The following is a 230,033-nucleotide window of genomic DNA, read 5'->3' as shown; positions in this document are numbered from 1 at the left end:
AGCGTGGTACCTCCAGTGCGCGTGCCTTTCGCAGAGCAGGGTTTCACCGAGGTTTTTGGGTTTACAGTGAGTTTTTCTCTCTGTTTATCTGGGTTTTACAAAGAGTTTTGCTCTGTTTATCCACGTGCCCCTGGAAGGTGGTGCTCACTGCAGGTTAGCCTGCAAGGGGAAGTTAGGCACGATGGCATGATGACCAGCATGGGGATGGAGCCTTGCTCAGCCTAGGGGAACGGGGGACAGGAGCAGGGGGATGCTGCTGCAGAGCCGCTACTGCCTGTCCCTCTTCGGCGCTGGTCCCAGCCGGCAGCACGCTGGGTTGGGGAGCAGGGGGCTGTCCCCTGTCCTCAGCTGCAGGGCTTTGGGGGTGCACGGGCACGGAGGGGAGGACATCCCCAAAACCTCGTGGCTGAGGTTTTGCGCCCGCCATGCATGCACTGTCGGGGGACAAGCGTGCTTGGCGGGACCCGACTGGTTGTGCCTGTGTTACCCCACAGCTGCTGTTTTGGGGAGGGGACGAGGTGCGCGCCTGGCCGTGGGAGCGTGGGAAGGTGTGCGTGCCCCGGGCGTGGGTGCACACCCGGCCGGGGGTGTGCCGGGAGGCGTTTGGGGAGACGTGCAAGTGCATGCCGGCCCGTCAGCGTGCACGCCAGCCCGCGTGTGCAGGGTGAGATGCACCAACGTGTGCGTGCCTGCGACAGCCCCGCGTGCCGAGCCCGGCTCTCCCACCTGGAGCCGAGGGCTGTTGGGGCTCGGGGGGGGACACACACGACACGACAACCCAGGCTGGGCTCTGGGGTTCCGGCTCATGTCCCTGCTGCCCACGGGCTCTCCAGCTGGGTTGGGAGCATAGGTCTGTGCCAGTCTGATTTGCCAGGGCAGGGAGCAGGAGCTCGCAAGGGGCAGGTGTGCAGCAAGGGAGGAATGGAAAAAATGGGATCTTTTTGTAATGGAAATTTTCATAATGGAAATTTTTTTACAAAAATGGAAATTTTTGTAAAAACTCCTAATTGGAAGAGGTTGGAGTTTTGTCAAGGAAAGGAGACCTTTTGGGTCTGCTGGCAATTGCAAGCCAGTGCATTTTGGTTTTAATACCCCCTCCCAAACGACGGTTGTATTTTTTTTCCTCGCCAGAAACTGGGGGAAAGGGAAACAAGTTTCAGAAAGAAAAATTCTGAAAAACTTCCAAGAAAACCCCAAACCAAACTAGGGAAAAGGTCTATTTTTATTGAAACTTTCGCAGGGGGAGGAAACCCTTCCCCGGCTGGTGCCGAGTTCCTCAGCGGGACCCGGCTCCTGCATCCCGCATCCCGGGGAGCGCTGGTACGGGGGGTGGGTGGGGGGCAGCTCTCCGGGGACCCCCTTTTATTGGCCGTCACCCCCGGTCCGTGGGCACCCACTTCCCCACCCCCAGGCAGCGAGGGGCCGGGGCGGTGTTGGGGGGGGCGGGGGGGGGGAAATCGGTGCGGGGGGAGCGGTCGCCGCCGCCGCCGCAGCCATTGTGGTCCCGGCCGCGGCGCAGACAAAGGAAGCGCCCCCGCCCCGCCCCGCGCCCCGCCCGCCCCGCCCCCGCGGCGGCCCAGCGCCCGCCCGCCGCCCGCCCGCCGCCCGCGCCGCCGCCGGACCCCCGCCCGCCGCCAGCGCCGTGAGTCACCCCGCCCCCCCCCTCCCACCCCCCCTCGGAAGTTTCCCGGTCCCGGCCTGGCCTGCCCCCCCCACCCCCGGTGGCGGCCCCGCTCTGGGCGGCGGAGGGAGGGCTGGGTCCCGCCCGCGCCGCCCCCGCGCCTGCGAAGTTGTGCGCGGCCGCACCGCGCCGCCGCTCCCCGCCCGGCCCCCCATACAGCCCGGGATCCCCGCTGCAGCCCCTGCCTGCCTGCCCCCTCTGCTTCCCCTGCCCGCCTGCCCGCCCGCCCCTTCTCCCCCCGCTCCAGCTCCATCCCTGTCCCCAGCTCCCCTCTCCCTCCCTAGCTCCTCTCTCCATCCCTACCCAGCTCCCCGTCCCTCTCCTCTCCCCCAGCTCCCCTGTGCATCCCTGGCCCCCCAGCTTGTTCCCTCCCACCAGCTCCCCTGCCTGTTCCCCGCCTCCCTGCCTGTGCCCCTGGCTCCCCTCTCCATCCCCCAGGTCTTGGCTTTTGGAGAGGCACCTCCAGCCCCGCGGGGTGCTGCCGGCAGCCCCCATGCCCCTCCGTGCCCTGCTCCATCCCAGCCCGCAGCTCCCTTTGTTCTTCCCCCGGCTCCTTCCCCTGCCCGAGCCCCCTGACAGCTGCCCTGCGCCCTCCCGATCCCCCCTGCGTGTGCTGTCACAGGGGCTGTGGGGCCAGTGCCCGGCTCTGGGGGCTGCACGCTCGCCTCCCCTCACTGCCTGCTGCAACTTCGTCCTTGCCCGTGGCTCGGAGGGTCCCGCCAGCCTCCCACGGGTGCCTCGGAGGGAATAAAAGGTCCAAGGGGTGCAAATGCAGGGGGGCCCACGCATCTTCTTGCAGGAGCTGCCCTGCTGGGGGGTCCGGGCTCAGGAGGCCATGGGCTCAGGGGGCTCATCCTCCCTGGCAGACAAAGCACCGGCTCGGCCCGGGGCAGCTGGAGTGGGGGGCCAGGCTGGGGGTGTGTGCAGCATCCTCGGGGCCGGGGGAAACTCAGTGCTGCAGCTCCAGCTTGGGAATTGGCATGCATGCCGGGGCTGCGGAGGGGTGTCTTATCGGGGGGGGGGGGGGTGTTCCCCTGAAGCGCTCCCGGGAGAGCGTGCTGTGGCAGGCTGCCCTGATCTCGGGCAGCTGGCCGGGCTCTGACCTCCAGTGGTCCCTGCCAGCCCACCCGCCCAGGATGGGCAATAAGATAAGCACCCCAGGGCAGCGCTGCCAGGGCTGCCTCAGCTCAGGCAGCTCCCGATCCCCTCACTGGAGCACCGGCTGGCAGGGGCCAGGCGCCGCAGCAGGAGCCCGTGGAGCAGCCACCGGCTTCTGCCAAGGCTGGTGCCGCAGCAGGAGCCCGAATGAGAGGTGGCGGCCGATCCCTGAGTGAGGTGCGAGCAAAGGGCTTGGAGGCTGAACGGAATCGCCTTCTGGGGCACGGAGCGATGCACCCTCCCCGCATTGCAAACCCCTGGCTGCTTCTTTCTCACCAGGAGGGTCTGAGCTGCCTCGTGGGTGCCCGGCGGGTCAGGCAGGCATGGGAGCAAACACCCCTTCCCAGGGTCTCCCCAGTTTGTTCTCCCCGTGCTTTCGGTAGCACCTTGGCTTGGCAGTTTTGCAGCGACTTCTCCAGCACTGGTCAGGTATCAGCTCTTACCGCTTCTGTTGTAAGTACGGATAAATTTGGATGTCCTTATTCCTTCTTTAAAGCCTCAGGTTTTGGAGCATTCCTGTTGTGGGAAAATTGTGGTTTTCACTGAGGGAGAACCGAACGTGGTCTCTGCCCTCCTGATTTTGTAGAAATCCCAGGTCTGTGATCTGAGCACACCTTAAAGACTGGGGAGAGAAGTGCTAAGCAGAACAACACGCAAGCTGTGTTGCTTCAAAAAGGGAAAGAAAAGTTGTGATCCGAGGGGGGACGGGCTGGCGTTGGAGGGTTTGGTGATACAGGGTTTTTGCTGTCGTTTGGTGGAGACTTTTCCCCTCACCCGCAGCAGGTCACAGTCCATGTAAAGTAGGAAGAGGCTTGTGAAAAGCCGCAGAAGTTCATTTGCAAGTAAAGGTGCCCTGGGCTGGGGACCTGGAGCCCCTTTCAGCTTCTTTTGGGAGAGTAGTGAGAGCTGGTAGCCCCGAGCCTCCCCAGCCCCTCGAGATGCAGGAGCCGGGGGGTGAGGTGGACCAGCCCAGCCCCAGGGTCCCTTCCCTGTCCCGTGGCTGGCAGGGTGGCAGCAGCGCTTGTCCCTAAGTGGTCTCTCCCAGCTTCTGCATGCTTGCAGCTCTGCACCGGCATGAGCTTGAGGTCTGCGTAAAAAATAGGAACCCCAGGTTCTGCGTGGTGGCAGAGCAGCCGCAGCGCTTCTCCTGGCCCTCTGCCTTGGAAACCTCCCGTCCTCCGAGCGACCCAGGGACGGGGTGCTCCCACTGTTGTTTGCACCGCGTGCGTGTGTTCGTGGGTTGCAATGCTTGCCGCGATGAGGTTTGCTGCCCCACTGGTTGCTGTTGTTTTGGGCGGACTGCTGTTGCGACCAGGGATGCCCGGCCAAGAGGATTTCCCCGCGGCTGTGCTGCAATGGTGGAGATGGTTTCTACAGCGCTGCGCTGCTGGGGCTGGGAGCTCGGGCTGGGTTGCTCGTGCCTCTGGAGCACCAGGCAGGTGTGCTCAGCTGGACCCTGTCCCTTTGCTCCCGGGGTTTTGGCCCCATCCTGCGCTGGTTGTCCAAAGCCCTGACGCCAGCGAGAGCACATGCTGCCAGTGCAGTGGTGCCGTGTGAGTCCGGCAACCACAAGCATTTGCTCTGTCCCCAGTGCTGCCAGCGGCCCGCCCCGTCCTTCGCTCAGCCGCTCCCGTGTCACCTCTTAAACCAAGTCCTAAAGAGAGAGAAGTTCAGCCTGAGCAGGGGAGGCAGAGGCTTGCCCTGACAGCTCGAAGAAGCGACGGAGGTACTTTGCAAGCTGCAGCGAGCAGGTTCCCACCATGTTCGCACTGTCCCTCCCCTCTGTGGGCATCTGTGAGTGGTCCGGACCTTGGGGCGAGCGCTGCACCCCAGCGTCGAGGTTTGCCCCCGGGCATGTGCCGCCCCAGCACAGCCAGCTGGAAGGCGCCAGCTCCCACCGCATCCTAGCAGCGGGAATTATCCAGCTTTCCCCCCCCCGCCCCGGAGCGGGTGGCTGGCCGGCTGCCAGGGCTGCGGGGCTCCACCTAGGACGCAACATGGAGCGAGGCGGCTGTCGGCGGTGGGGCCGCCGTCTCCAGAGACTACGCGTCCCAGCGTGCAGCACTCGGCGCCGTTGGCAGCGGCGGGGAGCGAGGTGGAGCGTTGCATTCCGGGATCGCGAATCTCCATGCGCCACGTGGGGGCTGACAGCCTCCCGCTCTCCGAGGCGGCAGTGCTTGGGGGTCCTGCGGGTCCGGGGGATCAGCCCGGGGATCCCCCTTTGCGGACGGAGGGGCAGACCTCAGCCTCTCGCCTGCCGCTTCCCTGCCCTGCAGCTCTCGGCTCCAGCCCTCCCGGGCAGATCCTGTCCCTGCGGAGGGCTGCCCCGAGCAGCAGCCCCACAACGCCGTGCGGAGCCGTGTGGTTTTGCTCCACCACGTGCATGGCAGGCAAGGAGCCGGGAGCAGGAGCAGAGGTGCTGGCTGCATGCTCTGCAGGGCCATCGCTGTGGCTGGCTATGGCTGTGAATTTTTTCTTGCTGCTGCAGAGCCTAAAAAACCTTTGAAGATGAAAATCCTAGTTTGTCGGCAGGCTGTTTTTTCACGGGATGCTGACAAGGGTTTATTTTCCAGCCCCGTGGTTCCCACACCGTGTCATTTGTTTGTTTGCCAATGCTGCCCTGCTGTGTGCTACGGGAGGGACGGGAGCCCGGTTGCCGCAGGAGCCCCTCAGGGTGGCAGGGCCCCAGGGTGCAGGGGTCTGGGTGAGAGGGAAAGCGGCCGAAAATGTGAAAGGTGCATTCCTGAGGCTGAAACCGGCAGTGTTTGATTATGAATCGTCTTTGAGACGGCGAGCCGAAAGGAGTAATTAGGGACAGTGGGATATTTCCCCAAGAGTCGCAGGAAATGACTGCCTCGTGGTAAGTTGATAGTAGTGGAGCTGAAACTGGGTTATCTGTGGGATTGCATCTGGGTCTTGCAGCCTTGGATGTGATTCAATTTTCAGGCTGTTTTGCAATTGGCAGGGCGTGCTCTTCTCCTGGTTTCCCGCCCGGAGAAATCTCCGTCCGTGTGTCTGAATCATCTGAAGGCCTGAACGGGAAAGGGAGACTTCTGCTGCCCCTAGGGTCACCGCAGAGCAGCGAGGTCCTCCCAGATCCCCGCTGAGTACCCGGCTCCACAGCATGTCTTCTCGGGAGACCCAGGGCTCCAGCAGAGCTGAAGCTACGGGACCGCTCTGAGCCTCGACCCCCAAATCCACGTCCCGGCCTGGGCTCTCCTCACCCAGTGCTTTGCGGATAGCGCCGCCTTGCAGCTTGCATCAAGTTTGTCATTTTGTAATAATTAACTGCAGCTAATTATTACTTCTCTGGCTGTCCCCCTGAGTCTGCAAGCCAGTCAATAGAGAGGAGCACCCTCTGGTCCAGGGTGCTTTGTGTGCTGCGGTGGGGGCCTTTTGCACTAATGTTGCAGAATGCGACCTGGAACTGGGACACGCGTCCCTCCCCGCTGCCTTGCATGCAGGGGACACCGTGCATGGCCACGTGGTGCGGGCAGGGAGGCAGCTCGTGGTCAAGATAAGCTCCGTGGCCAGCTCGGATGTGGGGCTTGAGAAAAGCGAGAGGTAATCCCTGCACGCAGCAGGGCAGGCAGTGCTGTGGGTTTTGCCTCCATGCAGGTCAGGGCCAGGCGGCGTGCTGGCTGGGTTCAGTCTCTGGATGCCGCTGTGTCGGTGGCATCATCCCGTGGTCTCCTCCAGGAGCGGCGTCTCCTCTTCTCTGGACAGCCCAGCCTCCTGGGAGCTTCAGCTGGGACAGTTCTGCATTTTCAAAGCAAATGGGGTTGCTGCAATTTGAGATTGTCACCGAGTATGTCTCGGGCCATGCCTCGGTGTGTGCTGCCTGGGTACCTATCAGTTTAATAACAACATTGGGGTTTGCAACTGGCCTCGCTCCATCCCCTCCACTCTGAAGAAGAGGAGAAAGAAGAGGTGAAGGCAGGTTTGTAGGGCAGACCACGGACTGCTCCGTGTGCTTCTGCCTGTCCCAGTCGCTCTGGATCCTTCTCTGTGTTTGCCCCCCAGCCCTGCCAGCTTCCCCGACACCAGGCACTGTCACCGGGCAAAGCCACGTGAATTATTTGAGATGCTGCCCTGCACCCAGCTCCGGATAGCACCCTCCTGGATAGCACCCTCCCAACAGCCCTGCCAGCCAGCGAGGCTGGGCTGGGAAGATGGATTTCCTGCCGCTATCACGGCTCCCACACCCCGGCAAGGCAGCCCTGCGAAACAATGCCGCTATTTACACTTTAAAGCCTCGTTAGGCAGCCAGGAAGCAGCAGGCACAGTGCATGCTGGGAAGCAGCGACAGCCTTTAGCGAAGGCTAGCCCCTCTTCTTCGCCGCCGGGCTGCTGGGAGGAGCAGGATGCTCCCTGGCTGAGCTGTAACCCTGCGGCCTCTTTCAGGCCCTGTTTCTTCATTTATTTTTATCTTTTTTTTTTTTTTAGCCTCTGGAGTCCCTGCCTCGTTGCTGAGCTTTGCTGCTTGCACAGAAAGCACGCTGGCTGCCCGGCCGGGGACGGCTCCTCTCTGGGACGGGAAGCACCGACTCCTGCCGGTGGCCGCAGGTGTAGGAGTGAGATGCCGGTGCTGCTTCGCCTTTGTCCTTGGCAGCTCCTTGCTCTCTGCTGGCAGGGCAGAGGGAGGGGAGTGCAGGCAGGAGCTTTTCTCCCTGCCAGACACCAAGGAAGGCTCTGCGTGTCCCCTGCCCGGGCAGGCAGCTCCCCCACTGGCGCTGGTCTCAGCTCACGGTGGCCTGCTGTCTCCTGGCTGTGGTGGTTCTGCGAGGTGCCCGCTGTGCTCTTGGCTGCTTGGGAAACCTGACATTCCGCAGCTCTGGGGGCTTGGTTAGGGTTTTAACCATTCCTGCTCCAGCAAACCCGCCAGACAGTGCACCAGAAGAGCTTTCCCCACGGGGCTGGCAGCTCACAGGCAGGGAAAGAGGAGGAGAAGGCAGGCGGAGGGTTGGGCAGCGCCAGGCTGTACGGGGTCACCAGCAAAGCATCCACCTTCCCTTCCCTGGGTGCCCTCCTGCCTGGAGCTGCTTCCTTGCCTGAGCTCTCATTGCAGCTCCATGCAGTGCCAGCCAGCTCCGTCCTGCCCCTGGCCGGGGACCTGGCCTCAGCAGAGGATGCTGAGCCGGGGCATCCCTCCACGGGGTTCCTTTCTCCTGCGCCTCCCTGCCACGGAGGAGCTGTGGGGCCGCCCACCTGGCCGTGGGCACTGCACCGTTTGCCCAGACCTGCCCGGGCCGATAGCTCGCCAGCTGCAGCGTCAGCCTGATTTTTTCCCTTGCCGACCATGCACGTGTTTTTCCGGCGCTGGGTGAGCGCCTGGGGACGGCCGTGGGAAGCCTCTGCTGTTGGCTTGGGCTCTGCAGGGGTATCGCATGCTCAGCCGTCAAGCGGCATCACTGCTTGCACCAAGCCTGTCCCGATCCTGCCTGGATACTCTGTGCTTAAAGCAGGAGGCAGAGCAGGGGCATGGGGAGACACTGGCTGGGGCCAAGCGCTGGGCTTGGCTCGGGAAGGGCCGCATCTTGCGTGTCTGGGTCTCTGCGCCCAGTGGGACGGGGCTTGCAGGGAGCTGGGGCAGTGTGAAGGGGAGCGGTGGTGATGGAGGGATCTCCAGGACTGGGCAGCATGACCCTTGTGTGCGTAAAAGTTGGTGTTGATGCTGCTGCTGCTGTAAAGTAATTGCGTTATTTCATGTAATGCGTGTAGCGTGTCTGCTGTGAATGTAGAGTTCGGACAGCCTATATCAAATCCTAAGGCTACTGTTAGCGTTATTTAAAACCACTGAATCCAGTAACATATTTTACACTGCATTAAAAATAATGCTTGGTCAGGATGCTGGTGTTGCTGAGGTCGCATAACAGGCTCCTCTCCACTCCTCTAGATCCTGAGATAGGTCACTCAGTGAAGCCCCAAAAGCAGGTTGTGTCCGTATTAACCTGCTTGGGAAGGCCCAGGATGGAAATGGATGCTTCGGTTGGAGCAGCAGGCCGGCTTGTCTGCTGTTCCACCTCCAGGAGCAGGGGGCTAGGGAAGGGCACGAGAAGCAGAATGGATGAAGAGTGATGTGTCCCCCTGGTCTCACCACCCCAGGAGACCTTCCTGCACCTGGAGAAGCAAGATGGGGACCGAGGACAGCGAGAAACCTTGGAGACTTTTTCCTCCCATCTCTCATCGGCAAATAAAAACAAAGCGTCGGAGGACGAGACCTGCTGGATCTGATTTTTTTTCTACCCCCCCGAGGACATGGTGACCAGAAACAAGCAGTTCAGCTCCCTGTCTCCAGCCACTGCTGTCTCTGACTAATGAATCGGTTTGTTTTCAACAGAAGACACGCACTTTTGGGAAGTTTCCTATGCATCAAGCACACTTTGACGTCATGTCATTTAACAGCAGCGTGGAGGAAATGGAAATGCTGTGTTTCTAGTGCAATTCCGGTTGAATTATAATTTCCATTACGCACAAGTTGACAAGGATTAAAGCAGAAAGCAAAAATTCCCTCGCACCAGCACTGACCTCCCTATTAAAAAAATTTTTATCTATGAAAACGTTAGGTAAGAGCAAGGGGCCGACGTTGTTAGCAGCCATATGAGAAATTGTGCCGTGCCCCACTTATCCTCGCTGCAGGCGGGCAGGAGCAAGGAGCAGGAGCAGCGGGCCCCCGGCGGAGCGGCTGGGCTGGCTCCAGCCCTGCGGGACCGGTGCGTCCTGGTGGGTACTGGGGAGAGGCTGCTGGGTGTGGCTGCCATGGGGAAATGCGGTGAAAAGGCACCGGGGCCCCAGGAAGACAAGAATCAAGGGGTGAAACACAGATTTCCCCTGTTGCAAACTGGATTTAACGCTGGGGAGGTGACTCCCTCTATTTTTGACCAACCCTTGCTTGCTCAGCTGCGTGTGGATCCCTGTGACTGCGGGCTCTGCGTCCCAGGCAGCTTGGCAGGGGTGATGGTGATGCCCTGGTCATTCGGGCTCCTGTGTTGGCTAACAGGTCGCAACGAGCTGGACATTGTGGGTCCCAGTGCTGGTGGCACCGCATTCCTTAACCCTGATGCTTTTTGCTCCCCCCCCCCCCGCATCCGTCGCAGGCGAGTGGCTGCTCCGATCCTGTCCCTGTGCCCTTTCCTGCAGCCTGGCCCTGTGATGGTGCCCGGCACCTCCCGGACGCTTCCCTCCACTGCTGCTCTCGCTTTCTGCAGCAGCGGGCAGCAATCCTGGCAGCTCGTGGGCGTCGGGAAGCGCCCGGCCCGGGGCTGCGTGCAGGCGGGCGGCCGACGGGGATCCCGCCTCGGCTCTGGCTGTGGCCGGCAGCCCGGCGCGACCGGCTTCGGGGCCCCCGCCTGCGGCGCGGCGTGGGGGAGACGTGCCCGTGCGTGGCAGGGCCGGCTAAGCCGGTGGAGCCGGAGCTGCCTGGCAGCCGGCCTGCCGCTGCGCCCCATCCAGGTCAGCCCGGCTGCCCGCCGGGGAGGAGCCGCGTGCCTCAGCAGCGCCCGGGCGCAGCGTGCCGGGTCCTGCCGGCGGCGGGGCGTGCCGGGGCTCCCGTGGGGCTCAGGGAGGGGCGCTGGCAGCCGCCACTCCCGGGAACCTGCCCCGGCGGTGGAAGGGGGCCGGTGAGCGTGGGAGCCCCCGGCTGCCCCTTGGGAGCCCGGGTGGGGCTGGCCATGCCGGCGTGGCTGGATCTGGCGGGCATCTCTGTCTCTCATTGGCGGGCCTGGGGGGGTCCCCAGGTTGCTTTCGGGGATGGGTGCTGGCTCGCACACGTTGCATGCCCCGTTGCACACCCCATCGCACCCCGTGGCCCTCTGTGGGCTCCTCGTCCTTTGCCCCGGTGCTGCGGGGGGCAGCAAGGCGTTGGGGTGGTTTGATCAGGGCTGCGGGCTGGTGTGTGGGATCTCTCCGTCCACCTGGAGCCGGGTGGCCGCTGGCCTGCCCGAGCGGCAGATGGTGGCTGCCTGGGGACCTGCCATCCGTCCCTCCGGGTGATTATTCACCCGTCGCCATGACGATAGAAAGGTCAGCGAAAAGATCCCGTGTGATTCCCGGGTCAGGTCGGTGGGATTAGGAACGGCGCGGGAGGGAGGGCTAGGGGGAGGATAGGGCCCAGCCAGCCCGCCCCCCACAGCTCACCAGCTGGACTGTCCCCCTCAGGCACCATCCCCAGAGCTTGGCCAGCTGAGAACTGACAAACTCTGGGCACCAGTGGGAAATCCCTGGGATGGGGCCGGGCCCCTCCGGCTGTCGATCCTGAAAGCTCAGCCCTGACCCTGTGGGTCCCATCCTGCATGGGGGAGGCCTGGAGCTGTGTGTGGGGTGAAGGGGCTGGGCTGGCATTGGGGGGAGCAGAGGAGAGATGAGGCTGTGCTGATGGGGGCTGGGCTGGTCCTGCATCCTTCCTCCTCCTCCTCCTCCTCCTCCTCCTCCTTGCAGCAGGGCGTCTCTCCTTGTGGGGTGCTCCTGGCTGACCCATGTCCCCTCTCTCTCTCCAGGCTGTTCCTCTAAGTCATTCAAGCTGTACTCGCCAAAGGAGCCCCCGAACGGCAACGCCTTCCCCCCCTTCCACCCGGGCACCATGCTGGATCGAGATGTGGGGTGAGCTGGGGCCCAAGGAGGGGTCTGCAAGGTTGGGGGTGCTCTGCAGTCTGCACCCCAGGGTCTCTGTCTTGTCTCCCAGCAGCGTACGGAGACTGCAGCGCATGGAGTTCAGTTAGCGCAAGGGGAGGGAGGGGATCGGAGCAGGCACGGGTGGGACTAGGTGGAGAAGGGGTGATATTTGGGATGAAGGGAGCCCCCAGGTCCCCGAGCTCTGCAGGGCGAAGCCCCTTGCCAGGCCAAGCCCCTGGGATGACCCAGGACAGGGAGCACTCGCAGCTCCTGCCAAAACAGCCCCTTCTCCAACCTCCGTCCTGCCTGGCACCAGACCCAGCTGCAGAGGAGCCAGGCACATCCCTGGAGCGCCGTGGGCCAGGTCCCAGGGGCAGTGGAGCAGCCACCAATGCAGGAGCAGAGCCCAATTTCAGGGGTGCGGGTCGCCCCATGGGGCTGTCAGATGTCGGCAGCCAGGGTACAGCCCACACCATGCGTGGGGGTCTCGCCTCCAGCGAGCCCGACCGCCTGCTGCTGTAGGCAGGGAAGGGGGAGCTGTGGCAGGCAGGGAGGGAGATCCCCACCAGCACTGACCTGCCTGCATCTCTTTCCCCCCACCAGACCTACTCCCATGTACCCACCGACGTACCTGGAGCCTGGAATCGGGTAAGCACGGGGGGCTGGCGGGGACCCCGCTGAGAGGGGAGCTCATGCCCGCGGTGGGGATGCCTCGGCAGGGCTGGCATGCTGCTGGCCACAGGGGTTTGCGGGGGGAAGTTGCTTGGACTCTGCCCAGCCCTGGAGGGGCTGTGCATCCCCCCACTGCGGGCTCGGGACCCCTCCCCACCCTGCGGCTGCCTCCCCCTCTGACTGCTTGCTCTGCTCCCTGGGCAGGAGGCACACGCCGTACGGGAACCAGACCGACTACAGGATATTTGAGCTCAACAAGCGGCTGCAGAACTGGACAGAGGTGGGGAGCTGGGGGAGAGGGGGGCGGCCAGGGGTGGGAGGATGCTTCCAGGTGTGTGTTTTGGGGATGGGGTCCTCTGCGCTGCCTGCCCTCACGAGCTGCCTTGGCTCTAGGAGGAGTCCCCTTGGCAGCGGGGTCCTGCCCCGCTGTGCAGGTCCCCGAGCACCTTGTCCCTCGCTTGGCCGTGGGACAGGGCTCATCATCGCTGTCTCTGAGCACTCAGCTGGGAGCACAGCCCTCCGCGGGCTGAGCATGTGGCTGCTGTGCCTGGCAGCCAGCGGCTGGCGGGCTGGCTGGCTCCCCTCCCCATAACCTGGCATCTCTCTGCTGTCCCCAGGAATGTGACAATCTGTGGTGGGATGCCTTCACCACGGAGTTCTTTGAGGATGACGCCATGTTAACAATCACTTTCTGCTTGGAGGATGGACCAAAGAGATACAGTGAGTAGCAGCTTGAGCCCTCTTTCCCTAGGGCATTGCCCCTCCGGCAGGAGATGCGGTGGTTGTGCTGTGGGGGGGATGCAGGCAGTGTGTCAGAGCTCAGCTGCCTCCAGCTGGCAGGGACTGGGGGGCCCCCTCCCCGTGCAGCCCCGAGGCTCGCCTGGGTGAACCAGGTTTACTGACATTATCTTCCTCCTTCTCCCACTCCAGCGATCGGCCGGACTCTGATTCCCCGTTACTTCCGCAGCATCTTTGAAGGGGGGGCCACGGAGCTCTACTACGTGCTCAAGCACCCCAAGGAGTCCTTCCACAACAACTTCGTCTCACTGGACTGCGACCAGTGCACCATGGTCACCCAGCACGGCAAGCCCATGTTCACCCAGGTACCAGCGGCACCCGCGGCTTCTCCTGCCCCTCATGCCTTGGTCCGACATGCCCTCATGGCAGCTGCAGTCCCACGGGTCAAGGGACGCTGATTTCCATGGCTTGTTGTGTGCCACACTGTAATTCCACATGCCTCAGCCAGCCCTGCAGCATCCCCTTTTTGCAGAGATCCCCGGCGTTGTGGGTTTGGCTTGTGCAGAGTCTCATGGCAGGCAGGGGCAAGCCACCGGGAGGGTGTCCCAGTGTGCAGCAGTGGGTTCCCAGGGGATCTGGGCTGGGGGAAGGGGGCGGCAGGCTGTGCCTGACCCTGCGCCCTGCCCAGGTGTGTGTGGAGGGGCGGCTCTACCTGGAGTTCATGTTCGACGACATGATGAGGATAAAGACGTGGCATTTCAGCATCCGCCAGCATCGAGAGCTCATCCCCCGCAGCATCCTTGCCATGCATGTGAGTACCACTCCGGGAGCTCCCCTGGGGCATGAGTGACACAGGGCTGCTGAGCTCCTTTCCCTGCTGTGCAGGTTGGGGGGACCTCAACCCTGTCCCCCCATTGCAGGCCGGGGCACGGGAGGGCCGTCCCCAGCCCGGATGCAGCTGAGCCATCTGTCCCTCTCGCTCCTAGGCACAGGACCCCCAGATGCTGGACCAGTTATCCAAGAACATCACCCGCTGTGGGCTCTCAAACTCCACACTCAACTACCTCCGAGTAAGCGTACGGGAAGAGGGGGGGGGATACAGCTCTGCCTCTGCAGGGGCGCCTAGGGTGGCCACATCTTCTGCTCTCAGCTGCCCGACGCCTGGCTGCCCTGGGGTGCGGGGAGGCAGTGGGGCAGGCTCTGCAAGAGGGATCTTGCAAATGGGCTGCAGAGAGTCGTGGGGCAGTGGATCTGCCAGAGCCCACAGGCTCACAGCACGGTTTGGGTCGGTGCAGCACAGACAGCTGCCCAACAGAGGGGCTTTTGCTGGGGCCTGGAGCATCGCCATCTAACCCCGTGTCCATCTGCTCCCTGCAGCTCTGTGTAATCCTAGAACCAATGCAGGAGCTCATGTCACGGCACAAGACCTACAGCCTCAGTCCCCGGGACTGCCTCAAGACTTGCCTCTTCCAGAAGTGGCAGCGGATGGTCGCTCCGCCTGGTGAGTCTCACGCTGCCTGCTGTGCTGCCTGCGGGTCGCCAGGGCTGCCCGCTCAGGCCCTGCCCTCGGTGCAGGCTTCTCCCAACCCCGGAGCCTTGTCTTGTGAGGCTGGGGGCAGTGGGTCAGGCAGCCGGCTTCCTTCTCTGCTGGCCTCCCTTCCCGCTGGGGCAGAGCGGGGCTGCAGGCAGCCAGCGCTCCCTGCCCGGGGGCTGCCAGCTGCTTGTGGAAAGCAAAGCAGGGACAGAAATCTTCCCTGCACCCTCTTCTGTCCCCTGTGCTGGGGGGACAGTGAAGCTGCGGAGGGGAGGAGGGTGGCGATGCTGCCCCAGGGGGGGATGTGGTCCTTGCAGAGAAGGGGGGTTTGCAGAGAAGAGGCTGGGAGGCACCAGCTCCTTCTTGTCGGGACTGACCATGTCTCCCTCCTCCGCCAGCGGAGCCAGCGCGGCAGCAGCCCAGCAAGCGCCGGAAAAGGAAGATGTCGGGGGGCAGCACCATGAGCTCCGGCGGGGGAAACACCAACAACAGCAACAGCAAGAAGAAGAGCCCAGCCAGCACCTTTGCCCTGTCCAGTCAGGTACCTGTAAGCATCCCGTTTCCATTCTCTCTTCCTCCCCCGGGGTGGAGGGGAGGGCTCCCTGCCCCGGCCCCCGGGAGTGGCTAGGGGGAGACCCCCGGGGACTGCCTGTTCCAGCTGCCTTCCCTGAGCTGCTTTCCTCCCCTGCGAGGGGGTGAGGATGTGCTGCCCCACGCGGAGCCTCGGGTCCTGCGATGGAGATGAGGAGGTGGCCCTGCGGCTGGGAAAAGGGGCTGCGGTGTTGGGGGGGGTCTGGCGGCCCGGGCTCCCCCCACCTCGATTATGTTTCGGGACCGTCTCCCCTTTCAGGATGTGATGGTGGTAGGCGAGCCCACGCTGATGGGGGGGGAGTTTGGGGACGAGGACGAGCGGCTCATCACCCGGCTGGAGAACACGCAGTTTGACGCCGCCAACGGCATCGACGACGAGGACAGCTTCAACAACTCGCCGGCGCTGGGGGCCAACAGCCCCTGGAACAGCAAACCGCCCTCCAGCCAGGAGAGCAAGTCAGAGAACCCCACGTCGCAGGCGTCGCAGTAACGGCCCCCCCGCCGCCCCGTGGACTCAGTCCCAACCGATCTACCTGTACATTTGCAACGGAGAGTGACTGGGAAGCGGCGAGGTACCGGGGGAGGTACCGGGGGCGGATCGGCGCCGCGCAGCCGATGGGGTGCACGGCCCGGGGCACGCGCCAGGCGGGCAGCCCCCAGCCCTCTCCCCCCGCCGCCTCCCTGCTCCCCCCACACCTGCCTCCCCGCCGGACCCCAGGGCAGGGGTGGGTTTCCGGGGGCTGTAGCTTCGTTATTCCCCCTTCTCCCTCTTCCTCCCTGCTTGTTCCCCGGAGAGCTTCTCATCCCCGCCCTGATGTGCCCAGCCCCTGCCTGCTGAGCGGGGGGAATTAGGAGGGAGGTGTCAGCAGCGGCTGGCATGACCGGGAAGCCAGCGGCATACAGATGCCATGTGTTGGGGTCTGGCACAGCCCGGAGACCCTTCTCCTCCTCCTCCTCCCCGGGTCCTATGGCTGGGGTTTGCTGGGCAGCCACCTGCAGCGGGGTTGCACATCCCCAGCCCAACCTGGGGCTGGGTGGGGGGGCCGGTGATGGAAAGCCCTCCCTGCGCCACCGGCTCTGCCACGGAGCCTCCTCTAGCCGGGGTCAGATCCTGCTGCGCTGGGGTGGTGTCGAGGATAGGGCCCCGTCGCATTTCCCCGCTCTCCTGCGCCCTCCCCTTCCCCTCGCTCCCCGGGGCGAGAGCGCAGCAGGGCCGTGGGGGGACTCTGTATATAGGAAGTGCGTGGTGGGAGGGCTGGGGGGGGCACGGAGGACCCACGGCTCTGCCAGAGCAGCCGGTGCCCTGGCTCCCTGCCTGCAGCCCCTGCGCTTTCCCCCGCCCCACGTGAGTCCGCCTGGGGCCCCTTTGCAACCCCTGGCTCCCGGTACCTCCTACTTTTGTCTTTTTTTAAGAAAAAAAAATAATATTATTAAAATTGTAAGTTTAAAAAAAAGAAAGAAAAAAAAAATGGGACAAGCCCCCCCCAGCCCCCTCGCCGGTTCCCCCCTCCCCACCCTGAGCCCTCTCACCCTGTCCTGACTTTTGTACAGGCTTCTTCTCTTGGGAGTCTCGTTTTATATCCAGTTCGGAGAGCTTCAAACCAAGGAGAGACTTTGCAGACTTCCTTTCTAATCCCTCCAGGGGCCGGGGGGGCAGCCCCCCGCCTCCCTCCTCAATGTAAATCTTGTGTGCTGTTGTCCCCGCTCCCCCCCGCCTTGGGTTCGTGTACCTCGTGCTTGTACATTTCCGCGCTGTAGGCAGTGTGTACGATACTGTTCTTTCAATGTGTTATCACTAGAGCAGGTGCCTCCATTGATGTTAGGGGAAACGATGAGAAGAATAATAATTTTTGGGGTTTTTTTTGGTTTAAAAAAAAAAAAAAAAGAAAAAAAAAATCCCTTCCAAGGCTTCTTCCAAGGAGAAGATGGGAGGTGCCGGGGGAGGGCAGCTCACCCCAGCAGCCTCGGAGGGGGGTTTTGGGGGGAGCCGGGGGTCAGGGCTGCCCGTGAGCACCCCCTGGCATGGCCCCAAGGTGGGGTTGCAGTGAGTGCTGCCACAGGGGTGGCCGGGGTGGGGGGGACTGCCCTGGTGGGGGGGGGCGTGTGTGTGCAAGAGTGCATGTGCGAGAGGTTTGCGTGTCTGTGCGTGTGTAAGGGAGCCTGGGGCAGGCGGAGCAGCCCTGTGGTTTGGGGGAGCGGGGGGGTGCCCCCCACTCTCTCCGCCAGACTCTCCCCCCCCCCCCAGCTCCCCGCTGGGGATCCCGCAGCACGTGTCCCACTGCCCCATGGGGCTGGGGGCTGGCAGGTGTTGCTGAGGGGCTGCCCCCTGCGTGGGGGTCTCTGGCCTGGAGCAGGGGTGTTGCCTGCACCCTGTGTCTCGCCCACTTGTGGCTGAGACTGCAGGGGGTGGCTGAGCCGGGGGCGGGGGACACCCTGTGTCCCCCCCTCCTTCTACTGTCCCTGGGGTTGGGCAGGGAAACGGGAGCCCCTTAGCTCAGGCCTGGCCTGATCTCAAGCCCAAAATGCCCGGAGAGATGCCTGCGTCTGCTCCTGGGCCCCTCCACGGGCAGCCTGGAGGCGGAGGGCTCAGCCCCACGGAGCCCCAGCCACAGGCATGGGGGGTCCCCACGGCCCCTTTGCAAGTGGGGGGTAGGCTCCGAGGGTGGGAGCCCAGCGTGGTGGGGAGGGGGGCTCTGCTTTGCAATTAAGGTACGATTCTTGCTGCCGCGCTGCTGGGCTCCCATGGAGGGTGCGGAGCCCCTCGCTGCCCCCCCCGGGCACACTGTAATGCCTTTTTGTTTGGTTTTTTTTTTTGGTTTTTTTTTTTTTTCTTCCTCCCCTCCATAGTTTGTGCCATTTATGAGTCATGTATGGTACCAATAAAATGACTTTTCAGTTTGAGGCTGTCCCGAGCGCTTATTTCTGAGCATGGGACCCAGCCGATGCAGGCAAGGCAGAGGGGGGTCCCCTTGTGCCCCCGGTGCCCTGGCAGGGGGTGTGGGCACAGGGCTCGCTGTGCTCCCAGGACGATGCTGGCTCGCCTCGGGCTGCTGGTTCCCAGCCAGGCCCCAGCCGGCTCCCTGCCATGCCTTTGAAAGCAGAAATCCTAGCAAGAACAGGGCACAGGGCTGCTGGGAAACGGCCCTGTCCCTGAGCCAGAGCAAACAAGCGGCTCGGGGCCTGCCTGGACACCAAGGTGATGGGCACGTCCCCTGGGGAGCAGTGGGGGCGGCGTGGTCCTGCTGTGGGAACAGGGCGGCAGCAGCTAAGTGGCATGGAGGTGTCCTGGGGGGCAAAGGAGGGACAGGTGACCCCCCTGGAGGGGGAAGCACAGCACCAGCCTCCATGGGGGCTACCCCGATCTCCTTCCAGAAGCTTCTGTGCCAGCACTGGGAGGAAGATGCTGGTCCCCTGTTCCCCCAGACCGGGGCAGATCGCTGACCCCAGAGATGGCATGTTGCTGTCCCCACTGGGTAGGGGGTCTGGGGGCAGCTGGGTCCAGCCCCCAGCCATGGGGGCACAGTGGGCTTAAACCGTGGGTGCCTCATGCCATGCGACCCCCCCGGCCAAACGTGCAGGGCAAGGAGCCTGCAGCTGCGGGTAATGCTGGGGCGAGGGCAGATCTGGCAGTAATAGGGGAGGAAAAAGGGATGTGGGGGAAACCAGGCTCTTAAAATAGGGCTGATGCAGCGGAGGGTGGGGACAGGATGGGCCCCTGTCGTTGGGGCAGGGGCAGGGCTTGGGCTGACATCTGCACCAAGGGATGTCACCTTGCCATCCTTCCCCCTGATGGGGCTGGGGTCGGCGGGGCTGCAGGATACCTGTGCCATGGTGGGAGCTCGTGGCTGGGCAGGTGGGAGCAGGGCGGCCCCGGTGAGCCCATGGCCTGGTGGCACCCCGGGCTGAGGCATCAACACCCTCACTCCTGATGTGCACCGAGCTCTAGCAGCCTCAGCGGGATGCCCTGGGCTGAAGGGGAGCAGTGCCCTGCAGAAGCAGATCCTTCCATCTGTGGAAGGATCCTGTGAAGGATCCCACAGATGCCTGGCCGGACCCTGCCCACACACGGCCGTGGGAGCTGGGCACACACCGATTTGGGGGAGCGCAGCACTGGGGCAGCCAGCCCCGTCCCATGCAGGGTCCCTGGTGCCTGGTTTCCGCATGTGCCCCTTGCCCCCCGGAGCTGGCGGAGAGCCCCGAGGCAACACTTTGGGATTGAAGTCTGAGCTGGAAAGCCCAAGGATGCCCGTGAAACCCCCAAACCTCCCTCCTCACATCAGCCCCAGCGCTGTAAGAAACTTGCTAGTTCCTGCTTTTTATTTTTTTTTCCTTTTTTAGGGGGGTGCATCTGTGTCCTCCGCTGCCCTGCCCTGGTGCCAGTGCTGAGCCACAGGGTCCCACACGGCGCCCCGGCACCCGGCATGGGCCAGGCCAGAAGGAAACCCCAAGGCAGGGCTGCCTTCCTCCCTGTGCCACCCTTGCCCAAGGTCACGGAGAGCAGTGATGCCTGCTCGTGCCAGGGAACGTTAAGCAGTAACCCGGGAGGTGGCGGCCACCAAGCCATCGGTGCTGGGGGGGCCGGGCAGCCCGGCCATGCAAAGGATGTACGGGTACGGCTCACCCAGCCTCCCCGCTGGAGCCCGTCTGAAAGCACATGGTGCCCCATGCAGGGACACGGGGCTGGGGCAGGGGCCAAGGACCATGCCAGGGGCACCGGCTGCCCCGGGAAGGGAGGCAGGGAGGTGCGGGGCACGGCTAAGGGCTGGCATGGGAGCAAGGTGGGCAGCGTGGGGGGCTCTGGGCAGGGGGGCTGCGGCAGGGTGGGCTGCTGGAGGGGTCAGCATTGGGTCTAGCAGTGTGGGGACAGAGCTGGGTCTCTGTGGGGCAGAGAGGGAGCATCACCTGGGCATGGGGCAGAGGGGCTGGGCACTGGGGGCAGTGGGCTCTCCCAGGTGGGACAGGGCAGGAGCTGGGGTCTCTGGGGGCAGATGCAGGATGTTCAGGGTGGGATGGGTCAGGAGCAGGGGGTCCCCCCGGGGCGGAGGCGAGGTGCCAAGGCGCAGTGGGGTGGGTGCAAGGGGCTCCCTCCCGGCAGAGGCAGGGGCCGGGGCGGCCGCACGCCCCGGGCAGACCCCGGGGGGCCGGGGCGGAAGGGGCGGCCCCGTCCGGCCCTGCCCACCCCTCCCGTGGCCGCCCGGGCCGCGGCCTCGGTGCAGAGCGGTGCCGTGCCGTGCCGTGCCGTGCCGTGCCGTGCCGGGGAGCTCCCGCTGCCGCCGCCCGCCTGGACGCGACCCCCGGGGCACATGCCCCGCGCCCACCGGGTGCGTCCGTGGCACAACCAGGAGCGACCCCCGGCCCTCTCCCCCGACTGTGGCTCCCGGAGCCCCGGCGGGACCCCGGCGGTGGGGCGGGCGTTAAGGACCACGGGGCGGTGGCAGGGGTAGAGCCACGCATGGCTCCCGCGGCGTGGGAGACCTCCTCGGCGGGCGGGCGGGTGGGCGGGGGGGGGGGAATGGAGCCGGGCAGGCGCTGGCAGACCTCCAGCCTTGGAGGAAGAATCCCATCGGGGGACTCCTGAGGCTCTCCCCCGCTTGGGGGGATCGGGGTGCATGTGGAAAATGCCGGGTTTGCTGCAGTGCCCCATTTGGGAAGGTTTTTTAAATGCAAAACCTGGTTCTGTGGCCAGAGCTAGTTTGTGCCAACACGGTGGCCAGCCCAGTGCACCCCATCCTGAAGGGATGCAGCTGGTGCTGGGGTGGAGCAGGTGGGATGGCTGCCCTCAGGATCACCACGCGTCACCCAGCTCCTGGGTCGGGACAGGACGAAACCAGAAAGGGCACATGAGCTCTGCAGATGGCAAGGAGAGGGGGTTCTTCCTGGTGCCTGGGTTGGGACAGGTTGGTGGTGACTCTGACCCGGGTATGGAGAGGTGGCCTGGGGTGGCTGGGTGCCAGGCGATGGCAGGGGCAGGGTGGGGCGATGCTGGTATTAACGCCTTCCCTGGCAAGCAGCTTTTCAGCAGTCATCACAGTTGAAACTCAAACAAACCATAAAGTCCGGGCGCTGGCCCTGTGTGGCTGGGCCCTGCGGCAGACGTGGGCGCCCAGAGGTGCCAGAGGACAGGGTAAGTGCTTCATCTCTGCTTCATCCCCCACAGCCCCTCTGGTCCCTCATGGGCAGCTCCTGCCTGGCCCCTCACCCTGCTGCTCCCGGGACTCCCCATCCCTCCTCGGTGCTCTCCTGCAGCTCTTTCCTTCCGGGCAGGAGCTGGCAGGTGCCTGATTTTTTCTCCCCACATTTCCTGCTTGGAGGCAGGAGGCAGGGCAGGCCGGGTGGCCCTGCGCCCCAACGACACTGACAGCCTCTCTCTGTGCCCAGGTGCCCGCCGGAGCTGCCGCGATGGAGCTGGGGAACATCTCGCAGCCCATGTACAGCCCCGGCCCCGAGGCGCCGGGGAGCAGCACGCCGGGCCTGGTGGGGATGGTGCACGGCTTCCTGCGGCTGGTGCAGCCCAACGCCCTGCCCATAGGTGGGTGCATGATGGCAGGGGGCTGGTGATGGAGTGGGGGGGCTGCTCGGAGCTGCAGGGTCCTGGTTGAGCCTGAGCTCTCCTGCACTGGTGACTATCCATCCAGCATTTAAATGCCGGGGTACTGGGTTAGGAGGGGTATGGGGGGGGAATGGAGTGGGGTCCCTGAGGACTGCCAGCTGTGTCCTGACCGTGTCCCATCACAACTGTGGGGCAGTCTCAGGTGGGCCTCAGGCCAGGCGTTGGTGGCAGTGCCACCTTGCAGAGTCCTGCCCCATCCTCCCTCCGGGTATCTTCATCCCAGGCCCCAACAAAAGGTACAGAGCAAACCCTGCACTGCCTGCGAGTTTGCAGGGTCCTTGCCTGGCTTGCAGCCCTCTCTGCTTGCAGGTGACAAGGTGTGCTTAGGCAGGACCCAGCTTGGGGACACCAAGAGCAGCGTGTCCCAGTGCCAGCGCCCACATGGCAGCGCTGCAGGCACCCCCGGCGCACTGCCCTGCTTGCCAGCGCTCGCCCTCCCTCCTTCACCTCCGAGGGGATGTGTCGCTGGCACAGCTCTGCCCCAAGTGGGCATGGGGGATGCCAGGACCCTGTGGCTGCTCGGTGCCCCCAGGGTGAGTGCTGCCCACCTAGGGGTGGGGTTTGCCGCTCCAGCTGCTGGCACTTGTGCTTCCTCCTTCGCTGGGCTCAGCCCCTGCTCCGCCAGCAACTCGCAGGCGAACGCGTGGCTGGCAAACGATGCAATGGCTTTGTGGCCTTGTTCGTGTCGCATGGATACCAGGGTACAACCACAGGGCACTGTGTGCCAGCATGGCTTGTAATGAGGCTGTGGGGCATGGGCAGGGTGAGCCCTGGGGATGAAAGAGGCAGCGCGGCGGGAGTACTTTGTCACAGTGCCCATCCCACGCTGGCAGTGCTGGCCGGGTGTCTGCCTGGGGCTGGGCTGCAGGAGGGCAGCCCAAGGGCAGCTGAGATGGTTGTTGGAGCATCCTACCCTGAGCCTGCCCCTGGTGCCCGCTGGGGTGAGGACCCCCTTGCTCCGTGGACCCCTGAGAGCCTGGGGGCTGGCGGCGCTTTTCCCGGGTGCAAAAGGGCTGTGCGACGCGATGGCCGGGGAGGGACAGCTGGAAGGGAGAAACATGCCATGTACTCACAGCTACCCTGAGCCACCGTGCTGGAGGTGATGCCCGATGCTGGGAGCCCCTCTCTGGGGTGAGCAGGGTGTGCGGCCCTCCTGCAGAGCCCCCCAGGGCCCAGCACCTGCTCACAGCCCTCTCCACTCCTTGTCCCCCAGAACTGATCGCAGATTTTGGGCAGCCCCAGAGCGAGGAGGCCATCGGAGAGCAAGTCCAGGAGGTGAGTATGCAGCTAGGGCAGGGAGCCGGCAGCCCCAGACTACCACAGGCTGGGGTATACTGGTGGGTGCTGCTCCAAGGCTGAGCCCTGGGTGCTGGGCAGCAGCAAGGGGAGATGTGCAGCCCCCTGGGGGGCAACTGCCCGTGGGGGTCTGGACAGGACCCTCAGAGCTGGGGAGCCTTCAGGGGCACCAGTGTTATGCTGCCTCTCATTCTTCCTCTGGCAGCTGCTGCTCTATGAACTGGGTTTCCTGGTCTGCATGGCCATCGGGCTCCTCTTCATCATCCTCGTGCCCCTGGTGGGATGCTGCTTCTGCTGCTGCCGCTGCTGCGGGAACTGCGGGGGCCGCATGTACCAGAAGCAGGGCCGGCGGATGGGCTGCCGGCGCCGGGTGCTCTGGGCCTCCGTCCTGCTGGTCTCTGCTGTCCTCCTGTGAGTATGCTGGCCGGGAGGCTCCGGATGGGACCCGAGGGCGGGTGGAAACGCTGACGCTTGGCAGCCATACCAGGAAGCTGCCATTGTTCACAGGAGCAGATCCTGGCATGGCGGGACAAAGGAGAGGAAGCGGCAGCGGTGGGGAGCTGGCCCCAGGGGGCTGCGGGTTGGCACAGCGCAGACCCTTCCTGACAGCTTCGCTGCGGGGAAATGCGGGTGCGCCAGGCACCGGGCTCCCCCGTGCCTCAGTTTCCTGTATCCCTCCTCTCCGGTGCCTTGGCTGTCTGCAGGGCACTCGCTGGGATGCTCTGGAAGCAGGGCTCAGCGGCGTGCTCCGGACCCTGTAGCCTGGGGTTGGTGCAGGTGGATTTGGAGGGTCCTGGAGGGGAGCATTGGGACCGAGCTCCCCGCGTGCTGACCCTGCCACCCTTCCTTTGCAGGGCCGGTGACGTCTGCGCCTTTATCAGCAACACCCGGTTCTCCCAGGCTGTGTATGGCACCTTCCCCAATGTCAACAACACCCTGGACAACGTCCGCACCTATGTGGCCTCCATCCCCCAGGCATGCCTGGTCCCCCTGCCCTGGCTGGGGTGCCTGATGGGGGGCAAAGGGCCCCCCTAGGGAAGGGTGACAGTGGGGCTGGAGGCAGGGAAGGGTCCCCACCTGCACTGACACCCCATCTCTGTCCCTGCAGCAAATCAATTTTATCATCGACAGCAGTGACGTCCCGCTGGGCCATGCCAACCGCAGCCTCCAGGGTGAGGGTGTGCAGCAGAGGGGGGCTGGAGCATCCCCATGCGCCCGCAGCGAGCTGCTCCGGCAGGGCTGGGGGCGCTTGGGGAGTGGGGGCAGCTGGGGGTGCTGCGTGGGTGTGCCTCGCTGCCCTGCAGATGGTTGCTGACCCTGGGGGCCACTGGGCTGGTTCTTATGGGGATGTCTAAAGGGAGTGGGTTTAGGGGCTCCTCCAGGCTCCCGCTCTGCTCCAGCTGCTGCTTTTCCCCATTCAGGCTCCTCTCTGGGGAGGGTGATGGAGGTGGTGGCAGGGTGGGGGTGTCCCCTCTGCCTCCCACCTGGGGAGTGGGTGTGAGATGGGGTCCTGAGGGGGGGTCAGTGTTTTTGGCAGCTCCCCTGCAAGCCCCAGGACCCCAGGAGTCCTGTCATTGACACCGTCTCTCCCATCTCTGCAGACATTGGGCCCAACCTGGGTGGCATGATCATCTTGGGCATCAGGAGCAGCACAGATGGGGCTCTGGCATCCCTCCAGAGCCTTTTGCAAGGTAGTGGCCCCATCTCTGGGGGCCTGGCAGGGCCTCAGAGGGGACTCAAGGGATCACCGGGGCTGAGAGCTGGGGTAGGTGCATGTTTGGCTAAGGCACCCAGGGAGGGAGGGTCCATCTGGCCTCCCAGCCGCAGCCTGGGGCAAATGCCAGCACTTTGGGGGATGCCCCTATGTTGCATTTTTTGATGGGTCCCCAAGGTTCAGCTGGGTGAGGACAAGCCCCCGCCACACTGGCAGGATGAGGCCCCGAGCCCCCCGCTGTCTCCCCAGGGATGGAGACGCTGGCGGCCGCCTTTGGCAGCATCGCCAGCACTCGCTCACACCTCGAGGAGCTGCAGAGCAACTACAGCCGGCGGCTGGCCAGCCTGCGGGACGGGCTCAACCAGACCCTGCAGCACTGTGACCATCCCTGCGGCAGCGTGTCCCTGGACGGCCTCGCCTTCAGTGCCAACTTCAGCACGGTGAGGAGGGGCAGGGTGCGGGGCGAGGGGCCCCCTGCAGCCCCTTCCCCAGCCCCCTGCAGCCCCCTCACCCCAGGCTCTTCCCTGCAGATCCCCGGTGTGGAGCGGCAGCTGGAGGCACTGGGTGATGTGTCTGGCTCCAACATAACGGCTGATTTAGAGAAGGTAAGGGGTCCCCTCCCCGCGCTGCTGGGACTGTGCTGCGAGGGGGTGGCTTGGAAGAGCCCCGCCAGGAGTTAATTGCTGTTGCGTGAAGGGATGTGCTGGTTGGAGCTCTGCCTCGGCCGGAGCCTGCCCGCTGTCCCAGACACCCCTGGGCACTGGCATGGTCAGGGCTGGGTGCTGGGGGGAGCCTGGCTGTCCTGTGCCACCGGGATCTGGGGACAGAAGGAATGTGCTGCTCAGCCCTGGGCTGTGGGCAGGGACATAAGCTGCACGCTGTGCCCCCCTGGATGCAGGTTAACAGCACGCTGGACACGACCCCTGCCAAGGTGCAAGAGCAGTCCCAGGACGCGGTGACAAGTAAGCAGGGCTTTGTGCCCCATGTGCCGCATTCCCACTCTCCCAGGGCTCTGTACTCCCTTCTCATCCGATCCCTGCCTGGAGACCTCCCCTGCTGCCACCCCACTGCCTGCAGCCCTGGCTGTCCCCAAGTCCTCATGTGCTATCATGCTGATACCATCCTTGACCAAAGCCACCCCCTTCCCATCCTCTCCCAGTCCCCGCTGTCCCAGGCTCGCCTGCCTGAGACGAGCAGGACCTGGGCAGCAGTTCACAGCACCAACCTGTCCCCATCCTCTGCAGAGACCCAGGACCAGCTAGGCCTCATCAGGCAAGAGATCAGGAGCTTGCAGGAGCAGTTGCCGCTCCTGGATGTGGAGGAGAATGTCGGGGCCTTTGTGAGCAATGCCACATCGGTGCTGGAGGAGTACAGGGAGCCGATCATCACCTGGGATGGGCTCAGGTAGGCGAGGGGCTGCTGCATCCCCTGGCTCCCTTATCCGGAGAGGCTCAGGCTCTCAATCCTCCAGTTGCTGGAGCTCAGGGATTGCTCAGTGGTGGGGCTATGGGTGCAGGGTAGCCAGAGCTGTGCCTTGCAGCCACCCGTGCCCCTTCTCTGCCAGGGTGCCTGGGGGCTTTTTCCTCCCCGAGAAGGCAGCTGATGGGATGCTGGGTGCTGCTCGGGGTGCCAGGACCTGCTGTCTGACTCCTGTCCCTCCTCTTGCCCCAGGTGGAGCGTGTGTGTCCTCCTGTGCTGCACGGTGCTGCTGGTGGTCCTCTGCAACGTCGCCGGGCTGCTGCTGGGGCCCCTGGGGCTGAAGGAAAGCGTGCTGCCCACGCAGCGCAGCAGCCTCTCCAATGCCGGCGGGAACTTCTTCATGGCGTGAGGCTCCCTTGGCTGCTGAGGATGCGTGTGGGAGCAGTGGGACGGGTGGGCAGGGCTGGCCTGGGGATGCTCAAGCTCCTAAATCATCAGATTACTGTGGCTTAATGGCCTGCCCCACAGCAACTCACCGTGCAGGTGGTAAATGCGACGGTAAAACATGGTGCTGGTGAAAGGCATTCCAGCGAAGCCCGTTAACCCCTTGCTGGCGGGGGGGCCTGGCAGTGTGTGCATGGTCACGTGGCTCTGTGGGTGGGTGGTGGCTTGCAAAGCTGGGGGAAGCTGTGCCGGGGTCCAAGCCCCAGGGTGTAGCCCGGCCGTCCTCCAGGGGCCAAAGGCAGAGCGGAGACGTGCCTGTGGAAATGGTGGTGCTTCCCAGCATTGCTGGGGTGCAAGGGGTGTACAGGCTCCAGGCTCTGCAAGCTGGAGGCAATGCTAGCATCAGCGCTGGGGCATGGAGCCTTGGGTGCTGACGGTGTCTCTGTCCCGGCAGAGGGGTGGGCTTCAGCTTCATCTTCTCCTGGCTGCTGATGCTGCTGGTGCTGATCACCTTCGTGCTGGGGGGGAACATCTACATGCTTGTGTGCGAGTCCTGGCGCAGCCAGCAGCTCTTCCAGGTGAGCTCCCTGTGGGGAAAAACCCCTGCCTGGAGCCACTGCCACCTTTCCAAGGGCTGCTGGTGGAGTGGAGGCAGTGCTGGCCAGTTTGGGATGCTCTTTCCAGGTGTCCTGCCCTGCACTGTGTCTAGTTTCTCCATCTCTTCCCTTGCTCTCAGCTCCTGGACACCCCTGGCCTGATCCCTGGCTTCAACTTCTCGGAGCTGCTGGGCCAGGAGGGTGGCACAGCAAACTTCTCAGAGATGTACAGGTGGGTCCCAGCCCTGGCACCGCGTCTTTGGGGAGGGGTACAGCTGCTTGGCGCTCTCAGATGCTCCCTGGGATGGGGCCAGCTTGCCCTACCTGCCCTGGCTGCGGGCAGGCACTGATGCCAGGGAAGGAGCGAGGTGCGACTTGCCTGCATGGCTGAGGATGTGCTCCTGGGGGGGGCTGGCCCTCGACTGCCCCATGTTCAGCCCCGTGCCCCCCTCCTGCAGGCAGTGCCAGCGAGACACTGCCCTGTGGCAAGTGCTGCACCTGGACCAGAGCGTGTCCCTGGACGAGCTCTTGAACATCAGCCAGGTGAGCGTGGGGGTGCCAGGGTCTGGGGGGCAGAGCTGGGTGTGCAGGGCTGGCGCTGGGGGGACAGTGAGGGGCCAGCACCATGCCCAATCATGGCTCCCCTTGCTCCGGCAGTACACAGGAGAGATCTCCACAGCCTTCGAGAAGATGAACATCACCCTGAGCCCCATCTCCCTGCTCAGCCAGAGCCAGAGAGACTTGCTGCTGAACGCCAGCCGGGCTGGGCAGCCCCCCGACTTCACCCCCACCCTGGAGCAGGTGGGCTGGGGGCAGCCTGGTGTTGGGATGGGGGGGGGGTCCAGTTGTGTGTTGAGGGGGTCCACTGCCCCCTCCCCTTTGCTGCTGTGGGAGTCCCACTGCAGGCTCCCAGGGTGTCCCCTGCCATCCGTGTCACCCCTTGGGGCAACTGGGCACCTCCTCCACCCGGGAGGCCCTGGCTCCACTCTGCCCCACAGGGATGGGGTATGGCCCCCCGTGAGCCCCATTCCCCATTCTCACAGCTCTGTCTCTGCTTTTCCAGCTGGATCAGAACATGACCCAGAGAAGTCTCCTGGATCTGGCTGCAGAGCTGGAGCAGCTGGCAGACAAAGTGGTGAGAGACCATGGCACCCCAGGGCCATGGCCACCCTGTCCCCAAAGCCACTGCCTGGAGGGGCTCCTTTGCAGACCTGTCTGGGTGCCGAGGGGAGGCAAGGCCCTTCACGCTCGCCCAGCTCTTTTCTCCAGCCCAGACCCCCATTAGATGGCTGTGGTGGGGCAGGGACCCCGTGTTGGGGGGCACTGCTGACTGCAGCTCCTCCAGGGCACGGACGTGCAAAGGGACCTGAAGGCTGATGCTCACAGGCTGAGGGAGCTGGACAAGGAGATGCAGATGAGCTTCTCTGGGCCACTGGTGAGCGATGCTGGGGTGGGGAATGTCCTGGGGGTGCTGGCTTGGGCTCCCCAGAGCTCGGAGCCCGCTGGTGGAGCCTTGGCTGAGCTGTGGGGACTGCGCCTCTGACCATCCTCTCTCCATCCCCAGCAAAGCCTGAAGGAGAACATCCATTTGGTGCAGAGCAGGGCTGCCCAGCTCGAGGTAAGCGGCACAAGGGGGCCTCCTGAGCACACCCCAGTCCGGGGCACCCTGCAAAATGCCCTTGAGGTCCTGCAGTGGAGATGGTGGGGGCTAACCTGCAGTCTGGGGGGGGCTGGTGGCTGCTGTGGGACTCCCCAAGCATGCACTGTACAAGCAGAGGGATGGGGGCCCACACCACGGACCCTGCCAGGCACAAGCTCCCTCCACTCGAGGTGCTACCAGTATGTGTCTGCTGGGGACACCACAGCTCAGAGACGCTGCACCCCAGAGATTGCTGCCAGGCAGGGTGGGGGGAGATGCGGGGACCCCACTTCCCCCATCACACTGCTGAGAGCTTCTTTCATCCCAGGCACAGACAAAAAGTGCGCTGGACAAGGCCAGCGAAACCCAGGAGTTCCTGGAGAGGGAGATGGCAAACATCATCAAGAACGTGAGCTCACCTTGCCCTGCTCCTGGGCCACCCGGTGGGGATGTGACTGGACACCCACATGAAGACCTCCCCCTGCGCAGGGATGCCAAGCAATGTCTGGCTGCTCTTCCTGCCCTGTTGTCTTCTCCGAGGGTCCCCTGCACCCCTGGGTGCCCCCTCCCCTTATGGCACCCCAGGCAAGGGGCTGGGGTGGGGCGGGACCTGCAGCCCCATTGCTGCTGGGTTGAGGTGGTCTGACAGCCCTGATCCTGACGCGGAGGGGACATGGGGCATGGAGTGGGCTGGGGGTGCAGCATCTCTACTCTCTGCTTGCTCCCCCCAGGAGACGTGGGCCTTGCTGGAGGAGCTGTTGGACTTCTTTGAGACCTACATCTCCTGGGCCAAGAGCAGGGTGAGTTGAGCCTTCCTTGGTGGGGCGGAGGGAAGGGGAGTATGGGCTGCAGGGTTCTGGGGACACCGACATGTCCTGTCCCCACCGTGTCCCCAGCTGACGGGAGACGTGGCACGTTGCAAGCCCATAGCTGAGACCCTGGATAACATGGAGACCATCACCTGCGACTACATCCTGGACTCTCTGGTGAGTGGGGCAGTGGTGTGTGGGGTGACACATGTGTGTGGGGTGGCAATGAGGTCCCCTTGTCCCCCTGTCCCCCTCATGCACAGGATGAGGGGTAGCCATCTCTGTCCCGAGCATGCAGGGCTCAGCATCTCCCTGGCAGATTGCTGTAGCTAAGAGCAAAGGCCAGGCTGCAAGAAGGGGTGGGTGGGTGGGGGGTGGGTGCTCTTTGGGGGGGCCTGGGAGCAGAAGAGGCTCTCCCAGTTGCTGTCTGGGCCCTGATGGCTCTCCCCCTGGCACCCAGAACGCCTTCTGGTTCAGCCTGGGCTGGTGCACCTTCTTCCTGCTGCCCAGCATTATCCTGGCCGTCAGACTTGCCAAGTTTTACCGCCGCATGGACATCGCCGATGTCTACAGGTGAGGAGCCACCCGCACCCTGCGACCACGCTGGGTCTGGGGTCCCCGCAGTGCACTGCAAACCGCCCCTTCATGTGTCCCATGGCAGCCCGTGGGGCTGATCCTAAAGTAACACGGGATGGGAGGGGGACCAGGAAGGTGGCTTGGGACCTTCAGCCTCTGAGGATGGAGATGTTTTGGAGAAGAGCCTGGCTCTGCCTGCTCCGTAACTCCTCTTTGGGCAGCCGAAAGTGCATGCGACCCCACCTTGGAGGAAGGAGCCCGGCTTGCATGGCAGGGCTGCAGCCCCCAGCCTGGCTCGGGGGTCTGCCACCTGACTTGCCCTGCTTTGCACCATTTTTTGTGCTGGAGCCCCCAAATGGGAGCACAGCTGGATGCCGCGCAGAATGCAGTGTGCTGTGCGGTTGGCGTCGTTGCCACGAGGGTGCAGTGCTTGCTCGTGTGCCCGTGGCCGCCGGCACCCTGGGGCTGCCCCCCAGCCCTCTGGGGCCCTTTCCCCATCCCTCCGGGGCCCTCTGACTGGCAGCCCCACTGCCAGCACAGCCGCTGACCCCTGAGGGTAGTAAGCCGTGTCCAGCTGGATTTCCAGCTGCTGAGGGCTATGTCTTGGCCCTGCGGTGCAGCTGGTTTGCTGGGGGTTCCCCAGCCCCGGCCCCATGCCTGCCACCCCTCTGCTCCAGGGTTGCAGCCACCTGGGGAGCCAGGGTTTGCAGCACCCCCATGCCCAGTGTGGCCCCAGCCAGCCTTCCTCCCTGCCTGCCCCACTCCTCCTTGCTCCATGCCCTGGCTCTCCCAGGACCCATGCTGGGGTTGTACATGGTGTGTGCGGGACGTGGTGCTGAGCCGGGCTGTGCCCTGCCCGCAGTATGCCCAGGGTCCCCACCGGTGGCCCTGGCGCCTTTCACTTCCCCCTGCAGCTGGCGGCTGAGCTGGCTGGAGACATGGGCTCAGCTCCCAGGGGAACTTGGGGGAACTGAAATCGTGGCACGGGGAACTGCGTGCCACTGAGCCGGCGAGCGTGGGGCCCCGCTCTGCCTGCGGCCCTGCTCTGCCTGCCTGGGGAAGGAGTAGGGATGCTCTGGGGGCAGCAACGTTCAGGGGGGCTGTAGGAGCCCATGCTCTGTGTCCAGATGGGGCAGCTGGGATTGAGGGGACCATTGCACTCTGCAGCCCCCCGCATCCTCCTTGTGTGCCCCGGGTGAGACCTTGTCCCACCGGGAGATGTGGGGCTGTCCCAGGAGGCATATTCTTGCCCCACTGACACTGTCCCCTTTTTTTTTCTCCCCTCCAGGAAGGAAGACTTGGAGATGTAAGTAGCAGTGCCAGGTCCCTGCGTGGGGTGGGGGGCAGCTTCTGTGGCGTGAGGGGGGACAGGGGACAGAGGGAGGGTGGTGAGGAGCGGAACAGGGTGAGCGCAGGCCAAGGAGGGTGCTGGTACCAGGGGAGGACTGGGAAGGTAGGACCTGTGCAGTGTAGACTGTTCTGGGGTCCCCCCATCATCTTCCCACACTCACAAGTTTCGGGGTGCTGCTGCTCCCAGCCTCCCCCAAGCTGGTGGGGTGGGGGGGGGTTCTCCGTACCCCCTTTCCTGTGGGGCTGGGTGACAGGGGTGGGATGATGTTTGGCCATCCCAGTGCATCCTGGGCTGTCCCTTGCTCCCCTCTGTGGCTGGGGGTGACATAGGTGACCTTGGTTTTGCAGGCCACCCATGGTCAACTTCTACAAAATCCCCCGGCCGTCCTCAAGGCATTAGCCCCTGTTGCCCACAGCACAGGCACGGAGGAGATGGGCACGGAGGAGATCGACACGGCTGCTCTGTCTGCTGCGCCTTCTCCCTGGGCACTGGGGAGCAGGGTGGGACCTCCCAGCTGAAACCCCCTCCCCAATTCCCATTATGTGACGATGCCCCGGTATGTGTGGGAGGGGTGCCGCCCCTTGCACTGCCCCAGGTGGGACTTCACCCCCCCCCCACCAGACCCTGTGGGCTCAGGGCAGCTTGTACCATCCATGCCACTGCAGCCTGTGCTGCCGGCCAGCAGGAACCTGCTCATCCAGGCCCCTCGCTTGAAAGATGGGACTATTTATTTTTGCAGGGAGGCTGACTCTTTCCAAGACTGTGATTTTTGGTGTCAAACAATAAATGGGGTATTTGTGTGCACTGCAGGCATGTGGCTGCGCTCTTCATGTCTGGCTGTGATGGAAGGACGCATGGGTAGGGGCAGGGAGGATTCCCCACTGCTGGCACACGCTGGGGCTGTGTCTGGGACAGTCCCAAGCTGCTTGCTGCAGTCCCCAAGCGTGCTCTGCCCACAGCCAACTCTTGGAGTCCTGACCCAGCCCATGGGTTGATGCAGGACCACTGCTTAGCATCACTGGGACTGGGTGATGTTCCCCTCGCCGGGCAGCCCTTTGCACCTGTGGCTGAGTGGGTGCCAGGTCTTTCACTGGGAAAAGCCGCACCAAGAGCGTCCTGTCCATGAGGTGCCGCGCCATGCTGTCCCCACTGCATGGGCACCTCCCTGTGCCCTCCGGCGACCCTGCTATGTGTCATCTGTGGGTTTCCAGTTAGTTTATGGGTGCCCGCAGCCTGCACCTCCCTCCCTCTACTGAGTATGGTGGCATGGGGACTTGCAGTGTCCACCCCTGCATGTCCCACACTGCTGCATGGCACAGATGGGCATGGCGAGAGCTGCATGCACAGATAAGCCAAGGGCGACTTCGTCTGCACTTGTGGTGGGGCAAGCGCAGGTGTTGCGTTGTGTTGCTCCTCAGTGCAAGCACAGGAACCATCCCGAAAGCCGGGTCAGGCACGGGGGATGTATGTGAGCAGCTTGACTCGTTTCCTTCGTTGCAAAGTCCAAGTCTCTCTGGAGCGAGCGATGGGGCCAAGCTGGCCAGCTCACCCTCCGCTACGTGTATCTGCTTTATCACTTTCCATTTGCCTTCAGATCTTCTGATCACTATTTTTTCCTTCAGGCGTTATCTGAAGCTGCACTGGCCTTACCTCCTGCTGTCTTCCCGCAGCACCCGTCCTGACCACAAAGAGAGCCCCGTGCTTGCCTATCACCCAGCCGAATCTGTCCTGTGTGGTGGCTCAGCCCCTGCTCCCCCCAGGGATGCCCACCCTTTCTGGTCCTCGGGGCGGGACTTCCCAGCACCCCTCTGGAGAGCATTTAGCTCAGTTTTGTCTCCACTTGCTCTGCCTTTGCTCTCCCCCACCCTAAATCCTCAACCTCCCGAGTTGTGACTGTTTTGTGCTTGTCTAGGGGCCGCGTGTGGAGGTTTCCATCCCCGAGCCCCAGGCTATCCCCACCACACAGTGTTCCCCACTTCCTCTTCCCTTGCTGTGCCTCAGGGACACCAGCCCGCGCAGGACTGCTGCTGGCTTCAGTTTCCGCTCGCTGGCTTTGCGGGCACTGCTCCCTCCCTGCTCCCCTCTCTGCTCAGCCTCCAGCCACGGCCTTTTCTGGTCTGCAGAGCTAGCGCTGGAAGGCAGGGAGCTTGACCCTCCTTGTTCGCTGCGTCACCGTGGCCACCTGCATCCAAACCCAGCCCTGGCAATGAAAATCTCCCCCCAAATTACTGCACAGCCTTTGCCAAGGTGTGGGGCTTGCTCTCCACAGCTCCCCATTCAGTGCTGCTCCAGGGCAGCATCTCAGTCCCTGAAGCTGTGGCTCTGAGAGGGGCCTGGGTCCATCCTCCTCCTCGTGAGCAGCCTTGGCAGGCAGGCGAGAGCAGCGTCAGGCAGGGCCAGCAGCTGCTCGGGGAAGAGCCGAGGACGGCTCATTGCAAAATGCCCACAGTGGCTGCCGCTGGCTCTCCTTTCAGGGCAGGCTCCCTCCGCTCATGTCAGCGGCAGCTGCCAGAATCCACTTCCCTTGCGTGGGAGGGAAACTCGCAGCGCCCCACGGCCACAGCACAAGGCCCGCCATAAGGAAGGTCTCATCAATAGCCAGCCAGCCTCTAGAGAACCGTTGCAGCAGTTCCTCTTCCCCTTTGCCAGACTTTTTTCCACCACAGGGACTTTCTGCAGCCGAGCCCTTGTCTGGGGGCCCTGCCACATCCTTACAGCGGTCTGACAAACCAGGATCCCTCCAACGGCAGCTCTGCCACTGCGTGCCCGCAGCTGCAGGCTCCGGCTGGGGCCAGCCTGGTGCTCCCTGTTGCTGGTTTTCCAGCCAGAAACAAAGGGACAAGTGGCAGCTCTTGAGAAAAACTTCTCCCTTCCCCAACTCTATCTTGGGCCCAGCCACAACCGTGCACCGCCTGCATGGCCCTTCTCTGCAGCACACACACTCCTGCCCTCCCGTGCAGACTCCTGCCTCCACGGCTTCATAGTGGTAAGGAGCTGAGTACCACAGAGGGAATGGGCTGTCCGGGCACAGCTCGATCTCTGAGCCCAGCATGTACCAGCGGTGAGCCACGCTGGGCAGTACCACAGTGAGTTGAGCTTGGCCACTTTTTACCAGAAGCAAAATGAAACTGCCCTCCTCCGGAGGGTGTACATCCTCACAACATCCACCACTTCCCCAGCACTGCTTTAGGAACCTTTATTTTTAAAAGGAGTCTGTCTTCCTCACATAACCCCACTCTCAAGAGGACTAATGCAGGTGAATCTCCCCCATCCCATCCCAGCCAGGCTCTGCCAGCCTGGCAAGGCAAGAGACAGCTCCTTCACACCACAGCCTGGAATGCAGGGGCAAAGCCACAGCCAGGGTCTCTCTCCTGGAGGAGGGGGCCAGGCAGTGAGCACCGGAGAGAGGCTGGAACCTGGATCTTCCTGCATGACTGCTCTCAAGTTACACTGACTTTGCAAACAGAGGCACAATATGAGCCAGACAACCCTGACAAAGCCCCTTTGTGTGCAAAGGGCAAAGGTAGAGAGATGGGAACAGAGGGTCTGGGTGTCCTGCAGCATAATCTAAGCTTCCACAAAGGAAAGGGAGAGGCAGGGCCAGCCCCAAGCTCACACAGGCTGCTGCCAGCTTCTCAGCTCAGAAGAGTTCAGGTACCGTCTGGGATAGAGAGATAAGGGAATTAGGCTGCTCTGTTCGGCTAAGTAGCTGCAATCAGTCACAGCTACAGGATTGATCCCAGAGGAGTTGCAGCAAGACATCGCACAGAGTGCTGCAGCTGCCAGCGCATGTGCTGGGACCCCCAGTACCCCGAAGCTGCGCCACACTGGCATTTAGCATCTGACTGAGCCCAAAGCAGCAGGACTCGGTGACCCCACTGCAAGAAACATGCCCAGTTTCTCACAGGCAGAGCTTGGAGGCACCACCCAACCCACTGAGCAGGGAATTGGGGCGGGGGGGGGGGGGGGAGACTGTGTGTGTCCCTGACCACCACTCCACCACCACTCCTAGAGGATCAGGGAAGTAGAAGTGAAGTTATAAAGGAGCCAAGCAAATGAAAAACAAAGTGCTTTGGGCAGGGAGCAGTTCTGTAGTCCTGTAGTGCAGCCAGCGCTTTCATCTGCAAATGCACCCAGCATTTGCTCCTCCACTGGGGCACACACAATTGCACTTGCTAGAAATAGTCAGAAAGCCTGCCCTGGCTTCAGATGAGATCTCCCAACCCCAGCCACCCAACTGACTCTTCGAGCTGCTGCCGCAGGGAGGCTTCAGAAAGGAGCAGGCTTCTGTACTGCCAGGCAGGGCAGGATTTCCTGGGGTGGATGCGGCTTTCCCCTCCTCATGCACCCAAGGCTTGGGATCCCGTTGTGCTTCCCCCCCTCATGCAGTGTCACCCTGTACCAGTGCCGAGGGGGAGGAAGTCCTTGCCACGGGTGGCTGAGGGGCATCATCGGCTGCTGCTTTTGACGGGATCTTGTGCTCTCGGGGTGGGGTAGGAGGGGGAAAGGTGAGGCTCTGCAAGGCATCCGAGTACATCTCGTCCTGGACACAGGGACGCTGCACAACCCTTTGCAGCAATGGCTTGAGCAAGCCTACAGTCAGCTGGTTCCCCTCACTGGAGAAGGGCACTGGGTCCTCCTGGGAGCGAGGGATGTGCTGCAGGACTACGGTGAGGATGTCCGAGGCTGTGAGCTCAGCAGGGCACAGTGGCCACAGTGTGTCCAGATAAGGGTCCAGCTCCCGGTGCTGGGCAAACTCTGCCAGCAGCGTGGTGAATATCTCCTTGTTAAGCAAGGGGCTGAGCTTGGAGAACTTCTCTGCTACCTCCACCACCCGCTGCCACCGCTTCAGGCAGATAAGAAGGTGCAGAGCTTGCAGCACAGCCTTAGGCCTCTTGCTGCAGAGCAACAGTTCGAGCTCCATCTCATCATCTGCCTCACTGCGCTTGTTCTTCCTGGCCAGTACTCCCAGCGCTCTCTTGTACAGTGGCACCCGGCCCTCTGGGCCCTCCTTGCTGCTGTATGGCCAAGAGATGCTAACGTACTGCTGGGTCAGCTCCACAAAACTGGGCAGCCACTTGGGTTTGAACCTCAGGAAGGAGGTGCAGATGAGCTCAAAGAGCGGGACCACCCCATTCTGACCCACCTCCTCCTGCTGCGGCCCTCCCAGGACCTTCTTCCACACCTCCGGGGTGGCCCTCGCTACCAAGAGGCCATCCCCGTTCTGCTGCAGCTGCAGGCAGCTCCTCGTGGCCTTCCAGGCAGCCTTGGGGAAGGAGGCAAAGATGGAGTTCAGGTAGGCCAAGTTGTCCTTGTCCACATCAGAGCGCAGAACACGGCTGACCTCCTGCTCCACCAGTTCCTCGCAGTAGCTTTCCACCTCACTCTCTGGGGCACACACCACGCAGGTCTTGAGGAGCTCCAGGCTCATGTAGCTCTGCAGTTCCAGGTTCATTGTGCTCAACAGCTTGGCATAAGTGTCTTGGAGGCCTCGGGCTGGCTTCTGCTTCTGGCAGAGACTGTGCTGCAGGATGGCAGCGAGGGCCACGGGAGCCTGGAACACACCACCTTTCTTCAGCTTCTCCACCGTCAGCTTGGAGCTGCTCAGGCTCCTCCTCTGGTAGTATCTGCAGGCCTCCTCGAACACCATCTCCACCAGGCATGGCTCAGGTCTGCTGCTGTCCTCAGGTTTGGAGAAGCTAAAGCTGTAGATACCAGTTTGAGTGAGGAGCTGGATGCTGTCCTCCTCTCCCGGGGACTCCAGGAAATGCACCCCTTTCATGCTCAGGATTTTCTTTTCTATGAGCCTTCCACTGTTCTGGTCAACGAGGTACAGGACCCCAGCCAGCACGCAGGCCAGGATGCTGCCAAAGGTCTTCAGCTGGACAGGACTTCCTTGGGCCAGGGGGCCCCCCTCCAGGTCAAAGATATGTCTCTGTGTCCCATCTGGCTCCACCATGTTCACAGCACCCTTCGTGCTCACCAGCAGCAGACCCCCACTGTTGGACACAGCGGAGGTATGAATATCCAGAGGTGCCAAACCTGAGAGAAGACCCACAGAACCGAGCAGGAGCTTCCTGAAGTCTGACTCGCTGCTGGAGCGCAGCACCTTGCTGTGGACAAAGCCTGCAGAAGGGGCTGTGATGGTGAGCTTTGCCTTCTCAGGATGCCAGATGAGGAGGAATTTGGAAGTGGTGGCAAAGCTGGCAGTGGCAGGCACCAGGAAGACGTGCTGGGGGGAGGCCAGGACCTGGTACTCAGGGCTGTTGTGCAGGACTATCCTTACGGTGCCCAGCCGCACGTCTTGCTCCCCCACCTCCAGAGCACGGGTGCAGACACAGAACCTGAAGGCACACTTGCTCATGTCTGAGTGGGCATCCAGGGGAGGTCTCTCCTCACACCACACCAGGCTGGCTCCCTGGCTGCACATGGAGACGATTCGTGCCCGGGCACCCTGGCAGAGCTCCAGTGTCTGCAGCAGCTGCCAGCCCACGGCCACCACAAAGTGCCAGACCTCAGTCCGGCCGTGTTCCCACACAATGGCCAGTACCCAGGAGCCCAGTGTCACAGGGCTCTGCAGGAAGAGCAGTCCCACAAGGGCCGGCTGGGGCGGCTGCCAGTTCCTCTCCAGGTCGGCTCCACTGATGCCGTGGTGCTGGAAGGCCATCACCCGGGGCAGGGGGGGTGGCCGGCTCTTCTGCAGGACCAGAATGTGCTGCCCATCGGGGCTGGACTGGACACGGCTGGGCTCTTCTCCCTGGCTCAGCAGCTCCTGCAGCCAGTGGCCTCGGCTGAAGTCACTGAAGTCGGAGACCTGCCGCAGCATCCCGGCTCGCTTCATCTTGGGGCGCCCGCCCTGGTCACCGAGAGCATGCACCAGGGGGAGCAGGGGCACGGAGCTCCTGCTGCCACAGAGTCCCCTCCCAGGACCCCCCCCCCACTGCACCCTGTTCCCCGGGGTCTCTGAAGACCCTCCGACCCCCAGGGACCCCCCGGGCACCCTCCTCCCCCGGCGAGCCGGTTCCGCGGGCACCAGCCCCGCGAGGTACCTGCCGCCCCCCAGCTCCCCGGACACCCATCTCCGCCCGAGGGGATTCCCCGCTGCTGCGCCTCCCCAGGCACCCGCGGGACCCCCCCCGCCTCCCGCCGGGACCCCGCGGGGCCTACCTGCCGCGGCGGCTGCCTGCCGGGGACGGGGCGCCCCTCCGCCGGGGCCGGGCCGGTGGCGGCTCGCCTGGGCTCAACACGACGCGGCGCTGCGCAATCACGAGGCCGCGGGCTTCCGGGCGGAGCCGCGCCGCGCCGGCCCGGGCCGCCCCTCTCCTACTTCCGTCGCCGGTGCGGGGAGGGCGGCGGGGCCGCGGCCCAGGGGCGGCCTGCGAGACCTCGCAGGCGGAGGGGCCATTTTTTACCGAGGGGTGGGTGTGTCAGTCTCCTCAGCGAGAGGCGAGCTCCGTCCGGCCCGGGGAGGAGTCTCCCCGCCGCTGCCCTTGCCCGCCCCGCCGGCCGTCGGGAACCGGGGCCGCCCGGGGAACCGGCGGGCGGCGCGGCCCGGCGTTGACAGCGCCCCCCGCCCACCCCGCGTGCCGGCGGCGCTAGGGCCGCGCGGCCCGGCCCCCTCGAAGCGCATGCGCAGCGCTGCCGGCGGCGCCTGCGCATTGGGAAGGGGAACGGCTCGCCCGCAGGTAAGTGCTGGGGATGGCGGGGGGGGGGAGGGGGGGCGGACGTGGCCCCCCCACCCTCGCGGGGCCAGGCCACGCCCCCCGCCGCCCTCCTGAGCGGTCGCCCCGACCCGGGCCCGGGGCGGGGAGGCGGCGGCACCGGCACCGGCACCGGCACCGGCACCGGCGCCGGCGCCTGGGGCTCTGCTGCCCCGGGGGGGGGGGGTTCTCCCCGGGTCGGGGACGGTGTCCGCCCTGAGGGGCCTCGCCGGGCACCGTCTCCCGGCGGCAGCGGGGCCCGCCGACCCGCTGGCCGCGCCGGGGGTTCCACGCAGGCCCGGCTCTCGGGGGCGCTGGGGAGTCTCCCCCCGGCCTTTGGGCAGCCGGTGCTGGCGGCACCTTGCCGGGGGGGGCTCAGTGGGGGGGCGTGGGGGGGGCGAAGCCTGCTTTGCCACAGCCCCTTCCGCGGGCCGGTGACCCCGGGCGGTGTCCGGGCCCCTCGCGGCTCACCCTGCCCTGCGTGAGGCCTGGCCGCCTCCTGGAGACTTTGGGCGTGCGGGAGTAGTTTTACACAAGTCTGTTGCTTAAGAAGTTGTCGCTCTTTTCCCCGCCTGCCTGCAGCGCTGCCGTTACCGGTAATAACGCCTTACCGCAGTAAGTGCCTTTGGGTGCCCTGCAGTGAGGGCTGCCTTGCCTGAGGAGGCCTCGCAGCAGGCTGGAGTTGCCCAACCCTTTGGCTGTGCTGGTGCAGCTGCTCATGGGCCACGGTGTCAGCTGGCTGCTGCCATGACTTGGGTTCAAGATAACTCTTTCTAGAAAAAGAGTGAGCAGGGCATATTCTTTGGTCATTGATCATTCTAATTATCCGTTTTACCTCACGGTCCTACAAGCACTTGTATTGGCAAAGCAAAGGGGAGCAGTAAACAATGGTAAAGGAGTGGGAACTTGTTACGTTTATTATGCTGAAGGCAGAGGCAGCTTGCTGCATAAGCAAGCTTGTAGCCTCAGTCAAAACGCTGTTGCGTATGTCACTGTAAGAAAGTTTGCTCTTAAGCAGAGACTGTAATCTGAATATATAATGAGAGCCAATTCGGGCTGAGCAGGTGGGTGGAATATGCAAAGCAATAAGATAATTTGGATCGTTGCGATATGTGGTGATTGCAGTTCACCAGCTGTCTGAGCTCTAGTAGGAAGTGTGACAAAAATTTTTAAGAGGAATTTCAGGGAGGGGAAAAAAGGACATCGGTTTGGTTTTCCAATAATAATAGCGTAATCCTCTGTCTGTGTCACTTAGGGCACTTTCTGCTGTGTGCAAAGAGACTTTGCAAGCAGGGTACATACATACAACGTAAAAATGTTAAACAGTTATTGGCTAGCATGCACAAAAGAAACAGTGGGGCTTTAATGAGCTGCTAGGCTAAGCATTCATCTGCTCACCACCCCTGCTAACACACCAGGCAGCCATGCAGACATCGCTCAGGAGGGGAAGGGTCAGCCTCTGCTGCTCAAAGTTGCTGAGTTGCTATATTCTGGCTTCCTGGTGGTTTTGTTTGTTTGTTTGTTTTAGGACTTAAACCTTTTTATGTTTGTGTTTTTCCTCCTGAGTGCTTGTGCTACTAATGGTCCATATCTCAAAAATGTTCCCTCTCTGCAGCTCTACTTTTCTTATCTTGGTGTGGCTCTACTGTGCAGCTTCTTAGAACGTAGCAGCTTCCTCAAAAGTCGGAGCCAAGGTCATGCAGCTGCACTGTATTCAGCATGGGCCTTGGATCCACACCGACAGCTGAAGCCATAGGAAAAGGGTAGGGGAAGGTTACAGGGAGAGTGTTTTTCTTCAAAAGGAAGACATCTGAAAAGGTCTTCAAGTGGCATGAGCTTTTAGGTGGGAGTGTAGAGGCAGTGCGGAATATTTCATGGTAAACTAGGTGGGATGGATTCTGAAGGGCTTGAAAAGTGAAAACCCAAAGAGACTTTCTGACATGAGAGAGCTGGGCATTGTAGCCAGGAATATGGAAAGGAAGCGTGATGAAATGAAAAAACTAATTTGGAAAAATGGTGTGAACAGATGGAGGTGGAAGCATGTGACACTTTTCTAGATGGACTTGACAGGAAGAAGCTTAACTAGTTGATGGTGTGAAGTTGATGGATTGGGTGTTATTTTAACTGGACAGAGAAATGAAAGGCAATTATGGATGAAGTGTTAAAAATGTAGCTTGGATGTTATTCTTTTATATCATTGCTAAAGCAGGTGTAGTGGGAGGTAGTCTGTGGCTATATCTGCATTAGGAAGCTGCTTTTCCTGTTTTTCAGGGGGGAAAAATAGGTCAGCAGTGGGGTAACTTTAGATTGTACTATGTAGAAGCACATACACTGCTACCGCTCTGAGCGGGATGGAAGGACTTGCTAGTAAAAATGCATACTGGGACTGTACTGGAGATTATGTTGCTTGGTACTGCAGAAAAAGAAGTGGGATCTATGTGGGTTTTTGTCATCAGCACAGCCTCGGAATGTATTTCTCGTTATGTACTTCATGAAGGCACCTTGAAATTCTGCTAGATAGATCCAAGGCTTGTGTACTGTCAGTGTTACTGTTTCCCTTGGTGGTGCATTGGGCACCTTACAGTTGTAAAGAAAGGTACAGTCTGACCAGTTTTCGTTCCAATGGACAATATACAAATAAGGTTGTAAAGAAAGGATGAAATATAAAAGCAGCGTGAATGTACTAGCACAAACCGTAACCGCCAATGCAAGAGTTGGTGGAGAATAAGCTTCAGAAGGGCTTGTAGCAGGAATTTGGTCATGATGGTTGCTAAAGCCTTGACAAAATCTCGCCCAAGGTGTTCCTCCTCTCTCTGTTTTCACTGGTGGTCTGCCAGGCTGCTGCTGGGTTGTCCTGGGGGTTTTAATATTGGAGCTTGAACTGGGTCAAGCACTGTCTATGCATTGGGATTCATAAACTCTTGCGCTGGGTGCAGATTGTCTTTTGCTTCCAGTGATGGACGAGTGCTGGAACCTGTGTTTTAACTGCCTGTCGCTCAGGTCCAATATTGACTCTGCAGATTCATCACGTGGATTTAGTGCAAGCTTTTCCTGGAACTTCGCTGAAGAGTTGAATGAGTACTTGGCTTATAACGTGTTGCTTTAGAAGCTATAGGTTAACTTTTAGACAGAGGTTTATCCCCCTCTCTTGCATGATTGAGATAATTTTTGAACAACTTTCCTTTAGACTTGAGTGATATACCTGCAGAATAACTTGAAAGGCAAAGCGTGATCACACTGGGTCCCAAGTGCATGCAATTGGTGGTGGAGGCAATTAGTAGCCTTGAAATATTTAAACAAGTGAGTCCAATCTTAGTAGCAGTGGCAAGTCAAGGGATATTGGATTCTAAAAGCAAAAGTATCTCAGTTCTTTTTCAGAGTCTTTATAAATATTGATTGAGGACCAGGGCTTTGGCATTAACAAACTAATATAGATCACATCATTTGCACTACCTTTTTCAGATAAGGAATAAATGGTTTGCCAAGTAAATCGATATGTGAAAATACCATTTTATGTCATCTGTTTGTTTTCTTTTTATTTAGCCAAGAAGTGTTACAGTATTTTTTTTTTTTGAGGGGTCCACACTGAAAAAAATACACTTATTCATGTTTGGTTGTATGTGGGGGTTGTGTATATGCATCTGTAATCTTGAAAACTTTCAGGTTTGTTAGCTGAGGCAATTAAATGCAAAATACAGTGCTTGATGGGCTGCATGCAAGATTACAGAAGTTACAAGTTTTGGATCCTGATGTCATTATAGTGTAGATGTGCATTAGTGTTATGTTCTCTAGAGTAGTATTTTTGCTATTATGAGATGATCTGTGGAATAATAATAAGTCTGTACAGGAGCTGAGTGACAATGTGGAGCAGCCACAGTTTTCAGTGTGCACAAGTCTGAGTAAACCTCAGACTCAAAATGTCAGGTTCATTTTTCCTGTGGATATTCTAATGAAAAGCTAACAGATGTGTTCATCAGAATGTCACATGTTTGGTTGGAATCTCTGCTATTAGTTCTGGAATGAAATGGAAAGGAGGTGGATGGTTGGATGTGCTCATCCCTTTCTTCCTGACTGGATCAGCTGATTCTGGGGTTGATGATAGATAAAGCAAGAGTCTGCCTGAACTTCTGTCTGCCGTAGCTTTTATCTTCCTGCCTTTGAGCTGCCAAGACTCGTGCTCTGTTGAGGTTTCTTTTAGTTCCAGATGAAGCATCTTGGATCTTCTGCTGCACAGCAAAGTACTTGCTGTTCTAAAAATCCACAGGCGTGTGCTTCTCTTGGCCCTGAGGGGTAGTCCTCCTGTGCAGTCAGTGACTACAGCAGGAGTCACTTAGCAGCATGTGTTAATGGGACTGACCTATTGACAGAATAAATTATCCATTTAAACCTAAAATGTGGAAAATGCACTGATGCTTTTTAAATGTGATGCGTTTAAAGGATAATTGTTAACTATATTCAGTGTCATTGTTTTCATAAGCTGTCATGGCGTCCTGATAATTTGACGCCTCTACAACTTATTTATAAATGTTTTGTGCATTTAACTGTTGTTTTCTGCGGCTGCCTAGAAGGTCCCCATTAGCAAAATGCAGTTTCCTGTTTCTGTCTTTATGACATCTAGAAAATGTAATTGCATAAAGTGAAAAGAAAAAGCCATTTGTACAGCCTGATCATCATAGGTCATGAAACAAGCACAGCCTAATAAAGCGTTGGCATGAAAGGCGACTTTTACTTTTCTCCCCTTGCTCCTCCATATGCTCATTTGTAGAATAGCAAATTATAAACAAGAACATTATTTAATCCTTGCCTCTAGCAGTCTTCTTTGTATGTGCTCTGTGCAGCTTTAGTTGAGAGAATATGAATCCTAAGTCCCATTTTGACAGAGACTAGAATTTTCACATGATCATGCGATCCCTCTGATGCTTACCCAGCATCAAGCCTTTGTGTCTTTTGGGATTTAGATTTTTCTGTCTTTCTGGAAATGTAGGAAGAGTGTTAAAATGCAGCTCTCAAAGTCCAGGGACTAAGCAGAGCGTATTGATCCCCTCCCATTCACGTACACATTTGATGTGAGAACGCTGACCTAGAAGCACTGAGTTAGTTTATTAGTTTTGACATTGGGATTCGTTAGTTGTAATTCAATTAGAAGCACGCTGATGGATGTGTTTGTATGCTGGGGCTGGCAGCTACTTCAGGTTCAGAAACTTACAATTCTAGTTGGGAAATTGTTTTGTGCGATCTTGGGTAAGATTTGTATTGCTAGGCTAAAAGTGACATCGTTCTTGATTTGGTTTTTAATAGATTTCTCTCTGTTTCCAATTATGTTTCTAATTAGAATAATGTCTTATTTCCCATGACAGTTTAAAAATAATGCAAAGTCTGTAAAAGAGAAGCTATCAAGATGATTGAATAATGTTTTCTTTTTCATTTGTTAGACTGAAACCTTTTTCCATCTTAATTGGATATATAGACCTACTAGGCTACAGGAGTAATTTTGGTATTTACAGAAGGTTATGGTGTAGTAGTTATGCTTTCATCTGTCAATGTGTCTTGGGGCTGTTTCCATTCTCACCCCAGCACACACACCAGCCCTTAACCAGCCAGCTGTGCATATTCCCTTTCTAGCGGGAAGACAGAATACCTCTCTGCCTTTCTATATAAATCTCAGCTTTTCAGATGTGAGATCTGCTCTCTGTCCTACTCTCTGCTTTCCCACCCAGGCAGAGCTCTTTCACTTCACACCTGGGGTAGGGTCTTTTGCAGCAGCATTGTTTCTCTAGGCCCAAAGATGTTCTCCTGCCACTGAGAACTGAGATTTACAGCTCAAGGGATGGATGTCTGAATAACCGACTCTGAGAGCCTGAGTCCTAGTTGAGAACCTAGTTGTAGTTTAAGACAATCAAAAGTGTCTGCAGTGGAAAGAATGTAGAAGAGATCTGGAGCCGGCATTCAGTAGTTGCTGGAACTCGCTCTTTGAGGGAAAGACAGATCTAAACATGCTGTGGTTGTGGAAGGGGTTTAGGCAGTCTGGGATGGAGGCTAAATCCAAAGCTGTCTCCATGGCTGCCAGCTCAGAAAGCTCTGGGGTCTTAGAGGCTGACTGCAGTGAACTTACCTCTCTATGCATAATTTAGCATGGCTGAGTGCAGCTACCACAAGAGCCTGCCCATGTTTTTCTGGAGCATGACTTAAGTCAAGCCTCTGCCTGAGGTATGCTGCTGCCGTGTGTGTAATTACCTTTGGAGGTATGGGAGAAAGGTTGGGAGCTCAGGGATATGAGAAGGGATGGCATTCCCTTTCTGCTAAGTACCTCTGACAGTGCTGCGGTGATAGACGAGGTTAGAACAGTGCTAAAGCTGTGATGCTTGCCAGAAAAATCTGCGATTGCAGATAAATACATATTTGCAAGGTCATAGTGGTGATGTGCTTTGTAGCATCAGACATGAGGTTGAGAGTACATGGCAAGTCATGCGTTCTGACTCTCAGCCCCTGGAATGGGTTGACTGTCACAGAAGGTTCAGGACTACAGCTATGGCTGTTACTTTTTGTAACAGCTCATTTTGTAATAATGATACTTCCTTAAGTTAACCAGTAAGCATGAGACACCAATTAATTACAGTAAAACCTGTTTGTGTTTCTAGAAAACCCTTTACTGCCACATGGATCAGGAAATTCATCTGGTTTAAAAAAGAATCCCTGCAAGGCTTCTCCCCTGTGTTCCTCCATCCTCCTCCGAAAACTGAACCACATGTGATGCTTTTGAGGCTGGCGTTCTGCTCTGGCTTGATTTGCAGAGCAGCTGGCACAGCTGAGGGATGCCAAGGTGCAGAGGTAGGGATGAGCAAGGGTAGCAGAAGTGCTTTAGGGAGGCTTTGCAGCCAAATGTTTCCTAGTGTTGGACGCCACCTCAGAGTGCAAAAGCAGAATCTGAAGTGCTTTGGTACGCAGCAAATTAAACAGATGACAGAAGACTTCTTCAAACAGTTTCAGGAGCTTTTTGTCACAAGATGTCCTTGAGGCTTGACCAGTGTCAAAAAGGCCTGGGTATCCGTTTGATAACAAGTATCACAGTTCATGCAATGAGATTAAAAAATACATACTTTTCTAGATGTAAACTGCATTGGTCTGGATCATGAATCAGTTTCTAGCAGAGAAGAATTAAGAAAATTTATCCATAAGGGGCTTTTTCTGTATCTGCCTGTGTCTGGACTTTTGCATCTTTTTTTGATATGGGATATGGGACTAGATGGGACCTTTGGTCTGATTTCTTATCTGGTATAGTTATTAAAGCCCCTACTTTCAGCTTGTGAGAGACTTAGTATTTCAGTGCAGTGAAACAGTCTTTCATGGTTAAGGCGGGCCAGATATGCCTTGAAGAAAAGTTCAAGTTTCCTTAGCCTTTTTTGTCTGTTCTTACCTTCAGGGTATACAGCATGGCACAAACAGAGAAGAAAGGTGGGCTGCTCCGGAAATCTTCAGCCTCCAAGAAGCCATTGAAAGAGAAAGTTGTGTTGATGTATGATGAGATTTTCACGGTAAGGACTTGAGCATCTCTTCTTTCTAAAGTGTTGTGTTAAATTTTCTTGGTTTAGTTTGTGCTGAGGGCTCTGCATGGTGGATTCTTTTCCCAAGGTAAGGACTGCACAATGTAGGCACACGCTTTAGGCTCTCCTACTGTCATGCAGAGCTCTGTATTCTGCTCTTTTCCTTAATGTCACTTTGTCCTGTTGTCTACCAGGATCATTTGTGATATATGGGAAGTCACGGCTTTTCAAGTATTTCTCAAAAAATAATCCAGAAAATAAACAGAGGCATGCCAATTGTGAGAGCTGCTTCTGTTTGTCCTGTTTCTGGGAATCTGTGTAGATAGAATTCTATATTGTGAGACCACTTGGTCATCCAGTGGGATGATGCTGACTCTGAGCTGCTCATGATAATGATTTTCTTTAAATTCTGCCTGAATGATTTCTTCTTGTTTGCTCTCGTGGCTGTTCCTTTTCCTTTCAGACAGAGGACCCCAGTAAATGCAACCCTAGGTTTTGGGAGGAGCTGTTTCTCATGAAGGTAATAGGAATTGAACATCCTCTGATTTGCTGCTGCTGTTCTGCCTACAAAGTGGCAGACTGTCAGTGCAAGGACTTGCGTTTCTAAGGTGTCAGTGGTTGTGTAACATGCATGAACTGCTTCTTAACCTGACAGGTCAACTTGGAATATCTGGAAGGCAAGCTGGAGGCTCTGGATGGGGAACAGTTAATGAAGATAAAAGATAACATCAACTGCTTGTTTCAGCACTGCATCCAGGCACTGGGTGAGGAGCACCCAATCAGAGTGGTCAATGCATTACAGGTACCATGCTGAGAGATAGGGAATGCCCTCTTTTGCTTCTGATGAGGCAGTGTATTTGCTGCTGGTGTCAAACATCTCGTGCTCATTTCTTTGCTTCTGAGGAGAAGTGATGTCTACAGAGCAGTTGCTACTTATTGTCTGTGGAGGTTACAAACATTCCTAGTCTCTTTAGTCTTTGAAGAACAATGGCTTGTTTCAGAATTAAAGAGGATCTCGTGGTGCAGGATGAAGCGGATGGCAGTGAGGGGACAAGAGGGGCTTGTTGACACTGCAGGCTGTCAGTTTGGGGGCTCAAGAGTAATCTGTGTAGCTTTGTCTGTATTCTACTTTCGCCTGTTCTTCCTCATTTCAGCCTCCTTTTTGAATTTCCATATGGGTTGAAAATTAAATAGAGCTCTGGAGAAGTTAGTGTGAAATTTATACAGGGGACTGTCCCTGCTGGACACTTCCTAATTGGCAGCTGTGAAGAATTGTCACCCAGAATTAATAGCCGTTTTCCTGTACGTTGCTCCTTACCAAAGCTGTGCTGTCCCATGTCTTGTGTGGGAGACTCCCCTCCTCAGTCTTGATGTTTGATGTTACTAGTTCACAGGCTGATTATTACAGTTTGGTGAATGCATTTGTCTCAGCTTCTCTCAGCTGTAGGAATATGGGATATGAATTTCAGGTTTGGAGAAGTCACCTGTACGAGACATTGGATTTTTTTTTTTGACAAAGAGACAGTGTGTTGGTCAGACTTAGTATAGCAGTGTGGTAACCAAACAGAAGTTTGTGCTCTCTATCACATTATGTCTGTCCGTACAGCAGATACTTTTGCTATAAACTATGTTGTATGGATGTTGTATGTTTTGGCATGCTTGAAATAAGAAATTAATCTGGAAAGCTCTAAGGTATGTCTATCCATATATTGGACACTGCTTCTGCCTTGCAGTTTCCTGATCAATATTTTTGGCCTTAAAGCCACATTTAGCTATTTTCCAGCTATAGATCGTGGTCCTGTCTGGTACAAACTGGGTCTGGACATAAGAAGCAGTAAGATTACCTTTCCTCAGAGTGCTGTGAAGTGAAGGGGTGAACAAACAGGAAGAATATGGACAAATATATTCTTCTCTAATTTTTTTGAGTTTTCAGCATCCAAGATCCTCCTTAGAAACAACAGAGGTGGAGGAGAGGTCAGACAAAATGTATGGCTTCCAGGCTGATGGTATTCATTTAAATATCTGTGCTTTGCCAGTGCTAGGAGAGGGTCTAAGGGTGGGTTTTGCTGTTGAGTTGTGGGTGTTGCCTTGCCTCTTACCCTCTCATTTTTCCCTTTGCAGACTTTATGTGCATTGATTCGGGGTGTCCATCAGAAGAATAAATCCACTTCTGGATTTGACATCATCAACATGCTTGTGGGTTTTGATAAGGCAGAGCTATGTATGAAGGTGAGGCCCTGGCAATGTAGAGAAACAGTTTGCACAGCAGCCACGTTGCAGGGGCAGTGATTTGTAGACAGGTCTGTCTACCAAGGTGCAGCTTTTGGGGGAAATATTCCAGCCACTTATTGAAAACAGCTGTCCTGAAGTTCTTTACTTGCTAGTGGCACAAAGACACTTGGGGTCCCCATGTTTGTTAGTAATATAACAGAACACTTTTCTTTCTTTTCCTTTAGTTCTATGCTGTGCAGTCACTATGGTTAAGAAATCATAAGGCCAGAAAAGGCTGTCATAAGCCATTAGCACCTAGTATTGAACCTCATACCTTTTGCTTAATTTTTAGCTGATAGTCATATCCTGTGTTCTCACATTTCCATCAGCACATGTACCATTTTAAACTTATTTGATGCTCTTCGCTGTAAAGATGTTGAGTTTTGGGAAATGACAAAGTAATCAGTGATAAAGCTGAATTCCTGTTGTATCTTTCATCTCTCTGCAAAAAGTAGTAATTTTTCATCTCTCTACAAATAGTAGTACATTTGGGGAAAATATTAAGTAGTAACTTACCTATCAGAACTACATTTTGCCTTTAAGAATAACTGTATTACCTGTACCTTAGTATTTGGAAAACAATTATTTATGAATATCTGTCAAACAGCTATATAGTATCTATTTTTAATCATAGCTAATATATGTACTATTAAATTGGAGGTGTGCTGCTTACAAAAAATCTCATGGTGCCTATAAGTAAAATGGAATATTGAAAAATGAAAGCACTCATATTACTGTCTTGCAAACAAAAAGGAAGATCATATTCATAGAGCTCAGAATTACTTTGTGAATAAAATCTATTGTTATATGTATACAAAAATCTCTCATGCATCTAGAGAAAACTCTTGGAAAATGATCATGATGTTATGTCTGTAGTCATTAAAATGTAGTTAACACAAAACAATGTTGAGAAACAGTAGTGTGAATGTGGCCTATGTAACAGTAGGAATGGCTCAATTATTGATTCTGGAATAACATGCATTTATTTGGTGCTCTTCTATTTGAATCTCCCAAAAAGCTTTTTATAACAAACATTTCAAATGATTTTAAATATTACTTTTAAATAACGTGATTGTTCTTCTTTAGAATCTCATGGAGAGCTTGGACTCGCTCCTCTGTGCAGAAGGTTCTGAAAGCCTCAAAAGCTTGTGTCTGAAGCTACTTCTCTGCTTGGTGACGGTAAATAAATACCAGCTGTATAATAACTTAAAGGCTTATATGAGCCACATCTTGAGGGATGGAACTGTCTCAAAACTTGAGCAGAATGCTGCAGTGTGAAGCTTAAGAAGGGGAAAGAAATTGTGAATGAGAACAAGGGTCAGCCCAGAATATGCATCATTGCTCTAACCACGATGCCAATACAGACTAGCAGACTGTTTTCACCTTGTAAGATAGGTGCCAACTGGGGCAAAAGGGGAGAGACACAGGAGGAAGTGTCAGTTGGATCCACACTTCTTTTTTAGGGAAAAAGATATTTAAGAAGTCTCAGATAAATGGAAAGGGAGCAGAGGAGAGGAGTTGAGGAAAGACAGGAAGTGTGGAGTAGACAAGAGTGGTGAGGATGCGAAGAATGAGGAAGTTGGAACAAATGACCACTCGTCATCTCTTGGAGAAGGTCAACTGTGAACTATTTTGGCTGCGATAAGAGAAAATTGAGCGCGGGGGAGGTCTTCGCTGCCATGTTCATGATGGGAAAGTGCTCAGTGGAGCATATGCGCCCTGTTTTTTCATCCTCTGCCTCCTGTGTAGCAGCCTACTTCAGCTGCTGATGGCTGTTGTCATGCAGCTGTGTAAAATACCAATCTGTAGAGGAAAGGGGGAGCTCTTAGTACGTGGGTCATGCTTCTTGCCAGAGAGGGGTGGGAGGCAGGACAGATTTCTTTTACTTCATGTCTAGCTCTACTGCTAGTCACACCTTGACTTGCTGACTAAGTGTGAGATTCTGGATAAATGTGTCTGTCTGGTAGTAGAACTCCTCTGTTCCCAGTGTGTGCCAGAGGCAGCTACAACATCATGGGAGGCTTCGGGTGAGATTTTAAAACTTGTGTTTGTACTCAGGTGACAGATAACATTAGCCAGAACACCATCCTGGAGTACGTGATGATTAACAGCATATTTGAAGCTATTTTACAGGTAAGGGTTCTTCTACTGCAGGGGCTCTTCTTCCATAGTGAGAGCTTTCAGTGATATATTTGCTTTTCAGCTTTTTCAGTGCAGCATAGCTGACTGGCACTGTGTGTTGCTTCCATTCATAGCTCAGTCATAGATTTTTTTTTTTTTTTTTTTTTTAAATGCTGTCTCCTCCTTGCTCTAGTCTGCTGGTTTTAGTCACTACTGAGTATTTAAAGTATTTTCACTTGAGACATTTGTGCATAGATAGAAGCTGAACAGATTTCTGGGCTAATTTCACAGAGAATTCCTGTATCGGAGGAACTTTTTTCAAAAGGCATTCTGGATATATTGAGTTTTTTCTGCCCTTTGATAAATTATAGTTTTTAGAAGGGAACTGGGCTTGGGGAAACCCAGAAAACATGCACAGATAATGTTGGTGATGCACTGAGATACTCTCCAGTGCTGTTGAGAAATATATTTGCCCTTTATGCCCAGAAAGCCTATGTGCATTGTCTCTGTGATAAATAAGCTTCTCTGTGTGCAGAACTTCTTAGAAGCACGGACACTCCCTCAACCTTAAATATCCTCTTTCAGTTAGGACATGATTTGCTCTTACGCATAGGTTTCACGACCACGCACTGTCTGAGAGTCACTGCAAGCTTCCTGAAGCAGGCCTGAACAGAACAGTGTGATTATTTATTCCAGATCCTGTCCAGCCCACTTAGTCGCAGGGAGCACGGCTATGATGCTGTTGTCCTTCTTGCCTTGCTGGTCAACTACAGAAAGTATGAGGTAGGTATTCTTCTGGATAACAGAAACATCACTTCTCTCTATTTCATTAATTTACACTGGCCTCTGAATTATTAAGGCGGCCTACAGTACAGTTTTTAGCAGTACACGCTATAACATTTGTCAGGGTACCAGCACAGAGCTACAGAAATTTTGCAAGGCAGTCATATTATGCTAACTGTATCTGTCTCTGACGTATGTGTATAATCAAATGTGTATGATATTCATACAGCTCGTTTTGAGCAAGTGTGAAAGAAACTACCTAGGGGATTTCATTTCCTTCATGAAAGTATTCTGAGGAACGTCCTTTTGGAAGAGTTACTGTTGTGCCGAACTTGCATGTTTGCCTCTGTGTGTGTGACTGTGGTTATACATAATCTCCAAATTAAAATGAGCTGTCAGTCATCTTGGGCTTCAGACCGAATTTGTGATGCGGAACCTGACTAGCAGACTGAAAGAGCACAGATCCCCAGAAGAGATGGTGAAGCTGTGACCAAAGAATGAACTGAAACATCACAGCTAGTATTTCCAAGACCAGTCTGTCTCTGTCTCTTTGACTGATTCCTCTCTGAGAAACTTCATTCATCTTCCTTTTTCTAAACTGATTGTGCTACTTTGTGGTGTATTCCCATTTTTTTCTGTTACTCATCACCTTGAAAAAGAAACATTTCAAATGTCAAAAAAACCACCTAATGTTGGCTTTTCTTTGCATGAGGCATGATGCTTTAATGATCAATCTTATTTTTTTCCATCATTAGGAATATCTTAATATACTTAGATTGGCAGAAAATGAAAGTGCTGGAATACCCCCTCCTCAACAGAATTACTGGGAGGAGGCAGGCTCCAAAGCCTACCTGGTTTTATAATAGATCTTGTTTTGAATTATGAATAGACCTAGAGAATAGGCAAAGACAGGAGCTACGCTTAGTGTCAAAGTAATCTATGCTAATTTCTCATTCCTGTGAATGTTGTCAGAATCATGAATTACAGATTCTGTTCAGCAGTCTGTGCCATGGTAGCATGGAACAGGAGCATGGAGATTGGTTTCGGTATATGGCCATGAGGGAAACTGTTGGGACTGATATGGGTAGGGTTACTGATGAGGGCAGACTGGAAAGACCAGAGGTCTCATTGCAACATTCAGGTCAAAAGGTGGAGAGCTGTGTAGTCCCATCCCTGAGCTATGGACCCCTGTATAGTATAGTTTATGTCCTTAGTAAGGTAGAGTGCCGTGAGTACATAAGACTTGTCCTCTGCTCTTTGCAGTAGCTTTCTGTAGAGTATTGAGTTGGGGTCGAGTGCTTTGGAAAACGTTGTCCTGGATGTCTTCAAACTGGGCACCCAAAAGAAATTGTGCTGATGTTTAAAAAGTACAATCCAACCTGTGGCAGACGTGGAGCAAGGGGAATTTCAGCTTGAGTAGTTCATCTGGCAATGTTGAAAGCAACTTGAAGAAAGGCTTTATATGATGGCTGCCTGACACTGCCCTTTGTAAGCAGCGCTACAAGCAAAGCCTGTAGTAATGCAGTCATAATCTTTGTCCTTAGGTAGAGTAGCTGCTTTCATTTGCTGTTCTTTGGCCCTTAGACTCAGTTTGATGGTTGCCTGGTTGTCAGTGTATTGCAGCATACTTTCATGCCTCAAATCCTTTGGAGTTCTCTTTTTAGTTAACTGTGCTGGAGTTGATAGGTTCTCTTTTGTTCTGAACTTCATTGGTTGCTAAATTATGTTTCCAGCTGCTTAAGAAAATCTAATTAGGCTGAAAATTAATTAGTTGACTATGATTTTGTGTCTGTCTTTAATGTGAATACCAGTGTGTTTTGCATCAGGATGTTCTTTCATATTTTTGGGATGTGAATTTTGTAGTCTCCTCTCAAATTCCCTGGGGAATATCTGTCCGTGTTTTCATTACCATCTTGGCTTGCTCATTAACTTCTGTTCTAGTAGTAAAAATGATTTACATGTCTTTACATGGAACCTTTAAAGGGATAGCCCTGATCTGAAACCTAATAATTTTCAAAAGTTGTTCCAAGTATACACTTATTCAAGTCTTCAGCTATATATATTTTTTTAATACTAGTCCTGATTTCAGAGAAAATATTTTTACCTTGATACTATGTGAGAGAAACATAAAAGACTAACTAAATAATTGACTATATCAGGAAAATGGTATTCAGTGTACACAAAAGGCTGCCAAGCAGAGAAAATGCTGTGAGGAAGAGTATTTATTTGATCACTTTCTCAGTGTTTTAAGGCATGGGCTGCTAGAATAGCAAGTTAAAACATAAAATCAGGTAATGACTTTTAAATAGTTAGATTCATTGATAACATCTAAGTGGAAATTTCTTTGCCTCATGTTCAACCTGCTAGAATTGCATATTGTGTCTTTTACTAGGCAGAGCTGAAAGAAATTAGTCAAAACGTGGGCTTTTCCCTTTGTGTGCTTGTCTGGCAACATATAGTGTATCTGACAGCCCTTCATGTCCGGTTACATGCACTTGCCTCTCCTTGATATAGTCAACTACAGGTGCTGAAGAGACACTTACCAACATTGAAGAGTCAGAAAATGAATCTTTTTTTTTTTTTTTTTAAAGGAAAAAAAAAAGGTCTCACACAACTCAAATTATTTTAAATGAATCTCTTCAACAAAAAGAGTAATTATCCAAGCTCCAATTCCCTGCAAGATGGCCTGCCTGCAGAGGAGATGGCCTCATCAGGGCTGGCAGCAAAGCTGCTGAATCATCCCTAATGAGTGTTCAGGGAAAAGTCTTGCAAGGGATAATCGAGTGGACTCTGGCCTTCGTTTGTGTTACAGATGTGAAGATAAGTTAAGCACCTAACTAAGGATTATACATGATTAACTTGTTTTTTTCCTACTTTCTTTTCCTACCAAAAAAATTCTTTGCCATAGGTTTGTGTTGGAGGCAGAGGTACATTTGGGGGTATGGAGGAGATCTCACTCCCTCTGCCAGACCTGTGTGCTTCTTCATATAATACTCGCTTTGTATGGCATGTCTTACCTGGGGATTGCTTTAAAAATTACCTGGTAATTATCTCCCCACAGCTTCCACCTTCATTTCTATGAGATTGTTGGCATCTAATGGTGGGTAGTTTGTGGAGGACATCTTGAGTATTCCCAGGTTCCAGGAGTTTGTGTCTGTACCTCATCACTGACAAGAAGACCTTAAAGCTATAGTGTTTGTTATCTGACGGCAGCAATATGAAAAGACCTATGTTCTCTGAAGAGCTGAGAATCATATTTTTGAGTTCTTTCTGGAGGCAGAAGCTATTTCTAAGTTTGTGTAACCGCTTCATTGACACTCTTTGAAGTTTTCAAAATGCTTATCAACCACTTTTCAAGGCTGTTGCATGTTTCTGCATGTTGTGAAGTGGCAGGCGTAATTTAGACTTTTAAAACTTCTGCTGTTATTCCCAGGGAACTGAACTCTGAAACAGCAGGATTAGAACAGGGAAGCAGGCAGGGAGTGTGGGGTGGGCTTAGGAGTGCTTGTACAACTTGCAGGTTGCTGACGTTCATCGTAGATGTGCAGACTAATGCTCATAGACAGTAACGGGAACTGTTGGCCCTCAAGGAGGGGCAGGAGCAAACTGCATGCCCTGTGGGCAGCACAGGAAATATTCTCATCACACTGGTACAGACTTGCACACTGAAAGGCACTAGAAACTGCCTTGTCCTATATAGAGTAATACAGTGTGTGGATTGCACTGGTTAGTCGTCTGCTCGCTGCTTAAGGAGTTAGGGAAATCTAGAGGAGGCATGGAATGTGTCAGGGGAGTGGAATACTTCAGACAGGAATTATTAAACAGACTTCTGCAGATATGGAAATGACAATTGAAAAGATAGAGGGCAGAGATCTGTAGCAAGCTAGGCCAGCTTCATGACCCGATCAGCCATGTGCCGATGACATGTTGCTGCCAAGAGGCAGGAGACATGGAGCATGCATCCTGGAAAGTCATGGGCAACAGGAGCATGAAGAGTTGTTCGTTCATAGGCTGGAGATGACAACGAACCCACTCCCCCCGCCTTTCTGTGATGGGACGGAGTGTATGACTAGGTCTCAGGGCAGCCTGGTGGCACTGGTCAGTGCAGTATCTCCCAGGATAACCCTGCAGCCTCTAGTCCAGCATAGCCCTGCTGCCCGTTGCCTGGAAAAGCCCCATCACTTTTATTGGTCATGAGTCACAGGCTGGCCTCTCTTCTGTGCGTGAGCTGTGGTGTGGAGACTTTATCCTTGTTGTATAAGGAGAGCAAGAGAATGACTGAAATTAGCAAAACTAAGATATATTTACATGGATGGATTTTCATCTATATTTAATTATGGATTTGTGAAGCTTGCTTCTGCTTTACTGACACTAACTAAATTTAATTTCTGAAGGGGAGCATGGTTGTACAGAGAGGACCATATATTGTTACTCAATAGGAGCCTCTACTCCAGCCTCAAGGAAATGGCTTTGCATGCTTCATGCACAGATGGGTTCTGCATGAGTTTTCTGTCTTTTTCTGAGACAGCAGACAGGGCTGCGTGCTGCTGGAGGCAGGCTGACAGACTGGCTGAGCTTTGGTCTGTTCTGATCAGTTTCTTTTCTGAACCAAAAAGAAAGCCTGATCCTCCCAAAGCACCAAATAATTGTGAGTGGTGTTTTCTGATCAGCCTTATTTTTAACTCGCTGTCAAGCTGTGGGCAAATCAGTCAGATAACTGTGTAACTTGTAGGGCTGCATCTGATGCATGCTTTGTGTTTTATTCTTCCCATCCACTTTGGACTTAATACATATATAGAGCCTTTTCTTCTCTGTCCTGATTCCAAATCAACTTTGTTAGTTTTGCACTGACACATATAAACCAGGAAAAACAAATGTACATTGCTAATCTAAAATACTTCCTAAATTATTAGGACTTATCTTTATAGATGGAGCCTGTGTGCTTTTTTCAGCTAAGTTCAAGGAATTTATATTCTCCAGGGACTTCCAGCTCTCAGTGTTGTAAACTGTTAAAGTGTTGAGCTCTAACCCAGCATCAGATGAGTCTGTAACATTGTCACGCCTTCCTGGGTCCTCCTTCCTTTAAGCAATCTTTGCAAGGTGTTGCAAAAGGGAGATATCAGAACAGTAATGTTCAGTCCCAGCTTCACTGCTTGTTCCTGCTGCATAACAGTGTGTGTGTCACAGATAACAGGCTTGCAGGACAGCTGCTCCACTTTCAAGACTGACAGATGAGCTAGCAGAGGAGCAGAAATTCCCTCTCTTCTCAATAAAATCAGGAGACTGCCTGGCTGAGCCAGTAAAGAGGTGTCCCAGGCATAGCAGCCTTAGCGTGTGCTTGACTCCTGTTTCTTTATGTGTATTCTGCTTTGTGGGACAGGAGAGAGATTCTTCCCAGGTGGCTGGGTAAACTTGGAAAGATAATAGTGTTGTTTTCCTGAAGGCTGAACTTAAAACCAATTTTCTTTCTTCCTTCTCCCCCCACCCTGAGCAGTCAGTGAATCCCTACATTGTGAAGCTCTCCATCGTAGATGATGAGGCCACACTCAATGTGAGTATTTGACTTGATTCCTCTGCGCTGCTGGGCATGCTTTCACGTGTGGTGTTAGTGTAATAAATGTAGTCATGGTGTCTGGTAGAAAGAAGGTCTAGGAACAGTGCTACTGTAAAGAACACCAGTATGGTGGGTTTCTGCCCTAACTGCACTCTTGTAATAGGTTAGGCAGCTCATGATTTGGACAGTTTGATCACCAGTTAAATGGTGGGGGTGATTAAAAAGCTATGTAGCAAGGAACATGCTAAAGTTGATCTATTATACATTTATGAACTATCTATATGCTATTTGCTGTCACGTGCCAAAGAGGCACAAGATGGCTTATGCCAGAGAAGATCTCATTTCCAGTGCTGTGTCATCCGATTTTACCCGTCCACAGGTCAATTCTTGTAGCTCAGTGGAAGCTTGTACCCGAGTCAAGAGTCCTGCAGCATGTTTTGGGTTGTAGCCACTGCCTAAGTTTTGTATCCAGGCCTGGATAGAAAGTGGCAGCACACTGTGAGCTATGTGAGGTCTGGACTTTGAAGCTGTTCTTTAGGCATGGAGTAAAAAGCAAGCTCCATGCTAACTAAAGGGCGAGAACTATTATTCTGAGTTAATTAAATTAGCTGACAGAAAGGATGATCAGTAGCTGTGGAATGGTGGAGGCTGCTTGCAAGTAGTGAACAGGTTACTAGTGTTTATGGCCTTTGTTTTGAACTTCTGGATGTCTTTCCTCAGACACCAGCTTCCTTCTGAAGTTCTTGCTGCTTTATTGAGGCTTCTTGAGTGAGTAAGCTCTGTCTGGAGGTCCCAGGAGAGTAAATGTTCTCTGTTGAGCTTAATAATTAGATATTCAACTTTAAATTTTGGTGTCTTGATTTTTGGATGATATTTTTATTGTATTGTAGCATGTCTTAATAGTGTAAACAGTGTCAGGGGAAATTCTTCATAGCATGCTAGGTTATCTTGGCAGGGGCAGCACTGCTATGTGTATTCAGCGTGTGATTTCCCGCATTGAGATTTGTAACATAAAGATTTTTTTTTTAACGCTTTTTTTCAGGGAATGGGACTTGTAATTGCCCAGGCTTTATCGGAATATAACAGGTAAAACCTAATTGTCTCTTGTTTTCCAATGCACGATAGTTGCTATACGTTTCCACAAACTTTTTTTATGTTAAAGCACTTATTTATCACCTAACAGCCCTGATGCACGTGGAGAGGCAGGGAATAGTCTTATGCTTTGAGGTACTTCGGCTCAGTTGTTGCTGTCATTGCAAGTGTAAATGCATCTGTACCAGCTGTGCTGATGTGTTTCAGGAGAGATCGTGCTGTAGGGGAAGATATCTATTGTATGTTTTTACTATCATGGATTTTACCTTTGTATGAACCTTGTAAAATCTTAGTCCCAAGTGAAAAGATAAATGATTTGCTGAGTACTTCTCTGTTAGAAAATTGATTTAACTGAAACACGATCTAAACCAAACAAATGTATCCAGGACTATCCACACGCCAGATCAGAGATGATTAGGTGATGTATGCTCTTGCAAATGGTGGAAAGCATTAACTGCTTCTGAAGAAAGAGCCAGAAAGCCAGCAGTAGGGGTAGCATGTTCCCAGCCTCTGCTTCATAAGCAACAGCACAAAATGTGTAAGTTTTCCTAAGAAGAAAGTGCTTCAGAAAAATTTGGAAACTTACAGCAATTTCACCTGAGCAACCCAAGACTTTTTTTTGTGCAGTAGGATTCTCAAAGTATCCAGAAAAATGTTTTAATTCCTTTGAAGGTCTGCTATTATAGATATGCAGATGACTGGCAAGATCAGCAAATCATGTAAATGTGTTTAACAGAGTAAATTATTAGAGTAAAGCAGAAAAAACCTCACTCACCCAACTTCCTTCATTCGGACAAAAGCTGTGTCAGACTGCGGCCTGTTTTGCTTAGCTCTTTCTTTTCCCCTTCCCAAAAAATTTAAATTGTTTTGTTGCATGTTGTATTGTGTGTGATCAGATTCCTGTATGAAAGACACAATATATGGCCATGTAAGCTTTGCTAGTCCATTTGAATGCCAAATGAAGCAACTTAGCTTAAATCTGAGGTACCCGACCTATTTGTTGACTTCACTTACTCCAGTTCCAGTCCCTTCACTTACCCCAGGAACGTGGGATCAGGCCATTAACTATAGTGGTCATCATGGTTTCTGCTGGCCATACAGTGATCGACTCTGGTTTAGTCTGTAGCGGTTGATGATTGAAATGAAACTGTTCTGTGTTTACTGACTGTGTGTGTTCATGTGGTTCATTACTGTTTTGCTGGTGCAGGACGAAATTTCCTAAGTCACTTTGTCCCTTTCCTTCGGCGTTAGCCCAGACTGGAGGTATCCTCTGTAACAGCACAAGCGTTGTTCAGTCTGACATCTTTCAGCAACCCCACTTCACCTCTACACGATTTACAAATAGTTTAATACCTTTTGCATCTCTTTTTGAGAGTTCTTGAAGAGGGCTTGTGAATGTTGAAGCTTTCTCCATCCTGTATCCTTATCAGATAAGACTGTCTCATAGGAATTTAGATAAAATAACCCTAGTTCCATTTCTAACCCTGAAGCTTCATCCTTAGCCCTTTTTGTTTAGGCAATACAAAGATAAGGAAGAGGAGCACCAGAGTGGTTTCTTCTCAGCCCTAACTAATATGGTAAGCAAGCAAGCAGTGTTTTTCTATTCTTAAAATAGGTGCCTTCATGGATGTTCAGCAGGAGGGTGTTTCCAAAAACTGAGTTTGGGATGTGGGTTCTGGAGGAGGAGATGCATTGATCCAATCCAAACCAAATACAACTGAAATGGCTGTATTCTGAGGAGCGTGGTGTTGTCTGACTGCGAAAGCTCTTTCAAAGGATGAGATCTCTGTTCTGGTGTTGATAATTGAAATTGTTTTCCTTCATCTTCTTTATTCTAGTTGACTTTATTTTAAAAATCACAATTGCTTGTTGGACAGTTTTAAACAGCTACTTATTTTTAAAAACAAGTTGCTGCTCTGCTGATGTAGCCTAAAACAGAGAAGCTGAATATTTTTGTGGCAAAGTCTAGTCTGTCACTAGCTTTAGAGATCTGTTCCTTTACTGTCTGGTTTTTCAAGCCTGGGTGCACTGTAGCTATGAAGTAAGCTTGGATTCTGCAATGGGCAGTGTCTGCATTTTCGGAGGAGTACCCTCCAAAGGCAATTGTGAATTTCTTCCTTGTAAAGAGTATGCACTGTTCCCCTTGTTCAGCTTGGCTTTGCTTTAGTCTGAGATTTAATTGTAGTCTGAGATCTAACTGACAGGAAAATTTCCTGTAAGGATAGTTCAGTGTTGACAGCTCTCTGTCAGGAGTGACATGGGTAAAACTGCTACCACTTTGGGGCAAGCAGATAGGAAATGATCTCTGTTGTCCTCTTACAGAATTGCAGACTAATCCAGCTTGGGATTCAAGATACAGTCCTTTTTTTCCTCTTTTGTGATCTGACAGGGGAAGCATTGGTCAGTGACAGCAGTGCAAAATAAAATGCGTTTGTAGATGGTCATGCTGTTTCCCATTTGTATTTTACTAGTATTAGAAAGAAAGTTGCATGTGTGCCTTGGATGGGAGAGGTGTTCTCAGGGCACTTCTGATTTAGTTAAATCCATGTCTTCTCTCTTGTTGTCTATTAGCTTTCACAAATTCCTCCTATGCAATACTCTTTCTTTCCATAGGTGGGCAGCATGTTCATAGCAGATGCTGATGAGAAGATCTCAGTCCAGTAAGTGCACAGATGTTAGTTACACAATGAATGGCAACTCACCACACTGGTCAACGTGATCTGCTCCATCCTGGAGCTGTTCTAATGTAGCAAAGGAAACTAGAGAGACAAGTTCTCTTGTAACTAAAACGGTACCACACCCCTGCAATCCAAGGATTCTCACTTAAGTGAGAAGGGTGCAGCAGGAGGAGCCACAGCTGAATTGCTTGTAATGAAGTGTATAAAACCCCCCCTGTGGTTTTTGTGAGGCATTTTTAACATGTAATAGGCATGTTGGAGGTGGCAGATGGGAAGTGATGGTTCGTGCACTCTTGTCCCCAACAAAATGTTTTCTAAATCAAGGGGGCATGTGATTAATATGAGGGTTTGTGGTGTCTGTAGGAACCTCTGCCCTTAAAAGAAAAGACTTTAAAGAGAAAACACTGTTTGAGCAACGAGGGAGACCTTCAGCAGGAAGGGAACAAAGCAGAGGCAGAGTTTTATATAGTTGAAGAAAAAATTTCTTCTTTCAGATGGGCCATGCTTCTGAAAAACTTTGCTCTTGGGATTCTCATCTGATGTTAGCCCTTAACTAACTGTGCTTTTGTCTGTATCCTTTCCACAGAACGAATGAAGCAATCCTTCTGGCCCTCTATGAAGCTGTTCACTTAAATCGGAATTTCATCACAGTTCTGGCACAAGTGAGTTTCAGTGCGATGTTTGCCCATTTCTTTGTAGTGGATGTCTTTGAAATTAGAAAGTCAAAAATGGAATTGGTGAAAAAATAAGTTTTCTTTTTTTTCCCTGCTTACTTGTCATAGGTGTAGATGAGCATGAAAGATCAGAAGCAGACCAGGGCCTGGGTTTATTATACTTTTAGGAAATGCTTCCTGCCTTGCCAGAAAATGAGTAAAGTTTTGAGGGCACAGCTCATGTTGGAATGAGCCATTTTTCCCACTGAATGGGAAAGGCTGTGTGGAGTGCCTTCTGTGCCCTATTGATACTGCCTTTAGGGGGAGGATGAAGTGAGTGGACTGGTAGGGATAAGGTTGCTGCAGCTATCGGAGCAATTCATGCTCCTCTTAGTTTAGGGTTGAGGAAAGAGGCTGACCCTGCTCCAAAGTTGGATGAATTGTCCTGTGTGAGTGTGCACAGATGGCGTGTTGTTGTCTGTTTGGGTATCCTTCATTTAGGGACTAATTGACATGTGATGACTGTTGTTTCAAATACTGTTTTGTGTTCAAACTTCCTTGGAGAGCCCAACCCCTTTTGCTTGGGAGACTGTTGCTGGAGCATAGCACTCATCCTTGTGCTGTTTATGGTGAAGAAACAGCTATGGCAGCCTTCTGAGAAGCAGTGGGCTGCTCCATACCTCTGATCACAACCTCTGGATGCTTTTCTAAACACTGTGTGAGTTTGCAAAGGTGGTTATTGCTGGGAGACAGATAACAAGTCTGTCTGATCCAGTGATCGTGCTGTGGCTGGCTGGAAGGATAGCCTGATGTGTTTAGGAAAACCTTCAGGTTTAGGCTTTTAATTTTGGTTTGTAAGTACTGCTGGTAATCTGTGAGAAAAATGACATCAACAAAACATTTAACACCTTTCCCCAGTTATTTCAGGTCCTCCGAGTACAGCCATGCATCACAGGCTAGACACTTGGTATGACGGAGGAGACCTTTGGGGACTCCTGACAGTAGTGGTGATGGAAGAGGTCTGATAGGCAGATCTGCTGCCTCTGAAGAAAGCTTCTGTTCCATGGGTGGTTAATTTGCTGAGGTTCCCTGCCTCTCTTTTCCCAGGTTATTCATTCCTACCACTTGTGAGAGATTTCTGCTTTTTCACTTCTGTGTAATACCAACTTAGGCCTTTCTGTGGTCAAGATATCCCTGAGGGAAGAGAGACCTTTGGCAGGGAAAAGAGTAGGGCAGGAAAAGAGCAGCTAGAGTAAAAGCCCTTAAACTCACAAATAACTAGTTTATCCTTTTATTTTTAAAGTGATAGCTGAAGTGGCCACTGATCAGTGGGTTTAATTGAAGTGGAGGCCTGATGTTCTTGGGTGGATTGTCTGTAATCCTTCATTTAAGAGAGGGCAAGGTAGGTCGTGCTGTCCTTGGAAAAAACCTCATGAAAGCTGATGAACGGTCTCGTCTAAGTTGGTGTCCATTGCTAGGGACTGCATGACTGACTACCTGCTGCTGTGTGGGCACATAGGAAGAGCAGGGATACAGTTGTGTTAATGCCTGAAGTGTTAAGGTTTTGGTATACTTACCAGCTTGTTGGTCCTCGGTTTTTGCTGCTAGGTGGCACTATTATCTCTCAACTGATGGTTAGTGTTTGGGGAAAAGAAAGGTAAACACCATAGCAAAAATCTATGGAAGGAAATCTGTTTTATGTAAGATTTTCAATGGAAAATTGTATTTTAAAGTTTAAATCAGTACCTGTAATGATTTAAAATTGTCTTTGAATTGTAGTATGTGTGTCTGTGCTTCCCATAAAGTACCTGCATTTATAGTTGCTCATAAAATGAGATATTCAAAGACAATGTGGAGGATATCCACTTGTGAAAAATCCTGTGGAAATAACATCAAATCAGCAGTTCTGTATCCCTTTCTTTTATTTTGAGATTATGATGATACATTCAGGCAGATGATACATTTATGTAAAACTTGCCCTATGAAATGGACACTTTGCTTGGCAGCCAGACTTAAAATAGCGTGGCAGATTGCCTACAGTCTCACCAGTGTGGATAGATCCGGAAGGTTTCGGAGAGTAAAGTCAAAGCAGTAATTAGGCAGGCAACTATTAGCAAAGATGAAATGGGGAGAGTAACCGACTGATGGAAGCTAAGAGGATCGATAATGATAGTGTTATTTATGTTATGCACTCTTTTCCTGCAGTGCCTGGGCTTTATAGTGAGACAGGGAAGTAATAAATTGCCATCATCTTTGAATATGAACAGGTGGAGGGCAGGAGCAAGGAGAATTTGCTTTTGGAAAGAGAAATAAAAGGATCTTGGAGGAAGACTTCAAATGCACGCCCTTGGGTTGTTTTGGGGGGAATTGGAAGCTATAAACAGTGTAGGCTTTTGCATACGTTTTCCCATTCTACGCTGGGGAAGGGCATGTTATCTGTCTGCTGGGGACAGCCACCACTTTCTGACGTATTTTTATGTTTTGTGGAGTAAAAAAATTGATGTGCAGTTTCATTGTTAGATGTCCAAAGTCAGGAAGCATAGCCTTGCTTTTTGGAGGAGAGGCTGAAGTTTCCTGAGACTTCATTAGTCATGTCTATTGTGCGAGAGCGTGGAACAGTACAAGTAGCCATCTGTGTAACTAGTGCATAGGGAAGCTATTGACCTGGGCATTCATGTTTTCTGTTAGAGCCATCCTGAAATGGGGCTGATGACAACACCAACAAGCCCAATTCCAGCGACACCTGTCACTCCACTTGGAACCACTCCGCCTTCTTCAGATGGTAAGAAATGTAATGATCTCCTAGGGAAAAACAATTAAAAACTGTAAAATAACTAGCAAAGCATTTTCTCAAGATGGCAACTAATGAGGTCTGTCTGGAGCAGATGTAACCTGGTGGTCTCTTCCTGGAGCAACTTGCTTTACTAAACAAGGCAGTAAGCAAGATTCTTTGACTCAAATTTATTTCTGTTTTGCCTTGTATATTGCTCAATGAAATTATACTGATATTCCTTCTGAAAACAGTACTGTCCCGGTATCCGCATGAAGATATACCCAGCCCATTAGTTATTCTATGTAGGCTTTTACTTATGGATATTTCTAGCGTCAGGTTTTTCGCCTGGGATTATTTGTCATTGGAGCAGATTTACGGAGAATTGCAGTGGATTCCTGCTTGTCATTAATGCACTTGTCCCCAGCTTTGAATTAATTGGGATTTGAATCCAGCCTGGGTGTGGAGGTATTTCTCCCTCTTGTCTTTTCTCTGATAGGCTTTGTAAATGACTGCTTGCCCTGAGATCTTTCTTCTAAATGAAATGTTACATGTCCACGTAAATACGCTTTGAAATAATCTAAAATAAAATCCTTTTTGTTTAAGGTATGGATAGATGTAGCCTAGTTTAAGAGAAGAAATCAAATGGCTGTTGTCACGTACTTTAATGGCATCATCTAGATGTGAAGAAAGTGTTTAATGAAGGAACAGAGTCAGTTTGAATGGAGCACAGTTTGGAAATATTTCTGAGGAAAAGCAGCCTGGGTTACTCAGTTATATCAGCTATTCAGGTCATTTGATATCCTAGTTAAGGATGATCCTCCTTGTGGATGAATTCTGTCTGGTTACCATGGATATCAAAAGCTTCAGTTAAAAAGCCCCCTATGTCTCAAGTCTCCCTGTGCATATAACATAAAATGTAGAGGGACGGGCATTTTGTGGGCTTCTGTTCAATGTGTTTGTTGCAAATGTATCCGCCCACACACCATATTATACAACTGACAGAATTTATGCTTACCTACATCTACAGCTTGCTTGCACTCTCTTTTTTTAATTTACCAAAAAACAAAAGCAAAACAAAAACTCCATCCTGCTTTCAGCAGAGACAGTGATCTTGTGAAGCTTGAGGCTTCTTGCTGCTTGTAAGGTTACTAAGTTTAAGGAGAGGAGCTGATCTTAATGTGCAGCAATTACATCGGGAAGCATTCTTTATTTCTATTTGCTGTCACCTTGCTGATCCCTACTGTCACTGATAATTTTTTTTTTGAGGACCTTGGCTTGGTTTAGTTTGGTGGTGCTTTAGTACTGCTGTTATTTTAAAAGTATGTCAGAATTTTCCTCATTTTCTAAGGTCTTGCAACTCGGCTGTAAAATTTGACTATGGCTGAAAGTTAGCAAGAGGATTTTTGGCTTTGGAATGAAAAGATTGCTTTCTTTTTCCTGCATTTAAAAAAAAAAAAAGTGTAGTTGAGCTATTTCCAAGCTACAGCAACATGTAGAAATCCGTCTATGGGTTTCAGGTGCTTTTTTTTTGTACTGACTGGGATTAAAAATGGGTTCATATTCTGGTTTGAAATTTCTCTGGCTATTAGCCTATAATGTGAATTAAGACCTTTTAAAGTTTCAAAATGTGTGTTAAAAAAATCAAGGTCTGTAGCATGAACCAGGATAAGCAGTGATGTGTTCTTCAGAGTGATTTCTTCTTTTTTTTAAACATGAGACTTTTGCTAGAAACTGTTGATCCATAATATGTAAATCAAGTGTGCCTGTCACCATAGTTATCTAAATGTCAGTTTGCTTACTGTTGTTAAATATTCATTCACTGCGTTCATTGTAACAGCTCCGGAAGGACCCACTGGGGATATAAATACATTTTTCAGACTTTTAGCTAAATCTTTGAGCTACTCATAATATTGGGGGTGAAAAAGCTTCCAGTCTCATTGCATAGACTTTGCCAACAGACTGGGCACGTTAGCAATGTGTCAGGAGCCCCAGAGCTTCAAGGCTGAATGGACTAAAACAGCTCACACGTGGGGATGTGCAGCCTTTAGAAGCTAAAAGCTCCATTATCTTTTCTTTGATCTGATTCGAACAGCGAGGTTACATTGATGTATTTGGCCTGTTGTTTCCAAGGGCTACAATTTTGTATTCAAGGTGATTGTATAATCCTGAGCTCCATGAGAACTTCTGCTGTGCTCTGGGCCTCTCAGTGCTTGGTTTAAAGAATCCTGTATTTTACTGTTGTTTCGTCTCCTTCATCCTTCTGTGCTTGTGCTTGCCCCAGTTCCAGGGGTAAATAAGCCTTGCTTGCCTCATTACAGGGTTATGAGATATAAGGCTTGAATGATGAAAGGCGTTGTTTGTTAAAGCAGACTTTTCTCTGAACCAAAACACAGTTGCGTACAGGATCAAATCACTTCCCCTCAGAGCCCCAAACCTAGCCATCCAAAAATCCGATGTAATTCCTCAGTTTTTACAAGGTCCAATCTCATCATAAATACCTTTTTCTTTCCTCAAGAGTGAGAAAAGCCGTGAGCATTTCTGAGGACAGATGGAAGAGAGATAATATGGTTCTTAAGATGTGTGTCCTAGTGGTCTGCAGATCTGTTTCCAGTGCAAAGGGAGCCCTATCTTTTAGGCTGTTTTTATAGCTTGAGAAAAGAGAGAGCCTTCTGGCAATCGTAATTCAAGCCACCTATGACCCCCTGCATGTGAAAACCTGCGAGTTTGAGCTCCTAGGCAGCCAGAACAGTAATGTTATTGTCATGTCAGGACAGGCACGTAGAGCTGGAAAAGATCCCTCTGACTCCTTGAATCTAGTGCCTTGTGCTTGCAGGCACATCATCATAGAATCCCTTAAATTTATTAAACTCTGTCTTAATTTGTTAAATTTGTTTCTCAATAATTCCTATTGGGAGGCAGTTTCAGCATCTTGTTCCTTGGTTAGAAATCTTCGACTTTCCAACCTTCATTTCTTGTCAGTTTATACCCATTTATCATGATGTTAGCCTTACTTTGGAACACAGATAGCTCTTTTTCATACATTGGGTTACTCACCTATGTATTTTGCTGTCTCATAAGAAGGGCACTGTTCCTCTGATCAACCTACTATCCTTTCTCTAAACTTGTTCAAGTATGAGTTCATCCTCTTTGAACATGGGATCAGCATAATTATGCACAGTGTTCGAGACAAAGTCTCACCAGCACCTTGTGCAGGGCATTACTATGTTCCTATCTCTGCTGGAAATGCATTTCTGGATATGTTGTAGGACCACACTCTTCAGTGCTTTGTGTTGGTAGCTCGTCATCTTCTGATCTGATAGTGTACCATGGTATCACAGTGTTTTGTTTGCAGCTGATGAGCTCTCAGCTTGCCATGGAAATAAATCCCTGAATTCCTGACCTTATGGCTTGTATTGTTGAATTTCATCTTGTATTTATTATCTGGTCCTTGTTTTTATCCCATTCTGTGCGCGTAGTCTGATATTCCTCTGTTTACATATCCCAGCTTTCTGCCATTAGCAGATTCATGAGTAAGCAACTGTTTCTTGTGCCCGGGTCACTCACAAAAAAGAAAACTATTCCCTAAACTGACACCTAAGGAATTCAAGTAGTAACTTCTTCCCAGGCTAATAATTTCTCCAATTGTTTCTCCTTTGCAGATCTTTGATGTACTGTAAATTTCTGTATTGGTTCCCACCTATCTGCTTCACTCTTAATTTTTCATACAGAACTGTATTAAATGCTTTACTGAAGTCCTCCTAGACTAGCTCCATCAGTTTTGGTTTGGTTTGGTTTTTTTGTCTGAGCTAATTTGTCTTAAACAATATCAGCCTTATCTGGCCGGATCTGCAGGTAAATGCATGCTGCATTCTTCCCACTTATCTTCCCCCCCCCCCTTCAATATTTCTCATAAAGCCTTTCAGAATGGGAAGGCTGAGAATGGCCCTTGCGGACAGCTCAGGCTCAGTCATCAGTAAAAATGTGGCTTAGTCACATGATAGAGGTTGGACAGCCCGTAAACTCAGTGCTTCAGATGGTACATGGAGAGCGAGCAGGAGGCACATCATGCAATTAGCTGAGTAATTGAGATAGCTTCTTGTAAAGTCTAAGGCAGATGATGTCCAGTGTTAAGGTGTCAAAAGTACAGCTGGGGGTAACAAGGAGTGTATCCTAGAGAAATGCCAATGAACTGCTGTTCTGCTGCAGGTATGGAAAGTACATTTCTGCTCCCTGCTGTGTTGTGATTTCTCTAGCACAAGCTATGATTGCTTCTGCTTCTTGATTTTTTTTATAAAGCTGCTCTTTCTACCTCTCTTTTCTACCATTTTAGTCATGCCATAATTGTTACATTACTGTCTTGTGTTGCTTCTGCAAGAGAGGCTGTTGTTGGGAGGGAAGAATGGAATTGATGTGGACCTTTTGGAACTGAAATTCCAAAACTGCTGAAACTGAGAAGGGTCTTTGCTGGGCATGTTTCTTTCCAAACTGAGAATGATGTGAATGTTAGCTGTGTTGGTTGTAAGAATTATTTGGCTATCGGTGAGAATATCTTGAGCTTCCTAGGTTGGGAATGTTGATGAGTGCTAAAACAGCAGGCTGATCTCCCGCGGGGCAGGACAGAGAAGGGTATCACTTTGCTGGGTACCACAACCTATACTTAGAGCAGGAGAAATGGTCTCTGAGAGAGTGGTACCAGTCATCAAAACAAAATCTTTGCTGGGTGGTCGTGAAGGAGGAGGAGGTCAGGTGACCCTGCAAATAAGCTGATCCTATCCCAGATCTGTGAGTCTGTGACTTGGTTGTCTGTATAGTTCTCTTGTATGTGTGGAGGGTAAATGTGTCTTATCTTTGTTCCAGTTATAAGCTCTGCAGAGCTGCCTTTGGATGCTGATGTGCAAACTAGCAACCTGCTGATAACCTTCTTGAAGTACAGCTCGATTGTGATGCAGGACACAAAAGGTAAATAAATTCTATTGATGCAGCTGTGGATGCAGCAAGCAGTGCTTCCTGAAGTCAGGAGGGCATAAGAACATGTCTAGTGACTCCAGAAATAAAAGTTAACTGGAGTCCCTTTAGAGGACTGAAGATTCCACCTTTTGAGAAAATGAAACTATTTCTTATTGCGAGATAAGATTTGTGAGACTAGGAGGGACCTAATGCTGGCAGGAGAGAAGTCAAATATGGAAAGAATGTAATAATAATAATAATAGTACCTAATAACCAAGCCTGTCCCTATGCAGGAGATGTGAGCATATCTGATTCCCAACTGTCTGTCAGAGGCAAAGTCAAGTACCAGAGAACTGTATTTTTAAGAACATTTAGAAGCTGACACAGGAGGCGAAGCTCAGCATTAGGAAGAAATATTTCCTTTGTCCTTTGGTACTTGCTGGTTAAACAGGCAGCTCTTTAATTATAAAGAGAACAGCAGTAACTTACACTGTACTGGCAGTAATTTGCTTGAGAAGATATATTTCCATATTGTGCTTTTTGTTTCTCCTGATAGTTTTGTGGGGGTTAATTTCAGCTTGCTGGAGTTGAAGTATTGCTTCATCTCCTGCTCAAGGTACCCAAGGGTGCTGTTTTGCCCAGCGGTTGTATGGGCCGGACCACAGTGTGAACATAACAAGTGGTCTTTGTACCGTATGTCAGCCTATTACCGACTTTTGCTGTTAAGTTAGATGTAACAACTGAACAAAAATAGGAAGATAGCTGCAGAGCTATGATATGTCGATTACTGAACTTCATGAATGCTTGGCACTGAATAAGAGAGCAGGCAGGAGAGTTTCCTTGTACCTACTAGCTTGGAGTTAAATTGTACCTGGCCGTCTTGTTCTTGTTCAGTATGCAAGCTAGTTGAGGAAGAAGTGAATAATTGAAATTAGGACCGAAATGGACTTCATGAAAATATGTAGCGTACCCCTCAAAACCAAGGCAGAATCAGGTTTACCTGTATCTTTTCTCAGAGATGTTGCTAACAGGTTGGATGAAGACACTCTGATAGAGGAGCATCATTTTTAGACTATCCATTCCAGTGTTTAACTACCCATATTGTGAGAAAGCTTCATGTGCTTCCTAAACTCTTTGCTGTGATTTAAATTAATTACTAGTTATCTTCTCCAAGATAGATATTGAGAATGGATTATTTCTTTCTTCTTTGTGTCAGCCCTTATGTATTTGAAGTCTGCTTTCATGTTTCCTCTTGCTTTTGTCTTTAAGCTAAACCACGTCAATCTTTGCTCAGTCATTTCTTACAGATTGCACACATGAGGAGGGCTTACCAGCTCTCTAATCATTCTGATTTGCTTTTCTCAGGGTCTCTTGCTGATCCAAGTCTCTGATGGAACAATTTTATGTTTTTCAATTTAACTTCTGCGCTTATTAGTCACTGTAATATGGAAAGTCTACATAGGGCCTCAGGAACTGCCAAACTGGATTAGTTTGATAGGGAGTGAAATCTGATAGAGGGGATTCCTTACTAAACAAGCCAGTGAGACATGGTTTTATTCTGGAATGAGACAGGAGTTGATGTTTCTTTCTTTACTTTGGTTCTAGCTTCTATAACATTTGAAATTTGTGTGGCTGATAGACTTAATCTCCTTGCTGCTGTGGTAGTATGTGGCAACGAGCTCCACTGACTGATCATTTAAAAAAAAGTGTGCCTTCCAAACGAGTGTTTATTAATTCTAGTGGCTATATTCCTGTCCTTATATTTTGATGATAGGTGGGGCCCTGCCTAACTTTTTCTCTTCTTGTCTAAGACCAAGCATGTGGCACCAATATAGCAAGAAGAGAAGAAGAATGAATAACTCTAATTTACTCCATGTGTCTTGAGACAGGTGGGAACACTTAAGAGGGGAGACTGGTTTGTTCCACATCCAGGACTAGACAGTTGTTTTGGTCCTGACCCAGAGAGCATAATTTAATAGACTGCATTTGCTAGATCCTCCTCTTGTTTTCTCTCTTGTGTCAGTCAGAGGCAGCTGCCTTGGGAGAAACAAAAACTCTGCATCATTTTTTCCCACCTGTAAAATAGAGTTCATACTGATAGACCTCCCCATAGGTAGTGGTCTGCTTTGTTCCTTTAATGAAGGATGCTGTGAAAGTACGAAGCGTCTGTGCGAGTAACTGCCTGCATAGCTGCCCCATAACTGCTGAAAATGGCATGATGTTCACAGCACATTGGCTGAAGGCAGAGTGTGGTGTGAAACTTGAGCCTTTACAGCACGATCCCCAGAGAGAGAAGTGGTAGCAGCACCTACAAAAATATACAGGGAAGCCTTACAATAGGAAAATAACAAGGCTTCAGTGTATCAGAGTTCTTTGAGGCCATTTCTCCTGCTTTGCTGGAGTAGAAAACTTTTCACTTAAACATTTTAGCTGAGGTAAGGAGACATAGGAGAGACTTTTAACTCTCCCATTCCAAAATTCCTCTTCATCTTACTTAGTGCAGCAAGATGAAATCAGCACACTTCAGGGCACATCTTGTTAGTAAATATCTGTCCCTCAGCAGCATAGAAAAGAAAACAAAAGAGGCATCAAACTAGACAGAACGGCTAGCTATGCCCATTCTATGTATTTTTATAGATTACCATATACACACTAACTAGCAAAGCGTTTGTAAAAGTGACCTGCAAAGATGCAAGGAGTTTGGCTGATGCTGTCTTCTGATTTATATGAAAGTGGTCTGACTGTTTCAGATTTCCATCTCCTCCAAGTTTGACTCTAAGGTGGATGTCTGAGATGGCATGTTTAGTAGTCTTATGCTTTAGAGAAGCTGTTGGAGGTCTCAGGAATGTGCAGTTTTAAGCTTCCTCAGAATTTAGTTATAAGTATGTTGTTGTGGTTGTTTTTTGTTTGTTTGTTTTTTGTGGTTTTGGGGGTGTGTGGTGTGAGTGGTTTGTTTTTTAGAACAAAGATTTTTAAATGAGCTCGATTGGACAGTGCCTTGAACAACCTGATCTTAGCTGGCCCTGCTTTGAGCAAGGATTGGACCAGAGGTTTCTTCCATCTGAAGTTACTCTATGACCGTATGTGTCTTGGCTTTTTGGTATTTCAAGGTTAAAATTGAGAGAGAAGAGTTTTAAATAATCCAAATAAAAATTGCATTCTTCTGCCTTAGTCCCTCTCTATTTGTGAGCCCTCCAATTGTCATTCAGGGCAAAAGCTGCTTGAAGTTGTAAGATGAATAACAAGTTGCGGAACATGATCAGGGTGGAACTCCTTTGGTTTAAAATGCTAAGTCTTTGCAGACTTCCTTCTTTCATGGTCTTGCACAAAGCAAAGTAGGTCATGTCTCTCAGTATTGGGGTTAAAACTCAGGATTTGGAGCATAATGTGAGGAGTCATTCTGCTACACCATTCTATGCCTCTAGCAAAGCTTTGCTGCTTGTTTCATAACCTACAGTAAAGCTGATCTTTTTCTTTCCATCTTCTCTAAGAGAGGGACAAGCGCGTCTCTGCTGTGACAGAAAGACGAGGACTAACCCCAGTATTTAGAATATCTGTGGAAGTAAAACTGAATGAGATAGAAGCCCCACTGATAGTTACAGTGGTGTTGGAAGTTCAAATCAGAAGCTTTGCTGTTGGCGCAGACTGGTGATACATTGGTGGGATTTAGTGGTTAGACTGGAGGGTGAACGCTTGATGAGAGTAGTTAGACTATTAGCTATCACGGAGGAAGTAGGAGTATGAAGAATCTCCAAGGCTGGGCTTTTCTCTTGCTGCAACAGCTATCTCGCTCTTCAGCATTGCTAGGCTTGTGTGGCTCATGGAGGACTTGTTTTTTCTTCTTTGCAGATGAGCACCGGCTACACAGTGGCAAGCTGTGTCTGATTATCCTGACATGCATAGCAGAGGTAGGTTTCTTGTGTGAAACTGTTCAGCAGATGGTGTGTTACAGGGCTCTGTCTACATGCACGTCCCCTCCCTCCTGTTGAGCAGGGGAGCTGAAGATCCGCAGTGGTACCGAGTAGTGAGGACCTCAGGCACTTAACATTTTGCTAATAAACCTGATGCAGTACTGTTAAAATTGACTTGAAACTTGAAAATTGGATCATCTTATTTCAGTTAGCCAACTCCCAGGGATGAAGAGAGAAAAGAGTGAACCTAAGCCTTTTCTCTCTTAGCTGTTGAGTGACCTTGTGCTGTGGCTTTTAGATGAGTAATGTGCTAATGGCTTTCAGCTCTGTGCTGTTCATGGTAAACATGGGCAATGCCATACCCCTTCTGCCTAAGAAGGATACGAGTCTGAAAGAAAGCCGCATGGTTGTAGGTCCCTACAAGCAAGACAAGTAGCAAATCTGGTGGCAGGGTGAGAAAGCGGTATCACAGAGCTATGTCAGCAGTCCTGGCTGAATATGGTCCTGTCTCATGGGAAGTATATACTAATGGCTTGACTGATGTCCTGAATGGTGATTGAGTTTGCACGGCATTTGCATTTTGCTTGCTTGCAAGTAAAGACCTTTCATTGTTAACAAAGAATAAAAAGCAGCAATTTTGATAGCCAGTGTAAGGATTCTGAAGTAATGTTTCTTCAGGGTGCAGCCTGAAAGCTAATCGTCTGCATTTCAAATATTTATAATTAAATGTTTTTGGCACTTGAGTTCTTCAGGTAGATGCATAGATAATACAAGATAAGAAATTCTGTTTCTACATAGCAAGGGCATGTGTTGGTTCTGGTATTAAAGGGAGGGTATATTTATTACCCAACCTGGCTGTGCATTATCTGGAGGCATTGCTTTGATTTAGAGCTGGTCTTGGAATGAGCTTTGCCTGAGGGGTGGGACAGCTGATAAACCTACCTGCTAGTACTGCAGTAACTTCTGGCATGATGGGTCCATCAAAACGCCAATATAAACCTTTGTCCACGCAATCACAGGAACTTGCTTGCTGGAGAACCACCTCATGCGTTATATAGCACTTGTTAAACTCTTGACACCGTGGTGTGTGCAGTCCAGAGTTTGGATGAGCAAAGGAGGAGAATGGAAAATAAATTGCTAACAAAACAAGCAGTAGTGCAGACTTTAACTAAAGTGGAATTGGGATCAGGAGGGGTTTACTTTTGTGTGACTGGAGACATGGGTGGGACAAGAGGAGGTGACAAGTGGCTTTCTAACCTTATAGCTATATGTTGGGAGTTTTACACTGAAACACATGTGATTTGAGAGGCAAGTGGAAGGTGTTGGGCCTTTGGTTGGCTATTAATATCTCCTTCCTTTTCTTGCTCTTTTCAATAGGATCAGTATGCTAATGCTTTTCTCCATGATGACAACATGAATTTTCGAGTAAACCTACACAGGATGGTGAGTGTTTTCCTCCAGATGGTCTGTTTTCTTTTTGGGATGAGAACACAGAGGATTTGAGTCCCTGTATGTTGAAAACTGTGTCACAGACATCTAACCTAGATTGCTAAGGCATGTGGAAATACTGTGAGAAATGCAGTAGTTGGGGAATGATTTTGAAATAGCTCTCAGAATGTCTTACTCCTTCAAAGAACAAAGAGCTGGTTGCCCTGTCGGTGAATTCAGAGGCCTGTGTAGCTGGGGAGGAGCTGTGTATTATAAAGTCTCTGAGGAAATCAGTGGCAGAGAGAATGTTCTGCCTTAATCTTCAGCAAGTGTTAGCCCTCATGTGATATATTAATAGCCAGCCGGAGTTACACAGAGTGCTCTAATTTGGCTTATGCTTCGTCCTAGGTGGGGTGACTTACCTTCAAGGAGGAAAGTATTTTTTCCAGAGCTTTTTCCTATAGGTATCTGTGGAGGAAGTGTCTTTACCTGGCTCATGAAGCTCTGTAGTTACAAGTAACTTGAATGGTTATCCTAACTTGATGCATTCTGTCTTTGTGGTACTGGCAAGTTCCACCTCATCTGACAGTGAAGTAGCACTTGAAAGTGTCACTAGTCTAGGACAGAAAAAAAACGTCTTTATAGTGAGCATACTGCAAGGATGCTAGTCATTCCCACTTAGCAACAAACTTGCCATTCAATTAGCCTTTCTGGTCTGTTACAATAAAGACCAAAGCCATTTAATACTGCACACGCTGTTAAGAATACACATCAGACTTTTGGGTCAGGAGCAAATCAGTATGTTAACCAAGGGGGAGGAATTACTGTGTGATTCACAGCTAGAAAAACAAAAACCCAGTGGTCAGCAGGCTGAAAAGCAGGCGCAATTTTGCTCCAGCCATGGCCTTTAGGATTAATATAGTTAAGATAGCAGTTGGAGAAAAAGACAAAGGGAAGCCTGTGCTGATGGTACTGTTTGCATGAAAAATACATTAATACACAGAATGTCACTTCAGGCTTCTGCTGACTTCTTTTCATCTTTGTGTGTTTGAAGCCAATGAGACATAGGAAGAAAGCAGCAGACAAGAACCTGCCCTGTCGCCCACTGGTGTGTGCGGTGCTTGGTGAGTATTGCTAGAGTACGTGTGTGCTTGTGGTTCCTGAAGCATCTTTTGTTCTGCAATAGAAATATGAGATTTGTGGATTAAGGGGAGGGATAGATGGACTTAAAAGGAGGGCAGTTACATGCTAAAGATATTTCTAGCAATGGACTGTCCATCTCTATACCTGGCTGCCTCACAGAGAAATTAAATCCAAGATTGCTGCTCTGTAGCAAGAAATCCTATATACATTTACAGTAAGTTTTGCAGAAGCCTGTTGGCCCCCTTTGCCTGAATAAGTAGCAATGGGGAGGGCAGCTGATAAATAAATTCAGAGTTTTAGGTGAGTGTAGTAACAGTTGGTCACAAGTACTTTCTAGATGATATAATGAGGGCAAACCTACAGAAAGGACAGATGTTTGTTGGGGGAAGGTGTTTTCTGGGCATTTAGCCTTTTCTGAGCAAAAAAACAATAGGAGTGTCAGTAGCTAGGGTTGGTTTTGCAGGTGGATATGGAGGCTCAGTTGAAAGCTTTTCACTCAGCATGTGATTAGATTCTGACACTCATTGCTGTGGAGGCCAAAAGCATAAATAGGTGCAGAAATGGACGGAGCCTGGATCCCTGAATGACTCTTAAGCCTGATGATGTGGAAACGGTCTCAGGCTCCAGCATTTTCAAACAGGTGATTGTTGAAGCTAAGACACAACAACTGTGTGAAGAATCTTTCCAGACTTACCAGTTTTCATGCACTCTTTCCCTAGACTGTTTTTAGTTACTATTGAGTCATATTGCTGGGCTATTAGTACCCTAGGAGGTTACATCTCACAATTGTTACCACTGGCATGGGTTAAGCATTTTATGCTGAAGTTGTGTTGGGCAGAGAACACACAGTTCAGTTAGTGTTTATTAGCTGAACCATAGTAACTTATCTCTTTCAATTGTATTTCTGTACTCTTTGCTTCTTATCCTCACACTGGGAGCCCTTAAAGGTTAAAAAGACAGTCTCCTTTTTCCCCTGCGCCCCCCCACCCCCCGAATGAGCCTTAAGCAGAAGCTTAGTCTGTGTTGAGATCAGACTAGGTTTACTTGCTCCAGAATTTATTTTAGGGAAAAAAAGGGGTTCTCTACAATATCTTCTCTCTAAACATGGAGGTTGTGCGTTGTTTCTAGTAAGAATGATTTTCTAAAATGTGCTTCTCGGTGGAATTTTCCATTAGTGACAAGGCTTGAAATATGAGAGCAATTCTGAGCATCAGAATTTGTGGTGTATTCTTTATTTGACTAATAGTGGGGGAAAGCGTATGGGGAAGCAGTGCCTCAAAGCAAATTACATTATGTGCCCTCAGTTTCCAGTAGGTGTTTTTTTGTTTGGTTTTTTTGGTTGTTTTTTTTTTTTTAATTCCAGAGGATGTCTAATTCTCTTTAAAACAAACAAACAAAAAAAGGGAAGGTTCTCTCATCTAAGCAGGGCTGTCATCTGGTAGAGTGGGGTAGTTTGACCTACCATAGGTAGGTGGGGTAGTTTGACTTCCTCATTGTTGTCCACTAGAAGTTAACCATAGCTAGCTCAATACTTACTCTATCATTTTCTTTTCTGTCAGATTTGATGGTGGAGTTCATTGTAACACACATGATGAAAGAATTTCCTATGGATCTCTATGTGTAAGTGTCTGTGGGGTGACTCGTCGTGATTTCGTTTGAAGTTTGAATTTGGGTGGAATTCTAGTCATAGAGCAATCTTCTGGCTGAAATAACGCTTTGTGGCTGGTGGGGAGCAGGATGGCTTTTCATGAACTCTTCCAGCAACTTTTTCTACTTCTAAAATGCTCTGTGTGCCAGGAAATTGAAAGTGAAATGAATTTCCACCTTTCAGACCGATTTCCTAATCTACTTGATCAAACACAAAGAGCTTTTCAATCTGAAAGAAGTTTCATAATACAGAGTCGTTGCAAGAATCCCCACTTCCCAGAAGATGAATCTTGGTCTAGAAACTGAAAAGACAGTTTTGAAAAACCAAGGATGACTGACGTGAGGCCTGGAAGGCAATGTGGAGAGTGGGAGAGAGGTTTAAGCCTGAAATAGCCTGTTAGGCAGTAAGGGGTAAAACTTTGCAATGGGGAAAAGGAGCGAAGAGGACAGGGCTACACATGAGCACTCTGTGTGTCCCAGGAGGCCCCTAGAATGCTTTGTTCTGCTTTAGCCTGGAGGGCAGAAATAGGATTTAGGCAGATCATTGGCTTTGCTCTGACTCTTTCTACAGTACTGAATTTCCCCAAGGCTTGAACAGCACTATATTCTGTAGAAGAGATAAAGATAACATAGGCTATTTTCCCTTAAGGTAACTTTTCAGCATGTTCTGATTTTGCCCAAATAACCCTGCAACTACAGTGCGTTTGCAAGGGTTGTACAGTTCAATTGTGAGTTTGTGAGAAATGTTTTTTTAATGACAATAAGAGATTTAGTTGTAGATGGGTGTAGTGCATTGGAATTTCACAAGAAAGGTGTGAAATACTTGGGCTCAAAAGTAAGGTCACGTCTAGAAACCCCTTGACAGTAAAAATAATGAGCAGTAGCAACCATCAGTGGACATCTGTATCCATTCATTTTGGCATGTTTGTGCAGCCCTTTCACTACACTCCTGTCTGAAACCATCCCATAGCAGACGCAGTTATTGCAGACAAAGTGGGTGTTCTGAATGCACAAATAGTGTCATAGTTCTCTGCAATACATTTAAAAGGTGACAATATGAAGCTGCTCAAGGGAGGGCCCATTAATATTTAAAAGAGAAATCCAGGTTGCTTTGACCAAGGGTGTTTTTTGTCCATTATGTGTATTATGAATCCTCAGCACAAAGCTAAAAAACAGACACCCCACCAGGATGGATAACTTCATTACTAAAGCAGTTTCATAACTAAAGCAGTGTGGTTTGGGAGTCTATAGGCTGGTAGCTGGTGCTCTGGCTCCTTAGGCAGGGGTACTAGGACTGTATGCTCCTCCTCATCCCTTTTCTCCATGCCTTGATTTCACCCAGAAAGCTGTATGCTACTATATACGACCACAAGGTTTCAATGCTGAGATATGTCTGCAGAGTATTTTGCATTAACAGCTATTGTAATTATAAAGAAATGTTTTAGCCATTGCCAGATTCTCTCTGGTCAGTGCCTTAAATAGTTTTTTTTTTTTGTAGAGGCCAATTGTAGTCTTACAGCCAAGCAAATACGTAGGTGGAAAGGTACTGGGCATTGTCTGGTACCAGTAACATCAGAAATAGCAGGTCTCTCCCCAGAGCGATTGTTGTTCCTGATCTGAAGACAGCTGTCTGTATCCTAGCTGGTTTGCTTCCTTTTCTTGGCTGAATTTATGAGAATTCACTTTGAAATACAGCACTTAATGTGATGCTCAGCTATTATAAATGGTTTTACCTTTATTCATCTAAAGTTCGTGTCAGTCCTTACCATACCATTGTGGTATTTTTGGGATCATCTAAGGGTCTGAAAAGAATAATGTATACTTTGTGCATATTATTTCTTAAGCCTTTTTAAAGCCTTATTTTGAACTCTTCACCCCATTTTGAATAACTTCCATGCAAATTTTCTAAATTTGATTTCTCTGTGTTTGTCTGATGTGTAGTGTCTTTTCAGAGAGATGTTGATATTAATGAGATAATGTGTTTTTGAGAAATAAGGATTTGGGGAAAAAGGAATTTTTCCTTTTTGAAGTCTTCCTTCTGTTTTTTCTGAATGTCAATAACTAAAAATAGCTTGGTCTAACAAATTCAAATTTGTATGTATTTTCTGTCTTGTCCTTAATGATAGCTAGTGCTAGAGAATTTACTCATTATATTGTATATTTAGTTCTTATGTTATTTGTGAAGAATGTTTGTGCACCTAAGAGTTTTATAAACACTAAATGCTATGGAGACCTACAGGATTTGGAGACTTCACAAGTATACTAGCTGGATGTTGGGGGATTTCAGAGCTTGTAGGTGTATTTCTTGATTATTCCAAAGCTCATACTTAATAAATTATTTGTTTAAGGAGACTGGAAAATTTGACAGAAATCTTTCTTTTTTTATATAATTAAACTGCATGCCTCAGTCAAACTAAAAATCCTGTAGTTTGTTTGACTCTGTCATTTCCTTTAACCTCATCATTTGGGCCAAAGAAACTGAAAAGCTCCATTGTGTCCAGATTCTATAAAATCTGAGCGCAGTATCTCATACCTATGGAGCCTGCAAGTTAAGTAACTCCTTTTGTGGAGCTTATGAGGCCCTCAGGTAAGGGTAGCAAAGAGTGGAAAGTATTATTTAAATAGAAACAACAAACTTGCATTTTTAGTCGGTCCAATCATGTTGAGCTTAAACTGGCATACAGGCCCCTTTCTCTCATCTCATCTGGTTCTTTCTTGCGGGTGTTGCTTCCCTTCAGGAGCCCGAAACCATGAGTCCCGTCCTCCTCTGATAGGCTTTGAGTTTGTCTATTTCCCTGCTGCTGATTTCAGAGACATTTCCAGGTTCGATGTAGAATTGCTAGGAAATGCAATGTAATTAATCCTTTGCCCTCTCTTTTCCAGACGGTGCATTCAGATTGTGCACAAGCTGCTGTGCTACCAGAAGAAATGCAGAGTGAGGCTTCATTACACCTGGAGGGAGCTCTGGTCAGGTACTTTGCATCTGCAGAGGCAGTCAAATATGAAAAGCCCAGAGTGGGTGGCTGTTTGGTGGCCGTGACTGCTTGTTGCATTGCTACAGGGTTAAACAGCAAGCATCAATTCTGTTAAAGCATCTTTATTTTGCTTCTTAGTTGCTACATGCAAATTACCTCTTTTGGAAAGCCAGGTCATTATCATAATGGTAGCTAATTTACTTTCTTGTCTGGCCATGATCACCATGGTATCCAAATGTCTTTGTTTTTCTGTTTTATTACTTGAGTCCCTTTTCACCTGATTGGAGGAATGGAGTAATGTTTTATGCAGTAGTGTTTCTCTCGCAGATATTTGTGAGTAGAAAGGAGGTAGGCTCTTGGGTAAAGGGAGGTGGACCTTACTTTTCCTTTTTACTGTAAGAGATGGATACTCATAGAATAGTGTATGCAGCTCCTTCTGAAGAGAGCAACCTAGAAATGTCAGTGGGAGGGAAGAGGGGCTTTTTAACTTGGACCTTTGCATTGATGGTAGATAGTCTGGTTCATGCCACTGGTATCCCGAGATAGATAAATCTGTGGGGTTTGACTCATAATCTAGTGGACGTAGCTTTGTAGGACTGTTTTATGATGCAATCATTGTGTGGGAGGTCTGAGGAAGGGGGTAGCAGAATGGATGATGAGACCTAACAGGCTTCTTTCATGGATACGGTGTGTGCTTCTGTTCTTGTCTTGCAAGCAGTGAAGTAACTCAGCTAGGAAAGTACAGTTAATCCCCTAGCTGTTGTGGCTTAAACAAGAAGCTTATGAAAATTCAAGGGAATGTGGCCCTAATTGCGTATTCCTGGAGCTGTGCTTGAGACCTAGGATCAGTGACTTGGCTGGTGTAATGCAACTCCCATCAGAAATTTGAGAGACGATGACTTTTGAAAAAGGCAGTGATGAGTGGTTTGTGAAGCTGTTCTCAATTAACACTGAGTACTTCCCTTCAGTAGCTTTGCACAGCTGAGTGTAGGTACAGAGAAATGAACCAGCAATCTGAGTCACTTTCAGTTATTAAATTTTCGCCTTGTGTGACATGTGGCCCATTCAGACCTTCTAAATTATTCCTGTAGAAGGTGAAGTGGGTGCCCCTAATTAAGGGATTAGTGATTTCTTTTTGGTTGTTTTCTTCAGAACAGTTCCCCTAGAGGCATGGCTGCAGTGTAGTGCCGGTTCAGGAGAAGAGCGTGTACAATGTGGATGTCTATTGTGAATAGAAATTGCGTCTGACAGCATGTGTGATACTCAGCAGTTACCAGTGAACCAGATCCATTCCTATTTGGCCAGGCTGAGCTCGGTGTTTCCTACACACTGGCAGTATGGAAGTCTCAAATATAATATCTTTTGCTTGAAGGTACTGTTCCACAGTTCAGAGATCACACTCTTAGGCATCTTTCAATCCTTAACTTTCCCTATTTTAGGGGGGAAAAAATAAAAATCCTTGCTACCCACTGAGATTCAGTATCTTGGGATATTCTTTTTAGCTGTCTCCAATTAGCTGGTGTTTGTATAGTGCTTCGGAAATGTAAAGTGCCTCAGAAGTATTAAGTACTGCACATGCTTCGAAAGCAAAGCAGTAAAGTAAAAAGCACTCAGATTGGTCAGGTTTCTGTGGAGGACCTGGCACGTCTGCACACCTGATGTAGCTGAAGAGCTCCACACTTACTGTAGATTTCAGCGTGTTTAGGGAGATCCTCTCATGCAGGGGTAAATTGCAGTAAGAATGTTTAAAATGTTTTTCTTACAGGCTGTTGAGATGAACAGAGAGATTCTTCAGTAGCTGCTAGGTGATTCATATAGGCTGGAAGGCCCTGGGTTGAATGGTACGTGCACCTGTAAAAGGGCACATCCTGGCTGCTCCAGGTGTGTACTTCTAGAGTGCTGTATGTGGCAGATTAAATGCTAATTGCCAGCCCTATCTTGAGATATATTTCATAATTAACTCTTATCCCTGTCAAGGCTGCTCTTTTATTACCCAGAATGCTGCTGCCTTTGATGTGAAAGAACGGCTGTTTTTCTGGTCTTGATCTATCTGACAGACGATTCCAAACCAGAGCACAGGGACTTCTGAATTCATTTCTGTCCTTTATGTGAGCATATTCCCCTTCGGGCTTTTGTTTTGGATCGAAGAATTAGTTATCACTGCTGGATGAACAGCTGAAAGGGAGCAGCTATTCACTGTAAGGTCTGAGATCTTGGGTTGCCCAATCAGGTGTGCTTTACAGAAGGTCTTCCAGCCCACACTTGTCTTCTTGAATGACAAGGTGTGTGATGACTGAAGCAATGCCCCTGTTGTGCAGCGTGGATAATAGCAATGGAAGCCCCCCAACAGAGCTGAGTGGAACAAAGGAGGAGGGAATTGGTGTAAGGAAGTATTGAAAGAAAGGGAGAGAATTCTACCTGGTATGTAAAAGGAGGAGTGGTGTTTCAGGCAGAAAATTGAGTGGGAGAAGAAGACAAAGGGAATACTGTGGGGTAGGTAGTTGGTATAGGGTGCGGAGGAACTGAGATAAAGGTTGTAGGTGGAAGCATTAGCAATGTATGGAGCCTTCTGTTCACTTGCCGATTCTAATGTTAGCTAGTCTCTAATTAAGGAAAGCCACTCATGTGTCATCTGATGGATAGATGCTCTTCCTTTGTGGGTGCTTTGTCTTCAGTATGGAAGGCCAGCAGCACTTTGAGAAAGTTTCTGCATTTTCCTTTTTTGATTTTAAGTTGCAATGATTGCAGAGAAAAGCAGTGGAGCCAGGTGTTTGGCAACTCTTAGGACACATATCAGGCTGTTTGTGCAGTCTGTAATACTTTATAGTTTTTTGGATATGCCGCTATGTGTCACATTGCTTACATATGATCTTCCTTCTGTTGGACTTCCTTTTTCAACATCTGAGCTTGAGGAAGAGCAATATTGTTACTGAGTCTTTGGTCGTGATCCAGCCTTAGCTTCCCTATTAGATCAATTCTTTCATACTAAGCCAAGGGGCCAGGAGCATGGCACTCAATACAGTATAAATCTCTAGCTGTGCTGACCAGATGACCAAGAACGTTTGGCTGACAGACAGATGCAGGGGTTTGAGAGCTGGAAGCAGGACTGACAGAAAGGAAGATCTGTAGGTGGCAAAAGTAATATATATAAGCTGGCTCTAGCTAAAAGTAGTTTGAAAATAAGTATCAGATCACTAGTGGAGCTAGATTCTGGAATATCCTAAAAAGAGTGCTGGAGAGCGAAAAGCAATTGTAATTTCATTAGTCTATGAAAATGATTACCAAGCACAGTTACTGATAGGTGGGCCAGACATTCAGATCCAGAGATGCCTGTTGATCTTGGTTCCTCTTTAATAGACCTTTTCGGCAGATTATTAGCTTCAGTTCAGTCATCTGTGGTTAGTATGTGGCTTGTTCTGGTTTCGGCTGGGGTAGAGCTAATTTTCTTCTTAGTAGCTGGTACAGTGTGTTTTGGATTTAGTGTGAGAATAATGTTGATAACACACTGATGTTTTAGTTGTTGCTAAGTAGCGCTTATCCTAAGTTAAGGATTTTTTAGTTTCCCATGCTCTCCCGGCAAGCAGCTGGGAGGGAGCACAGCCAGGGCAGCTGACCTGAACTAGCCAAAGGGATATTCCATACCATAGAACTTCATGCTCAGTATATAAATGGGGGGGAGCTGGACTTGAGGGGTGGATCGCTGCTCAGGCACCGGTCAGTGGGTGGTGAGCAATTGCATTGTGCATCACTTGTATTCTCTTGGGTTTTATTTCTCTTTCTTTTTTTTTAATAGTCATTTTCATTACTATTATTATTGTTATTATATTTTTATTATTATTAGTTAGTATTATATTTTATTTTACTTCAGTTATTAAACTGTTCTTATCTCAACCCACGAGTTTTACTTTTTTTTTTTTCCTGATCCTCTTCCCCATCCCACTGGGAGGGGGGAGCGGCTGCGTGGTGCTTAGTTGCTGGCTGGGGTTAAACCACGACAGGCTCTTCCCTTTGAGCACTGAAGAAAATCTTCAGGTTTTTCTTCTGTGACAGTGTACCATGGTGACTAGTGGTACACAGTGGTAGAGGACTGGTGACTAGACTGGAAATTTGGCCAAGGTCAGAAACCGTAAGTGGATATGATTGTGTTGACCTGTTCCCCTACAGACGTTTTGGCCAATTGGCAAATCTCCTGGACTGTTATGTCAGGTACCTTATACTTTTTAAACACTGATTTATTGAACGTCAAGTGTAAGGTACTTTATAGAGCTGATAAGGAGACTACTTGGTAACAACCAGTTCCCTGCTCTCAGAAACAGCATGTTATGCCCAATGTTTTTCTTAAGTTCTGCTCCTTGTTGTGTGAAAATGAGGTTGATTTTGCTGGTCATAAAGGCGGGGTTTGAGTTTTAATTTTTGAACTGTAACTAGTTTGTACAGCACTTGAGTGATGGAAGGTGCTATATATGTTGTTGTTGTCGAGCGTGTATAAGCTATGCCAAAAGAGTTTTCATGAGTCATTTAAGCTTTTTATATAAAAAGACCTCGTTTCTTCAACTCCTCCCACCTTAAAATTAGTAATGCTTGAGCAATTCACTCTGAGCTTAGGGGGTGCAGGTAACTTCTTTGCAGTTGCTATGGTTTGCTTTAAGCAAAAGCCATGTTTAAAGAAACAGACATCAATTCTAATATAGACTTATAATAGCAAGAGTAGATCATAAAAAAATCTTAAATATAATAATGAATAATGGTGAAATAGCTATTTATTGGGGCAATTGAATACAAAGTAGGATTAAAAATGAGCTTTGCCATTAGTAAGCATTGAAGATCAGTTTCCAAATTATTGTAACATAAGGGCTACAGTTTCTTGTCTTGTAGCTTAGTAGTTTGATAGATGCTGAACGCACTGTTAAAATGAAGGTACTTCAAATGTGTAGCACTATCAAGAATTTAATTTTTCTCCATTTTTATTTTAGGATTCTCAAAGCAGACTTTTGCAATGCTACTGGACAAAATATACTTTTTTCCTTTCTGTAGACTCCTTAGATCTTTTTGTCAGTTTCTGTATTTATAACATGAGGATAATATTGCTTTCAGAATCTTTTTGGGTGAATACTAAAGAGGTGAAAGGTTCCTCTGTGGAACATTTTAAAATAAAGCAGCAATATTTTGGGGGGAGAAAAACCCCCACTTTCAGTATGTATAGCACACTTGCCCTTATACAGTGCATGTTTAAGGTGGTATTGTTTAGTCACTTGTACCTGCTTTTATTTCTGTGGCTGAAATACTGATTACTGATAGTATTTGTTACCTGCGGCTTTTCTGGTTCTCCAACTGTTGATCAGATCTGCTTCAGCCCTCTGATTGGTGTTGCTGAACAGATTGGAAATCAAGTGATGTTGCGTCTCCCCTTCATCTCTAATCCCACTGGCACTATCACATTCTGCAGCAGCTACCTGGCAAGGGAAGCTTGCCGTCTTGCAGCTCTTGTGGAGGCACGGGATTCATATATTGGTGTACCAGACAGTCTATTCACTGGTAAAATGCCTGATCACTAGGTGCCATCAGAGTTTGAAAGACTATAGAGCTGCTTGGCCAGTTAGCAAATGACTTAAAGATTTTAGGGTAAAGAATTAAAGACCTAAAATTTGACCTTCTTAAAACTCGCAGAATGTCTTATGTGGCTTTAAAAAAACGCTACCAAGGTTCAAGATCCAACAACACTGTCTTCTGCATGCTTCTGAAGTCTTAAGAGTTCAGAGGAAGCAGTCATGGTCCAGCTGATGGTATAGATAAGGCTGCTGTGGTAATTTCTGTGCCGTGAGGAATTCTATAATATAATAACAAAGAAAGAAATGTCTTTAAGCGGTGAAGGATATTGCAAGCACATGGAAACGGTCTCTTCAGCACAGCATTTTCAAAGGTAACTAATAAAGGTCATGTGTAGGGATAGGGTAGAAGGAACAGGAGCTTGTGTGTTAAGTGTAAAATGCTTTCATAAAATGAAATCTAGGGTGAGTACAAAGAAGGTCTGTTTGTCTCTGTTAAAGGGTTCTACTTGCACTTACTGTTTTGGGTAGAAAAAGAAGTCATTATGTGAGACTTGACCTTTCAAATACCTTCCAGCAGAAATGCTTTCTGACTTCACTGCGCTACTTGTAAACTGTACAGAGAACTATAGAACAAATGCTAGAGTTTTAACACCTTTGTAGGTCAACGTACTCTGCCTAATGCAGGTTTTACCTGGTGCTTACCCTCTCATTTCTCCATGCCTTTTGATAATGGGAGGCTGGCCCAACTTTTCAAAGCTGCACATCGGAATCTCCACGTGACTGCGAGCTCCCAGCCATGTGCCATATGCCATGCTGGAGATTTGGGATCTCAGGAGTTGATTACAAGGTGATACTGGCTTTTTAAAGAGAGTGCCACCTCACTGAGGAGTGAGGCTGGAAGTGGGAAGGATGGGCTCCCTCTGCAGTTCCCAGTGGTAGTTCAGTGGGAGCACCAGGAACTGAGGGAGGAAGAGGCAAGAACAGTGTCCAGGCTGGTTAAGGGTGAGCTGCTGAGCAGCTGCAGCGGGAATGGGAGTTCTGAGTTGATGGGGTGGGTAGGTCTTTGGAACTGGAGGGGATCTCAGCCTGGGAGAATGGAGAGCCTAAGACAAATTGGAGGTTGATTGTGTGTTAGGAGGAATAGGAGAGACTGGGTAGGATGAGGTCTGGGATTAGTGGGTTAGGGAGGCTGGGAGGTGTTACCAGATAGAAACTTTGGGTTAGAAATCATTGCATGATCTGGAAAGGGAGCTATTCAGCATTTTTAACTCTCAGGGATGGGACTAAATGTCCTTTTCCTATTCTCCTATTTGAATGCCTTCCTGGGACCATTCTTCTGTGTGGGAAACTGAAGAATGAAAGCTAGCGTCTAGCTTAGGTGTGTATCCTGGGTATTTTTTTTCCCAGTCCTTCTTAATGTATGCTTGAAAGAGGAAAGGATGTTTTCTTCTCAGAACGATGTTTTGACGATTTCAGCTGTGCTTACGACTTCTTTCTGTGCCGAGAAGGACATGGACAGGACTTCACAGGTCTCGTATTAGCACCCTGAGGGCAGAGATGCTTAGCTCTAGGATTGCAAAAAACAGTGAGGTCCTTTAGTATTCGACGAACTGGGTCTGACATTGAAGTTTTGGAATTAGTGTTTATTTCTAAGTGGCTCAGTAAATCAGTATTAATATTGTGATTAACTTGCATTTTATGCAGTGTCCTTGTCTATGGCAACTTACCTCACATTACTTGTAGGTAGGTGACTGGCAAGCTTTATCTGTGTTCCTTATCTTTGAAATTGAAAGAAAATAGATAATATTGGCCGTCTGTTTAGTAGGAAGCCCAACAGGTTCACAAGCACTTGTGCTTGTTGACTCTAGTGAAGTTTCTGAGGAGGTGGAATAGTTCTGAAAATCTGTTGGAAAGAATATAGTTTCTCACACAAACTAAAGGCTGTAACTGTTACGTGCCATGGAATAGGCAGGGGGAGTTGATAGCCCTTAGAGTTGCGTATTTTCTTTACTCATAGGAATGCTGGTGCTTGGCTGGACATGTGGTACTGTGTTGGCACAAGCTCAGTACAGAAGTGCAACTGTTAGTCCTGTTAGCTATTTCCATGAATTTAGGAAAGGATTGAAATTGAAAGATAGTTTTATAAAATAAATTTTGTTGTGATGTATGTTGTGGGTTGATATTCATTGATTTATTTAATTTGTACTTCTGGTAGTGCTCCATATTGCCCCAAAGAAAACCCCAGTCCCATCTTACAAAGCTCACTTACAGGCAGAAGACATGTGAAGGAAGACTGCAAATGTCTGCTTGTAGTCTTCTGCTGCCATTCTCAACTGGTGGTCCAATTTCTTGTTAACCTTTCCACTTTACCTCCTTCAACCAAAGCTAAAATACTTTTGTGGTAAGAGCACGCAGCCATTTAGTGAAATATACTGGTATAAATATTCTAAAGAAGATAGTGTAAGAAATGCAAAAACTCAGTGGCTTTCTTGTAAAAGAGGATGTTCTAAATTCCCTGCATGGGGCATTTTTAGGAAGCATCTGCTTTTACTTAAATCCTTCTTAGTGTTCTATTACTTAATTCTAGTTACCTTCACTTTATTTTAACATATTTTAATACTGATGATAAAGAGTTTGGCCCTGGTTGCTGATGGAGAGAAAAAGAATAATACAAGGTTTGTGACTGCTATTGATGACCTGGTAAGATCAGGATGGGAATTCTTCATCAACAGAGCCTTGCTCAGATGAGCACAAAGAGAATTTAGTCATTTAAGTGGACAGAAGTCTAGTAACCTTTTGGTCATCCTGCCTCAGCCTGGCAGGTCTCATCCGGATATGTTGCTCTGTCCTGCAAATTACTTTTAAAATAAAGCTAGCTAACACTGGAGAATTGGATTGTGAATCCCTAACAGTTTGCAGATCGTGGTGACCTAGTGGAGATAGTGTGATGATTTCTCCTGGGAAACAGTCCCATTGATGACAGAAGTGTTACAGCCAGAGCTGTTCACAGCCATTTCTTTGTCTGCATGGAGGGGTTGCAACATTCAGAATGCAGTGATTTATCCCTGTCCCCTTTTTGTTTTCAAGAAGCAGCACTCCTGGATCCCTTACTTCGCTGTCTTTCCATGTTCTCACACAATGCTTCTGCTCTTTCTCCAGATGCTCCTCCTTTTCTGTTTTAAAACCCCATGCAAAAATGTGCAACCTTAACTCTCAAGACTACTATTTAATTAACAGTGTGAACCTGCACTGTCAGACAGAATAGAATTGAGCTCAATACTTCCCTTTCCTCTAAAGAGGAATGAAGCTTGTGGGTGTGTGCTTTTTTATTTTTTATTTTTAAGAAAAAAGCATATTGTTCGTCTGAGCTTTAGCTGAAGTTGGAAAATTTGGTTTCTTTCTTACTGCTTGCTGGAATGCTATCAAGCAGCATTGCTCTGGCATCAGCAATTAGCATTTCCATTAAGCTTGCAATTTTCACACTGTTGGCTGTAGTTAGGTGGGAACAGTGAGTACCAGGGATGGAGACTATATAAAGAAAGTAAAGGATTGGAAGTGAAGTGGCCTACTCGACTGATCCTGGGAGCAATGGGTTATGCCAGCATGTGCTCCAGCCCTCTGGCAAGCTGTTGTTTCTCATTAAGAATACAGGCTGCTTTCATGCTTATACCCTGAGAGTCATGGGGAGAAGAGGGAACAGCTGTAGAGTGCTGAGATGCTGGTGATGAGGAGCCTGCCAATAGCTGGCTGCTGGCTGCCACAGAGCTTTGGTGGCCGGGAGCGGGAATTCGGCAGTGCCTGTGGCAGCAAGCAGGGAGGCAGCGGTGGCAGCCGTTAGAGGAGCCGTCCAGCCAGGTGAATTGTTGCAACTATGAGTGGGGTGCTCCCTCCTTATCACAGCAGAGGGAAGGAGCTGAAGCATGTTGAATAGTGATGTTGACGGAGCTTTTATTGCTTCCCCTGCTCCCCTGAGAGGGGACTGCAGCAATGGTGCAACAGTCTTGTTTTCTAGCGCTTTGGCTGATTGACAGGAAGCTGCAAGTGCTGTCCCTGAGTAGTTGGTTCACTTGTCCAAGGATGCTGGGATAGTTTGTGCCTCAGGGGGTTCTGGTGCATTAGTTTGTAATAGCAATGTATTACAAAGCTGTAGCATTTGTATATACAAAGAAATAGCAAAGCTATTTCTTGGACGCGCTTCCTATTCCTACTGCTCTGTCTGGAAACTACCTCTGTTGGTTCTTTTCTGTCAAACCCTATCTGTAGATATTCATCTCCTGCTGAGTTTTTGATCACTGTTCTGCTGAGCGTCTGCTCATGTTGAACGTGGCCAGATCTGCACCCTCTTAACACACAGGTCATCTCAGTATGTCGTGTTTGAGCCTTTTGCTTCCCTACTCCTGAATTTCTCTTCAGGTATAGCGTTTATTATAGGTGATTACTGTGTTCCAGGGTCTCTCCTCCTCCTCCTCCTAACAGCACAGTGGGATATATGGTTATCCTAGCTTAGCCCTTGTGACTTCCAATCTGGAATAGGAGAGCAGATTGGTCTGTGGTTATGGTATTGTCATGTTGTGAGAGTCTGTTATTTCCACACTCTGTGCTGTAGTTTCCCTTGTGTAAGGGGATCGTGCTGAATTTTGGAATCTGGAAGAGCATTATGAGAAATCATTGTTTGGCCTATTACTTTTCAACAGGCATTTGATGTTGACCAGTTAGAGACAGAATGCTGAGCGTAGGTGGGCCTTTGGTCTGAGCAGGTACAGCCAGGGCTGTTCTTGTTGCTTTATGTATGCTTCCAGTGCTGTTGCAGACAGAATGGTGCTGTTTTCTCTTTTATGTTGGAGGAATTGAAGCACAGAAAGGCTAAAGTGCTGCTTCCTGAGGAATCGAATCCAGTTTCTTCTCAGTTCCAGTCTAGTGCACTAATCCTTACCAGATCTGGCTTACCATGTGCTACAATGAGTGGTACGGACCTTGCCTTGAGAGTACGTATATGTGAACAGGCTGGCTGTAAGAGGTCCAGGGTGGTTACTGTGCTGCTGAAGCACTCGTAGGCAGAGGATTTCTCTGCAGCATGGAAGTGTTGCCCAGATGTCATTATCAGCTGCCCTGTAGTGACATGTGGGTGGGGATCCTCCTAAGGGGGTTGTGAGTTGAAACACTGAAAGGAGGACACTGAATATACTGTTGGTACAATGGTAATTTCCAGAGGGAATGGGAAAATCCCTGTTCTTCCCAGTGTGCCCTTAGAGTTGAAGGTAGAAAATTGGAGGATTTTAGTAGAGTACAGGATCCTGTTAATTGATGTTATACTGCAGCTGAGGAGCCCTCACATCTCTCTTTCTCCCTTGCTCTTTTGTTGATGGCCATTATATGCACCATTAGAAGATTTTTGACCTGTAAGCGTAGCAGATGCGGCAACAGAGGCCTCCATACTGTGCTCAACCCATCCAAGCTCTCATTGATGTGTGTCTCAGGGCTGTTCTCATCTGCTCTGTTGTGCAGTAACACATCAGAGCCTTCTGATGCTCTTGGCAGAGTCTGTGCTACATTCTGACTTGCCCAGGGGACAGTACTACTTCTCCCTTTTTTTTCCCCTTTTCTCTACTTAACCTACCTCCATGCTCCTGTTGCATTACACGTGATCTAAACAGTGAACACTGAGACACTAAATAGAACAAAAACTTTGTGTGAATCCCAAATGTGCTGGGACTGAATATACTTGTGTTTGAAACAAGGCTTACAGGGAGAGAAGGTAGGTCTGCTATGGGAGGAGGAACAGGGGAAGGAGGGAGTGAAGGGCATCTGTCCATAACAGGAATTACCTCCTTCCTGGTAGAAGACAAGAAGAGATGCTGCTGCCCACAGTCATCTTACAGAGGATTGGCTTGAAGAAGGGCAGCACATAACTGAACAGGAGTACTGTTCCCCTCAGCAGACAGACTGGCCACAAGAGCTGATAAGGGAAAGTGTCTGTCCTCAAAAGCAGCTGTGCAGCGGAGGAGCTAAGAGCCTCTTTCACTGCAGTCATTTCAGTTTAAAAAGCAGGGAGGGTATCTGTAAAAGCTGGTGATGTCACTTTTCATCCTTTGGCTATAATAATCCTTGGGAGAGAAAATTGCCTAAAACCCAACCTGTATGCTTTACACCACTTTCACATACAGCCAATCATATGGCTTCATGTCCAATTTAAGTGTCCACTCAGCATGCTTTTCTACTTGGTTTTGAGGCTGTAAATGTAGGTGTTCAAGGCCGCATTCTCTTCTTACTGATTTAAGAAGCATAGCCAGCGCACTCAGCTCAGGTCACAAAATGAGAAGCTTGCATGCAAATACTGATGGCTTCTAGTTTAGTTTAGTTACAGCCTCCTGCTTTTGTTGCTAAAGAAGCTCTAGTGACACTATTAGATTGTGAAATTATGGACGTTTCAAGACTCACCATATGGGTGTATTGGGTCCTGGTAAGGGATGCCAAAGACAAGTATCTTTAGAAAAAAAAAAAAAGGCTCTAGAGGCTCTTGCAAAAATGGTGCTGTTTTCCAGTTAATGTTGAAATAGATCTCATGCCCAAACCATCCATCACTGTTAAATCCTGGAGCACAAATTGGGATAATGTGGCTGAGCCCAAGCAAGGGCCACAGTTCTGTCTGCCTGCGCAGCTGAGAGATTGAACTGCTCCTCCATTGGGAAAAAACATGGATAATTTCCTGGCTCATGTGAGAGGGCAGCCTGCAGGTGGAGTATGAGAGGCAAAAACAGTTGATTGCGGCAGGGAAAAAGTGACACATCTGGTTTGGCTTCAGGTTGCTCAGGAGTAGTAGCAGCAGTGCCCCATTGGAGCGCAGGGGCAGAGGGGTGTTCAGCCAGTTGGACCTTTGCTCTAAAGGTTTATTTTGTGTGTGTAATTGTCACTGAAGGGCACTGGGCATATGAAGCTGGATCTAAAAGTTGTTAATCCTGAAAACTCCAGGGCATAGGTGTCCTCATTTTCAGTACGGGGTCTGCCTTACAAGCAAACTACGGAGACACAGGTAGCCATAGATTTCAGGGTTCGTTTTCCACAGTGTTCCTGTTCCTTAGAGCCACTTGAGCAGAGGCTGGTGCAGAATGTGCTGGTGTGGAAAAAGATCGGTTGCTCTTTGAGCATCGGTGTAGTGTATATCCTAATCAGGAGCACTGCAACTTTTTTAGGAATGCATGATTTCCAAACAGTTGGATAAATTTGTGCAGTGCACTCGGTAACTGTAAACCTGGTGGATTAGCTCTTCTGACCAGCTCTGAGCTTCTTCTTCATGTGAAGCACGTCCCTCTCTTTCCTAGTTCTTAGGGAAGGAACAGCATAGATCGACTGTGAGTGGGCTATGATGCAGTGCAATTCAGGTATAAAGATTGATTTCAAGCAGTGGTAATTTCTTGTCTTCTTTCTGACTGGAACAGGAAAATTAAACATGAGCAAATTCATCACAACGGCTGGAACAAATGTAGGAGCTGTTGTTGGGGTAGAACAGAGCAACAGTTCTCCTTCAAGTGTTGTCACCAATATAGAGCAGTGCAAGTGCTTCAGGGTGGTATCTGAGAAATACTGCAGTGGGCAGTTGTAGGGTACTCGTCCCTGTCAGTTGGTGAGTGCTCGTGCTCTAGACAAATGATGGTTACGCTCGTTCTTTTAAAAACAGTGTCTTCCCACCATGGGCAGATTTCATGTTCACTGTGTTTGGATGTTCAGTGGCTTCTCGTCACGCTGTGCGATCACCCACTGGCAAAGACCTTTCAGCACAGCTCTGGTGGGAGAGTGAGAGATGATGGGACGAACAAGAGGCTTCACACGACTTGTTATAGGAAATCCAGAGCTCTGCTACTCGGCTTTCAGAAGCCTCAACTGCTAGCAGTTGAACAGCAGCGCCTGGTCACGAGATGTGGCTATGTGGAATTGTGTGGCTGGGAAAGAGGTAAAACCATGCTTATAACTATTAAATAGAGAGATGGCCAATAAGCTGCTGTGACAGAGATGCAGGGCAGCTCTCTTCAGTCCAAGGCACTGACTGCGGGAGACTCCACTTTTTTGCTGTGGAGGCTTGGTTACCTTGGCAACCTGTTTTTAGCTGGATCTCTGCTCCAGTGGAGAGCCCATCTGTACCTGCTACTTCTTTGTTTTGAGATGGCTGTTTTACAGAAAAATATCTGACAGGAGTATTTCCAGAGCTGGCTTATTGTGGAACCCAGGCTCTGCTTTTGGTCCCAGGAGTTTCAGTCTGATGATGAAGTGATGATGGTATGGGGAGTTCTGTGGCTGGATTGAAAAGGTATTAATATATCTGCTTCATTGAGCTGGGCTGCTGTCATGGAAGGGAGAGATGCTACTGCTGATTGTTAAATCCTGGAATAGCTCTCCAAGATAAATCACTTGCATGTCTGGAGTTTGCAGAGAACTGTGTTCATTCTGGTTTGCAGTTCAGCATCAAGCCACTAGCTGGTAGATTAAACTGAAGTAGCTTCTGTCTGTGATGAGTAAATCCCCACACTAGGGCTTTAGGCTTCCCTTTTGGGAGGCACGTATAAACTTTTGATACTCCTGGTGAACTTCTGGTATTGGAAGGTAGTGGTTACAGGACTGTATTCAGAATTTGATAATTTTGTTTAATTCCAGATCTTACTAGTCTCTTCACATCTGTCTTTTTACTGTAGTTTTTTTGGTTTTACTTTTTGTGAATACTTTGTAATCTGGGGGGGGGGGGGGGGGGGAGGTATCTAAATTTTGCCCTTACCTCATTCCTGTTCCCTGTGCTTTATCTCCTCCTATTTCATAGGCTGTACCTTTGGGCTGAGATGAATGGTCTGTTCTGTATTCACTATGGGGTTCTCCGAAACTGGAGTTGGTTTTCTCGCAGGTTACTGGATAGCATGTGACACTTGTGTAACCGTGGGGGGAAGAACAGATTAACAAATTCTAGTTGTACCTCTGAGAAATTGGAGTAATGCCTGGTGTTACTCTGTTAGATGCAGTTACCAATTAGTAGGTAATTAAAAACCTTTTTTAAAAAGTCTGTATGGTGTTCCAGCTTGTCTTTGCAGGCTAATTCAGATGTTTTAAGTCTTGAAATCTGTAGACTTCAGAACAGAGAGTACATTGAGAATCTGTTCTAGGCAGGCATCAGCTTTCAGTCCTGAGCAGCTATAATGCAGAAGAAAATAGCTTTCTTTTCTGAAATTTTCAAGAACTAGAAAAAGCAAGATAAAGAACTTCCCATTTTATTCAAGTGTATGGAATACAATTGTTTATAGTAAAGTCTGTTTGATTAAAGCTCTTTTAGCCAACCTTTTTGTTAATTCCCACTATCACTAACTGATTTTGGGTGGTTAGAGCAGGAGCTTTTGTTGTGGGTTTTTTTGGGTTTTTTTTTTTTTAAGACAAGTGTGAACCAGATCTGTAGTCTTTACTGCACAGCCCTAGATAACTGACATAATGAAGTACTATATCCTTCCTTGTACCATTGCAGCAGCATTGACAGAGAGCTACAGAAAAGCTATGCTGTGGTTTTTTTGTTACTTTTTTTTTTAACTGCATGCATCAACAAGAGTGACAGTTTGGGGCTGACTATACATACCTCGTGTTGGTTATGTATGAAGCAGAAACGAGACAGTTGGATTCTCCAACCTCAAAGCTCACCTCAGGATCTGGCAGACAGAAAAATCTCCCATGAACTGACTAAGCTAACAAGAGACTTACCTTGAGCCTGACTGGGAAGTCAGTGAAGGAGAATAAATGTGGGACAGTAAAATAGCTGTCACTTACCTGTCCAGCACAGTGTTTTAGCCACAAAAAAACCCCAACAAACCCCACATGTAAATTGATATATTTCTGAGAGGTGAGCAGCTGGCATTTAGGTTAGTTTATACTAGATAATGCAAATGCATCTGTATTTAAGTGACTTGTTGAGAATGGCTTTACTTTTAATTTTATTTAAAAAATACATAATATTTTCTCCTAGCTTTGATCAACTTGTTGAAGTTCCTCATGTCTAATGAGACTGTGTTGCTGGCCAAGCACAACATCTTCACCCTTGCTCTTATGGTGAGTACAGACAAAGCAAATCCTCTTATTTTAAACAACTTAATCTTGAATGAATCTTAGGAAAGAATCCAGGATTTCTGGCCTGGTAAGGAGATACCAGAACAAGTCCACAAAGCGAAGGAATATCATTGCGGTTGGTTTCGCTAGATGTTTGGAAAGGGCAGTGCTTGGACTTGCTGTAGGGACTGCTCACTGAAATAAATAAGTCTATGTGAGGAAAGGCTTAATTTAATTTTCCAGATTTGGTAATGTTTTTTCTTGTTCTGTGGCCCTTTGTATACAAAATAATAGAAACCTGTTTTCCTGGCCCCAGATACGATAGTATTTAAGCTTCTTGTCTGTCTCTTCTGTACTATAAGGAAAAGAATAGATACAGCAAGGAAGTTAATTAATACTGTGTAATGCAACTGAGAGCTATTTCTTTGAAGGTTTTGGACATAGTTTGTATTGTTTCTGTTGCAGAATAGATTTTGTGTAAATATTCCTGTTGTAACTTCTTTTCACTTCCTTGTATAGGTTGTGAACCTGTTCAACATGTTCATCACTTACGGAGACACCTTTCTCCCCACTCCCAGCAGCTATGATGAGCTGTATTATGAAATCATTCGGATGCATCAGAATTTTGACAACCTTTATTCTATGGGTGAGTACCTCCTGACTGGTCAGGACTACTGTTGACTGGAAGTGAGGGTGGTGGTGGAGGGATGTTTGTGTCAGGTGTTTTCTGTCCACCTGCTACTGATGTGCATCTTGGTGAGTGGACATGTTTTGTGTACTAGGACATGTTTGGTAAATTAAGAATGGAGAGAGGGATGAACTTGTTAAAGGGGTAACTTTTAGTCAGAAGAAAAATAGGAACAGACCCATTGCCTCTCTAGCAGCCACTTACCGTGGTTGGAAATATAAATTTGTTGGCACAACTGGATATGTGGCATTTCATGCATCTTCGTGTAGTTTGCATCTATTACATTCAACAGTTTCAAGTAAGAAGGCCGGTACATCCTGCAGAACCAGCCAGCACAGAGAAACACTCAATGCAAACAAGAACTTGGAAAAGAATTGGAGAAACTTATAACAAGAAGCTTGCTCTGCTAGACAAAGCACTTCTACTACACTCATTGCCAAAACAAACCGAAAAAACAGCCCTCACAAACCTGCTTGCAATGACAAGCAAATCACTGAACTGAAGAATGTGCCTACTGGCAAAACAGGGAGAAGCTGCCATCCTTCAAAGAGAGAAGAGGCATGCTAGAATGCCACCAAGTGACACCCAGCAGGGAAAAGAGGAACAAAGGAGAGCAAGGAATACATGGAGGCATAATCAGGCAGTGTATATACAGGAGCCTGCAGCCAAGGGTAGCTGCAGCAGCACTGGTGTAGTGCCTGCATGCTTGAAGCTGTGAAGAAAAGAATATAGCTGTGTTCTTTGTTTGTTTTGTTGTAGAAGGACCTTTCTTCCCTTCACCCCCTGCTCCCTTCTCAGCGTGATCACCCAATGAATAACAAGAGTTAATATAAGCATATAAGGGGAGTTAAAGGGCAGTGGGAGACAGATAGTTGGCCACAGCACTCTTCTGACATGGGAGAGAACCATCCTCACCTAAATAAAAGTAGCCAAAATACTCCCTGCAAATGCAAGCAAAAATGAACTGCCCTTTTGTACAAACTTCCTACAGTTTTCATCCATTGTATAAGGGATCACTTGGCCATTTTTAGTGCCATCTGAGCACATAAGATTTTTTACTAACCCATTTCCTGCTCCCAAGAACTGCAGCTAGTAAGATGGGGTGCTTTTACTAGCCAGTAATTTTTCAAACCCATCCCCTGTGGAAACTGAAGGAAAGTGGAATGGAAGAATAACACATTCAAATACTTACTCAGTTGGGTTGCAATAGGCACATCTGACCTGTTGAAACAATTCATTTGTCACATGAATGTTTTCCATCCTGCTACACAGGGCAAACCCCTTTGAATTAATGTTGTAGATGCCTGAATGGAAACCCTCTCTGAATACATTACTTCAGATATTCAAGTACAGTACCTACTGTTTGACAAAATAATGTTACTCAGAGCTGACATCTTTTTTTCTGCAGATGACACGTAATGGTAGCACTAGGAAGTGAGAAGGTAGCACTGTCTCAAGTTGATGAAAGCCACAGTTTAACCAGGTGTCCTGACAGCTTCCCTTTGCTTGTCAGTCCATCTCACTGGGACTACAGTCACCCTTCTGTCGCCTAGCCTTGGGACATTTGTTAGCACAGATGAGAAAGCTACTCTGTCCTTTAGTTTTCCTGTTAATGTGGTTATAACTTTCTACGTTGGGAGTGGAGGTGGAATCTAATTGCCTTGGGGTTTATTTATTTATTTTTCTTGTCCTGAATCTGAACTTAATCCAGATCTGCAGGACTGAAAGCTTCTCTCATGCAATAATAGGCATGAGTATGCAGCCACTGTGCTTATGGATTCACTTGTCGCATCTGTGTTTCTAGATGATCCTAAATTTCAGTGACGTGCTGTTCCTTCACTTCTAAGTTGAAGGTGAACCTTTCTTGTGGAATGTAACCTCCAGAAAACTCTGTGTATACAAATTCATAGAAAATTCCCTTCTTTTCAGGCAATATGGAAATTAATGCAAACATTTGCTACAAGATCTGTTATTGTTTTGGTACTTACCAAGAGATTTGCAGGTAACTGCCACCATAGAAACACTACAGATTCTGACCTAAATAAATATTTTTGGTACCCTGGCAGAAAAGAATTGGATTCCCTAGAAGTTCTTCCTTTTGCAGAATGTTTTCAGATCTGCCTCCAAGTCTGTCAGAGACCATCTGTGCAACAGAACAACACCCTTGTTCCTACAGGGAGCGTTTTTCCCTAGGCTGGTGTGTAATTCCTCTCTGCAATTCCAGATAAACGGGGCGGTAAAGAATCCATCGCTGCTGGGGTGGGTTTAAATTGCAGGATGTAGTCCAGCTCAGATGGAATCTTGCATAAAGAGGAGAACAGTGGTGTGTGGAATAAAAGGTATCATAGACCTGGGATGCTGCCCTGTTTCTGGTGGAAATGAACTTTAATATCTAGTGACGAAAGCAGTTAGGAGGACCTAGGCTCTTCTATCCCCTCTGCTTCCTGTCCCCCAGCCGTTATTTTGTTCTGCTCACCTCCTGTGTTCCTTACGTTTCTTAGATGGGCTTTGAAGGGACCTTCTGCCCTGGATGACAGATTGTCTCAAAGATAACCTTTGTTTTGATGTGGTTCCCAGACTGCCATCTCACCAAAGCAGATTTTTTTTGGCGTTTTGGATTAGAAAGTTGCCAGTTCTGTGTCAGCACTGTTAACTGTCTTTTCCTTTCAGTTCTAAGGCTGTCTACCAATGCTGGTCAATGGAAAGAGCCTGCAAGCAAGGTGACCCACGCATTAGTCAATATTAGGTAAGGAGTAGAAGTTAATAACCATTTTAAAGATTCTTGTGTCCTGTGTGACTGCATTCTTATCGTGACACTTTCACATTTGTTGTATTGAATTTGGTTTTGAATTTGTTCTCTTTGTTGGGCTAAATTGCTGCTCTAAACAGGGCCCACTGGGATAAAGAGAGGATCACCAGGGTTTGATTGTCCTCTCTCTAATAATTCTCTCGGCTCTTCTGTAGACTGAGTGCTTTCAAAGCATGGCACAAGCTGTAATGAATTAATCCTCACAGCATTCTTGGGAGAAGTTATACAGTAGGGAACAATGCTGTGCTGGCAGAGCAATTGTGGACCTAATGGATTTCTGTTGCGTGATTCTATTGCAATTCTATGAAGCTACGAAGGGGAATATAAGCCAGCTGTAATAAGCAGATTCAAGACCTCTTTTAACATTGCAAGATTTTTGTGTGTGTTTAAAACTGATTATTTAAGGACATTACAGTATTCTCTTAAACCTCTTCCTCCTGTTCAAGGGCAGAAGTTATGCTCTACTTGTAAAGCTAAGGAATATCTAAGCGTGCTTTTGTGCTGTGCTTCACGACAGCAATAATTTCTTTTCCTGTCTTCTGAAGCAGCTAGTACTGACGAAGCTGGGTACTGGGCAAGAGGCTCATGGATCTGATTGACTGGAAAATGGAAGAATGTTGAGAGGGACAATTTACTGTTTATCTCTGGCTTGTAAACAAACCATAAAAGATATAAGTATTTATATTGAAAAAATATCTGTCCATCACTTCCCTGGTCACCCCAGACACTTGGTGTCTATGCAACACCAGGTAGCTCAGTACTGCTATATTGCTAGTACTTGTCATTTTCCTCACTACAAAAGAGGTTGTGTAGGACAAACTCTCTGAGGGCATCTTTCAAGTCAATATACATCTTACGTGTCTATAAACCACCTTAAAGGTTCCCTTAGTAAGTCTGTAAGTTTAATAACATCACATATGCTTCCAGAAGATTTATTTTGCTACTATCCTTATTTTTGTTTTTTGTAAACAGACATAAATGAATGCTTGTGGGCAGATAATGCACTTGGAGTTGAGCAGCAGAACAGATAACTGTTGGCAAATTAACGTCATTTAATGGGACACAAAGCGTCTGCCCTAGGAATTCTCTGCGTACCCAGGGAGAGAAGGCTAAATTGGGAAGAGATAAAAGCGAGTGGTCACAGAGGATTTGTGCTCACCTCTGGTTTGTGCAACCGAGATTTTGCATTGGCTCATTTCCTATTGGCTTAACAGCTGCTTTTGTAAAGATCAGCATGCAACTGAGACAAGATACAACCAAGAAACTGGCACGGTGATACCCCTCCCTGGACAGCCTGTATCAGACATGTTCAGTACATGGTGCTGTCTGGAACCAGTGAAGCCTCTAACATGATTCTCTTCTAGGCTTTGGTAGCTTTCCCCTGCTCCACCCAACTGCTCATGTATGTTGAAATTTCATGTGATCTTTCACTAGCCTCAGAAGTTTTCATGAATGACTGCTTTTCATTCAGTGAAATTAGAAAAGGTCTAAATTAGAGATGATTCAAGGCCTGGAGAGGGATTAGAATTCAGAGAAGTTAGTCTGTTTGACTTATCCCATTTCCTCTTTCTCTCAAAAAAAAAAAGGGGGGGGAGAGGGGGACAGGTATTTCATCTACCGGTTTGTTTTCTTCTCATGGTAAAAATATTACATTTGAAGGGTTCTTTAACTGAATAGATTTGAGAGCAGCCAGTTGTTGGCAGCTGGAGAAATCCAAAGCTACTGTGCTTTTGTGAAGGTGATTGACAGTGTGATGTTTCGAACTGGTGACTAGGACTAGATGCCTTTTTTTTGGGAGAACATGCTTTAGAAAGTTCCAAAAGACTCATCTCCGTACAGGGAAAATGGATGAAGTGAAGGGCCTGTGATAATGTAATACTCCATTTTGGCTTAAAGACTGAATTTAGGCGTTTGAAAGTTGCAGATCATGCAGCAGAAGAACAAGAGGATAATTCTTCGAGGAATGCCTCGAACCTTCCAAGGTCTGAAGTTTTCTTTAGTCTGTTCAGAAAGACCATTTTGTCCTGGTCTGTTGGCTGCCCCACTTCTGTGGCAATGTCTGTAGGAGGACTTAATACTAGAGCCACATGTTTTCTTCTGGTGTTAGACCAGGAGTGCAAACTGGAGCCTTGTGCACACACACTTGTGGCTCTGTGTTGCAGAGTCATGGAGATGTTGCAAGCCCAAATCACCAAAGAGAAAAGGGAGAGAGGATGCTTGAGAAGAATAAACCGTTCAGGGCTGTCAGGCTGATGGCTTTATTAGAGAAAAGCAGTATGTTAATGAATGACAATATTATCATAAAATATAATTATTTTATGCATTGATAAGGATGTGCTGGTTTGAACCTGGCTTAGCTCCCCATTGTCTGGATTGTGTGTTTGTTTATGCCCCTTTGGTTTCCCCTTAGAGTGGTCTTAGTGTACTGTTTCTTATTTGGATGCCTTTGCCATGAAGGGAATGAGTTTAGAGAAAGCCACCTCACATTGGATTTTTCCCTCAGCTTGTTCTATCATTCTGGCAAGTTTTTATGAGCAATGATTATCTGCTTTTTGCTGTAACAGTGCAGTGCAAAGTCATGCTTTAGTTTATATCTTCATCTCATTACAACAGGTATTTAAAAATAAATAAGTAAAAATTGTCATTTCCTTATCCTAAGGCTTTTGGTGGGAAAGATTACAAATGTAAAAACATCTGTGTGTGCATGCATGTGGTGGGCTTTAACAAGTGTCTTAAATCCTAGTGTACAATCTTATGTGTATTTCTGCCAGGAGAGGAGTGGTGAGTTGTTTACAGCTTTTCAAGGCTGCAGTGCATTTGTGTTACAGCAGTAACTGTTGGGGAGACACATAAAGCACCCCTGCTTGTACCCCACAGTGCTGGATTGGCAAGGTCATCTGATTAATGGCTATAATACAGAGTCAGGATGAGTAATACCTAGAGAATCTTTGACATGTTCTTGTTTAAGCTCAGCCGCAGAGAGGGATCCCACTTTGTGTATCCTATTATGGTATTAACTGTACTTTTTAGGTGGACCCTATTCTCCACTAGGCAATCTGACTGGGTTTTGTTGTTGCTGATTAGCTGATTTTTCTAGTCCTTACTCCAGTGAAAAGAGCAGTCACGAATGTTCTTTTTGAGTATTGAGAAACGGGGAGGCCATTCCTACCTTCTCTCCATACCTCTCCTTTTTACAGACGATTCGTAATTTCTGTCGAACCGAAAGAAAATGAAAATTTGAAGAAGAAAGAATAATAATAGCCTTATCTGGCTAAAGTCTTAAATACCATACTGGAATGAGTGATCGCTATTGCTGTCCTATCCCATAATAGTGATTGTAACTTCTATCTGGGGACTTGTCTCTGTGGTTTACATAAATAATTGAGACATGACGGACTGCAAGATACAGCTGCAGCGCTGATGGGGTTGAAATAAGAAGCTGCAGCAGTTAGTGGTTTGAAAACTCACCTTCTCACCTATGAGGAAATAAGCACATTTTGAGACACGTAATTTTTTTAAGCTAATGAGCCTCTTTAAGATAACATTGTGCAGGTTTGCATTTAATGAGAATTTTACTAATGCAGGGTTCAAAGGGGCATCTTCTGATTGCTTACTCAGTGAGGAAGGTGGCAGCTGAATCCCCGTATTCTTTTAATAGACTTTCTCCTGATCGGGATTTTTTCAAGGTGAATAAATAGATTAACTCGATGATTAATAGACTGAATTTCCCCATTGTCTGAAATTCAGTCCCATCATCATTTTTAAAGTAATTTTATTTTTCTCACTGAAACACTTTTAACAAGCAGAGAGTAAGTTTGTAGTATGGAACTAGGCGATAGGATTTTTTTTTTTTTTTAAAAAACGTGTTTTATGTGCTGCTGTAGCATATGCTGCAATCCTCGCTTGGGTGCTTTCATTCACTCTTCCATCTTGCAGCTACTTTTGTTCCACGTGAGCCACCCTGTGTGATGTTCTTTTGTTGTACAGGAGGTGCTGCTTCTCCCAAGGCTGCTTTTGGGGTCATAAAGGAGAGAGTGGGGATTTGGGAGAAGCATTTAAAGCATCGCACGGATATGTATGAAATGGTTATGCTTGCTGCCAGCCTGGGCAGGAGTACTCTGAAGGAACATTTACAATTTTACTCAGGTGAAAGAGGGCCAAATTGGGCTGTGCTTGTTTATTGTAGGATACTTGGCATCCCTGCTCTGAAGCTATAGCTCATGTTAAATTACTAGCACTCCATAGAACTGCACTTACTGAAAACCTTGACAGAGGAGGAGGTTCCATTCAGATATTTGTTAGAAAGTAGGTGGCTGCAAGCAGTCCACATAGTACCTTCGGCATTGTTCCACTTTACAGCAAGGAATTTAGCATCTGTTCATGGGAAGAGAAGAGCTAAATGCTGCTGACCTAGTCATGTTGTAATGGATGGCTGGAGCATTTATGTGGGATACATGAAAGGGGACCTGCTGGTAGTTAAGTGCTTCTGTGTGGAGTGGAGGCCTATGGATTACAGTCAGCTGAGACTGTGTATATATATAAAAATGTATATTTTTTACACACACTTCCGTCCTTCCCTCTCCCTCTCTGTACAGACTTAATGGACACATACACACATCTCTTGCCAATATGAATAAGAGAATGAAAAAGGGAGGGCAAGCATAAAGCCTGTTTATGAAAATAAATGGTCGAGAAAATCTGTGTGCATATATATATAAAATATGGATGTCGGTGTGTATATTACATGTATATGCACGTATATGAATACATGTATCCATATATGTATATATGGATATTTGTGTATATATAAATACATATACGTACATATTCACACATGCATATACTTACAAATATATATATATTTATATATAAAACACACACAAACATCTTGCCTTTGACAATGGGCTAATCTAAAGCCATGATTTCCAAGCTGAAAAGACCAAGCCACTTGCTTGTTTCCAACTTCTCCGAGATGAACCATAAGTGTTGGCTAAGGGTGCTCAGGTGTTTCTCCTTTCAGCAGTAGCTGCCAGCAGCAGTATTGCACTGGGTGCGTATGTAACCCCCGGGACTGACGGACCATGCAGAACTGCTCGGCTCGGGCCAGCCAGCACTGAGCAGCAGAGGGTGTTCAAGCATGCAGGTTAGCCCAGCATGATCTGGAGTTCGTTCTCTATGATTCTTAAACCTACTTGTGAGGGCTACCGCTGGTGGAATAACAGCTCCATTGAATTGCTCACTGAGGTGTGTTTAATGGTAATGACCTCTGACATGCTGTCACTGCTAATCAGTCTCACTGAGCTCAGATCACAGGCTAGTACAAGACAGTCAATAATTATTTTTTTTAATAAAAAAAGCAAAAAAAACCCAAAGAGAAACTCATAAATGTATTTTATAGGTACTTTAAAATCCTAACATAATTTTGCCAAGATTAAGGATCAAATTGTTGCTAAAATGCTGTAAGAAAACTTCCAAGCTTTATGCACGTAAGCTATTTGAAGAGTTAGTTCATCACAGTTTTCAAGTGGTAGCCTGAAAAAATTATGATGCTGAAAAACTGAAAGTGGATTCTAGATGAGGATTCTGGCTTGGTAATCGCTTCACTCCTCATTGAAGGAGCAAAGTTAGTAGACCCTTCTTGTAATTTCATGTGTTTCTTGTTGCATGCTTTTCTTGTTACATAGGGACTTTGGCACAGCAGAACAATTCCTGAAATACCACAGTGGTTATAGTGGAGCTTGGTTGCTTAGAGTTCATCTGCTACCACTGCTTGTTTTTCACTTGACCTTGCGGTATTCTGGTAGGGAAAGTTCATTTGCTAGGAGCAACAGATTTTGACATGAACAGATTCTGGCATTAGCTGGCACCTGAACAGAGGAAGCAGGTGGATTGAAGGGGAAAGACCTCACTTCCAGGCCATTGTGACCAGCAACATATTAACAGAAGAATAAAAAAAGAAAGAAAGAAGCACTCCTATCTCAGGGTGCATTGTTTCATCTTTTCGTGGCACTCTACCCATGCTTCCAGTATTTTTATTAACGTTTAGGGTTTTTCTCTAGTTGCGTAACTTCAGTGTCTCATTTCTTTTTACATTATCTGATTTCTTCTCGAGACAGCAGTGTTAGTTTTCGGTTATTGCTCTTTATTTACTAGCTGATTCATCTTGGTGTGCTTCTCTTACAGAGCCGTAGCCAATTTCATTCTGCTATAATTTTCCTTCATTCTTTCTCATTCATGCAGTGGCTTAATTAAATGTTGTCTCTGCCACTGGCCCGAATCCAGAGAGCAAATCTGTTAGTTGAGTGGCGTTGTATGGACCAGTTCTACTAACACAGCAGTGTGGTTCAGCAAGTCAGGTGCATCCCAGGTCACCTTCCTTCTTTCTGCAAGTAACTCCCCTTCCCAGGCAGCAGTGACTGAAATGGACTCTGACAATGTCAAGCCTGTTTTCTCTTTAATGAACTTCCCCCCCCCCCCCGCCCCAGTAGGTTTCTGGGAGGATTAATTTCTTTGCCTTTTTTTTTTTTTTGTGTGGTGACTTAAGGTTTCTAGAGCTGATGCTGATTTTGAGTAAAGCTGTTTGTATGGCAAAGAAATGTCACTATCTGAGATGCCATAGCCATGGCTTGCTTTCTTCAATGCACTTGAAAGCCATGCTGCAGGGATCACTTTCTCTCTAAAATTTCATCCTGAAAGCAAGCAATGCTTTTTGGATTGGGGTGGGGATGAATGTGAAATGATTTATCCCCAGGATGGCAGCCTCGCTTAACTGGCTTTCTTAGCTTCTTTCCAATGTCTGCAATTGTATCGGCCACTTTAATCTCCTTTCCTCATGTCACAAAGTCAACAGGTTGGCCTTTTAAGAGGGAACTTGCAGAAAGATCCACTTCTGTATTTCAGCTGCTCTGTAAGGATTGCTGTAGAGGTGAGGCATCTGTTCAAGGGAGGATTGTTTGCTGGGCAGAAGGGAAACTCTTCTGCAGCACAGCTGCTGTTTGGCAGTCTCTTCCCAAGTTCAGCAAGTATCTTAGTTCATGTGATTCTCATAAGGTGAACTTCTCACTGCAGAGTTTACCCACTTGTGAACCTTTGTCTTCCTGACTATTTTGTTGGAACATTTCTTCCTTGAGATCTGAAAGTTTTAGAAAGTTAGCCAGGATCTGTAGGCTACTTAGCAAAGTTTGTTGAGAAATGTTACCTCCATTACTGAGGTATTGCAACCCAGATTTCATCTACCCTGTATCAAATGCAACTGCTCTGTGAATAGGGGAATTCCTGTCTGCCGATCTCATTTACTGGATTCATGGGTGCAGATTGTGAGCTTACAAGACGGAGTTAGTTAAGCTGCTAGCAATTTTTTCTTGAAAGCTGTGTATTCAGCTTTGGAAGTATAATGTTTGGCACATAATTTCAGCTTTTATCCTAGTGAATTCAGGGTCTGGAGCTTTGGGAGAACAGTCAGTAGAGGAGAAAAGTGGAAGAGACTTCTCAGCGCGATTGTCGTCTCCTGTTTGATTTATGTGAGTGACTGCACTGCCTGGTCTGAAGAAGTGTGGCACCAGGCAAGAAATTCTTTCTTGTTTTGCTTGCCAAATACCTTTCTCTGTAGAAACATAAAAATAGTGGAGAATATATGTTAGCATTGGGAGTGGTTTGGGTTTATTTCAGAAGTGGATATAATATTTATTGGTCAGAAATTATTTTTCTGACTCGTTTGCAGATATTTTGGTCTTTAATCCCCTTGCTGGGCACCGGCAAGTTACGTATGAGCTCAGTAATACAGTAAAGCATGTGCTGCAAAGCTAGGAAGCGGTCTTGTAAACATCTCAGGGTTTTTGTTACAGCACAAAATCCAAAAAGGTCTGCTGGTTTCTCACTTTGAATGGTTGTATTGTTTCATCCTGTTTACAAGAACAATCTTAATTATTTCTCTGGTACTGTGGCTGGCCTGAGTTCAATTCCTAATTGATAGATTTCAACCTTACTGTCGACATCTTTGTTGGTAGCTCTAATGCAGCCAGGAAGCAACCAGATTCTCTTGGCCCCAAAAACTGGCCATACTGGAACATGATTGAAGCACAGTTTGAAACAGCTGTTTATAGCTTGTCGAAACTTTGCCCATGCTGGTTTTATTCTTTGGGTAAATATAAGGGACTCTGATCTCCACTGGTCTCAAATCTGGCTTTCAAGATTTGCTTTAATGGAGAGAGAACATTAACCGGCTTTCTTCAGAACCAAACAATGTAAAAAGCATTGTGAACTTAAATAACACCTTTATCCCTTGAAAAATGATGTAGTATAATGCTGTTTTGCTCTTTCTATTTAAAAGAAATCTGTTGCTCACAGTAGCAGCCAGAATTATTATTCCCTCTGAAAGTCTGGGCTGTGGGATGTGTACTTAAAAAAAAAAAAAAAAAAAAAAAAAAAAAAAATCTTTTCAAAATCCAGTAACGTGTATTTCTTATTACCTTATACTAGTGGGGGGCCTAAAATTTGGGTTTGCTCTAGAAATGTAGATGCCTTACTGTCTTAATTCTTCCTTTAGGACTACATTGAGAAAGTACCTGCTCATTAGGTACATCTGCTCATTAAGGTAATGAAGTACCTACCTTATCTTGAACTGAAAGCAAGGATAACATATTGTTAGCATGACTGCAGAACGGCAGTCTGTTTGAAGATTGCACCAGAATCTGGAGCTCAGTTCCCAGGGAACTGTGGGAGGAGGGCATCTTGTTTGTAAGATTTTGTTCATTAAAAGAAACACGCATCCTAGCTTTCAAAGTTAAGATGCTTGTTTTTTAGGAGCTCTTCCCACTGAAGGCAGAGGAGGTTGTCTCACCCCACCAGCACAGGGGCTAGCTTCACAACCGTCAGTAAATACCAGTTAGTATAGCCAAGACTAAGGTGAAAGTAAAATGCTGCCTGGAGGAAGAAAAAGGGAGCTCGAGTGTGTTGGGATTTTTTTTTTCTTCCAAAATGTGAAAATATTTTGGGCTCTAATATCCACGTGTCCAGATAGAGACCATAAGATACATCAGAGCTTCAGGTGGTCTGAATTAAATTGGCTGTTTGGGAATCCCAGAATGCAACCTTTTGTTATTGCTTTTTTAGTCTTTAAGTTTTTTTTCTAACTCTTGTAGCTAGAAGAGTGATTCAGAAAATGATAGTGTAATGCTTCTGAAGTAGCAATTTCTCCCTTTGCTTTGAGGTCAGATTTCTGTTGCCTGTCTCAAGGGATGCTATTTGTAAAGTTCGGCAGTCAGAAATGCCCATGTGCTTGGCTGCTTCTTGGCAATCAAAGCCAGCCAGATCGAGGTGTAACAGTGATCTCATGAAAAATTAATCAGAGACGGGTATCGGATTCTGATCTCTCATGCTGATAAGGGTTTAGTTGAAAGATGTTACTCTGGCAAAACTGCCCCAGTGTGCTTCCTCAGCCTGTGCTTCTGTGATCACTTGGAGCAGGTATAAACTGACAGTGTTGCTGAGCAGGGGGATTCACCTGCCATTCATTCCTACAGTCTCTTCTGTGGGGAGCAGCCTGCATTGTGCAGCTGCATGTAAAGGAGGAAACTGGGGACCTGACCCCAGATAAAACTGTCTAGGCAGGAAAAAAAAACCAAAACAATGTGTTTTAGCCTGGGTCAGTTCTCGAGCCTGGTTCATCGCATACAGGTATGCGAGTGGTTGTGTCAGCCCTGTAGAGAGCGTGCGTGCAAGCAGCTTGGTGTTGGGGACAACGGGACAGTCTCTCTTAGCAGCATTGACCCGTTACACCAGTTTTAGGCTAATATGCTGCGAAGTGTTTTTTAAGTTTATGTCCGCCGTCATCAGTGGTCACTGATGTGACTCTTTGCAGGGGTCTAAGCGCATGTTCTCTTGCTTGTGCTGGTATAGTGCAGGTGGTTTTTGCAAACTGTTCTTGCCATTAAGAGAAATATCAACATAACTATTGCCTAAAGTTTCAGTTTGCGTACTGGGCTTGAGACAATACTGCCACGCGCCCAAAAAGTGAGAACTTGGGTGCTAATCAGAAGGGAGTCTTGAGTCGGAGATTGCTGATGCATTGAAGGCATCTCACTGCAGCGGACTCCTGTTTGATAGGATATAAAAACATGATTTCAAATGTGTCTTACTTTGAGGATGGCTGAAAGTGGAATGACCTTAAAAGCTCCCTGGCAATTCTTTTGCCTGACTTTGCTGGAAGACTTTGAAAGCCCAAAAGCTTTTTCATGTTGCTGCTTTAGTGATTAATTAGGTCATCACTTTGTGTGTTAATTACAGTGACATTTTTCTTCTCATTAGTTGGATTATGGAAAGTTTTTGAGTCTGTGTGGGATGGGAAGTAATGCAACCTTTGTGGCCAAGGGAAAGATGATTTCAAACTTTAGAACACTGAATTTCAATGATGGCTTTGGGTACTGTGAAAAAATGCTTCTATACACTATAGAAAATGTGGCTGGTAAGTGCTTTGAGGGCAGGATAAATGCCTTTTATTCTAAAAAAACTCATGATGTTGCCCACACTTTGGATGAGGAACTTTAAACTGGATCCTTCTTCCAGAATGTTGTGTGTTGTGTTAATTAATGTAAAGCTCTTGCTGCTGACAGAGGGGCATGAATATGATATACATTATAATGTCCTTCATGGGATGTCTGAAAAGGCTTAACAGGGCGTCTCTTAAGCAGGGCAGTGTACATGAACAAAGGCCAATTGCTGTTACTTATACTTTTTTTTTTTTTATAATTATTCAATGTCCTCCTTATTATTTTGCAACACTGCTTTGGAATCTGAGCTTGACATTAACTTTTTATGGACATTTGAGATGAGCTTGTCTGAGGCAGACATTCCATTCTAAACTCAGAAAGCAATAGGTCTGCCATATGTTGTTCTTGATTCCTTTGTTCATTAGTGTTTGAAAGCTGTGGTTGCTTTGAGGCTAGCCCATGTATGCTATCTTGAGCCTTGTTGAAGGAGCAGACTGTGCAATTCTCACTGGATAGCACCTATTTTTTCTTCCTTGTTTGGTGACTTCCACTCTTGGCATAAACTTCTGTCAGAAATGAAGAGCCACAAAACAAGACTGCTCCAAGATCTTAAGTTTGGCTGGGAAATAAAATAAGTCAGATTGCAGTAAGGGAGGTTCTTCCCAAATTCTTCTCAACGTGGGTGATCCAATAGTGAACAGATTGCTCAGGGAGGTTGTGCAGTCTCCATCCTTGGAGTCATTCAAATCTTGCCTGAACACAGCTGTGAGCAAACTGGCCTAACTGGCCCTATGCTGAGTATCAAGTCGGACCACATCACCTCCAAAGGTCCTTTCCAACCTAACCCGTTTGAGTTTAGAGAGCAGTCTCTTTGCTGTGTGGTCAAATGGTAAAAGAAGCAAGAAAGCTTGTTTTCTTTGAGTGCACTGTGCTATATGTTAACTCTGGGTCCAACTGCTAAAGCTGCTCAGTAGAGCACTTAAATCAGTGGGAGCTTGTGGTGCTCGGCATCTATTTGCTTTCTCTGAAAGATCAGTAAAGGGTAAAAACTAGAGGACTTGCAGTATGTGTTGCCGCAGATGCCCAGTATTGTCTCTGTCTGTGAACTTATCAGTAAATTGGATCCTGCTGATGAGATCCAACTATGCAACTCAGTCATTTGTGAGAAGAAACTATTCTCAGTATGATTAATGCTGTGGTTGATGATGGGGACAGAAAGCACTGCTTTGAATAATGCCTATAATGGCATATTCCCCCGTGTGTATGTTTAAAGGAAGAGTCTATGGTTATATGAAATTGAGGGCATTTAAGAGGCAGTTAATGACAAGTGAAAATGATAGCTAGGGTAGATTAATTGTTAAATGAATTGTGCCTGCACTTGCTGTCATTTTAATGTTGTATCAGTCGAATTTTAAGTATGTTGTTATATAGCAGGAAGGCATCAGGAAACAATACTGTGCACTTAGGTTCAGGTCAGAGGAGTTTAAAGGCTTAGCCATCAGGAGTTTTTCTCAGTGTAGCCATCTTTTTGCTGTGTTCCCCCCCCCCCCCCCCCCCCCCAGAGTACCAAAATTTGTATTTTGATTAATTTTGCTTTATAATTTTTTCCCCATGCTTTTTTTGACAGTGCAGTAAAGCAGTATTTTCTCATAATCAGTTTAATATGAGTTTTGTTTTAACTGTTTTTGGAATGAGATGATACTAACTGAACTTGCTCCGGAACATAGCTCATGGATTTCCTCCCCCCCCGCCCCCCCATTGCACTTTATCTCCAGGACTCTTTATTTAACTTTGATTTGGCATGGGGCTACTTTACATTCATGCCTTCAATCTGAGTGGAGCATAAGGGAAATTATCAGGATGGAAGAGGACTGAAAGCAGCCAGGCATAGGTCTCATCGTGTCATTACTCTGAAGAAATCTGTCTTTTGAATTGATTCAGAGTGACAGTGGGGCAGGAAGGCACTGGCAGAAGCTGTATGTCTCTAGCAAGCTTTTTTCCACACATGGCCCACAGCCTCACTTGAGTTGAGTGAACTTTGTGTGGTCTCTAGATGAACTGAATGTTGCCACATCTTTTGGTAAAGTTTAGTGGTCCCTGTTAAGACTTAAATGCACCGAATGGTTCTTAGGGTTCTTTTTTCTGTCTGATAACACTTTTTTATTTTTTAAAGCATTTGCTGTACTTGGAGGGGAATCAGTTTGGGCCCAAGGACACCCAGAGGATGTGAGCTTTGATTGCTTTCAGCCTGCTAATCTTCATGATCCAAACTGTGCACTCAAGCAGAAGAACAACAATGCCCTCTACACAGTAAGACAGGAAAATACCTAACAGAAAGCCTTTCCTAGGAAGAGAGGAGGCCTTCAAATTCATCTTCTAGAAAGATAAACTTGGATGGGGACAGGGGCAGACACAAGCAACAAGAACCATGATTTCCTTCCAAAGGACACTTGGTGCGTGCTTTGCCCAATCCAGCAAAGTGAAAACTAGTGGTTACTAATGTAGCGGGAAACAGAAGCGACATAGAACAGCTTCTGAAGCTAAAGGACAGTTTGTAATGTGAACAAATGGGCAGGCAGTATCATGAATAAGTAAAAGTTGGAAGTAAAAGGATTTCTATCTTTAAAAGCACTGAGGGTCTGGGGCAGTCTTGTGATTACTTAGAATGATGCAATCTAAACTGATCTGATTCCATTTAAAAACTAGTCAGGGAAGGATTATCTTGTAGCTGAGAATATGAGAGGATGGAGAGGGCCAGAATCCCAGACTTGCACCAGGAGTAGCCCAGGTAAGAGATGCCTGCTGAGGTTCTCAGTGAGCAAGGCTGCTTTTTTTTTTTTTTTTTTTTTTTTTTTTTTTAATTCCCCCTGCCCCCATCAGTAATGTTACCAGCTCCAGGGCATTACGGAGATGGGTCAGATCAGGTTGGTCAGTGGATTAGGATGTGATTCAAATAGTGTGGTAAATACCACTGTAGTGTTTTCTAAAGTATAAGGCTTGTAAAAACTTGTAGCTGCTTTTTGTAAGCTACTTGCTTCCTGCATCAATGATTCAGAACCTATTAGTGTTAACAGGCTAGCTGGTTCAAAAAGACTGATGCCACTCCCTCCTGTCAGTCAGGGATCACTTCTCCACTAAAGGAAGACAGTAAATGTCTTCTGTAAAATTCAGGGGCTGGCTAACAAATTGCCGTTTAGAATACATTACAGATGATGAATGTGATCTCCTTACAGGGAAATCTATTCGTTTGACTTAGTGCTCTTACGATTAATTGCTTGCCAGATTAAATTGCTCCATAAAACGCATGCTACTTTATTCGATCTCTTCATGATGAGATTAGCTAGGCCATGCTGGTTCTTTGTATGTTAATTACAATGGTATTTTCTTCTTCTTCAATTTAATTATTAAATTGTTTAGCACAGCATGCCTTCTCCTAGCCTCAGGAAGGATGTCTGTATTTTTCTTTTGACCACCGTTTTATAATCTTATGCCCTTTTTCCAGAGATATTCTGGGTTTCCTTTATAGAAGTATCACACACTGTAGAGGATACATTCTGAGATTTTTCTGTGTTTTCTTTGGTGTGCTGCTGAAACACAGGAATGGTACGTACCCTTGCACAGGTTCACCATGCAACACTCTAGGGTGAGGAATGAGGAACGTCTGAACGGAAGCTGTGGAGGCAAATTTCCAGAGTTGCCACCCAAACAGGAATTTATCTGGGTACTGAAGCTCAGCTTTCTGCTTCTGCTGAAAAGTGTAAAGCTCACCAAGTGGGCAGGATGTTTACTCTTTGTCTCACCTGAAAAATCAACGCTATAGCAGTTCAGTATTCTCTGTGCTGCTGAAGTTTCAGGGCAGATTTGGAGGGAAGAACCACTTGTGCTTTCCTCATTCTCGGAGGCCTTCTCTGTACTCGCTGACCATACCCAAGACTCTTTTTCTGAAAACATACAAAATGGAAACGTAAGAAGCTGAACAGCACCAGAGTTGTGGTAGCAGCCTAAAATTACTGAAGGAGGCCTACAGTAAATAATTTCGGCAAAATTTAAGAAAAAGCTATTTTAAGTTCTTGTTATAAAACTTGCCCCAGCCTTTAGGATATTAGTTTGTTCTCCCTTCATCAGTCAGGTACCCGACTACATGTGCAACTACCCCCCACATGCATGCACAAAATAACCCCTATCCTTTTGCAACACTAAGCCTGGGATTTGCATATAACCTAATGTTCCCACAGCAACATTACAGTGGCTCTGTTGTAAAGGTGTTGGTTTTCTTTATTTTCTTTCTTTTGTTACTGTTTATGCTGCTATACCATTCTAGATGAAATATTTAATATGCACCAACTAAACTGTTACTTGTGGTGTTTAAAATCATTCAAGCTCTGGGTCTAAAGTGGAGCTTCTCTCTTATCCAGCTATAATATCTTTCTTTTAATTTGCTTCTCAACTCCTCTCCCTCAGTAAATAGTGTATTATCTTCTATTGTAATTGATTCCCAAAGGCAAGGCAAGTTTTTGTATTAATTAACCTAGTCTTTCATTTGGTGTGTATCCAGAGCTTAGAAAATTCAAAAAGGTGTAGCAGAACTAGGAAAGTTTCAGAAAGAGGCAGCAAGAATGACTGAAGGTATGGAACCAGATGTGTTATGAAGAACATTTATATAAATGACAAGTCTTCAGGCTGGAAGAGAGATGGCAGAGAATTTTGTAAAAAATATTAAATGTCCTAGAGCAGATGAAGAGGAGCTACAAGAAGAGGGTGCATCAGGAGATCAAATAAGCTCAAACCAAAGAGATACTGCTTCGTGCAGAACTTAGTTAAGCTGTGGAATACCTAAAAGGTTGTGTGAATTTAAAGCAATGATTATACAAATAAATGGAAGAAAATTCCATCATGGGTTACTGATCATACAGATACACTTCTGCCTCACGTATCATCTTGAACTACATGTGGCTGGAAGTAAGAGTTCTTTCTGGGGCAGTATGATTTTATTCTTGTCTGCTTTTATACCATTGCCTGAACTCCCATTTCTAGAAACTTTTGAAGTCAGGACACTGAGCTGGCCTTTGCTATCTGACTCAGTATGGCAATTTTTAATGTTTACATAAATTTTATCTGTCAGCAGCCTCTCAGGAATCAGCTATTTGCTTCAAAGCCTTTACCAAGGGTAAAGCAACATGCCAGCATCCCCATCCCACCGCTTTCAGGACTGAAGGATTACATTTTACTTACAACCACTCATCTAGGTTATGCATGTGGTTTGTTAAATCTGTTGCTACTTTCAAGTCGAGAAGGCTGAAATCCCATGTTAAGTGTCTGTAAGCTTCATTGTTATATGAAGGAGTTTCTTACCAGCATTTTGACCCACATCAGCTTTGCATACAGAAGAGAAGGCCTCCAAGCCTTTCTGTGACTTTCTGCTGCTGCTTGTGTGTGCAGGGGAAATATTGTCCTTGATAATTTAGAAGAGGAATGTCTAAGGAAGAAGACTATACTTTCCTATGAGCTGGTCTGTCTAGCAGCCTTTTGCTCTTTTCTGGGAGTGGCAGAGAAGTGTGTAATTTTCTGGAGCACTGGTGGAGAGAAGAGTGGAATGATTAGCCATGGAACATTTTTCTTCCCTGGTGATTTTACTTTAGAATTTCAGTCATTATCTTCACTGTTCCTTTTTTCTCCAGAAAGAACTCATGGAGAGCTGTCAGGATCATGAACTCATAAATCTCATGAAAGTAAAACCTGTGCCAGCTGAGCAAGGCATGATTTTAATTAAGACTAACGGGACTTTTTGTCTTTTTCTTTCTTGCTAGCCCTGAATCAAATATAACAGTTGGGAAGAAAGGTCTTCGTAAGTTCAGTAGCCTATTGTTAGCTAAAGAAGACTGAGTTGGTGGGACCTTTTGAGACTTCTTTGATTTTTAAAAAAATAAAAAATTAAAGACCCTAGGTTTTTTTATTTGGTTAAAGGGACAAATCCTTTTACTGAGCTCTTGTAGAGCAAGGAATTGAGCAGGGATGTAATCTGTTTTTTCTGTTGCAGGTTACTGTTCTAAAGGAAGTTCATGTTGGATAATTTATCATTCGTTCCTTTTTCCTTCTGGCTACTGCCGATCCCCATGCACTGCTCTATAAATAGATGTTTAAAAGGTTCTTTTGCCAAAATCTCTGAAGACAAACTTCGATCTCACTAAATCAAAAAAAAACCCCTATCATCAATTCTCAGTGCACAAGTTAGATGGGTTGGGAAAACAAACGGATCAGGGTGGGAGATCTCTGCTGTAAGTGCCTCAAAATAATGATCTGTTCTTTGTGAAGAGCATTTATCTGTGAAGACCAGCCAAGGTGAATTAAAAGAGCATTATCTGGAAACAGGCAGATGTGAAGCCATATATCTTACTGTCGTCTGCTGTCCCGTGTTGGTCCAGCTGTGGGCTATATCTGTATGGAGGTGGGGAGCGTCTTTCCGTCACTGAGGAACTAAGGCTTTGTGGCTCCAGCTGGTTCTCCTGCTCAGCACTGGTCTTGCAGGCCAGTTCTGCCCCTGTACCTGTGCTGCCTACAACAAGCACCAACACAGTGGAGTCTGAGAAGTGTCTCCTTTGGAGTACACTGCTGACCTGACTGAGTGCCAAACTGAATTTGCCTCCCATCCGTTTCTTTCCTAGTCCATGGTGCCTCTGACAGGGAAAGCCATCTGTGTTACAGCCTTTTTATCTTAGCTTGGGGAGGGAAATGAAACAGAGATACTGTATTGCTTGCAGTCTGATGTTGCAAAGCAGTTTAAGTGACCTATTGCACGCCAACCTAGCCCTGACTGTTTAGCCTCTAAATGAGGCAGGTTCAGTACTCATTGAAAGGTTGCGTGCCGAGGGTGCCTCTAATTCTTGACTTTCTAAGCAAACCTTTCCTTCTGTGTTATCAGTTACTCAGTTGAAAGAGTTTTCTCGGTGTGGAACGATGCTGCTGTGGAACCCTACTAAGGCCCCATCTGCTAAGAGCTTGTATTGATTTGTGTCTTAGTTTATAAAAGCCCTCAATTCTCCTTGTGTAAATGCCATAAATAATGCAGATGTACTAGATGAAATGTGCTGCAGGAACATCCCAGAAATCATTTTGGTCTGGGTTGAACTGAGCTAATCTAATCATGGTTAGGAGTTTCTCAATAGCTGTGAAGCAAAAAGTATATTGTCTTATTCTAGCTTAATGTATTAGTCAATACACAGGGGTAGGAAGATAGGTATTTGAAAGTGGTAATCAACTTTATAAAACAAGAGCTTTTAATGTTAAAATATTACAAAACTTCATCTGAAACTAGTTGTAAATCATATATATACACACATAGTGGAAGTACAGTAAAATCCAGTCCTGCGCCTGTGATTTATCTGCATAATCCTCACATTTGTATGCCTCTTTGTCAGAAGGACTGCAGTGCTTCAGAGGCTATATGTATACATACTAAATAAATCATTTTGCCCACTCATAGCAAACAGCCATTTTGTGCTAGCAACATTGCAGAATGCATTTTGGTAGGGGACATTGATGAATAATTTGTCCTTTTGAGATTCCATAGGCTTTAGGGCACCGCAATGTATTTCAGATTGGACTAGGTCCAGATCTGTGTGAGAACTCCTTGGCAGTCTTGTAGAAAGTATATGGGAGTTTTAGAGGTGACCTGTTTTTAGGAATTTAATTGGATTTTTGCTCTATTTCATGTCAGTTATGTGTAAAGAAAGCAAAAAAGTAGAGGGATGTAGTATTTGTTAGATTGTTCCGTTAGAAATATCCAGCATATCAAGGCTGACTTTTCTTCAAAGTGTCTGTGGTCATGGCAGCCTGGGTTCTTCTCTGCATTGGAGAGATCAACTGATAGACAGTGGTTCCTGCAGAGGAGAGGGAATGTATTTGTATGCTCATAAATTCATTCTAATCAATGTTTCCCTGGCAGTTACTTGATGTTAGTTACCACAGTTGCAAGATGAAGAATGTGTTTACCTGCTATTAGCATTGTTAATTGAGAGGAAACATGGGTACAGCCTATTTTCAGAGCTGAGACTTGTCTTCCTGTCACTTTTCTGCACTTGATGGCCCCAAAACTGCTGACGTGATCAAATAGCACATTGCAGACTACAGCTATAAGACAATTTCAGAACTCACTAGTTCTGCTTCAAATTGTTTAGCGTCAAGCACTTAGTCTTGGCTAAAGCAGACAAACCACACGAACCAGGTTGCCCACCAGCAGAGAGTTTTTAGGAATTCGGGGTCATATGTCAGCATTCATTACCAAAGGAACTCCAGGTGCCCAGAGGAACTTGGAGACCTCTTGAACGTCAGTGCAGGGTGAGACTTCAGAAGTCATTGAGATTGCTGCTGGTCAGACTTGGCTTTAAATTTTCCCCGTTGGTTCTCCAAGTATTGTTTGCTGACATGCATACATTATAGCTCATCTGCACAACTGGAAAACTTGTGACAGTAGAGAGAAGTAGTATTTAAAAACCTTTGCATGTTAGTTTTATAGCAGAGATTATTCAAGTTCTGTGGACATGTGAAACTCATAGTGTTTCTTTTGGAGCTAGCAGTGTGCATCAATAACAATGCTGCAGATTCTAAGAATAAGTGATATGACAAAGCACTTGTTGTGGAGCATCCCCAGAAGGCAAGGATGTCAAGGGTGTACTTCCTTAGGTGATGAGTATGAAAATAGTGCTACATGGTAAGTTTTTCAGTGATCAGAAAGGATGTAAGAAATTCTGATAAATTTTGCAAGTTACTGGAAGACTGGCGGAAGGTTAAATCATGAAGTAGATGAGGCAGTGTGATCTGAATTGCTTTTTAACCTGTCAGGCAGTGCAGTTCATGAAAAAGCAAGTGCTGGTCTGCAGAAGTGAGCTGTATCTTGAAAAGCAGTGACTCAAGAAGCATTGACTGGCAGCTTTACTCTAGGTTTCTCGTGAAGTGTTCAGCTAAAAAGGTTTATTTGACCCTTGAAATATTAGCAGGAGCAGGAAAGCAATTTTACGATCATATATATTTTGCAATTTTGTCTGGTGTCTGTTTCAAAAAGTATATTGAAAAATTGGAGAAAGGACAGAGAAGCCTCAGTTATGAGAAGCTAGTAAAAATGCTTTCAAGATTTTAGTATCTTAATCTCTTTTAAAAAAAAAACTGAGGTATGTTCTTTAGAGTGTTCGAGCATCTTTGAGAAGACAAAATGCCAAAACAGAAAAGGAACGTAAGGCTAGACACTGAAACCAAATTGAAACTGCAAATTAGGTACGCATTTTTTAATAGGTAATTAACCATTGTAGTAAATGACAGAAGGGATCGGTTTTCTTCCCCTCTTTGTATCTGAACAGAATACCTTTGTGAAAGATGCTCTAGCTAGCTACTGGCATGAGACTACATAGTGCAAGGAGAATGTTGAAAAATGCAACAGCCTGTGATATATAGAAGTTCGGATAAGCTGATCTACTGACCTGCAGTTTCATGAATCAGTTAAAGACTGGATCAAAGATCTCATTTTGCATTTAAAACTTAGCAAATTCACTCTGGATTCCTGTGCTTCAGGCTTGTATTTTTGCATTGAGAGAATTCTGCTCCTGTACATCAGCCTTAGACCTACTGAAACTTATCCATGCAGCAATTAAACAGAAGGGCTGTCCTGAGACTTATTTTGAGGAGTTGTAGCTCTTAAGACCACAGGACAGAGGCAAGATTCAAGATGATGTCAGTGGGCTGCAAGCTTTTCATTTTTCTGCAGTTTGCAGTCACCATGATGGCTATGCTCAGTGCGTATGGGCCAGGATGGAGGAGTTGTGCTGCAAGGAAGTGTGGAGAAATCGCTCACTAGCTTAACCTCCTGGTAAAAATACCACGTTTGTAGTTTATATTTTCAGCCATACATGTTTCAGTTTTTATATGGGAACAGGGATTTTGCCCGTTGTGTTTCAGAATGGCAAGAGTTTTATACTAAGTTGTAATAGCAAAAGAAAGCTGGACTGCTTCAGAGACTTCAGAGAGTCTATTTTTTAAGTCTATTTCTTACTTAAAAAATAAGTTTTTACTAACTGAGTTTTGCTCAGCCTTCCATGTTTAGTTGTGGAATTAATGGACAGGAGCAGTAAGTCATGCTGGGAATTGGCCTCAAACACAGAGAAGGATTAAATGCCTATGACAAGCTGTGGGATGACATGCCAAAGTTAGAGGGACAGGGTGCTAGTGAGGGCCCTCAACCTGTTGCTCTGAGACATGGTGGCTACACTGCAGCACACTTGAAGTCTTACAGAGATGAGCCAGGGCTCCTGAGGTCATAGGAGCCAACAGGCAAACACCAATGAAGTACCTCAAAGGAATTAAAGGATGTTCCTCTAAGAAGGTGACACGGCTGACAGCCCAGCCGAAGCGCCTCTACACCCAATGCACGCAGCACGGGCAACAAACAGGAGGATCTGGAAGCCACCGTGCTGCTAGAAAGCTATGACCTAGTTGCCATTACTGCAACTTAGTGGGGCAAATCCCATGACTGGAGTGCGGCTATCGATGGCTACAAGCTGTTCAGAAGGGACAGGTGAGGAAGGGCAGAGGCATTGCCCTCTACATCAAGAACTGGATAGAGTGTGAAGAGCTGTCTCTGAAGAATAGCCACAAGCAGGTTGAAAGCTTATGGATAAGAATCAGAGACTGAGGCAACAAAGGGAGCCTTGTGGTTGGTGTCTACTGCAGGCCGCCCGATCAGGGGGAGCCTATTGACGAAGCCTTCTTACTCCAGCTACAGGAGGCATTGCGCTTGTAGGCTCTTGTCCTGCTTGGGGACTTCAGCCACCCCGACATCTTCTGGAAAAGCAGCACAGTGAGCTGTAGGCAGTTCAGGAGACTCCTGGAATGCATTGAGGATAACTTCTTAAGTCAGGTAATAGACAGCCCTGCCAGAGGGGATGCGATACTGGACCTGTTGGTCACCAACTCAAGCTAATCAGAGACGTCAAGATTGGAGGCAGCCTGCGCTGCAGTGATCGTGTGCTGGTGGAGTTTGCAGTCCTGAGGGATATGGGTTAGATGAAGAGTAAAGCAGGACCCTGAATTTTAGGAAAGCAAACTTCCAGCTCTTCAAGGAGTTAGTCAACTGCCCTCAGGGACAAGGGAGCACAACAAAGCTGGCAGATCTTTAAGGACTCTTTCCATAGAGTGCAAGAGCTCTCCATCCCCAGATGTAAGAAATCAGGAAAGGAAGGCAAGAGACCGGCATGGATGAGTCAAGACTTGCTGGTCAAACTAAAGGGCAAGAAGGAAATGCACAGGCAGTGGAAGCAGGGACAGGTATCCTGGGAAGAGTATAGGGACGCTGCCCAGCTGTGTAGGGATGGGGTCAGGAAGGCCAAGGCACAGCTGGAGCTGAACTTGGCAAAGGGTGCAAAGAGTAATAAGAAGGGCTTCTACAGGTATGTCAGCCAGAAAAGGAAGGTCAAAGGAAGCATACCTACCCTGATAAGCAAGACTGGCAAAATGGTAACAACGGACGAGGAGAAGGCTGAATCATAGAATGGTTTGGGTTGGAAGGGACCTTAAAGATCATCTAGTTCCAACCCCCCTGCCATGGGCAGGGACACCATCCACTAGACCAGGGTGCTCAAAGCCCCATCCAGCCTGGCCTTGAACACTTCCAGGGATGGGGCATCCACAACCTCTCTGGGCAAACTGTTCCAGTGCCTCGCCACCCTCACAGTAAAGAGCTTCTTCCTAATATCTAATCTAAATCTACCCTCTTTCAGTTTAAAGCCGTTACCCCTTGTCCTATCGCTACATGCCCTTATAAAAAGTCCTTCTTTGGATTTCTTGTAGGTCCCCTTTAGGTACCGGAAGGCTGCTTCCAAGTCCTGAGGGAACTGGCTGATGTAGTTGCCAAGCCACTCTCCATGATATTTGAAAAGTCAAGGCAGTCAGGTGAAGTCCCTGGTGACTGGAAAAAGGGAAACATTGCACCCATTTTTAAAAAGAGTAGAAAGGAGGACCCTGGGAACTACCAGCCTGTCAGCCTCACCTCTGTGCCTGAGAAGATCATGGAACAGATCATCCTAGAAGCTATGCTCTAGGCACATGGAGGACAGAGAGGTGATTCAAGACAGGCAGCATGGCTTCACCAAGGGCAAGTCCTGCCTGACTAACCTAGTGGCCTTCTATGATGGAGTGACTACATCAGTGGACAAGGGAAGAACTACGGATGTTGTCTATCTGGACTTCTGTAAGGCCTTTGACATGGTCCCCCACAACATCCTTCTCTCTAAATTGAAGAGATATGGATTTGATGGGTGGACTGTTTGGTGGATGAGGAATTGGTCGCATCCAGAGTGGTCAACAGCTCAATGTCCAGATGGAGATCAGTGACAAGTGGTGTCCCTCAGGTCTGTATTGGGACCAGTACTGTTTAATATCTTCATCAATGACACAGACAGTGGAAGCAAGTGCACCCTCAGCAAGTTTGCAGACGACACCAAGCTGAGTGGTGCGGTTGACACACCTGAGGGAAGGGATGAAATCCAGAGGGACCTGGACAAGTTAGAGAAGTGGGCCCCTGTGAACCTCATGAGGTTCAACAAGGCCAAGTGCAGGGTCCTGCACCTGGGTCGGGGTAACCCCCGGTATCAATACAGGCTTGGGGATGAAGGGATTGAGAGCAGCCCTGCCGAGAAGGACTTGGGGGTGCTGGTGGATGAAAAGCTGGACATGAGCTGACAATGTGTGCTCGCAGCCCAGAAAGCCAACCGTGTCCTGGGCCGCATCAGAAGCGTGGCCAGCAGGTCGAGGGAGGTGATTCTGCCCCTCTACTCTGCTCTGGTGAGACCTTACCTGGAGTACTGCGTCCAGCTCTGGAGCCCTCAGTACAGGAAAGACATGGACCTGTTGGAGCAGGTCCAGAGGAGGGCCACAAAAATGATCAGAGGGAGGGAACACCTCTCCTATGAAGAGAGGCTGAGAGAGTTGGGGTTATTCAGCCTGGAGAAGAGAAGGCTCCGGGGGAGACCTTATTGCAGCCTTTCAGTACTTAAAGGGGGCTTATAAGAAAGATGGGGACAAACTTTTTAGCAGGACCTGTTTCGGTAGGACAAGGGGTAATGGTTTTAAACTAAAAGAGGGTAGATTTAGACTAGATATAAGAAAGAAATTTTTTACAATGAGGGTGGTGAAACAGTGGAACATGTTGCCCAGAGAGGTGGTAGATGCCCCATCCCTGGAAACGTTCAAGGTCAAGTTGGATGGGGCTCTGAGCAACCTGATCTAGTTGAAGATGTTCCTGTGCATTGCAGGGGCCTTGGACTAGATGACCTTTAAAAGGTCCCTTCCAACCCAAACTATTCTATGATTATATGATAAATATGCTGTTTATTTCAGCAAAATCTCTCTCTTTTTTTGAAAGTGTATACATATAGAGTAAGTGTTATTGTAGTGTTTGTGTTCTTAAACACTGTGATCTTGAGGATGCTCGAGTATTTAGGTCAGGATGTCAAGACACCCTTTGACACAAGAGGTCCCGCTTATCACCTTCAGGGTCTGCAGCCCGGCACTCCTAAGAGGCCTCCATCTCCATGCGTGCAGGCACTCTGCAATTTGAACATGACTGGCCATTCCTATAGCAATGCTTTACGTGTAAAAGTAGGGCAGGAACTGAATCTTAATGATGCCCACCATCAGGAGGAAGTAAACTGTGCCAAACTCTGCCCCAGTCGAGCGGGCTGTAGTGAATCCTAACTCCTGCTGGAGCCGGAAGAGAATGTGACCTTTTGCAGCTAACTGTCTGACCGCAGTTTCCCTGAAATGGCTAAAAAACACTTAAAAGTGATGGTATGATTGATGATATGTTAAAAACCATTTAAAGAAACAGGAAAGGCAGTCAATACTTGATGCAGCTCTATTACTGGGTCGTGAGGAGCTGGTCTGAGGGAGGATCTAAAAAAGCCCAGTACAGCCTGTTTTGGAGCTTTCATTAGCTGCCCCAACATGTAACTGCAGAGAATCTGTAGGGGCTACAGGTCGGCCTTCGCTCTTTTCATGCCGCCTCTTAATTCTGCCTGTTGAATAATGGCAGAGGTGTTTTGGGGCAGTAAGTCATTAAAGTTTGTTGACACTCAGGTTTGCTATTGCTATTCAGGAGGTTAAGCACTCTGTTTACTCTTGCTCTCCTGTGCCACTTTCGTTGAGGGGAGAGGTTCTTTGTTTCTCTGCTGGCTCTCCCTGTTCATCACTATGCAGAATGAAGCCTTAGAAGTGACCTGAATATTAATTTTTCAGGCTTTCTGAGAATTGTGGGAAGTAAAGGTCAGGGAAAGTATACTGGCTTCCATTAAGGCTGAATGGCATACATGCTGAGCAACAAACAGCCCTGCTTGCCTAGGATAATATGCCCCAGACTTGGTCCTGCCATCAGCACCTCGGGCCTCCTGCCAGGGTTCTATGGCCACATTCGTCTTGCAGTGACTTTTTGTACAGAGCAGTTGTACATCTCCTCCAAATACAGAGATGCAGCATCTGAAGGCTTAAAGATCTGTAGATCTTGAGCTGAGCTTCCTGCTCCGTGGCAAGAGGAACCCTGCTAGAAAGGGGAGATGAACAGTTAGTCCTCAGCGCCTAGTGGGTCTGCTGTGTGTATACGTGCACTGTGCAATGAAATACTCTGTGCTCGAGCCAGTGGGTTTATTTTAGAGGTAGCTTGGAAAGAACTTGGATGTAACCATTTTCCAGTGGAAGGCTGAAATCAAAACACTTTTCAATATTTGCCAATTCTTATTTTGAAATATCCTCACCTCGATTTTTTTAATAGTTGGATGCTTTCAACATGAAAATTTGATTTGTCGCGATTTTTATCCCAAATCTTGTATTTCAAAGTTGAACTGAAATCTTGAATTTTGTCCAAACAAAGTTTTTGATCAAATTACAGATAAATATGAAATTTTAATGGAGAGGTTAAAGCTCGTACAGTTTCATTTGGAATTTGAAACAAAGCCAGACTTCTAAATTTGAAATCCTTTATAAGAAAGGGATCTTCAACTCTGTTCTAATTTTGATCATCTTTCGTGTTGAGTATGACAATGTGGCTTGTCTGTGAAGACAAATATAGTTCTCCCCTTTATTTAGCATTCAGGTTTCTTTTTTTTCCCCTTCCTTTTTTTTGCTTTTTGTGTTGTGTCCCCCCACCCCCCCACCCCAAGATTTATGCAGTTTTCTCTTTTTCATATAGCAAGCATGTTGCCAAACCTTGGCGCTCTGACACTGTTAAGTGTCGTTGCTCATTAGCATCAAATGCTGCAGCCCATATCACTTTTGCTGTGTTGCTCAGCTAGCACATGTTGGCTGTTAAAGCAGCAATTAATCCCTTTGATACTGAATGGGTTCTGTAATCGTCTGACCTGTTATTTAATATAATAATCAAAGTTCTCTGATGACCTGCATGGTTTAATTCCTTTAGGAATCTTGACGGAGACAAGGAAATTTTGCCATGCAAGCTAACTTACACAGCACTGAAGAGCTGGTGAAGAATGCTTTTTAAATATAGTCAGGAAAATGATGACTTAAGAGCAGTGTGGGTGAAGGGAGAATGGGGTTTGGTAGGTGAACAATAAGCAGCCTGATTGCTTTATGTTGCACTAACAGGTTTTCTGCTGCAAGTTTGACTAGTATTTTTGGAGCAAGATTTTTACAGCATTTTACCTGGCAATAAATGCTGTATCAGTTATGCTAGAGCAGTGTTTGAGCTGGGTTAAACTATCAGAAATTACTAAGTGTGTGCCTATTGCTAGTAAGTAATTACGCATATACTCAGAATGAATGCTAGCCGGGGTAATAGAAGCCATACAAATTTTTTTTCTCTTTAAATGTGGGGGAATCTGCAGTATCACTCACAGAAATGTGCAGTCATTATTGGCAGTGTAAAACTTTGTAATAGTGACCTGTATATGTGCTGAATGCCTTTTTTGTAAGATATGCCTGTTCCTCCATATTTCCCAAAATGCTTAAATTGAGCAGCTTTCCCTTCATAGTGTATGGTGGCACTGTTATCTCAAACATTTCTAGTGCTGAGATGATATTGTTAACACTGGTTCACAAGCAAGACCAGGGAAAAGCTCCTGGCCCCTTGCATGCAGACAGAAGAGTGGTGAGGTGAGGCAGGAATAGGAATCAGGCTGCTGCAGCAAGTGGACCAGGAAAGAAGTGTTGCCTTCAGTATTTGAATGGAAGAGCTAAAAGGAACTGAGGAAAAATCAAATATCTTAATACAGGTAGTCAGCACTGTATTTTTGCCAATGCAAGTGCAATAGTAAAATGAGAATTCAAGATTTCAACAGCCTTTTAATGCTTGGAACGTTTTGGTGTTACTAGAGCAATTCTGAATCACATAGAAGTTATAGGAATTAATGCAACCAAGTGTGGTGACTTCCTTTTTGGTATTAGTTATTTTGCAAATAGGAGGAGCACATTTGGCTCTTCACATCAAGTTTGCTTGTTTTTTTTCCTGCATTTTCATTTGATTATTTTTTAATGTGGCCTCAGTTTTGGTTGCTGAACTTGGGAAGTTGTGTGGTCTTCCCGATCTGCAGAGTGTCTACAAACCTTGTCAGCAACAACTGAATACATGGATGTTTTGTGTTTAAAAAAGAATAGGAAAGGAGGTGATAAAACACAGTCTGGGTTGCACAACTCAGAGGCTGACCCAAGGTCTGGAAGGTTTAATTGGAGGTGCTGGTTTAAGAATTGTGCAGCTTAAGCTTCGCAAAGAAACTAGCTTAAACTATCCAAAGTTACTGCCCTGTTAGAACCAGTGTACCTCTCCAGTGTGTAGTTGCCTATTAGCTATTATAAGAAGAAAGCAGAGGCAAACCTTTAGCTCTCTTTTCATAGAGAAAAGTCCAGGCCCCCTTACTGCTTGCAAATCCTCTGCCACCTGTTTTATATCACATGTAACTGATGAAAAAACATGTGGCTTTTTTTTTGCATTATATTTTTGTAAGAGCCTTGAAAAACACTTTAAAACTTTTAAAGCATAAAAGATGTATCAGTAACAGAACACTGTAGGAGTTGGGCTTTTTCTTTGACTTGCTTGATAGGAAAACATCAGCAATTTGAAATGTTTGGTGCTCCACTGTTTCTTAGACTGGAGAACCATACTTCGCTTTTGAAATAGAAAATGCACTTCATTGGCCTTGCTTTCAGTAACACCCATACAAAGAACAGAGCAGAAAAAATAAATGTAGGTGTAAATTACAACACTAAAGCTTTAAGGGAGAGGTAAGCACAGGTATATATGTCAGGTATGATAGTGGGTGAGAGGGGATTGTGGGTATTTGAAAAGAAAATAATTTTCTCCTCCTCTGTGTGACATGGGAAGGTCTGTCCCCAAAGATTTGTCCTTCAACAGACAATTCAGCTGAATGGGTTTTGTCAACATCTGACTGAAATTTGGTGCAGGATAAGGATGTGCAAAATAAAAGTAAAAACCAAAAAAACCCAACACCATTGAAGTGATTCTGAAAACCCTTGGTGTAGGCAGGTGATTAAAAAAGTTGCCACTTGTCCGTTGGGCTGTGATGAACTGACCCCCAGTTCTCCTTTTGTCCTCACTGTTGTCTGATGAACTATGAGTGTATGCGCACAGGCTAGCTTAAAGTATGGCATTTTACTCTGCGGTCACAATGGATTTAATACCCACCTGTTGTCAGTAACTCAGTTGATAACTTGTTCAACTCCAATAAATTACTTGCTTCTGATCATCACCCCTTAGATATTGAGAGTAGAGATCTCAACAGAGAGTAGATAACTTGTGAGATCTGCAGAGATTGGGATGGAGGGAGCTTGGCTTTCAGGGAGGCAGGTCTGGTTAAGGGAATTAAATAGGAAAGAAGATGAGTACACATGAAATACTTACAGCAAAGGAGTTAGATATCTATGATGAGATGAAGCTCTCCACTGGTCCATAAACCAGGCACCCTGTCTCAGGAAAACAGCATCTTAATCAACTACAGATCCTCCAGCCTTTCAGACATGAAATAAATATCGTAACAAGAGTACCATTCATTCAGCTGTAATGCTGTTTGGCTCTACAGCTTTCCTTGGCATTGAAAACCAACTTCACCTTGTCCCAAATGATATGTGATGACATCTTTATTGAGGACATGGTATTCACTCGGGGTGGGGGGTGGGGTGTCATCAGAGTCCATGCTTTGGTCTTGGTCCTGGATTTTGGAAGGCAAGGCATTGCTTTAGTCGCTTCCATCAGGCATTTCTCAACAAATGTGATTCTCATTTGCACCTGATGAGAAAATATTGTGAGGTTTGCAGCATCTTGTATTTTCAGAGGATTGGACTGTAAATAATGGCTTTCAGTTGGCATGGTAGCTGGTAGTGTCTGAAAGGTTAAGATTGTGAACCCTTTCAGATTTACATGGCTGTGCAGGTACTTGGTGTAATTAAGTTAATTAAATACCATTGTGGGACTCCACTTCCTTTGCGAAGTAGGTTTGACTGTAATTGATTCTTGCTTAGGCAATGTTCCTTTCCCCCCCCCCTTAGCGTCATTTAATATCCAGCTACTTCATGACTAGATTGTATTGTTCTAACCCTTTACTCGCTCAATCCAGACAAATGCCAATGCTTCAGTGCCTTCCTTTCCCTTGGGGACTTTTGTCACAGGCACAGTTTTTACTGTGAGTCGGTAGAATAATGTTGTGTTATGTGACCTAAAGAGAGGTTTCTGTCTTGCTGCCACAGTCTGCAAACAGGGTGTTCAGGGCCTCATGCAATACCTGTTGGCTCGTACCTGACAAAATGGGGTAATAAGAGTAATTTCCGTACACTCTAGATAATACGGGGTTGATGGCAAGTGTTCACTAAGTTAATTAGACTAGCAGCCATACTCATTGCCTTTCTCAGAGAGCTTTAAAATGTCCCAGTGGGATGGCATATAAACTTTTTAAATTTCGCTCTTTGCTTGGTATGTTTGGAAGCTGGTGTGTGTAGTCCATATGGCATTCTGCACTAAATGCAGCATCCAATGAGCTGGACTTTCTGCTTTCCTTAAAGTTAAACATCCTATGATAAAATACTAATTAAGATACTAATGGGCATAAAAGTAATTTAAAGTATTTCGGGTTTTGATCCTGTTTGAGGTTTTGCAATGTCTTGTGTCTCAGGAGGCTTGGATAGCAGTCTGTAATGTGAATTATGAAGCAATGGGTAGATGCTGACCCACTTATAGTGCTCGCAGAGAATAAATATTTGCCAAAAGTTCTTTACTTCAGGTCCTAACCAGAGAGGGTGGCTCTGCAAACCTGTCTGGTAAACCATTACCAAATGCCTTCCCTGCCCCCTCCCCCCGCCCCTTTTGGTTTTTTCTCACCTTCTGGATTAGCTGTTTCTTCATCCTTGTTGTTTGTTTTAGAGAGCAGGTTGCCTTGTACATGAGGGAGTTAAAAGTAGTTGTAGCTGAACGGCTGTATCTGGTGTTGAGGCAGTGTTTTATGACACATTTCATTGCTCTAAAACACCTGCCTACTAGAGGGTGTCATGCTCTTTGCGTCAAAGGTGCTTAGATACTAAAAGAACCATAGCCTGTTTGGTCCGTGGACTGTATTTTCTGCTTGTTTGGCACATCTGAAGAACTTTGTCTGGACGAATGAATATATATGAGGTAAGAGAAACGGGGAACATGTGCTGCAGAAAAGGTTTTTTAGACTCTGAAAAAGATACTTCCATATTAATGATGTTTGTTATGAGTCTGTGCATATATTGAGGCAGGACCACGGCCCTAGGGCAGTAGGTACCTTGTAAAAGCATATATTAAGAAACCTTCTAAGGAGGGCTTCTCATTTGAGAAGTTGGTTGAAATTTCAAAATTGGTAACACAACTGTGGAAGCATAGACATTGTGCCAAAAATCCCATCGGCTGGCATATCATGGTCAGCTCTCACATCTTGAACATGCTAGACTGAGTTGCAGGTTTTAGTGCCCAGCAGCCCAAGCCCAGAGGGCAGACTTTATATCTGTGATGTTTCTGTATTCTGTCAAACAGCACCAATTCTGTTTGTAGTTAGAGGTGAGCAGGTATTAGTTAACTGCTGCTCTCTGGAATTGAGGTGTAATGGAGGGTTGGCTTTTTAATGCTTTTACTTTGGTAAAAGTGAACTCTCACCACTAGTAGCCAGGTGTTTCGGAGCAATGAAATGTGCCATAAAATGTGTCATTTGATCTCTCATAAATTACATGATTGAGATGAGAAATTTATTCCTTGTCACGTCATAGCTTTGTTGTAGAATAGTCAACAACAGATTGGCAGAAGAGCGGGAACACAGATCAGGTTGGTGCACTGTGCTTCAATAGGTATTTTCACTCCCAATGCCTAGGCAATACTCTCTACTCTGTCATTCATATCAGTTAAACTAGCAGTGCCATTAGTTAGGTATACTTAAGAATTTTGATGCCTACTTATTGAGAAAAGGGAACAGAAATGCATCCAGACTAGTTTCCAGTGATGCACTGGCCGCCTGAAACTATGCAAGTGAATAAATTCCCTGAGTTGTAGTCTCCAGTGAGGTCATGCAACTGTCCCAACAGAGTTAACTGCTCACCCATGAGGACTTCCTTAGTTAAGAAGCCAAACAGAAGTCGTTTAGGTGTGAGGGTGGAGGGAGGTATTTGGTTTGCTTGGCTTAAATGTATAGACGCAAACTGTAAGATGATCATACCAGAGCTTCTTCATATCAGAAAATCAGCATATCCTGCAAGCCATGATGGTATCAGGTTAGTATCCAGCAAACAGTGAAGTGGAAAGTTGCACTGCGGAGCTGCATGGTAGGTCAGAACGCACATCCACTGCTTCTGCTCTTGCAGAATGGGGCTTGGTAAAACAATGCTCAGAATTGCGAGAAGCTCAGTTGGTACGTGTGCACTCTTTTGTCCCCTTCTTATTAAATAAATAGACCATGTATCTCCCTCTGCCATGGAGCCTGTCATCGCAATCAATAGGTTTCATTAGGGCAGAATTGAACAGGTGTAGCGGGCTTATTTCTTCTGTGAAATTGCAGCAGTGCTGACTCGGATATTTTTGGTGAGCTGTAAAGCAAGTGCTTTTCACTAAAATATCCTTTTGTCTTGGATTCTCCCCTGCAGTTTATTATTGTGTCTGGAAGATGCCTCCCCCTGTGAGTTGTGGACTTTCAGCTTAATGTCAGTACTCATTAAAGTGTAGGAGCAGAAGAAATTTAACAGACTGGAGTTAAACCACGGTAGAAGGAAGAATTTAGTGCACCATTCCAGGGGGTTTGCTTGCTTTTAATTGATGCACACAGCTTAGGTATGGCAGATATGTGTACTTTATAGCAATGCCTCATGGACATGTGTTAAAATAATCTAAACCCTCTCACCTCCTGCCAGGTGGGGCTGTACATACGGAGTAACTCAATCTAATTGTTGCAGGCACTGAACAGATGGGGCTTTATTGTCTCGAGTGCTGGGAGTGTGTAAGAGAGCAATGCCAGCAGGATCTTTGCCCCAAACAGCAGCTTGCTGAGAGACAGCTTGCTGCAGGAAGGCTGGCTTGTGGCTGGGAGTTTTGCACAAGTCTCCAGCAACGGCATGGAGGGGGGAAGGGGATAGGTGGTTTGTGTTCATTTTGGTCTCTGTATTACGTGTAATTTACTTGCTGCCTTGTGCTTGAGCAGTTTCCAACATATCACATAGTAAAACACTCTGAGCTCTTTTCACCTTGTTGGTTTAAAACACTTTGTGGAGGTGATTGTTCTTATTCCTGTTTTATAAAGGGAGAAGCTAAGGCATGTGAGAGGGAGAGGAAACTGCTGTAGCAAATCAGAGAGAAACTAGTCACTTGCTGATTCCTGTTCCTGGACAATAACCACTGTATCTCAGGTCTCCCTTTTGTAGTTTATAAAGCAGCTTTATAAAAGTGCAATGTGATAAAAGACAACTACACCCTTTCCTGCTTCTGCCTGTTCCCAGCCTTCATCATGGTACTACAAGCTTACTGCATGCTGGAGTATTTGTCCATCTTGGATACTGTCAGTTTTTATTGCAGAGGGAAAGTGAACTGGCTGCCTTTGCCATGCATTCAGCTTTACTCGGTGAAGACAGAGATGTGCTCACTGCTGCCCAGTGCACTACGCTGGCATGAGTATTCATTTGAGAAGATGAATGTGTGTAGTGGGTATAAAGTCACCCTTGATTTCCTGCAAAGGGGTAAATACCAGCTGTCCTGGTTTCGGCTGGGACAGAGTTAACTTTCTTTTTAGTAGCTGGTACAGTGCTGTGTTTTGGATTTAGTGTGAGAATGATGTTGATAACACTCTGATGTTTTAGTTGTTGCTAAGTAGCGCTTATCTTAAGCCAAGGACTTTTCAGTTTCCCATGCTCTGCCAGCAAGCAGGTGGGCAAGAAGCTGGGAGGGAGCAGAGCCGGGGCAGCTGACCTGAACTAGCCAAAGAGGTATTCCATACCATAGAATGTCATGCCCAGTATATAAACAGGGGGGAGCTGGCCGGGAGGCGCGGATCGCGGTTCGGGAACTAACTGAGCATCGGTCAGCGGGTGGTGAGCAATTGCATTGTGCATCACTGGTTTTTTTCTTCCCCCCCCCCTTCCTTTGTTGCATTCCTTTTCATTACTATTATTATTATATTTCATTATTACTATTGTTAGTATTATATTTTACTTTAGTTATTAAACTGTTCTTATCTCAACCCACGAGTTTTACTTTTTTTCCTTTGCTTTCCTCCTCCTCACCCCACTGGGAGGGGGAGGGGGAAGCGGCTGCGTGGTGCTTAGTTGCTGACTGGGGTTAAACCACGACACCAGCCAAGTGTCTTCCCTGTTCCAGTGTAACAGGATGTAGGAAGAAGTGAGCTTGCAGTGCTGCTTTTGTTGTACAAGAAACATTTGAGTATACAAAGAATGTTTTATGCCAGGCACTGCATACTGGACCTGCAAAGTAGGTGCAAAGACCAGGCTTATGCAGTGAATGATGGCTCAGCATTCCCATCTCTATAATAAGCTTTGCAACCTTTCTGTTCTTCCCTTAGCCTACTTTCAGCACCTCCAGAGCGCTTAATTTCGCTGCTCAGGACAAGAGGACAGTGTTGTCTTACGGGACTCTGGAAAAGTAGCTGCTGTCAAGCGGGAGTGGGTATTAGACAGCTTATCTGCAATAACTTGGGGAGAGTTTGGAGGTCAGAGAAAACGTGCTGAAGAAGTGCTGCCTGCCTGAGCATAGTGATTTGGCTTTCCCTGCACATTGGACCCAGACCAGCTTGTTGTGAGGTTAAGGCGGGCAAGGTGGTGTTCCTTGCCACGGTGGGTGCACATGGGCTGGAAGATGCTAGGAATTAAGGGACCGGTAGCTTAGCGTTGCTGGTGCATTTCACTTCTCACATGTGATGTTACAACTAGTGGCAAATTAAATTGAGGAATCAAATCTTTTCTTTCATGCATGCTGTATCAGTTTTCACAGGAGCCCTTTCCTGTCAGCAAACTCTGCATCTTCAGAAGTTGTTTTACTCTGAGTTTCCAGCCCATGTGTTTTTGAAGGAAAAAGGGCTAGTAACAGTCACTTCAGGACTGGCCAATTGTTGCAGCCTCAAGAACAGCCAAAGTAGAAACTTTCCACCAGTCAGAGCTTTCCAGTTTGCAGGGGACAGACTGCCCTGGGATCAGTTGCTGTTGCTCTGATCATCTCTGTCCTGCAGTCTTTTCACTTCTGTTTTTCTTGATCCTGTCTGCCCATCTGCCTCCTTTTTCCTATGTGCTTCTTCCTTCAGTATTCTTTTTCTGTGTTTTTTGTATCCTTGGTTTGTCTCTACCTGAAGTCTTTCATTACACTCAGTAAGTAACAGCACTGTTACATTGTCTGTTGCCACCGCACTTCACTGAGCTTTCACTGTTCTCTTGAATTTGAGATCGTTAGCTCTCTGGGACAGAGGCTTTCCACTACTCTGTATTTGTGCAATACCTGTTACAGTGGGACCCGCTTTTACTGTCTAATAACATGATTAATACAGCCAGTACAAATAAATGATTCGTTGGCACTTAGGTTCCTAAATCAGGGTGGAACACTTTATATTTTTCCTGCAATCATTCCCTTCTTCCCAAAGAAATAACTAAATGCAATAAATATGCAATAAATGCATAAATACATAAATGCAAGTGTCCTAGGTTGTTCATCCTGAGGAAAATACAGGTTCATTCATGTGTGTCTCTACATTGCTTCTGGCATCATGGTGTCTAGGTAGCTTGCTCTCTGAAGAGCTGCATGAAGAAGTGATGGGAGTTGTGTGTTTTTCTGAGAGCACTGGCATGGCTAGTGTGTAAACAACTCTCACTGGGAGACTGAGGAATAAAGAACTTGGAGATCGCTTGTGGTCTGCCTTAGACCACTAAGCATTAACCTCAAGACAAGCCACTGGGAGCCAGTTTCTTCATTCCTGAACCATTGTTTCAACTTCTGCCTGTTCAGCATCCTTCTCTTGTCCAGTGACAGTCTCCTCTTGCCAGTTGACTGCTGAACTGTGGATCTGTCAGAGGAGGCAGTGTAGCTAAAGTGACATGTCTCCAGACATCTCTCAGTCCCTAGAGAATTGTGTCCCAAAAGCACTCTGAAATTTGTATGACAAATGGCAGCCAGCCCCACTGAGGGACTTTGTGGTGTGGAAATATGTAAGTGTACACCCTATCAAAGGCTAGTTGCGGAACTGCAGTGTTTTGTCTTTAGGTTGACACTTTACTATTTCCTTGCTTTACAAATGCATTGAAGAGGCTAGTGCTTCATGAATACCAAACACAAGGTTTTTATTTTCTTTTCTTTTTTTTTGATGATCGATATGAAGATCTCAGCACATCACAAATCTTTTCCAAGCACTTTAACCGTTCCCTTCCCCCTCCCCAAAGGTACTGGCTGATATCCCAATAATCAAGGCAATCACAGTGTAAAAATAAGACATTGCCAAGGCTCAGCTGTTGCATGCTGGTGTGTGAACTAATGATGGCAAAGCTGCTGTTCTATTGTCCATAAGGGGGAGACGGTGCTTAAAAGCTCCGGTCCCATGTTGTCTCCAGGATCAAATGCCTGTGGAGTGGCAGCTTTGCAAAGTGAAATTTCAGCTGTTACTCAGTAGCCCAGGAGGCCAGTTGCCTAAAAGTATGCCCCAGGTACAAGGTGGATTTTGAGAGATGAAAGAATAGCAGAGGCATATCAGAGCAGTTGATGCAGAAAGGCACTGGTATTGCACAGCAGCTTGGGGTGGGTAGCGGTGGAATTTCTTGTAGCAGATGTGTGAGGAGGAGCTGTACCACATGCAGAGCCTGGCCTTGGTAGCGTATGCTGGGCAGTAGGAACCTGGCTACACAGAGCCAGGATTGAATCCAAGCTCTTCATGCTCCTCTGCCCCAGGCTGCCTGCAGGTTCAGGAAAACAGCTCTGCAGAAAATCAGATTGGGAAGGAATTCTTCAGAGTGAAAGAGCTTGCTTAAAACAAATTAAACAGCTGAACTTCTTCCTCAAGTCGCTGAGTAGTTGTCCATTTGCCTTTAGGGAAATGAGGAAGGAGACTTGAATTCTTTCTCTTCCTTAATGTCTGTTGATTCTTACTGCAGTGGCAGCTGGTTGCTGGGTTTGCTTTCCCGGGTGAATCCCAGCTGTGATTGCAGGTGCCGCTCCACTAGCTCAGATCCGAGCAGGGACTTGTGAGCAGGCGGCCCATGTTGAAGTGCTTCACAGCAGTGGATACAAATGAATGCTAAATCTGTTCCCTGGTAAATGTTGGAACCATGTGAGTGCACTGAACCCCTCCGAGCTGCCAAACCTTCTGTCAAGCCAGAAGTTAAGTTGTTGTAAGTCTGTGTTCCCTTTTCTCTCAATAGCTTGCAGTGTGTCCTGTAGGAGTGTAAATATGACTCCAGCCAGGCATGAAACATGCAACTTGAAAGCCACAGTGTTTGAGAGGCTGGGTAATGGAGAGTGTGATTGTGACTCACAGGAGCTGCTTCTCTGGTCGGATTGAAATGAGAAGAGTCTGGGCATGTCTCCACCTGCCTGCTTGCCCTCCTCTGGAGGGAGGAGGAGTACAGGAAGCCTGGTAGGGGCCCTGCTGAATTCGATTTACTGATGTAACTGTCAAGGCTGGTGAGACTGCAGAAGCCCCCCTGTGCTAAGTACGTACTGATGCTGTAGGAGCAGCCGCTGGAGTGACTGTCCCTGCGCATGGACTGCATCTGGTGTGTTGATGAGGTGTGTGGCTGGGAATGTTGCAGTGAATCTGCAGATTCTGTTTGGTGGTTTGTTTTTTTTTTTTACTCTTCTATCACTCCCCACCCCTTCCACACTGTTGTTCTTTATCTGTGTATTTAAAGAAGTAAGGGTGCTTCCAGGCGGGTTTTCTTTCCACTGCCTCTGATTGGCACCACTGAATATCACTTATTCCTGGACTCAGGCACCAGCTCTTAGCTGTGATGAGGTCTGGAGAAAGCAGCTGAAAGCCCTTTTGCAGGGGGAGGTGTGGGGAGGAGGAAACCCATTAGAGTGCAACAGAGGGAGCCGAAGTGAATTTTCATGCTGATGAATATGAGAGTGAAAGCCCTGACTGCTGCTGCGGTGTAATTTGGCCAAGCAAGTGTTCTCCAGGCACAGTCAGCGCACATCTGTGCCGAGCACTGACATGGGCTGTTCCCATGATGAGCGTTTACCTCAGCAGTGGGTCTCATGAGTAATATCCCAACTAGACCAGTTGCAAACTCTAGCCCAGGGAGACTTTACTGTCTTGCCATTTGTCTTCTCAGCTGTACCTGACAGGCAGAGGAGAGGCTGAGGAAATATTCCAGCTGCAGTTTGATTTTTTTTTCCCCAATTATTATTTTACTTTCAATTTTAGATTTCTCACACCTGCCTCTAGATCCACCTAGAAAGGAAGGGGAGTATGTTGGTGCCAGCAGTGAGAGAAATCAGGCAGAGAAGTAGGAGTGATCAGTGTTTCTGCTGCTGTGTTTGGGATACTGACATAAGTTATCTCTGATGATCTAAATTGGGGCTGAGGACTAAAGTCATTATGGGAAGAAGTCAAAGTAGTGGCTGCAGTGATGGATGACTAGAAGTAAGAGCCAGCTACAATATTTTAAACATAGTAGAGATCCAAAGCAATAAACCATCAGCTTCAACACATCAGGCAACAAAGTTCCATGGAGCAAAATGTTGGGTGATACTGACTTTGGAAGGGATGAGGACATGCAGTTCCTGAGCAGGATGGGGCAGCGATGGCCAGGTTTGCTGTGTCTTTGCTGGAACACTGAGCAATTTGCAGCCTGTTCCCAGCAAGGCAGTGATTCCCTCTGCCAGAGCGCCGAGCACAGCCCCGTATCTGCTGGGACAAATGCACCCACACGTAGGGCAGTGCCTGTGCTTGCAATTTCCAGTGAGCCTGTGACTGAATCTGCATTGGCCTCTCAGCAGGGAGCGTGTCTTCGGCAGAGCAAGCAATACAGCGCAGTGAGGGAGGAACTACTTCTTGCAGGACTGTGGCTCCATGTGCACAAACTCAGGCTGGTGGGGAATTTCTGCTGCATCCCTAAGCTGTTCCCGAGACCTCTGAAAATTTTCCCTCCTTTGTTTCAGAGCCATCATCAATCACTTCAACCCAAAGATAGAGTCTTATGCTGCAGTGAATCACATATCACAGCTCTCCGAGGATCAGGTAAGTCAGGCGTGCGATGACCTTTTTTCATGTTGACCTCTGGCATATAGGTGTTTAGGAGTACCTTGCGCTCACTGGGACTGATGATGTAGCAGCAGTATGAGGGGTGAAGGTGGTACTCTCATGTTCCTTGTTCATATGTGAGCGAGAGGAAGAGAAACAAGGCTTGCTTTAGCCAATTTTACCATCACATGCAGACATCTTGGTCCAGCAAATGCAGAAGGATGGGTATGAACGATGAAAATATGCAGCATTGGCAGCAAGTGTGGTTGGAGACTGTGAGGATGCTGGCATTTAGAATGGGGCAGGAAGTTTTTGGCAGCGAATTTAGTTATCGGAGAACTGTTGGGCGTAGCTTGATTTTCTGTGATATCGGGGAATTAGAACTCAGGCAACAGTTGGTACAAATTTTCTAGGGTAATTGAATTCAGTTGTTTTAGGTTTTGAAAAGAGAAGATTTTTAATAAAGAGGGTGATAGGTTAGGTTTCCCTTCCTTAATTTGGCCTGGTTTGCTCTCTTCGTGTCCTGCTTGTATTGCATAAATGTGTAAATGTGAGTTTTTGAAAATAGGCTACTATTTTATTTGAAAATAGGCTATTTTGTGCATGGTCTCAGGAAGGGAAGAGATGGCCTATTTCCCAAAATAAAATATCGAGATTATATGTTAATTACTCTTGGAGAGGTAAATGACTCTGCAGGAGCCTGTGGTGGACAAAATACAGAGCTGCCATGCGAGCTGGGGGGATCATCCCAGACACAGCTTCATCAACACCTCTGGACCTTCCGGAGAAGAAACTGTGTATGCAGTCTAGGACAGACCTCATTTGAGTCACCTTGGATTGCTCCTTCCACTGTATGGGATCCCATGCTTGTGCCTGTTAAAAGGTCCTGACTGTATCTTGCTCTGCAATTCATTTCTCTTTCTGTCCATGATATTTTTACGCATTACTTGATGATACCCTTCCATGCTTCCCACTAACCTTTTCATTTATTTACTTGATCTGTAATATGTAACACCCGAAAGTCTCAGGTTGAATGCTGTACTGGTGCAGTGGGGAAAAAAATGTGGACTCTACTGCTTTTTATTGTCGTCTTGATATAGCTGGATAGAAGAACACTGGTTTTAATTTACTCAATTTTTCTGTATTGTTCTGCCTCTGAGAGTCACTGTACCCACAGCTATGCTTTGTGATAGTTCATGTTACCAGTCCTCATTCATTGATGATACATTGATTGCATCAACCCAGGCCCCTAAAAAAGAAAAGCCTTTGATAGCCCAATTTAAAACTGGGGGTTTGGGTAGAGGGGAATTTTGCATAGCCTTTGGGTTAATCTGAGAAAGGAAACGAGCTTTTCACTGTCAGCTCTGTGTAGTATTCATCCCCCAGCAGTTCAGGGAGGTCAGGTTAAATCCTTTCTTCCTTGTGTGTTATTCTTTAAATAAAATCTCTAGCAGCAGGCAGATAATGAAATCAGTGCTGATGCATGGAGCATTTTGAGGAAGATGATTAGGAAGTTGAAAGACAGTTAGATTTCTCTTTTTTCTTTTTTCCCTTCATGCTTTCTCTCAACATAGGGAGAACATCAAACAAAGCAAAGCAATAATAGGCCCTGGTGAACTGCAGAGAAATAACGGAGATGTCACTGTGGTGAGGGGCTGTGTGGTCTCAGTGAGGGTGTTTAGTCAGCGCTCTGCAATTTACTGCACAAGGAGGAGAGGGATGGAGAGTTCTTGCTTCCACTTTCAATTATGCCAGTGAGCTCAGGTCTGTGTGTTGGACTGTGGTTTCCCCTCCATCAGCAGCCATCCCACGTGGTGAGTACATGAGAGGTAATGGTAGATGGCTGAGATCGAGGTCAGGGTCTGGCTTTTGTGGGGTAACAGAATTTTTTGTTTTAATTCTGTTAGCTGTTCAGCATGGGGTGGGTGGTCAAGCTTGCCTTTTGGCTGCTGCAGTCTTTTTTTTTTTTTTTTTCCTTGCAGCTGTACCTGTTGTTTTTACATGTGTGTTCACTTAATTCCCCTTCTCTCTTCTCTCCATAAATATTTTCTACACAAAATCCACCCTCCTTTATAGCCCTGTTTTTTGAAGTGTACCACATTGAAATATTTAATGCTGACATGTGACATATCCACACACAGATACGACATTTGGGACTGGTCATTCTCTACTTTGAATTATTTCAATAGTTTCAGGAGACTGGTATTTCTTTACTGGGAACATTTGTTTTTACAATTTTGAGGATCAAACTTTTCTTTTAATGAAGATTTCCTTCCCAGATATTACCCTTTGGCCAGATTCTCATATGGCTGCTCATACGCCTCTGTGGTATCTGAGAATCTCCTATTAATCAGGCAGGCATGGCTTTGACATAGCTCTATCTGAAGGGGGATTTCCAACTGCTCTGAGTTGCTTCCAATTCACTTGAACTGAATCAGCTTGCAGACTCTTACTTGAGCCTGTGTCAAACTTACTGTGCTGCCCCCTCACTGTTCTGGCACCCTGTTCATGTGTTAGATGATTTTTTTTTTTAATTATTTTTTTTATTTCTGTATTTTTAATATCCTTAAAAGTAGCTAAGTAAACAGCTGAAAGAGATTTTGCTCTATCTTTTTCTTTTCCTAATCCTATTGAAGGCTTCATTACCTTGTTAATCACTAATGTCCATTTATTACAATTCTCAGTCTGTCATTTCAGTGCCTTCTCCTTTTTTATTTGTAAGCATTAATGTTAACATTATTGCATGCTGAGGGGATTTGTAGGCCCTTGAAAATGATGGACATGGGATTGCTTTAAGCATAGACCGTTAATACCACTGTACATCTTCAGCCCTAAAGATCTCCAGGAACCATAGTTTGAATATACTGACCTGTGCTCTAGGCAGGTATATTTGCAAGTCTTCATGGTACTGCTTTGCTGACTGTTGTGGGGTTTATCCAGTGTTCAGATCAGAAATACTGGGAAGAGACCTTTTTCTTTCCATATTCTCTTGAGCAAAGAGTGGGAGATTCCCACGGGCAAGCAAATGCCAGGGATTTGACGATGAGCCACCTCAATCTATCAACACCGTGTGATCCTTACCGGTGCCATTCTGCAAAAAGTCTACTTGCCAAAGCAAACTCATAATCCTTCCTAGTTGTTAGCTATTTTGACCTTGCTGTAGTTCCTCACCGAGAAACAGGAGATGTCTTAGCCAGTTATTGGCATCTTCCCTCACTTGCTAATTTGTTAAACCTGACTTCAGTGTTAATTTGTGGTTTTGTGGTATTCTCCCTCTCAACACGTTTGGCTCCTGCCTGCGTGTCCTTTAAGGAAGTGAAAGATGCTGCATAGTCAAAAAGATAGGGCTGGCCATTAACTGCCAATGTAGTTTTAGCTCTTCCATCAAGTGATTATTCCCATGTCTTCAAAGATGTTTCGGTCCCTTCTCAAGTCAAAGGGCAAAATAACCTTCTGTGAAATGAATTTATAGGCTTATCTGTACTCTTCCAATAACTGGACTGCCTTGTACTTAATACATTGGAGGCAGTAGACTTTCTCTGTGCCATATCTGATCTGAGAAGCTCCCAACATGTTTTCTAGCAGAAGCAGTTGCAGAGAACAGGGTCAAGGCAGTGAGAAAACAGCAACACAAGAGTTGCTCCAGAAGGGCAAATGCAGACAAACAGAAAGACTGAAAACACAGGGCATGAATGATCTGGACGGGGTCTCATATCTGCCTTTTCTGGATGTGAAAGAGCAGCTGTTTGTAAGAAGGTAGCTCTCTGCTTGATGATTATGTAGCACAATTATTCTAGAGAGGCTAAAGTGAGAGGAACCCAGTACTTTTGGTGAAATCTCCTCTGAGCAAGAATATCTTGTGGTGCCTTGCATGCCAAGCAAGTGTTGTGCCAGTTAGCAAAATTGCTCACTAAGGTCTCATTTTCTCTTTGGCACTTGTTCTATGATTTCCGCTCTAAGGGTCTTAAAATTGAGATGGCAGACATGTAGGACTGATGATGCTTGCTAGTCAGGAACATCTACGTGCTTGTTCTAGTAGAAGCCCCTCTTTCTTCCCAGCCACAGCAGGGACACTGGGTACCTCCGGTTTGGAGGTGGCCTAAAGTTCACTGTCAAAGACTGTTGTGAACACCTGTACTGTGTGTATTAGTCTGGTAACTGCAGATGAAAAGTGCTGGGAGCCAGAACAGATTGTGATGGAAAAACAGGACAACTGTATCGGTTTTGAAATTGTGACAAATGAGCGTAATACTTGGGTTGTTCCACATTGTAATACCTTTACAACTCGGGTAGCTGCAATCCAGTTTGGTCAGGCAATCTCACAAAGCCATTTCCCTTTCCTTGAGGTCATACCTCAAATGTTGAAAGCTCCTCCCTGCCCCTCCAATCCATATGGCCTTTTGTTACCTGGTGGGGCTTCGAGGGACTAACCCAAAGTGAAGCTCAGGGAGGGTCCACCAGTGACTTGCACAGAAAGTCACAAAAGGGTGCAGTTGGTTATAGATGCCCTAAAGTATTCTAATTCTGAGCCATTGATGTCATGGTTTATTCAACTTGGTCTGATTTCTGTAACTAGCAGCAAACCCACTGGCAGATACCAAATGCTTTTGTGTTTTTTAGCACTGCTGGCAGTAGTGCTAAGAGTTAAAAGCCTGTTGGCATGTGTGCATTTGATATTTTTAAAATGCCTAGTACCATCACTGCTAGGTACTACTACAATAAATCCCCCTAATCTCTTACATGAATATAACGTGTTGTGAGGGCTCCAGAAATACGTTAAAATGGTTTTGGCATAATGCTATTTCACTTCTGAAATGCAGTGAGCTTTGGGGTAGAAACCATCAAGCTTGCTAGTGCCATGTTGCACACAGTAGTAGGAATGTGAAACTTCAGCTAAGGGGTCACCAAGGCAAAGCCCTAATCTAAAGTCATCACATCTTTGCAAATGAGGCAGGGATCTTGGGTTTCATGGCCTCATTACAGATACCTGCTCATGATTAATGGCTTGAAACAGATTTTGTTGTTTAAATAGAAAGAGCTGAGCTGCACCAGGTGAAATTGGAATCCCAGGTTTAAAATGGTCTGTATAAAAAGTCTTCTGGAGTTAGCAAATTGCCAGTTTGCCTAGCTGATGGGGGGGTTCTCTGGTTTGGATATCTTTCTCCCCCCCCCCTTCTTTTTTTTTTTTTGGTTGACCAGAGAAATATCCCTGCAATTTACTAATGCCTCAGACTGCTTTATGCAGTGTGCCAGACTGAATGGGTCTGAAGAGGCTTCAAGGACTAATCAGCTTTGCTTGCAAGGAGATTTGAAGCTGGAGGTGAGCTTTGGAGCAGCGACTTTGTGCTGTGTAGTGGCTTTAACTAACATGCAGAGCGCAATAAACTGTGCGTCATTGGAGGAGGGGGGACAACATGTCGTGGGCTGTTAGAGGAACAAAAGAAGAGCTTTGTTTTTAAAAACAACTACTGCTGCAGAGATGTAACCCTATTTGTAATTCAGTCCCAGAAACCCCAAGAAAAATGGGAGAAACCCTTCGATTCCCTTCTTTCACACAAAGGTGCCCCAGCATCCTGACCACTACTGCTAGTGGCAGTTAGCTGCTCTGTGCCTGCGTGGCCCTGGATCACCTTGACTGCTCCAGGAGCAGAGGAGTCTTCCCGCTGCCCTCTGTGCATTGCAAATGCTAAGGCATGTCTTGCTTCCTACCACTTCCTTGAGCTGTCCTTTTGGGCAGATTAGGGACTGCCTCAAAGTACAAACTGGTAACTAAGTAAGTCCATTAAACTTCAAAGCAGGGCTTGCCTTCAATTCTCACGGCTGTTTTCATATCCTTGCCTGGCTGTTGCTAGTGCCACAGGGACTGATAAGGGCCTGAAAACTGCTGTAGTGTAGGTGACCACTGAACGCTGGGGACTTGTTTTGGAAGAGCTGCCTTCCAGAGCTGCTACTCGCTGCTGGCTGCAACAGGGTAACGTCTCCTGGAGCTAGATAAGTTTCTGTGCTGGGGCTACAGAGGCAGCACTCGGGGATGTGAGTTACGAGCCCAGCCTGAAATCACAACTGGGAGCGTGCTGAGCAAAAGGCATAGATTTAGCTTTGTAATAAGCTCCCAGCCTGTACTGTGGAGGCAGGCTGATGTTGCTCTAGTTCCAGTGCTTGTTCTGCACCCCAGTGAATGTGTTTCACAAAACACTTCCCAGATGCCTGGTAGATTTGTTTTATATATGGTACTTAACTAAGCTTGGAAAAGGGTCTGTGGGTAGCTAGAGGAAGGGGCTGCAGGCTGGGGTCTGTACTCCTTTGTAGCTTTCACTGCGCTGCCTTGAGCAAACCTTGAGCCCTCTGTCCTCCCAAGTGAGAGGGCAGCCGGTGTGGAGCCCTTGGGGAGCCAGGCAGCGTTTGAAGTGCTGTGTGATCTGCTGGGGAAGGCTGCTGGGGAAGTGGAAAGCTATGTTACGGATTGCCATTACTGCTAAGCGCCTGTATAGGGCAAGGGAAGCTCCACAGAGGATTGCAACAGAATGATCAAAACAGTCTGCGTTTATAAAGATCAAATTACAACTTTGCACATCTACGATTAAAGGAGGAGCTGTCAACAGCTGGCTTGTGCGAACACACAATTCGATCTGCATTTTGTAAAACTTCAGATTGAGAAGGTTTTTTAATCCCTTGTGAAACAGGAACAATAGACGCTGGCTGTTGCCAGGTGCATAATGCATAGAGATACTGTGCAAACTTCTTTCATCGTCCTCTGTAAAGCTGGATTTGTAGTGCTATACTTTGTTGCTCTAGTCCTGAGCTCCACCCTAAGCTTCCTTACAGTCAGTCATCTCTCTGCTTGGGAGTCCTAAAAGCAGACAGGCTATAGCCTACTGTACCAATTACAGACGGTGATGTGGCTGTGAGTAACTGTTCCTGAAGTCAAATTCTCCTCTCACAAAAGGGGACAGGCTTTGCAGTGACTGCCAGCCATGGTCATTCTGGGGCTTCTTTAGGATAAAACTCCTGCCTTCAGAGACTGCTACTCTTCCTTCTCTCTGGTAGTATCCTGCTGTAACAGATGATGTTTTTCTGCCTTCCTCCTCTGGATCCTCTAGCTGGAGCTGCAGCTGCTTCCCAAAAGTGACAAATTGGGTCATTGCTCTGATTTCAAAGTGGGAAGCAAATTGAGCTTTGCAGTCTCCACGCCTCCCAGAGCAGGAGAGTAAATGCTGCTGAGCCAAAAGGTGCCGCACCTGAACAGAGCTCCACTCAGCTGGAAGATTTGGGTTTTTGGCTCTCTAACACTTGACATTTGGATGTTAAAACAGTAAGTTCAAATTTCTTGTCTGCAGTAGGGAGCTCAAAGGCAAACCTTTTAATAGAGGAGAAGGCGGAATCTCTGATGTGTGTCACTCTTCCTGTCTTCATGGGAGATCTGAGGCAGGCAGTGGGATTGCTCAGGGAGCTAAGAAGTGTCATTCAAAGACAGCAAGCGGGGGGATGGATGTCCAGAGAGATGAAACTGGGGAAGGTGGTTCTGCATCAGCCAAGTGCCAGGGGCTATAAATCAATTCCACTGCCTTAGTCAGAGGGCGCTTGGATTCCCCCATGGCTCAGTTAAGGCACAAATAAGCTCCGGGGGAGCTAAGTATTGCTAGCAGCACATGCTGTTTCAGCAGCAGCATCTGCCTCGTAGCTGGCATGAGTGTAGGCCTGGGGAAGGATGTTAATTCGTAGCCCTGTGTTTGCTTTCACCTGAGCACCTGTTTGTGGGAGTTCCTCTTTCACTTTTTCCAAACCACGGATTTATGTTCTTCATCGATAACTGCTTCACAGCAAGAACTGCTAACAGGGAAAGTGTATTCCAGCCTCCCAGACAAGAAGCTGATGGATTGGCCTGAACCATTGTCAGTACCTAGGATTTCTGAAATAAGCTGATGTGACCCAGCAACCATCACTTGCATCAATGTTAACTGGTGTGTCACAGTTGCATCATTGTTAGTTTAAACTAGGAAGCTTTTCTCTTTCATGAAAACACAGGTTAGTTAGGATGACCTCTGGCAGTAAGAGAGTAAGAGTGGAAAAATCTGCTGATATATCCTTAACATTTGGAGAACGGCGTAGTTTCTTGCAGACTGATATCTAATAACGTTTCCACTAGCCCCTGCCATATGCCTTAGCCTCCTAGTTGGAAACTTTGCCACGAAGTCTTACTGTGTGCAGAACCCCGCTAATGCAATATTGCGCTTAAGGCTTATTTGTGCACAAAACCCATCTTGGTTTCCCAAGTGTATTTTCCTCAGCAGACTGCATTTGGTTTTGAGTTGGACGTAAAACACACACAGAATGCTGTTGAAATCTTACTCTTAGACTTCCTGACTTCTCAGAAAATGCTGGGTTGGGGTCCTATGTAGAAGCCGTAGAGGTGGAGAAGTTCTTGTGGGTGCTTCTCCCACTTGCAGTGGCATGAGCGAGCTCCTATCCCACTAATGGATCGATTGCATCTCTGAGACAATGACAGCTGCTTGCAGTGAAATGTGATGACAGAGAAGGGCACCGCATCTTTCTGGCAATGAGATTTAGCATCAGGGAGCTGGCATGACGTGGCTAACTAACTGTTCTTGGGGTGCTTTGGCTTTGGGAAGGTCTGTACTATCTTTTGCAGACCAAACTGAGCTGCCCTGGAGCTCCGTGAGCATGTTTAACACAGTGGAAAGCCGGAAATAATACTATCATGGTGATACTGTGAGAATTTGTTTCTCTGAGCACTGCTATCAACTCCGGTTATATTCCTTCAGCAACGTCTGTGAATCAAACCATTGCTCTTCCTGCAAGTAAGACACCAGTCTTTTCACTTAGGCATTGCATTGTCCTTTTCAGCCTTCTCCTAGTCCTGTGAAAATTAATGTTCCAAACCCAGGACAAATCAATCCATATGTGAATATGGAGGTCACACAGAGCCTACCCTGAGATGTCTCTCATTCTGCCAGCAGTTCTCCTTCCAAGTGTGTGCTCAGCTGGCTAACGACTGAGTCTCCCTTTCCAGTCCTCCTCTGCACTAGAAATACATATACTTCTCCCCAAACCTAGATACTAGCCTTTGCTCAGCTGTGTCATATTGGTGGTTTGCTGGAGTCAGGCATCTGTCCAACCTGCATGAAATGTTAGCTGTTACTGTCACCCTAAGGTTTATCAGTGATTTTATGTAACAGGATGTAACACAGAACATGGACCTAGATGGAGCTTCACGTGACGGTATCTGCAGGGTTTTTTTTGTCCCTTTCATTTCTTAAAAAAGGTAGCTGTGAGCTACAGTATAGACTTTTTAAGGCTGTGTTTTGTTTGCAAGAAGTACTCTTTTTGCTGAACATCATGAAACACTAGGACAGGAGCAATCTTCCAGCTGATGGAAACAGAAATGTGGATTTGTGAGGGCGCCAAGGTAGTCATGCTGGAGCTTAGACTTCCTGACTGTTTTGTTTTTTGCATCCAGGCTGCTTTGTTGGGAATTTTCCACCCTGTCGTTAATGCTCCTGAAAACCAACGACTTGATGGAAGCATCTCACTACAGACTCTTAGTTCTCACCTCAGCTATAAAGATGTGCTTTTCTATTTTAAGTGATGGACCTATTTAATTACAGTACCACCTACAAGTCACTTTGTAGGCATAGAAAGGAAACCTAGGTCTGTTGCTGGGCTAAACTCCCCTTCTCAGAAGAATAAAAAGAAAGCTACTGTAATGCCTCATCTCAGCCTTCTTCGCCGATACCTGAGCATGACACACTTTTTGCAGGGGAGAATATTAACATGATCTGAACTTAATTTCTCCGGCTGATGACAGTTTCCCACATCGTCCAATTCTTGCTGAGCTTTCCACCCTCAGTAGTGCCCAGAGGGATAATATTCCAGGTCTGCTTAAGTCTTAAAGCGCGTCTGTCACTATTTAGTATGTTGATGTTTCAGAACTAGGACTCAGTGATGCTAGGACTGGGCAGTTAATGTTGTACCAAACATTTTGGCATAAAGAAGTTGATTGCTGACCACTGCTGTCCCAATTGCTCATCAGGAAGTCAGTTGTTAAGTCAAACGTGAAACTTGTGGTCTTGTCAGCTGCATTATTAGCTTGAGGCATAGCTTGGTCCCTCATCCTCACCCACAAACCCTTCAGTTGAGTGAAGCATAGTTTGAAGATGGAGGTAACTGTTCTGTTGGGAGACCTGGATTGAAGCTGCTGTGCTTTTTGTACATGAGATCATAACTCAGTGTGACCTCAGCTTACGTATGTCAGGGAGACCTTTTTCTGTGATGAGTTTGGAAAAGGTCAGGTTAAGATGCTTGAAGAAAAATGGCCAGTTGGTTTGATCCTGATCTTTGTTTTAAAAAAGAATGATGCAAAAATCTCGGCTGGGGAGTAGGAGGATTTTATTTTGATAGCATTCCCCTTTAAAAAAGGGGGAGAAAAATCACCTGCCTGTACTCTCACAAAAAGCCTTACATTCCAGTGCTCAACAGGGTTGTGGTTTAAAAGGTGAATCCAGACTCTGGAGTGTTAACCTTATCTCCAGTAATCTTACATAGTTGTACCCAGGTGCTTGCAGACTGCTGCAGATTCTTCTGCCCTGCCTCTTGTTACTAAGTCAAGAACAGATGCTGCAGAAATATCTACAAAATATTTAAGATCACACCTCTCCTCTGTCACTTGCTCTTGGAAAAGGCAATCAGATCGTTCTGATGCTAGGTGCCCCTCCCTGGCAGAGGTTTTAATGCCTGCTAGGGTAATGGCGAGTGGCATTTCAGAGTGCAGGCTTCTCTTACTCTGTATAGCTCCTGCTGTATGTTCCCTTCTCTCTTGGTATGGAATTGTTGTTCTGGCACAGTAGTTGACTTGAGTTTTTCCCTGCCCTTGTTTCTTCCGTGGGGGGCTGTATGCCATCACGCAGCTGACAGCACACGCATTTGAGAGGATTCCTTTACATGTGCCTCTTCTGGCATTTTACGATCCTGTCTCTTTCAACATGTGATAGCAGAATATAAAGTAGGTCACTTTATTTCCTTTCTGCTTTGCTCAGTTCTGCAGCTCTTGTGATCTTCGAATTCTTTCTGAATATCAGACAGTTTTGGAGACTCGTGACTGGGAGAGTTTAGGAGGCTCCTAAAGCCTCAGTACTCATCTTGGGATTGGGCCTTAACAGGACACTAGGGACATCTTTCTTCATAGCCTTTGTGTGCCTTGGATACCCTGTTAATTAGTGCCCTTGACATGTTTTAGAGAGATGAGAAGGAAGAACGATGGCAGCTTTCCTAATGGACAACCGTCGCTTGCTGCTATGATGCATCCTGTGGCTGCTGCCAGCCCTGCCCTCCTGTTCTCTCTGAGTTGATTGTAGCTGGCAGTTGTTGTCTAGAAGCAGTAAACCAAGTGAACAGCTCTACTTATAACCATTTATAAAAATGCACCAAACAAAAGCTCTAGGCACAGTCACCAGTCAGTCCTTAAAAAGGCATATGGAAGGAATTTAGTCTTTCCTGAGTCAGGCCAGTTCAGGCTACTGTAGATTTACTGCAAACCCCAAAACTTTAAAGTACCTGAATTTTTCAACCTGCAGACTTGTTTTGGGTTTTATTCATACAGCCCAAGGTGGTAGAAGCGTTGGGGTTAAATTATAGCACCGTTTCACTGAAACTCCCCCTTGTGAATGATTCTCAGAACTGTAAGATCAGAGTCTCTGCGGAGTAACGCAGAGGTGTGGCCCCCTTCAACTTCTGTCGCTTGGTTTCTCAGCAGGATAAGTGTGGTGCCAAATTATTCTGTGTTAACCCAGGGTGAGAATGGACCCCTATGGTTTATTCCACCTTAAAGGTGTGTTACTATGAGGTCAAATGCATGCAAACTCCAGATTTTGTAGAGCTTCTCTGAAATACCAGACCGAGTTGGAGATGCAGAGAGACCTGGTCCAAAGATTCCACCCGAGCTGCCTCCTGGTGGTGGTGAATTCCTGAGGGGACGGCTCAACTGATACGCCTGGTTAGTTAGGAAAAGTCAAGTAGAACTTGAACTTGTGTGTATTAATATAAGGTGCAGTTTCTTAAGGAATTTGCTAAGCAAGCATGAAATCCTCTTTAAATATAGTCAAAAATTCAGGTGTGAGAATAATATCAAGAGGGCAACGCAGCAGCATTTTGGGAAGAGCAGAGTTTAAGTTTCCCATTAAAACAAAAATTGTTGTGCAAATAAAACTACGAGCTGATGCAGTACAAATCAATGCTTTTAAAATGTGGAGAAAAAGCAGCTGAGTTATTAATCCTTGAACTGAAGCCCTTAAGTCCTTTTAGTGAGTGACTTCTGCTTGTCATCTAATCCCTTTGAATCATGGAAAACATAGATCCAGAGTTGTTCTCTGCTGTGTAGTAAGAGGAAATTTAACCAGTGAGCTAAATAAATAAATTGATTAATTGGCAACAATAAGGAGCTGTGTATGCACTGTATCTAATTGCTTTTTAATATTGTCTTCCTCTAACTTCTTGGAAGACACAGGTTTGTGGGTTGCACATGCAAAAATATGCTAAAAAACCCTAGCTCACCAAGGCTTTGAACCTTCAGCTTCAGAGATCATTGTGTGGATCACCTTATATTGCTTTGGACAGTCTCTAATGGGGACATTGCTCAGCCAAGCTGAATTTATGCAGTAGAAATTCAAGCTGAAATTGAACACACCTCAGAATCACGGAGTAAATCAAATCTCATTTCCTTGCTTGCAGAGAACGTGGGTTGTGTGGGCTTTCTTCCTCCTCCTCCTTCTCAGTAATTTTTATTCTACCAGGTCAGAGCTACCTTTTTCTTTTGAGAAATACTGAGCGAGTGGCTTCCCTGAGCCTTATTCAAAAACCCATCAGAGCTAATAGCTTTGAAAACGTTTGATGTCCAAGAGGCACTTGGGAGCACTAAATCCTCACACAGGGATTTTTAGGCTGTAGAACAATGGTGTCCTCCAAGCACTGCAGAAATTACCGTGGAGATGACATTTCCATTACAGATCCTGCAGGTACTTATCCGGGAATATGGCAAAAGAGAAATTTAGAGAGAAAGCGGAAGCCTTGGTGATCAACTCCTTATCCCCAAGAGACTGTCATCGTCTTTGCCGAAGTCTTCAGTAGTGCTGTATGTACAAGTACATCCCATCTCTATAGCCAGCAGGTTCAGTCTAGAGCTGTGACAGCAAAGGGTGAATGTTTTTGATTCAGAGGGCAGGCATTGTGGACAAGTAGTTCTCCAGCTTGCTGCTCTGCGTACTGATTAGCTCAACTTGAGGATTCAACAGCTAAAGGTGCTTTGGAAAAGAAGCATAAGGTTTGTTCTCCTCATCCTTTGGAGAGAATGGGTCCAGTGCCAGCACAAGTCACCTTTTCCTTGAATGTCAGTGGCGGGCATACAGCCAACACAATAATCTTATCTGGCCCATTAGCAATAAACCTCTACTTTGTGTCATGTCCTTCCTGGCCATCCAGCATCTGAACCTCTGTGGAGATAACACCGTCACTCTCATAGAGGTAAGATGCCTCTTTTCAGTCTCTTCACATCCTTACATTCTGAAGGGAGTTATCTCCCGTGGTGTTTTGGGGTTGTTGCTGGGAGCATCTGAATTGTGAGAAGGCTAGTGCTGAAGAGGTGGTAGGTCTGATGCTTTAAGGATATAAGCGTAACAAATGTTGCAGGGATAAACACTAAGTTCCCAGGCACACAAGCCCTTTTTGTCTTCCAGATATCTTTGGATTGCAAGATGCCACTTAACCATGGCAGGAATCCTTCTTGAGAGATGTAGCTATTATCTTGGGCCCTGATTGCTTCTGTTGGGTATAAGGAGAAACGACTAGAAATAACTGCAACTTCTGGTGCCTCTGTGTTTGTTTCAGAGAATGCAGATGGACTTCTTTCCCTGAGAAGGGCAGTAATAAGGGGCAGACCATTTGATTTGTCAGAAACCTCTGACCTGTTTTCTCTGTGTTGTCCATGCCCAAGTCTCTGCTCCCTCTCAGATTCACCTTGCTGACTGTCTGCTGCCCAGCTATCCTGCACATCTCCATTTCAGTCAAGAAGTGTCTTAGCCCACAATGTTTAGCCTCTCATCAGGCATGCCCTTGCTAGTGATTATCTTGGATAGTAGCCTCTGTATTTCCAGCTGTCCCAATAGCCATTTAAATGTTCCTTTTGAATTAACTTAGCAGTCAGCTTTAAGCAGCTCTGTTTACACAGGCAAAAGATGTTTTCTGTGCTGGCCATGAATGCTTCCAAGCATAAACGGTCTCATTCTGTTTCAGCTCTGGTCATTGCCCAGATGGAGTTCAAGAAGAATGACACATTCCAACAGCACAAAAGGGGATAATTTAACAAATTAAAATGTTAACAAGCTTCACTCCTTCAGCATGTCGTATCAGAAATTATTTGGTTCTCTTATTTCTGCACTCATCACGGACTTTGTCCTTTCCTTTTCCTCCAGCTGTGCAATGCAGATTAGAGTAGGATCCAAAAGTGTGTCTGGGGTTTGTGAGGAGTCACTTAGTTGGGACAGCTTTGATCCCGTTGTCTTCATAGGAATTTCATCACTGTCATATTTCTTATAAACTTCACTTGCATAGCTGCATTCTCAGTATCTGGGGGACAGTCATCTCTGCTCCTTCCTACCTTCTCAGTTACTCCAGATGTCAGTACTGTGCCTGGTCATCAGCACCCTCAGTGCTTGTGTCCAGAATGAAGAGACTTCTGAGTTGCACATTAGAATGTCTTATTTCTGCAGTAAGTGCCTTTGAAGGAGCGACTCCAGACTTTGGATTGCAGTTTAGGTGACCTGCACTTAGATTGACTTAAATCACTTTTGGAACTGCAGCCTTAGAACAGACGTTTTGCAACTGAAGTTCCCTTTTCACTACAGGATTTTCTGTTTATAAGGATCATCCAGCAGCTTATCGCTGTCTGTTCCAACTCCAGATTTGCAAAAGCTCTAATAGCTAGAACTTTTATATGGGTTGAGTCGCACAAGCTTCCAAGCACTGCCCACCTTTCCTTATTAGCTAGCTACCTTAGCATACTGCTACTACAGTTTTTCTAGCTATTTGTAGCTATAGCTATTTGTAGCTAACCAATTGACTATAGATCTTCCATTTCTTTTGGGCTGTATCTTTAGAAGGCATTTTTGCAGATTGAATTTATAAGTCTCTTACAGTCTTTTAAGCTGTAGGAAAGTCCTGTGATAAGCTGGGACATGTTGGCTCAAGGCTCAAGAGTGGTCAGAAAGGCAAATAGAGAATTAGAAATTATTAGAGAGAGAACAAAAATAAAGCAAGAGTACTGTGTTGTCACTGTGGAATTCTGTGACAACCCTTGTTTTAAACCTTGTATATCGATTCCAGTGCCCTTATTTCAGAAAAAGATATTGTAGAACTGCAAAATAGTACAGATAATCAAGCAGTTACTTGCTCATCTGATTTCTTGGCTATCCAGACTTGCTTATATTCAAAAGTTGTTGTTTTTCCCATCTTAGAATGGACTTGAGCTCATTTTCCACATGTCATCAGTTAGGCAGGTGAGTTCTGGATTTTCTCTTTCTTGGCTTCATTGCATCTTCTCAGGCCACTGAATTACTGCCTTTTATCTCTTCCATTGTGCAATTAATAGCTGGCCTTCTATTGTCACTATTTAATTGCGTAAATGTAAGTAGGAGCTATGGAACTGATCTCTCTAAGCTCTGCCTCTCCAAATGCATACCATCCTCCCCCAGTCCTGGTTGGGTGTTTCCCTGACATGTCCTATATTGTTTTGACTTACTTTAAATATACAGCATCCACTTGGTTTGTGGCCAGTTCTTTAGTGTATTGCGATTTAGTTTTGCTGCTTCCTTTAATTAAATTTATTCATGTTGTACAAACCAAGTTTAAAAAGATTTCTGATTGTTTACAAAAAAAAAAGTCATGAGCTAGATTAGCATCTACTTTTTTTCAGCAAGTGTCAGACCCAGGGCTGTACTAGTGGCATTCGTAGAGGCCATTTGCTTGCCAGTTGCTGTAAAAGAACAAGAAGAAAAAAATCAAATGCGTGGCGAGCTCCATAGCTTTTTGGAGTGTCTGTGTTCTCCTTTCATTCGTCTTGAACTTCAAGTCAGAGTCCTGGGGAGTTTTGGGGTTTTTTTCTCAGTCAGTCTGTAATCATTATGCCCTGTAGAAGTCCGGCTATGTGAGGAGCACAAGCTCTCTTGGATCCTCTGCTGATTCCTCTGAACCTGACCAGGTGACATAGTTTCAGAAACCTCCCATGACTGCAGATGTTTGATTAGACCGTAACCAGAATAAGCCTCCCTGTTGTTTTTCCCTTGGGCACAATTAGGTTTTCGTTTCTTCGAACTGGAACAGTCCACTTGCTTCTGTCAGGGTTTGATTGAACGGAAAGGTTTTTGTTGCATACCCGGTCTTAATCTGTTCTCTAGACAGCCTTAGTCCTGAGCCAGCTGTCTTCTGGGCAGATTTGAATTTCTTTACTAGGAATGAGTTTCCTCTGGTGTACATCAGGTATCCTGTTGTCACTTTGTCGAGGCAATCTGAGCTGAAAGTTGTGTATTTGAATTTCAACATTTGCCAGGATGCTTTCTGGCTGCTGGCCCCAGAAAGATTTTATTTCAGACCTTTTCTTAAAATCTTCAGTTACTGTTTTTTAGGTTCGTGTAGCTGTCTTTGATTTCTGTAACAGCTTTGTATGTCCTGGCTTCTCAGTTCAACTGGAGCAGCAACTCATGACTTAAACTCTTTTGTCTTGTTTTGGGCACCAAGGTTACTGGTCTTACTTTGGTCAGTTAACAGGTGCTGGAGAGCTGCTGCTGATTATTTTTTTTTTTTTCTCTCTGTATTCAGGAGGACAACATGTTCTGTAAATAGAGAATTGCACCAAAGGTTGTACACAAGTCACAGCATTCATTTGCTGAATGCTGGTTAGCCACTTAGGCTGAACGGGTAATATGCACAGTGAGCATAAGGATGCTCTCGTCCTCTTGTCTGATGTTTTGGTGACAGCAGTTGATTTACTGCTGTGCTAGAATGCAGCTGGTAGATAAAAAGCTTCTCCGGGAACAGCCCATCACATTTCAGCACTTAAGCTAATTGTAAGCACAATGGGGAAATAAAAAAATTAACGGTCCGGTCCATAGCTATCTGCAGTGCATTTCAAGCCTTGGCAGAATTGCAAGTGCTCTTACGTACCTAGCAGTGAGAAATGTTTTCATAAATGCCACCAGCTGGAGATAAGGGTTCACAACTCCAAAATGGGCTGTAACTCCAAAATAGCAAATCTATCTATCTCAGGGTTTTATGCTACTGCCATCATCCTGGCCTTCCTTATGCTGCCTGCCGTCCTCACAAAATCTCTAACAACAGGCAAGCTTAGTGGACCTCATTCAGTTTCTGGCGGATCTCCCCATCCAGATCTAAAAGTCTGCCCTAGAGGGTGCTTATTTTATTAATTGATAATTTTTAGATAATTTGTTTCAGGGTCTTTGACTTCTTTTTCCCTGCCTGGGCTTTGGAAGCGCCAGCATTGTGCAGTACATGGATGTTTGTTCTCTTGGCAGAAACCCACTGAACCCATTTTCCTCTCTTGAATGACACAGAATTGCCTCCTGTATTTCCTCTCGAGAGCCTGTCCCTGCAGTCTGGGAAAGAGTGCCCACGGTCCCACAGAGTGCCAGGTTCTTTGTGCCAAGTGGGATAGGCAGATAGTGTAAACCCAGTGACCGTCTTTGAGAAAAGCGGATTGGTCTTGAGAAAAAGCAGTGTGAGGCTAAGTGCGTTTTTGTTCCTTGTGCTCGAAATCCAAACGGGTTGAGCGAAGCGCATTTAACATGTATGGGAGTTGTCATGTGCGTAGACATGACTTCTTGAAATCACTCTGTAGTAAAAGTATTCATGGTGTAGGCTTTCTGGTGAGGTGAGCAGGCTTTCAGCTACCTGACTCCTAGAGCTCAGAGGGTGTTGTACTCCTAGCACAGGACTCCCTAGCCCTAGTGATGGCTACACAGGGATGTCAAGGGTTATCAGCCACATTAATACCTTCTATCTATCTATACCTATTACAAATTAAGTCCCCTGCAAGCTGTGTACGTAGCTGGTCTCCGTGACCATATGTCTCTGTCGTTACTTGCCTTTGCCCTACTTTGCAGCCTTTCTGCTTCTTAAAGTAACTGTTGAATCTTGCAAAGGCCTGTCCCATGAGAGCTTGGGATGGGCACTGCGTTGTGTATTTACAGCTGCTTCTGGGTGGAGCTGGATAACAGTTTTGGCTTTGGGATGTTTCTGAAACCTGTGTGATTTCCAGATTGGTTGGGTCAGTGAGCCTTTTCCCACCATTAAATAGAGTTGAACACCTTAGGCTTCTAATGGATTATGGTTTTGAAACATTTCTGGAGTAGATTAACTCTTGTCCCAAAACAGGATGCCATTTCTGCTAGCAGAGTTCAGAGAATGACAGCCATTTTCTGAGCGAGCTTATAAATTATTTATCTTTAGAAGAGGCACCTGTGGGCAGAGGAGAAAGACTGTAACCGAACCCTCCCACTCCATGGATAGAAACTGTCAACTTTGTAGGCTTGTTCCTTTAAAGATCACAGATCTCTGTGAGATCATTGAACAAACATCTGAGCTACTGTATCTCATCTTAGCCTGACAGAATGGCTCTGTGCTGAGGTGAGGAAAAGGGAGTGTGAAATGTCCCTCCTTGACGTTGCGAAGTAAAATAAAAATAATAATCTTTTATGTACAATCAAAACCTTTTGCCTTGTGTAGAGAAGTGGCAAGGCCTGGATTTCAGTACCACTCAAGTGCAAATGTATAAAAGCAATCCTCAGAAAGGATTTGGGATGTGGAGAGTTAGCCTTTCCTCGTGTTTGGCTGGGCACAGAGTAGTGCAGTGAACACAGCAGGACTGCCAGGAGTGACTGGTGGGGACGAAGGACAAACTGATGGGCAAAGACTGTTCACTTCTGGGCTCCTAGACACAGTGTGTCCTGGCTAATGCTCAGTGAGCTGAGCAGAGGAAGATTGGCAAACACAAACTAAAAAGTGTCTGAGTAACCTGGTGGGAACTGTGTGCGAGGGGTCCCTGCACTCCCCTTAGCAGTGGAAAGCAGGGTGAGGCACCTTCTCTCCCTATCTCCTGGCTCACTCATCTTTGCTGTGTGCTGCTCAGCCTTGTCCATCTGTCCAGCTCTAGGCACTGAAGAAGAGACTCCCATGAGTGCCGTCAGCTTTTGTTTCTCCACAGTCAGGACTGGAGCATGTATTCGTGGCCCAGTGCTATCGTGGGGCTCATGGGCATCTGCACCCACCTCTGCAGGCCTTTGTCCCCCCTATGACCTGGACAGACCTCTTGTGTCTTACTGTCCAGCATTGCTGATGCATTCTGCATCAGTGCAGTCCTGTTTTATACCTCAGAGGAGAAATTTGCCCTTGGTTGTCTTCACTTAATCTTTTGGGCTAGCTGAGCTTTTTACTATTGGAAAAATCCTCCTTCCAGGAATTTTTCCTGCCCTCAGGGCAGAGAGGATGCTGCTTCCTCCTCTGAGAGTGACAGTTGTGTGAGCTGGTGGGGCTGTCTTACAGGCTTAGTCTCAGCCTGCAACAGGAGAGGGCCGTAGGTCCTTCACTTGCATGTAGTACAAACAGCAGCCGCTTGATGCAGGAGATCTTGGGCACTGGAGCAGGAATGACAATGTGCTGCGTATCTTGCACATATGTGGCATGACTACACTTGCGTCTCAAGCCCAGATCTTTGTCTTTCCCACCACGTGCACCAGACCCACTCTGCATCCTCTGGATCCATAGATGTATGCTGTACGCACAGCATATCTTGGTAATCTGAGTTGTTAGACTGTCATAGCAACATCCTCCTCCTCTTCCTCTTAGCATTCGTGAACATGGAATTAATACTCATGGCTTGATCAGCTTGGGGGTGAGGGATGGTATTGAAGCATCAGCACCGCATTTAGCTCCGGGACAGCTGCAAAGGTAAGGTAGTGTTGGGTCAGACAAAAGCTTTGTGCTGCTGCTTGTCCTAGGGTGGGTGCTTTTCTTGAAGCCAGTGTGAATGGGAGCTGCCTCCAGCACACGTGTGTAGCGCTGGCAGTCTTAGTGGATCCTCTCTCTGAACTTGGCTCCTGCAGACAGTGAAAGAGGAAAGGGAGAAGGAGATGAGTGTAGCCGGGGTCTGGGCAGAGTCTGTTGGGAAATGTGGCAGCTGTGTGTGTTTTTATTTAACTTCTAATTATTTAGTTATGTGCTTTGTCTTTGGCGCTTCTGGGGATTAATTCCAGCAAAGACTCCAGCCTGCATCAGCAACTTTTAAGTTGCTCTATGAGAAGTGCGATGCCATTTGGAAAAAAAAAAAAAATCATTTTCCATATTAATTAGAAGATACTACTGTAAAATTTATGCCAATTATCTGGCACTTTATTATGGAGAGGCAATAGCCTCTTCGTAGTCCAGGTGGCAGCAGCCTTTTCATTACAATGAGAAATGTTGCTATTCAGTTGAATTCACTAGGAGAAACACTCAGGGACTATGAGTTGCTTGTGGAGATTAGTGAGGGAGAAAATGGGGAAGATTTGTACTAAACCTGGAGTAAACAAGCCACTTTGAGGACTCCAGTGTAAAATGCACATCAGGCTTCTACTAGAATAGGGAAACCCTAATGTCTCTTCATGTGGCCTCCATCCTCTGAGCTGAGGGGACAGACTGCTGGGTTTGCTCGTGGTATCTTGGGCTTTGTCTAGGTTTCGGAGATGGGACTGCAATAATTCCCTCTGTGGTACACAAGCAGTGACAGGGACTCCACCACCTCTGTAGAGGGGACAGAAGGCACGTTTGTCTGTCCCCGGCTGCCCTTGGCCCCCCTGCCATGTCCATGCAGTAGCACTGGTGAACAGACTGCTCCATCCTCCAGCATGGGACAGCTGGGACAGAAGCACCCAGCTTTTCTGTCCTGTGAGGGCTTGCTAGGCCTGATCTGGAGAGCCTCCCCCCATCCCAGCCTTGTGAGCTGCATGGAGTTGGTGTGGGGGGCAAATGCATTTTAACCTGGAGTTTGTTGAGGGCGGGGGGGGGATTGCCTTTTGCTTGATGTGAGATCATTCAGTCAGTTCTCTTCCAACTGCTTCTGTGCCGTGGTAGTTAATGACTGTCTTACGGGCATGGAGAGGCTTTAGCAAGGTGCTGGTGCTGCTGACTGATTGCATTCTTGTCCTTTCCTGCACTGATTAAAAAGACAGCGTAGAGACCTTGCTTTCTTCTTGCTTCTGTTTTTCCTTTATTTTTCTGTCATTACTCTGCGTGCTTCCCGGAACCTACCCACCACCAGGTCCTTTGCTGGGTGGTGTGAATTGGTGGCGCTCTCTAATTTTATGTTGTAGTAAGGCAGAGACTGCAGTTGTAGATGAGGAAAGATTCTGCAGGTTAAAAGTTACTAAGCAGTGAAGCGTACCGTGTCTGCCAGATAGATGGGCCCTTGTTCTCCATGTTGCCCGTTAGATTTCATTGCTGGTGCAGCTCCCTCTCTGGCTTTGCTGCTAATAGTAGCTGTGTTCTCCTGGGCAGGACAGGGATCGGAGGCTGCTGCATGTAATCCCCTTGTTTCCCCAGGACGGGCTCTTCCAGAAGGTCTGGGCTCTCCTGGGGGAGTGCAGCAAGTCGGCTCTTGTTGAGGATCAGTCAGAGGGAACAGCTCTGGTGCAGTAAGGAAGGAGCTTGTGTGCAGAGAGTGGTACAGCAAAACATGGTCTGTTTTGAATGTAGAAAATTTCGAGACAGGGGCAATTGGTTCTGGAGGAACTGGTTTCAGAGCTTGTGTCCACAAGAGTCCACTGACCCTTCAGAGGTTGTCCATCCAGTTTGCAAGGGAGCGGTAAGCTGGTGGATGCAGCAAAGTAAGGAGCCAAAAACTGTGAAATAATCTTGTGCCTCTGGGTGCAGCAGCATGGCACGGCATGAGTGGGATGCTGCAGAGAGCTGAGCCCCACGTCAGCCCCTCCATAGTAAGCCAGCCCCCCTGCTACCTGGAGGGGTGCCTCTACTCATGGATTGTTGGTGTTACTGGGGAAGGAGAGTTACGGGGCATGGACAGTTGTAGCTACAGGAGGAAGCTGAAATCTGAGTGCCACAGAAAGCACTTGCTGTTCAGAACAGCTCCTGAAAGGTTGGTTTGGGGACATGTATGCAGGGACCTGAATCACTAACGTTTCTCTGGAATTTCTGGAAAGCAGTCAGTGAGTGAGTGGTGGGGCAGGGGGTTAATTTGATGGCAAATTATCTTTACATTACAGTGATGCAGCTCCACTGACTTCTGGTTTGTTGCAGTGGAGTAAATGAGCGAATGTAGCCTCTAGGGCTGATACAGGTAACTGTAGGAAAGGAATGCAGCAGCCTTCGCTTTTCTTGTATTGACCATGTCTGAGTTGCTCACTTCTGTCATATTGCTTTTTTAAGACTCTGATCCCCCTACAAAAAGAGATTTAGGTTGTGATTCCTCTTCACTTAATTTTTTTTCACTGTAAAGATCCAGTAAAGCATTTTTTTTTTTTTTAAATAGTTTGCCCTGCATGTTTATCCTTGCAGTCTGAGGAGTGTCACATCTTATCTTCCCTGTTTCTCGCTGAGAAGCTCCTTGGAAATCATCTACAGTCCATTTTCTTCTATCCTTGCCTGACACTAGAAGTGGTGTTCTTCCAGCTGCTTGTGAGATTTTAAAAAACTGAATGACTATTTAAAATCCTTGTGGAAGAGTCCAGCTAAAAGTCCCTTCCTTTTTAAGTTACTCATACTTCACCATCTTGGAATTGATGTTTTCTAGTCTTCCGTAGAGACTTCTAGGAAGACCAGGTCGTCGGACGAGACCTTGAAGGAGAAATGCTTTAATCTTAAAATTAAATTCCTCTAGTTCTTTTGTATCTGACAGAAGGGTGCAGATAAAGATCTCGTGTGTTTAAGGCAAAAGGGCGTTCTTCCTGCAGTAGTTTTCCTGAGCAAAAGTGAAAGCAGCATGTAAGAACGCCGAAGGATGCTAACACACAGTCTTCTGTGATACAGAGGATGTGAGTTTTTGTCATCTGTGTAGAAAGCTGATGCCTTTCAAACCTTCATGTTAGATGCTCTTATACCTTCTGCTGCTCTTTAACCTCTCCTCTGTCTAGCAGCTGCATCTTAAAGAGCAGATGAAATAGTCTCAAGGATGGCAGGTCCTAATCTCAGTAACAGTTCCTATCCATTATAGGGTATGAAGTGAAATGATCTGTGAGTGGGTTTATCTCAGATCCCACGTAGCATTTTTTTCTCAGCAGCAGCAAGAAAGGGAAATTATCAGGCAGTGAGGAGAAGCTGTTTATTTTTAACTTACCCTTTCTTTTTAAGTTCTATTTCATAATTAAAGGAGATAAGGAGTGGAAGCTGATGAAAATACACAGCTAAAGGGATAAGCTGATCTCAAGTTCATTGCAGAGATTATGATAAGTAGTGGGTCACACAGTAGAGACTTTGGGCCTCTTGTTCCTTCCCTGTCCTCCTCCGAGAGTATCAAACTGAGTTCTTAGCTGCCTTTCAGAGGTGACACAGGAGGGCTGATTTAAAGGATACTGCTTACAGAGCTCGCTGCTGCCCTTGGGGTATACTACTCCTCACTGTGGTTTGAGGATGCCTCTGTTGAGTATCTGAAGAGATCTCTAGTCAGAGCTAGCAAGGAGGAATCCTGATTCTTCCTGGAGAAGCATGTACATCCATTGTCTGGGCACACCCGTATGGCACTATGCATGGCTGTGTGTACAGGGGAGTGAAGAGGAGCCCAAGGGAAGGTTCCTGGGGAGTGGGGTAGCCCTGGCTAAAATGCCTCCGCTCTGAGTTACTGCTGGAGAAGCCTGTTCTACTCCTCACCTTTCAAACAAGGTTTCTCCCCTGTAGTTTATTAATCTTTGTCAACTTGGCTTCCTCAGATTGACAGGAGGATAGCCGTCTGATTCATGCAAGCTGCTAGATTCTTTATTGCTCAGAAGAAGGTGCATTATACTATTACTCTCCATCCCTAGTGGATAGTTGCATCCCAGAGTAAATTATTCCTGTACCCAGGCGGCTTGCTTTCATCGTTGCTCTTGGCTCTGTGATACTTCTCGCAGCTTCTGCACACAGGAACAAGGAGGCCAGACTGAATTTGGAGATGGCTATCATTGCAGGGGGTTCTTCCTCTCTGCCAGTGGAGCTGACAAACAGCATTAGGAATTGAGTCCTGGAGGGGAGGCTGCATGCTCCTGCAGCAGCAGGACACTGACAGGCTGTTCTTAAATAACATTGCAAAATGCTGATTCCTACCTCTAGCTTGCCTCTGCAATGTTGGAGGACAGCTGAGCTGCAATGAGACTCTGCTGTGTGACCATCTCACCTGGGAACCACTTCTGGGACCCTTTTCTACCCCCAGTCCTCATTTGAATGATGCCTTGTGGCTTCTGCCACCTCAGGCCCTAGCCTGCTTCTAAGCGTTTGCATGAGTGTCTCTGTGTACCACTGCCACATGCAAAGTTTGGGGGAAACAAGCTTTTGAAGGAACCCTAAGCAAGTCTAGGTTTCCTAGAGTAAAGGATGTAAGGACACAATTCAGTCCTGTAAAGGGCAGGAGCTGCCAGCTACCTAAAAGGGCAATTGAAGGTAGTGTTTACATTGTTGGGAGGACAAGAGGAGAAGTAGTAGAGTTCCTTATTGTTCTGGTCACTGTTGTCTTAAATCCTCTGCAATGCTTTTCTTAGGATCTTTTCTGAGTTGTGATGCCTTGGGGCAGAGTCCTCCTCCTTTGCACCTTATACTAGGTAGTCCTCCTGGCTGGGGCTTTTCATGAGCAGAGAATACTGTAATGCAAACCTCAGATGTCGATATTCTGTTTAGCTCTCAGATCAAATGGTAACAGCCTAAGAAAGAAGTTAATGTGTTTAAGAGAATTGTTTCAGGCATATGTTTTGCCCAGGAGTGCTGAGCTATATGGTTCCTGGTTGGAAGATTATCGTTACTTACCATCTCACAAATGCTTTGAGGAGTGTGTTTGTCCATGCGATGCTTTGAAGCTAAAAAGCATTATGAGAGTCCCTCTTGGTGTTCCCTAGTTTGGAAAATGAATAGTTCAATAGGACAGAGATGTGTAACTATGAATTTGCAAGTATAGCCCAGTGCTGGGAGCAGAGTAAGGCAGTAATATAAGCTGGAGCGCTTTGGTTGCAGTGAAGGCAGATAATAAAATATCTCCTGGGCAGGAAGACCTGGATTCGTGTCTCCATCTGTTTCCAAAACCAGAGTCTGTACCAGGGTTGGTCTTCTCTTAGTGCCTGTCAGAAGCCTATTCCTATCAGGAGAGAACTGCAGTGCTCTGTATGGAAGCTGACCTAAGCAGCTGTAGAAGCTGGCGGTTTAGCAGATTGTGAATGATGATTAGCAAGCCAGGAAGGAGGTGTGCTGGCAAAACTAGCATTGGAAGGACCATGGGGTCAGGCAAACCTGTGTTTGCATAGTGCCTACTGTGTTACGTTTGGGTGTACACATGGTAATTAGCTGCTTAATTTAATGAGATCATGTCTACTTCTCCTGGTGACATAATAGTATTTGGAAAACTGCTGTGGTCATAGATATAGGCTCATCCACCGTTCTCATGAATGGAGAAATTCTGTAAATTTGAGGGCTGTTCCTTACTGGCATTAGGAAGACTTTAGTCCCCACCTTGGTGGTGTTAGTCATGAGCCAAATATTGGCTGTTAAAGCCATGTATGTTGCAAAAACAGGTGCCAGAGCTGTGATCTACCTCAGCCTTGCTCCTCCTATGCTGAGGCGTCTGTGGATGCTGACTCCTCTGCTGTATTTGGCTGTCTCTGGCAGGTTTTGGAAGTGGTACGGTCCAACTACGACACGCTGACCCTGAAACTGCAGGACGGACTGGACCAGTATGAGCGCTACTCAGAGCAGCATAAAGAGGCTGCCTTCTTCAAAGAGCTGGTAAGCTGCCTTGATTCTGCAGAATCAACAGCCCTTTTCCAAAGCCTTTGCTTACGGCCAGGGCAGTGGCATTTGGGGTGTAGCTGAGCAGCCCTGTTACTTCACTGGGCTGCCTCCAAAGACAGGGCAGGAATAGGATCTGAACAGGCAGTGCATGTCTCAACAGATCTGAAAGCTCCCTGAAGCTCCCTGCCCTGCAATACATGGCTGGGGAGGAACCACCAGACTGCTCAGGCCAGCAACCGGTTAGTCAGTCTCTGTCCCTTCTGCCATGGGGATCCACTGTGCTTTGTGGTGGTTAATTTGCATGGCGGAGAAGCTGACTGCTCCCACCTTGGGTTTATCACACAGAGCAACTTAGCCTTTTTGCTGTAGTTAAGGGGACCACAAAGTGTGGGACTGAGCAGAATATGTGATGCTGGTGAAACACGTGTCTGCTCCTTGCTTTCCTCCATCACTCACAAAATAGAGTTCCCAAGCAAAGAAAGCAAAGGCAAATGCTTTCTAGGCGAATGCCTAGAAATGTCTCCTTCTGCCAGAGGAGAAGACTAATGGTAGGAAGCCCCACAAAAATAATATAGCAAAGACAAAACTGAGTCCAAATAATTTGGGTTGGTGGTTACATTCTTCAGCAAGCCAGCTTGCTCACCCTGCTCCAGAGAGCCCTGATGCAACATTTTCTTGTCCAACAGCCGCATCACCAGGGAGGCAGTGTTTTTGTAGTGGCTGGTATCTGAGGGGAACCTGTTTTTCCTCACTTTTGAATCATTACAGCTTCAGCGAAGGGAGAGATCTCTAACTCTGGCAGCTTTCTCCACCAGTTAGAGAGCTGATTCTCTCTCCCAGCTCTGTCCTTGGTGATTGATGAGTAATTGATGCCTGCCCACTCCATCACGAGTCTGCATGAGTTTGGGCATGTTATGCCTCCCTCTGTCTACTCTGCTCCAGAGCAAGCATGCCTGAATTGGTTTTGCTTCCTTCTGCAGAATGCTTTTTAACGTTGTTTGGTCATTCCAGCACTGCCATTGGGTAGTGTATGGGCAAAAACACTTGCAGTCACTTTTATGCCATTTTTCTGTGCTCTTTTGTGCCTGTTTTTGTCTCTCTGGCCTGCTGTTTGATACCATATTTGGAATACATGCAAAGAAGTTTGGCCATAGCCTTCCTGTGACACGGGCTTCTCCTATTACTGTACGCTGGAAATAAGATGCATTCATGTTTCTGTTGTCATGTGTTCTGTCCCGAGGGCTCCTGCCCACCTCAGCCAGCATCTCCTTCCCCAGCCTCTTGGCCACATGACTGCTCTGCTTCCTGCATGCCCCACTTTCCACTTGGCCTGGCAGAAGCTCAGGCTGATCATGCCAATTGATTAAAATGACATTCTCAGTCCTAAGATCATCACAGCTACAAAACACTTCAGCTAAAATTATTTTCTTCCCAGCCTGATTTTTTTTTTTTCCCAAATCCCAATTTTGTATCGTTTAAGAATCTGTTTAGCATAACCAGTCCCTCCTCAACTCCCTTCTGAAAATTGCCCACCCAGGTGCCCCTGGGACCCTCTCCTCAAGAGCATATGAAAGCCTGAATAATTACTGTCTAAATGTGCTGATTTGACCCAGTTGTGAATCTGTTTAATCCACATTTCTCTAGATGCCCTGAGAATTGGGACCCTATTAAATGTTCTTTACTCACAGCTACAGAAAATCCCCTGCATTCCATTAAGCCGTTCCCTCAACACAGCAGGAAATCAACCTGATATGTTATGATTTGTCTTCAGCAAACCCAGCTGGCCTCCCATCCTCCACAGTGTTTTTTCCTCTATGTGCGCAGTAACTGATGGCTTTATTAATTGTTCGAACAACTCATCAAAAAGGCCCTAGTCTGCCCTGACCTCCCTATATCCTCTTCAAACCAGGTACTTGGCTTCCTTTTTGTGAGGCTTCTGAGTCTTTACTTCGGCTCCCGTTGCTGGTCTGATGTTGGATAATATCCCCCTACCCAACACATTGTGTTTAACTGCTGAGGTTTGCAGGATTTCATGGAAGGGGCAGAGTGAAGTTGCTGCAATTTTCTTCGTGGGCTCTGCCAAAGGAGCAGGGCTGGTGATGTACTACAGGTTTCCAGTATGGTTTCCAAACTCATGCTGGTCCCATCAGGTCTTCCTGAACAGGATCTGTTTGCAAATAATTCTTTCCAGATTCTGCCTGGCTTTCTTACCTCTATCTGTGTGATTGCATTAAAGCAAATCCTTCTTGGTGGGGAATGACACGCAGGAGCCATTTTCCTTTTTGTCTGCCTTTTCATCTCTCTGTGCTCCCATTAAGTGGGTGAGCAGAAACTTCCCCAAGCCATTCTCTTGGCTCCTTTATGCTTAGAAATCTTGTTCTCACTCCTTTGACGTGCTTTGCTAATGCACTGCTTCACTGGCTTTGCCTCAGTGCTGCTCTTTCTTGCTAATCCCAAAGAAAAATCTGCTTTCTTCTCCCATTCCCTTTTCAAAGAAGCTTTCAAAGGCCTGCAATACTGCAGCCACATTGTGGTGGAAGGTGATGTGCAGAGTGTTTTATCAACTGGGTTTTCTGGCCTGTTGTGCTGCCTTTGAGGGGCTAAAGGAAGGAAGTTAGGAAGTTTTCTAACACTTTTTATTTCTTTTCCTTTGAACCATCAGGGATGTCATTTGAGGTCTGTGCTGCTTTAATAGAATGAATGGTTTGGATGTGAGCTTTTGGACCCTTGCATTGCAGCTGGAGGAACGTGTGGAAAGAGATTCAGCATCTTTCCAAAACATTCACTGTCTTTGCAGTTGGATAGGTTTCAGCAGAGTCTCAAAATAGTCTGATTAGGGATTGATTTCTGCAGGGGAAATTAGACTAATTTGACTTTTAATTAGATGTAGTAGTCAGTGTAAACCTTCCTCCCATTGTACAAATTTCTTAAGAGCTGCTTGTTGATTGGAAACAGGTTTAATTGATGGGACTTGCTGTGAAATACGAGTGTCTGTACAGTGTTGCACACGTCCCGCTGTAATGACACAAAACTAGAACTGAATAATGTTTTCCTCACATGGTTAATGCCACTGCTTCATCCATTCTTTCATTTGCTCATTGTTCTCCAGGTGATGTCAGCATTTCATGCATTTCTCGTTTCTTCAAAGTCTGTGGGTTAAATGTGATCCAAGCTTCTAATAGGAAGAAAACAATTTTAAAAGCCCTTCTGGCCCTAGTGTGCTCCAGCATGCTCCATACAGCAGCAAGAGAGGACACGTGCTCTGCTTTTACTTCCTTGCAGAATGAATGTTATAGCTCTGAGCTTACTTTCTGAGGCTGGTTTTGGCCCCTTATATAAGGCACTTGAGAGAGTTCTGGTAGCTTCCAGGTTGGCAGCCAGGCCTGGGCTGCCTGCTACACCATGATAGCTACGAGGAGTCCTGGGGTGTAGCCTTGTGGATGGAGCAGCTCAGCCAAACTGCAGGAAGCTCCTAAAGTTTATCCTTGTGCCGTGTTTTAACCCCAGCCGGCAACTAAGCACCATGCAGCCGCTCGCTCACTCCCCCCACCCAGTGGGATGGGGGAGAGAATTGGGGAAAAAAAAAAAAAACCAACCCAAAAAACTCATGGGTTGAAATAACGACAATTTAATAGGACAGAAAGGAAGGAAAATAATAATAATGATGATGATAATAATGATAAAATGACAATAATAATACTAAAAGAATTAGAATATACAAAACAAGTGATGCACAATGCAATTGCTCACCATTTGCCCACCGATGCCCAGTTAGTTCCCGAGCAGCAATCCGCCCCTCCTGGCCAACTCCCCCCAGTTTATATACTGGGCATGACATCATATGGCATGGAATATCCCTTTGGCCAGTGTGGGTCAGCTGTCCTGGCGGTGTCCCCTCCCAGCTTCTTGTGCCCCTCCAGCCTTCTTGCTGGCTGGGCATGGGAAGCTGAAAAATCCTTGACTTAGCATAAACCCTACTTAGCAGCAACTAACAACATCAGTGTGTTATCAACATCATTTTCCTACTAAATCTGAACCACTGCACTATACCAGCTACTAGGAAGAAAATTAACTCTATCCCAGCCGAAACCAGGACACCTTGTTAGAGGCTGACACCTCCCTGTGTCACTGTCCAACCCCAAAAGGGAGCTGAGCTCTGGCTCCCTGTGCTGAGCCCTGGTGCTGGAGATAGATAACTCTAATTTGAGCTATTCTTACCTTTCGAACTGGTTGGCTCGGAGCTGCCTGCTTTCTCACAGCAGAAGAAATGCTGGGCAGAGATTTGTAGAAACGTCAGAGTCATCTTGTGTGTTGTTATCATGCCCACTCCTCTCCCCAACTTGTGTTAAAGCAGATCTAAGTCCATCTAGACCGCTCTTGACCAAAATTTGTGTCTAAGCTCCTCTTGAAACCTGAAGCTGTCTTTAAGTAAAAACAGCTCCACACTGGCCCCAGGTGATCTACTCCACTGCTTCACAAGCCATACGTTTAAAAGTATTTCCTCTTTTCCAGTGTAAATCTTCTTTGTCTTAAATTAAGCTGAGTATTTCTTGGCCCATCCCTGGGGAGCCAGAGAAATATTACTCACTGTTCTCTTTCTGACCTCATTTTACATGTTGGAGAGTGTTTGCTCTATTCCTCCTAAACCTTTGCAAACTAAACAGGCTTAATTTCTTGTGCTCTACCCCATAGCTACAACTTCTGCTAAGCTCTGTGTTCTCATCATGTGCCACTCCAGCCTCCCTTTCTGGGCTTGTAGAGACTGCTGCCGCATCCTTCTTGGAGACCTTGATGTGTATACAAGTTGGTCATCTTCTACTGCTGGTGCCTGGCCCCTGGCAGCAGTTCCTGAGGCCAGGAGCTCATTTCTGCTTGTTCTTTCTGTTGCTGGGACCCGTAGAAATGCTTCTAGTCAGAATAAGGATGCTGGCTTACACTACGTGTAGCATCTGCTCCTTTTCTGCGGGCAGTCACATTCCCCAGGGCAGAGGACTCTCCACATCTGTTTAGCCATGTTGTTCCCCTCTTGTCAGTTCTGACTGGATCACTGAGGTGGGGAGCACTCGGTAGGACTGGGACCAAATCCTGTCAGTGGGGCTCCTGTCTTCTGGCAGGGAGACAGCCCAGTGCAAACCAGTGTTCTGGAGACCACTTGCAGTGGCGTTTGACATTGGCTATAACCTGTGGTTATCTTACAAGACATGATCCCAAACTATTTCAGTACGGAGTAAGTCAAAAGACACCCAGAGAAGAGAGGTCAGGGGGTGCTCCAAGGGAACGAAGACATATGGGGTCTCTGCCAAGCATCCTGATGAAGGAGAGTTTGTGGTTTCTGCAGACACCATAAAAGTTAAATATTCTGTCTTTAAGTGCAGACATCTTTGCTAGCTTGCTTGGGTTGTTAGGGTCTGTGCAATGGGGCTCACTGGGGTTCATTTCACAGCTTTCCCTGTTAACCTTCCATGTTTGGATTTGCTTCTCACTCTTACACATTCTGCCTTTTTGGGAGCTTTCTGCCCTTCCCCTCTTTTTTTCTCACCAGGGCAGCAGGCAGGACCCTCAGCAGTATAAACACTGCTAGCTTGCTCTTCCAGCCCCCAGCGTTGGATCATTCTGCTTCTATATAATTCATCCCCCAGTGCTTTTAAAAAACACAAAGCGCTAACCAGGTCAGCAACAACCTTATTATCACAGGCTCCAAGTCTCTGGGAACTGTAATCCCGTTGTTTGGATGAGCTTGTGTCAGTTTTGCTTTCTGTCACTGCTGCACAGTCGCTGACACAGAGGATGTTTGACTTTGTTTTCTGGTTGCTGAGTGCAGCTGAGACTGAGCCCAGTCTGGGGCCTGCGTGTTTGGCCAACGAGTCTGCAGGCATGAAGAGGGAAGGGGAGCTGCTGCGCAACAGGGCTGCCCAGCTCTTCTTCGCAGACTCTGCGGGTGACCAGAAGTCCAGGCATCGTTAAGGGGTAAAGGTGTCTCTTCTTCAGACGCAGCTAGTGAGCCAGCTTCAAGTGTAAGGCACTCAGCACAGAATACACACAGCTGGCTCTGAACCCATGGTTTTCTGCCAGCTTGGGTGATAATTTATGTTTACAGCACAGTAGCATGGCCTCTGTCCTTTCCTTGACTCTGTTATCTTTGGCTCTGCATGTTCTGGAGCAGGACAGAGGCCATGGCACTGCATTCATCCAGGAGAATGCTGGCTGGCACTCCAGTGGGCACTGGTAGAAAATGCTCTTCTCGCTGCAACCTGGAAGTGCTTGCTTTCCCATCACTTTACCCCAGAACAGGAAACACATGCTCATGCATCCAAACAGAGCATCCTCTCCCATCCCTGTCTCATTTGAAATTTGCTGTCCTTACTGGGATGTCACTATAGACTTTCCTGTTATTCCAGGAAGCAGCTAATCCTCAGGGTTTCTTGCTAAGCTGGAGTCTCAGTGAGAGCTGGCTGCAGCAAGTTCTCTGGGGCTATAACAGCATGCAAAACGGTTTCATGCTGAACCTGGAGGTCAGCAGCGTCAAAGCTGCCATGCTCATGGGGAGCCGGGAAGAGTACCTTGGTTAAAACATCTTGTTTTGTCTCTGTCAGGTTCGGTCCATCAGCATCAATGTGAGGAAGAACCTCGCTTTCAACACGCTGAGCCAGGAACTGCTGCTGAAGGAATTCTCTACGATCTCTTGAAGCGGGGACGCTGCCACTGCGCAGGGCTGACCAGAGATGGGCCTGTCTGGGCAGGGGCACTACAGATCTGCAGCCGGTCGCCCCTTGCCTTCCGCCTGCAGAAGGGACTGCATTTCTTTTAGGGGAGAGCCTTGCTGCTGTGTGTTTGATCCCAAAGGCATGTGTTTCAACAGGACTGGGGCTGAGGAGAGGTGATCGGCATGTTGAGGAGGAGGAGGAAGCAATTTTGTAAGGTGCCATGGGGGTGGGCAGCCGTTCTGTGACGTAGCAATAGGAGATTCCCTCTGCAGCCTCAGGGAAGATGCACTGGAAACCTTTGTAGCAGAGCTGGGGAGAGCTCACAACCGAAATAATAAAACCAGTCCAGCTGTGCGAGACAGTTCTGGGTTGAGATCGCTCGCCAGCTCTACTGGGAAAGCTCTCTGATCCCAGGTGAGGGCTGTTCTTTTCTGTCAGCCTGGATCAACCTGCCCTCCTGCAATGTAGGTCAAATCCACCGCCATCCCATTGGGAATGGCTTTGGGGTATAAAACAGTTTCCCCAAGGAGCAGGCCCTGCTCACTGCTGGCTCCTGCTGTCAGAAGGTGTCACTTGAACCAAGCCATCAGATTACTGGAGAAGGAGAAATTTTGCCTCCAAGGCTGTTGGCTTACAGGGTCCAGTCTGCGCCAGTATGCAAGAATATGGGTCATCAAATGGAGCACTTTGTAACTGGAGACCAGCTCTGCTTGGGGTCACTGTTGCTTCCAGTAGCCCAGCTCATCTCTGCTGTTTCTAAGGTTGAGGGGCATTTTTAGATATTCCATTTTCATGGGGCAGAGGACAGGCTGACTCCCTCTCCCCACTCCCCTTATTGCCCATCAGAGACTGCATTGCGACAATCCTCCTCTTCCTCACAGGAACGTCTGCCTTGCACATGTTTGCAAGTGCCTGGTGACCTTCATGAACTAAGAAGTCCCTGGTTTTTCCCTTGTGTGTAGCACGCAATTAAAATGCAGCTGGAGAAGTAGTTACTTCACGTTCTCGCTTGCCCTCCCATCTTCACCAAGCGACTTGCAGCAACAGTCTGGTGAGAACTTCCTAAGGAAGAGCTCCGGGATGGTGCTCTGGGGCACAGGCAGACCTTTCTGCTCCAGAGCCAATGTTTCAGAGGTGCCCAGGTCCGGCGGAGCCTGTTCCGAGTGCTGTGTCAGGCTGGCAACTCAGGAATACGCAGCATAAACACCCGTTCCCTGCTTGTGCATTTTCAGCTCCCAGCAGTGATGTTAGGATCTGGCCTGACTTGGTGGACTGAAGCAGAGAAGTTATTTACATCCCAGACCCACTTTTTTTTTTCCTAGAAAACAATTTAAAAAAAAAAAAAAGTGCCTAGTCCCACTCTTAGCCTTGTAGGTTAGTGTGAGTGATATGAATGTCATGCTCATTTACTACCATTTTTAGGCAAGGCTTATTCATGCTAATGTGTTAATTGTGTTAATGTTTCATCTTTACCTGCCATGAGCACAGGAAACTGAAAGCTGTGTCCTTGGCCACCCACTGGGCACAGCACCCGATGAAGACCGTATGTTTTCCTTGGGAGCACCGACTTCTCCCAACAGAAGATGCTTTGCCTCAGCAGGGAATTGTCTGGCTTTTGTCAGCTAAGCCAGACACTTACTTGCTTTCCTGCCATGCAAGTGTGTGGAAATGTATACATGTCAGAGGGATGGTGCTTGGGAGAGCAAGCAGGCTCCATACAATCGCTCTGCTTGAGAACAGGCTAGGACATGTAGAAGGAGGCAGCTTCTCCAGTGGCAAATGAGTAAAAATCCATCACATGTCACTGTTGTCTGTATGTGTGGGGAGCTCTTGCTAGACGATCTCACCTCTGAGGCTGGGAGTTTCTTCTAAAGGGGCCTTGAGTTGCTTCCTTGAGGTGCAGCCCCAGCATTGCTGCCGTTGGAGCATTGAGTCACCCAGCTGTCCGCATGCCTCCTTTTCTCTGATCCCACTTAGGCTGAGACTAGACAGATAGGTGAGAGAGTTGGGGATGAGTCTGCCTCTGCCTCAGCAACCTCTGGGATTTTCAGCTTTTCACTCTGGGCTCAGCTATAGAAGGTCTCATCTCCCCCAGGACACTCCCTTGCTGGGATGAACTGAGAAGCCCAGGCTGTGACTGGGAGCAGCTCCTGAGGTCAGCCCTCGTCCAAGGCTGAGCTGGGGAAGAGTGTGACACACGTCCTCTTGTCATGCTGTCACCGAACCAAGCACTGTAAATGGATGTACATACAAACCTAGAGCTCAATAAATAGCAGAGCCCTGCCTGTCCAGAGTGTGCAGTGTTTGTGCTTCACAGAGGGGAGAGTGGGGTTGTTACGGGGGTGGCCCTGTCACCATTTGGTGGCATGCTGGCTGCAGCAGGGCAGTCGCTTGCCCTTGGGCTCTTCCTGCCTGTGCAGAGGGAGGTTGTGGTGCTGCTCAGCGATGCCTTCTCCTTGGTCCAGGCTGCAGGTACCAGCCAGTAGTCAGCAGCCCTCCGCCTCTTCCGTGCCCGTGGGGCTGCCAGTAAGGAAAACACGAGCAAGGCTGAGAGCCCGTGAGCGAGAGATGCAGAGATCTACCTGTGCACGGTATGACACACTCTCTGCTGCTGGTGTCAGCAAACTCCTGCTCACGGATTCTCCTGCAGATTTGCCTGTTTTGTCAAACACCCTACTACTACTTGTGTTTTGAGGCCAGCTTGAACTGAGCAGAAAGTCATTTAACATTAAGCCTCAGGACATGGCTGATGGCCCCAAACATGCCCGTATCTGATCTGAGCAGTTGAGTGTATTTTATTATATCTAATTCATAACCCAGTCTATTATTGGAAGAGCTGTTTTTGAGGCTTGGGGAGTGTGGGGAGAAATCAGATTGCTGCCTTTAAATTAGGCAGCCGCTGCAGGGAGAGAAATATTTTACAAAATAATGACCAAATTCTGGAGGAGAAAAATTGAGTTTGAGCTAAACTTTGGAGGGAGTTATTAAAAATTGATTTGTAAGTGCCACTGTGATTTTTGGTGTCGTCTCTTCCTCCTCTTACAGGTCCCATTTTTCATGCAGACTCGACAGAGAGGCAGCTCGTCAAGAGCTGAGTCTCCCCTGCCCGGGCTGCGGGTCGTCAGAGGAGGCACCATGCCTTGGGCACAGGGTACCGATGGGAGGCTGGTGGGGGGAGTCAGCTGCGTGTGATGGTTTGGCTGCTCCTCAGGGTTGTCAGGAGCAGGTAGTACCAGACCCCTGAGTCTCATGTACAGCGGCCAGAGAGTAGGGTGCACCTTCACCCACCTGCTCTCTTTGGTTTGCAAGCCTCTTCGTCCTCTTCCTTGTCATGGCTGTTAGCTGCTGTGATCCCATCCGCATGGCACGGGGGCCGTATCTCTGTAGGACTGAGCTGCCCTCCGCGTGGGCATGCCCTGGTGCCCGTTGGGGCGCTTTTCTCTCCCTGCCTGAAGAATTGCACGCTCTTCCCCTGCTCTGGGGTCCTGCCAGGCTGTTGCCTGGTGGGTATCGGGAGGAGAAGCTTGCTGTCGTGGCAAGAGCTATCTCCTAGACAGCGCTTGCAGAGGGTATCAGCCCTGGTGTGCTCCGTCTGCCTCCCCACGCTCCCCTCCTGGGGTGGAGCCGCTATCCTTCCCAGCTCCCGGCCTGGCACACGGCGGGCAGAGGGAGATGCCGTTACCCCTGCCAAGTCATGGCAGCCGTCGTGTGTGTTGGGGCTGGTGCGCGGCCAGCAGTCTGCCGTAGGTTTTACAGCTGGCTCTTGGCACTCACAAGCAGCTCTCGGTGTCAGCACCGATGCCTTGTGGATGTTTATTCTCATCTCCTGTTTTCTGGGCTCTCTTTTCTTGTTTGGTACTTGTTGGGATGAGCAAGGTCGTGCTGGCTGGAAGTTTGTCCCTCTGGAGGGGATGGGGTTTTTTTGGCAGATGAGCCGTTGCAATAACCTGAAAGGAAAGGGGTAAAGCCCAGCTTTGGGAGCTGCAGGCATCCAAAGGGTCAGGATAAGATGGGCTTTTCCCCTAGTGGAAACTAATTAATGCCTTTGCTGATGCTGTCAGGGGGAGGGCAGACAGAAAAGTAAATGATGAATGAAAGTCTGGGCCAGGAGGCTGGAGAAGGGCTGTTGCAAGGCCTGTGGGACCTGACCTTCCCTGGGGCTGCTGGGAGTCCTTCGTGCTGGTGAGAGCCCTGGTTCTCCCCACTGCACCACAGTATGGGTGAGCTCAGGGGGATGCTGGACAAGCACAGGGGTGACCCCAAGTAAATGGGACAGGCAGCACCCTTGGGGGAGCATCGCTGGATGCTTGCCTTACTCCCGTTGTCCTTTTAAAGCATCTTTAGACCACCCATGGCAGGTGCTCAGAGGTGCAGACCTCAGATCTGATCCGGAGTGGCTGTCACCTCAGGGTTGTGACTGACTGCAAAGGGAGATGCTCAGGACAGGGCTCCCCCCAGCCTCTGCCCTACAGCTGCCCGCACGTTACGCAGGGCCAGCAGCTTGTGCACAGACGAGCCCGTGCCTCTCCTTGCCAGGACAGGGCTCCCCTGCAGCCCCCATCATCTCAGCGTGTTCCAGAGGGCCGGGACAAGCGTAGGGTCCTGGCCCCTGCAGGAGCAGCCGCTGCGGCTCCACGCCGTGCTCCCCTCTCCCCGCTCAGCGGCTGCTGGAGCGCGGGCCGGGCCATGCTCCGCAGCCTCTGCTCTCCCGTGCTGTCCCTCCAGGGCTAATTGAATCACGTGGCTGGAAATTGAATCCAATTGAATAGATTAAATGAGCCAGGCTTGCCGCTCGCTGCAACGCAGCTCAGAGCCTTGCCAGGCTGCTGCCGGAGGCTGGGAGCTCCCGGGAGTCCCGTGGGGGCACGAAGGGGCTGAGGAGGCTGCAGGGAGATGGACACCCACTGGGCTGGGCTGGTTCTCCAGCTCTGCTTTGACAGATGAACCCTCAACGATTTCTCGGTGATGTGCAGCCTGGCTGCGTCCCAGGGCCCACAGGTCACTCTGCTACAGGCATGCACAGGTTGGGTTTTGCTCGTTTCCTCTCTGAAGCAATTAGTGACTAATTAGCTGGAGCCCCTCTGCTCCAGGGTTCAACCAGGGCCCTCCTGGTGGTGTACAGGGGCGAGGATGCTCTAATGACCCGTGGCTGTGGCAGCCGTGGCTGTGCCCTGCTCAGCAGCTCCGAGCCGGTTGCTCTCCCAGCCTACGGCAAGTGATGCTCCAGCAGCACCGGTCTGCGTCACCCCGGCTCCCGTGCCCTGGTTTCAGCCCCTCTGTTGTGGCCATTGCCAGAACAACGAGACAGGATGGGCAACAGAGAGCAGCGTGCCGAGACCGCAATCGCAGCATGGACATCCCCTCCCGCCGAGGTGAGCTCGGGCACGGGGCCCTGCCCTGGCAGAGCAGGAGGACGTGCGTCCGCAGCATGGACTCACTCATGACAGAGATGCATACCCATTTTCATAGCAGACGTCAACTGCTGAAAGGGCCCCTGGTGTGGCATTCAGCGTGGTGTAAGTGAAGGCTGGAAATAGTATCTGGTTCCTCTTTAAATAAAAGCTGAGCCCACAGGCACTGAGCACACAAACACTTACGAGATGCTTTATAATGCTGGGAGGGCTCGTGAGACTCGGGGTACCTCCTGAGTCCGGGAATGCCCCAGTCCAGTCTCTGCTCTCTAAAACAAGTGCTTTTCTTCACACAGATTTTGCATCTGTTATGCAGAAGTGGCAGAGAAACATTCAGGGTGGGCACAGAGCCCCCCGCAGCTGGCCCAGCAGTGGGGCTGCACTGGGGAGTTCCCTCCTTGCTGGAGGCGTGGGCAGAGGCAGGTGACTGGCTTTTGAGGATGTGGAGTGTGATGCAAAGTCCTTTCTCCCTCATGCACACCCAGGTTTCTCCCACCTGCTGGTTTGTGTTTGACAAAGGAGGTTCCCTTTCTCCTGCAGCATTCCCACTTGCAAGGCTCGCCCAGCAGCTTGCAGGCATCTGTTCCTCCTCTAGCTTTGCAAGATTTTCAGCAGCTGAAATTCCCTCCCCAGAGCTGAATCTCCCGGCGGCTCAACCTACCCGTGTGTCTCTGCAGGGTGGGTTTGCAGAGATGGGAGCTGTCCTCCCCTGTCTGCCCCAGCTGCCTGTGTCCTGGGTGATGCCCTGCTGGGGCATCACCTCCCCAGGACCTGCTGCTCTGCTGTAGCTGCTCCCCCAGTCCTCAGGACCCCAGGTCTGCAGAGACCAAGGGGCTCATCTAGGTCTCGTGCCATCCAGATCCATTTCCTCTGTGGATGTAGTAAATATTGTGGTTTATTCCTGAGTGAGGCCATTTGCCCTGCCTGGAGCCCCAACCCAGCCGCCTGTATGGCCACGAGCATCCCTCCTCCGGGCTGGGGGGCTGCGTGGGCCCTGGGAGGGGAATAGCCCCCAGTGCCGAGCTGCTCATCTCCGTCTAAGGCTGCTGTTTGCTGGCATTTTTGCAAGGGGTGAAGCTGGCTGAAGGAGCTCCCGTTTCTGCCCTGTGCTCCTGGAACCGGCCCCTGGGTGCTGCGTCCCATGTCCCAGCCCTGGAGCTGCCCAGGAGCCCTCTCTGCTGGGGGAGCAGAGCTGTCCCTCACTGCCAAGTATAAATCTGAGCCCAGAGGCACCAGGCAACCACAGCCAAAATAAGATTAATGGCATCTGCTGAGAGCACATCCCGAGGACTGCTGTTGATGACCATGGCTTTAAAATACTGTTAACAGTGGATAAAGCACCATGATTTAGAGCACTCGGCAATTACATCTCTGTTTGAAATTTCCTAAAGATAGGATCAGACTCCCGAGTCCCGCTCTCCGCGTTTCCGATAGAATTAATAAGAATGGAGATATGCAATTAGACAACATGCGGGCTGGTAGGGCAGATCGATGCCTTGTGGTTACCTAATGAAGTGTTAAATTACATCTTTCCCTCTCCCTGTCCCCCTGTAACAGCCACAGAGGGCTGTTTGCAGAGGGCTTGCAGGGCTCATGCCTGGGGGAGAGCTCCCTGCACCCCTCTACCCCAGCCCGGTGGGGTGCGGACCCCAGTGCTCCTGCCTCCTTTCCAGGCTCTTCTTGCTTCTGTGGTTGGGAGCAGTTTGGGATCGTCTTGGTCTTTGTGTCGAGCCTGGGCTTTTCAGCGGGGCTGTGTGGGGACACGTGCATCAGCAGCAGCTGAGGGCAGGCTGCTGCCCCCAGAGCCAGGGGAGTCCCAGCAGGGAGCTGGAGGCTTGGATAAGCTGAAGGGATCGGCCCTATATTGCAGGGTGGGTGTCCTGGAGAGGAAGAGGGATAGTTGTGGGTGGGCTCAGCTCGGTCCAGCCTGGGTCTGGACGAGGCTGGTGGCAGCCTGGCACAGCTCTGCCTGCAGCGGGGCTCTGCATCCAGTGCTCCGGGCAACACTGGAGCATCCCCAAACTTGTCCCTTTCCCCAGTCACTCCTGACAAGGGTGCGCTGGCTGTGCACTGACCTGGGGACAAACAAGCCCCCTGGACAGCATGGCCCCACGCACGCCTCGCAGCCCCTCTCGCCCTGGCTCAGAGCCGTTCCCTGCTATGGCTCCGCTGCCTGGGGAGCAGCGTTAATCCCATGCAGATACCCTTTATCAAAGTGCCGCTGCCGCTGACAGGGTGATGGATGGGCCACTTAGGGAACGTGCCTCACGCCCGGGGCCAATGTGAACGGGTGATTTCCATCACTGCGAGGGTGGATGCGTAGCCCTGGGGACACCCTGCCTCCGAGGGACGCACAGCCCGGGTTGCACCTCAGGATGCAGCACCCCTCGTGCCCACAGCTTGCCTCCCTCCTCGTGTCTCCCACCTGCCCCCCTGTTCTCCATCCCTGTCCCACCCCACTGCTGGCTGTGCCAAGCCCTGGGGCTGGTTTACGTGGCCCTGTTTCCCCCGTGGCTCTCTGCTGCTCTCCCAGAGATGAGCTCGGGGACCTGGGTGTTTCCACAGGACCCCTGCCCATTCCAGCAGGCTGGATCCAGCCACCTGCCCATCCTCCACACTTCTCTGGCCCTGGGCATCGGGGTATGGGCTTCACAGTGAGCTGTGCCCCATTTGCTGTGGAGCCTGTGCCACTTCTTGGCCAGCTGGGGCATGGCCTTCCCTCCCAGTTACCCCTTGTAACTGGGATCTGGGCTTGCAGGAGCCACCGGAGCTCTTCTATCCTCTGGAAACAGTTAATCCAATGTCGTCTGCAGCAGCACAGACCACCAGCCCTACCTGCAGACATCTCCTGCCCGCCCCAGACCTGCTGATTGCTTTCGTGGTGGACATTGCCAGTGGCAGCAGGGCTGCACAAGGCACAAGAGTGTTGATTAAAGCCTCAGACACCGCTTAGGTGATTTTCATCAGCCTGGCCCAGCCTTTCTGCATCTGCTGCACGTCCCGGTGAGATGTGCCGCAAAGGATGCTCTCTGCACTCCGGTGTGACTTTGCCGCTGTGCCCGTCCCTGGCCAGACGTGATTACCGAGGTGTCTCTGCGCCCAGTGCATCTGCAGCAGGGCCCCTGCCTGGGTCCGAGCAGGCGAGCAGGGACCAGACCCGTTCCTGCAGCAGAAAGGCAGCAGCAGCCGGCAATGGGCTGCTCCCACCCTGGCACCCTGCAGACCCCCCGCTCCCAGTGCCTGGAGGAACATTTAGGGGAGGACGTTGCATTTTTCCCAAGCAGAGGAAGGCTCAAAGGCTGTGAATCCTGGCAGGATGCCCAGCCCTCGTGTCTGCTAAAGAAAGGAGCCGTGACCAGCGAGCAAGCGAGCTGTCCCCTCCGTTTTCTACACTGCAGGGGGATGGGCTGTGTCAGCCTGGCCCTGGGGCTGCCCCATCCTACCCCATGGTACCCACCAACCTGCCCAGCTTTCCCCCCTCTCCCCAGCCTGGCAAAGCATCTCTCGCTTGCCTGCAGGAACCGGAGCACTTAGCTGGGATAAAAATAGCCATGTTTGCCTCCCAATGGACTGGGGATGGCAGAAGGTGAAAACTTCTCCCGTGCAGCTCTGCTGGGCCCACCATGTCTGCAGCGGGATGAACCCACAGGATGCGGGAGATGGGGTGGGTGAGCCTGGGCACTGCTCACACAGCCCTCCCAACCGAGGCTACCTCCCTGGGACACCGCTGGTCCCCAGGGGATGCCAAGAAAATGTGGCCGAGGATGTGATGGAGAGGATGGAGGAAGGAGGACAGGGAGGGCAAGGAGCAGCAGGATGGACAAGCCCAGCGGCACAAGGGGTCCCCGGCTGGCTGGGCTCTGGTTGAGCAGAGGGGGCATTGCCAGGGCTGTCCCGGGAATTTCTCTCCAGCCAGGCTGCACACATGGGCTCTGTGGTGGTGGCCGGGCCACGGGGAGGGCTGGGGGAATGTGTTTAGTTCTCCAAGCATTTCTCCACTGCGTTTTCCTTGCTAAATGGCTCTTATTTTTAGATCCAGGCAGTTGCTAAGCATCGCTGCCTCACTAAGGTGGCTTCTTTCATGGCTTGACACCAAAGCACGCTGACAACACGCTGCCGTGTGAGCGCGGCCCTCCCTCCTCGCTGCTCTGGATTCCCTTTCTGCCCTGTGGCTCCCGTGGGCCGGGAGGGCTGGGTTGGGTGCGGGGATCGGGACAGGATGCTTTGCCTCCCCCCTGGCTCCTGATCCCCTCTGTCTGTCTGCATGGGTCAGAGGATGAAGGGAGGAGAGGTGGGAAATGCTGGGAGCACCTGAGATGTGCCCAGGACCCCTGGCACAGTGCAAACAGGCAGCACACGGGCAGCAGCGTGACAAAAGCCCCTGGCTTTGCCCGTGTCAGGGACTCTCCAGCACAGGTCACATCCCCAGGATGGCATGATGCACAGATGGCAGCAAATAACCGGGGGCACCAGCGGGACCTCCAGCCCCCAGATGTACCGGTGGGGCTGTGAGCTCCTCTCTTGGCAGCACCGTGCCCCTGGAAGCCCTCCCCCCAGCTGTGCTGCTGCTGCTTCACCCTTTCCCTGGGGCTGCAGGAGATGGGGGAAAAATCCTGCTAAAGGCTCCAACCCTGCATGGGAAACCCATGCTCAGGGTGGGGGGCAGCAGGGGGGACCCGCTGCTGTGCTTGTCTGCAAGCAGGTGGGCCGGGGCCGCCCTCCCCACACCTCTGCTGCCTCTCTTGGCCGCTGCACATCCCCTCGGCCTCTGACTGATTTCCCATCCAGCTTCTCCCCGAGGGGGATATGCAGCAGCTGCCCTGGACTGGGCAGGGCTGGGGTCCCCCTTCCTCTGTAGCTCCTGGGGGTCCCAAGGCACAGCCCGGCGTGGGCACCGACACGCGGGGCTTGGGGGGCCCTCGGTCCCCCGCAGCGGGGTGTGGGGGTCTGCACTCCTCCTGCTGCCCCACGCCTTCTCCATCCCCGTTCCCTTCTCCATCCCTGCGCGGTCCCTGACCCCCGGGGCTCACCCAAGCCGCCGGAGACCCCCACCTCGGTGCAGCCCGCAGCAGCTCCTTCCCTGCCTCTTCCCCAGAGCCCCCTCACCGCCGCCCCCGGCCGTGCCTCAGTTTCCCCGCGGCGGCGCGGCGCAGGGCGGCGGGGCCGGGCCGGCGGCTCCGGGGAGGAGGCGGGGAAGGACGGGAGGGAGGGGGCGGCCGTGCCCAGCCCCAGCCCGGCGGCGGCGGCGGCGGCGGGGAACGGGGCGGCTGCGCGCTCCTGCCTGCCGTACCGAGCCGTACCGAGCCGAGCTCCCCGGCACCGCCGGCCCCTTCCTGCTGCCGCGGCGAGTGCCGCGGGCGGCGGGGCGGGGGAGGCGGCGGGCGCGGGCCCCCCTGCCCGGCGGCGGAGCCCGTGCGCCCCGTCGCGGTTCCCCCCGCCGCTCGGCGGGGCGGGAAGATGCGGAGCAAGGGCAGGAAGGAGAGCCTGTCCGACTCCCGCGACCTGGACGGCTCCTACGACCAGCTCACGGGTGAGTGCCGCCCGCCGCGGAAGGTGCAGCAGCCGCTCGGGACCACGGCGCGGGGGCGGCCCCGGGAACCCGACCCGGCCCCGAGCACCCCGGGCACCCCGCTTCCAGACCCGGCTGAGCCCCGGCCCCCTGCCCGCCCCGCTTCGCCGCACGCCTTGCCCGGGGAAGGGGGGGGGGCGGCCGCGACCCCGACGCTGGAGCAGGGGGACAGTCCCGGGCCCGGGGCGGGGGATGCTCCGGGGGGGGGGTTAGGGTCGGTCCCAGCCGGGCAGAGGTTGCCCCGAGGCAGGTTTGCAGGGAAAAGGCCCCCGCCGGGGGGTGGGATGCTTGAATCGCTTTTGGCCACCCTCAAGCTCACCCTCCCTCGCCGCTGCTCCCAAGCCCCTCGGGACACCAGGGTTTGGCGCTGGGCTCTCTCCGACATGCCTTGGACCCCCCGCTGCACCCTGGGGTGGCACGGCAGCACCCCGGCAGCAGGTTTCCCCGGGAACAGAGAAGCTCACCCCGCTCAGCAAACCCCAGCAGCGCCACAGAGCCTGGTGTCTTCTCCACCTGTCACCTGGTGTCCCCCAGAGTATCTCCAGAGATGCTCTGCCCCCGGCATGGGGTGGCCGTGGGACAGGGAGGCCTAATATGACCCAGCTGTGACCCTATTGCACCCTCCTCCATCCTTTGCCCCAGCAGGGAATTGCCTGGCTTCCCACGTCCCACCACAACGTCTGTCCATCCATCGCACCTCATCCCCTGCTGTCCGGTAGCGAAGCAGCTGGGCTGGAGCTGGTGACAGCCCTCCTTTCCCACTTGCTCTCCACGGATCAGGCCAAATCCCGTCCCCTTTCAGTGCCTCCGTTGCAGCAGCTGTGAAATGGGGCAGCAGTTCCCGCCTGTCTCCCGGGACCCACGATGGAGCAGAACCTGTCCGTAGCCGGTGGGGTTGGGTGCCCTCGTGCCGCAGGCACTGGGGTGTGTGCACAGGCGGCTCCCCTGAGTCCCGCTGACACTTTTCCTGCCACAATCTGGAGTGGATTTCAGGCTTTGCTCTGGAGTTTTGAGGAGGTGGTGGTAGCAGAGCAGGACCCCTGCTCTGCTTTCCTGAGGCGCCCCACACGTGGGAAACGCTGCTTGCTGCCTGCCCAAACGTGCTGCAGGGAAGATATTTTTGAGCTGTGTAGGAACTTGGAACACACACACAACTTTTGGTTTCTCCGGTAACTTTAAAATGTCCATATGGATTTAAATCAAACCGAGGTTAAAAATAAATTCCAGTCTCTCTCAGGCTGAGACCTTTTACGCCTGGGCTTACCTCCGAGCCAGCCGCGCAGCAGGAACCTCGGCAGAGGGGAGCCGTGCCACTGTGCCAGCCCCTGCCCGCGGGGATGGGGCTGCTGGGAAGCCTCTGGGGAATAAGGCTGGAAATATCTGCCCCATTTCCCAGCGTGGGAAACGGAGGCCTTGAGAGGGCACGTCACTCATTTGCCATCACTGTCAGGTCGCTGACCTGCCAGGGCAGAGCTGGTGGTGACGCCGGGGAGGAGAGGGAGCTGGTCCCAGCAGCGCTGATTTCCTCTGTGTCAGCTGAACGCGCCAAAGCCGTCCCTCCCTGTCGAGGGAAAGTTGTTTGTCTCCCAGAAAGAGTGTGGAAGTGATGCAGGCAAGAAGAGAAGGGATGCAGCCTTAGCTCTGGGGAGGCTTTAATAGCTCAAGCCCCTGCCTGCTAGCCTGGCCTGGGCTCTCCTGGTACCCTGGGGATGCGGTGAGGAGCTGAGACCCCCGTGGGGCCATAGCGAAGCCCGGGGTGGAGCTGGCAGTGCCAGCGTGGGCTTAGTCTCTCCCTGCAGATGGGAGGGTCCCTGCCGGCACCCAGTGTTTGGTAGCTCAGCCCTGCTTGGGGACAAGCATGGGCAGTTTGAGGTGTTCCTGCAGCCTCGGGGACCTCCATCCATCAGGGTCCATCAGGGTCTGGGGGACATCCGTCATGCAAGAGCTGTTAACCGGGAGATGATTTGATGTCAGGCGATGCGACAGTCCCACGGCAGCTCCAGTGATTGCTGGTGTGCACGGGGACAGCAGTCGGTCCTGCTGCCTCCCCATCACTCCCCAAAAACAGGGGTGGGAGCAATGAGACCGCCATCTATGCATGGCCAGAGAAGGGTTAGCAATACCCCCTTCCAAAAGAAGAAGGGCTAAGGAGAAGCAGGACTTCCAGCCATGCGCAGGGTAGAAACCCCCCCACCTTCCCTGGCAGCACACTGATTTTTAAATTTAAAGAGCTGTTGAAAATGGGGGTGCGGTGACAGCCCCCCCTCCCTGCAGCATCTTCAGCAGTGCCTGGCTGCCCCGGTCCCCGGCCAGAGCAGCCGTGGGCTGTGCGGGCGCGCGGCACGTGGATGTGTGTGTGAGAGGCGAGAGTGCCCGAGTGAATGAAAGCTGCCTGCGTGTGAGCGGCGGGGAGAGCAGGCACCGGCTCCGTGTGCCGGGGGAACGCGGGCCGGCTGCGCTGGGGTGGGCCGGGACGGACTCTGCCCACGCCTGGCCCGGTGCGGCAGCGTGGGGCGAGGGCAGGCACCAGCCATGCCCGGCTGCTGAGCCAGGGGCTGGGCGCCTGCCTGGGTGTTAAGTAGAGAAATGTTTAGGTTACGCCACTAGGAAATTAAACCGGTCCATTTCTGGGGTATTAGATGACGCTAGCGAGAAATAAAAGCCATCCATAAATTACATTATTCCTCCAGCCCTCTAATGACATGAGCGATTAGTGTGCAAGCAGAGCCCAGAGCCAGTGTCTCGGGACTGCTCTGGACATGGCCCTCCGTGCGGCAGAAATGGGAGCCTGGTGCCGCTTTGCCCTGAGGAGCGCAGGTACCACGTCCCCGGCCCCGAATCCCGGCAGCGCGAGAGGCAAGGGGGGCTCAGAGGCGGCTTTCCCTCCTGCTCGCCGCTCCGAAGGGGTGTGCGGGCAGCGGGGCTGCCCCAGCCCCGACTGGGGAGCAGGGGCGGGTAGCCTGGGGCCCCATCTCACCCCGTGGGACAAGCCCGTCCCAGCCATGCTGTGTCCTGCGAGCGGGCTGGCACGTGCCAGCACAGGGTCAACACCCGGGCTGGTTGGGGTGGGTCAAACCCCCTAGCTGCATTTTGGAAGGGTTTGCCTCTGGGGCTGTTGGTTCCCCAAAAGGGGTTAGGAAGCTCACTTTTCACCCCCACTTTTTCACCCCTGCTTTCTCCCTCCTGTTGTCATGTTGTGGGGTCTCGAGCAACCACTTTGCTCCACCCCAAAGGCAGCCGCAGCATTTGCAGTGGGTGAGCAATTGCTATAGAGACCATCTGCAGAGCTTTGGGATCCTCCTGCCTCCCGACGCACGGCTGATGGATGGGGACTCCCTAAATCTTAGCACTTTTAGCAGCCCACCCAGTGAGATGAAAACCGTAGGTACCAGTGTAGTGGCAGCACAGCATCTGGCTGAGCTCTCCTCCCTACCTGGAGGGAAGGTGTTTCAGAAGCATCTCTCCCGGTGGCAGTAAGAAAGGAGAGACGGGTCCGAGCTGTCCCCTGCAAACACGCCGAGAGGAGGACGGGTCAGTGGGGTTGGCGGGAGGACAGTGGGAACCAGGCTCCGGTCCCTGCCGCGGGGTAAAGCCGAAGAGCCGTGCCCCAGCGATGTGTCTGCCGCAGGCGGGTACCAGGTGATGGGCAGATCTAGGGCTGCGCCAGGGGCTTGTTCTGCTGCCGGTAAACTCGGCGGCTCCATCGTGGCTGCTCGCAGCCCGCGCTCAGCCAGGCGGGAGAAAAATCTCTGCGAGCTTGCCGTAGCGTAGGACTTCCACCTGCAAGGAGGATAATTTATTTCCCGGGGTGTGGAGGGGCTGTCAGTGCTAGCCTGTCCCAAATAATAGTGTGTGTAGGGGGAAGAGCTGGGATCTGCAGCCAGAGGATGGAGTGATGGGGCCGATGGGGTGGGAGTGAGGGCAGGAGGCAGGCAGGGGCCAGCTGGGTGCCCGGCTGCAAGTGTGCGTGGCAGGTTGTGTGCCATGGCTGCCTGCTGGGGTGGATCCCGGGGAGGGGGACTGGGATGGGGACTGTGCCCAAGACCATAGCAGTGCCTTGTCCATGCCCAGAACAAAGCTCCTTCTCTTGCCTGGTTGCTTCCTCATGTGCATGGCCACCTTGCTCTGCCCTGCCCTGCCCATGTGGGTCTGGCAGGGCCGGCTGCCTGCATCCCTGTGGCCAGCGGTACGCGTGGTTCGTCCCCTCCTCCTAGAAGCAGCCCCCAGGAGGGGTGACACACACTGATGTTCTTCCCCCAGGGGGTCCGGCCCGTGGGAACCAAGCATGCTGCCCGTCCCCCTGCTCCCCTGCTAACCTGCCTCCTCCGTGCTGCCGCTGCTGCCCCACATGTCCCTCCTCTGCTTGCCACTTCTGTTCCCACTGCCCGTGGCCTGGCGGTGAGGCTGGGCTGGAAGCCGGGCTGACCCTCGAGCCAGGTCCCCAACGTCCCCAGGAGGCCCCCAGTCAGTGTGGGGTACGGTGGGGAAAGGGCTCCCACTCGTGCGCTGGGGCGGGGGTTCCCATGGGGTCTCCTCTGTGCCAAAGCACCCTGCCCTTGACGGATGCTGCACCTTCCCGGGGTGATGGGAGCGTTGCCTGACTCTGCCTCGTCTCTGTCTGCTGTCTCCCTCTCTCTGGCATCTGTACCCCTTTGCCTCTTCCCTCTTTGCTGTCCTGGCTTGTCTGCAGCCCTTCGATGCCGATGGATCCCCTCTCACGGGGTGTTGTGGCCTCTCCTGACCGAAGGCTGAGATCCTGGGGGTCCCTGCAGGAGGGGATGCTGCTCCTAGCCTATGCCAGGGCAGAGCTGCACATGGGGCGAGGGGCATGCAGGTGATGCTGCTGGGTACCGCTGCTCGCGGGCAGGTTGGATTTTGCAGGTGGAGAGGCCGGAGCTCAGGTTTTGGCAGCTGCTGCTGCATCCCCGCAGGCAGAGGCAGGTCAGAGCCCGCGGGGAATTGGTGGCACAGGATTAATTGACAGGAAGTTCGTGGGTTTGGTCGGGGCGGTTAAACAGCTGATTTCTGCAGATGCTGATGCATAATTCATGGACTGTCGCAACTTGGCCAAGGTGTACAGCTCCTGCTGCACAGGGCTGGTGATGCACAGGCAGGGAGGGGTTTGGTCTTTCGCCATCTCTGCGTCCGGGCATGGAGAGGAGTTTTTCCCCACGGCTGGCCATGTTGCAGCTGGAAAAGGTGTCCGGACTCGGTGGTGCTGCTTTCCTGCTGTGTGCTGTGCTGGGACCAGTTGCCCCCAGAGCTCTGGGAGCTGGGACAGGAGGAGGTTTGGGAGGGTGAGCAGATCTGGTCCCTGGAGCAGGCTCTGGTGTCCCCCGGGCCATACTGGGTCCATATGTCCCAGCTGGAGCTGAGCCTCATGCCCTTGCCTTGCAGCTGGGGCATCGGGGGGTTGCGCCAGCCCCAAAGGACAGGAGAGACCCCATTAGTGGAACTGCCCTCCCCCTCTCTTGCTGGCTCTGCTCATTAGTGGTGTTTTCATTAGGAGAAGTGGTTTGGTTTTGTTTAAGCCAAATTGCTGTGCTTGGGAGATGATAAATCCATCTGCTGGCAAATCGCTCTCCTGCTGCCGGGATGGATCCCAGCCCTGGGCTTTAATCGTGCTGCAGATGAATGAGCCTCTAGTGAAATGAATCTCCCTGCCGTGTCCTGCCGGGGGGGCTGAGCCAGGCAGGTTGCCTCCCCAACGCCATGGTGAGGGGCTCTGGCTTGGAGTGGGGGTCAAAATCCTATGCTAAGGTGTTGTGGAGCCCTGGGGGTGGTTATTGCCGAGCAAGTGAACTGCTGGGGCTGGTACAAGCGGCTTCCCTGGGAGCAAAGTGGGAGAGGAGCCCCTTTCCATGGGGCAGGGGCTGCAGGTGGGTGCAGGGGTCCTGTTCAACCCACCATCCGTGCCAGGGTGCTCTGCCGGCAGCTGGGGCTGGGTGGGTGCCATGCCATGGGGGTGAGCGGCAGGACAGTGCATGGGACAGGGCTGGGGATGGGATGCAGGGGATGGAGTGGCCCCGCTCTCAGCGATACCCTACTGAGCGGCTTTGTGGCAGGGCTGTGCTGGGTGGGAGGCTATTATCGGGGTCCTCCCGTCCCTGAGCTACTGTGGCTCTGGCTGCTTCTGGCTTTTAAGTAAATTTGTCTTCTGCTTCAAATGAAAATGGGTGGTGCAGCCCCCGGGGAGTGGTGTGAGTAATTAGCTTGTTTGGAAACGGAGCTCAGCGGGAGGGGAGCTGGGGGCAGGATGGCTGCCGTGTTCAACAGGAGCTGACAGGGATGGGGGGCACGGGGGGCTGTCACCTTTGCTGCCTCTGAATTTGAGTCTTCTTGAACGTTTCCTCTCTGCTCCAGACAGGGCGAGTCACCTGTGGACACTCGTGGGCAGGGGTGCCGTACACGTGCACGTGTGTGCCCACGCTCTTGTGGCATCGTGCCTTTCCTGCCTGTGCCTGACGGCAGCCCCCTGGGCTCAGCTCCGTCTGGCTCTAGGTGATTCCAGCCCTGTTTTGGCAGGAGCCACCCTGCTTTTGAACCTGTCAGGTCAGGGATCCCTCCTGTTCAGGCAGCCGGCACCCCTCCCAACACCGGGATGGTGTTAGCATCGCTGCTGGGGGCTCTGGGGTGCGGCAAGAGGGTTGGTGTCCCATCCATGCTGCTCTTGCTCACCGGACCTGGGGACGTTGAGGTCTGGGGGACATACAAGCAGGTGCCCCAGCTCTGAGCACAGCTGCTGCAGTGCCCATCCAATTCCTGTGTCAGCTCCATCCACAGTGAGTGTTTTGGGGGCTGTGCCCTGTGCGAGGCGACGAGCCCGATCCACACTCCGCTTAGAGAGCCCTGGGCTGTACCTGGGACAAGCTGGTGGCTTTGTCCTGCAGGGGAGGGAGTGGTGTGGGGTCTGGCCGACCCACGGAGAGGTCCGACGAGGACCGTGCTGCAGCAGCTGCAGTGCCCGCAGGCAGGCGGGGGATGCTCGGAGCCCCGAGGGCTGGTGCCACGCTGGCAGCGGAGATGGATGGCTTCACCTGCGGCCTCTCTCCCGGGAGCAGGTCAGAGACAGTGATGGAGTGACTAACTCTGCAGGCGGTCTGGTGGTACAAATCCGCTGCCCCAGCTCTGCCATGTGGAGACAGAGGGACTGACTGGGCAGGACAGGACCCCCCTGGGCTGTCCTGGTGTCCCCGCGAGCCACCTCCTGTGGCAGTGACGTTCCTGCTGGGAAGGGACTCGACAGCCTGAAGCAGAGGGAGGTTTCTTGGCAAGATGCTGCCATGAGAGACTGGCAAGATCCTGTCACTGAGCCTCCATGGGGCAGAAAGTGAGACCCTGCTCCTGGCTCCAGGCACTGACCGCAGCAGCAGGGCTGGGATGCACCAGCTTCCTTACCTGCCCTCTTCCCAATCACCAAACCCATGCATTTGGACACCAAAAAAGTGCTTTTTAGGGACGCAGTGTTGGTGATGGTCTGGCCAGGATCTGAGTCACAGGGAAGAGGGTTTCCAGGGTTTTTCCCTTGGCCCAGCTGGGGAAGGTGCAGCTCTGCAGGATGCAGGGAGGGCCCAGCAAACTTGCGCACCCATGGGTCACCCTCAGACCCAGCAGGAGCCAGGGAAGAGCCCTCCGGCTGCTTTCACCCGATTACTGTGGCCCATCCAGCCGCGGCAGGGTGAAATGAGAGCTGGCCTGCTCACTAATGAGATTAGACAGGTGAGCCACTGCTCCTGGCCCGTTTGGTTAATCACTTCTTCCTAGATTGAATTTTTAAAAATTGCATTGCTTACAGAAAGCCCCTGAATGGGTTTAAAGGCAATAAGCCAGCCGGCTCTCCGTCACTGCAAGGGTCCCCTTGGGGCTACTTGGCAGTGGGTTGTTGAAGTCCCCGGTGTGTCTCCGCATGTCTCTGGTGTCCCCAGGAGGTGGCTGGCTGGGCTGGCCGGCCCTTGATGGCTCTTGATTTACTCCGAGAGGAAATATGGATGAATTTTTAACGGTGTGATTTAGCAAAGCCTCCTGGAGGTGAGGGGGAAGGGAGAGGGTCAGACACCAGGCTCTGTGCTGCAGCCCATGTGACGGGTCCCCTTTGTCCCCCACTCTTGCCCGAGGGCCATGGCAGGCAGCTGCCCACCCTGCCCATCCTGCTGTGTTCCGTGGGGCATGCTGGAGTTGGGGGGGTCTGGTGGTAGGGCACAGCACCCCCAGCTCTGGTTGCACCTGCATGGGGTCTTGGCTCCCAGTCTGATCCCGGAGCGGGGAGGGACGGCCACTGGTGCCAGGTTTTGGGGTCGCAGCACAGGTTGGCAAATGGGTGCGGGGCTCAGGCAGCGCAGAGAGGGATGCTGTGATATGCTGTGGTTACGACTGATCCTGGCATCCCTTGGGGACATCTCAGCCCTCTCCTGGGTGGCGGGATCTGCCCTTAAGTACCTCTTTCTTTCCCCCTGACTCTCCTTCCAGAAGTCGCATCTTCCGAGCCCAGCCCCCGCCCTGTGCTGCTCGCGCTGACCCGAACAGATTTCCCCTGGCGCCCGCCCTTCCCGCTCGCCTCCCCTCCACCGTGCAAAGTGAGTCACTCCCAGGCACCGGGAATCATTCATGTCATTTCCCCCTTTGCCGCAAAGTCATTAATGCGAGTGGAATAATTTGTTGCATAACGGAGTCGATCAGCGGGAGCGCTGCTCTGGCGGGTGATGCCTGGCCCTGGCTCCCTGCTGCCCTGGCCACCATTGCCCTGGGAGAGGGCAGCTCGATGGGATCGCCGACTGGGAGCATCCCAGGTCTTGCTGGGTTTGTGGTCCCCCGGCCACACCGTGCAGGCAGCAATGGTGTCAGCTCCATGAGGTGTTTTCCCAAAAACCGTCAAGTCCCACCTGGACCCCAGCTGGGTGGGATGGACCTGTTTGTCGTGGCCTCAGTGTCGGCTCACCCTTGCACAGCTCCTCTGAAAGGAGTTCATCTCAACTTCTCCACGGTGACACGGGCAAGAAGCATCCCCTGCATTGATCAGGGTGCGTGTTGTGGCACCCTGCGTCCCTGCCTCGTCCCTACCATGTGCTGCTCCAGCTCCTCTGAGCTGCCCAAGCCATGGGGTCACAAGCACTTCCCACCAGCAGCCAAATCCCTGCTGGCTTCTTGCTTCAGAGCTGGGGACCCCGAGGTGCCCCGGCAGGGGTGCAGGCTGTGCGGGACCCGGTGCGGCTCAGGGCCCTGCAGCCCCGAAGGGCAGCTCTGGAACTGCTCGCAGTGAGGTCCCAGCCGGCTGTTGCTGCTGGAGATAGCAAACCTGTGCCCGGCGTGCAAACCCAAGCACGGCTGGTGCTCCCTCCTGGGGAGCTCACAGCCCCCCAAGCAGGGGCTGGCTGGAGGGGGGACTCGCTGCCCTCACCCAGCCCACCTCAGGACTGTGGGTGCTGGGAGCCCTTGCTCGAGTGATGCTTGCTGTGGTTGCGGCAGATCCGGTCTCTCCCCTGCATGGCGAGGGGGGAGAAGGGCAGGGAAGAGTGCTTTAGGCATTGAAAGGCATCATGGAGGCTGCCCCCCTGCCCAGGGTTAATTTCCTTCTATCCCATGCTCGGCCAGGCATTAATTTAAAGATGCTGCAATGGGAGAGGGGGAGCCTAAGAGGATTGGGCTGAGAGCAGGAGGATTTAGCGAAGGGAAGAGAAGTGGCTGGGACTGGGGGCTGCGCAGGGGACAGCGGCATCCGACGGCGCAGGATGGGCAGGAGGGAGAAGGTGGCCGTGCACCCCTCAGGACCGAGCCACCCTGATGTGTCCCAGCCGTGACTGTGGTGGTACCCAGTGGCTCCCACCAACCCCTGGAAGGGGACACAGGGGTGAAGCTCTCCCCATCCCCAGGGAGAGCACCGTTGCTGGGTGGCTGGGTGGGGAGTGGGCCGTGGGCTGCTTGCTTGCAGCGTGGCCGTGCCCCATGTCCCACCCCTGCCCCTTGCTGTGTGTGGGAAACGGAGCAGAAGTTTCAAACCCAAGCCTGGAGGAACCCAGCGGATGGGCATTGTGTCCGGCTCTGTGGGGGGCAGGCAGAGCTCCTCCGGGGTGCCACGTCCCAGCAGGGACTTTGTCCCAGCTGGGCAGCAAGTCCCCTCGTTGCAGAGGGCTGCCCTGAAGCAGCACGGGGAGGGAGGAGATGGTGTTTAGTATTTCAAAGTGACTCACTGAAAACCTGCTGCTCCCTGGGGCTGGTCCAGACCCATCATCCCCGGGAAGGGGCCAGAATCGGGGCCACCCCAGCCCGGTGTGAGCTGGAGGGGAGGCTTTTTTGGGACCACATCCATCGGGGCAAAGGAGCCTTTCCCCGTTCTGTTGCCCGCAGACCCAAGGGTCCTGCCTCTGCTCTGGGCCACAGCTCTGGGGCAGGGACATAGGTCCCAAGGGGCCACGGTGGCTCCCCAGCCCCACACCACCCTGCGCCTCCCTCAGCGCTGTTTGTTTTCTCAGCCTGCCCTGCTGTAATTACATCCCACTGTCACTCTCCGGATAATACGTCTTTCCTTTTATCACTGCTTAATTAAATAACTGTGGGGAAGTGAGGGGCTGGTAACCCCTTGTTTGCCAGCACAAACAACCGGGTGACGCTGGGGAGGTCCCTCGAGGCTGGCAGAGGAGCTGGATGGGGACAGTTGTGCCCTGGCTCGGCAGGCACAGTTGAACGCGGGGTACCTGCGTGCCCCTGAGAGGGATGAAGTGCTGATTTTGTTGTTCATGGGCAGAGCATCTCTGGCACAGATGCTTCCAGGCCATCCCTGCGGAGGTGCTCTGGATGCGACCACTGTCGCCCCGTCTGTAATTCTCCCCTCAGCTCGGAGCCGTGCCCACCGCCAGGCTGGGAGGAGCATGCGGGCCGGGTGCCCACTGCCAGGCCAGCCGCCTCTGCCCGCAATTAGTTGGTGTTAATGAGTGTCCCTGGCAGCTGCTGCTGGGTCAGTGAGCTCTGGCTGAGTATCTGCCAGGCGCTCCCCCCGCGGGGCTGGACGCGTGGGTCCTGCTCCCTGCTCGGCGGAGCATCCTCGGTTGTGCCATTGGTCTTCAGCACGGACGTGGCCCCCTCTGCTCTCTCTCCATCCCTTCCCTCATCCCTCCGCTGTCTCTCCGCCTTTCCACCTTCCCCTGGTGCGAGTCTCTGTGCAGCCCCTGGCACGAGGGACCCAGGGTGCCAGTTTGGGCACCGGCAGTGGTGCACCTCCAGGTGCTGCCCCCATGTCTTTCTCCCCTTGGTGCCTCTTTCTCCCCTGTCCCAGCCACCCCGCAAGGTGCTGTAGCACCAGGAATGGTGTCTGTTATGGCATCCTCAGGAGCAGGATGTGGCCCTGTTTAAAAACACGTGGGCAGGGGCAGTGGGAGCACTCCCCTGGGCACTGCCTGTCCAGCTGTGATGGATTGCGGAAAGGTCTGATCTGACGGGATTTCCATCTACCCGAGACAAAGCGCTGCACCAAGCTGCGGCAGGGGGGCCCGGCCCCAGGGCGGGGATTGATGACCATCCCCAAACTGTTGCCAAGCCCCGAGGTTTGTGTTTGCCTGCAGTGAGGAACCAGGTCTCTTTGCAGATGCGTCCCCTCCCTCGCAGTGCCGAGTCCCCGTGCACCAAGCACCCGCCATGGGTTGTGCAAGCGGCGTCGCAAGCTATGCTTAGTGTTGGTCTTGTGGAGGGTGGGGGCAGCTCTTTGCATTGGTGATGAGATGTACAACATGTGTGGCTGGGTAGACTGGAAAATGTCCCCCATTTGGGGACTGGCCGCCTGGAGCTGTGGGCAGCCCTGTGTCGGAGGCCTGGCTTCAAAATGATGGGTCTGGGGATGGAGAGGTTTTGGGGCCACTCTGGGGCTTCGTGGCAGGATGGTGTGGGGAGAGGAGCTCCCTGCCCACATAGGGGTTGCGTGCAGACAGGGGAGCATGGTGTGACCTGCAGGCTCGGGGTGCCTCTCCTGCCTGTCCTTGCTGCCTGTCCTCCTGCCTGCCCTGGATTTGCAGCTCGAGAGTCTCTTTGCACAGATCAAAGCCTGGGGGCATCTCTCATCTCAGCTTACCTGGGTCCCGCCTGCGCCCCAGCCCAGAGCGCGGGGGGATTTGGAGGTAATCCTTGCAGACGGGAAGCTGCTGGCTAATTATAGTGGAGCCTCTCGCTTCGTGGGAACCACGGCGAATTGTCCCTTGAGCCCAGGCAGCAATGGTACAAATCTGCTTCTAATTAGACTTGAAAGTCCTCTCGTGAGCTCAGGCGCAGGATGGATATTCGATTATTAACATATTTATTTCTGAGCCTCTCAGCAGGTCTTGCACTGTGAGGCTGTAGTCTCCCTCTGAGTAGTTGCCGAGCACATTTATTCCTATCAAGCATGCTTAGGGGCTCCAGGGGAGAGGGGGCTGTTCAGCTCTGTGTGCTCATTTTGGGGGTGTCTCACCAAGATGTGTGGAAAAGATATCTTGCTGATGCTGGGAAGGTCCCAGGCAGGAGCACGGCCCCCAGGCTCTGCTCTGTGCCTCCCAACAGCCCCTCTGCCGGGTAGGATGCTCCTGACCCTTGTGCCCAGGTGGGAACCCAGGGATGTCTTCTCCTACCTGCTCCTGGGCCTGTTGGCTCCAGGCACTGGGTAGGCAGCAGGGGGGGGTAAGGATGACCCAGTGGTGCGGAGCTGGTGCTGAGCACTGCAGCCCAACACAAAGCCGCCTGCCACAGCACCCCCAGGGAGAGCATCCCTCCCTCCGGCGGAGGCAGACAAACTGCGATGGAAACACTGCCTCTGAAACAACCGAAAATAGCTTTTCTGTCCCCAAAATGTCAGTTTAAAAAGGCAGTCTCTGGGGGCCCCCTCGGGCTGGCAGTGGGCTGAGCGGGTGCCCTGGAGATGCTGGGTGGGTGGCCCTGCTGCCCCGGGAGGCAAGGGGCATGGGACAGGGGGCCAGAGGGCTGAGCCTTCACTCGGGGTATGAGTGGGGAGAGGGTCAGTGCTGGCATGGGGGGCCATCAGCCTGGCCACAGGGCTGCACAGCGTCTTGGGTTGAGGCTGGAGAAAGGTGCAGGAGGGCGGTGGGCTGTGGGCTGTCGGAGGGACAGTGCTGACCTTGGGTGTCTCCCCTGCCCTAAGCACCCCAGGTCCCCCCAGCCAGGTTGTCACCCATGCAGGGGTTTCAGGCCAGTGCCGGGGGCTGTTGGCAGGGGGACAGGTGAGGAGCTGTGGGTCAGGACCTCAGCCCCATCTCCAGCGCCACTTTGCTCTCCCTCCCTGCCTTGTCACTGCATCTCCCCATGTGGGGAGGGTCCGAGCTGGGGAGTGGGGGGCAGGCACCTTGTCGCAGCACCGGAGTTATTAATAGCAGCAAATGCTCTCAGTGCCTTCAAGCCAAGTCCATTTGGTGGGAGATTCCTGCCATTTGAAGTATGTTTCCCCTCCCGGGATGCCTTGGGCACCTTATCTCCCTCTCCCAGCTGTGCAGCCAGCACGTGCTGGAGCCCCTGGATAAGCCATAGTGCTAATAACCCGTGCCACTCAGCCCGGCAGCATCTGGCTGGGTGATCGAGGGTGCCCTGCTGCCTGGCCCACAGGCAGCCCCATGCTGCCTGCACACGTGGGAGCTGAGGTCGCATCCCAGCCCGTCCCCACTGCGCTTCTCCTGTCACTGTGCCGAGCTGGAGCTGTCGGCGGCCGAGCGAGCGCTGATTGCAAGGAAATTAGCCTAGTGCCATCTCCCATTTATCGGAGCCCAACCTGTGCGTGATTGCACAGGCTCGTTAATTTGTCACCGTCACTGTGGCTTGGCACGGGGCAGTGAGTGTGGCAAGGCTGAAGGGACGCTGAGGGCCATGCCCTCCCCTGGGGCAGATTTGGGAGCAGGGCTGGCATCACTTGTGGCCAGGCTGAGATTTTTTCCAGCCTCGCAGTTCAGGAGACCTGGGTGAGGCTTGGAGCAGGAGCTGGGACAGGCCTGGGGACTCAGGGTGCTGTACTGGGGATGGAACCCCCTGTTGATCCCCGTGGGCACCCCACAGGGGTGCCCCATGGGCATGGAGCAGGGTGGGCATCTGAGAGGCAAAAAGATGCTGGTTTGGGATAAGGAGATGCTGTGGCTGTGTTGTGCTCCAGCGTGAACCGTGTACCCCCAGACGGCCATGTCCCCACTTACGAAGGCTGTGCTCTTTGGAGGTCCCAAGGGCCATGCTGCCCCACTGCCCGATATATCGCTGGGTGGCCCCAGCGTTGCTGTGCTTCGCAGACCCAACAAGTTCAGAAATGGCCCCGGATGCTCCAGGCAGGCTGTGGTGTCCTTGCTTACCGCTGCAGTCTCGACGTGTCAGCCCTATAACCAGGGCTGGGCTCAGCTCCTGGCTCTTTTCCCTTCCCTGTGCCTCAGTTTCCCTGCAGGTGTTGGTGCTGGTCTTTGCTCGCCCTTTGCAGGGCATAGAGGGTCTCAGGGTGCACCCCAGGAGCCTGGGCGGAGGGTGATGGAGCCCGTCCCCCCTGCCTTGTCCCCTCCTCCCCGCCGCTGCTACCCTGTGGTGGGGGCGATGAATTATTCATGCCCCGGCAGGCGGGGGTGTCTGCGGCTGCCTGTGTGATGCCAATGGGGCCGACGTGCCGCCGAGCACAGAGAGCTTTTCTGTGTAAATCCCTGAAATATTTAGCAGAACTGACTTAAAAAATGCAGCTTGGGAGGAGTTAGTGCCTCGGTGTAACCTGGAGGGCTGGGGGCCATCATGGGGGGTGATGGACACACCGGGGTGGTCCCTGGGGAGACTCTGACCCTGTCTTTGCCCCACACTCACCTCCCAAGTTGCTGGTGGACCTTGTGTCTGTCTGTCCGTTTGATCACCCATCTGTTGGGTCTTTCTGCTTGTCTCTGCCGTGAGACCATGGAGGTGCCCCCATCTTTTCCCTGCATTGCTGGAGTGCTTTGGAGCTAAATGCTGGCCACGGCATGTCCTGGTCCCCAGCCCGGTGCCACCAGAGCCAGGCTGCTGCCCCGTCACCTGCTGCGTGCCGGCTGCTGGCAGGATGGCGCTGGGGGGCCGGTGCACAGCGTTGGGCTGGGCTCCTTCCCTGGCAGCGCCTTCCCAAGCAGACAGATCACGCCACATGCATTTTTTAACAAGATCCATCGTCTGGGAATGAGTCGAGCTGTCGCCGCAGGTTTGTGATCAAAGCCAGACATGCCCTGGCAGCCCGGGGGAGGGTGGCCCTGCACGCCACCCCTCTCCATCACACAGCCAATTTACGGGGCATTTATCCTGGCAGAGCAGGTTGGGGATCCGGCAGCATCACAGGTAGCATGTGTGTTGCCCCTGCATCCCTGGGGGTACTGGGATGGCCAGTGCCCTCCTGCCTGGCACAGCGCAGCGATTCCTGAACCAAGCATCTAAGGACGGGAGCAGCCACGATGCAGAGCTGGTGCTGCCGTTGGGCTTCGTGCACAGCCCTACACCCCAAAATTGCACCTTCTGCTGGGAGTCAGAGCAAGCTGGGTTCACTGGCAGCCAGGGTGAGGTAGGAAAGTGTTTGGGCTTGTCCTGGGATGTATTTTGGGCCAGGTTCGCAAGGGAGCAAGAGGAGGTAAGGGACGCAGGGAGCTGTAGCTGGCTCTGGATGGGGAGGCGCATGGAGCCAGCTGGCTGTGCCACGGCAGGGTTGCCCCGCAAGGCAGCCTGGGCTGCTGGCAGCTGTCCCTTGGCCTTCGCAAGCTCACCCTTTCATGGATGCTCTCTGTGCGTCTTCGCAAGGTACGAGCCATGTGCTGCCCCATGCTCTGTACATTGCAGGGCCAAGCCCCGGGGTGTGTGGCCAAAGGCAGCATGGGCTCATGGTTAGAGCACACCACTCCTCCCAGGCTGGCTGCCCCACTCTGAGCCTTCCTCCCGCCTCCTTGCTCCATTTGCTCCTGTCCCCATTGCCTCCCTGGCCTGGGAGGCAGGTGGGGTGGGGTGGCAGGCGCCTGCGGTGGGCCCATGCAGCACCGTTGTGGTGTTTCCCTCTGCAAGCACCAGCAGAGCCCTCGGGCTGTGCTTCTCAGTGACAGCACATCCCATGTCAGAGCCGCTGCAAATCCTGCCTGCTAATAGCTATGCAAATTACCTCATTAGCTGCCTTATTTATTTTCTCTGGCATCACGTTTTCAGCACTTCCCCGAGTCCTGGAGGCTGCAGGTCCCCAGGGCTGGGAGGAGGCAGGAGCGGTAGCGGGACCTGCACGCAGGGCTGGCTGTGTTGAGCCTGCCTCTGCAGATGGCAGTGGTGTTTGGCTCCCACGGAGCCGCCTGCCCCATCATGATGTGTCTGGGACCAGGGACTCAGATGGCTCCTGCAGTCTCTGCTTTCGGGATGTCCCCGTCCTCGTCCCTCGGCGTGCCCTGGCTCTGGGGTGAGTCTTGCTGAGCCCTCCCTCCAGCCAGGAACCACCCCATCCCCCCCAAGCAGCCGTGAGTCTGTCATTGCTGGGACGTGTGTGCCCTCCATCCCCCAAAAAAAGGTGGCGGCTGGATTTAGGTACAGAGAGAACAGAGCGTCTGCCCAGTCCCTGTGGACCTGAGCGGTGGCTTGAGGCTTGGCACAGGGCCGCAGGGTGCCCTGCATCCTTCCCACCCTGATTGCCCTTCCTCGTTAATGGAAATTTGCCTCCTTCCCACCCTGATTTCCATTCCTCGTTAATGGAAATGTGCCTCCTTCCACCCTGATTGCCCTTCCTCCTTGAGGGAGATGTTGGCAGATGCTGTCGCAGGTGTCTGCCCTCTGCCAGCCCCAGGACGATTCTGGAGAGCCCCCAGATGCCCTAGCTGGGGTGGCCCTGGGCTGGAGCCCTGCTCTGGTTCTGTCCCTGGGGCATGTGGCCCGGGCTGAAACACTTTGAAGCCCAGGCACCATCCAGGGCTGGCACAGGCAGGAACAGCCCCCGAGCACCAGCCCAGCATGGTGCCCCTGGGGATGTCCATGTCCCAGGGTGTCCCTTCCCATGCTGGACGTGCACATAAACGTGTGGCTGCCTGCAAGGATGGCTGTCTCCTGGTTGCGTTTTCCAGGGGCGTTCATGTGCCCACGACACCCATGACAGTGGGACGGGCTTTGCACGGGCACCAGGGGACCCACGTACAAGTGCTGGCCCTGAAGACCTTGATCCAGCCACCCCGTGGGCTTGTCTGTGCCATGCTGAGCCACCTGCAAGCGTTGTGTCCGCTCCTCCCCTTCTGTTTATCTTTTATTTTTCCCCTTCTCTTTGTGGCTATGCTAATGAATATTTCATGGCCAGGAACCAGCATGAATTCCTGTCCCCTTCGTGGCTTGGATGTGTCTGCCAAGAAGCCGAGATGCCTTCCCTGGGCAGGGAAGGAAGCAATGGCTCTGATGTGGGCAGCTGTGTCGTGTCCCCCTCCCCGGCGGTGCTGTCACTGTCCCTTCAGCCTGCCAGGGACTGCCAGCGGACCATGGTGGCTGCGTGTCCGTGCACGGATGGCCTTCACGGCTCCCGTGCCTCCTTGCACACACTCGCACAGCCTTGCCCAGGTGGCCCAGGTGGCCACGCTTGCCTGCGTGCTCCGGCACAACTGCACGTGTCCCCTCCTGTCCCCCGTGTGCCATCAGCCGCCACAGCCGTCTGAATGAACCATGTCCCCGGCTCACCTCCCCGTGGCCCTGCCGCTGCTGCTGTGCTGTGCGGGGGCTCCTCTTAGCGTCAGGCAGCAGCAACGGCACCGTGGCACGCACAGACCGTGGGTCAGACCGTGGCACCACGCGGGCCGTGGCACCGCACAGGCATTGCGTGGGCTGCCCTGGGCTCCCGTGCACCCAAGCTGGAGGCGTCCCGGCACAGCCCCAAAACCTGCCAGCAGGCAGCAGGAATTTGGGTCAGAGAAGTGGGGGACAATGTTGCCCTCCGGCCTCCCTGAATTTGCCATTTATACCCTACAGCAGGGAGCTGGGCCAGTCCCCAGTGCAGGCTCGGCACTGGGAGGTGTGGGGCATCTGCTCCTCCCACCAGAGCCAGAGAACGTGGGGGGAGCGGAGCTGGAGACAGAGCCTGGAACTGTGGTCTTCCTCCTTCCCATTGCTGTGGCTCTAGCAATGCCGTGTCCCCTTTCGGGGCCCAGCAGATGCTCTGGGGACACAGCCTTGGGAGACGCCATCCTTTGCCCTGCGAGGCACTGTGGGGATTGGAGTTTCCCTGGGGCTGGGGCAGGGGCTGGGGGACCACCCTCCTCCTTGGGGGGAGCAGGTTTGGGAGAAGCACAGGCCGGGCGGCAGGGCGGGAGGCTGGCGGGGTGCACCCTACAGTGGCACCGGTGGTGGCTGTGACCCAGGTGAAAGCTCTTTAGCAAGAAAGCTTGTGTAAAGGTGGGCTCAACAGCCCCACTTTGTGGCTTGCTTTTGATTTCTGCTGGATTCCTGTTTGTCCTGCCGGAGGGAGGTGGGTCAGTGACTGAGTGGCTTTGCTGCCCTGCTGCGGGGGCAAGATACACAGTCCCTGGTGCCAGCCTGGGGACCATGTACTCGGAGGGAGCCCTGGGATGGCAGCAAGCCAGCGCACGTCTCTGTGCAATGCGCTGTCGTTGCAAAATACCTGTAGCGTGTTGCTGGGTGCAGGGTGCAGGGGGAGAGGACAGTCCCCTGGCTCACCCCACATGTTCCCTGCGAGCTTCTGTCTCCGTGTCAGTGCGCGAGGGCCTCTCTGGAGAGCCAAGGGCCAACCTGGAGGGGTGATGCTCCTTTGGAAATCACTCTCCAGTTCTGAACTGGTTGTAGCACCTGAGGATGCTGGTGGGCAACCGAGCCTGGAGGTGGGGTGGGTGACATCGGTGCTGGGCTCTTCTCTCCCACCATGTCCCTGCAGGCTGGAGTGGGGTGGTCTATGCATGCTGATGGGGGGCATATGAGCACCCCTGTCCCTCATGGCGATCACGACCAGGGTGCACAGGACGGTGCTTTCATCTTCCGCCTGTCCGGGACGTGCTGGGATGGAGCGGCCTTCCTGGCCAGGTGGGATCTGGCTCCCAAGGAGCTGGATGGTGGTTTTGGGATGGATCCGCAAACTTTTGCTGTCACGTCCTGTGGGCTCTGGCACCCTCCTGTGGCTGTTCTGCCACCTCTCCTGTATCCCACGGGCTTTTGGGATGCTGCGGCCACCTTAGGCTGAGTTGTGCTGGCTGGTCCCTGCGGTGATGCTGTAGAGCTGGGTCTCTCTCCCAGCATGGGGGGAGCTGAGCTCTGCATTTGCAGGATTTGGCCTTGTATCACACAGCTCATGGGATCTGAGCATTGCAAGAAGCTGTCCCGGCATATTTGTGTTGTGGGTTTGAGCCGGGAGTGGGGCTCCTGGTACTGTAGATCAGGACGAGGGTCCTAAACCCCTGACCTGTCCCTGGGAAGCGGCAGGAGGGGACTGAGCACTGCTGGCAGCCCAAATTTCTCAGCTTTTGGCTGGGGACAGGTGGTCTGCAGGGGGTAGGTTCAGTCGGGGTGTTACATTCACAGACTGTCCCTGCATCTGTGCCTCTGCGTTCACTGAGCTGCTCGCTCTGCCTCAGCTAGCCTGGGCTGTCCCATCCCCTGCGGGGTCCGTGTCCCTTGCAGCCCTTCCCTGGCCCAGGGCTTCATGGATGTATTATTGTATGGTTGCAAGCCCCTGCTGTGCTGTGTGTTGCACCTTGCTGTAGGGTCTCCCCAAACCTGGCTCAGCCCTGCAGCGACCAGTGCAGAATCCCCTGGTGCCTGTCCCCTGCCCTGGTGCACTGTCTGCCATGGTATGGGGGCTCTCTGTTGGGGGGCTGCCCCCCTTTGCAGGGTCATAGCTGGCGTAACAGGCAGGGAGGACTTGGTTTGGAGGGGATGGTCCTTCTTTTGGGGAGCAGGGGGTGAGGTTACCCCATACCAATCCCTGGGGGGCTCCTGCTCCTTGCCTTAGGGCTCCTTGTTGAGGCATTGCTGGGGACTGGGCAGGCTGACTGATCCTGGCTGGATCACGCCTGCACCCGCTTTCCCATCCCCGAGGGAGCAGAAGCTATAATTTCCATCAGGTCCCTTTTTGTTCGCTTCCTCCCCCATTAATAAGAGATGAAGCTTCTGAGATAATAGAGCCTGGATGGATGCAGAGCCGAGATCCTGCTGGTGCAGGGTGTGGATGCGATGTGGAGAGGGAACTGCAGCTGGGAAAATGGGACTTGGGGAAGGGATGTGGTCCCCAGTCTGCACAGAGCATCTCGGGCTGGCTCTGGGAGCAGGGAAATCCCACCACCGCCACGCGCCAGACTCTTCTGGCTCTGACATACTGTGCAAGCTAGCAACTCGCTACCAAGCTGAGCTTTGGAGCGAGCAGCTCTCAGCCTGGGCGGTCTGGGAGTCTGACTCCTCTTCCTCCCATCCTTGCACCAATCCTCGTCTCCTCCCCTGCATGGAGCCAGCAGGAACGGATGCCTGGGGATGCAGGATGCTTGCAGTGCCGGAGGGCTGATGCCCGGGGATGCAGGATGCTCACAGTGCCAGAGGGCTGATTCCCAGGGATGCAGGATGCTTGCAGTGCTGGAGCGCTGTTGCCACAGGGATGCAGGATACTTGCAGCACTGGATGGTTGATGCCCGGGGATGCAGGACACTCACAGCACCGGCTGGCCGGAGCAGATGATTGACGCCCAGGGATGCAGGATGCTCTCGGTGCCGGCTCCCCTCCGGAAGGAGCATCCTTCCCTGCTCTTGGAGAGAGGCGGCCCTGGGATGCAGCAGTGCCTCATTGGTCAGCGGGACCTGTGGAGTCTGCGGGTTGCCATACCAACCTGCCTCTGGTTCCCGGCCAGCCAGGGCGTGAAGTGCCGGGTCGAGCTGGTGGCAAGGGGCGGACCAGGAGCCGGGGGCAACCCGAGGCTCTGCAAGCCAGGGAGGCGTCCATCCACCTCTCCCGCAGAGCTGGCTGGCACCGCTGGGCTCCCGGGTCCCAAGCATCCCCCTGCCGCTGCTCCCCACCTCTCCCTGCAACTTTGCTGCACGGAGGGGGCCGGCGGGCCGGCACGGCACGGGGGGGCTCGCCCGGGCACCCTGCTCCCTCTCCGAGTTTGCGGTCAGCTTTTGTGAGCCTAAGCCCTGGGAGGGGCATTGCCGCCGGCCCCCCGGCCCATCTGGATCGCAGCCAGCCTGCACAGGAGCATCCCAGCACAAAACTTCCCGGGTGGCTGCCTGCCGCCTGGGAGCCGGGCCTGGCGGCTGCCGTGCTGCCAGGCACTGCCTGTGCCCTCTCCGCCGGGCTGGACCTGCCGCCGATGCCCGCAGGCTTGCTCCGGGCAAGGAAGGCTCTGTCCTCCCCTGGGCATCGCCTACTGCTCGGAGGAGCTGGGGGGCTGTTTGCCGGCCGGGAGGGGGTGCGACTGGGTCCCTCCCCAGCGCTGTGAGCTGGAGCCATGAGCCACTGCCAGCAGCGCTGCAAGAGGCAGCTGGGCCGGGTGATCCGCTTCTTCTACCAGTTTGTCACCGGGACCCTCTCCCAAGGTAGGTGCTGCCCTAGGGGGCACGGAGGCTCTGTTCTGCGGGAGGGGGTCTCTGTCTGGTGGGCTCTGTGGGGTTATTTGGGGAGGGGGGGAAATGCTGTTTAGGTGCTGAGCGATGCTGAGCATTTCAACCCCAGGCGGAGGGGTTGCACTGGGCTCCATGTGGGGCAAAGCTGAAGATGCTGACAGGAGGCAACGAGAGCCCCTGAAGGTCCCCTGTGGACCTGGGGTGACGGGAATGTTTTATTTGGGGAGGGGACTGGTGCAGAGTGGAGTATGAAAGAACTGCTGTGCAAATAAATTGCAGCTGGTCCGACCCTTCCCTGCTGTGCCAGGCATCTGCCTCCTCCAGGGCCAGGGCTGTACCCTCCATCCATCCGGTCAGAGAAGCCCTGGGTGTGCCCGCGGGCTGGGGCAGGGACACACCCTGGTGCCTGCATCTGCCCGTGCTCGTATCCTGGGATGCTGCCTGGTCTGGGGACAGAGCTGCGTGCTCTGTGCTCCCAGTTTGCTGTCACAGCCGTGGCGGGACCCGCGTTCTCCTGCCAGCCCTTTCACAGCCCAGCCAGCTGGCCAGAAACCCCTCTCCTGGGTGTGAGCCCAAAGCCAGCTCCTGACCCCACTGGGCATGTCTTGGGGAGGTCGTCGTGTGCCTGTATGCGCTGGGACCCTGGGTGCCCGGCTCATGCCCCCATCCACGTGCCTGGGGCAGGTTGCCCTCCCCATGGCCTGGCCCCGCTGGGGACCCGCAGGCTGCCACCCTGGGCCACGATGATGCTGGAGAGGGACATGCCGTGCTGGGAGTGCGGGGAAGGCCTTGCTGGGCCAACGTGGCAGCGTCACGCCTTGGAGCGGGGCTGGGACTTGCGCCGCCTTTGCCGGGACCCAGCCTGCCTGGAAAAACCCTCCCAGGCTCTGTCCCCTCCTCACCTGGGGGAGCCCCTGGGTCTCCCCAGCCCGTGCCCGTCCCTGGGGCCAGGGGATGGCAGGGGCACCCTGGGGATGCTCTTGGCGCAGCGCTGGGGGCTGGGACACAGAGCAGTATCCACCCTGCGAGCCATGCCCAGTTGCTGTGCCACTTCCTTGCCCATGGGGACATGAGCCCTGTGATGGAGGGTCTCCTGGCCCTGGGAAACCCTCCCCGTGGGCATTTCCCATCAATTCCTAGCCCCATGGGCTCTTCAGGGCTCCACACCAGCCCACAACATGTCGATAGGGGAAGAGATGCCGGGGTAAATGTGGGCCTGATCAAGCGGTGTGCCAGGCTCCAGAGGCTGGGTGTGCCTGCAGGCAGTGCGGGGTCCATCGCTGCTAGTTGGCTCCGTCGGGTGCTGGCCAACTAGCCCGGAGCAGAAGGGGCAGAGGATGAGTCAGCTGAGTCCGGCCCCAGGTGCGAGGGGCAGAGCTGCAGATGATGGAGTGGAGTGGGAAGGGGACCTCAGGGTGCTCCTGTCCCCACCACCTGCAAGGATGTGCTGCAAGTCCTTGTGCCCGTGTCCTGGCTTTCCAGCTGGGCGCTATGGGGCTGGGTCCATAGCGAGTGTCCCCCCAGCACCGAGTCTCTAGGCTGGCCATGTGTGGTGCCAAGTGGCCCCAAGGGCTCGGCCCCGTGCTGCCCCTGCAGCCCTGCTGGGGTGTGCAGGGTGGCTGTGATGCACGGGGCTGGGATGGGCGCAGAGGGCACGGCTGGCAGTGGGGCACTGGCTACCACTGCTCATCCTCTTCTTGGTGTCCTCCAAGCTCTGGGACAAGCCGAAATGGGGTGAAACCCAGAGCTGGGCAGCTCTGTGCCCGCCTAAGGCTTGGAGCTTGGGGTTGGGAGCAGGATGTGGGGCTTGCACAGCCTTCTCCCCGCTGCAGCATCCCCTCCTCCCTAGCCGCTGCTCTGGTCCATGTGGCACATGGGTCACCGGGATGCTGTCCCCCCTCCAGCCACTATCCTCCCCCATTGGCCCTTTTTGGGGGGCAACGAGCCCCTCTGCCCTTCCTGCATAGGCAAAGGAGGTCCCGTGGAGCTCAGAGGGCACTGGGTGCCTGGCCAGGCAGGCCCCAGGGTGGGGTGCCCTCCCGGCTGGGTGCCCTGGGGAGCTAGCCAAGGACGGGTCGCTGATGGGGGGAAAGAGAAATGACTCAATCAATTAACCAGATTAAAACTGTGACTTCACCTCCCAAAAATAGTGTTTCGCCAATATTTTAATGTGCTTATTAATAATCTGCTCGTGCTCTGATTAGCAGCGAGGTAATAAGGGATCAGCTGTAACCTAAATTTAACTCTCCCTAATGGATGATGGCCCCGAGAACCAAAAAAAGGAGAGGCTCCTATCCATCAGGCTGGCCCCCATTGGGGGGTCGGCAGCTCCCAGGGGACCTGGGCAGCTGCTGCCCAGCTGTGCCCAGGGACCATCGCCTCTGCTGTGGCCCAGCTGGTCCCATGGCACATTTTGGGGGGGTAGTGCCCTAGCACCCTGCTGCACTGGGCTAGGACACCCTAGGGGTAGCCACAGGGGTGGCTCCCAAGCAGGGCAGAGCCTGGCCATGGTCAAGGTGCGTGGTCCTCCCCCAAAGAGACAGGTCCCTTGGTGATGGGTGACTGCACCGCTCGCTCCCCATCTGCTCCCATCCCTCAGTGGGGGACAGTCCCCCGTGCCCAGCTGCTGGCAGTGCTGGGAGGATGGGGACAGGGGCCAGCCACCTGGTTACCTGACAGCTCTGGGTGTTGCCCCGTGCGTGCCTGCGGCATGCTGTGTGCACGAAGCTGCTTTCTGGGCAAGAAACCCTGCTCCCGGGCACTTCTGTTTATACACGGTGGGTGGCTGGCGGTGGTTAATTTTAGCTGGGTGGCAGGGCTGCACTGCCGGCAGCGCTGGAGAGCCAGGGCGGGGGTGGCTGGGTGGGGGACACTTCATGGCTGTTATTGTCACAGCCCAAAGTGGGACGGGCGGCATGGACTCGGTGCCAGCCTGGGCTGCCCGTCCTGGCACAGTTGTGCCTGGGGCAGCATTACAGGGCCTGCTGCCCTCCCCAGTGCCGAGCTGTGGGCGCATGCCAGGGCCACTTTGCCACCCTGTCCTGGGTCCCCTCTGGATGCTCAGAGCAGCTGGTCTTGGGGGAGAGAGAAGGGAAGGGGGGATGGACCTGGACACCTGGGTTCTGCAACCTGAAAGGCTCCTCATCCCATGCCTGGGTGGCCACGTCCCCTGGCTGTAGCTGCAGGGGTGGGGATGGGACATCTTGTATGCAAGAGATGTTGGGGTGAAGCACTTGGGTCCAGCATCTTCCCCAGCCACATGTCCCATGGGGCAGCCAATGGGGCCGAGCGCGGTCTGGGGACCGGAGGTGTTTCAGGCGTGGGTGCCACTAATCCCACGGGGTTTGGGGTCTGTGAGTGAGTGTGCCCAAACCCACAGTGGCACTGCCCAAGTGCACCTGGCATTGCAGAACAGGAACTGGGCTGGTGGGCTCTGACTTCAAGCTGAGAAAAGTGGATGCTGATCCCAGGCATCCCTGGGGAGGTGCTGCACTGGGGCGCAGGGAATGAGATGCCGGTGCCTCCCTGCCAGACCTAGCTCTCTGGGCCGGCAGGGCTGCAGAGACACCTTCCTTCAAGGCCCAGTGTCTGGAGCAAGGACAGGCACAGGCATCTCAGTGGAGATCCTGGTGTTCGCCAACCCTGGGCTGCAGCATCGTTCCCTGGGGAGCCCCGTTTCCAGGACTCCCAGCTCCTCCTGCAGGGTGGCAGCGAGGGGCTGAGCCCTGAGGGTCCCGGGGTCATCAGTGAACTCAGAGCAGCCGTTGGGCTGCGGTGATGCCTCACTGGCCCTGCGGCACGGAGACACAGCCACATGTGTAGCGAGCCCCGTCTGTTCTCTGCCCCCTGCTTCCCTCTCCTGGCTGATGGTGCCACTCTCCCCCCGGGCCGGGAGGGTTATTTTTAACTATTTGCCATGTGCTGCCTGAGCACAATTAAGGTAATTGGTTTGGGAGCCTGGCTCTCACACAACGCTCCCAATTACCTGCCTGCCTGCCCGTGTGGCCCCCCGCCTCCCTGCCCGCGGTGGCCGGCTCCTCCGGCGGGGGGACTGCCGGGACAGGGCTGCCCCAGATAGCGCGGCGGGGCTGGGCGGGGGGCGCGAGCGGGCACAGGGGATGGAGCCATGGAGAGGACATCCTTGCACAACGACAGCCTGCTCTATGCCTCCCTGATTGCCATCCTCCTCCTCATCTCCTATTGGTTCACCACCCGCTGCTTCAAAATCATCAGCGGCATCGAAGGTACGGGGTTGGGGACACGGGGGGACAGGGTGACGCTGGCCCGTCTTGTCCCTTTCCACAAGCCAGGCGGCGAGGCGAGCCGGGCTCTTGCTGTGGGAGAGGGGGATTGGGGACCCCCCTCTCTGCCTCTCTGGGGCACCTCGATCTCCTCCTCAGTCACTTTATTTGTTTGTTGTCCTCCTGGCCCTGGTCCTGCTCCACTGTGTGCGAGAGCAGCTGGTGGCAACCACGGCCGAGCCGCAGCAGCACCCCAGGCTGCTCCGGGGGCATCTGGCTCCGCTGTGCTGCCAGCGTCCGGGTACCACTGTCCCTCGCTGCAGGACAGGGATGCAGATGGGCTCCCCGGTGCCTCCTGCTCTATGGGGGGGTGTCTGGTGCCAATGCTGGGGCCTCAGCCTGCATTTTGGGGCTCTTGGTCCCTTTGGGCATGACCTACATCTTTGCTCCTCAGCTAGTGTGTTGGGGAGCTCTGGGATGTGGCGGGGGTCCTGGTTTCCCTGGTGAAGGGTCTCTCCAAGCCCCGCTGCAGTGGGATGTGCGTGCCGGGGGCTTTGCAGGGTGAGACCCCCAAGGCAAGGAGCAGGGCAGGAGGGGTGGCACTGGTGCCATGTGTACGGGGACATGGAGGGCCTCTCCTGCCCGGGGCGTGCGTTTCTCCATCCATCCGTGTGACCTCTCCCTGCACGGCTCAGCCAGGGCCTCGTGGCTCTTCCCATGGCATGGCCAAATGCTGGCTGGCTGCAGCGGCGAGGAGCCACCCCTGGGAGTGATGCCCCTTGGCGGAGTGGGGGGCAAAGCCCTCTCTCACTTCTGGTGGGGTGCGTGTGTTTTGGATGGCCTTTCAAGCATCCCTTGCAGGAGGCTACGGGTCTGGCTCCATGAGCGAAGCCCCAAGTGGGGTCCCATGTGTCTCCTCCACCCTGGGGGCAGCTCCAGATGAAGGAGCATCCCTGGGAACCTGGGTGAGCCGAGGGGGTGGTCCCCTGATACCCCTAGCCCATCTGAAGGGCTGCCCCCTCGGTGGGAGGGGATGTGCTCTAGGCAAGCAACCCTGGTGAGTTTGGGGGTGCTGGGAGCCGGGCTCTGGCACAGTGTGTGGCACTGGGATGTGGGACCAGCGCCAAGTGCCTCTGCCAGTCCTGGTGGGATCCTGTGTTGTGCTGGCAGCGAACAGCGCAGGGCTTTTATTAACAGCCTCAGTGTGGAAATGAGTAATCCTGACATGGCGGCCGGTGGGTGATTTATTGCTGCTCCTCTGGGGAGGCCAGCTGGCACGGGACGGGCACGAGGGCAGGCGGGAAGCTGTTGCTTGGTGGCTGACCTGCCGCTGCACCCTTCGGCCCCAGCATCTCACGATGCCGGCAGAGACGCACGAGGGGCCGCCGACGGTCCGCTCGCGTGGGCTCAGCAGGTTCGCTTGGCAGAGGAGCTGCCCCAAACCCTCTTTGCTGGGACAAGTCCTGGCTCAGGCTGGAAGGGCTCCTCTACCACTGTTTCTGGCCAAAATTAGGTTGCATAAATAGCCCCATGGCATGCGGTACAGGCATCGGCCCTGGCAGCAGCTGGAGGCTCAGGGAGAGGATGGGTTGTAACCAGGGCTCAGCAAGAAAAATGGCTTTAAAAATGCAGCTGGCATCAGTGGGAAACTTCCTCTGAGAGTGGAACAGGCCTGCGCCACCCCATCTCTGAAGGGACTGGCTCGGGGCGGGGGCAAAGCCGGAGCCAGCCGGGTGAAATCCAGGCTCAGTGCCTGGAAACTCACCTCTTTCCAAGAAAAGGAAGTGTCAGGTCTGAAAACTTCCAGCCTGAGGGATGTTTCCCCAGGGAGGACTTTCATCTCTCTCACCAAGCCGCCTCTGATGCATCGCTGGCATCTTCTGCTGGCGTCAGAGCCTTGGGAGCATGCCCCAGGCGGGCAGGAGATGCCAAGCCTGGTGGCACGAAGCCGCTAGGTAGCTCGGCCATGCCATGACCTGGAGTGAGCCACCAGCCCTCTCCATCCCCTGCCAGGGGACAAACCTGCAGCCTCTTGGGCTGGGAATGGGGGCCTGGGTGGGGATTCTGGGCCTGGGGGGTTGGTGTGGGGCAGCCCTGCTGGGCACTCTTGCCAGCATCAGCCAGCACCTCTGCCATCTGCTTCCCCCCGCGGGTGTCCCAGGGTGACATTTCTTCCCCTGGTGACATATTTTCCCCCCTGCACAAAGACAACAGGGAGGAAAAGGGGCTTTCTGCCCCAGTCCCATCTGCAGGGCTCTTTGTGGGGGCAGGAGGACCCTAGAGCTGGGCAGGGGGTCTGCCCCATAGCCTGGGTATGGTCACCTCACCTGTACCTGGGACAGCTGGCCTTGCTCCTGGCAGGGACAAGGCAGGGTTGGGGGCAGCGGTGGCATGGGGGCAGCCCTGCTCTCTGCCTGCCACACCGGTGCTGGTGCTGGGACTGGTCTTGCTGCGTGACCGATGTGGGACTCGTCTACCCAGGGATGGGCAGTGCTGGCGGCATCCCCGGGGAAAGCTGTGCACCCCAAGGGGTGCTGAGCCCTGGTGATGGGGTAGGGACCGGTGGATGCCTGGCTCCCCGGTGGTCCCTGTGGCCTGTGATCGAGCAGCCAGGCAAGGGCTGGGATGCTGTTAAAAAAAGCATAGGAGCTAAATATAGCCCTGTTGGCTGTGTGTGGATGTGTGCTCGAGGCACACGGACGCCTGGGTTCGCCCACTGCCTCCAGCTGCTGTGTGACCTTGGCTGGGTCCCTTGGTCCCGCTGGGTCCCCAGCCCCTGCGTCCCCTCCTCTCCTGCCTGTTGCTGTGCTGCCTGTGGGTCTGGCAGCATCTCAGGCATCCTGCATCACAGCCCCCACCCCTGGCCTGTTCCCCCAGCCCTGCTCCCTGTCTCCCCTTGGCTGTCCCAGCCAGGCAGCCGGACCCATCTGCCTGCTAAGAAATGGGGCAGCTGGACCTGTTGCCCCAGACCCTCCCCAGGAGAGGGTTGTGAGGACCTTGGGGTGCTCAGCCATGGTGGTCCCCATGGGGGAGGCACTTGTGTGGGGCACAGAGGACAAATCTGAGTCATCCCTATCCTGGATGTTTAGCCAGTGCCCAGCGTCCTGTCCCTCCCCGTGTCCCCCCTGGGAACTGAGTGCCTTTTAATATCTGTGGCCCGTTTCCTTAGCAACTGCATTAAGCAAATCGATGGAGGTGGTGTCATTGGAACGGGAGGGCATGCCTCCTTCCCCCCCGGCCCCCCCATCCCCGCCACCCCCCACACCTCCCTCCACTTGGCCTCTCTCCACTCTTACTTGCAGGCACGGCCCTGCTCCGCCTGGGCTCTCGGCCGTGGCTCCTCGAGCCGCCGACCACAGCCCCGCGCTGACCCCTTGCCCACGGCTGATGGTGGGTGCCCCCGAGTAGAGGGGTGACAGCTGATCCCCCCTCGGGGACAGAGGCAGGGGTCCCTGGGGATGCGTGGTCTGGTGGCCGCGGCGCTGGGGTGAGGGGGCTCCAGGACTGCGGTGGGGAGGGGGTGGGGGGGTGGGGGGCCATGAGACACGCCCATCATGAACCTGGAAGGCCTTGAGATGATTGCGGTGCTGGTGGTCTTGGTCCTCTTCGTCAAGGTGCTGGAGCAATTTGGCCTCTTCGAGCCCGTGTCCTTGGAAGGTAACAGGCGCGGGCGGTGCTGGCTCTTCCGGGGACACGGGGGACAGGCGGTGGGTGTCTAGAGCTGCCCCCAAGGATGCTCTGAGGCTGCTGCATCCACAGGAGAGCCCTCAGACATGGTGTCCGTCTGCTGCTCATAGGGGTGAGCAGGGGGTTCCTGGTGCAAGGAGCAGGGTGTCCTGCCAGCTCCATGCAAGGTCCCAGTGGCTGGGGACATGGGGAGGGGACAGGGCTGGCAGGGTGTCTGCTGCACGGTGGTGACTTTGATGTGTGCTGGGGTGCCGTGGGCTGGGCCTGTGTGTGAGCGTGCAAGTGGGCACCAGGGTGTTTTCCAGCACCTCTACAGGAGCAAGGTGTCCCCAGGGTCCGTGGTCCCCTCACCCTGAACATGAGGTGTCAGACTCAGCACCAGCCTGCAGAGCAGCCAGGCCTGGGCAGGGTGGGTGCCTGCTGCACTCCCTGCTCCTGGCTCTCCCCAGGGCCCCCTGTGGCCCTTGGGCAGGGTGGGGGGGACACAGGGGGTGCTGCCCGTCTGGGGATGGGCTGTGCAAGTTGCTGAGCAATGTGTGTGGGGCACACTCAGCAGAGCCCAGATCCACTCGGGGGACTCTGTGTGTGGTGGGAGGGAGGTCAGGACCAGCTGGCCAGGTGCTCCCTGGACTCCCAGGGGTGATGGTTGTGTGAAACCAGCCCTGCCCAGCCCCTGCCCATGCCTGCAGACACCCATCTGAAGGATGCTGCAGCCCGCCTGGCCCTGGGCATTGGGGCACGCACAGGGTGAGGAGGTGACAGGCAGTTTCCCTGGTCCACTGGTGCCCTGGGATGCTCCGCTTTGGTTCTGCAGCGCTGGCTCTTGCACAGGCTGGGTGTGGCGGCGAACACCGGCTCCCCTCCACACATGGTGCCGGGGTGCCCCTGGGCAGCATCCCTGGGTGGCATCCATGGGTTGGTCGTGCCTGGGGGTGAGGAGGGAGGGGGCAGACGGGGGTTCTCTCCCTCTGGCCCTGTGAACCTGCTTGCAGGGCAGTAAAGCTTTTGTTGCTGCTTAACTACTTGCTTTGTCCTGTGCTCCAGCAGCAGTGCTCCTAGGTGGATCATGAGGGAAACTGAGGCAGGGGCTGAGTTAACTCCCAGGTGTCCTGCCTGTGAGCCCTGGGAGGGGGGGCAGGCTGACTGTGCCCAGATTGGACCCCCCCTCCCCAGTTCTGCTGGTGATTTGGGGGGTGCCTCCCCCAGACCCTGCTTTTCCCCCATCCCTGTGCTTTTGCTTCTCCATGCAGTTGCTCAAAGCTTTGAACCAAAGTCAGTGGCATCGATTGCGGCTGCTCTGCAGCATGCTGGCTTCCAGCTGCGGTGGAGAGGGGAGGGAGGCAGAGACCCTGCTGAGGGGCACAAGATGAGGCAGGGGCCACCCCTTGGCCTGTGTGGCTGCTCCTTGCCTGAGCCCTGCTCCTCCGTCCCCTGGAGCACACTCCTTGTCCCCCTGCAAGTGTCTTTGCTCTGGCCTGGGCCAGGGCAGGAGGCTGGAGATGGGGTGTCCTGTGTCCAGCCTTGTCCCTGTCAGCCAGCACCCCTCCAGAGGGGACTGGGATGGATGGTGGCATGACCGTCTCCCATGAAGGACAAGCCTTGCTGCCAGTCCTCTCTTGTCCCCAGGCAGACATGGTATCACCATGTAGCGTGGGGAGGCACAACCTGCCCTGTCTCCCTCCACCCGCATCCCCACACTGGAGAGCCGTGGGTCCCCCTGGCATGGCTGGAGATTCAGCCCAGCTGTGGCAGTGGGAGTGGGACCCAGTGCCCTGGATTGGCAGCAATTGCTCCCATCGCCAAAAGGTGCCTGGAGGAGAGGGAAACGTGTTGCTTGAGGGGCAGATATCGGCTGAGGTTGAGCTGAGCCCTGGGCACTGTATGGGGAGTCCTGCGGGCAAGCAGCTGTGTGTTGGGATGGGGGTGAGATGCTGCTGTGCGGGTCACCCCACCTCGACTCAGAAGGCAGCAGGTAGGAGACTTTGCTCTCTGGGGAAGGTCCCAGGCAGTGTCTGGGGCTGGGAAATGCTGAGTCCCCTCCGGGGGTTGTTTACCAGCCGTGCCTAGGCCAGCAGTGACAGCCCAGGGACCGCAAAGAGCCTGAAACTGTACACTAATGGCTCAGGTCTGCTAATGGACACGGGGCCCCGCCACCCGCTCCAGAGCCATCAATACTGCCTGCCGCCCTTCCCCTGCCCCAGCTGCCGCCCCGCGCCCACGCTCTCCCTGCCCCATCCCTGCCGGTCCCCTGCCTGCGGCTGTCTCTCTGCCCCGGCTGTGCTGGTGATGTCCCAGGGATGGGTTGTTCTGGGAGGTGTCGTGCCTCCATGGTAATGGGCTGGCGATGGAGCATCTCCAGAGGAGACTGGAAAAATGCCCCAGCCCTGGGGAAGGGTTCAGTGGGAGCATCTCGCAGTGAGACCCTGTCTGCCACTGGGGGGGACTGCGGAGGGGAGGGGGACGACATGGGGGAACTCCAGGCTTGGTGGGTTCCCAAACTTGGCTGGATGAGGCCCCGAGCAACCTGTCCTCCATTTGGAGCTGGCTCTCCTCTGAGCAAGGGCTTGGACAGGAGTGCTGGTTGTCTGCACTCCCTCGCCCTGTCCCCTTGGCACTGTCCCCCCCTTGGACCCTGCCGCAGCCTTGGTGGCACGGCCAGAGCCGCTGTCTGGCAGCAGCAGTGGAGCATCTCCCATGGGTGTGCTGTGCTCCAGGGGCAATCGATGCTGGGGCCAGCATTGTTTACCAGCTGGTTAATCACTGACGGGCCACATCACCCCACTGCTGCACTGTGCCACCACACCTATCCCCAGCCCCAAACATCTCCCGGCAGGGCTGCCCAAGCACTGCTGAGCCGCCCGGGGGACTCCCAGCCCCCTTGCCGAGAGCCTGCTTCGGCCAAGCACTCAGGAGGGGGCGGGCGAAGAGAAACGCTATCGATTTTGGCTCTTGAAGTGCAGCATCAATAATTCAGCGTGGAGCAATTGGTCCTGGCTGGGAGGAGGGGTGGGCGGGAGGTAAAAGGCGGGAGAGCTGCCCGCGTAGCCTGGCCTCAGATGAATATTAGATGAAGCTGCAGATTGCTATCGGCAGGATAACCGGTACCTGCCCAGGGCTGGCAGGGCTGTCCCTGCCTCGGCTGGGTAAGGGTCTGTGCGAGGGGCAGGCAGGATTGGGGTTGTCTTGGAGAGCCCCCGACATGGGGTGTGCTGGCCCCTGCCTTCCCCGGGAGGCTGCTGCTGTTGCCCCAGAGCTGAGGATGCAGATGAGGAAGCGGGGCTGGGGAGGGTGCCAAACCCTTCCAGAGTTTGGGGAGAAACAGGAGGGAGCAGCAGCCTACTTGGGTGCCACCAGCACCCCAAAGGATGCCAGGCAGGAGGGTGGCGGCAGCGAGCAGCATGGCCACCTCCTGGTGCCTGGCTCAGGGTAAGGGTCCCTCCAGAGAGGGGAGAAAATGAGCATCCCTGCAGCACCGGCAAGAGTGAAGCCCCGTGCGAAGCCTTACTTTCCTCCTGCTTTCCAGGAACCCCTTTGGCAGGAGCGCAGTGCCTTGGCTGCAGGAGGGACTGGCCCTTCGGGGCACGGTGCCAGGGGTCCCTGGGCTCAGGACACCATCCAGCCTGGTGGGTTTGACAGACCCAGGAGGTCAAGGCAAGCTGGCCGCGGGTGGGTAGATCTTGGAGCATCGAAATCCAGCCTGGGACAGCTGTGAGTGATCCAGTGTCATCTCCTGGATACCCTACGCTCCCCTCTGTGGAGCATCTCCCACATGCTCTGCACGCAGGGACATCAGCCCTGGTCATCGCTGTGGGCACAGGATGGGCTGCGCTGTCTCGCCCTGCCCGGAGAGGGTGAAGCTGGGGGGGAAGGAGACTAGGTCCTGGGTCCCCTTGGCTGTGACCCCCGCGGCTGGGGCCAGGGCAAGGCAGCTCTCCCAGCACCAAGCTCCCCGAGGATCGCACCCCTGCCGACTCTGCCACTGCGTGGTGTCACGTCCCACTCAGCCCAGCCAGACGTAATTAGCTTGTTGAATCTCTTCTCCCTCCGGCCTCGCGTTAATCACTTTTCACATTGCTTCCCTCCCAATTCCCTCCAGCCTGGCTTGCTCTTTCTGTTGCTGATGTGCCTGGAGAGGGGAGCAAGGGGACCCGGCTGGACACAGAGCAGGGACTGCATTCTGCCCCAGAGACGGGCTCTGAGCCAGCAGATGGAGGGGCAGGGAGATCGCTCAGCCACGGGGAGGTGAGAAAATCACAGGCTGGAGAAAAAGTAGTAAAGCTAGAGAGCAAGGGAGCCTGTTGGGACAGCCCTTCTTTGCAGCCCTGCTCTGCCGGTGGAGGATGAAACCTCGGAGTCCAATGGGAGAAGCTGGCTTGGAGCCGGCCCGGGGCTCTCTAGCACAGAGCTGTGTTGGGCTGCAGGATGCTGTGAGACCTCAGCAAGGTCTCCTTCACCTCTCCCCTGAGAGGGGCAGGATGAGACCCCAGGACTGGGCACAGCTGGGACTAGAGGTACCCTGGGCAGGGTTCGGTGGGGTTGTGGTCCCCAGATTGCAGGCAGCAGGAGGTCTGTGCTTGGCTGCAGCATCCCCTCCCTGGGACGCAGGGAAATGTCTCGTTCCCTGTGGGTGCCTGCCCTGGGGCTTGCTGTGCTGCTGGAGCAGAGGGTGGCCAGATAAAAAGCAGTTTTTAGGTGAGAGATGCGTAGCAAACCGGCTCAAAGAAACTTTCTAATAACCACTGCTGCCAGGCTGGGGTCTCTGCCCTGCTGCCCACGAGGCAGGGCTTTGGGTGGGCCGCAGGGAGCCCCCACCCTGGCTGGCCACCCCGCTGTGCTGTCCTCCCTCCAGGCAGCACCCTGGAGTGGAGTGCGGCACGTTTCCTTCCAGCAGCAAGCGAGGTACCCGGGGCTGGCAGCCCCCAGCTGCGGCTCCTCCACGTGCCACAGATCTTGCATGTGGCTGTGACTTACTCGCTAGCGCAGAGAGGTGCGGATGTTCCCCTAGGAGGTGAAGAGGGAAGAGGTGAGGGTGGCAGGTATCAGTGGACGTGATCGGTGGACAAGGCTGAGCTCCGAGGCAGGGAGCTCCTCGTGCTGTGCCGTGGGTGCATGCAAGGTGAGGGCACTGCTGGGGGGCAGGTTTGGTGGTTTGGGATGGGGCGGAGGGGCTGTCCTGGGCAGGACTCGTCCCTGGGCTGGGTGACAGCAGTGTCCCAGGGGGCAGTGAGCGATGAGCTCGGGGTCCCTGCACATGGCTTAGCTCCAGGGTCAGTGGCACCATGCGCTGCTGTTGGGATGGGAGTTGGGGGCAGCCGAGCCTCCTCCACGCACCCATTGGTGCCAGCTCTGCACCCCTCTGCGGTTTCCAGTGCTGTGGGGTGCCCATGCCAGGCTGTGTAGGTGCAGGGGTGCCCTGGGGTGAGAGCTGACCCCTAAGTCTCTTGGGCAGTTGCCTGGGCTCCCTCCTCCCCTGCAGCCTGGGTGCCCTGAGGGACCCCAGAGGGTGCCGGGGCGGGAAGAGGGAGGGCCAAGGCAGGTCTCTCCTCCCCTGCCCTCCTCTCTCCTCCCTTGCTGGGTCTGCTGTTGCCAGAGCAGCTGCCTGCTGGGGCTGCACGTCTGGGGGATGTCGGTTGCTGGGGCGCCCTGGGACCCGCAGGGGCTGCAAATGGTGGGCATCATCCTGCTGCTCTGCTCCAGCCTCAAGCTTCTCCATGCCCTGGGCATCATCGACCTGGCCAGGGGAGGTGGGACGGGGACAAGGATGGGGATGGGGTTGCAATGGGATGGGGATGTTGTGGTGGAGGTGCTCCTCACCTCCTGTCCCAGGGGCTGCAGGGTGCTTGGGGGAGGTTTGGAAGGATTAGTGTGTTTTGGGGCATTTGGGGGTCATTAGGGTGTGGGAGGGTGTTTAGGGTGTCTGGCGGCATTATGGTGTAGGGAGCTGGGGAAGTGAGGGGATCTGGGGGTTGGGGTCTGGGGGTGTTTGGGAGTGTTGAGGTGCTTAGGAGGGCACTGGGGTGCAGGGGTATCAGGGATGTTGGGGTAGGAATATCTGGGGACATTGGGATGTGGGGTGTTGGGGTGCAGGATGCTAAAAAGTTAGGGTGTCTGGGAGCGTTAGGGTGGGGAATATCTGGGTCTGGAGGCATTGGGGTGCAGTGATGTGTGGGGTGCTGTGGGACTGGGACTATCTGGGGTGCTGGAGTCTGGGGGCATTGGGATGCAGAGGGCTGGGCTTTGTCAGATGATGGGGAAAAGGGCTGCAGGTGACTGGGGCTGGGGAGATGAGTGGGAGCTGGAGGCAAGGAGCGATGGATGTGAGGTATGGCACCACGCAGGGGAAAGCTTTCCCCACGGCCGCAGGAATTGGCGGCTATGAGGGGAGCAGGGCTAAAAGAGGCTGGAGCCCCTGGCCCCTTTGCCCTCCCTGTGGGGCTGTGCCAGGGTTGGGGAGGGAAGGGGCTGCTGTGGGTGCTGAGCTCCCTGGATTGGCAGGTGGGTGCTGAGGACAGGGCTGGATGTGGCCAGACAAGAGGACCCAAAACATGTCAGAACAAGGGATGCACAACCTGTTGGTTGTGCCTGGCGAGGGTGGGAGTGCAGAGACTGCACGGTGCTGCTGCCTTGTCTCCTTTGGCTGCCTTCCTCGGCTGTGCCACAGACAGTCCTGGCTCAGACAAGGGCTGCCAACAGACTTTGCATGAGTGCAATTTGGGGTTTGTTTGCCCCTGTCCCCTCTGCCTCCTGGCTGGCGCTGGGGATGCTGCGAGATGAAGGGGCTGCAGATCGCATCCACTCGGGCAGCCAGGTCTCGGGATGGGAGCTGTGATGGGAGGGTGTACGGATAGGAGTGATCAGAGGAGCAACTAGTGGCTGAGCAGAGGGAGGGGAGGAGGGCGCTGTGCGCAGGGGGTGCTTTCAACCCCCTTGTGATACAGGATGTCCCTGAGCTGCCTGGGATCTGGCTGGGCTGTGGCTGAGGCACGTCCAGGCTTCGTCCCTGTGCCTTAGTGGGGAGGGTATGGATGGCATCTGGGAAATGGGTATGCAGAGCACAAGTTCTCTTACGGGACACACTGCCTGCAGCCAAGAGGAGCTGCTGCTCTGCTGGGGCATTTTTTGGGTAGCTCCTCTGGCACCTTGGGTGCACGGGTTCCTGCTGCCAGCAATGTCCCTGCCATGGAGGTGGTGATGAGGACAGGGCAGGATGTGTCCCTGTGCGTGGGTTTTGCAGCAGGGTGCTGCATATGGCTGTCCCAGTTCCGCAGCCTTACCTGCTCCGTTTGGGGAGCCCCTGAGCTCCCCTGTCCCTTGGCGCCTTTATCCTGTCCCTTTCCCTGCTCACAACATTTTGTACGTGGTGTGGCCTGAGAAATTATTATTCTGCCAACATCTCCTTTGCGCACAGCCAGGCTGTCTGGGAGCACTGTCACAGGCTGCGGATGGGGATGGGGACAGCACTGCTGTGAGCCCCGCTCTGCTCTGCGGCCCCTTCTGGCCCATGCCCTGTCTCCCTTTGGGGCTTGCTCGGCCCAAGGGTCATGCAGCTGCTCTCCTCTCTCTGGCACCGGGGAACATCCTGGCCCTGAGTCTCTGCTGTCCCATGAACTGCAGGTCTCACTTGGCAGCTTTGCTGCTCTCAGCTCCTTCAGCCCTGCTGGCTCTGGGTGTCTGGGCTGAGGCTGTCCCTGTCCCACCCCCAGGACAGGGACTCTCCATCTGTCCCCCACCCCGGAGATGCCAGCTCTGATTTCATTCCCCTAATGGATGACCGTCTGGCCCCAGTGGCTGCTGCAGGCACCTTGGCCCCGGTTACACTCGGCTCTGTCACCGCTGACTGATGAGGGTCATTTGCAGAGCTGCTGCTGGCGGGAGCCATCCTGACCCCCCTCCAGGCGGCTGGGAGAGCTCGCTGTCTCTTCCTCCTGCTGGCCTTCACTGCAGACCCTGGAAAGTTGTGGTCCCCCTGACTGGGAGATAGCACTGCCGGAGGCTGGGTGCTGCGGAGGGGAAGCAGAGCCTGGGGCTGGTGGACCCTGCTTGGAGCTGAGCCCTGCACAGAGATGATCATGAGCCACAGGTTGTAGGGGCAGCTGGGCTCAGCATCGCTGCCTGGATGGACCCAGAGCCATGGCCTGGCTGGGGGAGCTTGGGGACGTGCCTCTGGCCTCCCAGGAAAAGATGAGGCTCTGGAAGGGGATGGGGGCTCTTCTACTGAAAAGAGCGTGTTCTGGGAACTGCTGACCCCTTCCCCATGCTCCCCTGTCGCCTGCCCTGCCCCTTCTCCTGGCTCATCCCCCTACCCCGGCTGGGGTTTGCCCTCCTGCTTCCCAGCCAGGCTATCTGAAAAGGCAGAGGGTCCCCTCACCCAGCTGCCTTCTGCTACCCCAGCCCTGCTCCTAGGGCAGGGCGCTGGGGCAGATCATCCTGGGGGTACCAGATCCTCCTGACCTCTGACTGACCCAGTGTTGCCCCGTGGGACCAAGCAGGGGCTGTGGGAGCTCCATGACCCACCCTGTGGCTGCTGGTGCTCTGCTCCCACGTGGAATGGTGCCGTGCCCAGGTGCTGAGCTGAGGGCACTGGGGGTGTCTCGCCGCCGTGGGATGCACATCTTCTACCCATCGTGATGATGCATTTATTGATGAGTTACTGAGGGGCAGGGGGGACTTTTGGCACTGCCTGTTAGTTTGTTATTGTAGGGTCTTTTCTAGCATGAGGGTGCTGTGGAAGGGGTGGGTTGGTCTCCCCAGCCAGCTATCACTGGGAGGGCACTGGTGGCTGTGGCTCTGTGGGGAGGGCAGGGACGTGGTTATGCATCAGGCTGACCTCAGCTCCTGCTTTCTCTCTGGGGAGACCATGGAGCAGCCCAGGCTTGGGTCCTCCCTGGGAAGGGGGGGCATCAGCCCAGCAGCATGTAACCCCCGGACATGGTGGCAGTGGCTGGATCCAGCCCCCAAGGACACATCAGCTGCTGGTGGCTCAATACAAAGTGGTCCGCGGCCACCCCGGTGGTGGTCACTGCTGGGGTCAGGGATCCACCCGCTGTGGGCCGCTTCAGAGCCAGTGTCCAGCAACCTCCGGGATTCATTTCAACAACGTGTGAAGCTGGGGATGGGAGATCCCTTCCCCTTTTGGTGCTGCCCAAGGATGGAGACTCGGTTTGTGTGTGCGTGTGTTTCAAAGTCGCTGGGCTGTGGAGTGATGCATGGGAAGCGACAAGCCACTTAACCCAGCAGACCTCCCGCCGCAGATAAAACACTGCCAGCCCTTTCTGTTGGCTTGTTTTGTGCCAGCCACTTGATGGCTCTTGCAGAGGGGTGGAGGGCAGAGTGACATCTGGAAAAGGAGCTGTCACTGGCAGGGACAGGGCTTTGTGCTGTGGACATCCCGTGTGCCCAGAAGGGCAGCATGTGGCCGGGCTCCACTCCCCGTCTTCGGGCAGAGCTGTTTCCCAGCAAGGGGGACCCCAGGGAGCCCCCAGACTTGCTTGTGGTTTGGATGCTGGGGACAGAAATGGGATGGTGCGTCCTCCCCAGCAGAGCCCTCGGGCGCACCAAAGCCAGGACAGCAAAATCCCAGCCCTGGTCACCCCTCTCCTGTTGCATGTGCTGAACGTGCTCCCTCCCCTGCCCCGGGGCCACTGGAATCGGGCCCTCTTCGGTTTCCTCCTTAAGAAAACGCCCGTGTTCTTTATTTTTTTTTTTCTTTTTCCTTCTTTATAACAAACTAAAGTGTAACTTGCACCCGACCTGACCTACTGCACGTGCCTATACCTGCTGCCCCTGTGAGTCCAACCACAGTTTACTCTCTGTTGCATCTCTTTCGCTGTGTGGTTTCCTTCCCGCCCTGCTCCCCCCCTGGTCCATCACCGTGGCATTGGGTGTTGCTCTGCCCGCCCCGTCCTTTCCCCCTGGGTGAAGGGGCTGCTCCTGCCTCCAAGGGCTGTTCCCACAGCTCGGCTCTGCTGGAGGGACCTGGCCTCAGAGCATCCTTGGAAGGCTGAAAGGTGCAATTTCCCTTTCCCTCTGCAAATTAAAGCCCTGGAAAATCATGTATTATGCACAACTGATGCCTGCTTCTAGGAAGGAAAAAGCCTCTTTCCTCACCTGGCTGCAAACCTCAGAGCAGACAGGAGCCAGGCTGTGGTGTCCTGCCAGCGCCAAGATCCTGGCCCTCACCCTTGCCCCTGTCACCCTGTGACAAATGCCAGGGGGTGCATTCATGCATTCCTATGCGTTTGCACGTCACCGGCACCCTGCTGTGGATGCCACTTCCCTGGGGACAAGTTTGCCCTCTCTGAGTGGCTTTGTGTGATGTCCTGCTGGGACAATGGCCTCCTGGAGCTGTTCTCCATTGCCCCAGAGTGATGGAGCTGCCTGCCCCAGCCTGCTGCCTTGGTGTGAGCTCAAAGGGTCCCAGGTCCTGCCTGTGAGCACTCGGGGACCGATCTGCCTAGCAGGGGCTGCTGGATGCAGACCCACGTCCCTATCCTGGAGTGGGGTACCACGCAGCACCATTTCCCCAGCACCTGGGGCTCAGCTCAGCCCACAAGGCTGAGGAAGCTGCCGGAGAAGCCCCATCTGCTAGCGCCCTAGAGAAACAACCCCAAAACCAGGGCTTGGGACGCGTAGGCGTCGTGACCTGCTGCTTGCAGATGTCCAGGGTGCTTGGAGCAAACGTGGTGTCAGCGGAGCCCCAAAGGGACTTTGCACCTTTCGTCCCATTGGGGCCCCACGCTGCTGTCTGCCTCCCTTTTGGGGGCTGGAGCCCAGCATGGCCTTCATCCCTTCCTCTTCCTCCCCTCCCCGCCTGCAGCGTTAGTCCTGCGCTGAGTTTGCTGGCTTGAGGCACTGTGGGGCCGTGCGGGAAGGGAGGGAGTGGGTCTGCGGCCGTGGGGCAGCGCCAGCTGGGAGAGATGGGGCTGAGCAAAGCCATTGGGGTCTGGATGGGGGAATAGGGAGTGGCGGGGGGGTCTGTGCAGTGAGGGGACCTGCTATTAATGCAGGGCCACTTGGAAGCGATGGCCATGGGCCAGGCTGATGTGGGGAGCCCTTCACTCTGCCCCATAGCCTGGCCGAGGCAAAGCCCTGAGCCCCATTCCCCTTCTGGCTGTCTCAAAGCAGGTCCCCAGGCTCGGATCCCAGTGCCGCGCTGGGGTGAGGGTGCATGCCGCAGTCTGGGCTGCATGGCTGGGTTCGGTGCATGCTTCACGTTCAGCTGTCGGGTGCCAGCAGGATCAAACCCAGCCCTGAGCTCTAGGGAGGATGCAACGCCCAGGCTCGGCCACAGGCTGTTTCTTGGGCTCCATCTTGCCCTGCCTCCCTGCACAGTCCCGTGAGGAGGGGAGGGTCCCCAGGGAGCAGGTATTCGGCCTCAAGGCTAAAGAGTAGAGTCCAGCCCTGCCATCTCCTGGGTCTCTGGGCTGTTGGGTGTCTCCGGTGCACCCCGGCATGCTCTGATGGGGGGGTGCAGAGGTGCTGGGCGTGGGTAGCCCAGCAGGGTTGCCCCTTTGCCATCCCCATCCCTCCCAAGGAGGGAAACTCTAGTGCTGGGTTTGTCCTGGGATGAAGCCGAAAGGCCGAGCAGAGCCTGGGCTGGGATTTGCCTTCCTGCTCCTCTGGCCTCACGCTGCATGTGCTGCCTCCGGCCCCGCTCACCCCACGCCGGGTGCCCAACCCTGCTGCCCGCCGGGTCCGGGGGCCGCTGCTCTGTTAACTCTTCTTCTGCTTGGTGACTCCTTCTTTCTTCCAGGCAACCCGCCAGGCCAAACTAAAAAAGCGCTGAAGCAGCGATTCCTCAAACTGCTGCCCTGCTGCCGGCCCAAATCCATCCCCTCGCTCAGCGAAAGCAAGTGCTTCTTCTTGCCTTTGTGTGTGTGTGTCCCCGGCGGTGCTGCTGCCTGCCCTCCACCCTGGCCCTGCCCGCGGGAAGGGGACGCCTCCACCACTCCCCTGCCCTGGGTTTGGGGCTGTCAGGATCAGTCCTGCCCTGGAGGGGTCCGATCCGACGGGCTCTGCACCCACCTCTGTCCTCGCCTGCTTCCAGGCTGGTTTTCCCCCTCTCCAGCTCCCTGGAGCGGCTCCCACAAGATGCACAGCGGCGAGACCCGCTTTGGAGCTGGCTCGGGGCAGCGGGACCCTCCCGGCGCTGGTTTAAGGGCTGAGGGGTTGTTACTCGAAGCTCAGTGTCGGTTTGGAGATGGAGGTGTGATGGGGGGGCAAAAGGGGCTGAGCAGGGAGTGAGCACAGAGCTGCCCAGAGCCCCCTACCCCCCCTGCACCAGGTGTGCTTGGCCCCTCGGTGAGTCCGAGCCCCTGGCTGGGGTCTCCCCCTGCCCCGCGGTGCAAGCTGATCCCCCCTTGGAGAAGAGGTGAGTATGGAGGGGCAGGGGCTGATCTGCCCCATGGAGGGGGGGTACCTGCTGTGGGGCCACAGCCCCTCTCGGTTGCAGTGGGGTCTGGAGGTGCTGGCTGCTGCGGGCAGCCGCAGGTCGTGCAGCTTGGCAGATGGTGGGGAGAAGCCATCAATGAAGGGGGGGCACAGCAGGCAGGATGAGGTCTAGACAAGGCCAGAGGGGGCATTTGGGGCTGGGGGTTCTAGGGGGCAGCTCTCCTGCTGGACACGAGCCCTGGTGCAGCACAGACCTGCAGGATGTCCAGGGTCTCGGCTCCACAGGGCAGATGCCTGTGCTGGGGGGAGGAGAAGGGCAGGCAGGTGGGGTCTCAGCACTGGGGGGGTTTCACACCCCGCTTCTGCCCAGCCTGGGCTGTACCGGAGGCTGGGGGGGCTGTTGCCCAGAGTCAGCCACTGGTCTGCCCCAGGGTGTCTCTGAGTGTCCCCTGCTGGCATCGACCCAACTCCAGCTGAGCAGGGCACCCCAAAAATGTGTCATCCTGGGCAGGTGTGAGAGGACAGGGTGTGCTGCGCAAGGTGCTTCTCCTGCCCCCCGGCATGGCAGGGCAGGGCAGGACAGTGCTGGCCTCAGCCGCCCTCTCTTCCCCTGGGTTCCTTGCAGACAGTGTTGAGGATGAGTTTGAGCTCTCCACCGTCTGCCACCGCCCTGAGGGGCTGGAGCAGCTCCAGGAGCAGACCAAGTTCACCCGCAAAGAGCTGCAGGTCCTGTACCGAGGCTTCAAGAATGTGAGTACCCCTCGACCAGCTTTTCTAGCCCCCCTTCCGCTGCCACGTCCACCTCGGAGGGTGCTTTGCACCCAGCGGTGCCTGGGATTTGCAAAGGCTTTCAGGACCTTGGAGTTGAAGTTTATATCAAGCTATGGCCTGATCCCACCTCCAGGGAGCTCAGTGGGGAGGTCTGATCCTCTGCTCCATCCCTTGGGTGCAGAGAGCCCCCTCCCTGGGTGCCTGGGATGCAGAGCCCCTCCAGCGAGGGGTGCGGCCCACAAAATCAGGGAGATGCTCCAAGCAGCCTTACCAGCCACCCCACCATACAGCACAGGGCCGGGGGGTGAGGCAAGGGAGCTGCAGAGATTTAGGGGGGTGCTCAGCCCCTCTCCGCAATGTGGAGGTGATGCTGTGGCTTGCCCTGGCAGGAGTGCCCGAGCGGCATTGTCAATGAAGAAAACTTCAAGCAGATCTACTCACAGTTCTTCCCGCAGGGAGGTGAGTGCCCATCCCTGTCCCCATCCCCATGCCCTGCATGAGTGCCTCCATGGGGTGGGGGTCACACAGAAACCCTCACACTGTCCGCCTCCCCCCAGACTCCAGCACGTATGCCACCTTCCTCTTCAATGCCTTCGACACCGACCACGACGGCTCCGTCAGCTTCGAGGTGAGCTGTGGCTGGGCAGGGGATGGCAGTGGGGCAGGGAGGGCACCTCCCTTCAGGTACTGCGGGCTGGGCTGAGCAGTGTTGCTGTTGCAGATGGATGGAGAGCTTCGCAGGGGCTGGTGGAGTTTATTAAATTTCCAGAGGCAGTGGAAAAACAGTGAAAAGCAACAAAAAAGGGAGCTTTCTGTATTTTCTGGCTAGTGTTTTGTCGGTACCCAGACTGGCAGGCACAGCCATGGCTGGGTCTTGTTCAGCCTTCGGCGGAACAGCAGCCAAAGAGCTGATACATGTTGTCCTCTTGGGTGCTGTGACCCAAGGGACTAGTGTGGGACATATTTGAGGACAAGCAATCAGTTTTCCCCAGGCTCTTTCTGATACTCAATGTTTCCCTTGTCAGCCCAGCCCCGGGGCACATCTGCTTTGGGGCTGAGTTCCCCCTCTGCGGGAGGGACAAGCAGGGCTGTGCCCTCTGTGTCCATGAGACCCTTTGTGGCCGTAACTCCCATCTGCCTGCCTTGTCCATCCTTGCAGGACTTTGTGTCTGGGCTGTCCATCATCCTGCGGGGCACCATTGACGATCGCCTGAACTGGGCCTTCAACCTCTACGACCTGAACAAAGATGGCTGCATCACCAAAGAGGTGGGATGGGGGGGTCCAGGCTGGTCCCTGGGGCCTGCGAAGGTCTGCATCCAGCAGGGACAAGGGCAAGACTCGGGGGCATTGGCTGAGCTCTGGAAGAGAGCTGGGGGGATCAATATTTACTGAGCTCAGCTTTGCAAATAGGTCCCTCCTGGCCCCTTGGCACTGGTGTGTCTCTGGGGTGGAGGGTGGATGAGGGGTGTGCTGCTTTGGGGCTCCATCACACATGCAGGCACACACACGGCCCCACACTGTGCACGAAGCCGGCAGGAACACACCTGAGCACCCCATAGCTCCTTTGGGAGCATCACAAAAAAGGTGTGGGTTGGGGATCAGGCAGAGGCAGAGCCCCGTGTTGACGCTGCAACCCTGCTCCCCTTCCCTCCAGGAAATGCTGGACATCATGAAGTCCATCTATGACATGATGGGCAAATACACCTACCCGGCCATGCGGGAGGAAGCGCCCCGGGAGCACGTGGAGAACTTCTTCCAGGTGAGCCGAGCACGTCCTGGGGAAGCAGAGCCCCAGCACAGAGCCAGTGGCTGCCCAAAACCTGGCACGGTGCAGGAGAAAACACCCCACACTGGGGATGAAGCAGGGCTGTGCTGGAGCCAGGGAGAGAAAAGGCCATCCTGGTCCTGCCGGGTGCTTGGCAATGGCTGGGGCAGGGGTGTGCTGTGTCCAGCCCCGATGGGACCCAGGCAGAGGGTGTTGGGCTCTCCCTGGGGCTGGGGCTGGCCCTGCCATGCCCCCCGTGCTGTGCTTGTCTGCAGAAAATGGACCGAAACAAGGACGGCGTGGTGACAATCGAGGAGTTCCTGGAGTCCTGCCAGAAGGTAAAGCCGCCAGCAGCTCTGCTTTGGGGTGGGCCACCTCCCTGTTGCTTGGGGACCTCTGTCCCCCCATTGCCCTCCTGGAAGAGAGGGGATGAAGGCAGGGCTCCCGGGGCAAGGCTGGGGCTCTGCTTTGGGAACTGTATCCATGCCGGCATCCCTGTGCAGATGAGGAGAGCTGTGCATAACAGCAGGGCTTGGAACCAGCCTGTAATCCCTGGGGCTCTTGTCCCATGGGTCAGAGCTGCCATGAGGGTAAAGCCAGGTTTGCGGGGAGCTGCCCAGACTGCTGTTCCATGCCCAACTCACCCACTTCCCACCTCCTCCACACAGGACGAGAACATCATGCGGTCCATGCAGCTCTTCGACAACGTGATTTAGCTCCTGGACCTGCCTCCAGCCGAGCTCTCCTGCCACCAGGCCCAGAACCTGCTTCTCTCTCGACTTTTCCTTCGAGCCTCCCCTTCGCCGGCTGCACAGACACCCCCACGGGAAGGGGTCTCCCTTCCCAGAGACGTGGTCAGCGCCGGGATCTTCCCTTCCCCCTGGGCTGGCTCTGCTTTCCTCGGGGGATCCCAAGCAGGTGCTCCCAGACATCGGAGCGTGAGCACGGCTGGTATGGGGCGAGCATTTGGCCTGGATGGACCTCCCTGCACCCGTTCCCGGCGGGGAAGCCGCAGCCTCTGGCTGCGACAGAGGCTTCCCCCGTGCACAGCACCCCGTGCAGCAACGACTCCCCCACCCCTGACCCTCCTCAGCCCTGGGAGCCCCCAGCACTGGCTCCAGCCCAAACCCTCCAGTGACGCTGTCTAGAAACCAATAAAGTCTTGCAACGGGCACCAGTGCCTCAGCTTCCTCCCCTGCCCCGGCCGTGCCCTGCTGCAGGGAGCGTGTCCAGCATGTCGGCCGTGAGCCGCCGGCCACCCTCCTTGCCCAGCCCTGGGCCGGTGGGCGGGCAGAAGGGCTGTGTCTGGAGAAGGCAGCCGCACGGGCACTCGGGGTTCATTGCAGCATGAGATGTGGGGAGCAGCCCCTGATCCTGGAGGGCCCAATTAGACCTAGGATGCTCATCCTGACGTGGGGAGAGGGGAGACTAAAGGGACCTCGAGGTGCCTTCTTGTGGCACTGGTCCCCCAGGATGGAGGATGCTGGGCTGGGAGAGCTGCAACCTCAGCCCCTGTCCCTCGAGTTCAGGGTGCTGGCACATGGGACCTCAGGGACCCACTTTGAGGCTCCAGTGGAGAGATACCCTTCCCACCCCTCCCCAAGGACACGGCAGCTGGGGTATGGGCACACATGGAGGAAGGAGGTGTGCTGGGCCTCACAGCCACGCTCCCGCCATCCTTTCTGCTGACCTTCCCGTGCTCCCATGCCCTGGCCCATCCCAGCCCACCTGCTGCCCAGGGGGCCGGGGTGAGCAGTGGGGCAGAGAGGTGTCCCCACAGGCATAGTCCTGTGCTGGGGGCATGGCTGAGCTAGCAGCTCCTCGGGGAGAAAGTCGAGGCTGGGACCAGCCAGGAGTCGTTGCTGTGCTGCCGGTGGGCTGGAGGGTCACCTTTGGGCAGGGCGGGCTCAGCCCCTTCTCGGCGCAGCCATGTGAGAGCCTGCCTCGGGACCCTGGGGATGGAGCCAGCACCCTGGGGCTCCCCACGTCTTTGTCACCACCAGCTCCTCGGAGCTGGGTATGTGCAGGCAGGCCTGTCCTGCCTGCGTACCCCTCTGAGTCACAGCTGGGACAGTGATGCCTGTGGGCTAATGACCCCATGCCAACCCCAGAAGCCCCTCTGTGCAACCCCATGGGCATTGGGAATGTACCCGGCCCTGGCAGCCCCCGGCTCTGCTACTCCAGCCTCTGCATCCTTAGCAGTCAAGGGTGATCGGGGCTGGCCCAAGCTGCGGTGTCTGGGATCAATGGGGAAGGGGTGAGCAAGGCCAGTACCCATGCTGGGCCAGGCCCCAGACCCAGGCTGAGCCCCTGGTGTTGGAGCCATTAGAAACTGCCCCCAGGGCTCTGAGCCAAAGCTACGGGGCTGCTCCCCAGTGGGACCATCCCTGGCCCAGCCCTTGCAGACATGATGTGTTTTTTAGCTTCATTCAACACATTGTTCATCTCACAGTCCTATTCCTGGGTTTGCCGTGGGGCTGAGCTCCCACTTGCAGTCTCTCAAGGGTGGGAGGGCAGGTATCCTGACCTTTACCCCTCCCATCTCCTTCTCCCTGTTCTCCCTCCTCCCAGGCTCTCTGGGATACCCACCATCCCCCACCACGTGGAGCAGATGCCGCCTCCTCCCTCACGCTGCAGGTCGCATGGCGTGACCCCCTACCCTGGGGCATGGTGACCCACAACCCGCTTGGCATCTCCAGTCTGTATATTTTGTATTATAACAATAATATGGGTTAAAAAAAAAACCAAAAAAACCAATAAAATCTAACCACAATCGCTATGCACACCACCGTTACGTCTTTGCATCTGTCAGCTGTCTGGGGGGGGCAGGGGAAATAGGGGCTGAGGGTCTCTGCAGAGGGTTGGCAGCCTTTTTGGGATGCTGCAGCTGCAGGGTGCTCTGCATGGGTGCTCTGGAAGGTTGCATGGGGGACAGGGTGCGCGCTGAGTTGGCCAGGGTCCCAGACAGCCTTGCCATGCCATCGATGGCCCCGTAAATACAGTCTTTCCCCTGCTAAGAGGCTGTAGGCTTTAGGCTAACAGGGTGTTACACCAAATGTGTCAGGTCTCAGGAGTGGGGCTGTCAGGTGTGTTTTCAGCTTGTCATGAGATGCTTCTGGGTGTTCCCGAGCTTGGGACCAGGTGGCCCTTGTTAGGATGTGGAATTTAAGGCTGAGCTAACAGGAAGATGGTCAGCTACCACCATGAAGAGGTAGGTATAGACTGGAAAGGGGTTTTTCTTAGGGACATGAACTGGTGGGCAATCACTGGTCCTTGGAAAAGTGCAGCCTTGAGAACTGGGAAAAATGGCTTGAAGCAAAACAAAGAGATAAAAAGAAGCAGGTAAGTAAGAAACCAGCAGAACAACAGGATAATGGACCTGATGTGGGGCAGTGACATCCTCCAGCATTATGCAGTCTGTGGTCCAGGAACTGAAAGTTCAATGCAAAGAGCTGCCTGGAGACCCAAACATCTTAAAAGGCTGGGCTCTGGCTACAAGGGAATTACCATCGTGGGACTGGGAAAGCTGCAAGTCCACTCTTTCCAAAGCCTCTGACTTCCTAGGGACCTTCTTGACCTGCTGACAATTGTCCAGGTCTGTGTACAGCATCATGAACGGGCCTGAGTGTGTTTTCCCCTCTAACCCACCCTTCCCAGTATATCCTATCCCCTGTGAGCTCTGCTTGGCTGGTTGCTATTTCGGGTGATGCCATCCGTGAGCTTGACATGCCCTCTCACGGCACAGGGATGCTGTGAGCCACCAACGGGGTCCCTTGGGTCCCTCTCCCAAGGGCGAAGAGCAGGAAAGGGACTGGGGTGACAAGGGGGAAGAAGGGTGTTGTGGGGCTCACTCAGCCTTCAAATGCTGCCGTAACCTTTTCACACCAAATGGGAGTAGGTTTGTGCAGGGATCGTTGCTAGTAGCTGTGGGGCGGGGGGGGCAGCTGGTCCCCTAGGAGCCAAAAAATAATCT

The 230,033-nt window shown here is 51.3% G+C and overlaps 6 protein-coding genes across 11 annotated transcripts in view; 4 read left to right on the top strand and 2 right to left on the bottom strand.

Annotated features, from left to right (window-relative positions):
• Window positions 1-4,601, bottom strand: part of PPRC1 (PPARG related coactivator 1) — a 21,325-nt gene extending 16,724 nt beyond the window's left edge. Inside the window, 1 exon segment of the mRNA XM_050899125.1 lies at window positions 4,540-4,601. Within this exon segment, the coding sequence (XP_050755082.1) occupies window positions 4,540-4,601 (62 nt within the window).
• Window positions 4,602-11,334: 6,733 nt separating this feature from the next.
• Window positions 11,335-16,226, top strand: LDB1 (LIM domain binding 1). 2 transcript variants are annotated; one of them, XM_050899112.1, is made up of 10 exons: window positions 11,335-11,437; window positions 12,053-12,097; window positions 12,326-12,401; window positions 12,739-12,841; window positions 13,052-13,224; window positions 13,548-13,670; window positions 13,846-13,929; window positions 14,237-14,360; window positions 14,792-14,940; window positions 15,244-16,226. In XM_050899112.1, exons 1-10 carry the CDS (start codon window positions 11,418-11,420, stop codon window positions 15,472-15,474), a joined length of 1,128 nt encoding a protein of 375 aa, XP_050755069.1. In that variant the 5' UTR covers window positions 11,335-11,417; the 3' UTR covers window positions 15,475-16,226. The 2 variants fall into 2 exon arrangements, with proteins under 2 accessions (XP_050755069.1, XP_050755070.1); XM_050899113.1 differs by having other exon boundaries at window positions 11,337-11,437; window positions 14,792-14,934.
• A 4,831-nt stretch (window positions 16,227-21,057) lies between these two features.
• On the top strand, window positions 21,058-32,234 carry LOC127017927 (prominin-1-A-like). Its single transcript, XM_050899254.1, has 25 exons — window positions 21,058-21,108; window positions 21,363-21,513; window positions 22,808-22,869; window positions 23,096-23,301; window positions 23,745-23,865; window positions 23,999-24,062; window positions 24,492-24,581; window positions 24,854-25,044; window positions 25,135-25,209; window positions 25,503-25,566; window positions 25,849-26,008; window positions 26,276-26,428; window positions 26,922-27,045; window positions 27,204-27,295; window positions 27,522-27,606; window positions 27,721-27,864; window positions 28,127-28,198; window positions 28,409-28,498; window positions 28,628-28,681; window positions 29,031-29,111; window positions 29,434-29,502; window positions 29,599-29,688; window positions 29,972-30,084; window positions 31,376-31,393; window positions 31,786-32,234. Exons 2-25 carry the CDS (start codon window positions 21,384-21,386, stop codon window positions 31,835-31,837), a joined length of 2,400 nt encoding a protein of 799 aa, XP_050755211.1. The 5' UTR covers window positions 21,058-21,108; window positions 21,363-21,383; the 3' UTR covers window positions 31,838-32,234.
• Window positions 32,235-34,618: 2,384 nt separating this feature from the next.
• On the bottom strand, window positions 34,619-38,624 carry HPS6 (HPS6 biogenesis of lysosomal organelles complex 2 subunit 3). The gene is made up of 2 exons (XM_050899412.1): window positions 38,606-38,624; window positions 34,619-38,294 (listed from the first exon to the last, which is right to left on the bottom strand). The coding sequence occupies exon 2, from the start codon at window positions 38,277-38,279 to the stop codon at window positions 35,820-35,822; it is 2,460 nt and encodes an 819-aa protein (XP_050755369.1). The 5' UTR covers window positions 38,280-38,294; window positions 38,606-38,624; the 3' UTR covers window positions 34,619-35,819.
• Window positions 38,625-39,070: 446 nt separating this feature from the next.
• ARMH3 (armadillo like helical domain containing 3) lies at window positions 39,071-173,004 on the top strand. 2 transcript variants are annotated; one of them, XM_050899030.1, is made up of 27 exons: window positions 39,690-39,753; window positions 45,777-45,966; window positions 46,559-46,670; window positions 47,143-47,199; window positions 47,335-47,481; window positions 48,801-48,908; window positions 50,037-50,129; window positions 51,009-51,083; window positions 51,768-51,854; window positions 57,349-57,405; window positions 58,451-58,494; window positions 60,017-60,077; window positions 61,114-61,160; window positions 61,765-61,840; window positions 64,520-64,613; window positions 69,462-69,563; window positions 73,401-73,459; window positions 74,840-74,905; window positions 75,945-76,014; window positions 77,593-77,653; window positions 80,564-80,652; window positions 96,193-96,275; window positions 96,792-96,918; window positions 99,631-99,706; window positions 137,900-137,978; window positions 163,893-164,009; window positions 170,609-173,004. In XM_050899030.1, the coding sequence occupies exons 3-27, from the start codon at window positions 46,569-46,571 to the stop codon at window positions 170,699-170,701; spliced, it is 2,070 nt and encodes a 689-aa protein (XP_050754987.1). In that variant the 5' UTR covers window positions 39,690-39,753; window positions 45,777-45,966; window positions 46,559-46,568; the 3' UTR covers window positions 170,702-173,004. The 2 variants fall into 2 exon arrangements, with proteins under 2 accessions (XP_050754988.1, XP_050754987.1); XM_050899031.1 differs by lacking the exons at window positions 39,690-39,753; window positions 45,777-45,966 and adding an exon at window positions 39,071-39,123.
• An 8,583-nt stretch (window positions 173,005-181,587) lies between these two features.
• On the top strand, window positions 181,588-226,776 carry KCNIP2 (potassium voltage-gated channel interacting protein 2). 4 transcript variants are annotated; one of them, XM_050898956.1, is made up of 9 exons: window positions 181,588-181,660; window positions 222,886-222,981; window positions 224,149-224,273; window positions 224,684-224,753; window positions 224,852-224,922; window positions 225,454-225,561; window positions 225,950-226,054; window positions 226,336-226,398; window positions 226,729-226,776. In XM_050898956.1, exons 1-9 carry the CDS (start codon window positions 181,588-181,590, stop codon window positions 226,774-226,776), a joined length of 759 nt encoding a protein of 252 aa, XP_050754913.1. The 4 variants fall into 4 exon arrangements, with proteins under 4 accessions (XP_050754913.1, XP_050754910.1, XP_050754914.1 ...); XM_050898953.1 differs by having other exon boundaries at window positions 222,886-222,985; window positions 224,102-224,273; XM_050898954.1 differs by lacking the exon at window positions 181,588-181,660 and adding an exon at window positions 216,757-216,877.
• The last annotated feature ends 3,257 nt before the right edge of the window (window positions 226,777-230,033 follow it).

The sequence above is a fragment of the Gymnogyps californianus genome, chromosome 6 (genome assembly GCF_018139145.2).
Source record: "Gymnogyps californianus isolate 813 chromosome 6, ASM1813914v2, whole genome shotgun sequence".
In the NCBI taxonomy this organism is placed as follows: domain Eukaryota; kingdom Metazoa; phylum Chordata; class Aves; order Accipitriformes; family Cathartidae; genus Gymnogyps; species Gymnogyps californianus.
The sequence above is the reverse complement of the archived record's forward strand: the minus strand, read 5'-3'. Positions and strand labels throughout refer to the sequence as shown.

Excerpts from the sequence above, each read along its gene's own strand:
- LDB1 (XM_050899112.1), top strand. The coding sequence starts at position 11,418 with ATGCTGGATCGAGATGTGGG. Across the intron at positions 13,930-14,236 it reads CCACACTCAACTACCTCCGA|CTCTGTGTAATCCTAGAACC; the intron begins GTAAGCGTACGG and ends TGCTCCCTGCAG. Across the intron at positions 14,941-15,243 it reads CCCTGTCCAGTCAGGTACCT|GATGTGATGGTGGTAGGCGA; the intron begins GTAAGCATCCCG and ends CTCCCCTTTCAG.
- HPS6 (XM_050899412.1), bottom strand. The coding sequence starts at position 38,279 with ATGAAGCGAGCCGGGATGCTGCGGCAGGTCTCCGACTTCAGTGACTTC.
- LOC127017927 (XM_050899254.1), top strand. The coding sequence starts at position 21,384 with ATGGAGCTGGGGAACATCTCGCAGCCCATGTACAGCCCCGGCCCCGAG. Across the intron at positions 25,210-25,502 it reads TAACGGCTGATTTAGAGAAG|GTTAACAGCACGCTGGACAC; the intron begins GTAAGGGGTCCC and ends CCCTGGATGCAG. Across the intron at positions 26,009-26,275 it reads ATCACCTGGGATGGGCTCAG|GTGGAGCGTGTGTGTCCTCC; the intron begins GTAGGCGAGGGG and ends CTCTTGCCCCAG.
- KCNIP2 (XM_050898953.1), top strand. The coding sequence starts at position 181,588 with ATGCGGAGCAAGGGCAGGAAGGAGAGCCTGTCCGACTCCCGCGACCTG. Across the intron at positions 224,274-224,683 it reads TGTACCGAGGCTTCAAGAAT|GAGTGCCCGAGCGGCATTGT; the intron begins GTGAGTACCCCT and ends TTGCCCTGGCAG. Across the intron at positions 225,562-225,949 it reads ATGGCTGCATCACCAAAGAG|GAAATGCTGGACATCATGAA; the intron begins GTGGGATGGGGG and ends CCTTCCCTCCAG.
- ARMH3 (XM_050899031.1), top strand. The coding sequence starts at position 46,569 with ATGGCACAAACAGAGAAGAAAGGTGGGCTGCTCCGGAAATCTTCAGCC. Across the intron at positions 96,276-96,791 it reads TCTTCACCCTTGCTCTTATG|GTTGTGAACCTGTTCAACAT; the intron begins GTGAGTACAGAC and ends TTCCTTGTATAG. Across the intron at positions 164,010-170,608 it reads CTGCCTTCTTCAAAGAGCTG|GTTCGGTCCATCAGCATCAA; the intron begins GTAAGCTGCCTT and ends TGTCTCTGTCAG.